This window comes from Astatotilapia calliptera, chromosome 16 (assembly GCF_900246225.1).
Source record: "Astatotilapia calliptera chromosome 16, fAstCal1.2, whole genome shotgun sequence".
In the NCBI taxonomy this organism is placed as follows: Eukaryota; Metazoa; Chordata; class Actinopteri; order Cichliformes; family Cichlidae; genus Astatotilapia; species Astatotilapia calliptera.
The window spans coordinates 35,133,404-35,421,761 of record NC_039317.1 but is presented as its reverse complement, the minus strand read 5'-3'; the positions used below and the strand labels follow the sequence as shown (position 1 = coordinate 35,421,761).

At 45.1% G+C, this 288,358-nt stretch overlaps 5 protein-coding genes across 12 annotated transcripts in view; 4 read left to right on the top strand and 1 right to left on the bottom strand.

Annotated features, from left to right (window-relative positions):
• Positions 1–13,523, top strand: part of gtdc1 (glycosyltransferase-like domain containing 1) — a 22,086-nt gene extending 8,563 nt beyond the window's left edge. For 2 of the 3 annotated variants that reach the window (XM_026143883.1, XM_026143882.1), the window contains exons 4-11: positions 616–789; positions 7,172–7,282; positions 7,354–7,425; positions 10,269–10,378; positions 10,795–10,939; positions 12,773–12,843; positions 12,928–13,019; positions 13,095–13,523. In XM_026143883.1, the coding sequence (XP_025999668.1) occupies positions 616–789; positions 7,172–7,282; positions 7,354–7,425; positions 10,269–10,378; positions 10,795–10,939; positions 12,773–12,843; positions 12,928–13,019; positions 13,095–13,169 (850 nt within the window). In that variant the 3' untranslated portion in view covers positions 13,170–13,523. Of the gene's footprint in view, positions 1–615; positions 790–7,171; positions 7,283–7,353; positions 7,426–10,268; positions 10,379–10,794; positions 10,940–11,296; positions 11,358–12,772; positions 12,844–12,927; positions 13,020–13,094 lie in introns of those variants that run through there. The other variant, XM_026143884.1, reaches the window with a different exon arrangement.
• A 53,220-nt stretch (positions 13,524–66,743) lies between these two features.
• LOC113007498 (titin-like) lies at positions 66,744–242,227 on the top strand. Of its 6 annotated transcripts, XM_026144120.1 has the most exons (238): positions 66,744–66,996; positions 71,416–71,519; positions 72,833–73,036; positions 73,431–73,718; positions 73,802–73,887; positions 73,972–74,180; positions 74,345–74,483; positions 75,773–76,033; positions 76,496–76,609; positions 76,994–77,254; positions 77,864–77,926; positions 78,014–78,272; positions 78,553–78,616; positions 78,747–78,947; positions 79,492–79,634; positions 79,831–79,976; positions 80,598–80,825; positions 80,937–81,178; positions 81,253–81,485; positions 81,571–81,735; positions 81,832–82,000; positions 82,202–83,898; positions 83,983–84,264; positions 84,424–84,690; positions 85,380–85,652; positions 85,737–86,000; positions 86,667–86,927; positions 87,016–87,276; positions 87,753–88,016; positions 88,157–88,417; positions 88,515–88,775; positions 89,184–89,444; positions 90,076–90,217; positions 90,315–90,483; positions 90,747–90,978; positions 91,183–91,467; positions 91,553–91,672; positions 91,811–91,999; positions 94,866–94,910; positions 101,202–101,480; positions 101,688–102,254; positions 102,467–102,748; positions 102,825–103,103; positions 103,189–103,470; positions 103,551–103,829; positions 103,922–104,209; positions 104,319–104,597; positions 104,705–104,986; positions 105,715–105,993; positions 106,111–106,389; positions 106,515–107,168; positions 107,255–107,533; positions 107,616–107,897; positions 108,019–108,294; positions 108,371–108,649; positions 108,741–109,019; positions 109,146–109,433; positions 109,515–109,793; positions 110,047–110,328; positions 110,671–110,949; positions 111,037–111,318; positions 111,407–111,685; positions 111,790–112,077; positions 112,185–112,463; positions 112,544–112,825; positions 113,153–113,431; positions 115,357–115,647; positions 115,946–116,233; positions 116,437–116,553; positions 116,648–116,930; positions 117,074–117,257; positions 118,034–118,114; positions 118,244–118,511; positions 121,826–121,894; positions 122,242–122,313; positions 122,493–122,564; positions 123,042–123,269; positions 124,159–124,245; positions 124,395–124,484; positions 124,675–125,391; positions 125,560–125,637; positions 125,730–125,795; positions 125,973–127,193; positions 127,530–127,619; positions 127,803–127,898; positions 128,094–128,189; positions 128,382–128,459; positions 128,667–128,741; positions 128,927–129,016; positions 129,511–129,546; positions 129,736–131,748; positions 132,209–132,259; positions 132,638–133,036; positions 133,122–133,400; positions 133,961–134,230; positions 134,319–134,458; positions 134,936–135,062; positions 135,213–135,479; positions 135,581–135,847; positions 136,022–136,285; positions 137,084–137,223; positions 137,312–137,438; positions 137,804–138,070; positions 139,710–139,976; positions 140,247–140,513; positions 141,013–141,152; positions 141,246–141,372; positions 141,688–141,830; positions 145,790–145,913; positions 146,018–146,284; positions 146,386–146,483; positions 146,582–146,750; positions 147,276–147,545; positions 147,721–147,987; positions 148,072–148,350; positions 148,830–149,238; positions 149,517–149,641; positions 149,726–149,992; positions 150,261–150,530; positions 150,615–150,914; positions 151,011–151,313; positions 151,397–151,584; positions 151,683–151,797; positions 151,898–152,185; positions 152,349–152,500; positions 154,969–155,116; positions 155,221–155,398; positions 155,509–155,630; positions 156,282–156,569; positions 156,903–157,199; positions 157,290–157,476; positions 157,591–157,706; positions 157,834–158,133; positions 158,290–158,589; positions 158,695–158,800; positions 158,981–159,177; positions 159,331–159,639; positions 159,739–160,017; positions 160,242–160,541; positions 160,850–161,152; positions 161,249–161,445; positions 161,521–161,704; positions 162,116–162,418; positions 164,810–165,109; positions 165,460–165,578; positions 165,705–165,882; positions 166,013–166,297; positions 166,515–166,808; positions 166,942–167,241; positions 167,770–167,951; positions 168,281–168,410; positions 168,561–168,751; positions 169,011–169,440; positions 169,775–170,080; positions 170,312–170,493; positions 170,705–170,834; positions 171,016–171,167; positions 171,247–171,394; positions 172,254–172,419; positions 172,806–172,957; positions 173,417–173,713; positions 173,895–174,194; positions 174,597–174,911; positions 174,993–175,141; positions 175,367–175,517; positions 175,618–175,899; positions 175,997–176,299; positions 176,463–176,765; positions 177,481–177,762; positions 177,929–178,116; positions 178,208–178,319; positions 178,535–178,837; positions 179,001–179,309; positions 179,545–179,826; positions 179,914–180,213; positions 180,497–180,790; positions 180,877–183,846; positions 183,939–184,259; positions 184,400–184,684; positions 184,785–185,090; positions 185,224–185,387; positions 185,556–185,796; positions 186,864–187,139; positions 187,260–187,559; positions 187,682–187,984; positions 188,064–188,363; positions 188,492–188,779; positions 188,916–189,218; positions 189,485–189,787; positions 189,904–190,209; positions 192,363–192,650; positions 192,824–193,114; positions 193,192–193,479; positions 193,584–193,866; positions 193,981–194,288; positions 194,390–194,494; positions 194,829–195,026; positions 195,118–195,414; positions 195,505–196,092; positions 196,187–196,489; positions 196,640–213,919; positions 214,028–214,324; positions 214,565–215,152; positions 215,251–215,553; positions 215,671–215,967; positions 216,057–216,344; positions 216,469–216,774; positions 216,921–217,223; positions 217,309–217,614; positions 217,743–219,506; positions 219,663–219,956; positions 220,167–220,451; positions 220,553–220,852; positions 220,959–223,025; positions 223,149–223,451; positions 223,541–223,846; positions 224,305–224,595; positions 224,710–225,009; positions 225,977–226,282; positions 226,396–226,698; positions 226,863–227,144; positions 227,227–227,820; positions 227,960–228,247; positions 228,405–228,704; positions 228,793–229,095; positions 229,218–229,520; positions 229,611–230,195; positions 230,290–230,592; positions 231,060–231,359; positions 231,647–232,222; positions 232,480–232,785; positions 232,881–233,486; positions 233,619–238,723; positions 238,836–238,992; positions 239,338–239,828; positions 239,914–240,067; positions 240,279–240,599; positions 240,871–242,227. In XM_026144120.1, exons 2-238 carry the CDS (start codon positions 71,429–71,431, stop codon positions 241,161–241,163), a joined length of 90,858 nt encoding a protein of 30,285 aa, XP_025999905.1. In that variant the 5' UTR covers positions 66,744–66,996; positions 71,416–71,428; the 3' UTR covers positions 241,164–242,227. The 6 variants fall into 6 exon arrangements, with proteins under 6 accessions (XP_025999905.1, XP_025999904.1, XP_025999903.1 ...); XM_026144119.1 differs by having other exon boundaries at positions 105,715–106,389; XM_026144118.1 differs by having other exon boundaries at positions 105,715–106,389; positions 161,249–161,704.
• A 3,428-nt stretch (positions 242,228–245,655) lies between these two features.
• On the bottom strand, positions 245,656–271,661 carry LOC113007501 (bone morphogenetic protein receptor type-2-like). The gene is made up of 19 exons (XM_026144128.1): positions 271,336–271,661; positions 268,306–268,426; positions 261,703–261,894; positions 261,408–261,608; positions 259,838–259,942; positions 258,670–258,761; positions 255,827–256,060; positions 254,299–254,413; positions 253,469–253,629; positions 253,232–253,379; positions 253,001–253,137; positions 252,726–252,862; positions 252,399–252,591; positions 252,222–252,312; positions 252,044–252,123; positions 251,862–251,963; positions 251,574–251,777; positions 250,398–251,433; positions 245,656–250,063 (listed from the first exon to the last, which is right to left on the bottom strand). Exons 2-19 carry the CDS (start codon positions 268,361–268,363, stop codon positions 249,750–249,752), a joined length of 3,600 nt encoding a protein of 1,199 aa, XP_025999913.1. The 5' UTR covers positions 268,364–268,426; positions 271,336–271,661; the 3' UTR covers positions 245,656–249,749.
• Positions 271,662–274,994: 3,333 nt separating this feature from the next.
• LOC113007505 (heat shock 70 kDa protein 12A-like) lies at positions 274,995–277,433 on the top strand. Its single transcript, XM_026144132.1, has 4 exons — positions 274,995–275,302; positions 275,781–276,005; positions 276,077–276,248; positions 276,358–277,433. The coding sequence occupies exons 1-4, from the start codon at positions 275,015–275,017 to the stop codon at positions 277,383–277,385; spliced, it is 1,713 nt and encodes a 570-aa protein (XP_025999917.1). The 5' UTR covers positions 274,995–275,014; the 3' UTR covers positions 277,386–277,433.
• Positions 277,434–280,420: 2,987 nt separating this feature from the next.
• The window catches only part of LOC113007502 (heat shock 70 kDa protein 12A-like), a 28,669-nt gene continuing 20,731 nt past the window's right edge, over positions 280,421–288,358 (top strand). The window contains exons 1-6 of the mRNA XM_026144129.1: positions 280,421–280,796; positions 280,918–281,992; positions 284,126–284,182; positions 286,236–286,283; positions 286,380–286,427; positions 286,872–286,928. Of these exons, the coding sequence (XP_025999914.1) occupies positions 280,920–281,992; positions 284,126–284,182; positions 286,236–286,283; positions 286,380–286,427; positions 286,872–286,928 (1,283 nt within the window). The 5' untranslated portion in view covers positions 280,421–280,796; positions 280,918–280,919. The remainder of the gene's footprint in view (positions 280,797–280,917; positions 281,993–284,125; positions 284,183–286,235; positions 286,284–286,379; positions 286,428–286,871; positions 286,929–288,358) is intronic.

The following is a 288,358-nucleotide window of genomic DNA, read 5'->3' as shown; positions in this document are numbered from 1 at the left end:
TCTCCTCTAACGTGGTTACAGTGCCATCAAATAACACAGCTGGGATCGTTAGCAGATGTCTGATTGGCCCGTGCCCAGCGGTGTCCTCACGCCTCCCCGCAAAGCCTCAGTCCAAACTAATGTATCTGATCTGGATCACTGCATGGAGGCGTGTCTTCATGTTCACCTGAAGCTTAAACGTGACCTATGTAAACCTGCAGACAGTGGGTCCTTACACTCCTGCCCAGGTTTTCCTCAGAGTTAGTCTGAACTTCAGGACGTAAACACAGGTGTACCTGTTCCAGGACGAAGCTCTGACCTCAGGTCAAAGTTCACGTTACACAGGTGTGTATAGGTCAAAAGCTCCAGGTGCAGACACGGCTACACACTATAAGTGAATAATTTATATGTGAGGGCAGCCAATCAGAGTTTAGTTGTCTTAAAGTGGGAGGAGCTACAGCAGCTTGTTTCAGACAGGTGACCTGAATCTCAGGTAAACTGCAGAGCGTGGCCTTCAGTGATGGAGCTTCATGTCCTCTGTCTCGTGTGTGTGTGTGTGTGTGTGTGTGTGTGTGTGTGTGTGTGTGTGTGTGTGTGTGTGTGTGTGTGTGTGTGTGTGCGTGCGCGCGACACCAGCCTGGTGGCAGATGTCGTGGTCTTCAACTCCCGCTTCAACATGGACTCCTTCCTGTCATCCATCCCCTCCTTCATGAACAAGATCCCAGACCATCGCCCCAAAGACTTGGACTGCCTCATCAGGCCCAAGTGTGTGGTCCTGAACTTCCCGCTCCAGTTTCCTGATGTCAGCAGGTCAGTACACGGCAAACCTGCAGTCCCCTAACTCCGGATTGTTCTGTAAATAGTTTGAATAACTTTGCTGTTTACAAATCGTGTGCATAGGTTACTAAAATGTATAATTTCTATTTACATTTCAAGTTATGCAAATGATTCGTTAAACATGTTTGTGTTTGTTACAGTATCCTTTTTCTACTCAGATTTGATGTTTTTGCCTGATTTGTAGATGAGCTGTGTTGATACAGTCAGTAAATTCAGACCTGAGCTTGTGCTGAAAAGACTGACAACAAACAAGGCGAGGAAACCGTTTTTAAAGGTGAAATTTAGAGGTCAGAAACAGCCAATTATACTCCAAAGAGTTAAAGTAATGCAGTACATTACTTAGTTACTCCAGGATACAGATGTTTGATATACTACTGGTTACTTTACTTCCATGATCTGAAACACTGTCACTAATCACCCTGTCGTGATGAGGACGTCTGCTCTGCAGTGTCTCATGTGTCTCATGCTCCGCCCTCACACTGTGAGGAAGTGATGACATGGCCGCCATCCTCCACGTCCTCCTCCGCCATGCTCAACACAGGAAACAGGAGTGTTAACGCTTAGACTGAGGAGGAAGCAGAGAGCTCCATGAAATCTTCATTTCACTGTAATGACCTATAACATTTAAACTCTGCTTACTCTGCTTTCATAAAATAAACAGATGACAATCATCATGTTCTCGGTCAACTCGCTCCGAGAATGTGTGAGAGCGAAGAAACAGTACAGCTGCCTCTGAGCACACCTGAGCACAGCTCCCCTCTGAGACCAATCACAGCGCTGCTTTAGCTCATTAGCTGGCAGGTGTTCCTCGTTCTTTCCTATGGCACAAGAAGGATGCCGCTGCTTGTTGGAGCGCGTGCAGTGTGGTGTTTGTGGTCTCCATCCATCAGGCGGCTCTGACAGGTGGACTCGTGTAATTGGATAGTGATTGACTTGCGGCGGTGCACAGACGGAGCATCCATCACGTCGAGGAGGATCAATGAGCGCATCACGTGAGCAGCAGGTGTCCTCCTGCCCGCAGTGTTTGGTCTTCTAAGCTTTGTCTGCTTTCATAGTGGCTGTCACCTCCTGTAGGTCAAACTCACTGAGTGGAGAACGACAACAGACCAACGAAGGTCTCTGACGCGTCCTCCTCTTCCTCCTGCAGCCTCGGCCTCTGCCTGCACCCACTGAAGCTGTCCAAAAAGTCGATACTCTGATATTAATCAATACTAAAGTCATATAGAATTAAGACATCACGATTAGGGCTGGGCCATATCATACCGTTCACGGTAATACCAGTGTAATTTTGGGCCACGATAGGAAAATGAAATATGGCGATAGAATATGGGTAAAATCCGCATGCGCTGTGCCTTTGTTTACATACGCACATGGCGGCAACGCAGAACGAGAAGAGCAAAAGCAAATCGTTGAATGAAACGGATGAAGCAGAACTGGTTTGTAAAAATGCTGCAGCTTCAGTGGTGTGGAACTGGTTTAGCTTTCGTCCGTCAGATACACAACAAAGCACTATTTTTGGTAGCGCATGCTAGCAGGCCGTCGTTATTACCGTGTTTGGAAAATACGGCGCACTTAAAACCAATCCTTTGATTTTTCTGAAAGTCGACAGAGCCCCTTATAATCCCGTGTGCCTTATGTATGAACTCTGGTTGTGTTTACTGACCTGGAAACGATTTTATGTGCACGGCGCTCGAAAATCTGTCAAATGTTTCAGTACGACTTTGCTAAGCTACGAAGCCGCACCGCGTGATGGATTGTCGGAGCATTACGGCTATCGTAGGCGGAGCCTCGCGGAGTGATACGCACTGTGCTTCAACATAATGTTACCGTATTGTGTGTGTATGACCTCTTTTTAAGGTTTGTGGATATTATACATGGTTATGCTGAGGATGTGTCGGCCAGTTTCCACTGGAAATGCCTTTTGGTTAAACTGTCAGCGAGGAATTTGCACTGTTACATTTTTATTAGAGATGGCACGATACCACTTTTTTATGTCCGATACCGATATCATAAATTTGGATATCTGCCGATACCGATATGAATCCGATATAGTGTTTTTTAATCAACAAAACTGTTTTTTAAAAATTTTGCTGCATTTTGTATAAGTTCATACTCAAGTTTAAAACAACAACTACACTAAAGCTATTCTGTTATACCTGTATGCTGGAGCCACTGGAGCCACTATCAGGGACAAACAGAGACTGCAGCGTGTTGTGCGCTCTGCTGAGAAGGTGATTGGCTGCAGACTCCCATCTCTGCAGGACCTGTACACCTCCAGGACATTGCGGCGTGCAGCTCGGATCTCAGCTGACCCTTCTCACCCTGGACACAGTCTGTTTGACCTGCTCCCCTCAGGCAGGAGGCTCCGGTCCATTCGCACCAGAACCTCTCGCCATAAGAACAGTTTCTTCCCCTCTGCTGTTGGACACATGAACAATAACCATATGACTGTTCCCACCACTAACACATGACCCTACGCTGTGTCACTGCACCATTCCATGTTTGGCACTGATCACCACCTGCACTCATGTATATATCTTTCCACGTAGCACTCTATTCTTATTCTCATGTATATATCTCATGTATATCTCATGCATATATCTTTCTACGTAGCACTTTTAATTCTTATTCCTACTTTTATTTTTTCATGTCTATTTAAGTACTATTTATGACACTATGTTTGCACTGAAGCACCGCAGCAATTTCCTAATGTTGTAAACCTGCTCAACATTTGGCAATAAACCCCATTCTGATTCTGATTCTGATGTAAAAAAAAAATTATTTCATAGTTCAGCAATACTGATCAATCTAATAAACTTAAACCTACACCATCCTCCCTATTCTGGTATTTTAAAGAGTACTTAGCATAAATATTAAGCAGCCTAACTAATAGGGTTCCAACTCCCAGCAACAACAAAAATAAATAAATAAAAAATAGGGAACCACCCCTCACGCTCCACCTCATGATGCTTAATCGACGTAATCAACCTTAATTTGATGCAGTGTGAAAAAAAATGCACAGAAATCAATTATTTTTCAAGAAATATTAAATAGATTCAACATCTTTCTTCAACAAAATTGCAGACTGCACAGATGGTACCTTCTCAAAGGAAAAAGTACTATAGCTTACTAGGGTATATATATTAGACTTAATAGTTACTATATACAGTAATTGACTTCTGTTCATTTTACATCAAATTAAAACTTTGGGTGTCAGATAATTATTTATTAAAAGCTAGACATTTTAAATGAGAATAAGAAAGAAAAGTATGTCTTTGTGCCCCCTTTTCCCTGTTAATGCCCTATCGGCCCCCCCTGGCTAAACTTTGCTAGATCCGCCCCTGCACAGTTACGTCAGCTACGTAGAAAAAGATCCTCGAGTAGAAAGTAATATTAAATAAATTCTAACAACAGCTGATCAAGCTTAAACGTGCTGCTGTTGTTCAGCCGCTGGTTTCCTCTTTCTGGTGCAAAGTGGGCCAAAAACAAACTAGAGACATGGACTCGTGACAGAAAAGCCGATCAGCTGATCGTTAAGCAGTTTCATGATTGAAGTAGCAGCAAGAAGAGGCAGTCGCTCCATATATCGCTTGTTAAGCTTAACGCAGGAATGCTTTACAAACATTCAGAGATGGACTTACACACTTGCTTTACTTCTCTCGGGATAACTTTGTTGGAGATGAAATGCCGGGTTGCTAGCGAAGCTCCACATGCTATCCAGACCACCGACAGGTCCCGCATGCCACAGCCGCTCTATCACGTGATGCATACTGCTCCGACGTGCTAACGTTCTGAGGTGAGTTACGGCGTGTTGCAAGTTTTGTGAGGTGCTTTCGTGATATTTAATGGATCGATTACATTTTTTATTTTTCTCCGATATCCGATCCAGTAATTTAGGTCAGTATCGGACCGATACCGATACGTAATATCGGATCCGTCCATCTCTAATTTTTATATAACTTTAATGCACATAAGAAACAGCTGCTTGTTTAAGTGCAAATACATTGATGAGTTTTTTGCACTAATAAAGTTGTGGAGTTGTAAAGTATTTTGTCTCGTGTCAATTATATCGTCAGTTATGTCGTTATCGCAGATTTTCAAATGTATATCGTGATAAATATTTTTGGTCATATCGCCCTGCTCTAATCACAATATTGTCACTGATTTCAGTTTGGACGCAGTCAGAAATATTATAATTCTCATCATTTATCAGCACATATCCATATTTTATATCTATGTATAAATCAAAGCTGACACTGTGAGACTTCAGAGGTGTGAGCATCACAGCAGAGGCCTTTGTGTCAAAGTATTAGTCCTTTATTTATCCAGGTTAAAAATCTCATTTTCAAGAGAGACCTGGCATCATGGCAACAAAGTAACTGAGGATAAAACAGAAAAACATGAAGGACATGTTCCTGGTCTGACTTTTTTATAGCAGATAACCTTAAAATACAACCATGAATCGACATGTAAACATTACCTGATGCTGCTGAAGTGCAGCAGATATAAGTCACAGAGGTTTGATTAGACACAGCTGAGAGTTTGTAATCTGAGAAAAAGTTTCTTCAGTTTGAACAGCAGAAATGAGGCTTTATTGTTGGAGGCCGACAGCAGTGAACACAACAGCAGACTGGTGCGTAATGAGCAATGAAGAAAACAGAGATTTGTGATGGGAAATTGTTCTCTGAGTGCACTGAGAGAGAGAGCTGTGCAGGAAGTGTGATTTATCGTGGTGGAAGGAAAAACAGCAAAGTCAGGGAATTCATGACGATGTTTATCAAATGTGAAGCGTAGTGTGGATCTTCTTTTGCTGCTGGTTCAGTGGATTTTGTTTGGAGAGTCGCGACACCTGTTGCATCAGAATCTGTGAGCTGTCGGCTTTCAGCCCCGACGGCGTGTCTGTGCGAGAAAGCCGACAGCTCACAGATTCTGATGCGTCGGGTCCGCGCTTTGTGTTTACGTCTTTGTGCCGAATCCGTGTATCTGCTCTCATTTGCTGTTTTAGCTGTTTGGTTGTTGTTGAAATAGTTTTGTGAGCTTCAAACTGAGATTCTGGACTTGCTGATAAAATTCATTTATATTCAAAAATTGAGGATTTAATGAATCAATAATTTTTATTTTTTTTTTTCCAAGCTAAAATTGATTTTAATCGGAAAATCTATTTTTTTTAAACCCACCCCTATTACAGAGATCCAAACACTGCGATACATCGGGGATCACTGACAGCAGCTGTTGTGTTCATGATGATCACGCAGTAAAAGGACCACAGTCTCTGAGTCTTTGAGCTCAGGTGTAGAAAACCTGCACGCAGCCATGCACTGTGACAGAGCAGAATCTGAGGATCAGCTGTCAGTGTGACTGCAGAGTCGGTGTGCGTTTGCCGCTCTGGGCTGAGGTGAAGTCGGTGTGTGTTTGGTCCTCTGGGCTGGGATGAAGTCAGTGTGCGTTTGGTCCTCTGGGCTGGGATGAAGTCGGTGTGCGTTTGGCGCTCTGGGCTGAGGTGAAGTCGGTGTGCGTTTGGCGCTCTGGGCTGAGGTGAAGTCGGTGTGTGTTTGGCGCTCTGGGCTGAGGTGAAGTCGGTGTGTGTTTGGCGCTCTGGGCTGAGGTGAAGTCGGTGTGTGTTTGGCGCTCTGGGCTGAGGTGAAGTCGGTGTGTGTTTGGGGCTCTGGGCTGAGGTGAAGTCGGTGTGTGTTTGGCGCTGTGATTATTGGTAATAAAGTAAATGCGCCACAGTGATTTTTGACCTTCATTCCTTCGTGTTTAATCAGACTCAGAGGTGAGGTCATCGTCCTGATCACTGCACATTTATCAATAACATAATTACACCCCCCCCCCCCCCCGCTCATGTTTTTATTGTCTCCAGTCAAACATCTAATTTATAAAATGGATTATTGAATCAAGTTTTCCCAGAAGCCTTAGAGGCAGAAACTCCACTGAGAGGCCGTCCAGCTCTGTGGGGAGGAGGAAACAACCTCCAGACACCCCCCTCCCCCTCTCCCTCCCGCCCCTCCCCCGTGTTCCCACGTAAGCTTTCCTGGAGCCTCTGCAGGATCTCAGAACAGTAACAGAGCAAGCAGCATGCTCAGAGGAAGTGATGTCACCTTTGACAGTCCCCACTATGGGTCACTGTTTTCTACATCTTAGGGGAGGGGCTTCCAGCTCTAAATGTGTCTGATTGGTTGATGACTCACAGCGGCTGCGGCTCATCAGGGGAGAAGACCGTTGTTGATGTGACAGCAGGACCCGTTAGCTCCTGATGCTAACGGGTCTGAAGTTTCTATCTCTGTGGTGGACATGTACCTGCTCTGAGTGCGCTGCAGTCTCCACTCATTTCCTGTTTTTCTTTCTTTTTCAGGTTCTTGCCTAAACACAAACTCCTGCAGCGGCCTACTGAGCAGTCTCGTGTTGATGATATCATGTTGCAGGGCGAGCAGCAGAGCAGAGCTCACGATGAAGATACGCCACGGTACAAATCCATCCCTGGTAAAACTCAAAGACTCAAAGAGTTTTGTCTCACATCAGTTTGTGACCCGACAGGTGTGAGCAGCCTGCGGAGGGGGGCGTGGCCAGCCAGGTGAATCCTTTGCACATCGTGTGGCCTCACAGGTGGTGAGTTCAGTCTGAAGCCTTTACTTTGAAAACTCTTTTGAAAACTCTTTTAAACCAAGGCAGCAAAACAAAATAAAACACATTTCAGAATAAAAGATTTTACTATTTTTACTTTGAAAATGAAACCAGAATGAGACTTTTATATCAGCTGTAAAATAATCTCATGGAACATCAGACCTGAGCTAAACTGCCACAATAAACCTAAGAAAACAAACCTCGAATAAAGCTGTCATTTTAATTCAATGCACTTTTATTTCTACAGCGCCAAATGAAAACAACTGTCGCCTCAAGGTGCTTTATATTGTAAAGTCATTGTGATCATATGACCCCCTATGAGCAAGTACTTTGGAGACAGTGGAAAGGAAAAACTCCCTTTTAACAGGAAGAAACCTCTGGCAATGGCAGGGATAGCTCAGTAGGTAAAGTGGTTGCCCCATGATCGGAAGGTCGGGGGTTTCGACTCCACTGAACGGCTACCCTGAGGTACCCCTGAGCAAGGTACCGTCCCTACACACTGCTCCCCGGGCACGGCACTGGTGGCTGCCCACTGCTTCACTGGCTGAATGGGTTAAATGCAGAGGAGTAATTTCCCTATGGGGACTAACACATACACATTATTACATATTATTATTATTATTATTATCCAGCAGAACCAGGCTCAGGGATGGGCGGGGCCATCTGCTGTGATTGGTTGGGGTGAGAGAAGGAAGACAGGATAAAGACATGCTGTGGAAGAGAGACGGAGGTTAATAGCAGGTATGATTCAATGCAGAGAGGTCTGTTAACACATAGTGAGTGACGAAGAAACACCCAGTGCATCATGGGAATCCCCCGGCAGCCTACATCTATTGCAGCATAACTAAGGGAGGATTCAGGGTCACCTGGTCCAGCCCTAACTATATGCTTTAGCAAAAAGGAAAGTTTGAAGCCTAATCTTGAAAGTAGAGATAGTGTCTGTCTCCTGAATCCAAACTGGAAGCTGGTTCCACAGAAGAGGGGCCTGAAAACTGAAGGCTCTGCCTCCCATTCTACTTTTAAATACTCTAGGAACAACAAGTAGGCCTGCAGAGCGAGAGCGAAGTGCTCTAATAGGGTGATATGGTACTACAAGGTCATTGAGATAAGATGGGGCCTGATTATTTAAGACCTTGTATGTGAGGAGCAGGATTTTGAATTCTGGATTTAACAGGAAGCCAATGAAGGGAAGCCAAAACAGGAGAAATCTGCTCTCTCTTTCTAGTCCCTGTCATTTATTTTATTTTATTATGAAAAGTTCTGTTATATTGAAAGGAAAGCTTTTATTTTGAAAGTAAAAAACAGGTAATTTCACAGAATCTTCAGCTTTTATTTTGAAGCTTTGAGACAGTTTCCTGCTGTTTGTCAGGTTGATTGAGTGAAATGTTAATGAAGACGTATAAAAACTCAAAGTTTCACAGCGTGAGGCTGCAAGTTCACTTTCATTAAAACACAAATCCTCTATCATCATGAAGTAATCAGACTACAGTTACAGCAGGTGGAGGCTTGTAAACATGACGTGTTGCAGTGTGAGGCTGATGGTGAGCGTCGGCGTGTGCACCTCACCTTGCGTTGTATCGGTGACAAAGCGGCGTGCTGTAAGCTGCTGTGGTGGCACAAACACAGATGGATTACGGCTGCGGCGACAAGGATTTCCTGTTAATCTCTGATTGAAGCTGCAGCTCATCAGGCTTTAATCTGAGCCTGGCCCCGATCCTCAGATTACAGCCTCTTACTGCTGAGGGGGGGGGCTTCCAGGTGAACACGGTGCTGGAGCTCGATGAATATTAATGAGCTCTTGGCCCTTCACTGAGCATGCACACAAAAAACTGAAAACAGACTGTCAGCAAATGGGGCTTTTATTTTGAAATTATGCTTTAAATCAGCCTGCTAAATTCCTGTAACTAAATGGTAAATGGTGATTTTATTTATATTTTATTATCTGATAAAATAATTGACTTCACTATTGTAACGTTCTCTAACTAAGGCCTTTTATTTTGAAAAACAAATCACCCTGCTTTCTATAACTGACTCTTACTGTGAAAGTCTTGACAGTATGAACTATCTAACTGAGCTTTTACTTTGTAAATCTGTCAGCAGTATTGAGTCTGTATAGATTTTATTGTGAAATTTGAAGATTGCTGTGATTGATGGATCAGTTTCATGTGACAGGTGGCATGTTTCTGGTAGCTTATAGATGTATGACATCATCAGTGTGAGACCTGATTGGTGACTGGAGCATTATTGGTAGGTGATCAGGATGATTGCGATCAGTTTTCGGGCTGATGGCGGACGCTGCAGCTTCCTGTGTGGATGAATTTGAGGGTTCTGGTGGCTGTGAGGTTGATCCTGTTAATTATGCTCTCAGACCGAGAAGGCGGGGATGGTAACTCTCGGTCCTCCCCGTCACGGCGATTCTCGGGGAGGAGGATTGGAGGCTCGCTGAAGGAGTGAAAGGTTTGCGGGAAATGAGGGAATTATCTGCGGCCGGCCGGAACGAGCTGCGAATGGAAGGAATAATCTGCTTGCTTGTCATCTGAGGAGATCATTGTTGCCGCTGCGGCTGCTGTTTGACCTTCACTGTGTAAGCAGAGGATCAGGTGGAGACGACCACCAACACCTGACGCCACACAGAAAGTCACCTACATGCAGGAAACAGGAAGCAAACAGCAGCTGGGCGTGTTCTTCTGTTGGCTTGTCCCAAGCACTGCTGACCTCTGACATCACAGCCACCTGACCACCTTCAGACTTCACATACATGTATTAAAGTGTGTGTGTGTGTGTGTGTGTGTGTGTGTGTGTGTGTGTGTGTGTGTGCGTGCGTGCAGGGAGCATGATAAAAACCCTGAGCTGTTCTTCAGCACTCTGCTCAGACTGAAGGAGCGAGGACTCGACTTCCACCTGTCCGTGCTCGGAGAGACCTTCACCGACGTGCCCGGTACACACACAAATACACGCACACACACACGCGGGAAGGAAAAACTCCCTTTTAACCTCCAGCAGAACCAAGCTCGAGGAGTCCAGCAGCTCCTCCTCTCACTGGTTCTCAGGCGGCAGTTGAACCATCTTCTAAGGGTCAAAGGTCACTGCTGCCCCTGTGTTTCTAACGGATTGTATCATCAGCTGATGATGTGATTGTGTGTGTGTGTGATATTAAAGTTTTAGAGCAGCCTTTAAATCAGCTTCATGAGCACTGAATTTAATCCCATTAGGACGACTCTAATCGACTCTGATTGGCTAAGAGGGTCACAGTATTGATTGTGACACGCGCACACACACACACACACACACAATATCTGCAAGTTATTTCATTCTGTTTATAACCTTCTCCTCCTTCCTCTCCTCCTACTGCAGAGATCTTCTCCTCCTCCAGACTCCTCCTGGACTCCCACATCTTGAACTGGGGTTTCCTCCCCTCTAAGGAGGACTACCTGAGGGTTCTGTGTGAGGCTGATGTTGTTGTCTCCACTGCCAATCACGAGTTCTTCGGCGTCGCCATGTGAGTCACCTGTTTTACCTGCGCCAGGGTTGATCTCATGCGCCTTTATACAGATTTACTCTCTGGTGTTCTGCAGCAGGAAGTTCCTATAGACAGAATAAAACCATAGTTTAATTATAATGTGAGTGTGACCAAACAGCGGGATTTTAAAGTAAAAGTCTTAGTTTTAAAATACAGAAATTAATTTCACGTGACACCCCCCCCCACAGATTTCTGTTCTTCCACACAGTGTAAAAGCTGAGGCTTTTATTTTGTTGACATTTGCAGACACTTTTATGATGAAGCTCTTATTTTGGTGAACTGTGTCCTAATACTGTTGTTTTGACCAGCTGTATGATGAAGCTTTTATTTTGGCAGGCCGTGTCCTGGTGCTGTTATTTTGATGGGCTGTAGGCTGTATGAAGAAACTTTTATTTTGGTGAGCTGCGTCCTGTTATTTTGGTGGGCTGTATGAAGAAGCTTATAGTTTGGCGGGCTGTGTCCTTCTGTCATTTTGATGGACTGCATGATCAAGCTTTTATTTTGGTGGGCCGCATCCTTCTGTTATTTTGACGGGCTGTACATCAGCGGTCTCCAACCTTTTTTGCGCCACGGACCGGTTTATGCCCGACAATATTTTCATGGATCGGCCTTTAAGGTGTTGCGGATAAATACATCAAAATAAAACTAGTACCGGTACCAAAAAAAAGAAAAGTATTCATAACACACGTGAAAAGACCCAGGAAATCGAGTTAACGATAAAAACGATAACAAAATAACGCTGAAAACCGATAAAAACCCTGAAAACTATACATTTCACACCTGAGCCTCAACTCTCACAGCCCGGTGTCAAACGACTCACGGACCGGTACCGGTCCGAGGCCCGGGGGTTGGGGACCGCTGCTGTACATTGTATGAAGGAAGCTTTTATTTTGGCGGACCATGTCCTGCTGCTGTTATTTAGTGGTCATGTCTGAGTTTGTGTCCTTTAATAATTCAGCGTGAGCTGCTGCTGTTCGGGGTGCGTTTGATTCCTCTGCAGGCGTCGCAGCGGTCGGTGCAGTCCTGATCTGAGAGTCTCTGCATCCCTCCCAGGCCTCAGAGTCTTCACTCAGGTGTCACATCAAGGACTCTTTGAAAGCGTCCAGAGTCCAGCAGAGTCCTGCAGGTGTGACTTCAGTCAGCCCGAATCAGCCAATCAGACAGTTCGGAGCATCCGTGTGATGTTCACCTGATTCATGTCAGCTCTATTGATCCCAGATGAGAGAAACGAGCACACACGAGGACTCTGCAGCACCGAGGAATCCAGCTAATGTTCAGACTGTTCACAGCAGTAATGATCGGGTCATTAGCGATCACATTATTGATCAATCGCGTCAGAGCAGCTGAACTCTCAGGCAGCAGCTCGCCTCTGCACTGATTGTTAATGATCAGGTTAATGATCAGTGAGTCACATCAAGGCAGTCACATGACCACATGGTCAAAAGTTCCTCTGCTAAAGAATCCTGCACCAATTACAGCAGAGAAGAAGAAGAGCGCCGTCCGAGGGGGCGATAGTGCACGCTAGTGTTAGCATGCTAACAGGCAGAGTGCTACTTAATCACTCAGACCTGCTGACTGAACAGGAAACTCAACAAAATAAATGCCTGCATGTAGATAGAAGGGGGGGAAAGTACAAGTTTATTTTAACAAAATAAAAGCCTCTGTAAGGTGATAACTGAGGGGAAGTCAGTTCTGTTTATTCCTGGTTTCTCATTGGTCAGGACTCTCAGGTAATGGTAGCTGGTACAGGTGTGCAGAATGCTCTGCTCTCTCATTGGCTCTCAGGTGAGTCACGTGTTGAATGTGTTGCAGGTTGGAGGCGGTGCATTGCGGCTGCTTCCCTCTGTGTCCGAAGGCGCTCGTTTACCCCGAGATATTTCCAGGTGAGCACACCTGTGTCTCTGCAGCTTCTTCTTCTGCTGTCCTTAAAGGAGCACACCTAAACTACTACTTGTTCTCTAATGCAGCACAGTACCTGTACTCCACACCTGAGCAGCTCTGTAAGCGGCTGCAGGGACTCTGCAGGAAGCCCGACGTTGCCCGTAGACATATCGTCAAGGTAACGGCATTTAACCGATTAACTGTGTCGTGCGGTGACGACCTCCTCCGTCAGCATGTGGTTCTGATTCTGCAGGTGGACACCTCGGCCTACTCCTGGGCCGCCCTGAAGCCGCGTTTCCAGGATTTGTTGTCAGCCCCGTGTCCCTGAACACACCGCTGCCGCCATCGCGTCTGACCTGCGGCGCCACTGAGCTCAGCATGAGAGCCAACTCTGAGCCCACGAGTCTGGACTCGTTCTGGTCTCCTCAGACTGGGTTCTTGGAGGAGTTCTGTGCTGGACCCACAAAGAGGCCAATTCTTCCTCCACAGGACTGATCAGACTGGACCAGGTCCTGGTCTTGATCCTGGTTTAACTCTGGGTCCTAGTCCTGATCCTGGACCTGGTCCAGGATTCTGAAGTTTGTTTGTGGTTCTGCTGAAGATGCTGTAAAACTTTTCTGATATGTTTGAAATGGACTCGTTTGTTATTGATAAACATGACATAAAATCAGAATTAACACGATCACACGTTGTGTTGTTATTCAGGTATGGAAGCCCATTTATGCCAAAACACTGAGACAAATAAGAAAAACAAACGTTTATTTATTTGAAGTCATTTCTGAACCGTCACGCAGCCTCTAGCAGAACCGCCGTTATTGATCCGATTGATCGGTGGCAGAGACGCTTCACTTTTAAATTCAGTAAAACCAAAAACCAGCCGCCGTACGTGAGTGAGGCGCTGTGCTCATGTGACACATGCTGTTTGAGAGCCGCGGAGGCCACTGCTTCCTGATTGGATGACACCATCATCACTGCCAAACATTGTCTTGTAAAAACTGTTCTGGTCATGTGATCAACACCCAAACCTGGCCCAGGTGTTGGTCCTGGAAATTCCTTGAGGGGCGGAGCGTCAAAGGTTTAAAGAAAATTTAAGTCGGGTTTATTCTGAACCGCAGAAACAACCTGAACAGACCCCAGACGAGGCTCCCGCCCTGGAACAGGATGAGAAACGGCGTGAAAACACATCTTTGCTTTTAAAGCCTGAAACATGGCCGTGACATCGATGGCGGTGGGCTGAGTTTTGACTCGTGAACCTTCACCTGAGACGATCTGGTGATCGCGAACTAATCACGCCGGAGGAAGTGTAAAAACCTGATGTGAAAGCAGACAGTGAACGCCTCAGGACTGACGCTCTTCTTCTGTGGTGTAAATGTACGTAGTGACTCTGTTCTGGCTGTCGTGTCTCTAACGAGGTCGGCATGGCGCCGTCACCTTCGAGGACTCGCCCACTAATGGTTGATGGTGGGCGATGTTCGGCATGTTGGCATGCCATATGTCATCAGTTCCGCGGGCAGAGCGAGCGTGTCATGAATATTCCCGCAGCTTATTACAGAGCCGCGTCCTGACGCTCATCTGCTCTGACACCATCAGCACCGATCACATCAGGACGCCATGCTGCTGTGTCTGACGACAAGGGCGGGGTTTGAACACGCAGGAGCCGACCTCTGAACGGTGTCCAGACCGGGGTCACAAACCCAGACTGAACACGAGAGGTCAGAGCGAGGCTCCTCAGATCGCTGAGCTTCGGCCCTCATCTGTGAGGTCAGAGGTCACAGGTTTGATTGCTGAGCTGTGGGAAACGCGGTGTCGCTGCCGGCCTGGTTCTGGTCAGCCGCTGAAAACCTCTGCTGTGAATCATGTGACTGGCGTTTTCCACTGTCAGTAGAAACAGACTCTAATGTGTCGACAGGTGAAGGAACAATCAGACGTTCACACAACAGCTGACGGCTCACCTCATCCATCTTTTATGTACAGTCTGTGGTTGTTATCAGGCTCATTAACAACCTGTCACCACTTCCTGCGTCAGCCTCGCACCTGAGACAGGAAGTAACCTCGATCAGCTGACGGACACAGGTAAACTCCAGCTCCTGACATGTTTAATGCAACAGTGATGATGAAGAGTCCCTGTGAGCGTGGGAGCTTTGGCGTGCACAGCTGAGCGGTCGATAAATGAGGCCTCGGGTGTGTGTGAGGAGGAGCGGGACTGAGCGCGCTCAGTGCCAGCCGCAGGGCTGATGTGATCTGGATCACTGTCGTCCCCGCACAGCCCGACAGCTGCGTGAAGATGCCAGCGTGCATTAATTAGCAGCTGATTTTACTGAGCGGGGGTGGGGGGCTGGACCGTGATGCCCCTCCTGGCTGCAGGGCTCCCACTAATTGGATCAGGATCACTGAGTCCTGAAGGATTCGGGGGGATGGCGGGGGAGGCGGGGTGCTATGTGAACGCTTCAGTTTCAGCTTCTGTCTGCTGTCACATGACCTCTTCGTCCCTTTGTCTGACCCCGAGGGTCTGCTGTATTCACCTTCATGCAGGTGTGCTCTCTCAGAGGGCCGCCCCTCCCTGAGCCTGGATTGGCTGTCGGTTTCTTCCTGTTCGAAGGGTGTCTTCCCTCCCACTGTCACTGTGACTCATCCACGGGAGGTCTGAGTGTCGAGTTTCTGTGAATTACTGGAGCTCTCTACAGTATGAAGCACCTTTAAGGAGCCTTGGCTCTAAGGTTCTTCTGTCCTCTGATTGGTCAGTTTTAAAACAGCCTGTTTGGAGTTCCCATGAGCAAACACCGCTTGAACCTCAGAGGAAGATGAGGCAGTGTGCTGGTTCATGTCCCATCATGCTGTGGAGGAAGTGAAGTCACGGGTGAAGCAGGTGACTCTTCTTACCGAACACAGACTGCGACACAGTGAGAGGTGTGTGTGTGTGTGTGTGTGTGTGTGTGTGTGTGTGTGTGTGTGTGTGTGTGAGTGTGTGAGTGAGTGAGTGAGTGAGTGAGTGTGTGTGTGTGTGTGTGTGTGTGTGTGTGTGTGTGTGTGTGAGTGTGTGAGTGAGTGTGTGTGTGTGTGTGTGTGTGTGTGTGTGTTTACAGGAGACTCCACAGCAGCGACGCGCGTGCGTAACCTTCATCTGTTCGCCCGTTAACGTCTGAACAGCTCGGTGGGGCTTTTACTCTGATTAGTTTGACTGTTTTTCAAAATAAATCTCACTTCCTGCTGCAGACACGAGAATCGTCTGTGAATAAAACCAGCAGAAATGATCGTTTCCATTGCGAGTGGCTTCTGCTAGAACCACTTACCGCTTCAGGAACATCGGCTTTCTTTGATCATTCCTGAAGCCCAGCGGGAGCTGGTCTGGAATCAGCTGACAGCGACTTCCTGAGGAACAATGAAACAGCGGTGCCGGCAGCAGAGGCTCATGGGTACTGTAGTGTTGTGATGCGGAGACTGGAAGCGTGAGGCCGGACGGTGGCGTGGAGGCAGCGGTCCGATAAGCTGCTGTTTGAAAGCGCCACATGTGGACGTGTTGATCGGAAAGTTTGTGGGGATTTCATCTCATCAGACGCTACTCGCTTTATCGCCGAGTGCGACTCTGCAATCTTCAAGCTGCAGATTAAAGAGGAATTACAAGATAATCTTGAATAATCCACGGAGCACGGACACTCGACAGCAGAGTCATTCTGAGCGCTGACAGCTCCGTCCATCAACACCCAGATTACCCATGAAATTAGCACGAGAGCTCGCTGCTAATTCGCTGTCCAGCTGATTAATCTGCCACGCAGCCCGGGCAGATTGCACTGTGATTAAACACACAAAGGTTTAATTTTCCCACGCTCAGCGGTGCTCTGAGCGCAGCGTCCTCTGTCAGGAGCTTCTTCGGTCGGACACAGATTTAAAAAACGAGTGTTTCATGCTGAATCTGCCACTCAGAGAGCTGACAGCTGCAGATGATGCTGTGTGACTGTAACAGGAACCTGAAGCTCCCTCAGCTCTGTGGAGCTTCGTGTCTCTCTGAGGATGTGACAGCTGGCTCTCACTGTCCTGCTGAAACCATCTGACTTCCTGTTGATCTGCTCCCTGTGCTCCAGTCTGACACAGACTGAGGCCACACGTCGAACATCCAGCTGAGGAGCTCGACCATCAACACACTGCTGATGGTTGACATTTCCTGATCTGTGTCTGTGTTCTTGGACTCATAGCGCTGCTCTCTGATTGGTGCAGCTGAAACCAGCTGATTGAGTCATTAGAAACTCTGAGACAACATGATGCAGGCACCATGATCAGTCCAGTCTGAGGAAGCAGAGGTTTTTAGCCTCTGAATCCACACTGGAAGCTGGTTCCACAGAAGAGGGGCCTGAAAACTGAAGGCTCTGCCTCCCATTCTACTTTTAAATACTCTAGGAACAACAAGTAGGCCTGCAGAGCGAGAGCGAAGTGCTCTAATAGGGTGATATGGTACTACAAGGTCATTAAGATAAGATGGGGCCTGATTATTTAAGACCTTGTATGTGAGGAGCAGGATTTTGAATTCTGGATTTAACAGGAAGCCAAAACAGGAGAAATCTGCTCTCTCTTTCTAGTCCCTGTCAGGACTCTTGCTGCAGCATTTTGGATCAGCTGAAGGCTTTTCAGGGAGTTTTTAGGACTTCCTGATAATAATGAATTACAGTCGTCCAGCCTGGAAGTAATAAATGCATGAACTAGTTTTTCAGCGTCACTCTGAGACAGGATATTTCTAACTTTAGAGATGTTGCACAAATGGAAGAAAGCAGTCTTACATATTTGTTTAATATGTGCGTTGAAGGACATGTCCTGGTCAAAAATGACTCCAAGGTTCCTCACAGTCTGTGTGTCTGATCATCGCTGACATCAGATCTAATGGTTGGTTATGGCAGTGAGAGGATGAACGTGTTTACTCAGCTGCCGTCCTTCCTCCCTGCTTCTCGCCACGCTCCACAAACAATGCTGACTTCCTGTGGTGCTCGGATATCACCGCTCTCGCTCGCTCTTGCCTTTCACTGTGATACCTGAGGGCCTCGGGGCTGTGGGCACCAAGAGAAACGGGACACTCAGCACCACTGCCTGACCTCACACTCTCAGGTTAGCGAGCAGAAAAATGTTCCAGCAGATGCGACGAGTGCAAAGGTGACAGGAAGCCGCTCGATGTTTGATACCTGCTGTGAGCAGGGTTCCTGCTGGGAGCCTGAGGGCCGTCAGTCCAGAGTTTTACTGGATATTTCCCTTAAGCCGAGCGCGGCTGAGGTTCAGGAAGCCCATCAGACGTTCGGCTCAGGTTCAAGCGTGCAGTTGTTCGTGTATCTGAGGCTCTGCAGCTGATCTTCATGTCTGCAGTGCTGCTGCTATCAGCTCGCACTGACTCTGAGGTCTGCATCGTTAAAACGAGGCGACGCACAGATGGAGCCTGTGATGGAGTGCGCACAGACCCTCCGTCCAAGTCTTCCTGGAAGCTCGTAGAACTGAGGCTGAAATAATGAAGAGAGCTTTGAGTAAGAATGAATTTTTCATGCCGGTCTGAATCTGAGCGAGCATCTCAGTCAGATGAAAAGAGCAGAGCGACGTTTGGCCCTCAGCCTCAGCAGAGGAAACAAAGACGGGGTCTGGAACTAAGTGTTTCATGAGGCCTGGTTCTGAGGGTCCAGCTGAGGGTCCGGAGGTTGTGAGGGGGTCATGTGAGGGCTGGTATTCATGGTGATTATGGCGCGTACTTTGAGGTGTTGCTGGAGCTCACAGCTGACACATGGAAGCCTCTGTCATGGTGCTGCTGAGGTCTTCAGACAGGCCTGCAGATGTTCCAGCTGTGTTACTGAAGTGGGCTGCTGTGGACGTCGTTCTGGATCAGACCAGGTTCTGGTTTCCTGTGAGCTGATCTGCGATGAAGCTGTCCGTGCTGACCTCGGTGCCCGGCACTCGGCCGACCCGTCGTTACCTTTGTTCCATCCAGATGAGATGAAATCCGCCGAGGCTCCGGCAGGACGTTAATCTCCGGCTTTAGCAGCTGATCTTCGGTCCGCAGCACAGAAAAGGTATTTTGTGATTCACTCTTGAAAGCTGCTTACAGACTGAAGTGACTTTAATTTGGTTCTTGAGGGAAACAGTGAGAGCTCAACGTGGAGGATTTACACCCAGATTACACGCCTTTTATTCTGGAGGTCTCCCAAACATCTGTTTCACACTTATTTTGTCTCTTATTTTGTAAAAGAATGAAGTGTGTGTGCTGTGGACGTCCCTGAGACAGCGCTCCGGGGTTAAAGGTCAGAAATTGAGTCATGTCATTGGTCTGAACTACTCCATGATGAAGGTCATGTTTAATTAAGACTATGGACCAATCAGTGAAGCCACAGGAAGTTCATGTTTTTCCTGCTTCTGCATCGAAGCAGAAACTGACTGTCAGGTCCTTTCAGTGTCACTCGTCGTCGTTCTCTCGCCGCTCTCCCGGATTCCACTTCCTTTGCATCACTCACTCTGAGTGTGAACACTCTGTCTCTGAGGCTGATGTTTCATCACCCAGGGTCACGCCTACAACTTCATGTGACTTCAGAATCTCAAAGGTCACACAAATGAAGCAGCTGTTGGTTCTGCGATGTTTCCACAGACGAAGCCTTTCACTCCATCTCGGTGACTTCAGCACATCTGTTCTCAGCTGGACACAACGAGGCCTCGCATGATTGGCTCTGTGATGGCTGACCCTTCACTGTGACACGTTTGTTATTCTGCTGATAATTGGAGATAAAGAACTCGTTAAAGGGCTGTGTTGTTCTTTTATGAGCAAACGTCATGAATGTTGCAGACGCAGAGACGGGTCTGTAGCTGCTCGCCGCGTTAAATATTCATCACTTTAAATAAGACGCCTCGAAGGAACCTCGTTTCTTTCTTATCCTTTTTCATTCTCCGAAGCAGAGGCTCCGATTCGGAGCAGGGACCATCGCTCTGCACTGCCTCTCGCTGCCTTCGTGCTGGTTTACGGACATTTCTGTCTCTCTTTCTTCCCTTTGAATGTATTTTTTCACAGTTCGGAGAATCAGCTACAGAACGTTTGTCTCTACTCTCAGAACAGCTCCATCGTTCCCTGCAGTCCTCCATGTTTGATCTGCCAGAGCTCGAGGAGCTTGTTCTAACTGTGACGCCTGCAAGCGTTCAGCTGTGATTGGTTCTGTGTCAGAGTGCACTGGTGGGCGTTGGTGACCCCGCTGCACACTTCGACCTTCAGCGTCGATTCATTCAGAGGTCGCCATGAGAAGCCTGAGCTCATGTTGCACTGACAGTCTGTGGCGTGTTGTTAGCGTGTTGTTGGTGTGTTGTTGGCGTGTTGAGCAGCACCTTTGTCCCTGACGAGATGAGGTCATGTGACCTGTGGCCTCGATGCGATGCAGGAGCTCATCTCCGGTTTGATTAGGAGCTGAATAAAGGAGCAGAGTCTCCTAATCTTTAATACATCTTGGAGTGCAGGAAGTGCGATCTGTTGTTGGAGCGATTAGGGCGGAGGCTCGCCGCCATGTGTGTGGTGGCGGCAGGAAAGAAGCAGCGCTGCAGTTTAATCATCCTGCAGCATGAATCTGCAGCTGCTGCTTCCTTTAAGATTTAAGAGGATTTAAAGATGAATCCAAAGTGAACAGCGCTGACGTTACACTCACAGCTGTGCTGCTCTCCTGCTGCTCCAGGGTCACATGGTCACATCAGATGGCCACAAGGTGATATCACATGATCCAGCTCAGAGTGACCTGCAGACATGTCATGGCTCAGCTCCACAGAGGCTCACCTTCTGCCACCTCATCAATGACGGTTTGCTGTGATCAGTGATGGTCTCCTTCATTTACAAGCAGCAGCAGAAACTGTGAGCTCAGTCTCCAACAGCTTCAACACAAAGCGAACTTCAGCACTTTCATTGTCCTGAGTGAACACGTGGAACCATAGAAGTCGTGCCTTTGCTGTGTAAGAGAGCGCTGCCGATGGTTTCATCTTTGTTCTGTTCATACGTGACTCACAGATCATACGTGTGTCCTTGTTAGGACAGGGATGTGTTGGTGTGTGACCACAGCCTCAGGTTTACACTGTAATTATGAGACGGCCGTTAGGGGGCGCCACACGCCTCTGTCACTCCAACCTTCTGCATGGACCTGCTCTGAAGTCTTCCACTGGTCCTCCTGCTCCGCCTCCTCCTTTCTCTGCACATGTGAACAGAAACTGACAGCTTTAGATTTTGAATTTATTTAAAGGGACGATGCACATTAATGAACACATACCAGTGTAAATATGCCAAAAGGCTACTTTTCCTCTGTAGTCCCAACACTAAATGTTATAATACAATAAAATGCAAAACAGAACCATAAAGATAACACATCATATGAAACTGGTGATGTCAGCCATCATTTGAGATGAGTTTTAGTTGTGTTGAAGGTCGTGTATTCTCTTATTATCACTACATTTGACTGCAAACACCTGTTTACTGAATGTTGTACGTCTACACAATCCCTCAGCTGCCTATCAAAGCTCTGCTGTCAGTGTCACACAAACTAATGATGGAGCATCATTGACGTATAAACACAGGAAGAAGAAAACCACCAGCAGCTGACGTGACCCTGAACACCAGGCAACGCAGCGCACACGCTCCAGTGATGCGCTGTGATGTTTTTGGGCCCTTCACGTGTTTCTGCGATAAAGGCCAAAAACGGTTCGTTTCAATTATTTATCGGCGCGACACGAGATCATGCTAATTAGCATCGTGTCAGCGTAAATCAGACTCCAATTATGCTAATCCCTGTGAGCGTCCCGCCACCTTCAGCTCAGAGACACCACGCTCACATCAACATCATCAGAGACCAGAGGGACGGACACGAGTGGCTGTGCACACACACACACTGAACATGGTTTTATCATCAGGCAGTTAGCACAAGAGCAACAGCCTGACACACAGCGACAAACTGAAGAACAGGAAACAGTCCTCATTAACCCTCCGTGCCCCAGCGCAGCTCCGTCAGACTGTTCCAGATCCCCGACAAAATCGGATGAACATCGAAACACAAGCACAAAGTGCTGAAACGTGTCAGTTAAAGGTGAGCTTGAGCTATATGACCAGCTGGTAATCTCCACCTCTTCCTCATCAGCACATGAAAACGTGCATAAACACACATCTATTCCTGATATTGTCACATTGTTTCTGACCAACGATGTGGTTAAGACAAAGAGGGATTATTTTGAACTGTGACTCATGCAGAGTCCAGTCTGGAGCTGGACAAGAGCAGAGTGGTCAGCATGAATATTAACCGCCTCCTTATCGTCACAGGGCTGGCAGAGTGATGTCACTTCCACACCGTCAGTGTCATGGCTCCGCTAACAGCTGGTGTGAAGACGCCGCCTCAGTGAGAATCGGTGAACGCTGAGCAAACAGTCAGCAAATCAAAGACTCAATTAAGCGGCCGTGGCGTGGCTGGAGGTCACGTGACCCTGATTGTTTACTGATGCTGGACTCTGAGCGTGGCGCCTCTCCCTTCTCCGTCACTTTAACCTTAGAGAACAACAGAGGAATGAAGCCGCGCTCCTCAGTGGCCAATCGCAGCCGCCGAGCGCCGAGGCCTCTCCTCACACGGGGAACTAATTTATTGAGCTCACGGTTGGAGCGAAATACACCATTAAAGGGCATATTTAAGCACATTTGCAATCCTTAGAAGAAGGTAACGGTATTTGAATTTGCCCCAGCTTGAAGGAGAGTCTTTAATGTTGTGTCCACGGGACAAATGCACATCAAAGGCGGCGCGCTCCTGACGCTCCAAATCAAATACTTGTGGATTAAAGCGAGGGGCAGGTGGCCCCCAGACTGTCCTCTCTGGCAGAGCTGCCGGGCACGCTGCCTCACTGAGTGCGTTCCAACCACCGCCTTGCGCCGCGCTATCGTTCCCCCGAATGCAAATTAAATCCGGGCGCCGGAGCTGCTTTGAATTCCTGCAGGAGGGGGATTCTCCTCCCTCTGCTCCCCGCGCTTATCAGCCCCACGCTCGGGAGGCAAATGGGGGTATTTATATGAAGAGGTGCCATGCTCCCAGTCATTTATGCTTCTGGTGTAACCCCCCCTTACTCCTCCTCCTGCTATTCTTCCCTGTATAAACAAGAAGAGGCCATCTTTGATCTCCTCTGGCTGCAGGAGGAGATCAGCGAGCCTGCTGACCTCAGATCTGTTCAGGTTGCTTGACAGACGCAGCGCTGGGTTCAATACCACGTCAGTCTGTGCCTGTGGTCCACCCTCAGTGAGGTCATTTCCTCCTCCTGCTGGTTACCACTCACTAACACGTCTGCTTCAGTGAAACAGCTTCACGTGGAAGAAAACCTAAACTCAGATTATCACACGCTGCACAGCTGATCTCAGGACAGCACCACCTTTAACCTCTACTCAGGAGTCTGCAGCAGGTGAGGATGAAGGTGGGGATGATGATGGTGGTGGTTATAGTGATGTTAGAAAATAAAAAATCTAAGCCAGAAGGGGAAGAAAAGCAACACACGTGTGTAAAGAAAATGTGGTTACCATCAAATCAGCAAAGATGCGCAGAAAAGAAGGTCAGACAGCAACGAGGGAGATTCAGAAGGACAAAAGGAACAACAACACCATCCCTGACGTAGCAGGTTTATCAGAGGAGCTCAGGAGAGTCTTCTCCAAGCACCAGTGTACTTCAGACCCAGCCACACACTCAGAAACAAACCGGTTCATCGCAAACACAAACCTAAAAAGGTCATCCCAGGTTGATTCTGTTCATCTGGACGTTTCAGTGGGAGGAACGTTTCATCATTATCAGGTGACTCCTTCAGTCTCAGCTGACTGCAGGTAGCTCAGTGGGCTCGTTTTAGTTTTAAAGTGCAACCATCAGTCTTGTGGTCCAGACTTCCACGTTACAGATGGATGGTGGATCTAAAAACAGCAGCATCAGCTCGCCTTGTCTGCACATCTGCCACCGTAAACGTGACGTCAGCCGCGTGTTTGAGATCGTTTCACAGTGGTGACCTCCTCCTCCTCCTCGCCCTGCTCCTCACACAGGAAGCTTATTGTCCTCCTCGCAGTGGCGCCTCATTAACATGCCAGAGGCCTCCACAGGCAGCAGCTACACACATATGATCAGAGCAACACTCACACCTGCAGAGGCACCTGAGTGCCCTGCACAGTAGGTCATGTGACTTAAATCATGGTGATGTCCAACCCTCACAGAGTGTTTCGTCGTTGAGACTTTAACTGACGTGAAGAAACAGCGTCATGTATACACACAGTCTCAGAGCCAGGCCCTCCACCTTCAGTCTGCTAACAGGGTTTTATCAGAAACAGACCTGAGAGTTTAGATGGAGGAGGGATGAACCCCCCCCCCCCCTCCATACATATCATCATCATCATCATGTTCATCTTCACCTGCTGAGCTGCAGCTGCATCACCTTCCTGTCTTTACCAGCACTGCCTCCATCAGGGGAGACAGGTAACTGCACCTGTGTGTTTCTGTCTCTGTGACATGTTTGAAGAGCTTCTGTGACTCAGGTGCATGCAGCCTACCATCGGGCTCCTCTGTGTGCCAGAGCATGTATTTCCCATGATGCCGTGCGCTTTGTCTCAGCAGGTGGAGGTGGCACATTTCCAGCTCAGTGTTGTGTGGTGTTGGTCGGGGGTTTCTCTGGTCTCAGATCTATTAATTCAGATTGATCTGAGCCGCTTTGTCACAAACACCCGGCGCTCAGTGCGGCCCCGGGCTCCGCGCCGCCGCTGCCAGGTAAACATTAGCATAGTAATTAGCCTCCGTTAATTCAGCCAGACTCAGTTCTACTGTCCTCTATTGTTCCTGACAGAGCATCCAGCCCTCAACCATCACAGGAGGAGCTGGTCTCCTCCACTCTCAGTCCTGCTGCTTCTCTTCAGCAGCTCGTCTGAAGGATCAGCAGTCGCAAACAACTACTGAGCAAGAGTTTCAGTCTCAGCTCCCACACTACTCATGAGAGGGACCAGCGTGACTGCAGGCAGCCAGTATAAACCAGTATATAAACCAGCAATAAAACCAGTATCAGTATAAATCGTAATAATAAAAGGTAAGACGGTGCCTGCGACATCAACCCCAATATTTAATAAATGTGTCTGTGCTGCTGTGATTTATGACCACTCTTCCCTAAACCAGTATGTGATGCAGCATCATGGAGCACCTCCATGATGACTGGGCTATAAGAACATGTGTGTTCCTCTTCCTCACCTGAATTCTTCATATCACTCATGAAACGTCCTTCGGGACATGTGAAGAAGAAATTGAGAGAACGAGGCCGTAGGGCCGGCATCCAGGTGCAGATTAGACGAGCCTCCAGGTCGGAGATTCCCCGACTGGACTGGAGGCGTCCCCAGTTTTTACTGTCAGGTTGTGGTTGGAAACCCGTACTCACGGCCGCTGCAGCCTGGGTTTTTCTTGCCGGATGCTCTGGACTATGTCGATTGCGGCCTTACCGCTGTGTCCTTGCAGCTTGCATCACCGTGGCGCAGCTGGAGACCGGACAAGGTGTTTGCTGTCAGTCTCACTGCCACCAGCTGATGTGAAGCCTGTACTGCCAGCATTTAGCCCATCTCCAACAAATCCTTGGATTTTCTGTTTGGCGAGGTTATCCACCTAAACGAGCCATGCCCTGTTGGCTGCTCCCGTGTGGGCGCCCCCTTTTAGGTGCCCGTGGACTGTCTGCTGTGTTTAAGGACAGTTACACGTGCAGAGGTATGCAAACTGAAAACTGCTCTTCTTTGAAGTTATTGCCCTCCTGGCCCTGCTGCTGTCTTCTTAGTTCTGATTCTGATTTTATACTGATCTTATATTTTATATATATTTTATATTGATATATTGATGATGAAATCAAACCCGGCAGCTGAACTCTTACCTGTATCTGATTCAGTTTCTGGACCGACCCATCTATAAGGCCACACCTTGAACCTCGTCTTTTCTTTGGGCCTCAGCATTAGCAACGCGTTTGATGAGGACGTACGGTTAAGTGACCATAATTCTGACTTTAGCTCTAAACAAACACTCATAATGACTGAGAGCGCCGCTGCTCTGTCATGCTGACAGTTCTCTGATGTAAACACTCTTATCCACGGCTCATCCATTATGGATCACGTGGCACCGATTAAAACAGGAAAACACGTGAGTGTATGTTAAACTTCTATGGAAGAAAACTATGGCATGGTGAAAAATGTCAGATGACAATATTTTTCTAGAATGGTTGAACAACAGCTACTTAAACCCAGACAGCACTGAACAGGACAATTAAGATAAGATAACCTTTTTTTTCTTTTTTACATAGCTGGTCGAGGTGTCTCATAGAAACATAGGTGTTATTTTTGATAAAGCTCTTTCCCTGGAGCGAAACTTAAAACAGACATTAGGAACCTGCTTTTCAGAACTTAGATCAGAAGATCAGAGGTGTCAGCGAGTGAACTGAGATGATAGTCTCAGGACCTGTCCAAACTATAAAGGCTTGACAGGTTGTCACAGCGACACTGCTGACTCGCTCAAACAGAGGAGCTCATTTAACTCCTGTTTTAAAGTCATTGATCTAAGTCCCATTTTAACATTAACCTTCAGAAAGCAGCTACAAAAAGCTTTTAAGTAGAGCAGACCTGATGCATTTATGATAGTGTCATGATGACCTCTGTCTGTGAAAGGTGCTGTCTAAACTACCATATTTGTCTAATTACAAGGAGCATTAAGCGAAACAAAACAGTCAGATAAATCAAACTTTACTCAGCTCATTCTTCTTGCTTCCTCCACTTCTGTACCATTGATTGATTAATGTTGAATTCTCTGGCAGCTGCTCTATTCCCATGTTGTTGCAGTATATGAATGACTAACCTCGTATTGTGGATGGATTATCTCAGTTGTTCTCCTGACTGAAGTTTGGTCCGTTTACAGCATCCTGCCATGCGATTGCATTTGTCTCTAACCATGAGGAACCCTCACGTTAACTTTTATCGAGTGGAAAGAAGTTAGCTTCATCCTCCAGCTTCACTGTTTATGTTATGCTAACATAGCTGTGTAGCTAGCGGTCACGTAGCACATCATTATATAGCAGCTAGCCCAACTTCAGTAACCCTACAAACGTCACTGCTGTTTAGTTTTCTGTCTTCATTTATGTTGGAAGTGATAACAGAGCTGTACGTTTGAATTTTTCAGAAATCTCTCAGTCAGAACATGCTATATCATGTTTAGCTAACTAGCGAGTTAACTTCCTGCTAGCTTCCTGCTAACTTCTAACTCCGGTAAATGTAATAAATCCTGTTTTCATGGATGCCTGGAAGTTAAACTTCATAGTTACACCTGGTAAAGCAGCAACACTGATCATTTTATTAAAGACAAAAGAATTTAGACAGTTTGTAACTCTCAGTGATGCTGCAGTGTTCGTTTGACTTTGAGACCTGAACTTTAGGACCCAGATTACTCCGTGAGGCTCCTGACTACGGTAGCTGTAATGCTCCAACAATCCATCAAGAGGTGCGGCTTCGTAGCTTACCAAAGTCGCACTAAAACATTTTTGAGCGCCGTGTAGCACATAAAATCGGATCGAGGTCAGTAAGCACAAGCAGAATTCATACATAAGGAGCACTGATGATTTTTGAGAAATGGATTTTAAGTGCACCTTATAGCGAGGAAAATACAATATGCTTTTACTTTACAAACGTGACACACAGAGACACACAATGTTGATATTCGTGTCATCAGTGTCACACCTGCATCTGTTTTTTTATTTACACTCTGTGTGTGAGAGAGAGTTTCAGAAACGTGCGCTCCATCACAGACTGGCCTCAGGGTGGAGTCCCTCAGGTGTCGGTGCTGGGTCCTCTGTGTCAGACACAGGTGTGGGCTGTAAGCACAGAGTGGTCACTGAAGAGTCGTGTTTGTCACACAGAGGTTTGGACTCTTACACCAGCTTCAGGAAAAGACTGTAGGGCCTTTTGTAACATGAGGCTGAGGCTGTGAGCTGTGTGGTAGAGCAGCATTCAGGGCTGGTTCTGGTTCTGGTGCAGATGCGTGTTGGCTGCACTCGAGCCGCTCGGCCGTAAACGTCTGTGAGGGCGGAGTTTACGGCCGAGCGTTGGCAGAAGATTAACGGTCCCGAGGTGCCGCCTGTAATTCGATAATGAATATTTAGAGGCGGGGATGTGGGTCAGAGAGCCGGCAGCTCTGCAGGTGATTACATCCACTTCATCACATCACTTTAGATAATTAGCAGAGGAGCGCGGCGCTGCAGGGGGATAATTAGAGCGACCTGCCTGCCGCCCCAACATCAGAGGAGGATGAGAGCGTTTACTAACAGAGTGGGAGGTTAATGAACATAATACAGCTTCCTGGCAGAGGAGCGTTTGTTTGAAGCTGCTCGCCCTCGCCACAGCCTTCTGATGGTGCACATTTACTGTGGTTATAGCTGCAGCTAGATGGAGATGATGATGATGACGATGACAACTATGATTCGTGTGTGGTGGGTATCACAGGGACGTGGACACACCTGTCTGCCTCACAGATCGCACACACCTGTGACTTCAGTGTCGCTCCACCCTCACCGTGTCAGCTGTTTCCTCTCAGTGAAAATCATCAGCACGGGTTCCTGTGATCTGTGTGTGGTGTTTACAGGTGTGGTGTGCAGGCCAATCACAGAGCAGCAGGTAGATGGATCTGTGACAGACATCAGTTCAGCTTGTGTGTAAAACAGGTGAAACGTGTTGCACAGGTGTGTTCAGGAGCCAGCAGGAAGTGACCTGTCAGCTGATTAGCAGCTGGAGGAAGCTGCTGCCCACCTGTCAGGTTAAACTGATCTGTGATCAGCTCCAGTCTGAGCTGGAGAGCCAGATGTTTGGTGTCAGAGTAATCAAGTAATCTGATTTCTTTCCTCGTTACTCTGTGAGCTGCTGATGATAGTTCAGCTCAGTAGTTGCAGGTATACCTGTAGCTGAGATGTCTCCACCTGCTCCTCTCCTGCTGTGTGTGAGTTGGAGGTCTGCGCGCGCTTGTTTCCTTTCAGTCTTTAAAACGGCGTCCTCGTTAGTGAGCCGTGTTTTGATGTTTGATGATGTTTAATGAAGGCCGGACTCCCCAGCCAGGATCCGTCTAACGTCTGAATCTCCACTGGCAGTTTGTTTACCTCATGATAATGCTTGACTGGTGGGGGTGGGGGTTGTAATAGGATCCATTACCACGGAAACAAACAGGAAGACCGTGCAGCTCAGGTCACCTGACCACAAGTATGTGGACGCCTGGCTGTGATGTTACTGTGCAGCGCCGGGCGTGTTCTCCATCAGCAGCGGCGGCGTGTTTGTGTTTCTGTGTTTGGGGAGCGCTAATAGCCCGCTGTCATCACAGAGCATAAATCACTGCTGTCAGTGGCGACATGACTAATGCTCCCCCGTCCTCCCAGGACACGCACTTCCTGCCCTGCTCTGATTGGCCGGTAATGATGATGGTTTTACTTAGTGAAGCTCAGGATTGAAGTGTGAGGTCACTGCTCTGGATTCACTGCCTCTGCAAACATCATCAGACCCCGATCTCTGACTTCCTGTCAGGGAGGAGGGGTCTGCGCTTCCTGCTCTCACAGGAAGTGCACCTGTGATGAGTTCACCTTCACTCCTGACCTGCTAACGTCACAGTTTCACGAAACATAGGAGGACTGTGGGAGGGAACAGTTTCCACTCTCTGAGGCGAGTGTGTCTGCATCCACACCCTGGAGTGCTACACACCGAGCACAGAGGCAAGCTGAAGACCGAGCTCCACGTGCCACCGTGTCCTCAGACTCAGTCTGAGGCGACGCTCTCCGAGCTGGGACACCGCTGATGGAGCGCGATGCTACATGATGGAGCCGCACACGTCCTGCTTCAAACAGGTGAGTTCAGGTAAGACTCAGAGCTGTTACTGAGGTCAGTGTTAGAGCAGAGAGGACATCGTTTCCTCTGCCTGACTCGGGGTGACGGAGGATGAATAAGTTGTTAACAGACCTGTGAGCACTTATTAAAAACAGCAGAGAAGCAAACAAAGCAACTGGTATACATGTCAAACAACTCACAATCTAGTGAGTCCAATCCACAAGATCAAATCCAAAGATCGCTAGGAGGAGCTGATAACAATCATGCAAAAACAGTTATGGGCAACAGCTCAGAATGAAAGCAGTTAGAAAAACTCCCTTTTAACAGGAAGAAACCTCCAGCAGAACCAGGCTCAGGGAGGGGCGGGGCCATCTGCTGTGATTGGTTGGGGTGAGAGAAGGAAGACAGGATAAAGACATGCTGTGGAAGAGAGACAGAGGTTAATAACAGATATGATTCAATGCAGAGAGGTCTGTTAACACATAGTGAGTGAGAAAGGTGACTGAAAAGGAAACACTCAATGCATCATGGGAATCCCCTGGCAGCCTCTGATAAACCTCAGGTAAACCTCTGCCTGCATTTGTGAGTAGGGTCTCTACTGTTGTTTACTGGGTGCAGCTGGATTGGGAGAGGGTCGCCATGAGCCAGGGCCGCTTCTGGGACCATTGTTCTGGCCCCTACTTGTTATTTTACAGGACACCGACGCAAGGGGAGCTGTGGCGGTGGTCGCATCATGGATTCAGGTGCAGAACACAAGCCGGGCTGGGAAGTGATGGGCCAGCGGAAGGACAAGAAGATGGGTGGCTCTTTCTTGTCTGCTGAAGACGAGGCTGGCATGGACTATGCTCTAAAGGAGGAATTCCTGGCCTGCTGATGGACCCATAATGAACATGTGGCATAATTATAGCAGGGGGGGTTTTAGTGAATGTAGAAAATGGTAGTTTTACGGGTTTTAGAATTGTTTTTAGTAGAGAGCAAACATTTTATTATGTACATTTTAAGGGTGTTTTATTTGTGCTCCCTGGCCCAGTAATAAACTGTTTCTAATCAGACCTGCTCCCTCTCTGTGCCCGTGGTATCTGACTCGCTTGCTCCCCCTTGTATTTTAAAGAATCTTTCTTTTTAGCGTGACATTCTGGCGCGACCGCTTTAGTGTCCACCGCGCGTTACAGTTAAACTAAAATACTCTTTGAGAGTTAATATATAAACTCTTAACACCAAGTGTTAAATTATCAACTCCAGACAGATTTGGTGTTTAACACTAAATCAGAGTTAACGTACCAACTCTCCAAAAAGAGTTAAATTAACACTCTCTGGTGTGGACCCATATAGACACTTTAATAGTGTTGAAATCAAATCCGACAGTGTTAATTTGGACATGCTGGATTTGCTGTGTATAAGGTCATTAAGATAAGATGGGGCCTGATTATTTAAGACCTTGTATGTGAGGAGCAGGATTTTGAATTCTGGATTTAACAGGAAGCCAAAACAGGAGAAACCTGCTCTCTCTTTCTAGTCCCTGTCAGGACTCTTGCTGCAGCATTTTGGATTAGCTGAAGGCTTTTCAGGGAGTTTTTTGGACTTCCTGATAATAATGAATTACAGTCGTCCAGCCTGGAAGTAATAAATGCATGAACTAGTTTTTCAGCATCACTCTGAGACAGGATATTTCTCATTTTAGAGATGTTGCACAAATGGAAGAAAGCAGTCTTACATATTTGTTTAATATGTGCATTGAAGGACATGTCCTGGTAGAACGTCACTGGATGGACTCTCCATTTACATGTACAAACTGGAGTCTATTAGATAGATATGATACAAACCACTGCAGCACAGTACCTGTAATACCTACAGCATGTTCTAATCGCTCTAATAGGATATTATAGTCGACAGTATCGAACGCTGCACTGAGGTCTAGCAGGACAAGCACAGAGATGAGTCCACTGTCAGAGGCCATAAGAAGATCATTTGTAACCTTCACTAAAGCTGTTTCTGTGCTGTGATGAGCTCTGAAACCTGACTGAAACTCTTCAAATAAGCCTCTGCAGATGATCTGTTAGCTGTTTGACAACTACTCTTTCAAGGATGTTTGATATAAAGGAAGGTTGGAGATTGGCCTATAATTAGCTAAGACTGCTGGGTCTAGAGATGCTTTTTGAGTAAAGGTTTAACTACAGCCAGCTTGAAGGCCTGTGGTACATAGCCAATCATTAGAGATAGGTTGATCATATTTAAGATCGAAGAATTAATTAATGGCAGGACTTCTTTGAGCAGTTTTGTAGGAATGGGGTCTAAAAGACATGTTGATGGTTTGGAGGAAGTAATTATTGAAGTTAACTCAGAAAGATCAATTGGAGAAAAAGAGTCTAACTTAACATCAATGGTACTAAGAGTAGCTGTAGATAATATTACATCTGTGGGATGATTATTGGTCATTTTTTCTCTAATGATAAAAATTTTATGAATGAAGAAGTTCATGAAGTCATTACTAGTTAACATTAAAGGGATGGTTGGCTCAACAGAGCTTTTTGTCAGCCTGGCTACAGAGCTGAAGAGAAATCTAAAGAGAAACACAGTGAAGCAGTCACCTTCATCACGCTGTCTCACCCCAGCGGGTCACATGATCTCATCACAGGTAAACTGGGTTTTCTTCAGAGAACTGTGACGTTCTCCAGAGTCAGAGGGAGAACCCAGGAGAGGTTCTCCTCTCACGGAGGAGGAGTTTCTGACAGGTCCGCACGCCAGCTCGTTCCTCCGTTCCACTTCAGACTTCCTGTCGGGTTAGTGAGCGGGCGCCAGCGGGCCCGTGTGTCACATCTTTGATCCTGGGCAGCGCTGATCCGAACATCTGTTCTCGGTCTGGATTAAAGACACTCGCGAAAATTTGGGCGCCTGCGAGGACGAATGAAAGAGTTTCTGCAGTGGGATTAATAGCTGATCTGATCTGCCGGGTCATTATCCCACCTTCAAGGAAAGGAAAGGAGAAGAAGGCCCTCTGTGTACAGGGTGGAGGATGATCACGCTGCAGTGGCGGGCAGGGATGATAATGAGGTGGCGGAGAGAGCGCGAGCAGCAGGCAGATCCTCCCTGCAGCCTTCCTCCGAGGCACCATCGAGGATCTTTGGACTGATTGAGAAACCTGGCACGATGAAGCAAACAGACAAACACGCCGGTCGTGTCACAGCCGGGGGGATGTTCCAATTCAGGGGAGGGGAGGGCGGGAGAGGAGGGGCTCATAAATCTGAGATGAGTTGGCCTCCTGTGCAGGCTGGTGAGTATGGAGCAGAGCTGATGGAGGGATGGAGAACCAGGACTCCAGGGACGGAGGTTTAGCCAGATGGCCCTGTAGCTCGTCCCGGACAGCAGAGCGGACGGGACCTCTCGCTGAGGTCTCTTCCTGTGGCTTCGTGCGGGACCCGCTGACTGCTGACCTCGGTGCAGCAGAGAGCTCGACCTGTCCGTCCCAGAGAGCAGCGAGCGTGACCCCCGTCAATCTGCCGGACAGCTGACAGCAGCCCTGACTCAGGGATTAGATGGATCCCAGGGCTCGCATGTTTGTGTCGTTGTCCTCCAACAGGAAGCTGCGGTTTGGCACAACGAGGAGAGCGGGCATAAAAGCTCGGAGCGAGTGGCGCATTTTACCCTTAAATCAGGACCGCCCCTCGGAAACACGCTTTGATTCTTCACAGATTAACCGACAGGTTTGTTTGGGATCAGGTCCGATACCTTTGACCTCTGCTGCTCGGCTGAGGCTTCATTTACTCCCCAAAACATCAAGCACCTTTCATAGGAGGAAGCTCAGTAACATCCAATCAGAAAGCTAGAGTTTCTCTTGGTCATGACCTCACAGCCATATTATTGGTCACATGACACCATTAAAATGCTACAAACATGGTGCAGAGGTCCAGCCCGCAGCGTACAGATGCTGCTGTGACTGTGAGCGTAAATCTGACCGAAGCCTTACTGCAGGTTAAACAGGTGAGTTATAGCGACAACCCCCCTCCCCTCCTTCGTTCAGGTGTTATGAAGCAGGAAATGAGACCCTGTAAAGAGACCAAACAGTTTGTGTGTCAGGCTGTAAACATGTTTGTGTCAACATGGGAGTCTGTGGGGACTGACTCCCCGCTGCCTCTGCTGGATGTTAGAGGAACTGCAGGTTTGTTCTCAGCCTCGTGGATGTAACACGGCTGAGAAACTGATTCAGGTTACACACACAGAATTGACAGAAACTGGCCCCGCCCATTTCCCCACCAGCTTCGTGCTTCTGCTCTGACTCACAGGAAACGGTTTTCATGCCGCTGCTCTCTGCGCTCGGTCAGATTCTCGGACTGATCTCTGGTTTTTGTTCGCCTGTAACGTCTCTGCTGTCGTTGAGTCATCCTGAAAATGACCCCCGAGGTCACTCTGTTCGCTCTGGCCTCTCAGCAGGTTGCATTCTGGGATTGTTTGTAACTGCAGCTGTTTCCCAGCATCAGCAGATGTTCACCTCCTCACATTTACACTCATCCAGGTGAAGGTGAGAGTGCTCAGGACAGGAGTCAGCACAGGTGTGTCTGTGCACCTGTGCTGACTCCTGTCCTGAGCCCGAGCGTGGAAACGTGAAGCAGCGCGTCTCCTCCCCCAGAGCACACCCGAGCGAGCGAGCGAGCGGAGGATGAGAGAGAGCGAGGACGTGACCCAGCCTCAAACTGTCGCTCTGCAGTAATGAAGTGTTGGACACTCCAGGGGCTCAGAGAGAGCTTTGATTAAGTCCTCCGAGCTTCATTAAAAACCATGAAAGCTCATTTTAGAGACAGACCTCCCCTCCCCCCCCCACCCTCCCCCTCATCACTCTCTGTTTGCGCCTGCATCAGCACGCCAGGCAGCACCGCTTTAAGGACACGCGCCAGCACTTTCACCACAAACAGCACAGACCCAGGCCCGGCAGCTCAGACAGGTCCGGCGTGTGGTTTCACCCTTTCACACTGACGTGAATCAGAGCCGGCGCCGATGACCCGGACTTCTGAAGGAGAGCGACCACAGCGACGCCTTCCTCACACGCTGACCTGTCCTTCCTCAGGTGGAAATGAGGCCACCAGACGTTTGTTCAAACACTGTCTGTGTGCCGGCAAAAAACAGCTTCCCCTCATGTCTCTGACTCTGGGGGTGTGGAGGAGGGTGGAGGAGGGGGCTGATCTGCAGTCGTGGTCGGGATCAAAGTCGGAGTTAATTTTCCCGTTTGGGAAATGCGAAAAAGAGAAATCGTTTCATTTCAAATGGAAGCGTCAGAGCGTTAATGCTGACGGACAGCAGCAGTCTGTGACACGTCTGTGAGGTCATCGATGACATCACCGACAGTCACTGGCCTCCATTTTGTGAGCACGAACACTCGGTGACGTCCTGTCGAAACCTTTTGAACCTCCAGCAGGTCACAGGTGACGCACCAGGTGATGCATTAACGTGCTTCACCTGGTAGAAGCAGACAGAAAGACTTCACCTGAACCTGAACTGAATATTTTTATGGTGTGGATCAAAAGCACGCGACACCAGCCCGTGTCGAGTCTCCTGCTGGACGCTGAGCTTCCTGAGGGTCACCTGAGCAGCTTCTCACTGCTCGCCACGTATTTGTCGTGAACTCGACACTTGAACCTGAACCTCTGGCCCAGCAGGCGTGTGACAGGAGAAGAGCGGCAGTGTCCCGGCGCTCGCTGCCACACTGCTCTGTGAGGACCAGCCTGCTCCCTCACTGTCCATCAGTCCGAGGACAGCTCCGCAGCGCCCCCTGCTGCGCAGCACCTTTTAAAGCTTCATTAAGTGAATCCGATGCTTCCAGTTACAGCTCGATGTAAATTGAATCATCCAGCATCATCAAACCCACAGAACGCTGTTGTTGCTCTAGTCTGATGATGGCGAACATGACAAATGGAGGAGACGTTTCAGGGCCTGATGATAATCCAGCTGTAATCCAGATTACTGTGCAGGTTCATTCTTCGTGCCATGTTTGTGTTTGGAACGTCACAATTTCTTGAATATTTAAAAAACATTTGATTAAATGTAATGAAAAACAAAATAAAATCTTCAAATGTCACTGCGAGAATTCACTAATGAACAGTGTTGGGGAGTAACGGAGTACACGTGCCGCCGTTACGTATATACAATACAATACAAAATATGAGAAACCGTATACCGTTACAGTTACCGTTTAAAAAGGAGATATTCAGAATACAGTTACTTTGCTGAAATAAATGGATTACACGGCGGTATTTTCCGGTTTCATATGTCCGCTATGCTCTCTCTATTTTTGGTTTCCACGCGGATGGAAACCCAAACAAAACCCGCATTAAGAGGCTCTAATGTCTGTGTCTCAATCTCGCGGCCCGTGTCACCTCTACTTGCGGCCCACATGATGATTCAAAGAAATATTTAAAAAAAATTATCATTCCAAAATCATTTAATATGAAGGCAACAGGCAGCGTGTTACAGGCATCGCCCTAAAGCAGGGGTCGGCAACCTTATGGTCCTTATGGTGCGGCTCCGCGGTTCGGAAAATAAATTAGTAATAAACAAGTATTTAGCTGAAGTGTATTTTATTTATGTTAGTTCTTTTTTTAACTTGTAGTTCTACATTGGAAGACTATTGTGATATTGAAATATAAAAAGAAAATATTTTATTATTTTTTCATCGCTCAAAATAAGCGTCACATTCACGGTGTACCCACTGACACGCCGTGCATTTATCGAGACTTTCAACCCCGGGTAGGCCAGTTATAGATCTTCGGATCCACATTATGTCAGCAGCTGTTCTCCACCGTGAACTGTGTTAAAAACAAACACCGCTCACGCCTCACAGACGACAGCTTACAGTCCTGCTGTTCAGAGGTTCAGGAGCAGAAGTCCCATTGTAAACATATCACGGCAGACCCGAGGATGTTTGCATGAACACGTTTTTCAGCATCTCAGATCAACAGTGGATCACATATGGAGTGCAGAGAGAGTATGAGCGTGCAGCGTTTAAAGCGTGGAAGTACTGACCTTACTTTGAGTTTGATTCCATAAAAAGTGACAAAAACATTAGTGTCCGCTGTGCGTGGGAAGAAAACTTCTTTTTACAGCGAAAAAACCCCTAAACTTCCAACAAGCACCGAGTAGCTACGACGTAATGGGAAACTCACAGAGAAACTCACGGATTCTTCCACTGACCGCGGCACACCTGCACCAGGGTAAACCTCCGCCTGCCCCACTCCTGCTTTACAGGTGAAAATAGAGCAACAGGACCGCTGACTCTTTGACTTTATTTATTTTCTGCTGTGTTTTACTTGCATCTATTTCAAAGAGTGAGTGTAAACACAAAAAATATTTTATTTTATGTGCTGGAATGTGCAGAAAATAGGTTTAAATGTTAAACTAATTTCTTCCAGTCAGAGAATGTTGCAGATAATTTTAATTTTTACATTTTAAAGATTAAAACTGATAAAACAAGTTTTAAAAAGGGACTTTTCCATTTGATTACATTTTGTATGATGGATTATGCAGAAAAAGTAGAACATGTACTGTACCAGTGTACCTGCACGTGTGATGTGACAATAAAAGTGATTTGATTTGCTGCTCTTTGCTTCAGCTGTTTCATCAGCCCTGCTCTGCCCTCTGCTGGACGCTCAGCAACAGTGCAGCTCAGCTGATAAACATGTCTCTATGAATTATGTTCAGTTAATATATCTGAAGGTTATATGTCATTTTAAATAAAAACAACAAAATGTGGATCCACACTGACAGTCCGGATTTTTATATAATCCCTCATATACAATAAATCAGTTAATAATTAAAGTATTTATAATTTAATTTTTGTTTTTGTTTTTTTCCTTTTCTGAAAGTAAAATAATTTTTAATTTATTTGGACCTTTTGTTTCCTGTCAGCGTGTTATTTTCAAACTAATCATCTGGATCAGGGTAATAATAATAACACATTTAGATTATGAATAACCTGCAGATGGATCAGTGATGACATTAAACTGTGTGACTTCTTGTTTTGTCCATGAAGTTAATCAGATATTTCTCTCATATATCAATGATGGAAACAATCATTAGTTACATCAGGAGGAAAAGCTGTGACTGATGCATCGCTAACGAGAGGAACTTTTTAAATGGATCATGATGTGGGATCATCCATTTCATAATTTTCCACACAGAGATCACAGAGATCTGTGTCTTTGAGCTCTTATTAGATGTTTGTACAGTGTGTGATCTCTGAACTTTATGTTGAATGCTGTGAAATGTTCAGCCACAGAGTTCATGTGAAACGTGGACAGCTTCAGGCTGGAGGACGTCATGTTTCCTGCTGGACAAACGTTTGTTCAACTGTATAGAAACTGCGTCATGCTAGCTAGCACGCAGTACGAAAAAGTCAGCATAACGAAAATAAACTCCACCTAAACTTGGTTTATATCTGACCCAGATGGACTGCAGGTCATAACTTCTTACCTGAAGTTCAGTTCACCCTCGGACGTTTCTTCGTGTCTCTCCTCCTCCTGCCTCCCCTTTCCTTCATCCACCTGCTGGCCTCCACCACTTGCTAATGTTACTGAATCTGTGGAAGCTCCGCGATGCCACCACACGAAGTAACAAATAACGAGCCTATCTAAATCCCAGTAACGAGTAACGCATTCCTGGTTTTGGCATAATAACTAGTTACCGTGCTCGTTACCACAATAATAACGTAGTTACTGTAACGCGTTAGTCCCAACACTGGCTTCAGCTCTCAGCGAAGGCGGTCGCACTTTTCTCCTCTCCTCCTCACCCTTATCTTCCCTGCTTAGCCTCTATGTCCTTGTCTTGTCTTGTCTTGTGTGCATTACTTTCCCTGGAATAGCCTCCCACTGTCGTTCTCTAAAACCTAAAAGAGAATTATGGATTTGATCAACTGGTCTCTGAATGCTCTGGGCTGCTCGCATGGAAATTAACAAAATCAACATGAACATTGTGGATCCCCATCACGGCGCCAGCTGCAGGCCCAAGGCTGGAGCCGAACAATCACTCCCTGATAACGACTGTGTTACGGCTATTCTTCCCATCCCATGCCCTTTCCAACGCCTTCGATGCTTGTTTCCTGCGAGGGAACACGGCGGGTCTATGAGCCCGCGCTGGAATGGTAGCGCTGTGCAGGGCGGCTGCTGTGTTCGCTTCGGATTACTCCTCACCCCCCACCCACCCCTGTGGCTTGTCATGTCTTCACAATGTTGTGCTGTGGACATTTATGTGCTTTTTTGTGCAGAGGAGTTTTTTTTGTTTCCTGTTCTCATGCTGTCCTACCATGGAAGCATAGCATAGCATAGCATGAGTAGGGGTCTCTTTTTTTCCTCTTGTACTTTCCCCATTGTAGTTGTACTTTCCCCATTGTAGCCTGGGGCTCGCTCGGGCCACTTCGGAGGTGGGGTGCCCCCGGCCTCTCGGCCTGGGGCTCGGTCACTCGGGCACGGCTGGCTGCCGGCGGCGCTCACGGGTGCGTCACTGCAACTCCCCCTGGCTTCTGCTCCGCGGCTGCTGAGTGAGCCCTCATCTGGGACTCTCCTCAGCTCTTTCTGGGACAGTGGCGCGGCTGCCCCTCTGGTGGTCTTCCTTGGTCTCTTGTGTTCTGGGGGCCTCTGGATGTCTGGAGTTTTGATCTCCTCCACACCTGCTTCACGCCCTGGAGGACCCACACCCTCTAGCAGATTATTACATGAAGGAACCTTTTAAAAAACAAAAAACAAGCGCGTCCATGCTCACAGGTGTACACACGGGTGATCACACCCACAAACTACACCCTTTTTGGCTCCTACCTCAAAGCACACTGTGTTCTGTTGATCTTATGTGCCGCACAATAATGTTTAATATTTAGTATTTACTGTCATATTCCCATATATCATTGTGATGTTGTTTATTCTATTACTCTTGTTCTCTTCTGCTTGTTTTCTTTTTTCTTTCTCAGCAGGTGATCCAGGTGATTGATATATGCATTTTTTTCTCTGCCCGTTCTGTTGGTTTGTTTTTTGCCCTTCTCCCCCGTCCCTCTTCTCAGCTGTTTCTCTTTCCCTCTTTCTTTCTCCCCTTCTTTCCCCCAGTCAAGTCTGTCCCGTATTCAGTAAGTGAAAATAAAATAAACAATAAAAGGTGAATCAAATGGACCATTACGGCAAGGCTGGGATGGTCAGTTTGGTAAAGTAAATCCGTTGGGCATCTTTCTTTGCCTTTAGACAACAATTCTGATGCAAAAGAAGCAAACGGGACAGGCAAAAAAAAAAAAAAAAAAAAAAAAAAAAAAAAGAAATCCAACATGAAGGAACATCAACACCTTACTGACATTATTGTGATGTTTGAACAGAATCACAGAGATGGGAGTGAAACATGACCAGACAAGGTACCTTTAAAAATGATTTTACTGAAGACACCGTGCTTTGAATCTGCTGTAGGATGATACAGCTGTCTGCAGTAAACCCAGCATGAGCCTCACGTTTGAGCCACTGACAAATTCAGATCAGTCTGCAGTTTCTGAAATCATATTTTCCTCTGTTTTATTCCACAGATCTGCTGTGGAAGAAAATAACAAAGATCTGAAATCTCTCAAAGAAAGGTACAGTACATGTCGTGATGCATCTCAATCATCCAGGAAAGCAAATCTCCAAAAGTTGATTCTGTTCATCTGGACGCAGCGTTTTGTGGGAGAAACATTTCGTCATCATCAGGTGACGTCTTCAGTCTCAGCTGACTGCAGCTTTCAATCTTATAAACAGGACATTTGTATAATGACTGAAACCAGCCCACTGAAGGAACAATGGGCTGGGAGGTCAGTTCCTTAATCTTAATTATGCAAATTCTCAAGATTATTGATCAAAGACCACTGATCAAAGACCACTGATCAATGGCCATGAGTCCCATTCACAGAGAGTTGGGGAATGGCTGCAATCACAGCATTGTACGATGGTGACAGATGTACCCTTAGGCCCCTCCTCCATTCAGAGATGGTCTTTCCCTTTTCACGTAAATGGCCTCCTTGACTCCGCCCTCAAACCAGCGATGTGAACGTCCTCATCATTGAAACAGTGTCCACTGGCCTGTAGGTGTGAATAGACTGCAGAGTCCTGGCCTGACGAGGTGGCTCTTCTGTGTTGTGCCATCCTCTTAGCCAGAGGTTGTTTGGTTTCCCCGATGTATAAATCCTGGCACTTAACAGCGTACACTATGCTACTCTGTTTGTGTCGGGGTGTCACGGCCCAGCGGCACGAGGGAACAGGGATGGACACAGGTGCAGAAACCAACCCGGAAGCGAGGTGACAGAGAACAAATGATTTATTTCCACCCACAGGTAAACAAAGGTAAAAAACAAAGCGACACCACCACACTAGTGGCGCGTAGGATTCGTCGGTGAATAATGAGGGCGACCTAGACACCTCTAGGAGACGGCTGAACAGCGGGGGCAGTGGGGAGGTAGAAACAGGACTAGGTAGGGACCGGGGGCACTGGAATAAGAGGAGATCACGATCAGAGGGATCCAGCAGACAACCAACAATCCTCCACAGTTGAATTGAATTGCCTTACTTGGTTTCAGATGGAGGGGACAGGTGGAGCGGAAAGCCCGGAAGCGGTCGAGGCGTGGGGAGGCAGGCAGGTGAGCGGTGGGCCGGCAGGCCACGTTGTGTAAGCAGCAGGCGGCCCAGGTCCAGGAGGACGGGAGCGAGGGGAACGAGATCTCCACTCCGGGTGCTATCTCTGAGGACAAGAAAAAACAGGTGAGTCATCACACGGCGTCAGGACAAGGTTTATGATGCTCCACTGAACTAACATGGGGATAGCAGATACTCAGGCGATGAATGGTTGAGAGCGCAGGTCTGATATACCGCTGGCACGATTGCTCACAGGTGGTCAGCCAGGGAGGGGCAACCGGACTCCGCCTAAAGGAGGAGGAGCCGCTGTCTGAGACCTGCAGGTGCCCAACCAGACCATGACACGGGGACCCGATCCTGTTTATAAGATTCCGGAAACCTGCAGTCAGCTGAGACTGAAGAAGTCACCTGGATGTGTGACGAAACATTTCTCCAACAAAACTTACGTCCTGATGAACAGAACAGTACGTGATTAATGAACAACGTCACATTTCTTCAACCAGGAGGCAGGAAAACCAAAGAGTTTTAAAAAGACAACAGTGGATGTATGAGTAGAGCAGAATAGAACAAGCCTGACTAAAGCATATCACTGGTTCTGGTTTAGTGAAACCTTTTCTGTGACGTCTGGTTTTGATTGATGTGTATCTCCTCTGAGACGGTGGGGGCAAACAGGCGGCGCCCAGGATGGGGGGGAGCCAGTGTAAATATCACTGAGGGTATCCGATGACATGCTGTCCTGTCCTCGCCCCCCGATAAAGTTTTGTCAGCAGGTGATCAGGGATTTGAGTGTGCGTTAACATCCTCAGGAGGAGGAGCCTTTGCCGGTCTCACCTGATGGGAGATGTGTGCAGTCCAGGTGAGACCAGCCACCCTCTCTACTTCCTTCCTGTTTATGTAAGACTGTCTTTGGGTTTTGTAGTGTTTAAGGACTCCTGTGCTCACACTATTATGTCATCATTGTTGATAGCGGTCCTGTGACACCTGACAATCATCAGCTGATGGTGCTGTGGGTTGTGTGAGAGGGTCTGGAGAGACCCCCTGTGGGGGCCAAGGGGTCAGGATGAGTGGGTATTCTGGGGTCTTTTACTGAGCATCTAAGCTCAGCTTTGGGACCAGTTTGTGGGTGATGACAGTGTTAAAAGCTGAAACCCTGTGGAGAGCTGTGCGGGCTGCAGCTGGTGTCTGCCAAGTTAGCAGGATTTCAGACTGGAGAGGGACGATGGGGTAACTGCATGAAGGCAGGTGCCTGTACGCTGGTACTGCAATGAGTGTGGCAGATTCATGAGACTGTAGTTAAAGATGGTGGTAACCTCTGCGTTCTGGTCTGTGCAGGATGACTTTATCTATCCAGCTGCTTTCTGTGTGTCGTCTCTGTGCTGATGCTGGAGCAGCTGTGTGGGGTGACCCTTCCCTGGCTGGCCTCTGTGTTGTGGTAGTTCACTTCATTCCTGATAACCTGTTCCTCTGTGTGCTGCCTGTGTGTGATCTCTGTGATAAGAAAGATCAGTAAATACATGCATTGATTTTAAAAGTCCACATTGGTGACACTGCTGTGGTGCTTTTAAACAGAATGGCAACGATGGGAGTGAAACATGACCACACAAGGTACAGACACATGATTGGTGTTTCAGTGAATAATGTCAGCTCGTGCTCTTGACTTGGTTTGATAACCATTTTCACACTGGATATCTCACCCCACAGATCTGCTGTGGTAGAAGAAGAAGAGCTGAAATCAGTCAAGGAAAGGTGACGTGTATGTGATTCATTGAGAGAACAAATGAACTAAAACATGTTTTACCAACACATTTCCTTCTCTACAGACACAGGAAGTTTACTCAAAAACGGTTTTATTTTGAAAGTAAAATTCTGTGATTTAACCAGAGAGACATTACTGTGGTGTTTTTAAACAGGCTCAGAGAGATGGAAGAGAAATATGACCAGACAAGGTAAGAAGCAGCCAGTTATATAAATCTGTTTAATTCTACACAAACTCTTATCAGCACACAGTAAGAAAGAATAAACGGATGTGCTAAATGCTAACAAGTGTGGGACCAAGCAAAGGGAAACATATATCAGTTATATGAACAAAGACACTGAACCACCTTTCAGTTCTAGTACATGACATGTTACACTGAGTGTTTCTAACACAAACCAAAATCCAGAAGCAGTGTGTGGACTGCATCCACAGAGATAATCAATACACGTGATTAGTCAGCCAGTGAGAGCACCTTCATGAAGTTTGCATTCAGGTGTTACCACAGCGTCAGGGAGGAAAGACATCAAATGATCTTAGAGACGCGTCTGATGTCCCATCAGTCTGGGAAACCACCGTCCCACAGAGAGAGAAACTTCACCATGAAAAACATGAAGGACAGCTGCCACACGTCTCAGGAGGGACATGCCGGCTCGTTCATGCAGTGTTCACACAAGCTGCAACATTTCCTTCAGACTTCACAGATGTGATGTCTACACTGCAGCCACGTGGGTGATGCTGTTATATGTTCTGATTGGCACATCCAGTCAAAGCCTTTGCACGCTGGATAGGCCTGGGCCCCCTTTCCCTGGCGGGTCGCGGAGTGTGGGGGTGCCTACTGGGGTCAGCGGGGGAGCTGGCCCCAGGGAGGGGTCACTTGCCCCTCCCTTCCTTCCCTCCCCATCTCCAGCTGCCTCCCTCTCCCCGCTCCACCACAACCACCCACACATGCAGGGCCTTGAAGTAGGGGTATGTCACCAGGGTGCAGAGGAGGCTACCCCCCTCCCCCCCTCTGTCCCCTTCTGGCTGCCTCTGCCTCAATTTTATCCCACAACTTAGACATTCGCATTACTCACACTCTCATTACACATACATATAGGATCTTGGGGGTGGGCACGATACACGGAGTCCAAATTACCATCAGGGTGTACACCTCACCCCTGGCATCGTTGCCCACCTCTCAATTTTAAATACACGTAGACATTGAGGGCTAGCAGGAGGGACCATGCGCTTACCTGCTGCTCTCTGGCAGGTAGCTCCAAGCCCTCCTGGGTTTTAAATGCACCTTAGAACACACATGCATCAACACTACAATGAGCGGGTGGAGGGAGGTTTGGAGTCTTCTCTCACCCCCGTTCTCTGCGGCCTGCTCCAGTGGGGGGGCTAGGACTAGGAGGAGGAGTTGGCCGTCCGACTGTGGTCTGGAGTGTGCGGCCTCCCTGCTGCTGCGGAGTCGGGGCGGTCTGCCTCTCCCCACCGCAGGGAAAAGGGTAACACCACCTGGGTCTGGGTGCAGTTACCCCCTCCAGGGGCAAGGGTACCTAGACCCGGTTTGTAGAGTACGCTTGGGGAGTGTGATCGTGTGTACAGCGTCTCTTTATGTCTGTCTCCACGTTGGTTGAGTGTGGAGTAAGTGCATATGAGAGCATGAGGGTGGGAATGGATGTTTGTATATGTGTGTGCCTGTATGTCTGTGTCTATATGTCAGGTTGGGTGTCAGGCGCCACCTCTCTGGGGACATCTCAGGCCCTCCAAGGTTTGGAGGCCTATCTCCACCTACCACCACTTCCCCTGCCAGTGGCGGACTCCCTCAGACATCGGTGCGTTGGTGGTTTTTTGTGTCCGGGGGTGGGCGTCCAGGTACACACCGGCTCACTCCTTGGCGGCCGCTTATCAGGGCCTGGAGCCTGGGGCTCGCTCGGGCCACTTCGGAGGTGGGGTGCCCCCGGCCTCTCGGCCTGGGGCTCGGTCACTCAGGCACGGCTGGCTGCCGGCGGAGCTCACGGGCGCGTCACTGCAACCCCCCCTGGCTTCTGCTCCGCGGCTGCTGAGTGAGCCCTCATCTGGGGCTCTCCTCAGCTCTTTCTGGGACAGTGGCGCGGCTGCCCCTCTGTTGGTCTTCCTTGGTCTCTTGTGTTCTGGGGGCCTCTGGATGTCTGGGGCCTGGATCTCCTCCATACCTGCTTCATGCCCTGGGGGACGGGGCTGTGGCCCCCCCACACTCCCTAGCAGATCATTACATGGAGAAACCTTTGGAATGCAAGCATGCTGATCCACACAGGTATGCACACAGGTGTACACACGGGTATTCACAGACGCGGACTACAGCTTTCTTGGCTGCTGCCTCAAAGCACATTGTGCGCTGTCTATCTTGCGTGCTGCACAATATCGTTTATTATTTAGTATCTACTGATATCTACTGCTAGCTAGTTTATTGTGATGGTGCCGTTTTTTTTATTATGTTGCTCTTTGTTGTTTGCTTTCTCTTCTGTTTTTTTCTCCATACAGGTGATCCAGGTGTTTTGTTTTTTTTGTTTGTTTGCTTTTTTCTTTCTTCCCCCCTTTCTCACCGTCTCTTCTCCCCTTTGGTTTTCTTTCTCTCCCTCTCTTTCTTTCATTCTTTCTCCCTGTCCTATCCCCCAGTCATGTCTGTCCCGTTTGTAGCAACTGAAAATAAAATAAATTCATAATTATAATAAAGGTCAATCAAATGGACCAATATGGCAAGGCCATGATGATCCACTTGGTAAAATAAATCCGCTTGGCATCTTTCTTGGCCTTAAGACAACAATTCTGATGCTAAAGATCCAAACAGGACACAAAAAAAAAAAAAAAAAAAAAAGCCTTTGCACGCATGCTTTCTGAAGCTGTGCCCACCCACGGGGAGTTACACAGCTGTGACCAAAGGGACAGTGATCAGCCGTGTGGGGGGGGACGAGCGCTGCCTTTGTCACAGTCGTTTATGTATGTTCAGATCATACTGACTGCAGCGACTAAAAGAGTGTTTCATTATTTACTCTATATGAGCAGAGATGGGCAGTAACGCGTTACTTGTAAACTCGTTACTAGTAATCTGATTACTTTTTTCAAGTAACAAGTAAAGTAAAGGATTACTATTGCAAAAACGGTAATTAGATTATCGTTACTTTCCCGTAGGAACGCTGTGTTACTGCGTTACTAAACCCTGGCTCACCTGCACCAGGGTAAACCTCCGCCTACCCCACTCCTGCTTTACAGGTGAAAATAGAGCAACAGGACCGCTGAGTCTTTGACTTTATTTATTTTCTGCTGTGTTTTACTTGCATCTATTTGAAAGACTGAGTGTAAACACAAAACATATTTTATTTTATGTGCTGGAATGTGCAGAAAATAGGTTTAAATGTTAAACTAATTTCTTCCAGTCAGAGAATGTTGCAGATAATTAAATGTTTGCTTGATGCATAAAGTTAAAAGATTAAAACTAATAAAACGAGTTTTAAAAAGAGACTTTTCCATTTGATTACATTTTGTATGATGGATTATGCAGAAAAAGTAGAATTGGGCTGAAAGATCTATCGCTTTATCACCTATTCAGGTTGTAAATCGTGTTTTTAAAAAGTAACTAAGTAACTAAGTAATTAATTACTTTTGAAAATAAGTAATCAGTAAAGTAACTGGATTACTTTTTTGGGAAGTATCAGTAATTAGTTACTGATTACTTTTTTCAAGTAACTTGACCATCACTGTATATGAGTACTACTGTAGTGATTCATCCAGCACCAGCACAGCATTAAAGTCACTTCTCATCATTCGTTCTGGCGTCTGCTTTAAAATGTCATTATGAGCAGAATGTGTTCAATGCAGGTATTCATGAGCATTAATGATCCTTCTGGGTGTGTGAGTGACCTGAGACGACTCACCGGAGACCATGTGAGAGGTGGGTGGCTTAACGTGATGCCGCATGGTCACACAATGTTGTTTCTACTCCACAGAGCAGCTCTAAATGACAAAGACGAAGAACTAAAATCATTCAAAGACAGGTACATGCAGCTCCACCAAACATCAGTACGGCAAATCCGCTTCAGATAATCAGTCGTGTTTTTTCACAGAGTCACGAGAGAGGTCGCCCTTTCACTGAAGATGGGGAAAAACACAGAGAGCATGAACAACCCTGTCAGTAACACCAGGCTCATACAGATGTATGAAGAGCTGAGGCTGGAGTGGCCAAAGGTCAAAGAACACCTGAAATCCAATAATGGAAACTCGGAATCAGTAAGAGCCCGCATTCAGGTACGGGAATGTCTGATTACTGTCACATACGTCCATTATTCTTTTTTTTTTTTTTTTTCTTTTATTTTCACTTACTGAATACGGGACAGACTTGACTGGGGGAAAGAAGGGGAGAAAGAAAGAGGGAAAGAGAAACAGCTGAGAAGAGGGACGGGGGAGAAGGGCAAAAGACAAAAACCAACAGAACGGGCAGAGAAGAAAAAATGCATATATCAATCGCCTGGATCACCTGCTGAGAAAGAAAAAAGAAAACAAGCAGAAGAGAACAAGAGTAATAGAATAAACAACATCACAATGATACATGGGAATACGACAGCAAATACCAAACACTAAACACCACTGTGCAGCACACAAGACCAACAGAACACAGTGTGCTTTGAGGTAGGAGCCAAAAAGGGTGTAGTTTGTGGGTGTGATCACCCGTGTGTACACCTGTGAGCATGGACGCGCTTGTTTTTTGTTTTTTAAAAGGTTCCTTCTTGTAATAATCTGCTAGAGGGTGTGGGGGGGCCACAGCCCCGTCCTCCAGGGCATGAAGCAGGTGTGGAGGAGATCAAAACTCCAGACATCCAGAGGCCCCCAGAACACAAGAGACCAAGGAAGACCAACAGAGGGGCAGCCGCGCCACTGTCCCAGAAAGAGCTGAGGAGAGCCCCAGATGAGGGCTCACTCAGCAGCCGCGGAGCAGAAGCCAGGGGGGTTGCAGTGACGCGCCCATGAGCTCCGCCGGTAGCCAGCCGTGCCTGAGTGACCGAGCCCCAGGCCGAGAGGCCGGGGGCACCCCACCCCCGAAGTGGCCCGAGCGAGCCCCAGGCTCCAGGCCCCGATAAGCGGCCGCCAAGGAGTGAGCCGTTGTGTACCTGGACGCCCATCCCCGGACACAGAGAACCACCAATGCACCGATGTCTGAGGGGGTCCGCCACTGGCAGGGGAAGTGGTGGTAGGTGGAGATAGGCCTCCAAACCTTGGAGGGCCTGAGATGTCCCCAGAGAGGTGGCGCCTGACACCCAACCTGACATATAGACACAGACATACAGGCACACACAGATACAAACATCCATTCCCACCCTCATGCTCTCATATGCACTCACTCCACACTCAACCAACGTGGAGACAGACATAAAGAGACGTTGTACACACGATCACACTCCCCAAGCGTACTCTACAAACCGGGTCTAGGTACCCTTGCCCCTGAAGGGGGTAACTGCACCCAGACCCAGGTGGTGTTTCCCTTTTCCCTGCGGTGGGGGGAGGCAGACCGCCCCGACTCCGCAGCAGCAGGAAGGCCCCACACTCCAGACCGCAGTCGGATGGCCAACTCCTCCTCCTAGCCCCCCCGCTCCAGCAGGTCGCAGAGAACGGGGGTGAGAGAAGACTCCAAACCTCCCTCCACCCGCTCATTGTAGTGTTGATGCATGTGTGTTCTAAGGTGCATTTAAAACCCAGGAGGGCATGGAGCTACCTGCCAGAGAGCAGCAGGTAAGCGCATAGTCCCTCCTGCTAGCCCTCAATGCCTACGTGTATTCAAAATTGAGAGGTGGGCAACGACGCCAGGGGTGGGGTGTACACCCTGATGGTACTTTGGATTCCGTGTATCGTGCCCACCCCCAAGATCCTATATGTATGTGTAATGAGAGTGTGAGTAATGTGAATGTCTAAGTTGTGGGATAAAATTGAGGCAGAGGCAGCCAGAAGGGGACAGAGGAGGGGGGGGGGGTAGCCTCCTCTGCACCCTGGTGACATACCCCTACTCCAAGGTCCTGCATGTGTGGGTGTTTATTGTCCGCCACTGGCAGGGGAAGTGGTGGTAGGGGGAGATAGGCCTCCAAACCTTGGAGGGCCTGAGATGTCCCCAGAGAGGTGGCGCCTGACATCCAACCTGACATATAGACACAGACATACAGGCACACACAGACACAAACATCCAGCTCCCCCGCTGACCCCAGTAGGCACCCCCATACTCCGCGACCCGCCAGGGAAAGGGGGCCCAGGCCCATCCAGACCGGGGCCCAGTGCAGCAGCGCCTCCCGGCCCCACAGAGCCCGGGACAGTCCACCCAACCCCACCACAGAGAAAACTGCACCCACCCCACCATCCACTCATCTTCCAGACTACATAAGACAATAAACACCCAGGCTGAGATCTTCCTCTACCTCTCCTGTATCTCCCCCTCCTGCAGAGGGAGCTCCTGAGGAGAGGAAAGCTCCTGCAAGATGTGACAATCTCCCCCACCAGCTGAAGAGCCCCCCAGGTGGCTCGATGCACCGGCGGCACCCTGCTCCAGGGCTGGGCCCCCATGCACCCACCCGCCCACAACCCCGGCAACACACCAACCAGGACCCAAGCCCCTGAGGCCCGGTCCGGGTCCCAGCCCAGAGACGGCGCGCCCCCAGAACCTCACGCCCATCCCGGACCCACCCAGAGGCAGCCAGGCTACCAGGTCAGTAACCCACGTCCGTCAGCACAGACCCTCCCCTAGCCCCGCTGCACGCAGCCGCGAGGAAACAGTCACCTGAGAGCCAACAGAGCCCCCAACCGGACATGACCGCTACCCCGGGTTGAGCCCCCCTAAGGAAGATGCCTCCGGGGAACCCCCCGACGCCCTAAGCCTGTCCCTACCCCCACACCAATCACAACAGTGAAGGCGGGACCAAACTATGACCCCCCACCCCCACTAGGTGATGGAGCTGATCAAAGGAGTCCAGAGCAATTGATCTGATGTGGTGGCAGAGGCTGTATCAAGACTAATGTAATCTAATAGATAATTTCTATATTGGTTAGAATTAAGATTATTTTTATTTTTCCAGTTCATGAGGACTGTTTTCTTGGCTATGCATAGGGCAGTGAAAACCATATGGGCTATATTCTTTTCTGTAGTGACATTATCTAAGCTGCCCAACAAACACACTAAGGGGGAAGTTGGAATGTTACATTTCAGACACTTCGATAAGTCTTCACATATCTCGCGCCAAAACTTCTGAACTGGTGGACAGAACCAAAGATCGTGGATATAATTGTCCGGTGAATTGGTTTGGCAGTGTGAGCAGTTGTTGGTAGACGTAAAGCCCATCTTGAACATCCGATGACTTGTATAGTGCACTCTATGTAATATTTTGTATTGAATTAATTGAAGACTGGGATTTCTAATTAGATGAAAGGTTTTTAAGCAAATCTGAGACCAGAAGTTTAGGTCTAAGTTAACTGATAAATCCGCTTCCCATTTTGCAATAGGAAGTGATATTGATTCATCTGTTTTAGAAAGCATTCTGTATATTTTGGATAGTAATTTGGGGGTTTTAAGAGTAAGAAATTGAACCACACTTGGTGGTGTTTGTAGTTCAACTTGACCCGGTTTAAATTTCTTTTTTACTATGGATTTAATTTGTTGATATTCTAAAAATCTTTTCTTGTTGATCCCATATTGTGTAACTAGTCCGTCAAATGAAATAAATTCTGTTCCTTCTAGTATATGTTCTAAATATTTGATTCCTTTACCACTCCAATCTGAAAAGTTTATCATATTATTGTTTTGTAATATGTCAGGGTTGTTCCAGATAGGTGTACGTTTGCATGGGATTAATGAAGACGCCGTCAATTTTAGAAACTCCCACCATGCTGTCAGAGAAGAGCTGATGTTGATGCTTTTAAAGCATTCATGTCGTTGGATGTTTGAGCTGATAAATGGTAGGTCTGAGATCTCTAGATTATTGCAGAGTGCTTGTTCTACATCTAGCCAGGGCTCAACTAAGAAGGTATGTTTTAACCATCCTGAGATAAACTGAAGCCTGTTGGCTAAGAAGTAGTGCTGAAAGTTAGGCAGTTCTAGTCCTCCTTTATCCTTGGTCTTTTGTAGTGTTTTTAAGCTTATACGTGGGGGTTTATTTTTCCAAAGGAATTTGGACATACATGAATCTAGAGATCTGAACCAATCTTGTGGCGGTTTAGTTGGGATCATTGAGAATAATTTATTTTTGGTAAGACCATCATTTTTATAGCGGCAACCCTTCCCATGAGTGATATGGGTAGACATTTCCATCTAGCCAGATCATCTTCTACCTTCTTTAAAAGTGGGATATGGTTTAATTTAGTTAGATCTGCAAGCTTGGGAGAAACATTAATACCTAAATATTTTATATTTCCCGATTGCAGTGGTGTAGAAGAGGAATTATGGAGGGAGCAATTAATCGGTAGGACTGTAGATTTTGACCAGTTAATTGAGTAATCTGATATTCTTGCAAAAGAGTTTATCAATTCAATCACCCCAGAGATATTGGTTTGTGAATTTTGGAGAAAGAGTAACACATCATCCGCATAAAGGCTGATTTTATGTTCCACGTTCTTGCATTTTATGCCCTTAATTACTGAATTCTGTCTAATTGCTGCTGCTAGTGGTTCAATAAAAATTGCAAACAGTGAAGGGGAGAGTGGGCATCCCTGCCTGGTGCCCCTCAAGAGACAGAAGTTGGAGGATGTCTGGTCATTTGTTCTGACACAAGCTGTTGGGGAATTATATAATATTTTTAACCAGTTTATGAAAGAGGATCCAAAACCAAATTTGTGTAAAGTTGCAAATAGAAATTTCCAGTTAACTCTGTCGAATGCTTTTTCTGCGTCTAAAGAGAATATTGTAGTTTCTAGGTTTTTACTGTATGAGTAGTCTATCAAATTAAGTAATCTACGTGTATTTGTTGAGGAGTGCCGACCTTTTATGAAACCAGTTTGGTCAGGATGAATTAAGAGGGGGGTTATTTTCTCCAGTCTCTTTGAGAGAGCTTTGCAGATTATTTTAAGGTCTACATTTATAAGGGATATTGGACGATAGCTTGAGGGATATACAGGGTCTTTGCTTGGTTTTAGCAGGAGATTAATGTTTGCAGAATTCATATTTGATGGAAGTCTGCCCTTTTCTTTAATTTCCAACAACGTTCTGTAGAAAACTGGTGCTAGAATCGACCAGAATTCTTTGTAGAATTCTGCAGGAAAGCCATCTGGACCTGGAGCCTTATTATTGGGCATACTTATCAGGGCTTCCTGGAGTTCACCTGGTGTCAGTGGTGAATCCAGTGCCATTGCTTGAGTGTCCAATAATTTTGGAAGAGTTATGTTGTCCAAAAACTGATCAATTTCTTTTTTAGATGGGTTTATTTGTGGTGAATACAACGTTTTATAGAAATCCCTGAAAATGTTGTTTATTTGTATCGGTTCATATATTGTGTTCCCAGATGAATCTTGAACAGCACATATAGTTGTTTTTTCTTTATTTATTTTTAGCTGGTTTGCTAGAAATTGACCGGATTTATTACCATGTTCATAATTTTGTAGGCGTAGTCTTTGTACTAAGAATTTTGTTTTTTTATCAATTATCTCATTTAATTCTAGTTTTGTTTTGCGTATTTTGTTCAATGTTTCCTGATCTTGGTGGGACGCGTAGGCTTCTTCTAGTGATTTGATGTTTTTTTCTAATTCCTGAATATTTTTGTTTTCTTTTTCTTTTTGTGTGATGAGAAAGAAATTATTTTACCTCTCATCACAGCTTTCCCTGCTTCCCATAGAACAGAAGCTGATGTTTCGGGAGTGTCATTATAGTCCAAATATGAAGTCCATTCTTTTTTAAAATATTTAATAAAGTCTTCATCTTTAAGTAGTGATATATTAAATCTCCAGTTTTTTCTTGGCGTGGTATTATTCTTGTGCATTAGTGTTAAAGATACAGGAGCATGATCGCTGACAGCTATAGGATGAATCTCAGTGTCTGAAATGTCGTTCAGCAGTGAGCTGCTGACCAAAAAATAATCCAGACGAGAGTAGGAGTGATGGACATGTGAGAAAAAAGTATATTCCTTACTGGTGGGGTGAAGGGAGCGCCATGCATCGCAAAGACCAAAGTCGCTCATATACTGTTTGATTATATTTGTGGACTGCCAATTACGCTGAGTTCCCGCTGTATTGAGCCTATCCATGTCTTCATTTAGTCCAAGGTTGAGGTCACCTCCAAGAACAAGTGTGCCATCTAAGTGTTCAGAGAGTGCACTGAAAAAACCGTGAAAGAATGAGGGATCATCAACATTTGGACCATATACACTTGCAATACATAGCTTTTTATCACGTATAGATAGTTTAATGATTAAGAATCTGCCCTCTGGATCTATAACTGTATCGAGTACTGTGAAATTAATATTTTTATGTATTAAAATTGCTACTCCCCTTTGTCTAGAATTATAACAAGCTGAGAACACATTGGGAAACTCAGGTGTTTTAAGTTCATCGAACCTCTAAGAGGTCTGTGGGTCTCTTGTAATAGGACAACATCTGCCTGTAGTTTTTTGAGTTGGTTAAATATTTTTAACCTCTTTACTCTGGAGCCAGCTCCATTTATATTCCATGTAATGAAATGTAAACTGATGAATTTAGGAAGCTTTTAAAGCTGGATTAACTGAGATGGAGAAGAAGAAGAGGCAGATAGATGAAGTGCTTGGATTGAGTGAGCTCAGCTTTGGGACGTCTCACAAGGTACTGGAGCTAAAACTCAAACTACACCTAAAAACTTCGGCTGCTCTCTTTAAAGCAACGTTGTGGTTTCAGGTTGAAGACTTCAGGCTGCTAGCGGCACAGAACCTGCAGCTGGCCATCTACCGCAGCAGGACACAGCCTGACCCAAAGGTACGACATGTTTTAGACAAAGCTGTCAGTTGTACAGGAGTTCAGTGCAGCTGACGTTGGCATTAATAACTTACAGAATCTTTGCTGAAGCTGAGTTTTGCAGCACAATATTTTCTTCCTAACAGGCGAAAGATGAAAATCCTCAGAACATGGTGGAGCAGTTTAACTCTGAATGTTACTGGCTCGGCTGTTTGATGGCTTTAAACAGTCCTCCTCTTCACCCTGACTGGGACAATCACGTTCTGGGGATGGACGCTTGGGACGTTTTCCCACGAAAACTGCAGCTGTTTCTGATAGGTTTGTAGCTTGAACCTATTCGCTGGAACGTTGAGGACAATATAACTACACAGTGAGCAAGACACGAAGTAGGCAACGTTCTCTGGTTTACTCATGCATGAGGGAGACCTGCCTGGAGCCAAGTGTCGTTCCACCACTTGACCTCCGTCAGACTCTCAGCCACGTTCCCCATAGCACTCCTTTTATTGTGGTTACATGAATATGCATAGGGTCATTAACATATAAGATAAGATAAGATAAGATAAGATAAGATAAGATAAGATAACCTTTATTAGTCCCACACGTGGGAAATTTGTTTTGTCACAGCAGGAAGTGGACAGTGCAAAAGTTATGAGGCAAAAATTTGAATACAATAAGAATAAATACAGTACACAGCTGTACAGAATAGAATAAAATAAAATACTATATACAGTAGAATAAAATAGAATAAAAATATACAATAAGATAAAAATAGAATACAAATACAAATACTATATACAACTGAGTAAAAATACAACGATGACAGAAAGGATTATTGCACTTAGTATTATTGCATATGTATGGATGTGTGTGTTTGTTCAGTTAAAGTCTTTATTATGGAGTCTGACAGCAGTGGGGAGGAAAGACCTGCGAAATCTCTCCGTCCCACACCGTGGGTGCCGCAGTCTCCCACTGAAGGAGCTGCTCAGTGCTGTCACAGTCTGCTGCATGGGGTGGGAGATGTTGTCCATCAGGGATGACAGCTTAGCCGCCGTTCTCCTGTCACTCACCACCTCCACTGGGTCCAGAGGGCATCCTAGAACAGAGCTGGCCCTTCGGATCACCCTGTTCAGTCTCTTCCTGTCCCCAGCAGAGATGCTGCCGCCCCAGCAGACCACACCATAAAAGATAGCAGAAGCCACCACAGAGTCATAGAAGGTCTTCAGGAGTGGGCCCTCCACTCCAAACGACCTGAGTCTCCGCAGCAGGTACAGCCTGCTCTGCCCTTTCCTGTAGAGGGCGTCTGAGTTATGAGTCCAGTCCAGTCTATTGTTCAGATGAACACCAAGGTACCTGTAGCTGTCCACAGCCTCAATGTCCATACCTTGGATGTTCAGTGGTTGCAGTGGAGAATGCTTGTGCCTGCGGAAGTCTACCACCAGTTCCTTGGTTTTACTGGCGTTGATCGGGAGGTAGTTCAGCTGGCACCAGTCCACAAAGTCTTGGGTCAGACCTCTGTACTCCTTGTCGTCCCCATCAGTGATGAGGCCGACTATTGCAGAGTCATCAGAGAACTTCTGCAGGAAGCACTGGGTGGAATTGTGGGAGAAGTCTGCAGTGTAGATGGTGAAGAGGAACGGAGCCAGAACCGTTCCCTGTGGGGCCCCCGTACTGCAGACGACCCTGTCCGACACACAGCCCTGAGTCCTCACATACTGTGGTCGGTCGGTGAGGTAGTCCAGGATCCAGGTAGTGAGGTGATGGTCCACTCCAGAGTTCACCAGCTTGTCCTTTAGAACCGAGGGAAGAATGGTGTTGAAGGCACTGGAGAAATCAAAGAACATGATTCTCACAGTGCTTCCAGCGGTCTCCAGGTGAGCGAGGGAACGATGTAGGAGGTGAATGACGGCATCATCCGCTCCAATGCCAGGCTGGTAGGCAAACTGAAGTTTGTCCAGTGATGAGCTTATTAGGCGCCGAAGCTGAGCCAAGACCAACCGCTCCAGGGTCTTCATCAGGTGGGATGTCAGAGCCACCGGCCTGTAGCTGTTGAGGTCCTTGGGGCGTGAAGTCTTTGGCACTGGTACAACACAGGAGGTTTTCCAGAGCTGTGGGACTCTTCCCAACCTCAGGCTCAGGTTGAAGAGGTGCTCCATCACCCCACACAGTTGGTCCGCGCAGGACCTGACGACCCTCGAGCTGATGCCATCTGGACCTGCTGCCTTCTTGCCATAGCATCTTACATAGGTATACATGTGAACAAAGAATACTGTGTGTGTGTGTGTGTGTGTGGGGGGGGGGGGGGGGGGTCAGAGTGTGACCCCATAAATGACTTCCCTAAACCTGCTGGTCTGGAAGTCCAACAGTTCATCTAAACAAAAGGCACTTAGCCCAAAACAGACATAGCCACGTTTATCCTACCATAAAACAATAAGACAAGGTACGACCTCTTCCCACACTCCCAGGATGTAGGTGTGCATTCTAGTGTGGAATACACACCAAGCCTTTGTAGCCTGCTAAAGATCACACAGCCTATCACTACACAATTGATTATACACCTCTAAGCATATATGGTTAAATATTTCTAAGCATAAATGACAATCAACAATACAAAACCTAACAGTTTCCAACAGCGAATCTTTCTGTTAGAGGCTGTCCAGGATCACATATACTGTCTAACACTAACCCTCAGTCATGTATTATGCCTTATCCTTTAAAACCTGAACCATGAAATAACTGCCAGAAACATTAAATTTTTTTCAAAATAGTGTGTTTGTTGAGCCTTTAGGCAAAATATATAACAATACATCAAATTTTAATCTGCATATACAGTGGGGCAAAAAAGTATTTAGTCAGCCACCGATTGTGCAAGTTCCCCCACCTAAAATGATGACAGAGGTCAGTAATTTGCACCAGAGGTACACTTCAACTGTGAGAGACAGAATGTGAAAAAAAAATCCATGAATCCACATGGTAGGATTTGTAAAGAATTTATTGGTAAATCAGGGTGGAAAATAAGTATTTGGTCAATAACAAAAATACAACTCATTAATTTGTAACATAACCTTTGTTGGCAATAACAGAGGTCAAACGTTTACTATAGGTCTTTACCAGGTTTGCACACACAGTAGCTGGTATTTTGGCCCATTCCTCCATGCAGATCTTCTCGAGAGCAGTGATGTTTTGGGGCTGTCGCCGAGCAACACGGACTTTCAACTCCCGCCACAGATTTTCTATGGGGTTGAGGTCTGGAGACTGGCTAGGCCACTCCAGGACTTTCAAATGCTTCTTACGGAGCCACTCCTTTGTTGCCCGGGCGGTGTGTTTTGGATCATTGTCATGTTGGAAGACCCAGCCTCGTTTCATCTTCAAAGTTCTCACTGATGGAAGGAGGTTTTGGCTCCAAATCTCACGATACATGGCCCCATTCATTCTGTCCTTAACACGGATCAGTCGTCCTGTCCCCTTGGCAGAAAAACAGCCCCATAGCATGATGTTTCCACCCCCATGCTTCACAGTAGGTATGGTGTTCTTGGGATGCAACTCAGTATTCTTCGTCCTCCAAACACGACGAGTTGAGTTTATACCAAAAAGTTCTACTTTGGTTTCATCTGACCACATGACATTCTCCCAATCCTCTGCTGTATCATCCATGTGCTCTCTGGCAAACTTCAGACGGGCCTGGACATGCACTGGCTTCAGCAGCGGAACACGTCTGGCACTGCGGGATTTGATTCCCTGCCGTTGTAGTGTGTTACTGATGGTGACCTTTGTTACTTTGGTCCCAGCTCTCTGCAGGTCATTCACCAGGTCCCCCCGTGTGGTTCTGGGATCTTTGCTCACCGTTCTCATGATCATTTTGACCCCACGGGATGAGATCTTGCGTGGAGCCCCAGATGGAGGGAGATTATCAGTGGTCTTGTATGTCTTCCATTTTCTGATGATTGCTCCCACAGTTGATTTTTTCACACCAAGCTGCTTGCCTATTGTAGATTCACTCTTCCCAGTCTGGTGCAGGTCTACAATACTTTTCCTGGTGTCCTTCGAAAGCTCTTTGGTCTTGGCCATGGCGGAGTTTGGAGTCTGACTGTTTGAGGCTGTGGACAGGTGTCTTTTATACAGATGATGAGTTCAAACAGGTGCCATTCATACAGGTAACGAGTGGGGGACAGAATAGCTTCTTAGAGAAGACGTTACAGGTCAGCCAGAGATTTTCCTTGTTTGAGGTGACCAAATACTTATTTTCCACCCTGATTTACCAATAAATTCTTTACAAATCCTACCATGTGGATTCATGGATTTTTTTTTCACATTCTGTCTCTCACAGTTGAAGTGTACCTCTGGTGCAAATTACTGACCTCTGTCATCATTTTAAGTGGGGGAACTTGCACAATCGGTGGCTGACTAAATACTTTTTTGCCCCACTGTATATGATTTTTCATTTGTATCACATTTGCTACATTAGCCATATTTTTGCAATTTAGTCATTAAAATGTGTCATGTAATTTATATCATTTTTTGAGGGTAAAAAAAAGTCACACTGATGATGTAGAAATCACACGTGTCAAATACGATACGCGGGGCTTTAAAGGGCTAATTAAAGCGATTGGTTCGTTTTCAGTTTGACACTGATTTCTATCTGGAGTTGTGCATCTTTGTTTTTTGTTAATTATAAAGATGATGCAACACTAGGGATGGGTATCTCCTGCTGCTGCAATTTTGACATAGTAGCTAGTGCAGTTATTTGTTTGTGCAATCTGTGCGTTTGTTTAGTAGTTAATCCTATGTGCCGATGTATATATTGGATGGTTGCATGTGGAAATAAAGAAGCAAATGATACAGAAGTGTATGGTATGCGTTTATTGTTGCGCGTCATCAGGGTCCTCATGTTTAGCCTGCCGCGGCCATTGGTTGGAGTAGCCGCAACATCATCCTCATCATTTCTGCTACACTGGCAGGGCTAGGGGCCAGGACTCTCCTCTTCGGGTTTTTGGGGGATGTTGCTAAATCCGGGTCCGATAACAGGCAACCCACCCGCAGTAGATGCGCTCGGTGTGAGGTCTCGCAGCAAGCTATCAAATACGGCGCATTTCTCGGCTTTAAAAAAAAACCGCTATGCGTCGCCAGGTGTTTCATCAGATTCGAGGTGTTACCTCCTTTGACAGTATCACAGTATCAGCTTAAAGCACTTGTTGCTGCTGAGTTTGCATATTTTGCTGTGAAGTACAGCCAGACTTTGACCGCTTTGCCTTGGGCATTTTTAATCTGTAGCTCTGCTCTAAAAGAACGTACGTGCCTGGCCCCGCCTACTATCCTCGGAAACGTAAAATGATTGGCTAGAAGTGTATCACAGCTCAGGAAAAAAAAAGCACCGAAATAAAGCACCGAAATGTGCGCTGCTTTTCGGTCTGGTTACTACCGTTTATGTCAGAACCGGTGCCATCATGGCACCGGACACCGGTACCCATCCCTATGCAACACTCACCAAAAATTTTATTAGTCCTTTATTTATCCAGGTAAAAAATCTCATTGAGATTAAAAATCTCATTTCCAAGAGAGACCTGGCATCATGGCAACAAAAGTCACATACCACATAGGTATATAACATTTAAAACAAATACAATATCCTATACCAACATGTGTAAAATATACAATAACAGATCAAATTAAGATTACATTAAAAACAATCACACTGAGTAAAAGAGCTGTTCTCTCGTTCCTTTAAGACAGACTTAAACTCTCCCAAGGTAACCAAGTCTGATAATTTCAGTTCCTTCTGCAGATTATTCCAGGAAGCAGGGGCAGCGTATTTAAAAGCCTCTTTCCCCCAATTCTGTTCTGATTTTTGGGACAATCAATTGTATGATATTGTGCGAATATCATACAATTGATTGTCCTTTCCAGGATATCCCAGCGACTCTCAGTCTGGTACAGATCTCGACTGCACGGCGTCCGTGTGGGAAAGTGCTGCCCTGTGTTCGCTCTTTCACAGTTTGAGCCTCAGCGTCGTCTTGGAATCGATCCAAAAATCCCAGAAAGCAAAACAACAAAAGCAGTCAGCTGACTTTTTCTTTTGGCACAAAGCGTTGTTGCTTATCCTAGAGCTCCGACCCAAGAGAAAGCTCGATCCACACTGCAGAGTGATGGTGTCGATGGTCCATTTTAAACACAAGAAAAGATGCAGAATTGTGATTTCTGAGATCATGAGCTTTAAAATGCATAGAAACGCGGGAGAGTGAAATGTTTGCATAGCAGAGATCATATCTGGCGTGAACAGTTTTCTTCCGGTGCGTCCAGCTGTTCATCCAGGTGAGCTGCAGGAAACTTCAGCCTGCAAATCATCAACAACTGATCCATCCTGAGATGTACTCAAACCACTGACAGCGAGCAGTTTCAGGGCCACTAAATCAAACTGAAATCTTGTCACTTTAACCAAAGCTTCATGGTATCCATCCATCTTTTGTGAACAATAAATGTATTTGGAGCTTTCTGATGTTTGTGTGTTTAAGTCGTGTAGCTGAATATATGGTTATTTTTCTCTTTAAGCCATTGATCAGCTGTGGAAGCACTCATTCTTATTTCAGTGATTCATCTATTCTATGCTGCGTATCCTTGTCGGGCTCGTGGGGTTAGGGTTCGCCTATCCTAGCTGCCATAGGGCGAGAGGCAGGTCACGGGGCTAACACATAGAGACAGACAACCATTCACACCTGTGGGCCATTTAGATTCACCCGCTAACCCAGGGGTGGGAAATTCCAGGCCCCGAGGGCCGGTGTCCTGCAGGTTTTAGATCTCACCTTGGGTCAACACACCTGAATCACATGATTAGTTCGTTACAGGCCTCTGGAGAACTGCAGGAGCTAATTTATCCATTTAAATCAGCTGTGTTGGTTCAAGGACACATCTAAAACCTGCAGGGACACCGGCCCTCGAGGCCCGGAGTTGCCCACCCCTGCACTAACCCTAACCCCACTAACTGCATGCCTGTGGACTGTGGGAGGAAGTACGCGGAGAGAACATGAAAACCCGGCCAGGTGGTGGAATCAAACTCACGACCTTCTTGCTAATCACCGTGCACTATGCTGCCATGAATCATTAAATTATTAATGCTCTTTGTTCAGGTTGGAGCGATGAAATAATACTAAAAAACAAAGAAAAGTAAAGTAATATGACAGTAACTCGATTGGATCGTACATTGATGTCACATAAAGAAAAGTAAAAATCAGACTGTGTATACGTTTGCTTTACATCAGTGAATGCAGATAGTGTGGGTTTGTTGCAGTACTCCTGAGCGCCTTTAGAAGGCGCTGTTGCTCTGAGCAGTTCTAATGGCTCCAGGGTCTAAACACATTTAGTTTTGATGATATCTGAGCCGCAGAGACAGAAATGGATCAGCAGCAGCAGCACAGCCTCAGACTTTCACTTTACCCATTCAATCATGTATTTTTAAACGCTAAGGTTAGGTTAGGTTAGGCGGTCAGTACTCGTTAATTTAGCTGAATCTAATTCAGTGTAGCTGGGTTTATTCAACTGGTAGTTTTACTCAGTTACTGGTACATGACAATAGATATTTCAGACACAGAAATCAGCATTAGATGCTCGGCGTCAGTCAGGATTACATTAACTGCCAAGTTTAACTACTTATAGCAAGGTAGTTGCAAAAACAGCAACTGCCTAATTACAAATGTTAGTAGGTTAGTATTAGCTGCTTCTGACATTCACAAATGATAATGTTACAGTGAGATTAACATTCAGACATTAAGTGTCTCAGCACAGCATTTGCAGGTCATTTCACACATTAGGAATCGAGCATTAGCAAGCTGATAACCTTCAGCTCCACACTTCTCTCATCAGAAAATAAGAGGTGCATATATTTCAAGTTAACATCAGAAGTGAGGATGCTGACATTAAAACATTGACGTTGCCCAGGTACAACTAATCTGAAGCAGCTACTAGCTGAAAATATCCTCCTCCATGAAAATAACTTGTAATATCCAGCATAGTCAGTCACCTTCTCACATAATGTTTTTTCTTTATTTCCATCACCATCAACAATATCAATGAACACATTATGTAGGAATCATGTAGTAAACACAAAAGTGTAAAATAAAATAACTCAAATCATGATTTATATTTTAGCTTCTTTGTAACAGCCCCCTTTACTTTGATCCCTGCTTTGCTCGCTCTTCTTCTCCATCAGCTCCGTGAGGTCGTCTCCTGAAATGGTTTCCAACAGCCTGGACGGAGTTCCCAGAGATGCTGAGCACTTGTTGGTCCTTTAACTTCACTCTGCGCTCCATCTCATCCCAAACCATCTCCACTGGGATCAGGTCAGGTGACTGTGGAGGCCATAGCTAACATAGATAATATTTGAACAAAGAAGCTAATGTTAGCAGCCAGTCATCAGACACAGAGGCTAGAATTCATTTCAAAGCTTTCGATGTACGGTCAACAGTAGCAACCGGTTTCAGATATTTAAAAAGTTTCAGATATTAAAAAGTAGCTCACTTCAGGAGGGAGTCCGCGCCTTGACCACCCGATCACCATCAGCTGATCATTGATCATGATTGAAGTAGCAACAGGAGAGGGAGGGGGGAGAATGAGAGGAGAAGAGGCAGCTGGGCAGCAAAGACACAGAATAACTGCAGCTTTGTGTCTTTGTTTCATTCCAGCTGAAGTCCGGCACGAATCGCTTCCCTTTCACCTACATACGGATGTGTTGTGATTGGTCCAGCCCAGAGTTGATCATGACCAGTTGGCTAATCCACCACCTTTCATTGTTTATACAAAAACAAACAAAGATAAAAATGAAAAATCACCATCGTTGATGATGAACCTCTTAACCTGAACACCTCGTTACCCCGAGGAGCTGCTCAGTGTTCGCTGAAGGAGAAGGTGACCTGTGTGACGCTGGAACAACCTGACTGGATCCTGGTTCGTCCGATTAAAGCTAACAGAGTCCAAACCAGAGGAAAACGTCTCTTTGTTTGTGGTGCTTACACTTGTTGGTGGAATATTCACTGCTGTCCTGTGAGAACCTTTTTCATACTTGAATAAGCAGCCCGTGTGTCTTATCCCTCTAACGAGCTCACACTCTGGTCCTTCCTACGTTTCAATTCAATTCAATTCAATTCAATTTTATTTATATAGCGCCAAATCACAACAAAAGTCGCCTCAAGGCGCTTCATAGATACAGAGAAAAACCCAACAATCATATGACCCCCTATGAGCAAGCACTTTGGCGACAGTGGGAAGGAAAAACTCCCTTTTAACAGGAAGAAACCTCCGGCAGAACCAGGCTCAGGGAGGGGCGGGGCCATCTGCTGCGACCGGTTGGGGTGAGAGAAGGAAGACTGGATAAAGACATGCTGTGGAAGAGAGACAGGGGTTAATAACAGATATGATTCAATGCAGAGAGGTCTGTTAACACATAGTGAGTGAGAAAGGTGACTGGAAAGGAAAAACTCAATGCATCATGGGAATCCCCCGGCAGCCTACATCTATTGCAGCATAACTAAGGGAGGATTCAGGGTCACCTGGTCCAGCCCTAACTATATGCTTTAGCAAAAAGGAAAGTTTGAAGCCTAATCTTGAAAGTAGAGATAGTGTCTGTCTCCTGAATCCAAACTGGAAGCTGGTTCCACAGAAGAGGGGCCTGAAAACTAAAGGCTCTGCCTCCCATTCTGCAAACCTCACATGGGCTACGTTTGCACCTGGCAGTGAATGTTTGTGTGTTCTTTGTCTCTTTGCGTTTTGTCTCTGTCGTTTTTCTGTTGCAGTCTTCGGGTCATGGTCCGGGTCTGTGGCTGGAACTTTCCATCAGGCTCCCGAGCCTACCTGGTATCCGTCCCTGGGCGGGGCCACGTCCTCCTCCACTTCCTCACAGCTGGAGCTGATGGCAGGCCATCAAGAGAGTGATTTAAGCCTCATGCTGACATTTGTCTCTCCATTTGGGAAATCACTCTGTGTCTCACCTGCCTGCCGTCCTGCAGGAACGTCCGGATCGCAGGTCACACCGCCTTTCCACACCGCTCAGCTCACTCCGGATCACGTCACCCCTCTCCCATCATTTCCTCCTCCTACAATGTGACTCCTTAACTGTCCCGTTCCAGTCTGCATCTCTGCGCCCGTTCCCTGTTTTTAGATCCACGTCCACCGAGCCACGTTACCCAGGCCACAGCAAGCTCTATGTTTTGTTGCCTTGTCACGATTTCCAGTTTAACTAATAAATATATTGTAAACCTACCTGCTGAGTCCAGTTTTGTACTGACCTGTCAGTCCTGTGACAAAGTATCTTTATTTTCATTTAAAAGGCTTCATATGGCAAAATTAGTCCTCAGTTTAGATCACAAAATCCTTAACTGGTAACTGCCTGAATTACAACATGAAATAAGTATTTCTTAAAACCACTGGAAGCTCCTCCTGTGCCGTCACTAACCACGTCTCCTCTAACAGTAGATCTGTGAGCAGCTGTGATGAACTGCCTATATGTAAGGACGTGTTTCATGAGGCCTGGAGCCTCCTGCAGTCAGTCTCAGCTTTCCTCATTTATGTGTTTAATTTAGTACATTTTACTAAACCAATAAATCTTCCCAGTCTTCCGTTGTTGTTGTGATTTATAGTTTCCTCAGTCCCGGCTAACTTCCTGTGAAGAAGCTTGTTTTTAGCCGACAGACGGCCCAGCCAGGCAGACACGGGAACTCTCACTACGCTCGCTCACATCTGTGACTAAAAATAGAATTACAATAGAAACACATTCAAGATCACAGCTGTGAATAAAGTACCGCAGTGTGAGTCTGTTTCAGCCACAGACGATGAGTCCTGCACACCATCGACCTGCTGAGGCTTTCACACCACTGACAACAGCTGCGTCACTTCAGGCACCTTTAATGTGAAGACGAGTGAGGGCTGCTTCACATCTGAGCTTTACTGTGATTGGTGGAAACACAAACATGTAATCCTCCACAGGAAGATGTTTAACAAGAAACAAGCACGTGTGAAACAGCAGCAACTAAACCAGTTTGTCCTTACAGGGAGGGGCCGCGACTGGTTGGGGTGAGGGGGAGGAAGACGGGAAAAAGACATGCTGTGGAAGAGAGCCGGAGCTTAACAACTAATGATTAAGTACAGAAAGGTGAGTGAAGCAGAAACACCCAGTGCATCATGGGAATCAGCAGCCTACGTCTATTGCAGCATAACTAAGGGAGGATTCAGGGTCACCTGGTCCAGCCCTAACTATATGCTTTAGCAAAAAGGAAAGTTTGAAGCCTAATCTTGAAAGTAGAGATAGTGTCTGTCTCCTGAATCCAAACTGGAAGCTGGTTCCACAGAAGAGGGGCCTGAAAACTGAAGGCTCTGCCTCCCATTCTACTTTTAAATACTCTAGGAACAACAAGTAGGCCTGCAGAGCGAGAGCGAAGTGCTCTAATAGGGTGATATGGTACTACAAGGTCATTAAGATAAGATGGGGCCTGATTATTTAAGACCTTGTATGTGAGGAGCAGGATTTTGAATTCTGGATTTAACAGGAAGCCAAAACAGGAGAAATCTGCTCTCTCTTTCTAGTCCCTGTCAGGACTCTTGCTGCAGCATTTTGGATCAGCTGAAGGCTTTTCAGGGAGTTTTTTAGGACTTCCTGATAATAATGAATTACAGTCGTCCAGCCTGGAAGTAATAAATGCATGAACTAGTTTTTCAGCGTCACTCTGAGACAGGATATTTCTAACTTTAGAGATGTTGCACAAATGGAAGAAAGCAGTCTTACATATTTGTTTAATATGTGCGTTGAAGGACATGTCCTGGTGAAAAATGACTCCAAGGTTCCTCACAGCGTTACTGGAGGCCAAGGTAATGCCATCCAGAGTAAGAATCTGCTTAGATACCATATTTCTAAGATTTTCAGGGCCGAGTACAATAACCTCAGTTTTATCTGAATTAAGAAGCAGAAAGTTAGCAGCCATCCAGGTCTTTATGTCTTTAAGACATTCCTGCAGTAGATTCCAGCACTGCTTCCATCTGTCACTGGATGACCTGATTGATAAAAGCAGGAAAAACTCACCAAGATTGAGACTCATGACACTCTTCAGGTGTACAGTTCAGTAAGGCAGATTTTACCTTCAGGAATCAACAAGTCAAAAAGCAAAATGTTGAAAAAAAATGTAAATAATATTTAGGTGCAACCAAATTTTCATGAAAACTGATCCAGACAAACAGAAAGTGTCTATAAAGAGCAACAATACACAACTTACACAATGTGCTGTCACCGAAATCACTTCTTACATTAGTGGACTTAACTGACCTCCAGGTCAAGCTAGGACAATGATGGACGACTGACAGCTGCATTACTAAACTCTGCTACCAAACCATGAAGCAGCAGAAAGGTTCTGATCCACAGGATGAGCCCCAGGAGCTCCGCTGACTCCTGAGATATGAAGCGTGGGTTTGTTGGGGTGTTGTAACAGCCGGCCGGTGGGAGGGGGGCTTTGACTGACAGGAACAGCCTCTGCCTCCTTTTGCTCAGCAGTTCTCAGTGACTCTGGGTCTGCAGATGAACTTGTTCTCTGCGATTCCTTTAAAACACAGAGGTTCAGGTGTGTGTGAACGAGCTGCCGTCACACACTCTTAGCCTGATCCGAATCAGAGGATCGGGGTGGGCAGCCTCACAGGCTGCAGGGTGCATAAATGGCTGCTATGTCCCATCATGCCCCCTGAGTGTTTCAGCAGCCAATGGGGAGCGTCGGTGCTCTGATGATGCAGGTTGTCCCCCTGGTATAAAACCCTAAAGCACCATCTGGGCCCTCCTGAGCAGTTTGAGCATTCCCAACCTCGCCTCGGGTGGAGGGATTGCGAGGAGGGAAAGCAAAACTACACGGCCTCTATTCTGTGTAGTTTTGTTTTTTTTCGGGGGATATTTCGAGGCTCGACCGTTCTCATCTTGGATTTTTCTGGAAAAACCTTCCTGGATAAGGAGACCGTTGCTCGTTGCTCTGACGGGCTCCGTCCCATCATTTCAGGCACTCTTGTGATACAAGTGAGTACTCGCCGGTCCCCTAATGATGCTGACTCGTGGGGTTTACGGCGATTGGGGGGTCAGGGCTCGGGGTTTGGGTGAACTGTGTTTGGGTTTTGTGTTGGTTTGATGTTTTTCGGGTGCAGATTGCAGGTTGGCCGTATTCAGCGGGCTGTGCACTGACCCCAGGAAGGCCAAGAATAGCTGCTGATAGCATGAGAGTGGACTGTCAGCTGGGCGGCTGATGGCTTTTTAAGGGAATCAGCAGCAGGGCTATCACTTCACCCCCAGCTATGCGCCACATGCTGTCTGTCAATCAAGCTGCTCGAGGTTGGGGAGGGGGTGGTGGATATTTTTGGCCACTGCCTTATCTGTCGCTCAGCTCGATCTGTAAATATGGGCTGAGTTTATCAGGTCTGATCCTGTTTGGCTTATGATGAAGCGAAGTGTTCGTATTGATTGTTGATAAGGCTGCGATCAGCTGATCAGGTGCTGAAAGTTCACAGAGAAGGTGAGAGACTCACAACTCTGCCTGAAATCAGCTGACAGCGCTGAAAAAGAGCAGCAGCTGTCCCAGCGAGGCGTTCAGTGTCACAGTCAGAGAGCAGGAACAAATCAATCACCAGTAACTGATTATTGATCACCAGCTCCTTAAAGAGGTGTGAGAGTGGTTCAGCCTGTTTCCACAGACTTCAGATTCACAGCACTGGAGGATTTTTAGTCTTACTTTAAGGAGCTTCACACTGGTCCTCAGACTCCAGCTGTACGTTTTTACAGGGTTTCTGTGATTGAGCGTCCAAAGTCAATAAATGCGACGTCACACTCGAGATGTTAACCATGTGACAGTAAAGGTTTTTAAATAACTGTCTGACAGCAGAAACAGCTGCACGCTAGACTGCAGCCAGCGTTAAACCAGGATTACTGCAGCTGCATCGTGGACACAAAAGGAACGACGTTTAAACGGCTTCATGTTTGTTCGTGTCTTTGATCTGATCGTCACATTTACATGAAGTGTCATTAAGCTGCTTTTACAGGTGAAAGATTTCATTTATTCCTGTCATTATAAGGTTTCAATGGGAGTTGTCTTTGAATCAAAGCTTTATTGACTGTTTGATTCTCAGATAAGTATGGAAGCCTGTTTGTGCCAAAAAAGTATAAAAATGACTTTATGTTACCTGAGCTTTAGTCTCATAATATCAATAAACTGACTAATTTCATCACACTTATAATTATAACCAACACGTTATGTGGTTCCATTTTATGATGAGAAAATTGAGGTTTTAAATTTTAAATTCATAAAATTGTAACAAAATAAAAAAACAAAACAAAAGATGTTTTTAATTAATTACGGCAGAAAAAGCTTTTGAAAGCACAACATCTTTGTTTCTGTTTTTTACAAAAAACACAGCGAATAATCAACAATCAGAACCATTTAATTTAACGCTTCAATAATATGTAACGTGGTTATTTGTCAGCAACATGAAACCAGAGTGCAGAGAGAAAGAAACTTGAAATAAGAACATGAGTGGAGACAAACGTGGAAAACCCACAGTGACTCGTCTGAAAAGATTTCACAGCAAAATCAAAGATTTGTGTTAATCAACATTTCAGTCCAAATTCTGCCACGAAGAGATTTTAGAACAAAATCAACATAAACACAGAATCATGTCTAAATAACAATGTGGTGGATAAAAACACTCCACAGCACATTTCACCTGTAAGAGTTTGTGTCACATGAAGTGGAAACAACAACGAGCTCCATTTATTTAAAGATCACGAACCTGTGAGAAGATCCACTGCATCACTGCACTGACTAATAACATGCGTCGTTGTTATTATTATTATTATTATTATGGTTTTTAGTCTGCAGTAAAATCAGGAACCAAAGAGTTAAAACAGCAGACTCAGCTTTAGATCTGATCTGATGATTGATGGTTATAATTACTTGGAAACAGCTAATTAAATGTTGAAGATGATGGATGAGTTTACAGTATGAAGCACCTTCAGCTGAATGCTGTTGTGATTGGTGCTGTATAAATAAAGTTGAATTGAATTTGTTTATATCAATGAAGACAAACTGGTCCACGTCCACACTGAGGTCACAGCAGAGTGGACATGATCAGTGTTTGGTCAGTGGACCTTTAACAGTTCACACCAGAACACATTTGAGTTTTTCATCAGACTTTGTATTTTCAGGGAAACTTTTATTTCTATTTAAAATCAGTTTGTTTTTTTCCAGCATGCTAATCAGAGTCATGTTGTTCATCTCTGTGTCAGCGGCAGCATAAATGTTCTTTGTAAAAGTGCAAACCTGCAGCTGCTGCCGCCCGTCAGACATTTATAGCCGCCGTCCGTCTCACCTGTCTCACAGCTCTGAAACTCAAACCTCCAAGTGAAGCTGCAGAGACACTCAGCACATTTCCATCCAGCTGCTTTTAACTACATGTAAATGTGTCCCTCAACACAAACTCGAGTAGAGTTAATCACTTCATCAATTAGTCAAATGCATCCTGTGTTCCTACCAACCCAGGCAAGCACGACATGCAGGTGCAACTCTGAATGCAGAGCTCAGAGTTTGGGTCACCTCAGTGTAAAAACTGGATTTCTTCTTCTGCTCTGTTATTTACAGCAGCTTAGGATAAACTATACTATAGTTTATCCTAAGCTGTTTATCAGCACGGGGACTCCCAGTTTGTGCAGTGTTTAGATCATAATAGTCAGTTAATGCTGCCGCTGATGAGCCTTTGAAACCCTTTGTCAGCGTCTCTGATCGTTTGAACACTGCTGTGAGCGCGCAGCTTGTTCATCGGCGTGCTCACGCAGACGGTACTTAGTTATCATTAAACCAGTTTCACTGTTAAGAGGAAGCAGCTCTGCCTGACTGTTACATCATCCTGCTGAAGGACTGATGAGGCGTCCTCACAGGAGTCACTTCAGCCACATGATTGGTCAGTGACTCTTTCACACAGTGGTTATCTAACACGTCTCCACCCAGAGCGTGCTGCATGAGTCGCAGTAGCTGCTGCGTCGGTGACCGTCTCGATGGGCTTTCACAGGTTCTCATTTCCTTTGTGGTTCTAACGTGACAGAGCTTTCTCGCCCTGTGACACAGACGGGCTCTGTGGACCGATGGATGGAGCTGAAAGTGTACGAATGTTCTTCAACCTTTGCAAACAACGACTAACATCAGAAAAGTGTTTCTGTTATATGTTGGTTACATCTATAAACACAGGATCTACAGCACCATCCCAGCGGGGGATCAGCTACACCTTAGCATCGTCACAAAGCTATGACATCACAACAACACGGCCAATCAAAGGACTGAGAGAACAGAGAATATAACAGCCAACATACCCAAGTGCACGTCACAACCATTTACTCACCTGTGGACTGTCCAGTGTGAAGACTAAAGAAATCTAAAGGTTCAAACGAACAATCTGGATATGCACATGTAGGATATCAGAGACATTTGTACATTATCAGGAAAGAAATGTATCACACAGCAAGAAAAGCAGCAGAAAAACACGTGTTTGTGATTTAAAGCAGAGAATGGAAGCTGATTGGTTCACAGAAGGCAGGCAGCGTGATGATGTCAGCATCAGCGTGGGAAACAGGAAGTGATATAAAGAATAGGATGAGCGATCAGCACTAGAAGAAAGAAATGACTGAATGAATCATTTATTTTATCTCAATGAAAGTAAAATTTGACAAAACGAGTATTTAACATAAAACTTGTTTTATTAGTTTTAAATTTGATCACAGAAGATAAAGTTAAAATACGGATTCGAATAAACTAGTAAACACAGGTTGCAACAAATAACACAGCAGCTAAACTGAAACTGAATCATTGAAGTTTTCTGGAGAAACAACATTATGAGAAGAAGCATCCACAATGCTCCACCTCCGTCTGCAGCTTCGCCTCCATCTGCTGCTCCACCACCTCGGCCTCCAGCCTGAGGCCGTCCGATTGGCTGTTCTGCTCTCACGTCTCTCTGTATTTGCTCAGATTAGGTTCCACTCTGGTTCCTCCGCTGCTCTGCACGCCCAGCTACACCCAGCTACACCCACAGTTCTCCACACCTTTTGACCCAGTCTGCATCCTCAGCCTGGCAGCACTTATTCATCTTTCATCTCACTGCATTGATCTCATGCAGCCATAAAATCTACATATTTGTAAAAACATGTTGTAATCTCGTTTTTGTCCTGCAATGACTGAAACAATAAAGTGAAAATCTGATGATTTTTTCATTCGTATTAAAAAGGCTGCAGGTTTGTTTGTATCTGCAGCTGTTAGTGGCTGCTCTACTCCTGCACTGGTTTAGTGGCAGCAGGTGGAGAATTAGCTCCACCTGCTGCTGATCTGTCAGTTTCTCTGCCAATGAAACCAAAGCCTGCTGCTGTTTTCTTTATTCTGGGCTGATCACCTCGTTTGTGTTCCAGGGTGCCGATCATCATGTCAACTCAAGCGCCGACGTTCACGCAGCCGCTACAGAGCGTCGTGGCACTGGAGGGTAGTGCCGCCACGTTCGAGGCTCAAGTTAGTGGTAAGAGAAACGTGTGATGGTGACGTTCTGCAGAGGACGATGTTTGACACTGTTGTATTTACACTGGAGATACAAAGAATGAGCAGATGTTTGACTTCATTAGTTAGAAAGGAGAGAAATAATGTTAAAGTTCATATAAAAACTATTAGACATTGAAGCCATGCAGCTGGTACAGAGGTTCACTGCAGACTGTGCAACATTCATATCTGGACTCTTTGTATTTATAGAGAGAAATGATGGACTTTTGAGGGGTAAATGTTCTCGTCACCTTTCTTTCTTTTCTCGTGGCGAGCGAGGCTTTTACAGGCTGCTGCTGCTTTCAGGGACATTCTGACATTTGGAAGGTTGGAGTCAATGCCTGTGATAAAAATAAAGTTGACAGAATTTCAGCAGATGCCTTTCCCTTTCAGGAACTCAGGGGAAGCATGTGCCAACATTTACACAGACAGCTCCTGATTGGCTCTTCAGCCTTTCTCCCTCAGTTTTCTGTTTTAAGTCCAAACAGCCCAAACCACAGGGAGCTGAGATGGTTGCTGCATTGCTGCTTGCTATTGGTGGCAGTGTTTGAGGGGAGAACAGTCTGCTTCTTGTTGCTTTGACCCAATGATTGCTTGACTTAAAAGGAGAAATGTCATTTGTTCTAAGTTTAACCAGTGAGTATAAGAGCAGCCGTCCTTTATTCTCCTGACAGACTGGTGCAATCAGTCACACAGGGACGGCTCTGCAGGTCGAGCTAGGTAACGATGAAGCCACATGAAGGAAACATATGAAGCTTCTGAAGTTTAGTCTTGATTCTTTCATGATTAACCAGGTAAAACAAACCTGATAGTGACGTTTTTCTGCTCTGACTTCATCTCACTGACGGTCTCATGATTCAAAAGAATTACTCTTTGTTGTATTGATCTTAGTTCTTATTTCCTTTAAAGCTCTCGTATATTTTAAACAGTAATTGTATTTTTGAATCCATCCACCCAGTTTTAAAATGTTTAATTTCTACTTTAGCTAAATAAATGTCACATTTTCAGTTTCTATATTTTTAAACAATTTGAAAACCTCATGTGAACAACGTTAATCTTAAAGATGATATTTTTAAATTTCAAATAAAAAGTTGAACATGAAAATTTGCTAAACTCTTAATAAAGTTTCTCCCACTCGTTCGTCGTTTGCTTTTCCTTTCACATTTTTGTTTCATGCATTAAAATCTCACTGTTTTACTGAAAGCACTGACTTTGTGGCTCAGGTCTTAGTCCCGGATCCTTTGGTGCATGTTGGTTTGTGGGTTCTCCGACAGAGTCTCATGCATCTCTTTGCAGGTTCTCCAGTTCCTGAGGTGAGCTGGTTCCGTGATGGCCAGGTACTTTCTGCTGCCGCTCTGCCCGGCGTTCAGATCTCGTTCAGCGATGGCCGCGCTGTTCTGAGGATTCCTGCTGTGACCGCCGCGCACAGCGGACGATTTTCTGTCAGAGCCACCAACGGTGCTGGACAAGCCACAAGCACAGCTGAACTCTTAGTTACAGGTGAGCTCACAGGAGGACTTCAAGTGGTAAACTAAAGCACTTCTGCTCCATGAACATTTCCCATACATTTCTTTTCAAAAAAGCTGCTACGAACAGCAAATTTTAATGTTAAAATTTTGATATTTATAGATTGTAAAGAAGGTTTGTTTGTGTATATGTTATCATTTAGCTGCCATCCAGAGTTCTCAAAGGATAAACAGCAGTGGATAACGGTCGGCAGACGTTGCAACATCATGAGCTGATTTTTAACACCCGTCTGAATCAAACTGAAAACAAACTGTTATTAAAAATTCAGTTTTCTAAAAAGTCATAAACTGGCTTTATTTTATTGTGTACTTGCACAACGAAATGCTGAGATCAGCTGATATAAAGCGACCTGTACCTCCTTCTCCAGCGGAGACGGTGCCTCCGAGCTTCATTCAGAGACTACAGAGCTCCACGGTGAGACAGGGCAGCCAGGTGAGGCTGGATGTTCGAGTCACCGGGATCCCCGCACCTGGGGTAAAATTCTACAGAGAAGGGGCCGAGATCCAGAGCTCCACCGACTTCAGAATCATCCAGGACGGAGACCTGCACAGCTTGCTGATTGCTGAAGCCTTCCCAGAGGATTCTGGGACGTATTCGGTGACAGCCACCAACAGCAGCGGACGGGCCACCTCCACAGCCGAACTGCTGGTTCAGGGTAAGAACCGTTCGTCTCTGCTTCTTCTTCCTTTTGGAAATTGCTTTGATGAAAAACACAGACTAAAGAAGAGACATTTTCAGGCGAAGAAGCCGTTCCAGCAAAGAAAACAAAGACCTTGATTTCAACCGCCCAGATTTCAGAGACCCGACACACCAGAGTAGAAAAGGTAAAAAAATCCTCAAAGAAATGTGTGATTGTCTAATTTACTCATACTTAATCTAACTTCATGAACTCTGCTGTCCGTCCCCAGAAGATGGAGGCCAGTTTCCAGGCCTCCGCCATGATGGAAATGCAGATAGAGGGCGCAGAGCTGGCTCACAAGACTCCACCCAGAGTTCCTCCGAAACCCACATCCAAGTCACCAACTCAGCCATCACTGGTGGCCAAGGTGACCGGGGGACGGCAACAGTCACCGTCACCTGTCAGACATGTGAAGGCACCCACACCCACGCCTGTCAGGTGGGTAGAGTCTGGGAGGGGTTAACGCTGGCTGTTATTTGCCTGTTCGTAACTTTTACATGGAAAGAAGTCAGCGAATGATTACTGACAGAGATCTGCTGATCGGTGTGCTCGATGAATAAACCAATCAGGGCAGCTGTGTAACTCTCAGTCTCACCTTTCAGGGCAGTCCCGTCCCCTATCGCCGCACACAAGCAGGCCGCCGGTGACGTCCTCCCGCCCTGGAAGCAGGAAGACTACGTGGCCGAGGGCAGGACTGTCACTCAGTTGGTCCGGGAGCAGCAGGTCACCATGGTCAAACAGGTGAGCATCCCTGGGGTAGCACGACATATTCCCATCCACAGATAAACCATTCCAGGAGACACTTCACAAAAAATGGGCATTTTCAATGAAACGTGAGGTTCCCAGATTCCTGAGTCTCTCTTCTTCGGGTTCAGCTGCGTTACCATCAGCTCCCTGACTGTGTTTGGTCATGAAATATTACTTCCACTTCTCTATTTGTGACGTTCATGTCTCACAGCCTCTGCGGTGGATTTCAGGTCCTTGTTTAAAGGTATTATGGGTTTACTCTGAAAAACAGAACCTGCCATCCACCTTCCTCCACCTTACAGCCAATTCTTTTCCATGTGTTCCTTGTTCTAATGTGCCTGATTGTTTGCCCTGCTCATATTCACATCATTGGCACAGCATCACACAGCAGTCTGAACATTTGGTCTTTGAAATGAAAAGAGAATCATCTGAAGCTGATGATGTGCGTTTTACCCTGGATGATGAGGGATGGGACATCTCTGCAGGCTGGGCGGGACTGTAACTTCTTTCAGCCCCACACAGATTCATACGGTGAGGGGGGGAAACATGTGAAAACTTTAAAAACCAAGAAGCAACATCTTTACTCACAGAAGAGGAGGAAAATACACCCTCAAAGAGCTGTGTCCTCTGTGTTTAACCACAAGACTTTAGCACCTGTTTCCAGTAGAGAGCAAGCCTGGCTCGGTTCAGCTGACGATGCTGTCAGAATACCTGATGTCCTCCTGATACCACATCCTCCTGATGTGTCTGAGATCGCTTCAGCTTAACTCAGAAGACTGGTCTTATTGTTTTATTGTGTCGCCACAAGATTGTGGCTGTCACTTTTCTTTGCAGCTAATGTTACTGCTGACAAACAGATGAACCAATGTGCTGTCTTCAAATGACTTTAAACCTTTAAGCTTGCATGGGTCAGGCTTTAAAAACCGTAGTACCTCATTATCTCATTTGGATAACTGGAGTCAGGCTAAGCTTTGCAAAAAACTGGAAGCTGGGGAGACAGCTAATCTGGCTCTGCCCGTAATCCAAGATCTACCTCTGAAGCTCATTCAATAGCCTCTTGTTTATTGGACAACCATCCAGCCCAGAGTTTTAGACCTGCGTTAACAGAGTCGAGCTAACTAAACCCAGTCTATATGCAAATTTGGGCAAATCAGGTCTTTCTCCCAGCTCTGTATTTTTCTTTGAACGAGGGGATGGAGATACTTACCAAAGTGATTTCCCCCATGAACCTGTCTGTTTCTGTACCGCTGTGCTGGATGTCCTGAGATCTGTTGTGTCTCCAGGCTGAGGGAGGGAAAAGAGCGGGGGCAGTGGCCACCGTGGTGGCTGCCGTCGACCTTGCTCGTGTCCGTCAGCCCGCGCTTGTCGAGGGGGGTCGAGCTGAAGAGGACGAGGCTGTAGGGGTGGACTTAAGGCAGCAGGCCGCCGCCGTGGCTGCTGATCAAAGCTATCAAGCTGCTTTGACATCAACAAGAGTGCAAAGTGGGCACATGCTTTCTACTGCTCAGGAGTTTACACGTGAAGCAGCCGTGCTGCAGCCTCAGGTTAGCTAGGCCTCCAGTGAACAACGATTACCAAGAGATTTGACCAAACTATCAGCAGATTTGAATTCTTTCATTTATTTTTTATTTTGGTATTTTACTCAGCCCCCCCCCCCCCCCCCCCTTTTTGCTGAAGAGAACAGATGGATGTTTTATTTTCCATCAAAATGAAAAAGTTACAAAAAATGATTTTGCACAATTACAAAAAGAGTATCTCAGAAAAAACAGTCCATATGTCCGATCAATTATTTAATTATGTATGAAATGTGTCTTTGGGCAAAGTCTTGTTTGAATTATTTGGTGAATAATGACCGATTCATCTCTGTGAAGTCACCTCGTAGTCAACCATAAAAAAGACATTTGAAGCACAAATCTCTTGATAATCACATAGTCATCTTCTAAATATACTGTGCAGATTTTAAAATCCTCCTGAGGTTCTGACTCTTGTTGTGTTGGTTGCTCCAGATTCAGGGAGTGACAGAAATCTCCTCCCGTGTGGACACTGGTCTCACCCCGTCTCCAGTTCCACAATTCACAGTTTCTAAAGTGTCTGTCCCAAAACTCGAGTCTAGCAGTGAGGTAAGACAGGAAGCATCAGGCGAGCTGTGGACAATAATAATGTGATAGGACCGTTGCTGTGGCAAGCTTATTGAACTGCTGATTGGCTGAAATGCAAACTTGTGTTTTAATGCAGTGTCAACGTGATCAAATATTATCCATAAAATAACTAAATCAATCCTCCCTTAACCTTCTTTTGCTTCATCCCCTTATTTAATAAACTTGATTGATCCGGTACCTCCTATTAATCCATCTTAATTAAAGTCCCTCTATCTGACCCAGTTGTAGCATTAATCAGACTAACGTGCCATAGCTCCTCTGTGCTGTGGTTTAACACACATTTCAGAAAACACTCAACAGTATTTTCTTGATGACGGTGTGGCTCTTCCTCTTTGGGTCGGTCAGGTTTCCATCGCCGGCTCGGCCATGGCCACTCTGCACAAAGAGTTATCCTCGTCTTCTGCCACTATTCGAAAGATCATCAAGCCTGTCAAGTCTCCCAGTCCATCTCGCAGAGTAGCAGAGACCAGAGAGATGCTGGAGACCATCCCACCACCGTTCAAACACTTCACTGACAAACATCGGAGTCATTCTGGCTCTGAGTTACAGACCGGGGTGGTGTACTCAGGCAGAATGGAGAGAATGTATGAGGACTGGGGAGCCCAGGTTTGTAATGTAGCTCAGAGAGCTGGGTCTAAACAGGACAAGAAAACCTGATGTGGATGTAAGATCCATACGATCCGTTAGCTGCCAACAGCTGGCCAAAGTATCGTGAATTTTATCAGATATTTTCAAGATGATAAATCCTAATATGAGCTGCCTGATTAGATCCTCGTTCACAGGCTGAAAAACCTCTATTTGAACCCTGGAAAAATCTGATTGAAAGGGCAGAAGTTACCCCGGGTTTGAATGCTCCTGATTTCATTGACATTTTTACCATTTATTAGACTAAAGAACAGCTGAAGAAAAATGTTGTGGGACACAGGTCATACTTCTGGTTTTTACAACTTCTCTTGATGGTTTTCTTGATTTCTGTGAAAATCCATAATTAAATATCCCTGTAATAAACTTTAACTGGCTTCTCCATGCTATTGACAACCTCATTCTCACCTCTGCAGCCCATCCAGCCTTCCCTCCATCATATGTGCTGTGTTATCTCTTCTTCATCGTGTGTGTGTGTGTTGGTTGTTTCTGTCACTGTGTCCATGTGTGGGATCTATAGCTGCTGTAGTTTTTCAGCCTAATGTTCCCAACATACCTGTGAATATCTTACAGGTGGTGGAGGCAGCTGCGGTGCCTTCTGCCGGTGGTGCCGTGGTCCCTCCCACGCTGATTTCTGTGAGTGGACTGCCCTCAGATCACATGTCCACACTGTTTAGGGAAAGAGACCTTTTTGTAAAGATGTTGTGATATTTTTTTGTGCAGGGATTGAAGAACACAAATGTGATCGAGGGCGAGTCTGTGACCCTGGAGTGCCAGATCAGCGGTCATCCCACCCCCATCATTATGTGGTTCAGAGAGGACTACAAGATTGAGAGCTCCATTGATTTCCAGATCACCTACGAGAACGGATTTGCCAGACTGGTGATCCGTGAAGCATTCGCTGAAGACAGCGGCCGCTTCACCTGCACAGCTACCAATGAGGCGGGAACTGTCAGCACGTCCTGTTACCTGCTTGTCCAGGGTCAGTGCAAGCAGAATGCAGTGTCACTCACACAGGAAGTAATCTTCTTTCGTAGTATGCTGTAACATACTGAGGAACGATGCCCAGCCTGTCCAGCAGATATCAGGATAACTTTAATTTGAGCCCTTTTTTCCTCAGAGACTGTTCACATGCATGCACCGAGCCCTGTTCTTGATACACACAGGACCTGAAATCTTCCCGTAACATAATCTCATCCCTTCCCGTCTATACGTTCTGCATATTCATGCGTTTACAGTGATGAACTGTCTTTCCCCACCAGTGTCTGAAGACATCGAGAGCAGAGAGGAGATTGCTGTTGTTACAGAACATGTTGAAACTGCTCAGTGAGTCACTTAAAGTTTGAGTTACATTCATCAAATCGTCAAACATATTGGTTTCTTATTTTACATCACTGAAACGGATGACAAGCGGTACAGGTTGGGCCTGAAAATAAGGAAACATTTTTATTTCCAGATTAAGAGAAACCAGAGAGGAGACCCAGGTGAGCATGGTGGAGTCAGAGTCTGCTGCTGCTGCTCCCTTCTTTATCAAGAAACCCACCATCCAGAAGCTAGTGGAGGGTGGAAGTGTTGTGTTTGAATGTCAGATTGGGGGAAGCCCCAAACCACACATCATCTGGAAGAAGAGTGGTGTCCCACTCACTACCGGATACAGGTGAGTAATACCTGTGCTCAGGTTTTCACTGTCCTTACATGGAGACCTTTGTGGTTTACGTGATCTATATTTTATCTGACGTGTGAATGCAGCTGCAAAACAAATCCCCTAACTCAAGGACTAAAGTGCTAAAGTCATCACTGTAAAACTGTAAGAAATGAACACGTCATTAGAGCTCAGCTTTCTACCAGAATACACAACTCGGACCCCCCCTCTCAAACCCAACTGACACCAATCCTAAAGTCCCTGTCAGATATAACACAGGATTAGCAAAACCAAACATCTGGCTCATGGTTCAGCTAAGGTCAACTGTCTCACCCAGTAATGAGCCGCCAGCACATTAAGCTCCAGCTCTCATTCCTGCTTCTGCATTGAGATCAATCCCTTTAGACCTGAATCCATGATTTTATCTTCAGTGGGCTCTTAGGACAAACGGTGCTGGTAAGACGAAGTATGGGTAAAATATTAGGACACTGTTTGCTCCTATTGTGATGGATCACGCTGCAGCCTTCAGGGGCCTGTAATGCTCATTCCCCTCCATCAGATACAAAGTTGCCTACAAGAAGGAGACTGGAGAGTGCCGTTTAGAGATCTCCATGACCTTCGCCGATGACGCTGGAGAATATGCCGTGTTTGCCAAGAATAAGCTTGGAGAAGTCTCTGCCTCCGCCAGTCTGCTGGAGGAAGGTCAGTAAATACTGCAGTGATGGCAAACTGCTGTCCTAAAGATATAACACAAGGAGCAGAGATAAAGGGACTGTCAGTGGATATTATGCCATACAGCTCATGCAGAAACAGTTAGCTTGCACAGTCCTTAAAGAGATGATGGAAACTACTTGAACTCATAGGATTGTTTTTTTTATTTTGTTTTTTTTGCCAACAGAGGAATATGAAGCCTACATGAAGAAACAGGAAGCAATGTTTAAGACTGAAGTGACATCCATTGTGCAAGAGCCCAAGGTGGGAGATATTCCCCCTGTCACTGTCACAACAATGGAGAAGATAACCACCACCATTATCTCTGGACAGGTAGAGAATCCTTAGCCATAGCTGTGATCATAATACAAAACCAAACCATGTCAAAGCCATCATAAGGAACTAGATGGTTATGTGGAGTGTTTGTCACTATCCTGTGTAATAGTTTATATGAGCTCCAGTGAGCTGTTTACAAAAAAAAGTCTGGAGATGCCACAAAGTCTCAAATCCTGATAGAACAGTTAGTATGTGGACACCTCTATCATTTTGTGTGCTGTATATCACATCATGACGATGAGTACAGCACAAACTTAAGTAAGCACTTTACCTTGAGATTAAGTAAAAAGCTGGGGTCCCTGTAGCTGCAGATACTGCTGTTGTCAGTAGTAACTGCAGTTGATATTGTAATTCAGAGCGCACTGTCAGACTAAGCTCTCATTAGAATTGGTGTCGTTGAATTTCCCACACTACCTGGTTGACTATCCAGCTTTAGTAAAACCTTTATGTGCCTTTAAATATGCGTTAAATATGCACGTTATTGGGAAGAAAATATAATAACCGATGCATAAAAATTAAAGCAAGCATAAAAATCATCATTTTCGTAATCTACAAAGACCTTTCCTTGGGCTTGACTATGATCAGGACCCACTGACTGACATCATATCATATCTGCAGGAATTCCATCTGTCTGTCATTGAGCAGAGGATCATCCAGGAGATTGAGTTTACCATTATGAAAATCAGCTACAGAGAGATTGTGACAGAGGACGGAGAGTTGATGGTGACTGCCACTGAGACTGAGGCGGTACAGCCAGCCTTTGACACGCCAGTGAAAAGTTACAGGATCATGGAGGGGATGAGCGCTACTTTCCACTGCAAGATGTCTGGAATGCCGCTCCCCAAGGTGCTGAATCTTTAAGAAATATGTTACAATTAGAGAAATGGTCTTGAAATACATAAAAAGCTCTAAAGTAGAGTTCACATGATTTTACAATCACGTCGTATCTCTTGGCAGATTGCTTGGTTCAAAGATGGCCAGCGTATTAGGGCTGGAGACCATTACCAAATAGAGGTTCTTCAGGATGGACGGGCCAGCCTTCGCCTGCCTGTAGTGATACCCGAAGATGAAGGCGTGTACACCGCGTTTGCCACCAACATGAAGGGTAATGCTGTCAGTTCTGGGAAGCTCTATGTGGAGCCATGTGAAACAGTAACACCTCAGCAATTCACACCACAGCCAGCAGTGCAGAGGATCAGGTAAAGAAATTCACAAAGCTTGAAACAGGGAACACTGACGATAAGGGAAATGACAAGGATTAATACTTTCTCAGGTCCACATCTCCTCGCTCTCTGAGCCGCTCACCTGGCCGTTCTCCCAGTCGTTCACCTGGACGTTCTCCTGCTCGTCGGCTAGATGAGACTGATGAGGCTCAGCTAGAAAGACTCTACAAGCCTGTTTTTGTCATGAAGCCTTCATCATATAAATGTTCTGAGGGACAAACTGCCAGATTTGACCTGAAGGTTGTGGGCAGACCAATGCCTGAGACGTACTGGTTCCACAATGGTGAGTACAACAAAGAGGAAATCTTCAAAAAGAGTTTGAACAAAATTTGTTGATCTCACAAGCCATTCAACTATCTTCCTCTCAGGGCAACAAATAGTTAGTGACCACACCCACAAGATCGTGGTTAAAGAGGATGGCACTCAGTCCCTGATCATCGTCCCAGCTTTGCCACAAGACTCCGGGGAATGGACTGTGGTGGCTCAGAACAGAGCTGGACGCACATCCATCTCCGTCACTCTCGCTGTTGATGGTAAGAATGCAACTTCATATTCTCTCAACTTGAAGTTTCTTCCAGAAGGAAAAATGTTGGGGGATTGGCTTACTTTCATTTAACTTTCTTTTTCAGCCAAGGAAACCCTGGTGCGTCCACAGTTCACTGAGAAACTGAGGAACATCAGTGTGAAGCAGGGCACTCTGGTTGAACTGGCTGTCAAAGCCATTGGAAACCCACTGCCTGATATCGTCTGGCTGAAGAACAGCGACATCATCACCCCACACAAGCACCCAAGCATCAAGTATGTTCTGTGACTTTAGCATTAAATGTAGATCACATCTGTTTGCTTCAATGACCTTGATGCAGCAACACACTTTTTTTAATGAAACGCTGCGTTTGTGGAGAGTAAAATTATTCCTCAAAGCAACCTGAGATTTTCATTTCAATTAAAAACACGTGTCAAATGTCAATTCTTCTCTAAAATGAGAATTTGATTTTCCAGGATTGAAGGAACCAGAGGAGAGGCTAAATTCCAGATCCCATCAGCAGCTGGCTCAGACAGCGCCTGGTACACCGCTACAGCCATCAATAAGGCTGGCAGAGATACCACTCGCTGCAGAGTCAATGTTGAGGTGGAATATGCTGAGCCTGAACCAGAGAGGAAACTCATCATTCCCAAAGGAACATACAAAGCCAAAGAGATCGCTCCTCCAGAGGTGGAGCCGCTTCATCTGCGATATGGTCAAGAGCAGTGGGAGGAAGGCGACCTTTATGACAAAGAGAAGCAGCAAAAACCACAGTTCAAGAAGAAGCTGACATCTGTCCGCATGAAGCGCTTCGGTCCAGCTCATTTTGAGTGCAGACTGACTCCTATTGGTGACCCCACAATGGTGGTGGAGTGGCTGCACGACGGCAAACCTCTGGCTGCTGCTAACAGATTGCGCATGGTGAATGAATTTGGTTACTGCAGCCTGGACTATGAAGCCGCTTATGCTAGAGACAGCGGCGTCATTACCTGCAGAGCGACCAACAAGTACGGAGTTGACCAAACCTCAGCCACCCTGATTGTCAAGGATGAGAAGGGCCTTGTTGAGGAAACACAACTTCCTGAAGGAAGGAAAGGTGCCCACCGGATCGATGAGATAGAGCGTTTGGCTCATGAAGGTGGACCTTATGGAGTCACTGCTGAAGAAGAAACAGAGAAGATGAAGCCTGAGATCGTCCTTGTTCCAGAACCAATCAGAGTTTTAGAGGGTGAAACGGCTCGATTCCGCTGCAGAGTGACCGGATATCCAGCACCAAAAGTTAACTGGTACCTCAATGGACAACTTATCCGCAAAAGCAAGAGATACAGACTTCGCTATGATGGCATTTACTACTTGGAGATAACTGACATCAAATCATATGATTCAGGGGAGGTCAGAGTCGTAGCAGATAACAATCTGGGCTCCGTTGAGCACGTCGTAAAACTGGAGATTCAGCAGAAGGAGGACTTCAGAACTCATCTGCGCCGCGCCCCTGAGGCTAAGCCAGCCGAGGCTGCACCTGAACCTGGAAAAGTACCATTTGAGGTAGTTAAAGCTGAAAAGCCTACAGAGGACACTCAGCTGAAAGAGGTCGTCAAACTCAAGAAGGCCCAGAGAATTGTCCATGAGAAAGCCAGTGAGGAGTCAGAGGAGCTGAGGAGTAAGTTCAAGCGCAGGACAGAGGAAGGCTATTACGAGTCTATTACCGCAGTGGATCTCAAGTCTCGCAAGAGAGATGACTCCTATGAGGACCTGCTGAGGAAGACAAAGGAGGAACTGCTTCATCGTGCCAAGGAGAAGGAGGAGGCTGAGAAGAAGAAGGAGGAAGAGCATCGCCAAGTTACTGCCAAGCCTCTAAAACCAGAGAGGGTCAAGCTCTCACCCAGCATGGAAGCGCCAAAGATCCTTGAGCGTATCACCAGCCAGACAGTCGCACAGGGTGACGAAGTCAAGTTTAGAGTCAGAGTTGTCGGCAGACCAGAACCTGAGTGTCAGTGGTTCAAGAATGGAGTTCAGCTGGAGAAGTCTGACCGTGTCTACTGGTACTGGCCTGAGGACCATGTTTGTGAACTGGTGATCAGGGATGTCACAGCAGAGGATTCTGCCAGTGTCATGGTTAAAGCTTCCAGTACTGCTGGAGAGACTTCAAGCCACGCTTTCCTGTTGGTGCAAGGTAACACAGACCTTCATCATGTACATATAATTCTGATTTTAAATCCTGCATTCTCTGAATAATGCTCTGGTGTCATTTCTGCAGCAAAACAAGTCATTAACTTCACTCAGAAGTTGGAGGACGTCAGTGCCAAGGAGAAGGATACCGTGGCTACCTTTGAGTGTGAAACCAACGAGCCTTTTGTGAAGGTCAAATGGCTGAAGAATAATGTGGAGATCTTCTCTGGAGACAAATACAGAATGCACTCTGACAGAAAGGTTCACTTCCTGTCTGTGCTGATGATCGGAATGAGGGATGATACTGAATATACATGTGTGGCTGTAGAAGATGATACTGTCAGGACAACCGCCAAGCTTAATGTTGAAGGTGGGTTAGGTTCTTCATATTCTGTTCATTAGGTAATGAAATCAACACAGTTCATTATTAATTATTCCAAATACATAAACGGTTACCTCAAGGTACTTTATATGGTATATGTATACTTTGTGACTGACTTGAACTCTTGTTGTATTATGTGACCAACAGGAGCTCCTCTGGAGCTGTTAAAGCAGCTGGAGAGCACCGAGGTGCCCGAGACTTACTCCGGAGAGTTTGAATGTATTGTCTCTCGTGAAGATGCCGAAGGCAGCTGGTACTTTGGAGATAATCTGCTGACTCCTGGCAGTAAATACGTCATCTCCTCCCGCCGTGGAAGACACACTCTCTCTGTGAAAGACGTCAAGAAGGAAGACCAGGGAGAATATACCTTCAAAGTGGGCGAGTTTAAGACAAGTGCCTCTCTGAAGATGAAATGTGAGTTGCTGTTCCCATGGCACTGAATTGGATATGGATGATGAAACTCTATGGACGGAAGTTATTGTATTTAAGAAGTAAAGTTAAGTCTACTGTTCAGACTACAACAAAATGTGTTACTGGAATTCGGGCTAACCATCTTCTCCTGTTTGTGGACAAACCATTTCTACTTTCCCTCAAAATACATTTAAATCTAAATGATAGGTTTTTATAAAAGTGCCACAAACCCAATTCCAAAAACGATGCGGTGCTGTGTAAAATAAAGATTAAAAACAGAATACTTTGATTTGCAAATCTTATAAAGCCATATTTTATTCATAATCAAACATAGAAAACATATCAAGGGGTGAGAAAGGTGAGAAAATTAACCATTTTAATACAAGTTTATTTTGTATTTGAGGCAGCGACATGTCTCAAAAACAGGCCCACGTGTCCCATGGTGTAGCATCGCTGGGTGTTTGGTTGCAGTTTAGCAGCGTGCTGCTCAAACACGAAGGCCTTCCTGAAACACACGTCTGCATGGAGCAGATGTTTCTCTAAAGCCCGTTCATACCTTTCAGCCCCGATGGGGCCTTTCCAGACACACACACACACACACACACACACACACACACACACACACACACACACACACACACACACACACACATCGCATGTAGAGTGCTAACAGTGACATTTTTATTTTTTAGTGCGTCCAGTGACCTTGATGCAGCCTTTGTCTGACATGACCGTCTGCGAGGGTGACATCGCTCAGCTTGAGGTCAAGTTCTCCCAGGAGAATGTTGAAGGAACCTGGATGAAGAAGGGGCAGCCCATCACAGCCTCCAGCCGTGTGCATATAGTTATTGACAAACAAATTCACAAACTCCTTATAGAAGATACAACCAAGGACGACTTTGGAATGTATTCCTTCGAGGTTCCTGATCATGAAATTTCAACCTCTGCAAAGCTGGTCATTCAGAGTGGGTCACCTCAGATGCACATGTTTTTCTTTAATGACTTTGTTTCAAAATAAAATCCTCTAATCAAAATATCTCATCTTGCAGCTATTGGCATCCTGATCCCACTGAAGGACAGTCATGCAATTGAGGGTACAAAGGTCGTCCTAGAGGCAAAGATCTCTGCTCAGGACATCAGCTCAGTCAAATGGTACCACAATGACAACCTGCTGACAGCCAGTGAGCGAATCCAGATGGTGGCAAAGGGAGCCAAGCAGCGCCTGGTTTTGACCAGAACATACGCTTCAGATGAAGGACACTACAAACTGGTGGTTGGCCGAGCTGACACCAGCTGCAGATTTACTGTTGAGCGTAAGTTACGCCATTATGAGGTCCAAGCATGTTTTGGAGTTTTACTACTGTAGTTGCATCATCTATATTCTGGAATGACCTGGAAGCTAAGTTTATGAATCTTTAGGTCTAATATGAAGCCTTGAGGCGACTTTTGTTGTGATTTGGCGCTATATAAATAAAATCGAATTGAATTGAATTAATAAACCATGACCACCACTAGTCACATGAAGTTTACCTGTAGAAAACTATTAAGAAACTACATGAGAGTCATGACATGAGAGTCTTTGCTTTCAGCTTCCAGAAATCTTATTCAAGCTGATTACCTGAAAAGGGTCATTAATATTTGCTTGGCAACATAAGAAATGATTTTTCTGCTGAACACAATAGTTTCAGATTCTGCTGAATGCAACTTTCTTTAAAATCATATGAAAACTTGCACCTGCTTCTTACATATATAGTCTGACATGAACATCATGACCTCGTGGCATTTACAAAACTAGAACCAAGCCCATGTGGTACATCTTTATTATTGAATGAGTCAGATGGATAATTGTGAAAAAGTGAAAGCAAGTCATCTACATTTCCTACAATTTTATTGTACATGTACAATAAAAATGGCTATTCTATTCTATTCTATTCTACTGTACATCAGTTCGAGGCTTAACTATCGTTCTGTCTCAACAGCTGTCCAGATTGTGACACCAATGAAAGACAAACAGTGCTCCGAGTCTGAAAATGTCACCTTCGAGGTTGAGGTCTCTCACCCAGGCATTGACGCTTTCTGGACCTTTAAGAGGCAGCCGATTAAAGCTGGTCCCCAGTACAAGATGGAGTCCAAGGACAAGAGGCATAGGCTCACGGTCATGAATGCAATGAAGGATGAAGAGGGCGAGTACATGTTTGCTGCTGGTGAGAAGATGTGCAGTGCTTCACTCACCGTAACAGGTACGCAAAACACACTTTTATTGCACACTTAAATAGTTCAGAGAAGATTTCTGTCACCAGGCAGTAACTGGCTATCTCCTTTCCCCAGGTGGTGCCATTAAGAAGCCCCTGCATGATTTGGTGGTAGCTGACTCCCAGACCGCTGTGCTGCAGTGTGAAGTTGCTAACCCATCCGCAGAGGGCAAGTGGCTAAAAGACGGTCAGCCTGTTGACTTCAACGAGAACGTGCTGAGCGAGGTGGACGGTGCTGTCAGACGCCTCGTTATCATCATCACTAAGGCCACTGACGTTGGAGAGTACACTTACCAGGTCGCCACCTCCAAGACCTCAGCCAACCTGAAAGTCGAGGGTAGGTCCAGCTTTCCATGGAAACACACACGTAGATCATACAGCCAATGCGGATCAGGAGGTTAGGAAGCTGAATTTGTTTGTGAAGGTGCTTAAAGTGTTTCTTTGAACACGGGCTGCCTCTTTATTCATGTCCAGTCCAGTTTTCAGAGCAATTATATTTTTCTGTCTTATGTCTCTTCACTGATATGAAGAAATATTGTGTCAACACATAACAGACAACTGAGCAAAGAACCAGTTTGCAGTTGTTACCAGCAACCTGCCATAAAAACACACCATTTGTTGACTCTATGAGTGCAGACATTTCTTCCAAATGATCGAATGATACTTTAAATTTAAATCATTTAGATCTAGTCTGCTGACTCGTACCTGCCCACAGCAACAACCACAAAGACCCACCCTGTGAGAGTTTAATTCTGGACTCAGCCACTTCACTTGTTTAACTGTTACCTTGCCTCTTGGTGTTTTTCTCCACAGCTGTCAAAGTCAAGAAGACCCTGAAGAACCTGAATGTAGTCCAGACTCAAGAAGCCACGTTCAGCCTTGAACTGACCCATGAGGATGTAAGGGGAGCACAGTGGATCAAGAATGGCGTTGAGATCCAGCCCAGTGATAAATATGAAATCAGTATTGAAGGCACACTTCACACATTGAAGGTCAAGAACTGCAGCACACAGGATGAGTCTGTTTACTCCTTCAAACTGGGAAAACTGTCTGCAAGTGCCAGACTCAATGTGGAAAGTAAGTATTAACTATTGATTTTGGAATAAAACAAAAAGCTTTTTGGCTCTGTGCCTACAAGGTTGGGAAATTTACCTAAACCACATGGGACCTCTAGATTCCTAAAGCTTTTTACCAACAGAAGACCTCTTTTCCCACAGCCATTAAGATCCTGAAGAAGCCAAAGGATGTGACAGCACTGTCAGGAGCAACAATTGTATTTGAAGTTGGCATCTCAGAGGATGACATCCCAGTGAAATGGATGTTCGATGACAAAGACCTGGTGTCTGACGAGCGCTACAGCATCATCTCTGAGAAGAAGAACCACAAGCTGATTGTCCACAACGTGGACGACAGCGTGCAGGGCAACTACATTGCTGTCATAGGACACCTGCAGTGCAGCGCTCACCTCGTTGTTGAGTGTAAGCATTATCACATCAGTAGTTTTTGGACGTAAAAAATGCTAAAACACAGGCCAAGGTCACGTTAGGACTAAACATGTCTGTATTTTACTCTTAGCTCTACGTGTCACAAGGCCCATGAAAAACGTGGAGGTCACAGAGACTCAGGTGGCCACATTTGAATGTGAAGTTTCTCACTTCAATGTCCCGTCCACCTGGCTGAGGGATGGTGTGGAGATTGAGATGAGTGAGAAGTTCAGGATTGTGGTTCAAGGGAAACTCCATCAGCTGAAGATCATGAACACCAGCAATGAAGACTCTGCAGAGTACACTTTTGTCTGTGGGAACGACCGCATCTCTGCAACGCTAACTGTTAACCGTAAGTTACCATCAGTGAAACTTAAACCTTTAGATTTACAATGTATCAATTCATCAATTCGTTCTTCAGAGACGTTTCACATGTTGCCAAATCATTACAATGTATCAAACCATGAAATGTCTTTAAGTAACTTTAATTGGATTCTTTCATTTCTCCTCTGAGTTGGAAATCTAAACATTTTTGTTACTAAAAAAAAGAAATAATTAGCACATTCAGATTTTCTAATTGGATATTTATGACAAATTATAAGTATAAGCCACTTTCAATTACTTTATAGTTTAAGGTGAAAACTCTAACCGATCAGATGTTTGCACTAAGGATGACGTTACAGATTAAAAAACACAATTTTGTATTCTTCACTGTACTTAAACATCTCTTCAAACTTATTATCACTTTGCTGTTTTCCAGCTATTCTGATCACAACGATGCTTGAAGACCTGAACGCTCAGGAGAAGGACACGGTCACATTTGAGGTGAATGTGAACTACGAGGGAATAACGTACAAGTGGCTGAAGAACGGCGTGGAGATCCGCTCTACGGACCGCTGCCAGGCTCGCTGCAAACAGCTCACTCACTCTCTGAGCATCAGGAATGTTCACTTTGGAGACAGTGCCGAGTACACCTTCATGGCTGGCTCTGCAGTCACTTCAGCTAAACTTCACGTTGAGGGTAAAATGCTTTGATTCTAATTTAACTTTTCAATTGACTTTTCACATTAGATGTTTTTGGACTCCATCAACTTCAAATAAAATTATTTCAACACCTCACCGTGTTTTAGCTGGTTTTTAAATGTGTGTGTCTGTCGTTTGCCTGTACAACCATCTCCGTTACCCCTGAAAGACATTTAGAACTTACTGAAAGACTCTTAAAGCTACTCTAATGGACTATCACGAGTAACTCTGAAATAACCAGCAGAATCTAACACATTTGACATGTAGACTCACTCACAGGACACTTTGAACTTTTCAACGGACTTCTGGAAACTCCCCAAATAAGTTGATCCTCGTTAATGCCATAGGAACGCATACACGATTCTTTCTGTCACTACTAGAACCTCTAAAAGGTACCCTTCAGACCTTTTCTTACGGCCATTAATATTACTAATAGACATTTAAAACTGTGAACGTCCAAACTTCCCCAAGGACTCCTTGAATCTTGTTCTTAGTAGTACCTCCTCAATGAGGAAGAAAACCTTGCAGAGGACGACTAGAGCCTCTGGGCTCATGAGTGATTTGTTTCCATAAGGTCAGACACACTGATAGATGTAGGTAAAGTAACTGTATCTATGTCCCTGTTTTAGCCCGTGTGGTTGAATTCACCAAACACCTGCGGGACCTGAAGATCACAGAGAAGAAGAGGGCAACATTTGAATGTGAAGTTTCTGAACCAAACATCCAGGTGATGTGGATGAAAGATGGTCAGGAGCTGGAGCTGTCCGACAGGTAGAGTCCTTGATAGTCAGTTGTGGGAACAATTACTGAGTTTTACCAACATAGGGATCAACTCTTAAACCTTCTACACCTTCTTTGTTTGCTACAGGTACAAAATGACATCGGACCAGTTTGTGCACCGTCTGGTTCTGCCCTCTGTGCGTCTGTCGGACGCCGGTGACTACACCGCTGTGGCCGGTTCAAGCATGTCCAAGGGTCACCTGGCAGTCGAGGGAAGAGATGTCAGAATCTCAGAGCCAGCCACCAGGGACATCACGGTAAGATTAGGTGGTAGACTCCATAAAAATGCACCAAATCCTGGGATTTTCATACTGTCTGTCAGTTTATGTGTGACGATGACAGAAATATTTTTCAGACTTTATGATCTTTGAGAGCACACACTGCCGATCATTTAATATATTCTTTTTCAGATATTTTGTCCTACAGGAAGAGATTTCTTAATAATTGTGACAATGATTATTTTTTTAGAAATACTAGAAGGACGTTTCTGGTGTTGAGCTAATCATGTGGTGTTTTTCAGGTTGTTGAGAAGCAGAGAGCCACTTTTGAGTTTGAGGTGAATGAGGATGATGTAGAAGGTCACTGGCTGAGAAATGGAGTGGAGCTCCAGTTCACTGTGGAGGAGAGGTTCAATTATGCCACCATCAGGAAGCTCCACCGTCTCACCATCTCTGAGACCTTCAGGAGCGATGCTGGAGAGTACACCTTTTTAGCCGGCAAAAACAGGAGCTCTGTGAACCTCCACGTCAGATGTAAGAGCTCCAGTCCTGCATCAGTCCAGCACTGCTTTCCTTCTTTGCGTGAAAAACCACTGGACAGTTTCTGAAAATAAAAGTGAAAAGCTTAAAAATGATACTTGTACTGTTTAAACGTATCTGTTTCTATTATCATCAAAGTATTCTTTGACCAGAGGACCAAGCAGAGTATTAACCTTTCTTTCTTCTACTTTCCTTCAGTGCCAGAGCCACCTCAGATCATCCGGGAGATGCAGCCCCAAACCGCGATCTCGGGCAGGTCAGTTCGCTTCTCGACACAGGTGAGCGGCCTTCCTCAGCCTCAGGTGTTCTGGTACAAAGATTCTGAGGTTCTGTCCACGAGCTACAAGTGCAAGTTCCTCCATGATGGAGATGAGCATACGCTGCTGCTGCTTGAAGTCTTCCCTGAAGATGCAGGCATCTATAGCTGTGAGGCCAAAAACAACTACGGAGAGGTGACGAGCTCTGCATCTCTCACTGTGGAAGGTACATATGGAGTGTTTGATTGGAATTATGAATTATTAGCCACCAAATCGAGCGATGACTTACGGTGTCTTTGTCTTTTCTGCAGTTCCGGAGGTGGTTGAAGCCGTGGCTCAGGTTTCCCCTCCAGTCCTCATCGCTCCCATGAGGGACCTGCTGATCTCAGAAGGACATCCTGCCCAGTTCCAGTGCAGCGTCTCTGGGGAAGGTATTGACCGTTACTCGTCCCCTTTACTGTCATACGGCATTTTAAGTACTCATTGACCATAAATCCTGTCGCAGCTGTCATCAGTGTGGTGTGCCGTAAACGGTTTTTCCTGACTATGAGAAAACACTTTCTCTCCAGATCTGCAGATTTCTTGGTTCTGCAATGACAGAGAGATCAAACAGTCGGACATCTTCAGGATGTCTCATTATGATGACACCTGCCTGCTGGAGATTTCCCGAGTTCTCCCCAGCCTTGAAGGAGAGTACTCGTGTGTTGCTACAAATTTGGCAGGAATGGTCACATGTGCTGCCACTCTGAATATTGATGGTGAGTTCAGCAGACGTTCGCATACTAATTGGATAAAACTGACAGGCTCTTACTGCACGTTCATCAGCTGCCAAGAAGGCCCTAAGTCGGTGCATGTTCCTCACAGGATTGATTTTAATTTTAGAATATCATGTGGATTTCCTGTAAGACAAGGTCTGATATGTATAACGTCCAACGTATCGAGAACCGATAGTCAAAGTTTAACAGCACTCGCTGACTACGGTGATATAATGATGGCAGCATGTAAGCACGTTCTGATTGGCCAGGTGTGTTTTAAGTCTCCCTCCATCCGTCCGGAGCCATGAGAGCGTGTTACACAAGAAGTTTACTTACTGGCAAAACATAAAAGGAAGCATCTATTGGCAAGCAAAGCAACCTTAACTGAGCCAATAGAAAGATGCATGGTTCAGCCGGGGGAAGTGGCAAGCATGTCAGCTGTACTGGAGATCAACGCTGCTGGCTGCACAAAGATTTTCCTTTTCTTTTAATATCCTCGTGGAGGACAGAGCCTAGCTTAGCACTCACAAATAAAACTGTTCAATATGTAAAAACATTTAAAATGTCAATTCAGGACAGATCAAATCTCCTGCAGCTGTCAGCGGCTAGCACTGACGCCACGTCAGCTCTTATACCGTCGTGGGGAAAACCATGAGCCCTGCTCATGTTACAGTCACTGTGTGCATGACGTCTCCTGGATCTTTGTGCAACCAGCCCTTGGACTGGAACGATTTTCCAGCCACTCCATCAAACTCAGATTTCATACTTTCAGTGCGATGATGTGAGAAACTGACTCGTTTCTGTGAGCATGCAGCTGCTCCACACTGAATCTGCTCTTATCCTCACTGGAAGCATCATCTTAAAGGTCTCTTTGCAATGCATGACGTCTTCTCTCCAACACAAACAGTATTAATGGTCTTTATTGCGAAACTGGAGTTTTCATGTCAGAGGAATGCCGCATGGTTCAGCCACTGCTGGACTTTGGAAATGTTCCTCACACTCAAGCACGGATGTGATCGCTGGCTGTGTTTTTCTGTTTGTTGTTGTTCTGTTCCAGTCGAGCTTGCATGATTGACAGCGGACACCCACCACTGTCCACTCCCTCACTCATCATTATTGATCCTCAACGCGCCACTCCCACTGCACTGTTGGCAACAGGCTGTGACAGTAACCTGGAGAAATCCGTAGCGTGATGATGTGTTGACCTAATTCTTCTACTCTTTCTTATTGCCCAGATAAAAAAGCCTTAGCTAGCGTGTCAAGCACTGGGGCTGAGGCTAAGCTATTTCAGAGACTGGAGGCTCAGAGTGAGAGTTTCAGCTCTCTGTCAGTGGGACAAACAGCCCACAGTGTTGAGTTTACTGAGACGATCACCGAGAGCTCCTCTGTGTCTTGGAGCACGATTGAGATAAGCTCGATGGAGAGGAGCTCTGAGAGCAGCTTTGACTTCAAACTCTCAGCCAGCCCGAAGCTGCTGATGGAAATGAGCGATGTCCGAGTGAAAAGTGGTGAAATGGCAGAGTTCAGCTGCTCATTCGACGGCCAGCCCTTCTCCGGGGTGATATGGGAGCATAACGGCGAGAGCCTGGTGGACACCGAGCGGGTGAGAAGCTCTCAGAGCGGTGGCTTTTTGTCCCTGGTCATCCAGGGCGTCGGTGTGGCGGACCAAGGCACGTACCGCTGCACCGCTACCAACGAACATGGCCACAACAGCTCCTCTGCTCAGCTCACTGTTGAAGGTGGTTAATCTTTCTTTTTTTATCAGCCTGTCTCTCCATCTGGTCCATCCCACCTTTCCAGCTGCTCCTCCTGCTTAGTGCTCCCCCACCCCCATGACTTAATATTTAATATGTTATCCTGTAACCTCTTGTAGTGTAATAAAATAACAAACCCTAGTCCAGTTTATCCTCCCCTCCTGTCAGCTTCGCTACGCTAACCTCATCATTCATCCTATTAACCCTTTAGCATTTAGAGTCATGGCCATGTACTCTGTGACCCCTAATTACTTTTCCTAACTCTATTCTTACCCAGCTAAAGAAGCAAATCTCAAAGCAGAAACCCCCATCCCTACCGATTCAGTGCACAAAGTGTTACAGGCACACAGGGAGAGCCCTAGAGATCCCTCTGACCAAGACAAGCAGGAGGTGGTGGAGAAGCCGGGACCATCACCTCCATCTTCCCAGAGACCTCACAGCCTCATCAGCCTGTTGTATTTCCCTGACGTCGTGCCTAATGAATACCAAGGTCATCGCCCTTCCAGCTGCCCTGACTTCCTGATCAAACTCCCCCCTGAGCTGCTGATCAGAAACAAAGGCAGTGGCTCCCTGAATTGCGTCGTGAAGGGGCTTCCCACTGCGTTTGTCATTTGGCTTTACAACCAGTTGAATGCTGAGGAAACTGTGTGTTACTCTGTGAAAAATCAAGACCCCTCAAGCTGTATAAAAGTTAACAATGTGGGACCTGGAAAAGGGGGCTCTTACGTTTGCAAAAATATCAGCTCAGCCGGAGATGCTGAGCGCAGCACAGTGACGAAAGGTTGGCATCTGCATGCTTTTGGTCCTTCTGCTCGCTAAGGCTTCTTTACACCACTCATTCACACTGCTCTTCACCCACACAGCCAGCAGAGGCACACTTCTTCACAGGGTGACAACACTTCTTCAACGAGGTCATAACCACTTTGTGCTCACACCACTTAGTGTTTGAAAAAAAGCCCAGCGGTGCTGCACACTAAGAGACCAAACAGGAGCATGCACAAACGTCAGTTAAACGAAACAAAAAAGGGATGGATGCACGAGCCACCACTGGTTCTAACAGTCTCCCGGGAATCTTTAGGAATGTTTTTAATTTGTGAACATCTGTGTCTTTACAGTAACTACAGAGGAGAAGGTGACTCAGGTCCAGGAGGAGATAAAAGGTAAATATGGCTTTTATCGTGATGTCTCCATCCTTGGTCTTAGTTGTTTATGTTCTTTGTCTACAGGTTGTGTTGGTAAGAAGTTCAAGGGCACTTTTACGAGTTTACTTTGATAACTGAACCAAGTTCAGAGTGGACTCGGGACTTTTATTATCTGACTCTGATGATGTAGAATTTGTTTTGATTGAGGAAAAAGTCTTTGAATCCTTAGTCAAACATGTAAAACACTGCTCCTGTACTGAAGCTGCAGTTTTCCTGTTTTCAGCAGACTGTACTGTGGTTGGAGTGTGAGGCTGATTTAACCTGTGATTATTCCACTCAGTCTTCTCTAGCTCAGCCGTCACAGTGGAAGAGGAAACCCAGGAGTCATACTTCACTGGCATAAAGTTAGCAGACAAAACCAAAACACTTGAACTTGAACCAGAGTCTAAACGCTTCTCCAGCACTTTGGAAAAGAAAAAGGAAAAACCAGTTTTCCTCAGTGAACTTTCTCCGGCAGCTGTGACTGTCGGAGAAACGGCTACGTTTACCGTCAGAGTGTCCGGCTTCCCTAAGCCCACCGTCCAGTGGTTTCACAACGGGCACACTATAACCAGTTCATCCGTGTATACATTTATTCACGAACACGATGAGTACAGCTTGGTGATTAACACAGTTCACAGGGAATGTGAAGGAGAGTACTCCTGCACGGTCAGCAACAGATTTGGCCAGTCAACCTGCACTTCCTACCTGCACGTTCAGGTGAAGGAGCCAGAAAAGCAGGAAAGAGCCGAGGAGAGAACATTTGCAGTGACTGGTAAGCGCCCAGAATTCACTAAAACTATAGAATCTCTTCAGCGGCAGGAGGGGGCTCAGGGTGTCTTCAGTTACACTGTGACTGGAGATCCTCTCCCTGAGGTCCAGTGGCTTAAAGGCACTTCCCACATCCAGCCTAGTGGGTTCTGTATCATTGTGAACAACCCGGATGGATTCGGGTTTATTAACATTAAGAGTGTAAAACAGGAGCACAGCGGCATTTACACCTGTAAGGCCTCAAACCAGTACGGGGAAGCCTCCTGTACTGCAGAGCTGCTGGTGTTCAGGGAGAAAGCTCAGGAAGAGGACACGTTAGTACAGAAAACACAAGGTTTGACGATATCGATGGCAGAACAAACCACAGAACTCAGATTTCACCAGGAAAGATCCCGGTCTGAACACATGATCTATACCATTAGTACTGGAGACCGACAGATTATTCCCAGTGAAGAGGTGGAAACGCTCAGAGAGCTCAGCATCTCTTCTGCCACCCTTCATCGTGAGCAACTTACCCACCAGGCAGCGGTGCTGCAGTCCCATGAAATAGAGGAGAGGGTTTCATTAGCCCCCAGCCATCCACCTCAGGTCTCAGCTGTCCCTGTTAAACAGCATCACGTGGCTGCTTTCTTATCCTCAGTCCAGGAGAGACAAAAGATCACAGCGCAGCACTCTGAACGGATTCTCAGCCCCGAGGTGGTTGAGCTGGAGTCAGCCAAAGAGCAACCGCCCAAGCTCGTGTCAGCTACGTCTGAGGAGGTCCTTCCCCTCAGCACGGTGAGAGCTGAGGCACTGATAGGTCAGAGTCCAGAACACGTAAAGACCTCCAGCGAGCCGAGGCAACTTGTTACTAGTCACCAGGTCGAGCTCGCTGTACCTATCGCTGATGAAATCTCAGAAGACATGCACAGACAAGAGGAGGAGAGGAGCTTCAGAGTCACAGAGGGGGTAAAGATTTTATACTCGGCTCAGTATGCAGGACAGCTTCAACTTACAGAAGGACACACTGAGCATCTTCCAGCTTTAGATGCAGACATTAAAGGTTCAGCTGGCAAAGAGCAGCCGAAACCAGTGGTAGCACCAGTGAGTGAAGCCAGAGTGGCTTTATCCAAAGAGCAAAAGCTTGAAACACAAAGACCAGAGCAGGAGAGCATTACCCCGTGCAAAGACATGGTTTATAATTCAGCCGTACAGACCGAAGAGAAATATGAGCTCTGTGCTGATCAAACAGGACAAGTGCCACATGGGGCATTTTCTGTAAGTGTGCAGCCACAGCAGGAGGGAGAACAGCTTCTGAATCTGCAGGTTATCAGTGATCAGGAGGTTTTACTGTGTGAGGGAAGGTTGAGCAGTGAAAAACCTCCAACAGAACAAGCAGAAGCGAGCAAAAGTCCGACTTTGCTGCATTCAGTGACTCAAGAAGAACAGAGGACTGTAGTTTGTGAGGCAGCTTCAGAATTCGAAACAAAGATGAACGCCACCTCCGTCCAGCCAAAGCAAGAGTTGGTGCAACCAAAACGCCTTCAGTCGGTCCATTCTCTAACAGTTTTACCAAAAGAAGGCATACTCGCTGTCACCAAACCTGACCAGCAGGTGGCAGCACAGAAGCTGGAAAAGGCTAGATGGCATGCAGCTACCTCAGAAGAGAGAATGGAGGTCACTGCGGATTACCACAAAGATCTTGACATGTCTGTGATCAGCGCTCAACCACAGCCGCGTACTGAGTCCAGGCCTCTACGCAGCCTTGCTGTGTCCTCCCAGCCCATGCAGCTCCCAAAAGAGACTCCTTTTGTTACGAGCGTCACGCAACAGCGAGCATTAGTCCAGGAAGAGGATTACTGGAATATCATGCAGTCTTTGATCATCACAAACAATCAAAGTCTGGAAGAGGGTCACACTACTAGCTTCAAAACTGATGAAAAATTTAAGCCTGAGATTAAAATTGAGGCCAAGATACCAAAAAAAACAGTTTTCATAGAGGAAAAAGCAATGGCCACCGAAAGCTGCACTATCTTAGAGGCGGCTGAGGGGGACTTTGCAGTCCAGATCCAGGAAGGTCAGTCGGTCCGACAGTCAGTGTTTCTAGAAGAAAAACAAGTCATCGTAGGAGAGCGGTCGAGTGAGATTGGTAAATTCGAGGGCTCCGCGGTCAGTGTTAAGACACAGCCTAAAGGGTTTCTTTTTGTCCCAGAGGCTCAGGATGCTCTGACTTTACCTAAGGAACTGAATTTCATCATTTATGCCCCCAAACCATCTAGTTTGAATGTACGACATCAGCTCAGAGACGCTCTTCACTCAGCTGTGGCCAGTAATTCACCAGTTTTACTGGCTGATGTTGTTGGAAGACTAGAGGCAGCGGAGGTCCATGAGGTCAAGGTTCAGAGAGAGCCCAGGCAGGCTGCATGTTCCTATCTTATCACATCTCCAGGTTCCCCCCTGGAGATCACGCTGACTTTTAAAGGTGATTACCCTCAGACAGCTGACCTTAGGCATGAACTCCAGGTAGCTTTGCATGCTATGGTTTCCCAAGAACAGCCGAGTCTTACATCAGAGCAGCCGGGCACCATGCACACTGATAAGCCTCAAAAAGTGCAGGTCAGCTCAGTGTCCTCCAAGGAGGTGTTGTCTTCTGTGGTGGACTCTGTGGTGGTGGCAGAGAGCGCAGGCAGTTTACTTCCTGCTGTATCTCAGTCTGCAGCTCTGACGACAGAAGCCAGGGCTTCCTTTCAAAGTGCGACACTTCAGAGCCAAACCGAGGTCCACGAGTCCAAGAGCAGCAGGACGGTTAGATCAGAGAAGGACGGCACAGTATGCCAGGCTGAACAGCATGTGGACATTTTTGTCCACAGAGAAACCAGAGAGGAATATCTTTCAGAGGCAATCATGATCAGTGAGTCCTCGGACAGTATCACTGATTATCCCGTCATCGTAGATGTTCTGGAGGATGTCTGTGCTGAGGAAAATGGCAAGGCTGTGCTTACTGCCAGTGTTAAATACGTCACCAAAGTTAGCTGGTTTTTCAATGGGAAGCTGGTGAAATCTGGCAAAGAGTTCAAGTGTTTTAAAGACCGTGACACATACACACTAGTTATTGACAACGTTGTCAAAGACCACCATCAAGGAGAGTATGTCTGTGAGGCTGAGAATGAAGTCGGCAAGACGACGACATCTTCGAGGCTGACTGTGGTGCCACGAGGTTTGATGATGGGAAATTCTTTGATATCATCATCATCCACTAACTTCACGCTAGGGCTGCTCAATTAATCAAATTTTAATCTCGATTACGATCTGGGCTTTCAACGATCATTAAAAATGACTGAGCTGATTATTAGCCCCTCCCTCGTGCTTTACTCTCGCGCTGCTCCGTGTGGCAAATCGAGCGCACCTCTCTGCATTTCGAACACTAGTCACAACAATAAGAGGACCCGAGGGAAGCTCGGAAAGCTAAGCAGAAGTTATATGGAGAGGAGAGTGACTGCCGTTGGTTGAAAAGAGGTAAAAAAAACTTCAGTGGTGTGGAAACATTATGGGTTCAGTCAGACGTGGATCAAGTAGACACAGTGTGTAAACTTTGCTACGGTGTCGTAGCTGCACCAGAGCAACACTGCAAAGTTCACTAAACATAGATGTTTACATTTTTCATTTGTTTCTTATATTGCAAACATTTGCACTGTTATCAGTATTTGCACTATTTATTATTATTTTTCAAAGTCATTATTCAACACATTGTAATTGTAATTGTTAACCCTTTAAAGCCAGTCAGAGCAGCACGCTCCGTTTTGCGTAACTATTTTTAAATCCCTGTAGAACCGGAACCGTGTAAGCTAGCACAATAATTTGTTTTGCATAGGAAACCGGAGGAGTTGTACTTACATCTTATGCCATCAGCTTGTCCTCGGCCACGGTTTCCTTCCACATAAAGTTTTGCAAAAATTGCATAAAAAGCGCTTGCAGGAACAAAAACATAATATTCCAGAAACACACTTTGCAGATCCGATCAGCTGTTCCTAACACTTCCCACATTGAACAAGACGTCAACGCGAACCATCGCATGTACGTCATTTCCTGCCCGAAACAGGAAGTGACGTCATTTTCACGGAAAATGTATTTTTTTTACTTGTAGGCCTTAAAAGCCTATACTGGTGTTTTTATAGGTCATGTTTGACTTTTCTGAATAGTTGCTGGGATGCTTAGAACTCGAATTGCACTGCTGGAAATAGTTTATTTTGATGCACCTGCTGTTTTCTTTGCAAATTTGCATCATAGGATTGTTTTTTTTGCTTTTCCTGCAGTATATAAAAACTGCTGTATCTCCAAAATAAAACTATGAAGACACTCAAGATAAATTTCCTGTGGTGGGAAACTATTTTTTGCAACTTTTTTGTATTTAAAGTTTTGAGGGATAAACCTCTTAAATTGTCAATTTTTTTGGAGTTTATTGCACTTTTTTGCAATTTATGTCGTTACTATGGACTTAATGCATACATATTATTAAAATATGGGCTATAACAGTTGTATAGCAACTTGAAATGCTCCCAATGGCACTACAGCATGTAAAAAAAAATAATAATATAAGCTCTGGCGGACTTGGTTCTATGGTAGGTCTTAAAGGGTTAAATAAATATCGTCAAATAATCGAGATCTCAGTTTCAGTGAAAATAATCGTGATTATCATTTTTGCCATAATCGAGCAGCCCTACTTCACGCTGTGGTGAACGTCTGCTGTCTGCAAACCTCAACCAAAACTCAAAGCTTAGGAAATGAGCACAAAGGCAGAACTGAAAATGGCTTACAGCAGGGGTCCCAAAGTCACGGCCTGTAAAACTGACGAACATGTGCACTTATGTCTGCATTTTTACTTTGTTAAATACGAACACAATGATAGCAGAAGTGCTGCCACGTGTGTGGGCAGACAGACCAGTGACGCCTCATTGAACTACGAAATAAACACAATTAGTGAGGAAAAAACGTCTCGTTATAAAATATTTGAAATTTGAAAAACAAACATTTTCAGAAGTATTTGTGGGAGTTTGCTTGTTTGCTTTTCTTGTTCCACTTCAACACTAAGGTGGCCGTCCAATGAGAGGACGCTGCCAGCCCACAGCTCATTTACCTTCGAGACACCTGGCGTGCAGTTTTTTTCAAAAGAAAAGCATTTGGACTTTGAGGCTTTCGGCAGACAGCAGTGACATGATCACATCCCACTCCATCTACTCCTCTACAACCTTCACAGCCAAGCAGTCTCCTTTGACCACATGCCTTTAATCATTCATGTTTGCATGCCTTCTCTCCTTTTGTCGTCACAGACTTCCTGTTCATCACTTCAGCCTGTTCATTTTTTCTCCTCCACTTTCATCCCACCATAACTTTGTGTGTCGCTTTCCGTCCCAGGTTCACTTCATCACCGTCTCCAGTACAAACACTAATTTTTGTGTCATTTCAGCACCTGCTGTATATTCACATGTTCTTGTTGCCTTTTTCTCTCTTTTGCAAACACAGTGAAGCCTGTGTTCAGGAACAGAATCGTCCCAGTGGAGATAAACATCGGCAGCTCTGCCAAGTTTGAATGTGAAACTGAGGACGCTCCAAACGTGAGCTTCAAGTGGTTCAAAGATGGACACCCCATCAAAGAGGGTGAAAAGTGCAGGATTATCAGTCGCTTCAGCGCTTCCTCCCTGGAGCTTCTGAGGACAACCAAGGATGACAGTGGCGAATACACCTGCAAGGCGTCCAATCAGCACGGCAGTGATGAATGCTCCGCCTCCCTCGGTGTCACAGGTAAGAGCAGTGCATTTTTCCTTCTTCTTGGCTGGTTGAGTTTGGAACTCATGTTGTTTTCATTCCCCTCCGAGGGGATGAATGGCGCGTTTTCGTCTTTGTGCTGGCGTTTTGTTTGTGCAATTGTTTCTTGCCCTGTTGGTTTGATTTCGGTTAAGGTAAAACTTATTAACACTGATTTGTTTCTCTTCTTCTTAATCCCTGTAGAACAATTTCCTCCTGTCTTTATAAGTAAGCCTGACCCTCAGACTGTGTATGTTGGAAAGAGGGCTGTAATGCAGTGTGTAATAGCAGGAACTGCTCCTCTGAATGTTGTCTGGCTTAAAGACAACCAGGCCTTACCCAAAGTGCCCGCACACTACCAGAGCTCTTGTGAAAAGAATAAGCACACTCTTGAGATACCCAGTGTTGAGGCAGCTGACAGCGGGCTTTATGTGTGCAAGGTATCTAACAAAGCTGGGACAGCTGAGTGCCACACGGAGCTGTGTGTTATCGATAAACCCAACTTTGTAAGGCCCCTGGCTTCAGTCGCCGCTGTGGTCGGAGCTGCTCTGCACCTTGAGTGTCAGGTGGATGAGGACACTGGAGTAACTGTCAGCTGGACCAGAGATGGCAGAAAAGTCCACCAGTCTCCCGACTATAAACTGTTGTTTGAGGATAAGACAGTTACTCTTGATATCCTAAAGACCACACTGAAAGATTGTGGAAATTATGTGTGTACAGTGGCAAACGAAGCCGGCAGTGCGTCTTGCTCCACCACGGTGAAGGTACAAGGTAAGAGCTATCTAGTTAAGTTTCAGGGAAACTGCAGCATTTGTAACTTTTGCAAATCTGCAGTCCTGGAAGTTAACACAGTTCAATTCTCTGGTGTCCATTTTAGATGATAGACAGCGACTTAAATCTCTCCTCTTTCATTGCGTGGTTGCTGTTTTTAAATGCAGTCTTTGACTTCACAATAGCTTTTTGTTAACCACACACCTCTGCAGAGCCACCCGTCTTTGTAAAGCGGCTGGAAGCCACAACAATTTGGAAGCAGGGCAGCACCGCTCGCCTGCAGTGCACCGTCAAAGGATCTCCCGAACTCCACAGCACCTGGTTCTTGAATAACAGTGAGCTGTCCACTGGTGGCAGACACGCTGTCGGTCTGAAGGACGGTGTCGCCACTCTCGAGATACACGATGTCCTGTTGACTGACAGTGGAAACTACACCTGTGAGGTTCTCAACGAGTGCGGGTGTGAAAGCTGCAGCATTAAAGTAACAGTGAAAGGTGTGTCGAGTTTTTGGCAACAAAAGGCCCAAGTCTGTGCAAAAACACATATAACCGAACTGTATGTTCCCTTTAGAACCTCCGTCATTCAGAAAGGAGTTACTGTCCACCGAGGCAGTCAGAGGGTCGGTAGCTGTGCTGGAGTGTGAGATTGCAGGCTCTGCACCGCTCGAAGTGTCTTGGAAAAAGAATAAGAAACGCCTGTCCTCAGATAAGAAGTACAGCATAGTGTCACAGGGATCGCTGGCCTCTCTGGAGATCCAGTCCTTTGAGAGCGCTGATACTGGTGAATACGAATGTGTCGTATCCAACGAGGTTGGGTCAGCAACCTCAAAGTCAGTACTTAAACAAAAAGGTTAGTGGTGTAAAAAAGGACTTTCATTACAGCGTCCCACAGTCTGGCAGGTGTTGACATTATGATACCAATCGTGTTGTTTCAGAGCCACCTGTGTTCTCAAAGAGGATTGAGAGCGCTACAGCAGTTTTGGGAAATACAGTGAAATTACAGGGAACCCTGAAAGGTTCAGTTCCCATCACCATTAAATGGATGAAAGACTCTGAGCTCCTCAGAGATGATGATCCCAACATCAAAATGTCCTTTGTGAACAACATCGCTAGTGTTTCCTTCTCATCTGTTGAGCTGAAGCATGGTGGGAAGTATACTTGTCTCGCTGAAAATGAGGCAGGACAGCAAAAATGTGAAGCTATCTTAACTATTCAAGGTTAGAAAACATTCCCATTACAAATGTCTTCAGAGTTCAGATCTAACTGTTTGTTAAGTGTAAAATTCAATGTGTTTTAGAACCTGCTCGGATTTTAGAGAAAGCAGCCTCCATCAGCGTGACTGCAGGCGACTCTGCCACGCTGGAGTGCACCGTCTCTGGAAGCCCTGAACTCAAAGTGAAATGGTTCAAAGACGGCAAGGAGATGATCGGTGGTCGTAAATATAAAATAGCAGTTAAGGAGAACACTGCCATTTTAAAGATTCTCGCAGCAGATAAAGGTGACACTTCCGAGTACAAGATGGAAGTGTCCAATAAAGTTGGAAAAGACGAGTGCACGTGCTCGGTTACAGTTATAGGTCGGTTTTAGTCAATAAAACATCATTAATATCAATTTGTCCGATCAGCACAAGTGGAGCTTGTAATATGTTTGATATACTTCCCTACACAGATCGTGCAGTTCCCCCGTCCTTCACCAAAACTCTAAAGAAAGTGAATGGGAGCATTGGCAGTAATATCACGTTGGATTGCAGGCTTGCTGGATCTCAGCCGATGGCTCTGTCTTGGTACAAAGACAATAAAGAAATCCACAGCGATGCAAAATATAAGCTTGATTTCAGTGAGAGTACAGCCTCTGTGACAATAACTGGCCTGGATCAGAGCGATGGTGGAGTTTATACATGCAAAGCTTCTAATGATGCTGGAGAAAAAGAAACCAGTGGTACTCTTTCCATCAAAGGTCAGAGAAGCTGCATTACCTCAAGTTAAGCAGTAGCCATTAGAGATCAGCACAGGCTTAGTGACAGGGTGTGAACTGATCTGCTGTATTTCTTCCCAAATGCCTCCAGAACCTCCAGCCTTTACCTCGAAACCTGAATCTCTTGATGCATCCCCGGGATCACACGTTGTCTTAAAGTCTGACTTTACGGGATCGGCTCCACTTACCGTTAAATGGTTCAGAGAGGAGAAAGAGATTTTCACTGGAGGAAAGTATTTCATAAAGAAAGACTCCTCTTCCAGCTCCCTGGAACTTCATTCTGTGAAACCCAGTGACTCTGCCAAATACACATGCCAAGTATCCAACGACACTGGGAAGGTTGACTGTACTGCAGCGCTCTTCATAAAAGGTGCAGAAAAGCTGCTGGTTTCGTTCTTTCTTTAAAAAGTGTTAAAAAGCTGTTTTCCTTTAATTAACCTCTTTATCGCATCTATAATTGTTACTCTTGATTTACAGAAGCCCCAACATTTACGATGAAGCTTGAACCTTCAAAGCTGCTGAAAACAGGACAACCTCTGGAGTTGTCCTGCAAAGTGCAGGGCACTCCTGTTATTACTGTCACATGGTTTAAAAATGGCTCAGAAATGGTTTCAGACCGCAGACACAACATGACCTTCGACGGCTCGTTGGCCACTCTGGAGGTTGAGAGTTGCTCTGTAGAGGATAGTGCAGATTATGTCTGTGTGGCATCCAGCGAGGCCGGCAGGGAGCAGTGCAGCAGCTCAGTAACAGTGAAAGGTTGGTTCACTCTTCACCGGTCAAAGACTCCGTTTCCAACACCAAGATTAAACCTGGTTCAAGACGCAGGTCTTCATCTAGGTTTAGTTTGTGAAACTTGCTAATTGATTTTACTCTTGTTGCTGTCCTCAAACTTTACATTTGTTTCCATCTAAAGTCTGGTCCACATGGGTTTCTCACATGTTCGGTGCTGCATGCATTATATGGACGTCAGTGCAGGGTTTAGTTACTCTCCATCAAAGCAGAGACTCCCAGAAACAGTATATTTGTAAGAAGCTAGGAGGGGTTTCTGGCCTGACTGTTGGTGTAACTGGTTGTCAGCCATGTTATTAACAGCTGACCTTTTCGTACAGATGTTTAATGGACAGACTGCATTAACTGACAGTGTGAACTTGTGTTTTGAATATGCCGTGCCATTCTAACCCTATAAATCAAAAATAAAGAGCCAAGCAGGTTATTCAAATGCTCTGAAATGTCCATGTTTTATGAGGGTGCGTTGGCCCTTTGCCTCAGCAGATGGTCTAAAGAAATAAACCCATGACACATTACCTGTAACCCAAGGATTACCAGTCATTTAAAAACCACTGTCTGCTACAGGTTCACTGTTACTCAGAAAACCTAGAAACTAGAGTTTAAAGGCTAAATGAACTCTGTGGACCAGACTTCCCACATCAGACTAGAATTATTTCTTCATGCCTGTAAATGTAATTTTATTCTCTGTTTTGTAGAGCCTCCATTGTTTGTGAGGCCTTTTGAATCAGCTGAGCTTGTTACGGAGTCTGAGATTATCTTGGAAGCAATCGTTTCAGGTTCCCCTCCATTTGAAATAAGCTGCTTCCTCAACGATAAGCTGATCAGAAATGACAAAAGACATAAAATCAGCGTGGAAAATGATACAATCACTCTTCAGATCTCACACTGTGAGGCCGGAGACGAAGGAACGTACAAGTGCACTGTTTCAAACGATGTTGGGGAGACATCTTGCTCTTGCCAGATTTCTCTAAAAGGTTTGTGGCGGGAGAGTTTGCCTCGCTGCATGCGTCCACTTTCATTGCAAAGGTTTAGGATTTCAGTTTCATTTAGACTGCCTGTGAATGATGACAACATATGTGTTTTCTCACTAGAACCACCATCATTTGTTCAAAGACTAAAGGATATGTCCTGTATTGTGGGCTCTGAAATCTCCATGAAGTGTATGTTGTCTGGGTCACTTCCCATGACTTTGTCCTGGATCAAGGACGATCGTGAGCTTACGGAAGACGAGCATTTTAAGATGTCCTGTGAAACCAAAAGTGCCATGTTGAATTTGAAAAATGCTCAGTTGTCACATGGCGGGAAATATGTCTGTCAGGCGCAGAATAAAGCCGGGACCCAGAGATGTGCCGCGGTGCTCATAGTGACAGGTTTGTACGATGTTCGTGGGTCTCAATCGTCCGCTTTTGCCTTTGTGTCGAGCTCGCCGCTTCATCTGTCGCATGCAGCGCAGTGATCAAAACTAAGTTACCTTTGAATCATTTTGTTATCGCAGAGCCAGCAAGTATTTCAGAGCACCCAAAGTCCATCAGTGTAACCCATGGCGACCCAGCCAGACTTGAATGCAGGTTTTCAGGCACTAAACCGCTGAAGGTCAGGTGGCTTAAGGCGGGAAAGGAGCTGCCGTCAGGACAGAGATACAGAATACAGAGCACAGACACGAGCTCTGTGCTCAAGATGATAAAAACAGAGAAGAGCGACGGCGGTGACTACACTGTCGAAGTTTCAAATGTTGCTGGGCACAGTTCCTGTGACGCATCAGTCACAGTCTTAGGTCGGTTTGCCCAAAGCTTTGTTGAATCTGTTTGCAGTTCTTTCTACAGTCACCCTGACAATGTTTTTTTCAACTTGTATGTAATAGATCAGATTATTAAACCGTCCTTCACAAGGAAGCTGACAGAGACTGAAGGTATAAAAGGATCGTGTGCTCATCTAGAGTGCCTCGTGTCTGGTTCTCTGCCGATGACGATACAGTGGTACAAAGATGAAACAGAGATCCAGACTTGTCAAAAATATAAATGCACGTTTTTCGAAAATGTTGCTTTCCTGGAAATCGGCTGTCTCGACAGTAGAGACAGTGGGAGCTACACTTGTGTGGCTGAAAACGAGGCAGGATCTGCCCAGTGCTCCGGGAGTTTGTGTGTTAAAGGTTTGATCTCATGCATCATCAGTATTTTTTCAGTTTTTTACAGACTTGTGTTGTATGACAGCATTTTGGGGTTTTTCCACCAACAGAAGCACCACGCATTCTTGAAAAACCGGACTCCAAGAATGCGTTGCCTGGATCAAAGGTTAGGTTTACTCTTCGTGTCTCTGGCACACCTCCGCTCGCCATCAAATGGTTTAAAAACAAAAAAGAAATCCTTCCGAGTGCCAAGTGCTCTGTAATCAAAGACAACACTTCAAGCTCCCTAGAGCTCTTCTCTGCCAAAACCTCTGACTCTGGAGAGTATGTCTGTGAAGTTCAGAACGCTGTGGGCTCCGCTTCATGCAAGGCAGCGCTCTTTGTAAAAGGTTAATATTGGAGCTTCATCCTTTTTCTTCACTTTGAAAATGATGACCGTCTTTAAGTCGCTTCTTCATGTATTTATTTCAGAGCCCCCATTTTTCACTGAAAAACCTGAAGCGGTGTCATTAGTGAGTGTCGGAGGCAGCAAGGTGTTTGAGTGTAAGGTTGCTGGTACCCCAGAGATCTCCATGAAATGGTTCAAAGATGGAGTTCAGATTCGCCAAAGCCTCAAATACAAGATATCATTTTTTACCTCTGTTGCCGTTTTAGAGGTTTGTGTAGTTAGTCAACAAGACAGCGGGAAATACTTCTGTGAGGCCTCCAACGAAGCAGGCACAGAGAGTTGCATTTTTGAGCTTGTAGTGAAAGGTTGGTTTTCTTTTCTCTGTTTATGTGAAAATTAAGATCAAGTTGAATGCTAAGTTCTGTATGTTATTATTTTTAATTGATCCAAAGGTTTCTTTAGAGCGCTTTGCTTTGTTATTTTCAGAGCCTCCGTCATTTGTTGAAGAGCTATCATCTCTGGAAGTCGTTAAAGGTTCCACGGCAGCGTTTGCTAGCAAAGTTGCAGGAAGTGCTCCGTTCAGTGTCACGTGGTCTAAAGATAAAAAGGCAATTTTATCCAGCCAAAAGTACATTATTGTTGATAGTGAAAATGTGGGCTTAAAAATCCAGGACTGCGACGTGGATGATGTGGGCACCTACCAGTGCGTGGTAGCCAATGAGGTTGGGAGCTGCTCTGGCTCGGTGGTGTTGTCTCTGAAAGGTTGGTTTTATCGATGACTCCACACTCAATGTGTTATATATGCTCTGGTATTACAACAGTGTCTTCTCCCTGTTAGTGCCTCCAAAGTTTATTGAGAAGATAAAGAGTGTCTCCGCTGTTGTGGGAGATGCTGCAGTGTTTCGTTGCTCTGTGGAAGGGCCCCTGCCACTCTCTGTGCTATGGAAAAAAGATGAAAACTGGATCCAAGATGATCCGAAGATCAAGCAAATTTTCCAGAACAAAGAGGCCACTCTCAGGGTTCTTGCTTGTGAGGCTATTCACAGGGGGAAATATACCTGCCATGTTGTAAATGAGGCTGGGCAAGATGTGTGTTCAGCAACACTGACTGTGCAAGGTACATTTACTTCAAGCAGTTTATCTAATATTAGGCTGATTTCCAACTACACCAAGAAGTACATTTACTTCTTCTCTTTTTGGCATCTTAGAACCACCAACGATTGAAGAGAAACCGGAGGTTGTTAAAGTGACTTGTGGAGATCCAGTTAGCTTTGAATGCAGGGTAGCTGGAACTCCTCATATAAGTGTGAGATGGATCAAAGATGGCAACGAGCTCCATTCGAGCAGAAAGCATAATCTCTGCTATGGGGGCAACCTCAGTAGACTTAACATAATGTCCTCTCAGCTGGAAGACGGTGGAGAGTACATGTTTGAAGCCCAAAATGCAGTTGGGACTTGCAGATGTAAAGTGAAGCTGGTTGTTTTGGGTTGGTAGACACCTTTCACTCTTGGTTTACAGCTTTACATGTGTATTTACCACAGTACAAATAGAAGACACGGATATTTGAAGGTTTTCTCTGACATTAATTATCTTCTGCTATCATTTTAAACAGAAGAGTTGATTCCTCCCACATTCATTAAGAAATTAACAAACATTCAAGGAATCATGGGTTCAGTGGTGACCATGGAGTGCAGAGTAACCGGTTCGCTTCCTCTGACTGTTGAATGGAGCAAAGGGAAACAAAAGATTACAGAGAGCTCCAAGTACAAACTTGTACACACTGAAAATAGAGTCTTGCTGGAGTTAAAACTTACTGGGAGTGTTGACACAGGAGAGTACTCCTGCAAAGTTACCAACAAAGCAGGCAGCTGTGTGTGCAGTGGAGTCCTCACAGCTAAAGGTTAGCATTCAAAGTTTATGGGTTTATCAGCTCACGGGCTCTTAGTCACATATCATCATCATTCTTCTCTGTTGGTTTTAGTGCCGCCAAGATTCATAGATGAGCTTGAGTCTCAGGCTGTTATTCCCAAGTCTGACGTATTCTTCAAAAGTGTCTTTGAAGGGACGTCTCCGTTTATGGTGAAATGGTTCAAGGATGGCATCGAACTCATCACTGGGCCATCGTGCAGAGTTAGACTGGAGAAATATTCCTCCTCTGTAGAGCTCTGCTCAGTGGGCACTCTGCAGTCTGGGATTTATTCCTGCCAAGTTAGCAACGAAGCAGGCACGGCGAAAAGTGCGGCACAGTTACTGGTGAAAGGTTGGACTATTCTTTTTTTGTCCACCATCATCGCCGTGCATTTAACTCCATCTTTTTTCTCCATTTTTCACAGCTCTTCCCTGTCTTCATGTGTCTTTTCTTTGCTTTATTGCCTTCCAGAAATATCTGTGTTATTTTCAGAGTCCCCTGCCACAGCAGCCAGTCATGTGTCTGCATCCTCCATCCGTCCCATTACTGCTCAAGTGCTACTTTATGCTGAGGATAGTAACTTGATATTTTTCTTACTTTGCAGAACCACCTCAGTTTGTCCTGAAACTGCCTCCCACTACGTCTGTGAAACAGTACGAGGGACACTGCTTTGAATGCAAGGTCACCAGTGTACAGTCTCTGAGAATATGCTGGTACAAAAATGACCAACAGATAACTGATGGAGGCAACTATAAAACAATGTGTGTTGACTCAACTGCATACCTCCAGATCTCCAATGCAACATTTGACGATAACGGAGTTTACTCTTGTGAGGCTCATAATGATGCTGGCAGTGCAAGCTGCAGCAGCGTTCTCACAGTTCAAGGTCAGCTTTTGAGTGGAGACTTGGCTTGTGGATTTTGCCTCCTCTGAACATATGTTGCATGAGGAAAAGGATAATTCCCTGTGTTGGAAGCTTGGATTCGCTGTTTCTTTCTGCAATCATGTCTTTTTTCTTCAAAATCAAATTTGTCTTCCAGTATGTTGGGGAACACGATGTAACCTACTCTCCTATCATGAATATTAGGACTCTCATCATGAGCTTTTCTTTTTCTGTTTAACCCTCCACAGTATTTCTATTGGTTGAAACTGTCCGGATGAACTGCTTGCTTCGTGTTACGTCTTCATGAATGCTTCATCTGTTAATATATCTCATTGTATTTTCTAGAGTCCCCCTCCTTTGTTAAAACTCCAAGCCCTGTGGAGGGCATAAAAGGCAAAGATGCTAGTCTGCATTGTGAGATGTCTGGCACCCCACCCTTCCAGGTTAACTGGTACAAAGACAACAGGCCACTAAAGGAGGATAGAAAATGCAAGATGGTCAATGTGGGCAGCTTTGCTACACTTCATATTATAAAGCTGGAGCAAGATGACGCCGGGCTTTATGAGTGCAGGGCGTCGAACAATGTAGGAAGTAAATCGTGCCAGACTGTCATTACTCTGAAAGGTTAGTGTGATATTAGTGGTCATTTCCTCAAAGCTTGGCCACGTGCGATCACCTCTCCTCATCTGTGATCTTTCCATCACTGTTCAGAACCACCAGTGTTTGTGGAGAAACTGGTCGATCGGTCAGTGAGACTTGGTCAGCAGCTGACGCTGACAGCTACCGTGCACGGCTCGGAGCCACTGACTGTGTCTTGGGTTCAGGACAAAGATCATATTCTCAGAGAAGATGACAACAGGAGGATCACCTTTGAAAACAATGTGGTTGCTCTCGTAGTGCCCCAGGCTGACTCAACCACAGCTGGTAAATACACCTGCCAGCTGAGGAACGACTGTGGAGCGGTCGAGTCGGTCTCTCAAGTGACGGTTCTAGGTTTGTAGAACTCCAAAGTTAATTGCATTACCATTGCAATTAATTACCAGGATTTCTTTAGCCTAATGCGTTCTTGCATAATCTTTAGAACCTGCTGCTATCGTGGAAAGCCCGGAGCTGTTGAATGTGAAGTCAGGAGAAACTGTATCTCTTGAGGTAACAGTATGTGGCTCACCAGAACTGAAAACTACATGGTTCAAGGGCAACAAAGAGCTCTCAGCTAATGCAAAGTATCATCTGAGCTTCAAAAAGCAGCTTGCCACCCTGAAGATTCTGTCTGCTGACAAAGCAGATGCCGGAGAATACACACTACAGGTTACGAACCACGTTGGAACATCCTCTTGCAAAATTAAGCTCACAGTCTCAGGTTTGTGTTTTTTGTGTTCGCTGCCGATTTGTGAGCTTGTCTTCTTCTTGTCTTCTTCTTTTTATAAGCAATCAGCTCTCCATGTTATTGTTTCTTTACAATAGATAAGTTGATTCCACCGAGTTTCATAAAGAAGCTGAGAGATACCCACCTTGTTGTGGGTAAGCCTGGTGAGATGGAGTGTAAGATTACCGGTTCTACTCCTTTAACAACTTCCTGGTTCCATAATGGCCAAGAGATAAACAGTGGGCCAAACTATGACATTAGCAGCATGGATAATGTGCGCACGCTGAGAATTCCAGTGATTAAGACGTCAGATTCTGGCAAATACACATGTAAAGCTGTGAACGCTGCAGGAGCCAGTGAGACAAGTGCTTCAATGAATGTGACAGGTCAGTAATCCAGAGACCAGAATATTTTAAACATGGTTTCCTCAGCCAGGATCAGAAGTTTGGTTACAACAAATCTTTTTTATTTGAATCTTTTTGTTGGAAATCAGAACCACCATCTTTTTCTGAAACGCCCGAGGCTCGAGAAACGTTGCCTGGCCAAAGTGTGTCTTTCTTGGCTAAAGTGAAAGGCAGCATTCCCATAAAGGTCAAATGGTTCAGGGGAGCCAAGGAAATGCAGCACGGGAGAGGCTGCGAGATCTCCCTGAAGGACGACGTCGCCACGCTGGTGCTTCATAAGGTTGAAAAGTCTCATGCAGGAGAGTACACCTGCCAGATCGTTAATGATGCAGGAAAGGAGAGCTGCTCAGTTTTTCTGTTTGTAAAAGGTTTGTTAGCATTATATATGCCCGTCTTACAATTCATGCACTGATTTTTATTTAACTGACGGTGGACTTACCCCTCTCAGAGCCAGTCCACTTTGTGAAGAGGCTGAGGGACATTTCCATTGAAAAGAACAAGCCTCTGAGGCTCGAGGTCGCATATGCTGGAACCCCAACTGTAAATGTAACCTGGGAAAAGGATGGTAAACTCATCCAAGCCTCTTATCTGCACAATATGATCACCACAGACACCTCTTGCATCCTGGAGGTTCTGAACTCTGAAAGGATGGAGGCAGCTGGTAGATACTATTGTGAGATAGACAATGGAGCTGGAAGTGACAAATGTGAAGCACAAGTTACAATCCTAGGTAAAATGATTGGTTGTGCATGTAAATGTGGATCCCTCTGTTTTTCTTATGGTGACTTATGACCATACATTCATTAATTTGGCCATTTTTTTTTCCCGATATTTTTATTAAAGTTTTTGCATCGACTTTTACAAAAGACAAATTGAACAATATGCCGTTTTCTTTTTAAAGAACATAAAGCAATATAAGACATACACTCCCACCTCATAATTATAGCAGTACCAGTGGGTGTACAAACAGAAAAAGGAAAATTTTTTTAAACACATTTTTCATTTGTATGTTTACACATCTGTACTTAAACTAAACCACCCTGATGTCTCACTTTAGAACCACCATACTTTGTTGACAAGCTGGAGCCAGTGGAGGTAACTATGGGTGAGGCGGTGACCTTAGAGTGCAGGATTGCAGGAACTCCTGTGATCTCTGTCGCCTGGTTTAAAGAGGATGGAAAGCTGCGCAAGTCCAACAGTTGCTCAATGGACTTTGCAGATGGCGTTGCCACTTTGCAACTGTTCAAATCTACCAAGTCTGATCACGGTGAATATATCTGCAAGGCTGAGAACCGGGTTGGTTCAGCCTCCACCAGCTGTAGCGTGACTGTGAAAGGTGATGCTCACGTTCACTACTTCATTTTTCTACATTAATGAAGAATGAATGAAGCCTGGTGTGACTGTCAATATTTTAAAGACATTTTTCGAGCTGTTTTGTTGAGTTACAAGGAATCTTAAAAGTCAGCAGCAAGCTTTAATCCAGGTTCATATTTAGAGGTTTCCCACCTTTCAGACAGTCAAAGGAGCTTGCAAAGAAAAGCGTCTGGACTTCTTTAAGTTGCTTGAAGACGTTTCACCTCTCATCCGAGAAGCTTCTTCAGTTCTAAGGTCAAATGGTGAAGAGTCCCAGATATAAACCTAGTGGGAGTTTCCCCCCACAGAGGGACAAAAGGACCCCTGATGATCCTCTAATCGCCTGAGCCAAGGTGTGAAACTGGGCGTGGGTCCCAATCAGCCAGAGTTTCAGGTGAGCTCATTGTGAAACCTGGCCCCACCTTATCATGCGAATTCCTGAGGTCAGATGGCCCAGGATGTGAGTGGGCGTTAAGGCGTCTGGGAAGGATCTCAAAACTGGATTATAGATGGCAGAGAGTTGGTGTCGTAAGCCCCGCCTCTGTTCAAAGATGGTCGCTCACAGTGGACATAGATGCTTCTTTCACTCCTCTTTCAAACCACCTTGGCTCAGGCAATTAGAGGATCATCAGGGGGTCCTTTTGTCCCTCTGTGGGGGGAAACTCCCACTAGGTTTATATCTGGGACTCTCCACCATTTGACCTTAAAACTGAAGAAGCTTCTCGGATGAGAGGTGAAACGTCTTCAAGTAACTTAAAGAAGTCCAGACGCTTTTCTTTCCAAGCTCCTTTGACTACGATGACCTGGATGCCTGAGAACCTTCACAGACATACACCTTTCAGACAAGTACTGCAAAAGAGCAGCCGGGACCCGCTGTTGTTTAGGAACACAGTATTTAGTCATCGAGGTCTAAAAACTGATCTTAGTTTATCTCCAATATTTCATAACCTCCATCACCTATTATTATTAGATGGCAGCATAACAGGGGAAGCGTGAACCAAACCATTGTTTCTCAGAACCAGCTTGCCTGGCATGATGTTGAGACTGAAGATATACTTGAAACACTCAGAGGACAATTCCCATGTTTATGTAACATGAGTAAGTGAATAATTCATAGATGCCAGTCATGTCAGAAAAGGTGGTGCACGAACCGACACGTTTCCTTTGTCTGATTCCCAGATATCCTTCTAATTACTGATGCTGTTGAACGTAGCTGTTTCCTGTGGTCTGCGGACCAAATGCACCTACATTTCCCGAGGTTCAGATTGCAGCACAGAGATTGGCCCTTGGCTGTGGCTTCACCTAAACTGTGGGACATTAGACACTCTCAAAACCCACCTGAAAACCCTCTTATTCTCTTTTAAACCAGAATAAGTTCTGATTACTTTTGTGCTATTTCTTACTCAGATCTTCTCGATTTATATTTACTTTCTTAAATTCTGTTGTCTTTCGTCATCTTTTTATGCCATTTGACTTTTCTTTTAGATGTTCAGCACTTTGGTGACCAGCTGTTGTTTTAAAAGTGCTATGGAAATAAATTTGACGTCCTGTGATCTTGTGCTTGCCAGGAATAACCAGGATGATATTTTAGGGTGTTTTCAGTGGCTGGCTCTGCATTTTGTAGGTCTTGAAATAAGGATTTACTAAGCTTTGAGAGATGCCTGAAACCAACGCTGTAGTGGTCAGATAATGGTCTTTTTCATAGACAGGAGATTTTTGGTCAGAATCTCTGATGTTTAGTATTTCTTTGCTTTTGTGTTGTTTGTATGTTGTCTCGTGTGCTGTGCCAGACTGTTTTCCTGAAGCTGTGGTAAAGGCCCAGTGGCCTGAACTCTTAAATTGGAATCTCAAACGTCCAATGCCACTGCATGGCATGATTTTCGTTCTTATTTTCTTCCCCACTAACAGAGCGCAAAGTTCCTCCAAACTTCACCAGGAAGCCTTCGGAGTCCATGGTGGATTCAGTGGGTAAGACCGTAAAGATCGAGGGCCGCGTGTCCGGCTCTCAACCTCTGACCGTCTCCTGGTACAAGGACAACAGTGAGATCCGCGCCTCGGACAAATATGATATCAGCTTCAAAAACAACATGGCCGTGCTGTGTGTCAGAGGCTCCACGGGCTCTGACGGTGGTGTTTACACCTGCGAGGCCTCCAATGAAGCTGGCAAAGCTTCTTGTAACGTTTCTCTCACAGTAACAGGTAGGACTCTGTCATTTAGGGTTTGATCCTTTTCATCCATGCAGCTAAAGCTGATGTGACTCTACAGGATGTTCTTATGGCACTAAAGATTAAAACCTGACACTTTCATTGTATTAAAGTAATGTTTGGGTAATATTTTACTATATTTGGGTAAAATTATGATTGTTTTCAGAATGAAATACAGTGACTTGTTTTGCTAGCATCCATCCAGATTTTGGATGAGCTTCAGTTGAACAGTTCACTGTTTGAAAGGTGAGTATTTGTAGTCATCCTGTCGGTTCTTGCACCACTTCTCCAGAGACTGGCCAGGCTCCCAAATTTGATGTTCCTCTGGAACCAGTGACTGTGGGTGAAGGGGAGAAGCTGAGCCTCCAGTGCCACGTCACCGGCTCTACTCCAATAACCATCCAGTGGATGAAGGACAGGAGAGAGCTCGTGTCCAGCGGAAACACCAAAATCTCATTTGTTGGTGGAACGGCCAATCTGGAGATCAGCCAGGTGTCAAAGACGGATGCTGGAGATTACCTGTGCAAGGCCAGCAATGCAAATGGCACTGACTTCTGCAAGTCTAAAGTCACTGTAAAAGGTAATCAATCTGTGGTTCCAGTTTTGTGTAATGAACACATCTTGTCTCTCCACTGCACGGTGGAAAAAGTTTACTGCAGTGACGCTAAACCAACATTACTACAAAACTTTGTTTTTAAAGTAGTTTTATGAGAAATGCAGTGTTTATTTCTTTCTGCTGGTTATGTGTTTCACAACATTTAACTCTCTTTCAAATCCTTTCAGATAAAGGTGCCAAGGCCACACCCGCTGAGGCTGCTGCCCCGGCTGCAGCCGCCCCGGTCAAAAGGCTCGACAATCTGTTCTTCATCGAGGAACCCCAAAATGTTTCTGTCACAGAGAGTAAGCACGAGGAGCCAAGGCTCTTTTTGCTTTCATTCATTATCTCTAGAGGTTTCCATTTTGAACTAACTTTGTGTATTTCTGATTTTGGCAGAGGGTACTGCAACCTTTATCGCCAAGATTGGAGGTGACCCAATCCCCAGTGTGAAGTGGATGAAGGGCAAATGGAGACAGATCACCCCCGGTGGTCGAATCTCCATTGAGCACAAGGGCCAGGATGCCAAACTGCAGATCAGAGAAGTGACCAAGTCTGATTCTGGTCATTACAGATGTGTTGCCACCAACAAACATGGAGAAATTGAGAGTGGCGCTGATATGGAGGTGACCAAAAAGGAGGACATGGGAGAAGTGGGAGACTTAAGAACGAGGCTCAAGAAGTAAGGCATTAAGATATGGTGGCAGTGTGAAATTCTTTTCTGTGCAATGACTCTTTTATCAAAGCCTAAAGGAAACAGAAGAGCAAACATCTGGGAGATATCTGCTGCAGAGAAAAATCTGATCGTGTATTTTCTATTTTCAGGACTCCTTCCAAGCAGAAGAGTCCCAAGAAAGAAGAAGAGGTCAACATTGTAGAGCTGCTTAGAGGTCACGACCCCAAAGACTATGAGAGGATCCTGCGGGAACATGGAATCCATGACTACCGTGCCATCCTGCAGGCCGTGGAGTTCCTGAAGAAGGAGAAGGAGATGGAGACTGGAAGAGCGGTAAGACAGAAAGTGTCAGCACAGATGACCGGACATCGTCCCACATAGCTGTGCGAGAAAGCAGCAGAATTAATATCACGGTTCAGCTTTACAATCTGTGAGCAGGAAGGATGGAGACAAAAACTTTACCTCTAAATTCCACCAAATAAAGGGCCAAATGGCCCTCAAGTCTCTGGACTGGTAACACACTTCTGGGGTCTCCAACATTTTGGCTTAGCTGTGGAGCAGATAACATTTTACCAACTTTAGTCTGCAAAGACTCACTACCAGCAGCTTCTTAGTGTGAGTATTTGGTCCCATATTTAAACTAAAACCTACTTTGGGCTTCTCCAAAAGTTGATTGTGTTCACCTGGACGTAGCATTTTGTGGGAGAAACGTTTCGTCACAGGTGACTTCTTCAGTCTCAGCTGACTGCAGCTTTCAATCTTATAAACACAGGCTTATACTTTGGGGCTTCTTAGTTTGAGTTGAGAGCAGCTGAACATAGTTGATGCAGACAAATAAGGCAGAAAAACAGGCATTTTACATACACTTCTCCTTTCCAGAGAGAAATTTGGACATGGCGAACATGATCTCTCCATATTTTTGCTACCAAGCCAACTTTATCTGTAAAGCTTTAAAACAGCAAGTGCTGACCAAAGAGCCGAGAACAGAATAATGCAAAGTTAAACAAATTAATAATAATAATAATAAAAAAAGCACGAATGAATACCATGGAAACATGGAAAACGTTCACTGAAGCGACTCTCACAGACTCGCCTCTGTCCTGCTGCAGGAGGTCGAGCGTGGGGCACGAGTCGAAGAAGAGGACATGGCCCGACTCATCGAGCAGCTAGAGGGACGCGTCAGCATGGAGGTAAAAGCACCATCTGATTATGAGGCCATTAAAAAAGAAACACATCGTGTTTCAGTATATAATACAGATAATCAATGATTTGACAATACACAACTTCAGACGTTGATGAAACGGGTTTTTCTTGCTCAGCCCGTCTCTGTGATGGAGGACATCACTGACCAAACCATCACGGAGAACCAGAGCGCCACCTTTGAGTGCCAGATTAAGATCAACTACCCAGAGATCACGCTCACCTGGTACAAAGGCACCCAGAAACTGGACAACAGCGAAAAGTACGACATCAGCAGCGTGGGGGACCGCCATTATCTGAAAATCAAGAACTGCCAGGTCAAAGATCAGGGCAACTATCGCGTGGTGTGCGGTCCTCACATCTCCAACGCCAAACTGACGGTCACAGGTAAGAGTCCCGATGTCTGTCTCTGTGTGTCTGTAACACGTCCTCACGTCCAGCTCTTCCATTTTATTATCAGGAGCTGCTCGTAAGACAGGTAAGAAGGATGAGTCCAAACTAACACGACTCAGACTGACCTCTTTGAACCTGAAGGTTCTCCTCTACCTTTGATTGTGTGTTTGTTTCTGTGTCTTTTATACTGAATCTGATTTTAGTCCAAAGAGGAGTCTTAACACTTAACTGTGACATCAGATCTTCACATTTAAAATGCATATTTCGGAGGCTCACTCTTATTGTCTGGTTCTAGTCGATCAAATTCAGTTCACTAAAAGCATCCGAAGCATCGAGGTCAACGAACGCCACTCTGCCACCTTCGAGTGCGAGTTGTCCTTCGACAACGCTACCGTCACGTGGTACAAAGACTCGTGGGAGCTTAAAGAAAGCCCAAAATATAACTTCAGGACTGAAAGCCGACGGCACTTTATGACAATCCACAACGTAACTGCAGAGGACGAAGGTTTGTTACACGGCCAAGTTACTGTTTCCTCCGGAGACACTTTTCTAATAACTAGACCGAAGTTTAGCTGTTTGAGTAGTATGCATCATCTTATAGATTAACATCTGGTTTTAATGGTGCACAATAAAAGTATTAAAAAACAAAAGTATTCTATTCATGTCATTGAATGCATTTAGCCGGTTTAGCTGAAACTTTTACTAACTCACACGACAAACAGCAGCTGAATATCTCTAAGCTAAAAAGATGTTACTGGGCGCTTGAAGGGGGCGTTTTCTGCTGTTCCAGAGATTCATAGTAAACACAAACTTCTTACTGTTTCCAGCACCTTTTGGTATTTTATCAGTTTTATTTATACAGCACCAAAACACAACAACAGTGACCTGAAGGCGCTTTATATCGTAAAGTAGACAGAAAAACCCAACAATCATATGAATGCTTTTAGGGAGAGGGGCAGTAAAAACGTAAAAGATCTGAAATTATTTTTAAGCGGACAGAAGATAAACTGATGATAAAGTAAGAAATAATTGAGAATTTTTAGGAGGGGGCTAGATCCCCTGTAAAATGATTTTTGGTACATGAAAAACTAATCGGACCAAAAGAAGACATGTCTGCTAACCTGGCAGCGTTCTGCCTCAGCTGCACAGACTCAATGCAAAGATGTGAAATCCGAGTAAAGGTGCGGTCACGCCAGCATCGTTTAGTGGATCCTCTGAACCCTGCTGCTCATCGACCCGCCGTCGTGTTACAGCCGAGTCGCTGCCAGAGTTCAGAGCAGCACGTGCACTTTCATTTAGCTTCTTAAACCTTGAGCTTTACTCAGTAATCAGTTTTTATTTTTATTTTTTGAATGAACCGAACAGGATACCGTCGAATAACAAAACTAGCCAGCGACCATATTTGTGTACCAGCAGTGGTGTAGCATATATGACTTGTCCTTGATTAGCTCTGTGAAACAAATTTAACTTCACCTGGACATTACTGCAGTGCTGACGTTTAGAGAGGATTAGCTGGGCTCTCTGGTGTGACCGGCCTTTACCGCGATCTCTTCTGTAAGTGTCTGAGGGACAGTTTGGCCTGAACTCCGTGATGTTTCCCCACCAGGCGTGTACTCGGTGATTGCTCGCCTGGAGCCACTGGGAGAAGCTCGAAGCACAGCCGAGCTTTACCTGTCAGGCAAAGGTGTGTACGTTTTTACACATTACTGACAGCAGCGTGATGTCAGCAGCTACAATAACGCTTCTGTACTTTGTCCTTTCACAGAAATTGAGTTAGGGAGGGTTCCTCAGGGTGAGTATCTTAAAAAGTGCAGCAAATAAACGACAGTAAACCTGAACACGTCTTCACCTGCAAACTCAGACACAGGTTTACGATTTTACAACACGGTCGAGGTCGCACTGGTCATTTCACCGACACCATTTTCACAAGAATCACGGCTCATCTATTTGCGAGGCTCCTTGACGTCTCATTGGTTTGCGCAGTACAGCCGACCACTGCCAACAAGGCTTTCACTGTGACTGTGACTGTGGGGTTTCAGTGCATCATCTTACACGTCACTGTGATTTCAGTCATACCGAACAAGTGTTAAGTTTTACTGTCAGAACATAAAAACAACAATAATAATAGTAATAATAATAGTAATCAAAGTGTTTGTGGCTGAACCTTCAGATGTCCCCGACACAGCCGTTCGTGTGTCAGAGGCAGCGTCTATGCTCGTGTGCAGAGGTGAGTCTGGTTCAAACTGATCAGGATTTCAGTGACTCTGCTCGTTTCTGTCATTTACACGATTGTTTTCTGCCACAAGATTCCTCCGAGTTTGATCACTTTGAGGAGAGAACAGAAGTGAGAGGTACAGCAGTCGCCACTCCCCAAGATCAGCTCTAACCGCCGTAATCTCTACAGTTTGCGTGACGAAACTTTCTGCATTAAACCGTTTTCTTTAACCGTCATCACCCTCAAGTCCATCATCATCATAACCATCATCATCTTCATCACCTTCTTCCTCCTCCTTTAACCTTCATCCTGAGTAACTGTGTGCTTGTTTTAAGCGTCATCTGTACACGACCCGTTATAATATCCCAAATATAATTCAGCTTCATTATCTGAGCTGTGCAGACGACGGTCACGTCAGTGTCTAAGAATCACTTTTCAAATTAATCCTGATATGACGAGATTTAAAATCCAGCCAGTTTAAAGATGTACAGTTCTTTTATTTTATTGTAGTAAAGAATTACAAGTTTCTGACTATACTTATGATTTTTATCACGTTGTTTTCTGAATTACAAAAATGTCAACATTCCTGTTGTAAAATCTGATTTATTATATTCTCATTATGGTTTTGGTTGCCTCTCAGACTTCGCTGCTCAGATTTTAAAAATAAAAATGAGGTTTTCAATAAATAAACAGTAAGTCTGATTTTTGTAAAGCTAAACTTAAAATTGGACTATCTCACCTCAAATTCAGAACTTTGATAAATTAACAGTATTTTCAGGATTGTGGAGTTTCATCTGAAATATTTAAAGGTTTCACGACCTGATCGTCGTCTGCTCAAACATAAACTGTTCACTGATCTGACGTCTAACGGCGAATATCTTTCCGTGGTCACTTTATGAAGTGTAATGACTGTTAACGTGCTGTGGACGTGTTATTGTCTGAACTGCTCATCGGTGCGGCCCACACCCGTCTTCCTGTTTCCCCTGTTATCGTGTTTCGTTGTGTTTTTAGCAGCTTTGGATACTCGACGACCTGCAGCAGCTTTCACGTGTCAGTCGTTCTTTTTCTGAGTTTACATTTTTTTCCTCACCAGAAGAGAAAAAGCCTGCAGAAGAAACTGTTGAGTGGACTGAGGTTGAGGGCAGAGGAGAACTCCCTGAAGGTATAACTGCAAATGTTCTGGCTGTTCATAAAGCTCGGAGCTGAAATATAATGAGGCGCTGCCAATCAGCTGACTGTTATGTTTGTCTGCCCACTTAAATTCCACTTAAATGCTTCAAACACCAACTGCTGCTTACAGAAGCTGTTCTTCTCGTCAGGTGTTACTTCTATGATCCTGCATGTTACCTGTTTTTGTCATGTTTTTGTCTCATCTCTCTGCAGTTATTCTGTTCTTGCCTTCATGCTCTTATTAACCTTCACTGGAGCTTTCCATGCAGTAGATCTGGCAGAGTAGACGGTAGAGCTTTGCTGAAGTAGTTTTAATGTGACCTTTCTTGATCTTTCAAGTTCCTGAGATTCACAGGATGCCAGAGGAGAAACCCTCTGAGCCTGAAGCTCCGCCTCCACCTCTGGTCAAAGGTATCTACAAATGTCTGTTCTTTATATTCTTCTTCGTGTGGTGTTTGTCTTGTTGGTATGTCACATCTTTTCTTTTTTATTTCCATTCTTTATTTTTTTCCTAAATTAATAATAAGAAAGAAACCTTGATGTTCAGTTTAATGTGGTGAGAAATTGAAATGAATGATGATGTTTTAAAGTACCTGAAGCAAAGAAGCTACAGCCTGAAGCCCGTGCTCCACCTCAGAGAGAGGAACGTCCAGCTCCAGAAGGTAATGTTCATGATGCAGTGAGTCACTAAAAATGTCTTATTTTATGTGCTTGTGGGTCTTTATTGGCTCACGTTCTCAACTGTTTATGTAAATGATGCGAATTACAAATCTTTACCAGAAAGCATCATACTTTTACACAAACTTCAGGAAATCTCATGATATATTATATTGGATACATACACTATATTTAAAACTTTAGTCAGGTTTTTGTAGCACAAACTCACCAACTTTAGCATGAATATGAAATTCAAACTATTCACGATTATGCTCTCAAGATCTTTCAGATTTAATGAGTATTTTTTAGGCTTTTTTTGTCTCTTTAATTGTTGTGTGAAGTATTTTCTTGCTTTCTTACAATGCGTAAATAGCATTGAGTTCTTGCTGTCAGGTTTTATGTGTCTCCTCTTTGCCCCAAGCTCTTACAACTCTGTGGTTCCTGTGTTAAATGATGGTAATATTTCTCTGTTAACCTTGAAGAACCAGTAGTCTTCACCCAACCTGAACCTTACCCACCCAAACCAGCAACACCAAAACTGGTTCATTCAGAACCTGAAGTGAAACCCGTGAAACCAGTGGTGCCTAAGCCTGAAGTGGAACCCGTGAAACCAGTGGTACCTAAGCCTGAAGTGGCTCAAATTAAGCCTGAGCTCCAAGAACCAAAAGCTGTCCCCACTAAGAAAACGCCAGAGGCCTTAAAACCAAAAGGTAATGTAATGAACACTTTGTTTTTCTGATGTTCAAATGGAAAGTCATTACATCCCAAGTTCTTCTAGTTTTGTTTCATGTTGCTGTGACCTAAGTGTGCACTTCTTAACATGTTCATATATGTCATGGATGTCCTTTGCTGCTAACCTCTTGATCTTTAAGCATTAACACTGTCTATAGTGTGGACCACACGTGGTGTTTGGAGTGTTTGAATATAGCCTTTAAAAAAGACATTGCTTTGGTGTATAAATAACAAATCTAACAAATTTTGATCATGAAAATACATCTATGGTAAGTAAAAGAATAAACATTCAAACATATAAATGCTGTGCAAAGTGCCAGCTGTAGACAAACTAGCAGAAGCCACAATTCAGCCAGTCTCTACAATGATTACTTCAACAAAGACTGACGCTAGCAGAACAAAACCGTGGTTCAGAGGGTTGGGAAGCTCATCTGTAACCGGAAAGTTGCCAGTTCGATCCCCCAGCTCTCTCTGTCCTGGTCGTTGTGTCCTTGGGCAAGACACTTCACCTACCGCCTACTGGTGTTGGCCAGAGGGGCCGATGGAGCGATATGGCAGCCTCACTTCTGTCAGTCTGCCCCAGGGCAGCTGTGGCTACAACTGTAGCTGCCTCCATCAGTGTGTGAGAGTGAGAGTGAATTAATAGTGGAATTGTGCGCTATATAAATCCAATCCATTATTAAAAGGTAATGAAGGGACATGTTTTTCATGTGTGACACTAACTCTCTTTACAACAAACAAGGCTCAGCTGTGTATTTAATGTACTGTGACTGTGTCTTTCTCTAAGCACTCGATAGAGTGTTGACGCCACCGTGGTTACCAGAAGGTTACTGAACATATACACTGTATGCATTTTTTCCTTTAAAGTACCAAAACCACCAAAGTCAGAAGAACCTGTACTTCACCCAAGTGCAGTCCTTGCTTCTCCATCATTGGAACATCTTCCAACTGAAGGTATAGATTGTTAACCAAAGTCGTGTTGCTTCTTTTTCTCTAATATCATCTTTCCTACTTTGACTTCACTCATTAAGAATGTATCTTTGATTCCATATGAATCTTAATTGTTAGCTGTTGGATAAAAAAATACACAATCTTCTCTTAAGTGCAAGAAACACCAAGACCAGAACAACCTGTACCTCAACCATCTGCACCCAAAGTTACTCCACAAAAAGTTGAAGATGTCCCAGTTAAAGGTACTACAAAGAGTTTGTTGAAAAGCTGCTGTGTTGTGCCGGTTTCTTTTATACTTGTTAGTATAACTTTTGCTTTTCTGAAATATCTTACATGAATATCTTTCAGCATGCTAAGCACTCGTTAGAGTGTGACTACAAATTTTTGGTATTAAAAAAAAAAAATTAAATATTAAATAAATCTTCTTTTAAGTTGCTTTAGAATCAAAGATACACGAACCTCCAAGAAAACCATATTTGCTGGCTGATAAACATCAGCAGGAAGTAACTGAACCAAGGGACCTGGAAACTCCAGAAAAAATCAAGGCTCCTGAGGTTCCTGAAGCAACAAAGAAGGTTCCTGAAGCACCAAAGAAGGTTGCTGAAGCACCAAAGAAGGTTCCTGAAGCACCAAAGAAGGTTGCTGAAGCACCAAAGAAGGTTCCTGAAGCACCAAAGAAGGTTCCTGAAGCACCAAAGAAGGTTCCTGAAGCAACAAAGAAGGCTACAGAGAAACCAAGGAAGCTTCCTGAAGAACCAAAGAAGGTTCCTGAAGCACCAAAGAAGGCTACAGAGGAACCGAGGAAGCTTCCTGAAGAACCAAAAAAGGTTCCTGAAGAACCAAAAAAGGTTCCTGAAGAACCAAAGAAGGTTACTGAAAAAACAAAAAAGGTTCCTGAAGAACCAAAGAAGGTTCCTGAAGCACCTAAAAAGCCTCCCAAGGAACCAAAGAAGCTTCCTGAAGAACCAGTTCCAGAAACACTGAAGAAAGTTCCAGAAGTAGCAAAAACAGCTGTGGTAGAACCACAGAAAGTTCCAACAGCACAGGTTATAGAACGATCAGCAGAGCCAGTGAAAGATCTAGAAGTGTCAGCAGAACCACAACATTTGGAAACACCAATACAACAACCGCAGGCCAAAAAGTCTGAAGGTAGATATGTCTGTCAATACCATTTGGTTGGTCTTATAACCACTTACTAGTAACTCATCTTGACCTATTAACACAATAAGTTGGCCTTGTTGAAATGCCGTAAGCTTTCTTCAAAGATTTTGTTATGATTTGTGTGTTGACTGTTCACTGTTTGTTACTTCATATCAGTCATCCAAACAGTCAAACAAAGGGGGATACCAACAGCTCTAGCTAAACCACAGCTGGAGGCGAGTACACCAGTCAAAGGTATGCTTTGACTTTGAAAGGTTCCCCGTGGATATTCAGCATTTTTATGAATTCCTTAGAACATGACTAGATACGTTTGCTTCTATAATCAGATGAGATCGTTGCTTCTGGAAAAGTAGAAGACAAGCCAAAGGCCATAGAAATCCCTCAGCAGAGAGGTAGAAATTCATAATACTTTTAAAATAGTTGTAAAATAAGGGTCGTAGTTGAATATGTACCACACTAAAGTTTGTATTTTTGTGTCTTGGTGGTGTGTATGTGTCGTGTTTTCTTCTTGGCCACCGCTCCATGGTGCATTTCTTCAATCTTGGGTAATATCTTAAAATTTATCCCAGTTCCTCTGAAGACTCATCTGAAGCCAACAGCTGAGGTTGAAGGCAGAAAGGAGTGTCCTGCAGAAAAAGGTGTTGAAGAAAGGACTTCCCTTACAGAAGCTGACTACAGGAAACAGGAAGTCGACACATATGAAGAAGGAGTCAACGAGTCAACTGCAAGAGAAGAAACCATTTTGAAAACTGAGATAATGGAACAAATTGAAAAGACAAAGGAGGTGGTTTCTGTATCATACAGAGAAGATCGTCAGGTAGAGATTATAGAGCAATGGAAAACAGATTATGAGGCTGAACAACTGGAGTGGACTGGACCTTACAAACCTGAGAAAATAGAGAAAGAAATGTCTCAGTGGTCTGCTTCTCCAACTCTAAAGGGGTCTGCCCACTCTCCTGCAGAACAAGATGTTGCACCTCCACCTGAAATGTCTCATCTTTTGCAGAAAAAGGTTTCTTCTCCTGATGTTGGTGTTACATCAGAAAAAGAGGCTTACAAGAAGAAAGAGCAGGCCGAAGAGGCTGGCCTTCCTACTGCGTATTTACAGACAAGAGTTACTGAATCATTATATCATGAAGAAATTCAAGACTCTGCAATAGAGGAACTTAAGTCTAAAAAGGTCACCACATCAAAGAAGCCGAGAGCTCTTACAGAAGTAATTTGTTTGAAGCAAGATGGGTCTGTTGAAGGTAAAGCAGATGTTCCCCAAACCACTCTTTCTCACCCTGCAGCAGTTTCTCCTACAATGGTATCTTCAAGTCAAGACATGGTGAAAACTCCTAAAACTTCCATAAATGTATGTGATGAAGATATTCTACCTCTGGACAAGCCAAGTCTTCTATCAGAAGATGCATCGATTAAACAAAGTAGGGATGGATCACGTTTTGTTACAGATCAGATTCCTTCACCCGAGGAGAGACGCTGTTCGGAGGAAGACATTTCTCCAGCAAAGAAGTCTGTTCTGCCAACCAAACACAGCTCCCCTACACTCTCTGAGGCAGTTTTTGGCCTAATAGAAGATCTGTCACTTGAAGAAGACACTCCTGTCAAGAAACCTATTCCTTCTGTGCCTGCTCCAGTAAAAACATCTCAAGTTCAGCAAATCTCTCCATCTTTGAGAGTTTCTGAGGAAGCAAACAACTCTGCAACTGAAGCTACACCAACAAGAGCAGATGACAAGAAAGCAAAGAAGCCAACACAGAAGACTGACCAACAGGCTCTTGATACAGGTATCTGAGCCACACAGGCTCCACGATCGCCTCTCTTAAACTATACTTTCACTAATATCTTGTACTCATCGTGGTTAACAAGAAAACCTTAGTCCATATTAAGCTGATCTTTTTAATGACGATTTGAGGCAGTCTTGGTCTGTTAACCTCTTTTACTGCTGGGATTTTGTTTTCATTCATCATCTTCATTCTTCAGCCTTCATCCACATCTTTACCTCTGTCGCTGTTTCAGCCTGTTTATGATGTTTGCAGAAATGTGCCTGAAATATCTGTGTCTAGTCTTGGCTGACTGTGCTGCTGTCTCGGTTGTGACCTTGACATCTTGTATTCCTAAAGTGCCTCCTCCTGAGGAGAAGAAACCATCTCTCCCAGCACCAAAGCCTTCACCTACTCCTCCTCGTGAGCAGAAGGGGGCTCCCCCTGCAGGTAGCCTGTTCAGTTTGTTCCTCATCTTTGCTGAATCTTAATGGGCCAAACTTTTTCTAATCTTCATCTCTATTTGTTTGTCCCTTCTGTCTAAGTCATCTTCAGATTTCCATGTTTATTTTTTGTTTTATGTACTTACTGTGAGTCAGTTTGTCGTGACCTTGGCATCTTGTATTCTTAAAGAATCTCCCCGAGAGGAGAAGAAACCATCTGCACCAGCACCAAAGCCTTCACCTCCTGCTCCCCCTGCTCCTGAGCAGAAGGTGGCTCCCCCTGCAGGTAGCCTGTTTAGTTTGCATGTTCCTCATCTTTGCTGACTCTTCATGAGTTGACCTTTTTTGTCTTTGATTTTTTGTATTCTTCCTCTCTAAGTTGTTGGATTTTTTTAAAATTAATGTGTGTATTATGCGTAAGTTTGCACTGACCAAGCTTATGGCTTCTTGGTCGTGACCTTGGCATCTTGTATTCTTAAAGTATCTCCCCCAGAGGAGAAGAAACCATCTGCACCAGCACCAAAGCCTTCACCTCCTGCTCCCCCTGCTCCTGTACAGAAAGTTGCTCCTCCTGCAGGTAGTTTCTTCGCTCACTTTTGTTATTGTTGTAAATGTTGTCTTTCTGTTTGGTTTCATTTGGTGGGTGACAATCGCCTCATGTTTGCTTTAACTTCACTGGCTGACTGTTGTTAGTCCTCTCTGGTGTCTCTACTGACCACATGGCAATCTTGGTCATGATCTTGGCATCTTCTATTATTATTTCCTTCAGAGGAAAAGAAACCATCTTCTCCAGCGCCGAAGCCTTCGGCTCCTGCTGCTCCTGCAGCCAAAGTTGCTCCTCCTGCAGGTACTTCTGTTACACCTCTGTTTGTTATTATAAAAAATTCTCCATGTTGTCTTATTCTGTTTCTGTTTGAGTTACTGTTATCTTTGTTGCCCATGTAAACTTTTCTTCCATCTTAACATCTTTATATTGTTCTCTGTCTGTTCCAATTTGTTGCTACTTTCGTGTCTTCTCTCTTGGTCGTAACCGTTGATATTTTGTACTTCTAAGTGTCTCCTCCTGAGGAAAAGAAGGTGCCTCCACCAACAACCAAGCCAACAGCAGAGAGAGTGGGTCCCCCCGCAGGTAGTTTCCACTGCTTATCATTAATCTTACTGACTGTTCTGTTTGTCCTGCCTTTGAGAAATCTGTTGGGTCTTAACAACAGTGAATTCTGTAGTTTTATACGTTTCGTTCATCTGTTTGTCAGTTGGTTGTTGCTTGTTGACCAGATCTTTGCCAGTGATTTAATCATGTTGGCGTTCTTGTAGCTGAAGTTGCATCGTTGGAGAAGGAAGCTCCTGCACCAGCCGTAAAGGCTGAATCAGCTCCTGTATCAAAGGAAATCTCGCCGCCTGAAGGTAACATCTGTTCTTTCATGTATGCTCCTCTCTTATGTTTGTCTTCTACTTTGAAGCATTTTTAATGGCACAGCTTCAATCTTCATACCAAACATATTTACCTTTTCTTTTAAAATGTGTTTCCTGTTTACATCTGTTGGTCTGTTTCTATACACAACAGTCCACTACCACACTTTGATCCAATTCACTTCTTTAATATTAACACAATTTGCTGAATGAAGCCAAATGACCTTATAAAGGATGTTTAAACATCTGGGGGCATCATGTTTGCAGTAATAAAACGTGTTAAACAGCTGATGAACTTCCTGCTTCTTCTTAAAGCTCACTGTCTCTATTTCTGCAAAGTATTCTGCTGAAAGCTCAAAGCAGTAAAACAACCCCAAACACAGCTGCATGCCTCAAACAAATGAACCATCTTTGGCTTTGACTGAGCCTTTTGTCTAACTCTGTTTGCATTGTTTGTACTTATAATGATTTTATATAATTTTTTGCAGACAAGGAACCAGTGTCAGCACCTGGACCAACAAAAGGTATGCAAAACCTTTTTATTTCAAAGAAACAAAGCACAACCTGCTTCAATTTTTTGTAGCCTTTTAGGATATTTTAGTTTCATCTACATGTGTAAGTGTGATTCTGTGTTATACTGTAGAAAATATTTTATTATTTTCTGTGTTATTATGGTGATATTATAAAAGGTGCATTTGCTGCCCAAACCACAGTGCCGTCTCTTAAGCAAAAGGGTAAGATTCCTGTTCAGGAGGCAAAAACACCCGAATCACCTAAGCTGAAGAGTAAGTTCACCAGAATACCGAAAGAGAAAGAACCAGAACCAGAGGTCATTAAGCTGAAGAAGGTTCCAGTGAAACCTCCAGAGCCAGAGAAACAAGTCGTAACTCATAAGGCAGAAGTGACGAGGCATCACGATCCAGAGCTAGCAGTTCATGGGCTTCATGACAGAGACGATCGAGAGATAATCACACTTGGTAGAACTGAACGAGTATTCACTGCAGATGAGGAAACTATTGAGTTAAGCCATTTTGAGGAAATGGAAAGCCTTACAGTTGTGCAAAAACCAGAACCTGGCAAATGGACAAGAACCTTAAAACCTCAGAAAGACGAGGCACCGGAGGAGCCGCATGTCGCAAAGAAGAAAATAACTAAATTGCCAAAAGCAGATGAGCAAAAAGAATCAGTGAAACTAAAACCATTTGAAACATTTGGGAAACAAGATGCTGAATTACAAGCAATCAAACTAAAAAAGGTGCCACCTAAACCAAAGGAGCCTGAAAAGGAAGTCATAACTCATAAAGTTGAAGTGACAAGGCATTATGATGCAGAATTAACAGTCCAGAAACTTCGTGATAGAGAGGATCGAGAGTTAGTAACAGTTGAGAGAAAGGAACGAGTTTTCACAGCAGCTGAAGAGACATCTGAACTCAGCTTTGCAGAGGAACCTGAAAAACTGGAGGCAGAAGATGAGAAATCAAGATGGGTAAGAGCCCCAAAAGCACCAAAAGAAGAGGAACCAGAGTCAGATTTAAATAAAAAGAAAATAAAAAAATTACCAAAGAAGGACGAGGACCAGGAAGTAGTTACACTGAAGCCATTTCAAAAACCCCAAAAACAAGAAGCAGCTGAACCTCCGAAGGCTGAGACAGAAGCTGAGGCAAAAACAGATACTGAGCGGAGTCCTTACATGAGAGGTGAGCTGCCACGAAGAGATCAACCTGCTGCTGCTGTAAAACACCAGAAAGATGATGACGATGCTCCACTGATGAATGACAATGCATCTCCACATATCAACAAAGACCAAAAGGAAATCCCACATAAGAAAAAGGTTGATCAAGTACCCAAAGATGTAGAAACTACAGCGGCTGAAAAGCTCCGCAGAAAACCTAAAATTATTTCTACACCTGATAAAGAGAAAGAGCAGGTTGTGTTGAAACCATTCACTAAAATCACCAAGCCTGAAGAAAAGCCAGAAAAAGCATCAGAAGAGAAGAAAAAGCCTTTGGACACAAAGGTACCCAGTCAAGCAACTAAAGAGCCGAAGGAACAACTTAAGAAAGCTGAAAAGACTGTAACGCCTAAAAAAGACAACGAAACACCTCAGGAGAAGGAGAAACCAGCTGAGAAGCCCAGTCCTCCAAGTCAGAAAGAAGAAGAGAGACCGAGTCCTCCAAAGCAAACCGATATCCTGAAGAAAAGTCCAGAAATCAAAAAGACTCCTTCACCCAAAGCCAAGATAAGTCAAGATAAGCCTGAAGAGGAAAAGCCCCTCAAACCTATTGAGCAGCTGAAGAAGGTTGAACTAAAAAAGACCCCATCACCCAAGATAGAGAAAATAAAGCCAAGTGAAGTGGAGCAAATTCCCATCGAGAAGAAGCCAAGTGGTGAAAAAGTCAAAAGGATTCCCAAGACTGTTTCGCCAAAAGACTCCACTGAAACCGTGACCCTCAAAAAGGTGCCCAAGAAGCCCTCACCAGAGGGGCCCTCAGAAAGGCCTGATACAGGGCGGATCCCTCTGGTGAAGGAGATCTCTCCTGGAGCTGTGGAGATGAAGCGGGTGACAACCCAGCCAGAGGAGGAGGTATGTGAAGAGGAGGGTGAAAAAATGGTAGCCGACGAAGATGAGGAGGTCTGGGACTGGGAGCTGGTTCCACCGGAAGACTGGGAAGGTGAAGGGGTGGATGGGGCGCTGGAGACTCCAGGCATGCCCGGCGCCAAGAGAGGTGAGGTGAAGGCCGGTGAACTCGTCCAGCTGATGACTCTGGAATCGCCTCATCCCATTTCAGACGATTCATCTAATCTTCATTACATCCAATTTTACGTTACATTATATATTTGTTCATCTGTTTGTCTGTCTGCTCATTGCCCATCCATCCTTTGTGATGTTTTTAAGTGGTCATCATCTTAAATCCGTCCTCAGTTGTGTCATCAGTCATTCGATGCTCATCTTCATCACTGTTTTTATTATTCACTGCAACAGTTTTTCCGTTTCCATCTCACCTTCATCCTCGTCACTGAACTTTTTTTTTTTACATGTGTGTAATTTGATGTTCAGCTGTGATCTGGATACGATCTTGAATCTTGGCTGTTAGTTTTGTTAACATCTTTATCTTGGTTTGTGTTGGAGACTAGGATGAGCTCTTGCAGTGAAGCTTAAAACTTGTCCTACTCTTTCTTGCTCAGATGGAAAACCAACAGAAGAGCCCGCGAAAGGCCGAGGTCGAGGATTTGGGGGTGAGAGCTCACTAACATTAGATCTCATCAGCACAAACCATTCGGCACTTTCATTTGCTTCATACACACTTGTAAAGCCAAAGTTGTTTTTTTGTGTGTGTCTTTAGAACAAAACCAAAAATATATTTTATGTTACAATTTTAATTTTGAGTTCAAAGCTCGTTTCTGACTGACAGCTGTGTCTGTGTATCGTCGTGAGCATAAATCTAAAGCTTTTTTGTCCTGTGGGATTCGTTGTTTGTGTCGAATATGTTTATTCTTCACAGTAGGTTTAAGTCACAGTAGGTAGCTCACAGTTTCAAAGTAAGCTGCTGTCTAATTCGTCACTTGCCCCAACATCTGAATCAACAAGAGGAGTTTTTGTGTCTGATGTTGCAGCGAGACAAACTCCATCTCCTGGTGAAGGAGGCAGGGGCCGGGGTCTAAAGCCAGGTGGAAAAGGCCCATCACCTCCCGAGGACCCATTTGGAGGATTCAAGCTCAAACCTGTCCAGCTGAAGTTCATTAAGAAGCTTAAGGACATTGTGCTGCAGGAAGCTGAGTCCATCGGCTCCTCCGCGGTGTTTGAGTGCGAGGTCTCGCCTTCCACGGCCATCACTTCGTGGATGAAAGATGACAGCAACTTGCGTGAGAGCCCCAAGCACAAGTTTACATCTGATGGCAAAGATCGCAAGTTGCACATTATTGATGTGCAACTATCTGACACTGGAGAATACACATGTGTGGCTAAGAATGCGGGCAAGGAAATAACATGCACAGCCAAGTTAATTGTTGAAGGTAAACGATTGTTTTAATCCAACATCAATTTTTAAAAACTTATTTGACATTCATGAAAACACTTTTAATCACCTTTTTCCCACAGAGCTGCCTGTGAAATGGTTGAAGGAACTGGAACCAGAGACAACATGCATTAAGGGTCAGCCAATGTACCTCACCTGTGAGCTGAACAAAGAACGGGACGTCATTTGGAAACGTAACGGTCAGGTTCTGAAAACAAAGGCTGGAAAAGTGGCCGTTAATGTAATTGGCATGCAGCATGCTGTGACCATCCAGAACTCCACCGATGAAGATGGCGGCGCCTACACCTGTGAGGTCGATGGACAAGAGGACGTCAAGACTACAACTAACGTCAAAGTTATTGGTAAGAAGTCTGCAGAGCATGGTAGCAATGAAACAAGATAAATACAGTCATTGTGCCGTCCATCGTTCAGGGTGAGTCCACCTACAAGCTGGATTGGTCCCAGGCTGAAACTGTCCCCCAGCAGTTAAAAACCAATATGAAGGGCAGCGACTATGAACAGTAGAGCTTGTATTTATGCACCATTTAAGGCCTAAGTTGATCCCTGTTTGAGTTGCCTTATGCTGCACCAAAGAAAACAGACCATGGCACAACCAAAATTACTGTGACGGTGTGCAGTCTCATTGTTCTGGCAAAGATGGCTGCTCAAAGACGGGAATCCGTCGCCATCTTTAATATGACCTTGATGCATCAAGATGGCAATAAAGCTGCACTAGGACGGCGTCAGTCTGCACACTCAAGCTCTCTTGCAGCCAATCTACCAATCCAGTGAACCAAAGATTTTCCCTAGTTACACAGAAGTCGTTGTCATATTTCCTTAGTGTGACTGAGGCATAAGAGTGTGTCTTGTTGAGCAGTTTTCCACTGTAGGAACAAATATAATGTGAACCCTTCCTCCTCAGAAACCATCAAAGACTGGCTGGTGAAGCCTCTGAGAGACCAGCATGTGAAACCAAAGGCAAAGGCCACCTTCAAGTGTGAGCTGTTCAAGGACACGCCCAACTGGAAGTGGTTCAAAGGAGAAAACGAGCTTACTCCCTCTGACAAGGTCGAGATCAATAAAGATGGAAAGGACATGACGCTCAGCATCAATAACTGCCAGCCTGATGATGTATCAGACTACACCATCCAGGTGGAGGATCGCAGATATACAGCCAAGCTGACACTTGGAGGTTGGTGTATCCACGTTGGGGAAGCATGAGGACCACGCTTTTCCAATCGCAAAGATTTCTAACTCTAACTTTCTTTGGGTGCTTTCAGAGCGTGAGGCTGAGATCCTGAAGCCACTCTCCAGTGTGGAGGTGGTTGAGAAGGAAGAGGCCAACTTTGACTCTGAGATATCAGAGGACGATGTGGCCGGTGAATGGAAGCTGAAAGGCCAGGTGTTGACTAGATCTCCGGTAAGATATTTAACAATGCTTTGTCTCAGAGTAAATTATTGGAGATAAATATCTGAATTTCAGGAGCGGCACCACGCCTCCAAACATGCTCCGTCCAGTTCTCATCTATATAGGTTCCCCCAGTTCACCAAGCTGTTCCTTCTCGTTTCCGTGCCCCACCCTCCCTCCGCTTTTCAAGTCTTCACTTCTATTTAGTGCACGGGGATCTGCCAGGAGCCGTCGGCTCTTTGAGGCCTTCCCCAAACCGCAGCTCAGTTCATGTCCAAGCGTCACCTTTACCTACTAATGTGCTGTCAAACCTAAAATGAGGACGTGGGCCCAGCTAGTGAGATAGCAGCTAAACGTGAGCTCGTCGCAGGACTCAGGCCACTCGAAACCACAAATGAGAGGATCATATACTTCTGTGCTGTAGTAAATTTAGTAGGGTTTATAGAAATGTGAATAGGGAAGTAGCACTCATGCCTCTTTGTTTTGCAGACCTGTGACATTAAAGCTGAGGGCAAAAAACGTTTCCTCACACTGAAAAACGTGCAGCTGGATCAGGCTGGTGAAGTGACATACCAGGCCCTGAACGCCGTCACCAGCGCTATGCTCACCGTCAAAGGTACGGATTTACCAAAGACAAAAATTCCCCTGTTGTAACCTGCTGCATTTTGTTGGTCATGGAAAACTGTTGCAGAGCAAACACGGTAAGAGAAGCTGTGGTTGTGTCTTTGTTTCTGTTATTAATTGCCAAATCGTTCGCACCTCTCAGAAATCGAAATGGGCTTTGTTGACCCGCTCAAGGACCTTTCTGTGCCTGAAAAGAAGCAGGCTAAGTTTGAGTGCACCATCACTAAGGACGTGTCAAAGGTCATATGGTTCAGGGGGACAGAGATTGTCACTCCAAGCCCTAAATATGAAATAATTGATGACGGAAAGAAGCACATGCTGATCATAAACAGCTGTGAGTTTGATGACGAGGCTCAGTACACAATCGAAGCGTTGGGTCAGAAATCAACGGCTCAGCTGATGGTGGAGGGTAAGTGGCAAAGAGAAGCGCCACGCTTCATGTTGTTCATGTTTCCTCTGTGAGCTCGCTCAGTGGCCAATGTCTGTCTGCGCTGACTCGATGTATTCCAGGCATGAGGCTGAGTTTTGTCCAGCCGCTTCAGGACCAAACGGTCAAAGAAGGTAACGCGGCACGCTTTGATCTCGAGCTGTCTCATGAGGACGTGCCAGTGGTCTGGTACCGAAACGAAGTCAAACTCCACGTGAGCCGAACGGTTCTGATTCACGTGGAAGGAAAGAGACACACTCTAGAAATGAGGACGCTGAGTCTAGATGATACCTGCCAAATTAAGGCAGAGGCTAAAGGCATTTACTCCATGGCCAAGCTGACGGTCGTAGGTAACTGCGCTCCCTCGTTTCCTTTTCACTTCTGTTTCACAGTAGCGTGACTTACATGACTCACTTTTTGCATTGTCATATTGTATACTGCATTACAAGACTGCTCTTCACAGAGAAAAATTATGAAAATCTACAAATTATTTGTAATAAACCAAAACTTCCTGTCTGCTCCAGAGGGCGACCCCATCTTTGTGGTGAAGCTACAGGATTACTCAGCCACCGAGAAAGAAGAGGTGACCCTGGACTGTGAACTGAGCAAAGACGTCCCGGTGCTTTGGTACCACGAAGAGAAGGAAATCATCGCCTCCAAGATGGTCATCATGAGGTCAGAGGGCACGCGCAGGTCTCTGGTCCTGAAGAAAGTGGAACTGAGCGACAAAGGCAAATATGTATGTGACTGTGGAACAGACAAGACGTCAGCCAACATCAATATTGAAGGTAAGCACGGTGACATGATTGCCTAAATTCTTTTAAACATAAAAATCAGTTGAATCATAAATTAATCGTAAAGCTGTCTAAGATTTACAGGTTGCTAGGTCAAAATAAACCCGTAAAACGTTAAATGTTCAAGCCTTTCACTGCACAAGGAAACATGACTCCGAAGGGAGGTCCAGGCCTCGTCAGCCTAGTGAGCGACCCCGTAGCAACCTCACGTCTCTAAAAATGCACATCTCCACACCGGTCTGGGAATGACACATCGATGCCTGCAGTTCACATCAAAGACAGCAGCTTCTCTGCAAACGCTCACTGAGCAGCAGTAAAACCTCAGAAAGAGATGCAAAGAGCATTTAAAAGTTGTGCCTCACTGCTGAAATCCCCACAACTTTAAAAATGAATGAAAAATAAAAACTTTGAAGGCGAGCGTTCACAGTTTCCAGTTTTTTTTAACTTTTCATGGTGAGCTGTGGGCGAGTTTGCAGCCGAGTCAGCGTCTTCCATGGGAACTGCAGGAAACCATGGCAACGTGACCCAAAAATCACTCGGCAACCAGAATCCACATTTTCCCCTAGCGACTGACCGAGGCCGCCGAGACTGTGTATGAGGACAGATGATGGATTTACTTTCTTTAAATCAAAATAAAAAAGAACTTTGGATTAAAATGAGAAATCCGAGGGAACAAACTGAAACTGATAGTTTCCAGTTCTTCCATTTTTTGTTGTTTAGCTGTAAAATCAGTCCTTTCTTCCAGAAGCAAAACAAACTGCATTTTCATATCATGACCCTTTTCCCCAAAAGCACGCGACATCAAAGTCGTCCGGCCGATTTATGGCGTGGAGTTGTTTGATGGAGAAACGGCTCGTTTCGAAGTGGAGATCTCTGAGGACGACGTCCACGGACAGTGGAAGCTGAACGGAGCGGTGCTCAGTCCGTCCTCTGTGAGTGCTTCATCACAAGCGCCTCATTGGCAGCGCTCTCCATAACATGAAGCCAGTTTATCAGACTGTTTACGTCTTTGTTTAACAGGATGTGGACATCATCGAGGAAGGAGGCAAGCACACGCTGATCCTCTACAACTGCAAAGTGTCCATGACCGGCGAGGTGGCGTACTCTGCTGCTAATGCCAAGTGCGCCGCTAACCTCAAGGTCAAAGGTAAACCAGCCCACTGACCTCATCATATTTCATAAAAAACATTTTAAATCATTGTAACCTAAAAATGTGAAACTAAAAATGAGAGCGTCTCATAGAATAAGCCAGCGGGGGATCGCAGCAGTTCAATCAAACCTCCGTCTGAGCTTCACCTTCTCAGGTCTGACTTCTCATCAGACTTCATCTCCACTGAACAAAGACACCATATATAAAAACGTCAATACTTTTACTCTGTGTTAGTTACTGTCACAGTTTGGGGCTCGTTATGACGACAGGAATCCTCTAAAATGAACTATACTGATAATTATGATTATCTAAATTCAACTAGGAGCCTAAGTTTTTCTGTTTTTCTCACTGTTTTTCTTCAGAACTCCCGCTGAACTTCCTCACACCCATGACTGATGTTCAGGTCTATGAGAAGGATGATGTGAGGTTCGAGGTCGAGGTGTCGAGAACTCCAAAGACTTTCCGTTGGCTCAAAGGCTCACAGGAGCTGCAGAGCGATGAAAAGTACGAGGTGATCCAGGAGGGAAATTTGTACGTCCTGGTGATCCGATCGGCCGCCTACGATGACGAGGCAAAGTACATGTTTGAGGCCGAGGACAAGAAGACGACGGGCAAACTGGTTATACAAGGTAACGTCGTGGTTGTATTCATTTTTTTTAAACTCCTTTGGCACCAGTGAAACCTTCAGAGAGTCAGGGCACATTATAATCATATGTTCACATTTAGATCAAATTATTACAGTTTTAAATTTGCCAAATAAACACTTCTGTCCAAACCTTCTCCAGATGAATCCAGTTTGGCAGATTTTTACCTCTGCTTTGTCTTCTGGTTCGGTTCATTTTGAACTAGAGATGGCACGATACCACTTTTTCATGTCCGATACCGATATCATAAATTTGGATATCTGCCAATACGATATGAATCCGATATAGTGTTTTTTAATCAATAAAACTGTTTTTTTTAAATATCTTGCTGCTTTTTGTATAAGTTCATACTCAAGTTAAAAAAAACACTAAAGCTATTCTGTTATACCTTTATGCAAAAAATGCACTGCACCCAAAATATTTCATAGTTCAGCAATACTGATCAAGCTAATAAACTTAAACCTGCTCCATCCTCCCTATTCTGGTGTTTTAAAGACAACTTAGCGTAAATATTAAGCAACCTGACTAACAGGGCTGCAAACTCCCAGCAAAAAAAAAAAAAAATAGGGAACCACCCCTCACGCTCCACCTCATGATGCTTAATCGACGTAATCAACCTTAATTTGACGCAGTGTGAAAAAAAATGCACAGAAATCAATTATTTTTCAAGAAATATTAAATAGATTCAACATCTTTCTTCAACAGAACTGCACAGATGGTACCTTCACAAAGGAAAAAGTACTATAGCTTACTAGGGTATATTAGACTTAATAGTTACTATATACAGTAATTGACTTCTATTCATTTTACATCAAATTAAAACTTTGGGTGTCAGATAATTATTTATTAAAAGCTAGACATTTTAAATGAGAATAAGAAAGAAAAGTATGTCTTTGTGCCCCCTTTTCCCTGTTAATGCCCTATCGGCCCCCCTGGCTAAACTTTGCTAGATCCGCCCCTGCACAGTTACAGCCGTCAGCTACGTAGATAAAGATCCTGGTGTAGAAAGTAATATTAAATAAATTCTAACAACAGCTGATCAAGCTTAAACGTGCTGCTGTTGTTCAGCCGCTGGTTTCCTCTTTCTGGTGCAAAGTGGGCCAAAAGCAAACAAGAGAGACGGACTCACAACAGAAAAGCCGATCAGCTGATCGTTAAGCAGTTTCATGATTGAAGTAGCAGCAAGAAGAGGCAGTCGCTCCATATATCGGTTGTTAAGCTTAACGCAGGAATGCTTTACAAACACTCAGAGATGAACTTACACACTTGCTTTACTTCTCTCTGGGATCACTTCCTCGGAGATGAAATGCCGGTTTGGTAGCGAGGCTACAAACACACACAGCTGCTCCAACGTGCTACGGTTACGAGCCCAGTGTCACACGTTTTGTGAGGTGTTTTTTTGATATTTAATGGATCGGATTACATTTTTTATTTCTCTCCGATATCCGATCCAGTAATTTAGGTCAGTATCGGACCGATACGTAATATCGGATCGGTCCATCTGTACTTTGAACACAGCGCTGGTGCTCATTTTTGTTTGTTTGTGAGTCACAAATACAAATCTGCTGTGTTCTGCTTCTACTCAAAGTTAAATGCACCAATGTCTGATGTCTTCCTGTGGCAGGTATTCGCCTAGAGTTTGTCAAAGCAATCAAGGATGTGACAGTAAAGGAGCGTGAAACAGCTGAATTCAGCGTGGAGCTGTCACATGACAAGATCCCGGTGGTCTGGTACAAGAACGACGTCCGACTTCATCCCAGCAAAGTTGTTCACATGTCGGCACAGGCGAAGGTTCACACGCTGGCCTTCAAGGAAGTCATCATCGACGACACGTCCATGATCAAAGTAGAGGCCATGGACAAGAGCATGACCGCCATGCTCACTGTCATTGGTCAGTGCCTCCTTTCTAAAGCACATTGAAACAAATGACATAAAAACATAGGAACAGATGACAGGACTTTAGAAAGAACAAACATTAAAGCAATCACAACTCATTCTGATTTAAAAGAAAAAGAAAAAGAAAACAGGTGTAAACAAAGCAAACAGAGCAGGTGACAGCAAGCCACACCCACCAACATCCAAGAGTTCATCCTGTCAGACTGATTCAGACACGCTTCTCTAACGCCTGATTTTCATAATGAACATACGTTTCCCCACACAGAGGGTGACGCCTACTTCACCACTAAGCTGCAGAACTACACAGCAGTGGAGAGGGACGAGGTGAAGCTGGTCTGCGAGCTGAGCAAGGCTGTAGCTGATGTGAAATGGTTTAAGGATGGGAAGGAGATCACCCCCTCCAAGAACATCGCCATTGTCACCGATGGCAAGAAGCGCATCCTGATGGTGAGGAAGGCAGAGAAGGCCAACATCGGAGAATACACCTGCGACTGCGGCTCGGACAAAACCACAGCTAAGCTCAACATTGAAGGTAAACCATGGATCTGTCCCAGCTCTCATGCTTTATGCATGCTGCTTCTCTGAAAATCTCTGAACACGTTCAGTTTTCAGCTGTTGGTAAAAGTCCATGTAAATACAATCAGTCTGACCTTTGACCTGACAAACAGAAACCAAAGTGTTTGGTAACGAGCTGAGACGGTAATAAACGGATCATTTGGCATCTGTAGCCGTCGTATCTGGATATGTGCTTTGTTAGTTACAGTTCAGCTGTTTGAAGACCTTTGACGTGAACATAAATGATGTTTTGTTCTGATAAGCACAGAGGTCACCAGGCTGTCAGAGCTTTGTCAGCATTTATCTCTCTCTGTAGAAACGTTGGAGAGGAGCACCGGTTGGGTTTCTTGGTGGATCCTCAGCTTTGTAGATTAGAGCCTCATCATTGGCGAAGTTAAATTTGACTGCTTTAACAAACAGGCGCTCCACGGGTGAAGATGTTGCTGGTTTTTATAGTGATTTCTGTCCTTTTGCAGAGCGGGATATCAAAGTTGTCCGTCCGCTGTACAGTGTGGAGGTCACGGAGACAGAAACAGCCAAGTTTGAGACTGAGATTTCTGAGGAGGATGTCCATGGAAACTGGAAGCTGAAGGGAGAAGCTCTTCATCAGTCAGCTGTGAGTCTGCAGTGACCCGCCTGGCAGTCGGTTTCATATTCATCGCCACAGAGATGCTTTCAGCTGACTTTCATGTGCTCGTGTTTACCTCAGGATGTTGAGATTAAGGAGGAAGGAACCAGACACCTACTGATCCTCTACAACGTCTGCATGGACATGGCAGGACCCGTTGACTTCTCTGCAGCCAACGCCAGATCCAGCGCCCAGCTCAGAGTCAAAGGTCAGAGGTCATTTTAGCCCTTATTTTTTAAACGATGGACAAAACGTCTCTGACACGGAGGAAGCTCCGTGCCGTTTGGCTGAAGCACACACAAACAGCAGCCCTGGTTTCTGTCACACACGGGTGTCGCACGTCTCTGTAAGTGTTCAGCCAATCAGGGCCTGTGGTTATTTTCACCACTTCAGTCTTTATCTGAAGGCAGGCTGCTCTCTGATTGGAGGAGCAGTAACCTGAAACACGAACCAGACCACAGGATCTCCAGCAAGTGCACGCCGGTTCATTTGTTGAAGGAGCTAACCATGTCTTTACCCTCAGCTCGGTCCATCACGCTGGTCCATCCTCTGAAGGACGTGACGGTGACGGCTGGAGAGACGGCCATCTTTGAGTGCGAGCTGTCATACGAGGGCATCGCGGTGGAGTGGTTCCTGGGAGGGCAGAGGATGGAGGCCAGCGACCGGGTGAGTCTGACCACAGCAGCGCCCGCCTCTCCTGTAACTCACTCCACACCGGAGAAACCGCTCACAGAGCTTTTCCTCCTTTTTAACAAAATGTTTCTCACTCATAAAACTTCTGCTTCACCACAAAAGAAGAAGGAAAAGAAATGGGACGACAGAAATAAAGAAAGTTAGTGTGGATCCAGTAAAACACTAAAAAATAACAGAGCGTTACTTTTATTAAGCCTTGAGAATTTTAGCGATTTCCTGCAAAAAACCGAGTCGGTGCAAAAAGAAATGATTTCATAGTTTCTGTTGTGATCACACAGACAGCATTAATGAAATACTATCTTTGTGATAAGAAAGCTTTGCTTATATGTTTTGTATTTCTGTTCTCACATTTGTAACATTTTCACTCCAGATTTGGAAACTTTTCTCTTTGGTTAGAAAATCCGAGCATACAAACCTTCTTTAGTGTGATTTAAAATGTGAGATGGGACCTTTTAGTGGAAACAGGTTTTCTTCAGGCACAAACAGACCTGCACTGAGTCTGTCACACGTCTGATTTTAAACAATCGCCATCAGGACACGTTTACGGTCGCCGGGCTCTGATTTGTTCCTGTCTCTGAGCAACAAAGCTGAGTTTTAAAAGAATTTCAAAATCTGAATCCCAGTTTGGATTATGAAGAAAAGACACGAGTTTTGTTTTGCAGATGTGGACAAGTTGTCTTTGTGATGTTTGATGTTTCTCTGGTTCTGCAGAGGCTGCAGCTAAAAATATCTGGGAGATAAACATGCGGCTCTTATCTGTGACTCTGACCCTCGAGTGTCGCCTTATCTGCACAAAGGCCTCAGATTCTTTCATCTCCATTAAATAAACAAATGTTTCTCAGCAGGTCGAGGTCATTTTGTGTTCCTGGTAGTTTCTAAACATATTACATGTGCTTGAATTAATAATCATGTTTTGCATTATAAGGAATGCATCAGCCAAACTAAATCTGCACTACTCGACCATCATTTGTTCGAACGAAGATTCCCCTCAGATGCTGTTTTCACTGTTTAACTGTTAGAGCACCAGATCCTCTCCCTGCTCACCTTTACTCATCGTCCTTTTGCAACTCTCTCTGTTATTTTTCTCTGAGAAAATCCTCAAAACACACCAAGTCCTGCCGTCTGAAGTTGCCTGTAGCTCTTCCTTTGTACTTCCTCTCCCATCACACTGTTTTTCAGCTTCCCTCTGTCACTGATATCTCAGATCTCAGCTGTAAGTCAAAAGCTTCTACCTGGACCCCGTTCCTACCGTTTGGGTCAAAGCCTGTCTACCCTCTCTGCTTCCCCTCATATCTGCTCTCATCTGCTCCTCACTACCACTGGAGCTGTTCCCAAAGCTGTAGTGATCACCCCAATACTGAAAAAAAAAACAGGATCCCAGTAATTTTGATCATTTCCGTCTCCAATTGACCATTTCTATCAAAACTTCTTGAAAAGACAGTCGCCGCACAACTCCACTCATACTTCACTAATAATAATCTGCATGAACAGTTCCAGTCTGGTGTTCGTCCCTCCCACAGCACTGAAACTAATAAAAATACTCACTGATCTTCTCATGGAAGCTGACTCTGGTTTACTCTCCATTCTTATTCTCCTCGATCTCACTGCTGCCTTTGATACTCCTCAGTAGGCTCGCCTCCATCGGTCTCTCCCATATCCCACTAGCTTTAAATCGCACTCAGTTTATTCGACTTAAATCCTTCACTTCTCAGCCCTTTCCTCTGGTTGCAGGCGTGCAGGGATCTGTCCTGGGGCCCCTTCGTTTCATTATCTAGCTTCTTCCGCTTGGACACATTTCACTGCTATGCCGATGACACCCAGCTGTATCTGTCCACTAAACCTGATTCTGCTCTCCCCCGTCCTCTCTCACCCTCTGCTTAGCTGAACTAAATTCATGGTTCTCTTCCAATTTTCTCAAACTCAACAGTAACAAATCCTCCTGGTCGGCACTAAACAAACACTGTCCACAACTAACAGCTTTTCTGTTACAGTCTCTGTTTCTCCATGTGTGAAAAGTCTGCGTGTCATCGGCGATGGTACTCGATCTTTTAGCTCCCACATCAGTAACGTCTCTCAGTCCGCATATTTCCAACTCCGTAACCTTAATCGTCTCCGTCCTTTTCTCGCCCCACATGCCGCTGCCATCCTTGTTCATAGCCCGGTCACTTCCCGGATCGATTACAGCAACTCTCTTCTTTTTGGTCGTAGTCAAAAATCTATCCATCAGCTTCAGCGTGTCCAGAACTCTGCTGCTCGTATCATCACCAGGACTCTTTCTATGGTAAATGGCCTGTATTTATATAGCGCTTTACTAGTCCCTAAGGACCCCAAAGCGCTTTACACACTCCAAAGTGTGGGGAGTGAGTTGGAGGGTGGGGTGGGCTGCTTTTAACTACGTAAAGCACTTTGTGCTACATTTTTTCTGTATGAAAAGTGCTTTATAAATAAAGATTGATTGATTGATTGATTTACATATTCAGTCATCCACCCATTCACACACACATTCACACACTGGTGATGTGACCAGAAGCCAGTGAAGCAGCCACAGCCACCCTGGGGCGCACTGACAGAGGCGAGGCTGCCGGACACTGGCGCCACTGGGCCCTCTGACCACCACCAGCCCTGCTCTGCAGCAGCTTCACTGGCTTCTGGTTAAATACCGCATCAATTTCAAGATACTTTTGTGCACATTCAAGGCTACCCATCATCTCTCGCCTTCATACCACTCTGGTTCAGATCACCGTCCCTTCCCCCCGGCTAGCCACCGTGGGGCGCAAGGCTTTCTGCTGCTCTGCCCCCCATCATCCCTTCCTCCTGAGATAAGAAACATCACTTCCCTCCCTCTTTTTAAGTCCAGACTCAAACTTCTACATAAATGTTTCCATCCTGCTACTTTCATTTATTTTATTTATTTGTTCAATGTTTTATCCTTATTATCTTGTAAATTGTTATGTTTGCTGTTGTTATTGCTTGTGTACAGTGTCCTTGAGTGCTTCGAAAGGCGCTTTATTAAATAAAACAATTATGATTATGATTATTATTCCATCCATCCATTCGCTTCGGCTTGTCACGGGGGCGCTGGAGCCTATCCCAGCGGTCATAGGGCGAGAGGCGGGGTACACCCTGGACAGGTCGCTAGTCTGTCGCAGGGCCAACACACAGGGACAGACAACCATTCACTCCCACATTCACACCTATGGGCAATTTGGATTCATCAATTAACCTATCCCCACAAACTATTATTATTATTATTATTATTATTATTATTATTATTATTTATTTATTTATTTATTTATTTATTTATTTATTTATTTATTTATTATGACGTTTTTTCAGAATTTTAAATTTTTGGATATTTTTGAACAGTGTTTTTTAGCAGGTGAGTGTCTGAACCCAAATAATGAATTAATAAAGCTTAATTATGAATTAAAATCACGAATGAGTTTTATTTAAAAACACAAAGGAGTTGAATTCATTGCTGGAGAAAATGAGGTTAAAGTGGAAAAAGCAGCCCAGTGATAGAAACCTGCCCGTGTGTGAAAGAGAGCAGCTCGATCAGCTGAATAATAAATTAGTAAAGTGAAATTTATTCTGTTGATATGACCAAAGGTTTTCACTCATTTCTAAAAACACATCTGCAGAAAATTCTTAAATATTTTATTATGATGTAGCTTCTCAAAGTGAATCAAGGCTGGAAGTTTGTGGACAATAAAAAATAAAAACGGTATTTTTCCCTGATTTCATCAGTTTGACACTCGGAGTTATTCAGTCATCGCTCAGACTCGCCGCCTGTTAGCAAACGAACCAGAATAAGTGTAATTATTATTTATAATGATTATTTAAGTGACGGCCCTGTATCTGTGTCCATGGTGACGCGTTCAGCTCGTGTTCGTGTGCAAGTGTGACGCTCGCTTTGTTTTCGGTTCCTGCAGGTGAAGACTCGGGTGGCGGGCCGAGTTCACACTTTGACCGTCCGAGACGTGAACCTGTCGGAGGCCGGCGAGGTCAAACTTACTGCCAAGGACTTCCAGACTCAGGCTCAGCTTATCGTCAGAGGTACGGCACGCGCTCAGACTGGGCTCCGAGGATCGAGGACAAAGCATTTCTAACAGGAGGCTGTGGTTACCACCTGTTAACCACGTCTGTCTCTGTACCTTTAGAGCCAGCGGTTGAGTTCACAAAGCCTCTGGAGGATCAGACGGTGGAGGAGGAAGCCACGGCCACTCTGGAGTGTGAGGTTTCCCGTGAGAATGCTGAGGTACGATGGTTCAGGGAGGGACAGGAGCTCAGAAAGACCAAGAAGTACGACACCATCGTGGACGGACGCAAGAGAGCTCTGATCATTCACGACTGCTCTCCTGAAGATGCCAAGTTGTACACATGTGATGCCAAAGACTTCAAGACTTCTTGTTTCCTGGAAGTTACACGTAAGGACCTTAACCAGGCTTTAATCTTTCAAATCTGCTGTCGCACCTCCAGCTGAGGTAAAGCATAACTGTGCTCATGCTGTGGCCTTTTCCATTCACAGCTCCGTATGTTGAGTTTACAAAGCCTCTGCAGGATGTTGAGGTCAGAGAGAAGGAGTCTGCCAAGTTTGAATGTGAAGTTTCTCGTGAGTCTGCCAAGGTGAGCTCAGCAGGATGCAAACAGTCGCTGCTGTCCTGTCGATCAGACTGAAACCGCTCTCACACTCTCGACTAACCCTTGTGTCGTCATTTTTCAAGGTTCGCTGGTTCAAGGACGGTGGCGAGATCAGGAAAGGAAAGAAGTACGAGATCATCGCCAAGGGAGTCCAGAGAATCCTTATCATCCACAAGTCTGTGTTTGATGATGAAGCCGAGTACGAATGTGACGCGAGAACCTCCAAGACCTCTGGCATACTCACCGTCATCGGTGAGGAACATTATTCATCTATTTCAGGGGTAGGCAACTCCAGGCCTCGAGTGCCGGTGTCCTGCAGGTTTTAGATGTGTCCATGATCCATCACAGCTGATTTAAAGGGCTAAATGACTCCTCAGCATTTCTTGAAGTTCTCCAGAGGCCTGGTAATGAACTAACCATGTGATTCAGGTGTGTTGAACCCGGGGTGCAATCTAAAACCTGCAGGACACCGGCACTCGAGGCCTGGAGTTGCCCACCCCTGATTTATTTCATGTGTTTGATTCATGTTGAATTTCCAGTTTCACCAACCTTCCAATGAGAAAAAAAGTGACGTTTTTATTCATGTCAGCCACAGATGTTTGTTCTGCTGGAAAATAAAACGTCATTCACTGATGACGGTCAGCTTTCTAACCACTGCAGGAAATTTCTCTGCTGAAGAAATATTCTTGTAAAAACTATAAACATATGATTTTAGGCTCGACTTAATAGATGGATATTTCTCTGTAAATGAACTCCTGGTGCTCGTGTTTCCTTCAGAGGAGGCAGCCAGGTTTACAAAGAACCTGTCCAACGTGGAGGGAACAGAGACGAACACCGTGAAGATGATCTGCGAAGTGTCGAAGGCCGGCGCTGAGGTTACCTGGTATCGAGGGGACGAGGAGCTCCCAGAGGGAGGTCGCTACGACCAACAGACGGACGGACGCAAGAGGATCCTGATCATCCGGGACCTGAGGATGGAGGACGCTGGTGATTACAACTGCAGGCTGAGTCCCACCATCAGGACATCCGCCACGCTCAAACTCAACGGTAAAACACGTCGCTTACTTTTTGATTTTATAGAAGAAACTGAAGTCACCAATTACCTACCCGAGTCATTATTTTCTTTGTAATGATTTCAAAAGCAATCTGAAGAGCAAAACAAAGAACGTGGAGAAATCCACTAATCCACCAAACCTTAACTCCGCCTTCTTCTCCTTTGCAGAACTGGCAGCCGAGTTCCTCGCTCGGCCTCAGAACCAGGAAGTGGTGGAGGGCGAGAAGGCAGAGTTTTCCTGCTCTGTCTCCAAAGACACCTACGAAGTAAAATGGTTCAGAGGAGACAAAGAGATAGAAGCTGGAGACAAGTACGGCATCATCAGTGAAGGAAAACGAAGAGCTCTTATTGTGAAAAGCTGTGAGCTGAAGGATGAGGGAGGCTACACTGCACACATTGGCACTGTTAAAGCCGTGGCAGATCTGCTAGTGATCGGTAAGACACTTATGGTCTTTGTCATATCTTATTACAGATTTCAGAATGCAGGTTTGGTTTTATTAAGTTTGAATTCTGTTTTAGAAAAACTGAGGATCATAACTCCGATCAAAGACACCGAGGTGAAGGAGGGAGGCGAGATCGTGTTTAACTGCGAGACCAACACGGAAGGAGCGAAGGCCAAGTGGCTGAAGAATGAGGAGACCATTTTTGAGAGCAGCAAGTACATGATGGCTCAAAGGGACAACGTCTTCTCTCTGAGGATCAGAGACGCCCAGAAGGCTGATGAGGCCGTCTATACCGTCAGCCTGACCAATCACAGAGGAGAGCTCGCCAAGTGCACTGCCAGCGCTAAAGTGGCAGGTGAGTGGGCAGTAACAGTATCTGAGTGAAGTTACAGGCTGGATTTGACTCTTTAATGAAACCAGGGCCAGCTTCCTGAGTGCTGAGTGCTTCTTTAGTTGTTCTTGTGACTCTACTGTACACACAGCCTTATTTTATTATCTGTATATGGCTCACAGTAATGTTGAAACATATTTAGGAGTTTATACAACGGCTGTCTCCATTATGTTTAATATTATAGCACCTTTTGGCAGGTCAGTGTCCTAAACCTGTTCTCAGTAATCGCAGACGTGACTCTGAAAGACAGATGGATGTGTCAGCTTTGTTATAAAGCAAAGAAAGCTGAAAATCATCTGAAGAATTCAGAATAACCGAAGTTCTGTTTCTTCCAAGAGTATCAGGACGTTTGATCCAAAGCAGCCGTTTCTTGCTCAGTGACTTTGTTGCACGTACTCCTTTGTTTCTTTACGTTCACCCTGAAATCATTTGGTCCTCCACAGAGGAGAAACTGAGGTTCTTGGAGCCAATCGAGGACAATGAGACTCAGGAGAAGAAGACCGTCAGCTTCGTCTGTAAGGTGAACAGGCCCGGGGCGACGGTGAGGTGGCTGAAGGCTGGTCAGGAGGTGACACTCAGCAAACGCATCGTCTACAGAGTCGATGGCCTGAAGCACAGCCTGACCGTTAAGGACTGCATCATGGAAGACGAGGGCGAGTACACGGCCGTGGTCGGAGATGACAAATGTGCAGCTGAGCTGATCATTAGCGAGGCACCCACAGACTTCACGGCACAGCTCAAAGACCAGACCATTACAGAGTTCGAGGATGCAGAGTTCACTTGCAAGCTGAGCAAGGAGAAGGCTGCCGTCAAGTGGTACAGGGAAGGACGAGAGATTCGAGCGGGCCCCAGGTATGACAGATCTGCGTCTGCTGTTGTTTCGATCCAAAGGAACACAAATCAAATGCTAATCAACCAAGAAAATATTCAGAAAGTTAAAATTTGGGATACGTGGTCATGACAGAGGATTACAAAAGCCTGAAGCTTCTGGGACCTTGTGTTACCTTTGATTTAAAATAAAGTGCAGTGGTGTACAGAGGCAAAATTACACAGCTGATGCTGTTATCTAAGTCTTATAGTATCATATACATGACTGTACCAAGTTCCTGATGTTTGTTGTGTTTTTACAGATATCAAATGGAAAAAGAAGGAAAGACGTGCAGACTGATCATTAAGGTGTGCAGGCCTGATGACGAGTGTGAATATGCCTGTGGTGTGGATGAGAGGAGGACGAGAGCGAGGCTCTTTGTTGAAGGTGAGATGTTTGTTTCTTTTTGTCTTCAAAAGCAAAGATTTATTCGACGAATCTTCTTGTGAGATGTGTTTTTATGTTGCGCAGAGACCCCAGTGGAAATCATCAGACCACCGCAGGACGTGTTCGAACCTCCGGGTTCAGACATCGTGTTTGAGGTGGAGCTCAACAAAGACAGGGTGGAGGTGAAGTGGATGAGGAACAACATGATCATCGTCCAGGGAGACAAATACCAGATGATCAGCGAGGGTAAAGTCCACAGACTGCAGGTCTGTGAAATTAGACCCAGAGATCAGGGAGAGTACAGGATCGTGGCCAAAGACAAGGATGCCCGAGCCAAGCTGGAGCTGGCAGGTGAGTCAACTTCACATGCAAACAGGTAGTGAAACGCATTTCAAGAAATGTTAAAGAAATCACTGATTTAACAGACTTTTAGAAAGTTGTAAACAAACAAATCTTTTCTTGACACTTTATGAAGCATCCAAGTTGTTTTGGGAATATAGTTGTAGACGCAAAGCATAACACGCAGTTTTATTTTAAGATGATATCCACCAGTTTGGACTGCTCTGTGTTATGCAGGGCGAATTAAACAGTACAAATTTCTCCTCTGTCTCTCCTGCAGCTGTTCCAAAGATTAAAACCACCGACCAGAACCTGGTGACAGATGCCGGTAAACCCTTTGTCATGACTGTGCCTTATGACGCGTACCCTCGTGCTGATGCCGAGTGGTTTTTTGAAGGCACCAGTCTTCCTGTCCAGAATATTGACACCTCTTTGGACAAGACCGAGTACCGCCTGAAGAGCCCTGCCAAGGAGGACCAGGGCCGGTACAAGGTGGTAATTAAGAACAAGCATGGTGAGGGTGAAGCCTTTATCAACCTGGATGTGATTGGTGAGTCTGTGATCAGATAACTGCTCAGTCCTCTGTCGGAGGATATCACCAGAGTTTCTGAGTGTTGTCCTGGTGGTTTTCCAGATGTACCGGGACCCATCAAGAACCTGAGAGTGGTTGACACTGTTGATGGCGAGGTCAGTTTGGCCTGGGAGGAACCTGAGAATGACGGTGGCAGCAAGATTATCGCCTATGTTGTAGAAAGACGGGATGTGAAGCGCAAGACCTGGACTGTGGCTACAGACCGTGCTGACACTCCAGAGTACTGTGTCAGTGGCCTGCAGAAGGAATCCTTTTACCTCTTCAGAGTCTGTGCTCGAAACAGAGTTGGCAGCGGACCCGCTGTTGCAACCGAAGATGCCGTCCAGGCCAAAAACAAGTTTGGTAAGCAACACCCCGAGATCCCCGCTCCACTAATCCTAACCCCATCTCCACACTCGTCCTAATCATGTCCGTCACATTTTTGTTTCCTAACTTTAGATGTTCCAGATGCTCCTGAAAATGTTGCAGTAGAGTCAGTGAACAAGTTTGGTGCCACCATCACTTGGGAGCCCCCCAAGTTTGACGGTGGCTCTGAGATCACTGCTTATGTGATTGAGCTCCGTGACAGAACATCTGTTAAGTGGGAGGCAGCCTTAGTCTGTGCTGCCGATGACCGCTTGGCTATGCTGAACGACGTGGTGGAGTACAAGGAGTACATCTTTAGAGTCCGAGCAGAGAACAAGGCTGGCATCGGCAGGCCCAGTGCTGCCACCAACCCCGTCAAGATCATGGATCCCATCGGTGAGCTCACTCTCAATGTTTCTATCTAAGTCCTGTGTAGAAATATCAAACAGTCTGATTTTGCTCATGTCTTTTGCCCACAGAGAGGCCGAGCCCACCTCTGAACCTGAACTTTAGTGACCAAATCAAGACAGCAGTCACGTTGACCTGGGAGACGCCCATAAACAACGGTGGCAGCATGATTACAGGATACATCATTGAGAAATGTGAGGACGGCTCTGACAAGTGGCTCCGCTGCAACGCCAGACTGTGTCCTGACCTCTCCTACCGGGTATGCAGCCAACCTGAAGAGTCTGCCTTTATTCTGATTCAACCTCAGCGCAGTTACATTTTTCTTCCTGGTCTGGATTGTTTTGTTGTTTTCTTCAGGTGTCTGGACTAAAACCTGGTCAGAAGTACCTCTACAGAGTTTGCGCTGAGAATGCCGCCGGTGTCTCCGATCCAGCCGAGCAGCTGGGACCACTGCTTGCCGATGATCCTCATTGTGCGTGCAACAAGCATAAACTCAACCAACCACTTCTTCTTTATAAATCCAAGTAGTTCACTGGATGTGCTTTCACAACCAAATGTTTCTCTCTTGGCAGTTGGTCCAACCTTTGATCTGAGTGGCTTCAGGAAAGGCCTGGAGGTGATTGTTCCTCAGCCTCTAACAATTAGAGTTCCCATTACTGGATACCCAACCCCTGTGGCCAAGTGGACCTTTGGCGAGAAGGAGCTGACCCCAGCGGATGAGCGTGTCTCCATGGTGACGAAGCCTACGCACACGGAACTGACGATATCTCCTAGTGTTCGTCCAGACAAAGGCATCTACACCCTGCAGCTGGAGAACGACGTATCCTCTGTCTCTGGAGATATTGATGTCAACGTCATCGGTAAGAACCCATGACCATGTGATCAAGTTTAGCAATGATGGTGCTTATTTTAATAGACAGCTCATTTTATTGTGGTACAGAGACGTCTGTTACCCCCAAATCATCTAGAAACAAACCCAAAAGAAGAAAACTGATGGAAGTCTTTTTCATCTTATTTTCCCAGCATGCCCCAGTGCTCCGAAGGACTTCAAAGTGGCTGAAGTGACCCGTCAACATGTCCACTTGATGTGGGAGGCACCTGAACACGATGGAGGAAGTCCAGTGACACACTATCAGATTGAGAAGAGAGAAGTTTCTCGCAAGACATGGGCCAAGGTACTTTCAGCTCATTTCAGTAATGTCATCTTTGGCGCTGTACGTAATAAAAATATTTCAGCTCATCACAAAATGTAAACTGAGTGAATTACCTGGTTTTGTGTGAAAAAGTAACCGCCTTCTAAAAATAATACATGAATGTGCAGCTCCTTTCTGAGCTACCAACGAAAAGTTTTAGAGGTTTTCAGATGGTGCAAAATGCAGCTGCTTGCTTTTTAACTAAAACTGGAAAATTTGAGCACATTCGAGCAGATTCTAAGCTGCTCACCTACGAGGCTTTCACTGGTTTGGCACCTTCATACCTCTCTAATCTTTTGCACCTTTACAGTGGGGCAAAAAAGTATTTAGTCAGCCACCGATTGTGCAAGTTCCCCCACTTAAAATGATGACAGAGGTCAGTAATTTGCACCAGAGGTACACTTCAACTGTGAGAGACAGAATGTGAAAAAAAAATCCATGAATCCACATGGTAGGATTTGTAAAGAATTTATTGGTAAATCAGGGTGGAAAATAAGTATTTGGTCACCTCAAACAAGGAAAATCTCTGGCTCTCACAGACCTGTAACGTCTTCTGTAAGAAGCTTTTCTGTCCCCCACTCGTTACCTGTATGAATGGCACCTGTTTGAACTCATCATCTGTATAAAAGACACCTGTCCACAGCCTCAAACAGTCAGACTCCAAACTCCGCCATGGCCAAGACCAAAGAGCTTTGGAAGGACACCAGGAAAAGTATTGTAGACCTGCACCAGACTGGGAAGAGTGAATCTACAATAGGCAAGCAGCTTGGTGTGAAAAAATCAACTGTGGGAGCAATCATCAGAAAATGGAAGACATACAAGACCACTGATAATCTCCCTCGATCTGGGGCTCCACGCAAGATCTCATCCCGTGGGGTCAAAATGATCATGAGAACGGTGAGCAAAGATCCCAGAACCACACGGGGGGACCTGGTGAATGACCTGCAGAGAGCTGGGACCAAAGTAACAAAGGTCACCATCAGTAACACACTACAACGGCAGGGAATCAAATCCCGCAGTGCCAGACGTGTTCCGCTGCTGAAGCCAGTGCATGTCCAGGCCCGTCTGAAGTTTGCCAGAGAGCACATGGATGATACAGCAGAGGATTGGGAGAATGTCATGTGGTCAGATGAAACCAAAGTAGAACTTTTTGGTATAAACTCAACTCGTCGTGTTTGGAGGAAGAAGAATACTGAGTTGCATCCCAAGAACACCATACCTACTGTGAAGCATGGGGGTGGAAACATCATGCTATGGGGCTGTTTTTCTGCCAAGGGGACAGGACGACTGATCCGTGTTAAGGACAGAATGAATGGGGCCATGTATCGTGAGATTTGGAGCCAAAACCTCCTTCCATCAGTGAGAACTTTGAAGATGAAACGAGGCTGGGTCTTCCAACATGACAATGATCCAAAACACACCGCCCGGGCAACAAAGGAGTAAGAAGCATTTGAAAGTACTGGAGTGGCCTAGCCAGTCTCCAGACCTCAACCCCATAGAAAATCTGTGGCGGGAGTTGAAAGTCCGTGTTGCTCGGCGACAGCCCCAAAACATCACTGCTCTCGAGAAGATCTGCATGGAGGAATGGGCCAAAATACCAGCTACAGTGTGTGCAAACCCGGTAAAGACCTATAGTAAACGTTTGACCTCTGTTATTGCCAACAAAGGTTATGTTACAAAGTATTGAGTTGTATTTTTGTTATTGACCAAATACTTATTTTCCACCCTGATTTACGAATAAATTCTTTACAAATCCTACCATGTGGATTCATGGATTTTTTTTCACATTCTGTCTCTCACAGTTGAAGTGTACCTCTGGTGCAAATTACTGACCTCTGTCATCATTTTAGGTGGGGGAACTTGCACAATCGGTGGCTGACTAAATACTTTTTTGCCCCACTGTATGTTCCATCTCGTGCGCTCCCATCTCAGGACTCTGGCCTTCCAAAGGTTCCTAAAGCCAGAAAAAAGACAGTTGGGGAGCGTGCTTTTTCTTTTCGTGCCCTGTTTTTGTGGAACAACCTCCCTCAAGATATTAGGCAGGCTGCTCTGTGGAGGGTTTTAAAGCTAAGTTGAAGACACACTTGTTCAGCCTATCCTACAGGTCTTAATTCTTTGCCTATTAGTTTTTTAAATGTTTATCATTTTTAACTCTGCTTATGTTTTTAACTTGTGTTGCTATGTATCACTTTTATTTATTTATCTCTTTATTTTCAAATCGCTGTACAGCACTTTGTTTGAAAGCGCTTTATAAATAAAGTTATTGTTATTGTTAGCAGCAGTGTTGTTAGGTTTCAGGGCCTGGCTCAAACATGGCACGTGACATGTTGGCATTTTTATTTTTAAAAACAGAAATCATCACTTCCACAGTGTGAAATAATGTTCACAGACCCAGAAGTCTACCCAGGTCTGAGTTTATTTGCTCAGCAGTGACAGTGACATTTTTCCAGGTGGCTGCTGGCGTCCTTGACCTGGAGCACACGGTAACAGACGTGATTGAAGGAAAGGAGTATCTGTTCAGCGTCTCTGCATGCAACAAGTGCGGACCTGGAGAGCCAGCCTACATCGATGAGCCCATCAATGTCTCTTCTCCTGCAAGTGAGTGTTTTTACACTTCATGTGAAATTAATTGTCTTTGAGTGGAGAAACTGACAGATAACTAGAATCTCACCTGTTTCACGTTCACGTATTTTCTCCTGCAGCTGTACCTGATCCACCTGAGAACCTTAAGTGGCGCGATAAGAGTGCCAAGTCCATTTTCCTGTCCTGGGAGCCTCCAAAATACGATGGTGGTGCCCATATTAAAGGCTACGTGGTGGACAAGTGCCAGCGTGGTACAGACAAGTGGGAACCCTGCGGTGATCCCCTCCCTGAACTCAAGTAAGACTTAAGAACTTGTAACTGCCGGTTAAGTTTTTTGGGCCACACGTTATTAGTGTCCTGTCTTTATTTTGGTACAGCTGGATATATTATATGATTTGAACTCACAGGTTCCAGGTTACCGGCCTGGTCGAGGGCCAGTGGTACGCCTACAGAGTCAGAGCTTTTAACAAGCTGGGAGCCAGCCGACCTTGCAGGGCTACCGATGAGATCCAAGCTGTGGACGCTAAGGGTAGGACGGGTTGTGCTCTTCCAGACAGTCACATGACGCTGCAGCCACACACTGCACAAAAAGTGCAGCAGTATAATTTATTTTTGTAATGGATTCTGCAGACTCACTCAGAAATGTGCAGCATCTCTCAGTGATACAGGAGCAAATCTTTCTTATGACAAATAAAAGAATAAGTGAGAATGTGTGGATTTTAAGGATATTACCATCAAGGTTTCAGGCATAGTTGTGATAATATAATATAAGACACATTTCATTTCTCCAAAAGGTGGAAATTCATTTGTTAAAGCAGAACAATTTTATAACTAATTGGCTTAAATAAGCAAAATTATATATAGTTCAGCCAAATAAAATGCAGTATGGCACATATCTGCCGAGAATACACAGTTTTGCATGAACAGTATTTAGAAAAAAGGAAAAAATATATATATTTAATGTACAAATATACAAATCTGGGGAAAAGAGGAATTAAATACATAAATAAATGGTGTTATGTATTTACAGTTTGGGTTATTGCATGTAAAATTAAATATTGGACAGTTGTGAGTTATCGAGGGGAAACTGAAATGAACATATATTTATAGAAGCACAAATTGAAATGAAACACAGTAATGAAGTTGGGACAACTGTGACTATGTTTAAAAATTCCTACAGAACCTCCTGAGATCCAGCTCGATGTGAAGTTGCTGGCTGGATTAACCACCAGAGCTGGCAGCAAGATTGAGCTTCCTGCAGATGTGAAAGGGAAGCCCGATCCCCGGGTGAAGTGGACCAAAGCAGACGTGGTCCTGCGGGCTGATAACCGCATTGCCATCGACAGCCAGCCAGGACACTCGAAGGTTTCCATTGACAACACCACCAGAGGAGACACCGCCACCTACATCATTGAGGCAGTCAATGCCTGTGGACGAGCCACTGCCACTATTGATGTCAACATCCTGGGTACAAAAGCTGATTTCTTATCGTAGAAGACAAATGATAGCTGTGATGGCAATGAAAACATGAGAGTAAACTTCCTTTACTGTAGAAATCCTAGAGTTCCTTACAGCTACAGGATTTTCATGCTACCAGGTGATTTTAAGTTAGTCAGAAAATGGGAAAAGCATCTCCTTTTTTGATTAAAGATATGAAAATAATCTTAGCATAACATACTGGACAGACCATTTTATAGGGTTATCCTATATCGCCGAGCCTGCTAAGCAGTTGTGGCACCTCCAGATGTCTTGCATTACCATTATCTTGGTTATGATTTTAATTTTGGCCCCTCCTCTTTAGATAAACCGGGCCCTCCAGCTGCTTTAGATATCTCTGAAATCACCAACGAATCCTGCGTCCTGGCCTGGAACCCTCCCAGAGATGATGGTGGGTCTCCCATCACCAACTACATTGTGGAAAGTCGTCAGACTGACAAGGAGGAGTGGGTCAAGCTGTCAGCCACGGTGAAGCACACCACCTTCAAGGCCACCAAGCTCACAGCATTGAAAGAGTACATTTTCAGGGTCAGTGCTGAGAACCAGTATGGCATTGGTGAACCTGCAGAGCATGTGCCAATCACTGCCAAGTATTCCTTCGGTACGTTGTTTTATACTACTCTCCGGTGATTTATTTCCAGCCTGTGCAGGTGAACCGTAGATAAATCCTTTTATTTTTCATCTGTTTCAGATCCTCCGGGTCCCCCAACCAGAATCACTCCCTCTGACATCGCCAAGGACGCTGTCACTCTGACCTGGTTAGAGCCTGACGAGGATGGCGGTAGCCCCATCACTGGATACTGGATTGAGAAGTTAGATCCGGAGAGTGACAAGTGGATCAGATGTAACAAACTACCCATCACGGACACAACATTCAGGTAACTAAGTACCTGAAGGTACAAGTGGCAGGAGTGATGGTGAAAGTCCTTCAGCTAACAGTGTGGACCATTTTTTTGTCAAGCATGTTTCTAACTTTGAATTTTGGGCTGCAGGGTAAAGGGTCTCACCGCCAAGAAGAAGTACCGCTTCCGTGTTCTGGCTGAAAATCTAGCTGGACCTGGAAACCCAAGTGCAGAGACTGATCCCATCCTCATCAAAGATCCTATTGGTATGTCACATGTCAGTCAATCTACTTAGGCTGAGTCAGATGTTGTGGTATCAAGATTATAATTTCCTTATTGCAAAGCACAGCACAAAGATCAGGAAATAAAAGTATTCATATAACTCTTCTTCAGATCCTCCATGGGCTCCTGGTAAACCTGTCATCAGGGACATTGCCAAGACCTCAGCCCTGTTAGGATGGACTCGTCCAGAGCACGATGGTGGGGCTAAGATTGAAGGCTACATCATTGAGTTCCAGAAGGCTGGAAGCGAGGAATGGATCAAGATTGCAGAGGATGTTCCTCAGACTGAGCATCAGCTGAAGGGTCTAATAGAAAAGCAAGAATACTCTTTCAGAGTCAGGGCCGTCAATAAGGCTGGTGAGAGCGAGCCCAGTGAGCCCAGCGACCCCGTGGTCTGCAAGGAGAGACTCTGTAAGTTGATACCAGTGTGAGCAGTGGGCAGCAAATGATGTCTGTAGAGGTTATAGACTATAAAATATAAGCTATCAAGAGTTGTTTTCATTTGGAAAACCATACGACCTTGAATTTAATTTTTTAAAGTAAAAGTCTTTGTGTTTGCTTCAATAGATCCTCCATCAGCTCCTCAGTGGCTGGAGGTGGCGAACATCACCAAAATTAACGCAGACCTAAAGTGGCAGCCTCCCAGCAGTGATGGCGGCTCACCCATCACCAACTACGTGGTTGAAAAGAGGGACGTGAGGCGGAAGGCGTGGCAGACTGTCGATACCACCGTCAAGGAACAGAAGTATACGGTTACCCCTCTCAACGAAGGATCGCTGTATGTGTTCCGGGTTGCTGCAGAGAATGCCGTTGGGATGGGTGAATTTTGCGAGCTGGAGGATGCCGTTCTTGCCAAGGACACTTTTAGTGAGTTTTTTAAGTCAGCATTGGTCTTCCCCTTTTAATTTACTTCTTTGTGAAACCCAAGGAACCACTATCTCTACGTGTTAATGCTTTTCACTTTTTCTCCAGCAACTCCTGGACCTCCTTATGCACTGACAGTGGTGGAAGTCACCAAGAGACACGTGGAGCTGAAGTGGGAACCTCCCAATAGCGATGGTGGAAGACCAATAACAAAGTAAGACAAACTGCTGTAAAGCCATTCAGACGAGAACAATTATAGGACACTTTTTGGTGGGTTTTTCCATAAAGCAGCGCATTCAGGCTTTCAGTAAGAGAACTCTAAAGTGAGACAAAAGACGTGGTTTATCTCATACTGTTCAAGAGCTGTACTTGACAAACACCATCTGCCTAACAGGTATGTGATTGAGAAGAAAGAAAAGGTGGGAACTCGCTGGCTGAAGTGCTGCAAAACTCCGGACAGAAAGACTCAGTTCAAGGTAACGGATGTTGATGAAGGTTCAGAAGTGCAGTTCCAGGTCAGAGCTGAGAACGAGGCTGGAGTTGGAGATCCAAGTGAACCCACCGTGATTCTCACCATTGAAGATCCAACCAGTAAGATACTTTTAACTGTATTTCTTTATTCTTTTGGTGCTCAGTGTATTTAAGCAGGGATATCCCCCCAAAATAACCCCAACAATAATAAAATAAGGACAAAAAGTTGTTGACTTTCTGCAGATAAATGCATGAAACCTCCTTCCTCTCCAGGTGCACCATCACCTCCACTTGAAGTGGTCATCCCTGATGCCAGCAGGGAGCACATCAATGTCACCTGGAAGCCTCCGGTCAAGGACGGGGGTTGTCCTGTCACTGGGTACCATGTGGAGGTGGCAGAAGCCCGTCCAGAACTAAAGTGGCTCAGGGTCAACAGCAGACCCATCAAGGAGCTAAATTTCAGGATAGATGATGGAATCAAACCTGAGAAAAAGTATGTCATTAGGGTTCGGGCCATCAACTCTGTCGGAGTCAGTGATCCCTCTGATGTCTCTGATAAGGTCGCCACCAAAGATCCTGACTGTAAGCAAGGACGGAATTCAACTTTAGAACTTCAGAAGAAGTGAACATAAAGCACCGATAATACAAATCTAAGTAATAATCCTGTGTTCTTCTCACAAGGTGCTCCAACCATGGATTTGGAAGCAAAGGACGTGATAGTGGTTGAAGGTGAGAAGCTGCACCTGAATATTCCCTACAGGGCAATCCCGACACCCAAGATGGTTTGGCAGAAGGACACTGTGGAGTGTAAGGCCGGTGACCGGCTCTCCCTGACAGTGGAGATGAACAGCGCCCACCTGGAGCTGCTCAAGTGCAGCCGCGGTGATGCTGGCGCCTATGCCATCACTCTGGAAAACAGTCTGGGAACTGCCACTGGAACCGTCAATGTCAAAGTCATCGGTAAGGCGATTCGATGCTTAGGACATATAACGCTGTTAATATGCCGTTCAGCGATGGTGTCCTCTGCAAACCAAATTTAAAGTTTACCACCAACAATTTCCAAGTTTGGATTTAGATCCATTCTTAGTCTAAAAGTCCTCAAGCAGACTCACTATTCACTATCAGACACAGACACTCTGCAGCAATCTTCTTAAACAGTTTTGCTTCTTTCCCAAACCGTGTAGGACTCCCTGGTCAGTGTAAAACTATCACCTCCAGTGACGTCACCAAGAACAGCTGCAAGGTCAGCTGGGAAGCTCCAGAGGATGATGGCGGCACCCCCATTGTCAGCTATACCCTGGAGCGCCGTGAAGCGTCCAAAAAGACTTACATGCCTGTTATGTCAGGAGAAAATGTCCTAACAAGTACTGTCAAAGATCTCTTTGTCAACTGTGAGTACTACTTCAGGGTGAAAGCTGTCAACAAGGTCGGAGCGGGACAATATCTGGAGTTACAAAACCCGGTCATTATAGAGGAAATAAAACGTAAGTTTCATTTTATGTTCAACAACTAAAATCTGTTTTATTGCTTTGAGCATTAACATTACCATTTCAGATAAAGTTTAGTCTGAAAAAGCACATGAATACTTTCCAAACTATGCTGCAAGTGAAATGATCTTCATAAACTGTCCCGTCAATACAAAAATGAGGACCGATTTAGTCAGGTGATTCTGATACAGGACAACTGACAGGGGGTCCAAGCAGATCAAGTGTAACTCCTAAAATATGAGGCATAAACAACTGGAACATCAAAACATCAGACATTGACTCTGTTGTTAATATTGATTGCACAGAGAAACCAGACCCACCCATCCAAGTGGAGGCTCATGACCCAACGTCCAAGTCCATCACAGTCACCTGGAAGGCTCCAGACTACGATGGCGGCTGTCCCATCCAGGGCTACATCATAGAGAAGATCGAGAAGGACGGCGACCGCTACGAGAGGGTCACACCAAGCCTGGTCCCTGGTTTCTCCTACGTGGTGATGGGCCTAAAGGAGGACATGGAGTACCAGTTCAGGGTCAGAGCTGAGAATGCTGCCGGAGTCAGCGAGCCGTCACGCAGCTCACAGCCCATCAAGGCTGCAGACCCTGTTGGTGTGTGAAAGTCAAATGCGCTAACATCAGTGACTGTCACAAGTAAATGTGTATTTATGTTGGAGCTAACATGTCAAAATCGTTCATTCCTTGCAGAAAAACCCAAGGTCACCCTGCACGCCCGTGTTCAATCTGGGCTCTGCATCAAGAAAGGTGAGGAAATCTGCATTGACGCCTACATCTCTGGCTCCCCATATCCCAAAGTCACCTGGCTGAGAAATGATGAGGATGTCACCAAAGAGCCCACCAAGAAGTTCATTCCTGTTATCAAGAAGAAGAAGACCAAAGCCAAGGTTTGTGTCTTCACTGAGACATCTGAAAGTCCTGAATGTTTCAAGTGTTTCAACCTTTCTGATTTCTTGCTGCAGGTTCCAGAACCAGAGGAGGAGTTTGTGACTCCCCTGCGTGAGCGTCTGGGTATAGACCAGACCAAGAAGGGACAATCTGCACTGATGATCCGTGATGCCGTCAGAACCGATCACGGCAGCTTCACTATCAAGGTGGAAAACACACATGGTGTTGCCACCGCTTCCTGCGTCGTCAACGTCCTAGGTAATAAAGTTTACCGATTAACTGGAGGCCACATGATTAGATTTCATAACTGGTATATTCACACAGTTAAAAGCGTCTGTGAGCTTCTCCATTATATGCAAGGAATCACAACAGATCCACATATTTAACTTTGGCACAGTGTTTCTGACATAAGCCTACCTGGGATTCTTTCTTCTCCCAAGTTTGATTCAGAAATTGACTTCAGTTCAGATTTTTTTCTTATAGAACCAATTCTTAACAACAGTCGGCTCAAACCACTTTTCAGGTAGGGAGTGCAATATCAAAGAGAAAACCTCAACAATCTTGATTAGGCAAACATGTTTACTACAGAGCCGCTAGCAGAGTTAAACAATTATTCATTTCCAAAATGCCATTGAGATTAAACATTGGCTTGACTGTCTTGTATTGCAGACAAACCTGGTGCTCCGATTAACTTCACCTTTGATGAGATCAGGAACACGTCGGTCATCTGTAACTGGGAGCCTCCTGAGGATGATGGTGGCAGCGAGATCCTGAACTACATTCTGGAGAAGAAAGACAACAAGAAGGACGAGACTGGCTGGATCACCGTCACTTCTACCCTGAAGGGCACCAGCTGCCCCGTCACCAAGCTCATCGAAGGGAAGGAGTACATCTTCAGAGTCACTGCTGAAAACAAGTATGGCTGTGGTCCACCGTGCATCTCCGAACCACTCGTCGCCAAGAACCAGTTCAGTGAGTAAAAGCATAAAAATAATAAAGACTGTGATGACTGATAACAATCAGCTGTAAAAAAACAAACAAACTTCAAAAGTAATTATACCTCCTTTTTTTAATGTAATTTAGTGGTAATTTAACGGTGTCACAATAACGTATTTTGGACTTTAAAAATATAAAAAATACACAAATTTCTTAAAATTGATTCTTTATATTTTGTAAGAATAATTTGCATTTATTAACAGATGCAAAAATGTCTGAATTACTGCAGTTACTGGTATTTCTTTAAAACATGTTCTATGTCACATATGAAAATAAGCATCTATGCAGTATGTAAATAAAATCAGTGTGTTATTTATAAATCTGTTTAGCTTTTATTTTTAATTATTTCATGTATTCAACATTTTGTGCTTTCAATTATAGGTAATTTTTTCCGTTCCGCAAAGGTTGATTCTGTTCATCTGGACATTTCAGCGGGAGAAACATTTTGTCACTCATCCAGGTGACGTCTTCAGTCTCAGCTGACTGCAGGTCTCAATCTTATAAACAGTACATTTGCATAATGACTGAAACCAGCCCACTGAAGGAACAATGGGCTGGGAGGTCAGTTCACTGATCATTAATATACAATTTGACATGATCATTGAACAACCATTGATCCATGGCCATGAGTCCCACTCACAGAGAGTTGAGGAATGGCTGCAATCACAGCATTGTAAGATGGAGACAGATGGACACTTAGGCCCCTCCTCGATTCAGAGATGGTCTTTCCCTTTTAAGTAAATGGCCTCCTCCTAAACGGTTGTCCTTCTCTCCTGGATCGGCTGGAGCTTTCTTTGACAAAAGTCCAGCTGGGATAACCACACTTACTCAGGGCCTTCTTGATGTTCTTCTGCCTCCCTGGCTGCTGTGTCAGTGGGGATGGTGTTCGCTCTGTGTTGTAGCGTCCTGATGACGCCCAGTTTGTGCTCCAGTGGATGATGAGAGTCAAACCTTAGATACTGATCCGTATGTGCAGGTTTACGGTACACGTCAGCTTTTAGATGTCCCCCATTACTGATGGAAATCTCACAGTCTAAGAAGGCTAACCTGCCACTGTTCATATCCTCCCTGGTGAATTTGATGTGTCGGTCCACCGAGTTAATGTGATCTGTGAAATGGGGAAAGTCCTGAGATTTGATTGTCACCCAGGTGTCATCCACATACCTGAACCAATGGCTTGGTGGTGTTCCAGGGTAGGATAGCAAAGCCCTCTTTTCCACTTCTTCCATGTACAAATTGGCCACGATGGGTGAAACTGGGAGCCCATGGCACACCCATGTTTCTGCCTGTAGCACTGACTCTTGTATGTGAAGTAGGTGGAATGAAGACACAGTTCCAAAAGCAAACTCTTAGGTTTATATTGTTGGATTGTCATTTATGCTTAGAAATATATAAACGCTCGTCTCGGGCATCTCCCTCGTGCACGTCATCATACAAAGAGCTCTGGTGACTTGTTTTTGCTGTTGTAGTAGAATTGTCTCGTACCAGCAATAGGTCTGTGCTAGACAAACCTATCACAAACACACTTGGTCGATGCTGAGATTGATCCTGTTGCTGAGGTTGGGGTCATCCTGTAATCTCTTATGAACTACCTCCGGTGCTTCAGTGACTGGCACACAAGTGAAGAGATGTAACATCATACGAGACCATGGTTTGATCTGCCTCCATGATGGCATCTCTCACCTTCTCAACAAAATCCAGGGTGTAAGTGTCCATCTGTCACCATCTTACATGCTGTGATTGCAGCCATTCCCCAGCTCTCTGTGAATGGGACTCATGGCCATGGATCAGTGGCTGTTGATCAGTGGTTGTTGATCGATTGTCAATGCATATTAATGATCATAAACTGATCACAGTCCATTGGTGCTGGTTTCAGTCATTGTACAAATGTGCTGTTTATAAGGTTGGAGACCTCAGGTCACCTGATGATGATGAAACGTTTCTCGCACTGAAAAAATCCAGGTGAACAGAATCAACCTTTTGGGATTTACTAGCTGGATGACTGAGTGTGCATCCAGACAATATTTCACATTATCCATTTTTAAATACTAAAAGTTAAATACATCCTTAAAATACTCATTAATTCAATTTTTAATGATCAGTTACAGGTTATAGTGAAGTTAAAAAATATGGAAACAATTTAACATGATTGACATAAACTGACTTTTAGTTTCTGTTAAAACAAATGATATGTTAAAGCAGTTGTTTTTCTTTATACAACCAGCAACATTGTTTGACTCTGGCACAATATGGCACAACCTTATGGCCATATTGTGAAGGTAACAATGAAGACATCTCTTCCCTGTGTTCGTCAAATGTGCAAAGACCGTTAAATATAAAGTCACCTATATTCTCCTTTGTGCTCAGGTCCTCCTGATGCTCCCAACACTCCCAGAGTCCACGAGGTGACGGCAAGCACCGCGCACATCTCCTGGCATGAGCCAAAGGACAATGGAAGCCCCATCCTGGGTTACTGGATCGAGAGGAAGGAGGTGAACAGCAAACACTGGACCAGAGTCAACCGAGCCCTCCTCAACTCTCTCGAGGTGAAGGTGACTGGCCTGATGGAGGGCTTGACCTACATCTTCAGGGTCTGTGCTGAGAATCTGGCTGGCCCCGGGCCCTTCAGTGATCCGACCGATCGCATTGTCGCCATGGATGAAATCCGTGAGTGCAATACCAAAAGAGAACTTCAAAGAGAAAGCTCACATTTTCTTAAGTGTAGCATCAGATTTTTTGGTTTGATCTACTTCTTTCTAGTCATCACACCTGAGATGAGTAAAGTTAACACATTCTTATGACCGATAAAGATGTTTCAAAAGTTGTCCTGCAAACTTTATTAAATCTTCAAAATCTTCATCGACAAGAAATTATTTTAGTCTTTTTAATTATCAAAATTATGAATGACACATTTCTCATAAATAGAGAAAACTGCATATATGCTGCTGAAGGAAGAACTTGATTGTGTAACAGTAAAGACCAAGTGCAGCCTATCATTGTTCCACTCTTCCACTCAGTGCCTCCTGGTCCACCAATTCCATGGATCGTGGACACCGGGAAGGACTCTGTTGTTGTGGCGTGGAAGCCCCCGCTGTACAATGGTGGTGGAGACATCCTGGGATACCACGTTGAGAAGGTCTGAAAAACTCTGTGAAGTAACCTCCTTGAATTACACATTTAATAATCAGTAAATCTCCAACTGTGGGTCTTTCTTAAGAATCATGGATGTGGACGTGGTCAAACTCTTGTGCTCTTGTCACAGGTTCTGGCCGGAGAGAAAGACTGGAGCCGCAGCACCGAGTTCAGGTGTAAAGAGCTGACGTACACTGTGACCGGCCTCACTGAGGGAGCAGATTATTATATCCGGGTTCTTGCAGTCAATGACGCAGGCCCAGGAGCTCCTGGTGTTACTGAACCCGTTACCGTCAAAGAGCCCCAAGGTACCAGAAGTTCTATTACAGGGGCAAGATGCACTTTTACATATGCATTTTTAATGTGGGACAGTGTTTATAACTGTGCCTCACAAAACAGATGGCTTTCCAGTTCTGATTAACGGCTTGTGTCCTGCAGAATCTCCTGTTGTGGATTTCGATGACTCTGTGAAGAACGGCGTCATGATTAGGGCCGGCGAGTCTCTGAGGCTTCCTGCTGTGGTCCGTGGTCGACCCCAGCCGGAGGTAAAATGGGCCAAAGATGAGGCTGAAATCGACAAAGAGAGGATGATTGTGGAGACCGTGGGGAAGAACAGTACATTGTTCATCAAGAAGGCTGTGAGGGCAGATCACGGAAAGTACCAGATCACCGGCACCAACAGCAGTGGGAGCAAGACCGCCGAGACAAGAGTGGATGTTATGGGTTAGTGTTACATAAATTCAGTTATTTTAGGACTAATAAACTTGCTTTTTGAACTCAGAACACAAATGTGCATTTTTTTCTTTTGCAATCCAGAAGCACGTTGTGGTCTTTGAAGGGAACGATAGAACTGACTTCAGATCAGACTTTACTGTTGAAATCTAAATTATGTGATAAAAACTGTTATGTTCACATGAAATATTTTTCCTGGTTCCTGCAGATGTTCCTGGGCCGGTGGTTGACTTGAAGGCTGTTACAGTTACCAAGAAGAACATCGTCCTCACCTGGTCTGACCCCGTGGATAATGGTGGCAGCGATATCATTGGTTATGAGGTGCTAAAGAAGGATGCCAATATGAAGCTCTTCCGCCAGCCCATTGAGACTGCATCCTGCAAGTGTGATGTCCAAGGCCTGCTGGCTGGCGAGCAGTATGATTTCAGAGTCATTGCCAGGAACAAGTATGGTGATGGACTTCCAGCAGACCTGGGTCCCATCTTAGCTGAGGATCCAAAAGGTGAGCTTACCAAATATGTCTTGATGCTGCTGTTAGCTCACACTTTAGGGCATTAATTAAGCCTGATGAAAAATTCAGTGGCCTGATGATCCAATTTTTTCAGTGATGGCTAAATTCTTTCAAAATGTTGCAGGTACACCATCTGCCCCAGAGAAACTGCACTACACCAACAGAAGCAAGAACACCATCACTCTGGCCTGGCAGCCTCCTCGCACTGATGGTGGCAGCCCCATCAGAGGATACTATGTGGAGAAGATGAGGTCTGACAGCACCGAGTTTGAAGTGGCCAACCGCAAGATCTTCACTGAGTGCTGTGGAACCATTGAGAACCTGTCGGAGAACCAGGAGTATGACTTCCGTGTCAAAGCCGTGAACGAGGTTGGAGAAGGAGATCCATCCAAAAGAATCACCGTCAAGATCCAGGATGATGAGAGTATGTTCAAAGTCTTAAGGTCCTATCACATTCACATGTGCAAAACCAATAGAAATAAAGCGTATAGCTGCGCAAAGTTCAAGCACAATATGAAGGAAAAGATTCTGTGCGCTTGAGTTCGAGCCTTTAAGCCTTCAACAGCTCTGCGGACCTCAGGAGGAAGGCAGTGTTGTGGAAAGGACACACTCTTCACTAGTCGGGATAGTTACAAAGCTTTCTTCTTTATGAATAAGTGATGCATGTTTTATGAAATATTTGAGCATAATACAACACGAACTCTCGTAGAGGATTTCAAATCAACGAGATGTTTTGAAATGATAAGCAGGCACGTTTATAGTACACGTAGAGTGGCTGCAAAAAACAGACTTCCAAGCAGAGGCCCCACAAATTTTGGGCCCTTGGCTTTAGTTAGCAGTCAGTGCAACACATGCCATATCTGATGTGAAAGGGCCTAAAGGTTATGATGATACTTTACTTTTGTCAGGCTGATAAAGATTTGACACAATTTCCCAATTTTGTTGGCCAAAGTTGCTCCCAGCATTACAATCTTGAAATTCATCAAGAGCAACGCCATCAATGTGAGGAAAGGCGCCGCCATCGACATCCCAGCAGAAGTGAGGGGACTTCCTCTGCCGACACTGCAGTGGATGAAGGATGACGTCGTGATCGAGAAGACCGATGAGGAGAAGATGACGATGGAGACTGAGGAGGTCAGAACTAGTTTTAGTTTTATGGTATTATTATTCAGTGGAGCTACTGGTTTCACAGGAAGAAGTTCCCACATTTATTTACTTATGCATGTACGTTTGCCTATGTTTTTGTGTGACGAATGAATTTAAGCCACACTGTTGTTCCTTTGTATCTATTTGTCATGTTGAATGTTGGAGTAATGGAGAACATTTTTTACTGTTTCATCATTGGCACAGTTAATATAAAAGCAAAATCCTGCTTTACAGAGGATGAACGGATCTCTGACCCTTCACACTCTGGATTTTAGAAATAGTTAGATCCTCAACAAATTAAGTTGTTTTATCTTCAGGTGGACCGGACAACCATAAGGACGAAGATCGCCATCCCAGAAACCATAAGGCAGGACAAAGGCAGCTACAAGCTGGTTGCTGAAAACTGCCACGGGAAAGCTCAGCAGATCATCAAAGTCGAGATCCTCGGTAAAACCTAAAATTCTGTTTGTATAATTTTAATGGCTTGTGTTTAACACGGCATCTTTTCCAATGTTTCACGTTAAATATGCAGTATTTAAACATTATTTTTCATCCCGAATTGCTGAGCTGTACATGAATTTAACACTGCATTTTCAGACCGTCCTCTTCCTCCACGGAACATCGTGGTCTCAGACATCAAAGCAGACTCGTGCTACCTGACCTGGGACGCTCCAGAAGACAATGGAGGAAGCGAGATTACTAACTACATTGTTGAGCGCAGAGATGCAAGCAAGAAAAAGTCTGACTTTGATGTTCTCACCATCAACCTCATTGACAGGAGATATGGGGTAAGACTTGGCTGCAGAGCATGGATGCTACACAGACTTATTCAAAATGAATAATAATGAATCATTTTGTTGTATTAACGATAAAAGCAGTTTGTCTACAGACAAATACACAAGTCAAAACATTAAAAACTATTCCAGTAATCAAATAAGAAACGTTTCTGTTTTTATTAGAAATGTTATTATTATCAAAATAGTCCTACACAAACAGCTATTCATCCTTAATGCCTGATCAAGAACAAAATGTGTCCTGCTTCTTCAGGTGTACAAACTGGACTTGAATGGTAGCTACCAGTTCAGGATCAAAGCTGAAAACAAATATGGCGTCAGTGATGGCTGCGACTCAGAGAAAGTCCAGCTGCGGGATCCATTTGGTCTTCCTGGACCTCCACGTAATGCAAAAATTATTGCTGCTACAGCGACCACAATGACCGTGACTTGGGATCCCCCTCTGGACAACGGTGGTTCCACCATCCAGGGATATTGGCTGGAGAAGAGGGAACGTGGTGCTGTGTACTGGGGTCGTGTCAACCGAGCTCCAGTCACCAAACCGGCAGTGAAAGGCCTGCAGTACACCGTGCTGAAGCTCATAGAAGGAACAGAGTACCAGTTCAGGATTTCAGCCTGCAATGCTGCTGGTGTTGGACCGCCCAGCGAGGCCACAGAGTGCCGCTTTGCTGTGGATCCATGCAGTGAGTGACCCCAGAGCAGCTTTGTTAATCCATGATTCAGATTTAGACTGGAAGACAGAGATTTGGATAAAAACACTGCTTTATATTTTTGGGTTATTTTTTTGCGCTCTAATTTAGATGATTTCATATGAGTAAAACCAAAGTTCCCTTTTCATTCTGTAATAATGAAAGGACGCAGACACACCAATGGCTAAAATCTCCAAGACTAGGTAACTCACACGAAACCATTCTAGGTGATAGACAGCACTTCAGGTTCAAAATGTGCACATTGGATTATTAGGTAAAATAAAAAAGTCAAGTTAGACAGCCTGACCCCTCCGTTCTTCTTCCGTAGACCCTCCAAGCATACCTGGAAATCCTGAAATTAAAGACAAGACCAAGAACAGCGTCACTCTAACCTGGACCCCACCGGACAAAGATGGCGGGAGCCCAATCAAGGGTTACATTATAGAGGTTCATGAGGAGGGCTCTCCTGATTGGAGGAGAGTGAATCCTGCTGATAAGCTCCACCCCTCCACTGAAATCACTGTACCTGACCTGAAGGAAGGCAAGAAGTGCAAGTTCAAGATTTACGCGGTGAACTCTGCTGGAAACTCAGAGCCTGCTAGGACTGGTGACATCCTGGTTCAGGACATCCTGAGTAAGAGATACAAACACAGATAAGAACCTCTGTTTAATACAGACCTGGACATAACAGACATGTTTTCATTTTCACCAGAGGTTTAATATTCTCATTCTGATTTGTGCAGCATAATTCAATACCGATTTAAAAGCAGAGCTTACATTAAGGACAGGATCAAACAGGACAGTGTGCCATGTGTGTCATGAACTCAAGGAAGGCATGTATTCCTCCGATGTTTTTTCTCTCCAGTTGAGCCAACGGTGACTCTCGATGTGACTGCTCACGACCTGCTAAACTGTAGAGCAGGAACGACCATTAAGATTCCTGCCACCATCACCGGCCGACCCGTCCCCAAAGTCACCTGGACTTTCGATGGAACGGCTGAGACTGAGAAAAAGAACGATCTACACACTCTGCCGATTGACTCAGAGGTCAGACGTCCATATATTCTGTCCAAATGACATATTTTAATATTTTAAAATATATTCAGCTCATTCCTCTAAAGAAGGGTTTGAAAGATTATTCAGCCCTGATAATCTTAGAAGACAAAAACTTTACTGTTTTTATGGTTTGCAATCTGAATTATGGCTCAGCCAAGTTAGTGCTGAATGTGTTAAGGAGAGGGTGAAATTCTTGTCGCAGATCCATTCCACCGACACAACCTCAGTGATTGTGATCCCAGCCTGCAAACTAAACCACAGTGGCAGATACATTATCAACGCAGAGAGCCCTGCTGGACACAGAGTGGTCAAAGTCAGAGTCAGCGTCCTCGGTAAGGCTTTTCACACTGACACACCTGGCAGGGTGCTACAAAGTGTGTAATGACTACAATAGAAGTAAATATACAAATTAAAGAAGGATATGTTAATTAAGTTAATTATGTCCAATTAGCAGTTTAAAATATGCCAAAAAACATTGAGTCTCTCTGTCTTTGACTGATTGTTACCCGGCAGACCTGCCCGGACCTCCCAGAGACCTGAAGATTAGTGACGTGACCAGGGGAACATGCAGACTCACCTGGAAACCCCCAGAGTGTGATGGAGGAGAGAGGGTTAAGAGCTACTTTATTGAAAAGAAAACAGCAGAGGGAAAAGCATGGACCAAGGTACAGCCTGCAGAATAACGCACATTAAGCTATACACTGTTTTGCTCCCATGTATTTGACGCTGATCTTGTTCTTCCAGGTAAACCCGGCCTGCGCTGCTCAGTCTCTGGTGGTGCCAGATCTGAATGAAGGCCAGGAGTACTTTTTCCGTGTACGTGCTGAGAACCGCTTTGGGTTTGGCCCCTACATCGCAAGCATTCAAAGGACCAAGGCCAGAGATCCAATCCGTACGTTCGATTTTTATTATCATCTATTGTTTCCTGCTCTGGCTCATCTAAACAGATGGGTTTTATACACAGAAACCTTTAGTATAGCATAATACCTTACCGTTTGTACACAGTGTGCAAATCCAATATAAACCAAACTATCTTATCTGTTTTCTACTTTTGTATCGTGATGTTCAGAGCATGTGCAGATGATACTGTCAGACATACACAGAAAAAGCGCACTATTCACAGCAATGTGACCTTAACAAACATCTAACAAAGTGTTGCTGAACAAATTAATATTGCTTCTGTACACTGTAATTTGATTTTATAGTGTAGACCATAGGTGTCAAACTCTGGCAGCCTACTTACATTTGGCCCACGAAGCCATACCAAATTACTATCAGAGCTGGCCTGCTGGTATCATACAGCTAATATATATATTGTTTAGTATTAAGCTTTGCTTGTTCCATATTCAGTTTTTCAGCAAAGCGTGTTTGAGTCCAAAAGAAAAGATTCATTCTTATATCTGGAGGATTAAATATATTTCAATAAATATTAACGTCAGCCCGCGACTTTGTTCCAGTTTTGAATTTTGGCCCACTGTGTATTTGAGTTTGGCACCCCTGGTTTAGACTGACTCTAAACTCAATTTTAACCCACACACTAGTTATGTGATAACAAGACTAACTTTTCAGACACAACTGAAATCAATAAAATAAATCTTGAGCACTATATCATAGAAGAAAAGGGTATATCCTGAATTTGATCAAATCACGACAGAAATGACATTCATCAGCAGCAGCGTTACTCCTGATGAAACAAGTGTTATGTACATCGTGGCTGCTTGTGATCTGACACCAGTCTGTAATGTCTGCAGATCCTCCCGATCCTCCAACAAGGTTGAAGATCCAGAGCGTCAGGAAGGGCACAGTAACTCTGACCTGGAAGGCTCCAAAGAACGATGGTGGTTCACCTGTAACCCACTACAGCGTGGATCTCCTCTGCTGGGACAGCAGTGGCACCCAGAAGGAGTCCTGGAGGAGGTAAAACTTCACACATCTGCTCTCTTGGTTTCTGCTGAGACTCGATTTGAGAACATGTGGTATGGACTTACTCTGACTTTCTGACTACAGACCTAAATCTGTTAAATGGTAAATGGTAAATGGCCTGCATTTGTATAGCGTTTTTCTAGTCCCTAAGGACCCCAAAGCGCTTTACATATCCAGTCATCCACCCATTCACACACACATTCACACACTGGCGATGGCAAGCTACATTGTAGCCACAGCTGCCCTGGGGCGCACTGACAGAGGCGCCCCAGGTCTGGAAGATTTTTTTTTTCTTTGTAAGCCAATAGAGACTCATCTTTACTTTTTCGAGCTGCTGTTGTGTTGGCTTTGGCTGTAACTCCATGTTGTGCTACATCCAGGTGCAACAGGAGAGATGTGGACACCACCAGCTTTAAAGTGGAGGACCTTACAGAGGGAGATGAGTATGAGTTCAGGGTGATGGCTTACAATGAAGTCGGACCCAGCCGACCTTCATCTACTGCTGGACCAATCATCATCCAGGACCAGAGCTGTAAGAGAAATTTAATAAAATGGGCAGTGGAGCTGCAGAGTTTGATTTTCAGTTCAGTATTGAGTCCGTTCAACAGCTCCTTATATTGTCACTTAAAACCCTACATAACGTGCACCTCTGCACATATGCAGTTACACTGTGTAGTAACAGTACACTTCAGTACTTTAGTCATATTTGTCATTTTATGGGTGCTAACCTGTGAAATGTGATGGATGCAGAGCTGGATGTTCTGTTTGTAAATTATGTCCTTTTTAACCTCAAGTTACAGTGTCCCAACAGCAGTATGTAATGACTATCAGTACCTTTCATAAAATAAACAAAGCCCAATATTTTATGGACATTACCTTGAGTATTGCCCATATTTACTTTCGTCAGTGTTAGATTTCCACCTAGAAAGACAAGCTGCCAAAATGCAATTAAAAAGCAAATAACTGTCAAATCCTTTATTTCGTCCTCCAGGTGCTCCATCCATCGAGCTGAATGAGTTCATGGAGGTGGAGCAGGGCTCCGACATTAGCATTGTGGCCCAAATTCGTGGCTGTCCATTCCCTACACTCACCTGGTACAAGGCTCCGCCCCACAAGTCCGACGCGAAGGTGGAGGTTCAGTACGACGAGCATATAAATAAGATTGTTTCGGACGACAGCTGCACACTGCTCATCCAGCAGGGCAAACGTCCCGACACAGGCCTGTACACGCTGGTGGCTTCCAACAGCCTTGGCAAGGCCTCCAAGGAGATGAGGCTCAACGTGCTCGGTACAATCACAAAACACACCGCAAATATATCTAAAATATCTCATGTTTTATTTTAACTTTCATATTAATTATTTATTTTCATGATAGTCGGTGTGGTGGAGTAAATTGCTGGAATTACAGTTATCGTTCACCAGAATAATTTCCACAGCATTATTTGAGTCTTGATTTTGTGTGCCTGCAGGCCGTCCCGGTCCTCCCTCTGCTCCCATTAAGTTTGAGGAGATTGGAGCTGAGAAGATCACGCTTTCCTGGCTGCCGCCGAAGGACGATGGTGGCTCCAAAGTCACGAACTACGTCATCTGGAGGCGGGTGGCCAACAGAAAGACTTGGGTGCCTGTCACCAGTGAGCCGAAAGAGCGGATCTGGACAGTGGAGAACTTGATGAAAGGACATGAGTACGTGTTCCGCATTATGGCACAGAACAAGTATGGAGTCGGAGAGCCATTGGACAGTGAGCCCGAGGTGGCCCGAAATCTCTACAGTGAGTTTAACCATCTGACTCTCAGCAGCAAACAAAGCTATGAAACCATTAATGGGTCGATTTAAAGTCAGTCACGTTTAAGGAAGCTTCATATACAGCATGCAATAATATAATTCTTTTCACATCTTCTGTTGCATTGTTATGCTAAACGACAGCAGGAGGGCTTTGTAATAGAGGATGACACTCAGAAAACATACCAAGCAGTAATCCATCTTTTAGTCATTCTTAACCATCAGCACAATAATAGCTGTGAGATTTTAACAAGTCATGCGAAACTATCAAATCAAATGTTCTTATTTAAAAGTGAAAGTGAGGATCAAAATGTAAAAGATGTACGGGTACGACCTGCATCAGGCCTTCTAATCCTCTAACCTTTGATGCTATGTGTCTGCGCACCTGCAGCTGCACCTGGTCAGGTTGAAAAGCCGACAGTTACCAGCGTAACCGTGGACTCCATGACCGTTAACTGGGAAGAACCTGAGGACGATGGGGGGTCCCCGATCACTGGCTACTGGCTGGAACGCAAGGAGACAACTGGCAAACGCTGGACCCGTGTCACCCGCGACCCGATCCGTCCCATGGGCCTGGGCGAGTCGTTTGTGGTGAGCGGACTCGTTGAGGGATCCCAGTATCTATTCCGAGTCTCTGCCATCAATGCCGCAGGGCCCGGACTTGCCAGCCCTCCCACTGACCCCATCTTTGCCAGAGACCCTATCAGTAAGAATTACACTCTGAAATCACTAGAATTCATACAGGTTTTAAGGACACAATATTAACCACCTCTGTCTCCTCCTGTAGCGCCGCCATCTCCTCCAACCCCAAAGGTTTCTGACTGGACAAAGTCTACAGTGGACCTGGAGTGGATTCCTCCTCTGAAGGATGGAGGCTCCAAGATCATTGGTTATTGGGTGGAGCACAAAGAGGAGGGCACTGAAGCCTGGGTCAAGGTAATACAGTTCTACAAACCAAACATCTGATAACTTCATTGACTGGCACATCTATCATGAGGCCAAACTTAGCAAACAAAAGAAGCCAAATCATTTCATGAGGTCCCAACCCAACATGAATAAACCGCAACTTCTCATGAAGCACAAAGCCTTAGTGTCTTATTAGAATAAACCATTTAAACATTCGTCTGTCTGTTAGATCCACTCCATTTTCATGTCTTTTAGGCCAAGGACACGGAAATCCGTGGCACCCGGTTTGTGATCACTGGTCTGAAGACTGGTGGTAAATACAGGTTCAGAGTGATTGCCTTCAATGCTGCTGGCAATGGTGAGCCAGGAGAAGTCCCAGAGGTTCTCGAAGTGAATGACAGAATTGGTAAGTCGGTCCGCTAATTTAGTCAAAGTTCTCCCAGCAATGACTTAAAAGACCTATATGGAGTCCTTTTGGAATAGACTACTGAGTTTCTTCCTTCCAGTTGCGCCTGAGGTCGACTTGGATGCCTCGGTGAAAGAAAGAATAGTGGTCCACGCTGGCGGCGTGATCCGAATCATTGCCTACGTGTCAGGCCAGCCATCCCCCGATGTCACCTGGAGTAGAGATGGAGCTGCACTGCCTCCTGAGGCTAAAGTGGAGACCACAGCCATCAGCTCATCTCTTGTCATCAAACCTTGCACTAGGAAACACCTTGGTGTGTACACACTGACCGCCAAAAATGCTGGAGGAGAGAAGACAAAGAAGATCACAGTGGAAGTTCTGGGTAACACACTGTTTTCATTAAAATGGAATTGTTGGACATTTAAAACCCACAGAAATTGTAAATATGTATTTATTACGTTTGATTGTGTCCTTCTTAGATGTTCCCGGGCCAGTAGGCATCCCCTTAGTTGCAGAGAACCTGAGCAGTGACTCCTGCAAAATCAACTGGTTCTTCCCTGAGAATGATGGCGGCTCACCTATAAGCAACTTCATTATTGAGAAACGTGAGGCTGAGCGCAAAGCCTGGACGTCGCTGTCCTACACCGCCAGCAGACAGAACGCTGTGGCTCATGACCTCACACCTGGAAAGGCCTACTTCTTCAGAGTAGCTGCAGAGAATGCCATCGGTATTGGACCCTTTCTGGAGACTGCAGCTGAGATTGTCGTCAAGGAACCCATCAGTGAGTTTAATTAAACAAACATAGTGGCCATTGGACACTAGAGGTCTTTTACTGCACTAAAGAAATGAAGAAGGTTATCTGATCCAACCAAGAGTACAAATCTAAATCACTAAGCGAGTTCCTGTCTTCAGATGTGAAGAATGTTTGTATGTTTGTTTTGTAGGTGTTCCTGACCGACCAGAGGAGGTGGAAGTCACCAAGGTCACCAAAGATTTGATCAGCATTGCTTGGAAGGCGCCCAAGTATGACGGTGGCTCAGAGATCACTATGTATATCCTGGAAGCACGCATGATTGGCAAAGACAAATTCACTAGACTGACAAAGGAGCACCTGATGGACAGGAAATACACCTACGATGGCCTCAGGGAGGGTGACACCTATGAGTTTAGGGTCATTGCTGTCAATGAGGTTGGCCCCAGCAAACCGTCTTTCTGCACCAAACCAGTCACCTGCAAGGACGAGCTGGGTAAGCGGTTGTCCATATTAGAACTGCATTATTATTGGCAGCGAACAGGGTTCAGTAAAACATGCCAGTGTCATCAACAAAAAATAAAAATGAAAAACAGTGAAATGATTGATTTCCATGAGGAACATCATGTCAGAAGATCTCTGTGAGAGGCCACTTCTTTGTCATATACAATATAAAGCAACCTGAGCAAACTGTTATAAATAAATATATAAATATAAAAATAATATTGAATTGAAATTTCATTTCTGGATTCACAGATCGTCTTCATCAGGTTACACAGTTTGCTCCAAAAATACAGTCAGAATAAAAGTTTTTTCACGTTACATAATAAAATGTTCTTAGTGGGTCTTTAAATTAGGTAAACACAACCTGAGATGAACAGCAACACAACATGTTGCACCATGTTAACACTAAGCCAACATGGAGAAGCAGTGAAAAAAAAACAGTATAGTCTAAGTATAACCATTATTACTGAAAGCAGTGACAATTCAATGGTCAGCATCACTCGTATTAGAAAATATCCATTAGAAAAAATAACAACAAGAAGGAACAACAAATGAAAAAAAAGTACTTTGAATAAAATTACTTTTTTTTATCAGACTCCACATGCCAGTGTGGTTTCTTACTCCCAGTAAGGCAAAATCGAAAACAGAAATGTCGAGATCATCCTAAATGTATTAAATATTAAAAATGATGCTTTCCGTTTTCACAGAGCCGCCCACCATTGAGCTGGATTTCCGCGATAAGATCATCATCCGCGTGGGGGAGAGCTGCCTGCTGCAGGGCCGCTATACTGGTAAACCACCTCCATCCATCACGTGGTATTGTGACGACAAGGAGCTGAAAGTTGACAAACACATCATGTTCAAGAACACGCTAACCACCATGTCGCTGGGCCTGATGAAGGCAGAGCGTGAACACAGCGGCAGATACGTGGTCGTTGTAGAGAACAGTACCGGATCCAGGAAGGGAGTCTGCAACATCACGGTTGTTGGTACGTCAACACAGATCTCAAAGAGACGTAGCAGCTAAATGACTGATTTATTTTACATTTACTGCTTTCAAGCAGACTGAAATACAAGCTTTCTAAATAATGCAGGGAGTGCGTGATCACACAACAGAGAACTCATTTCTCTTTGTCTTTTCTTTCTGCCCTCCAGACCGCCCGACTCCTCCTGTTGGCCCAGTGGTGTTTGAGGAGGTTCACAGGGAATACATGGTGATCTCCTGGAAGCCTCCTTTGGACAGTGGTGGTGTTGATGTCTCTAATTACATAATTGAGAAAAGAGACATCAACAGAGAAACCTGGACCACAGTAACATCTGCCACCACCAAGACCACATGCAAAGTAGGCTGATGTGGCTCTACAAGATGTTCAGAGGTCCTGTTAAAGGTTTGCTGCAGTTGAGAGATGCTTACATGTTGTTGTTTCTTCTCAGATCCCCAAGCTGACAGAGGGCAGGGAGTATATAATGAGAATCTGTGCTGAGAACATGTACGGTATCAGCGACCCTCTGGAATCTGAGGAGATGAAAGCCAAAGATCTCTTCAGTACGTTCATGGAGTGCTATTTTTTTTGCTGTTCCAGTTTGAGGTGTCAAATTACCAGTGAGAAAAAATGTTCTTTTTAACTGGAAGACGTATGAAGAATTTACCAAAAAAAACAGCAAAAGAAAAATGATAAATGATCTGCAAATAACTGGTATGCTCAAAGTTACCAAATGTCGTTCCCTATGTGTCTGTTTGCTCTTGCTGCCTTCCTGCAGGAGTCCCCGAAGCCCCTGAAATGCCAACAGTCAGGGAGGTGTATGGCACCAATGCTCTAGTGCTGTGGAACCGGCCTCGTGATGGTGGAAAGCCCATCACCAACTACATCCTGGAGAAAAAAGAGACCACAGCCAAGAGGTGGTCCAGGGTCACCAGAGACCCACTGTACCCAGCCACTCAGTATCGAGTCCAGGATCTAGTGGAGGGCTGCGAGTATGAATTCAGGGTGATGGCTGAGAATGAGCTCGGACCTGGAGATCCCAGTGTCCCCTCCAAGCCCATACTTGCCAAAGACCCTATTGGTTAGTTTGTCAAAGACATTAAATATTTGTAAAAACAGTACTATACTCAGGTGTTCCTTGTGCATAAAAGGTCCCTGCCATAAAGTTACAAATATTTTAGGTGCCCATCTTTGCTACTAGGATTAAGAAAGCGTTTCAGATTTTTTTTTTTTTTTTATCACAGTGCGCCCCAGTCCTCCTGTGACCCCCGAGGCCTATGATAAGACCAAGGACTCCGTCAGCCTGAAGTGGAAGATGCCACGCCACGACGGGAGGGGACGAATCTTTGGATACCTTGTGGAGTACCAGACACCTGGTGCCGTAGAGTGGATGCAAGCCAACGAAACCCCAGAGCAGTGCCCTGACCTCCACTATGTGGTGACAGGGCTGGCTGAAGGACACGAGTACAAATTCAGGATCTTCACTGTCAATGCTGCCGGCAAATCAGATCCTGCTTATGTCAAGGACACCATTAAAGTCCATGACAGGCTTGGTAATAGAATCAGTTGCACTTGTTTTTTTTCTGTATTTTAAGTTTTTTGAACAACATATTCTTTAAATACAGAAACATATAGAAATGTGCAAAATAAACAAATTATGTTACAATATTTTCAATTGTATTAAAGATTTATCATTTGAATGCATTTTTGCTTAGCTGCCAGGGCTTTCTGCCTTTTTCCCCCTACATTTACTAAATTCTGTAAACTTTTTTCCATTTGCCTCCACAGAGGAACCAGAGTTGCTGCTGGATGCCAACATGGCACGTGACCACCTGGCCATGCTGGGCACTGACATCACCCTGAGTGCAACCATCAAAGGTGTGCCGACGCCCACAGTCAGCTGGAAGAAGAACGATGCAGACGTTCCTGCTCACATCACCGTCGCTGTTACTGCCACTGGCAGCAAAGTCTTCATCCCGAAGTGCGTCCGTGCAGACTCTGGCAACTACACCATCACTGTTGAGAATGCTGCTGGAAAGAAGACAGCAACCGTTGCTGTGCTTGTGCTGAGTAAATTCACTCTCTGTTAATACGATGAATTATTGAGTTCAGATCATATTTGAGTTTTACTTGACCACAAACTTTTGTTTCCGCTAGACAAGCCTTCTCCTCCCAGGGACTTGGCAATCTCTGATGTGACCAGTGAGTCTGCCTACCTCACGTGGAAGGCTCCAGAGGACAATGGCGGTGCCGTCATCTCTCATTACATCGTGCAGAAGAAGAACGTGGCTGCTGAGCAGTGGGTACCTGTTGCTGCGGCCAATAAGAAACTGAGTCTGATGGCCATGTACCTGATGGAAGGAATCCAGTATTTGTTCAGGGTAGCTGCAGAGAACCAGTTTGGCAGGAGTGATTATGTAGTGACCAAAACACCCATCAAGGCTGTCGATCCTCTCTGTAAGTGAAAGTCATTACTGCGTGACGTGGTCTAATTTGACACACTTTTAAATAGTGATTCTTCAGCTACTTTGGTAAATTGATAGTTGTATGCCATGTCATTATTGTAGGGTCTTTATCTTACAATAAAAAGTGTCTTGAGGCAAATGTTGTTTTTGGCGCTAAATAAATAAAACTAGAATAAAGTGAAACTTTAAAAGTGTAACTGTAAATTTATACATTTGAATCCCATCAATAAAAAGCATTAAAAAGCAATTAATTTCTTATTTCCTGGATACTTTAGATCCTCCTGGCCCACCCAAGAACCTGCACCATACTGATGCAGATAAGACAGAGGTTTGGTTGGCATGGGAGTGGCCTGACCGCACCGGCGGAAGTGAAATTACTGGCTTCATTGTGGAGCACCAAGAAGAGGGTCAGACTGACTGGGTCACCTTCAAGACCGTAAGCAACAATCACACCCATGTCACAGGTCTGGAGGAGGGCAAGACTTACCGCTTCAGGGTCAAAGCTCAGAACGCCATTGGCGTGAGCCGTCCCGACACCAGTGTCCCTGTCACATGTCAGGAGAAAACATGTAAGAAGCATAACTTTGCTGTATTGTAAATGCTCAACATTCTCCTGAAATAATTATAATATTTCTGCTCTGTTACTCTCTTTCAGTGCCACCTACTATTGAAGTTGATGTAAAGCTTATTGAGGGTCTCATTGTCAAAGCTGGCACCACTATTGCTCTTCCAGCCAAGATGGTGGGAATCCCTCTTCCCACTGCCAAATGGATGACTGATGGCAAAGAGATCACATCTGAGGGCCGCTATCACATTCAGTCAGCTGAATCCACAACCACCCTAAGTATCCCTGAGTGCCAGAGAGCAGACACTGGAGAGTATATACTCACTGTGTCAAATCCTGCAGGCAGCAAAACTGTTGCCCTTCATGTGACCGTCCTGGATCTTCCAGGTCCACCCATTGGACCCATTAATATTTTGGAAGTCACCCCTGATTACATGATGATCCAATGGAGAGCCCCAAAGGATGATGGTGGAACACCTATCACTAACTATGTGGTGGAAAAGAAGGATGTGAAAAAACCATGGGAGCCTTGGTCTGTGGTTAGCTCCAGTGGCACAGTGACCAGAGCCAAGGTGTCCAGACTAGAGAAAGGCCGTGAGTACATTGTCCGTGTGCGTGCGGAGAACAAGATTGGTATCGGTGCTCCACTTGAGAGTCCTCCAACTATTGCCAAACACATGTTTAACCCTCCTGGCCCACCAGGCCTACCAGAATGTTCTGATATAACAGAGAATGCTGTAACAGTGTCATGGAGCCTGCCTGACTATGATGGAGGAAGTCCTATCAGTGGTTATGTGGTTGAACGCAGAGAAATGACAGGAAAGTGGATCCGTGTCAATAAAACACCTGTTCTCGACCTCAGATATAGAGTCTCTGGCTTATTTGAAGGGAACACTTATGAGTTCAGAGTATTTGCAGAAAACATTGCTGGTATCAGTGAGCCCTCGCTTACCTCTGATCCCATCAAGGCCACCCGAGCCATCACCAAACCTGGCCCCCCTGGTAATCTTAAACTGAAAGACTGGAGTAAGTCCCATGCTGACATCTGTTGGACCAAGCCTACAAGAGATGGAGGTAGTCCCATTCTGGGGTATGTAATTGAGGCTCAGAAGTCAGGAACTGCCCAGTGGGACAGAATCAACAAAGACCTTGTCAAGATGTGTGCCTATAGAGTTCCAGGCCTCATCGAAGGACTAGAGTACAGACTCCGCATCAGAGCCACCAATAAGGTTGGAGACAGTGAACCCAAGGAGCTACCTCAGACTATCTTGGCAAAGGACATCCTGGTACCACCTGAAATTGTTGTTGATGTGTCATGCCGTGACTCTGTGACAGTCAGAGCAGGTCAGATTATCAGTTTGATCACTAGAGTCAAAGGCAGACCCGATCCAGAGATCACTTGGACCAAGGATGCCAGAGCTTTGGCCAGGGATAAGCGCACACAGATGAACAACAACTACCCACTGTGTGAACTCATCATAAACGATGCAGTCAGATCAGACTATGGTAAATATGCTATTGTGGCTAAGAACAGCAGCGGGCAGGCACAGGCTGCCATTGTTGTCAATGTCCTAGACACACCGGGAGCTTGCCAGAATATAAAAGTGGCTTATGTGACCAAGAAATCCTGCATGGTTTCCTGGGAGAACCCTGAAGACAATGGAGGAACTGAGATCACGCAGTACATTATTGAATGTCGTCAGCCCAGCCAGCGAGGATGGACAGTGGTTTCCAATGACTGCACTAAGCGTCTGATAAAGGCTCCTCTTACAGAAAGTTGTGAATATTTCTTCCGGGTCAGCGCAGAGAACAAGATTGGCACTGGTCCACCCACTGAGACCAAGACACCTGTATTGGCAGTTGATCCCATTGAGAAACCTGGTGAACCCATTGACTTCCATATATCTGAGATAGGCAAGACCTTCTGCTTCCTGAAGTGGAAGAAGCCAGATTATGATGGTGGTAGCCGTAATCTGGGTTATCATATTGAAAAGAAACCAAAGGAGGCTGATGAGTGGGAGAGGCTTCACAAGGGTGCCATCAAGGAGACTTACTTCATGGCCGACAGATGTATCGAAAACCAGATCTACCAGTTCAGAGTTCAGACTAAGAATGAGGGCGGTGAAAGCAACTGGGTTACCACAGCTGAAGTCATGGTTAAGGAACAGTTAGTGATCCCTGAGATCAAGATTAAATTGGATGGAACCCTTATAGTGAAAGCAGGAGGCTCCATTCCTATAGAGGCAACAGTGACGGGCAAACCCCAGCCTGATATCAAATGGACCAGGGATGAAAGCACAGAGGAGATTAAGAAGGGCCCCAGGCTTCAAATCGAAAGTGGTGCAGACTTCTCTAAACTTCTGATTACTGGAGCAAGGCGCACTGACAGTGGCAAATATGCTGTTACTGCCTCCAACAATGCAGGAACATGCTCTGCTCATGCCAAGGTCATTGTACTGGATAGACCTGGCCCCATCAGGGATCTCAAGATATCCGGTATCACTAATGACAGGTGTCATCTGGCCTGGGAAATCCCAGAGGATGATGGTGGCTGTGATATCTACAACTACATAATTGAGAAATGTGAGACCAAGAGGGGAGTCTGGTCTGTTCACTCCAATGCTGTCATCACCAACAAAGCGAAGGTAACTCGTCTTATTGAGGGTAATGAGTATATGTTCAGAGTTAGAGCCGAGAATAAGATGGGCTCTGGACCAGCAGTACAAAGTGAAGCTATTGTTGCTGGAACGCAGTTCAGTGTACCTGGTGCTCCAGAAGCACCAGAGGTCATCAAGATTGCCAAGGAGGAGATGACTGTTCAGTGGTCAGAGCCAGAGAAAGATGGTGGAAAGCCAATCACAGGATATCTGTTGGAGAAGAAAGAGGAGCATGCTGTTAAGTGGTCTCCTGTCAACAAGGATCCAATTCCTGGAACTCGTTTCACAGTTACTGGACTCCTTCCACTTCATGAATACCAATACAGAGTGAAGGCGGTGAATGAAATTGGCATCAGCAACCCAAGCAAGGCTTCACGTGCAATCACTGCTAAGGATGCAGTTGGTATGTTGCTAGTAATAATGTTTACATTCTGCTTAATGTTGATAGTCTAGAAAGTCTCAATGGCTACACAAACCGTTCTTCTCTTATTACAGAGCCACCTGCACCTCCTACTAACTTGAAGGTTGTGGACAGCACCAAATCCACAGTCACCTTGGGATGGACCAAGCCGGTGTCAGATGGCGGAGCTCCCATCATTGGTTATGTTGTGGAGATGAGGGCAAAGGGATCTGTTAAGAAAGGTGAAGATGGCTGGAAGAGGTGCAACGTGGCAGCTCAGCTGATCATATGCGAGTTCACAGTCACAAGTCTGGATGAGAACCTTGTGTATGAATTCAGAGTGTCAGCTCAGAACCAGGTGGGCATGAGCCTGCCATGCAATCTGGAAGGCGCCGTGATTCCCAGGGAGATTCTAGGTGAGGACGTAATTGAATTTAATTATAATTCACGTAAAGTGTAACAGAAAATGTATTTAGACTCGAGGACAGTGAATTTACAATAAAATGTGATCTATGCTTGCTATTAAAAGATAACTCCACTGTTACTCTTCCAACAGAGACACCCGAGATAGACTTGGATGCCAACCTAAAACAGGGATTAACCGTAAGAGCCGGTTGTCCCATCAGATTATGTGCCACCATCAGAGGCAGACCACCTCCAAAGGTGATTTGGAGGAGGATGGGTATTGACAACGTGGTCAGGAAGGGTAAAGTTGACATCATTGACACCATGACCTTCCTGGTCATTCCCAACAGCACACGTGATGAATCTGGAAAATACTGCCTGACTCTGCAGAATCCTGCTGGAGAGAAAGCTGTGTTTGTCAATGTGAAGGTTCTGGGTAAGTCCTGGTCATTAAGAAATTCATGCAGCTACCATACAGTTTATTAAAAATGCTTTTATTTTGGTGAAGTTATAAAATAATCCAAATATCATAACAGACACTCCTGGACCCGTGATGAATCTGGAAGCTACAGACATCAAACAGACATCAGCAATGCTGTCTTGGAGCCCTCCAGAGAACAATGGTGGCAGTGACGTCACACATTATATTGTTGAGAAGCGTGAGATTGACCGCAAAACCTGGGCAACTGTCAAGGCCGAAGTAGCACTCGATAAGATTCCATTCAAAGTCACCAATCTGATGCCAGGAACAGAATACTACTTCAGGGTCACAGCTGTCAATGAGTATGGTTCTGGGGTTCCCAAAGTGACACCCACTTCTTACCTGGCTTCTGATCCTGTCAGTACGTATCATGTCTTAATTACATCAACACAAACAGCCCAGCCACAACTGATAGCTACCCGTTAAACACAGATATGATGTTTCATCAGTCACAGCAAACAATTGAACACAAGTGTTTTACTTTGTTTTTATAGGCAAGCCAGATCCTTGTCAGAAAATTGAAGTCCTAGAAATCACAAAGAACAGTGCTTTGGTCGGGTGGGTGAAGCCTGCAGGGGACGGTGGTGCCAAGATTGATGGTTATGTAATTGAATACATTGAGGTCAAACCTCCTCCAGAGCCACCAGCAGCTGTGGAGGTTTGTTATGTCACAAAACTAATTCTGTTCAAAAAAGCTTCAATAAACTTTGATTTCTTCTAAATGTGAAATTGTTTCATATATAGTATTTACTTTTGCTGGGGTTTTTTACACGAGCATATTCTCTCATATAGTTTTGCTACTCATTAATTATATAATTTACTGCAGGTTCCTGAAGGAGAGGAAGCTCCTCCACCACCTCCACCACCACCAGTTATAGAGGAGGAAGAGAAGCCAGAGCCTGAAAAGGAAGTGTGGAACGCTTATACTACAGTTAAAGGTTTGACAGTCAGCATCAGTGGACTGAAGGAGGGCAAGAGGTACAAGTTCAGAGTGGCTGCCAAAAACATCATGGGTCTCAGCTTGTTCACTGAAACCAGAGACCCTGTTGAGATCAAGGAACAGATGTGTAAGTTGTGTCTAATTAAACACTAGTTTTATTGATAATTTGTCACACTGTGGCCATTTGTGTTGCAATTTGCAATATTTAGAAACACTCAACCATCCTTTCACTTTTTTAACTGCTTGTTAAATTCAGGCTGAGGGGTGAGGCTCACCCTAGGACTGGTTTCTTTCATACATTTATTACTTCATGTTTCTCTAAAAGGTTCCTGAAAGGCTTCAGATGATCCACAGTGCCGCAGGGAGAGTAGTAACTAGGACTAGAGAGACCACATTTTTTTCATTCTGGCTTCTTCTCATTCTCATCCTGTTAAGTTCAGAATCAAACTTAAAATTCTGCTCCTCACCATATCACCCTATTAGAGCACTTGGCTCTCGCTCTGCAGGCCTACTTGTTGTTCCTAGAGTATTTAAAAGTAGAATGGGAGGCAGAGCCTTCAGTTTTCAGGCCCCTCTTCTGTGGAACCAGCTTCCAGTTTGGATTCAGGAGACAGACACTATCTCTACTTTCAAGATTAGGCTTCAAACTTTCCTTTTTGCTAAAGCATATAGTTAGGGCTGGACCAGGTGACCCTGAATCCTCCCTTAGTTATGCTGCAATAGACGTAGGCTGCCGGGGATTCCCACGATGCACTGGGTGTTCTTCACTCACTGTGTGTTTCTTATATTTTTACCCTCTTATATTTAATCATTTCATTTAATTTAATCATTAGTCATTTTTAAACTCTGGCTCTGTCTGCTGTCTTGCTTCACTCTGCTGTCTTCTTCCTTCCGTCATCCCAAACAGTCCTGGCTGATGGCTGCCCCTCTGTGAGCCTGGTTCTGTCAATAAGTGCTCAGTCAATCTGATTTTGGGGATTCTTTCTAATATTGTATTTTTACATTATAAAGCACCTTGAGGTGACTGTTGTTGTGATTTTAATCCACATATATGTGTGTGTGTGTATGTATGTATGTATGTATATATATATATATATATATATATATATATATATATATATATATATATTAGTGCTGAATTAGAAGCTGCTTTCTGCATCCCAGAGTAATGTCTTTTCACATCCTGTCCTCCAGTGGAACCAAAGATTGTCATGCCAGAGGCAGCAAGTGCTAGAGCTGGAGCCAAGCTTAGAGTGGAGGCAGTGGTTTCAGGAAAACCGACCCCAACCTGCAAGTGGCTGCGTGGCGAAAAAGCCGTGGTTCCATCTAGCTGCCTGGCTGTGCATCAGTCAGGCAACTTGTGTGTCTTGATCATCAAAGACGTATCAAGGACTGACACTGGAGAGTACAGCCTTGTGGCTGAGAACAGCACTGCAAAGGTGACCCAGACCATGAAGATTGTCATCAGAGGTCAGTGCCCCTAAATAATAATAAATTTTAAAAAAGAATTTGCATATTTGACCTCAGCAACAGAAAGCATGAATGTGATGAAGAACATGATTGGTGTAACTGTAACCGTGTGTATTTCAGATATACCCGGGCCTCCTGAGGGCCCTGTAGAGATCAGCGATATTGACTCTGATGCTTGTTCCTTATCCTGGAATAAACCTCTGGAGGATGGAGGGAGCAACATCACTAACTACGTGGTGGAGAAATGTGATGTGAGTAGAGGCGACTGGGTGACTGCTCTCTCTACATGCCCAAAGACTAATTGCAGGCTGGGAAAGCTTATCCCTGGGAAGGAGTATGTGTTCCGCATCCGTGCTGAGAACCGCTTTGGCGTATCAGACCCCGTTCAATCCGACAGGATGGTTGCAAAGTTCCCCTTTGGTAGGTCTACCTAAATATGCCGCTTGGTAGAGATTAAGGTTTATGCCTAGAGTTGGTCAATTATATAATTGAAAACTGGTTTGCAGTACAGAATATAGATTAACTTTGTTTACTGTCACTAGATGTTCCAAGTGAACCCTTTAACTGCCGCATCAACAAGACCAACAAAGACTGTATGTTTGTGGCCTGGGATAAGCCAGAGAGTGACGGAGGCAGTCCCATCACGGGTTACTACATTGAGCGCAAAGAGAGGAACAGTCTGCTGTGGGTGAAGGCCAATGACACTGTTGTTCGAAGCACTGAGTACCCATGTGCTGGCCTCATCGAGGGCCTGGAATACACCTTCAGAGTATCAGCTATTAATCGCGCTGGCCAGGGCAAACCAAGCAAGAAGACTGACTTTTTCACTGCAAGAACACCCGTTGGTAAGTATAACTGGCTTCATATTAGATTAGAATAGGTCATTCATTCTATTTAAACTAATTTATCTGTTATGCACTACAGACACTCCAGGTAAACCTGAAGTCCTGGATGTAACCAAGAACTCAGTCACTCTGGTTTGGACCCGTCCTAAGAATGATGGAGGTAGCAAGATCATTGGTTACTATGTTGAGGCCCTGCGGGTACCAGGAGACACTTGGATACGCTGCAACACAAGTAGCCAGAATGTGCCTAAGGAGGAGTACACAGTTACTGGCCTGGAGAGAGACTTGCAGTACCAGTTCAGAGTTATTGCTAAAACTGCTGTCAACATGAGCAGTCCCTCAGAACCCACAGACCCTGTCCTCGTGTGTGCTGAAAATGGTTAGAAGTTTTGACAATACCATATAGCCTGATAAACTAGTCAGCCTACTATAATAGTCAGGATAACACCATCTTTCTACGACAGTTTTGAGCTAAGTGTTCATTTACCTCCTTTTCATTAAATATAGTTCCTCCAAGGGTGGAGCTCAATGCCAGGATGCAGAAGGGTTTGAAGGTGAAGGCTGGAACTACAATCCTCCTGGAGGCTGATGTGTTCGGTAAGCCCATGCCCAGAGTGACCTGGAAGAGAGGTGACGACAATCTGAAGTCAGGTGAAGGCCAGGTTATTACCCACCAAAGAAATCACTTTCAGCTGGAAATGACAGGTGTCACCAAGGAGCATACAGGAACATACACCATCTTGGCTGAGAATGCCAGTGGCTCCAAGAGTGCTGAGATCCAGGTCATTGTGCTAGGTAAGATCTTTAACTTTCTATGAGGAAAAAAAATATATGTTGAAACTAAAGATCCAAGTTGGAGTTAGAATGTTTAATATTACATTTTATATTAACTTCAACATGATTTTCACAAATAGCTGATTGGTTTTTTCAGATGTACCTGGTCCTCCTGCAAATTACAAATGTGTTGAGGTGTTTGCCACTAGCATCAAGTTGTCTTGGGAACCTCCTCTTAAGGATGGTGGTGCCCCAGTCACCAACTATATATTGGACAAGCGTGAAACCAGTAGACCTGAATGGGCTCAGGTTGCAGGTAAAATCAAGGGTGACATCCTTGAGTTCACTGTGGCAAAGTTAATTGAAGGTCATGAATACCAGTTCAGAATCCGCGCTGAGAACACGTGGGGAGTTGGAGACCCTCTTATCACCGGCCCTGTCATCGCCAAGAACCCATTCAGTGAGTCATTACTAGAATTTTGTCTGAGTTCATATATCACAGAAAGGATTTATGGTATTGGAGAATTGTAACAATCAATAATTTAAACTAGGTCTAAACCTGTGAGATAAGGAGACAAGTAGTTACATCAAACCAGCTTAACATCATTACAATATTCTGTTATCATATAGAGCTTCTTTTCATAACATTTCCATGTTGAATGGCATATATAAAATTTCCTTTAAAAAAAATACCATCTAAAGTCGTACCTTTGGTGTCACTTCCAGCTGTCCCTGGCCCCTGTGAAGCCCCAGTGATCACCAATGTCACCAAGGACCGTATGACCGTTAGCTGGAAGGAGCCTGCAGATGATGGAAAGTCCACTATCCTGGGTTACATGTTGGAAAAGAAAGAGACCAAGGAAATGAATTGGACCAAGTTAAATAGCAAGCCACTGACAGAAAGAAGTCTGGAGGTTACAGGCCTCACAGAGGGAGTCGAGTATGAGTTTAGAGTTATTGCTGTCAACGTGGCTGGGCCCAGCAAACCCAGCGAGCCTTCTTCTGGCAATGTTGCACAGAATCCTATTAGTGAGTCGTAACTTCATTAGCTCTGATAACTCTGCATAGATCTTTCTGTGTTACTTGAACTTATATGTACTTAAATGTATATATAACCTAAACTGGGTCAATCTTCTCTTTTTTAGCTCCTCCTGGACCTGTTGTGAATCCCAGTGTGACTGACACCACCCACAGCACCATCAGTCTTGCCTGGACTGCCCCCACCAACAATGGTGGAAGCCCCATTATTGGATACTTGGTGGAGTGCAAGAGGACAGACACCAAAGACTGGATCCGCTGTAATGTCCCAAGGAACCTGCAGGAGACCCACTACGTCATTCAAAACCTCATTCATAAGTCAGAATACCAGTGCCGCATCACTGCTGTCAACAAGATTGGCTTTAGTGAACCAGTTGAAGTCCCTGGGAAACATGTTGCCAAGGACATCGTTGGTATGTATTTTCAGGCTGCATATATTTTAATTCTGACAAACAGTGATTAAATGGTAAATGGCCTGTATTTGTATAGCGCTTTTCTAGTCCCTAAGGACCCCAAAGCGCTTTACACAACCAGTTATCCACCCATTCACACACTGGTGATGGCAGCTACATTGTAGCCACAGCCACCCTGGGGCGCACTGACTGACTGTCGCACTGACAGAGGCGAGGCTGCCGGACACTGGCACCACCGGGCTGTCTGACCACCACCAGTAGGCAACGGGTGAAGTGTCTTACCCAAGGACACAACGACCGAGACTGTCCAAGCCGGGGCTCGAACCGGCAACCTTCCGATTACAAGGCGAACTCCCAACTCTTTGAGCCCCGATCACCACGATTAAGTAGTACATCTACAAAATAATTTAAGTACAACATAAAAATAACTGCTCCTGGACAAAGGCAGATTACGCATAGTTGTGAGGATCATGACCAAGACAGATGAAAATAGAACAACCAGGATTTCAGACTTTGTGACTTCACGTTATACAGGGAGTGCAGAATTATTAGGCAAGTTGTATTTTTGAGGAATAATTTTATTATTGAACAACAACCATGTTCTCAATGAACCCAAAAAACTCATTAATATCAAAGCTGAATGTTTTTGGAAGTAGTTTTTAGTTTGTTTTTAGTTTTAGCTATTTTAGGGGGATATCTGTGTGTGCAGGTGACTATTACTGTGCATAATTATTAGGCAACTTAACAAAAAACAAATATATACCCATTTCAATTATTTATTTTTACCAGTGACACCAATATAACATCTCCACATTCACAAATATACATTTCTGACATTCAAAACAAACAAAAACAAATCAGCGACCAATATAGCCACCTTTCTTTGCAAGGACACTCAAAAGCCTGCCATCCATGGATTCTGTCAGTGTTTTGATCTGTTCACCATCAACACTGCGTGCAGCAGCAACCACAGCCTCCCAGACACTGTTCAGAGAGGTGTACTGTTTTCCCTCCTTGTAAATCTCACATTTGATGATGGACCACAGGTTCTCAATGGGGTTCAGATCAGGTGAACAAGGAGGCCATGTCATTAGTTTTTCTTCTTTTATACCCTTTCTTGCAGCCACGCTGTGGAGTACTTGGACGCGTGTGATGGAGCATTGTCCTGCATGAAAATCATGTTTTTCTTGAAGGATGCAGACTTCTTCCTGTACCACTGCTTGAAGAAGGTGTCTTCCAGAAACTGGCAGTAGGACTGGGAGTTGAGCTTGACTCCATCCTCAACCCAAAAAGGCCCCACAAGCTCATCTTTGATGATACCAGCCCAAACCAGTACTCCACCTCCACCTTGCTGGCGTCTGAGTTGGACTGGAGCTCTCTGCCCTTTACCAATCCAGCCACGGGCCCATCCATCTGGCCCATCAAGACTCACTCTCATTTCATCAGTCCATAAAACCTTAGAAAAACCAGTCTTGAGATGTTTCTTGGCCCAGTCTTGACGTTTCAGCTTGTGTGTCTTGTTCAGTGGTGGTCGTCTTTCAGCCTTTCTTACCTTGGCCATGTCTCTGAGTATTGCACACCTTGTGCTTTTGGGCACTCCAGTGATGTTGCAGCTCTGAAATATGGCCAAACTGGTGGCAAGTGGCATCTTGGCAGCTGCACGCTTGACTTTTCTCAGTTCATGGGCAGTTATTTTGCGCCTTGGTTTTTCCACACGCTTCTTGCGACCCTGTTGACTATTTTGAATGAAACGCTTGATTGTTCGATGATCACGCTTCAGAAGCTTTGCAATTATGAGACTGCTGCATCCCTCTGCAAGATATCTCACTATTTTTGACTTTTCTGAGCCTGTCAAGTCCTTCTTTTGACCCATTTTGCCAAAGGAAAGGACGTTGCCTAATAATTATGCACACCTGATATAGGGTGTTGATGTCATTAGACCACACCCCTTCTCATTACAGAGATGCACATCACCTAATATGCTTAATTGGTAGTAGGCTTTCGAGCCTATACAGCTTGGAGTAAGACAACATGCATGAAGAGGATGATGTGGACTAAATACTCATTTGCCTAATAATTCTGCACTCCCTGTATAAAGCAGACACTTTCCTTAAACATACTCATGAAATCCTTCTCTCTCTGTGTTTGTACAGTTGCTCCTGAGGCAGAACTGAGTGCAAAGCTGAAGGATGGCCTGGAGCTACGTGCTGGTGCCACCATGAGACTGCATGCCACCATCAAGGGTCGTCCCACTCCCAAGATAACTTGGGCAAAGATGAACACTAACATTAAAGACCGTCAGGGCATCATCATCAAATCCACCCATGTTGACACCATGGTGATGGTGGAGAAAGTGAACAGATATGATGCTGGCAAATACATTCTGAGCTTGGACAGCTTAGCTGGCATGAAGATGTATACCATCGTTGTCAAAGTTTTTGGTCAGTACAGGAAGTTATTTCACTAAACAAATGCATTAATATTTTGCAGTGACTATAGTCAAGTCAGATTGATATTAGTCACTAATGGTTAGTCTTATTTTCTTGATTAGTTCAATTTTACAAAAAAACAAAAAACAAAAACATTAGTATGAAGTGTTGTTTTATCTTTCCAGACACTCCTGGACCACCAGTTAATCTAATGGTGAAGGACACATGTAAGGATAGTGCCTCCATCTACTGGGATGCTCCTCTGATTGACGGTGGCTTTGAAATTACCCACTACATAGTACAGAAGCGTGACACTGAGAGGAAGGCTTGGTCTACCGTTTCCACCAACTGCAATAAGACATCATTCAAGGTTCCAGACCTAGATGCTGGGCGGTCCTACTGCTTCAGAGTGGCAGCAGTTAACCAGCTGGGTACTGGAGAGTTCTGTGAGACTGATGATTCAGTCAGAGCAACAGGTGGGTTGGATCATAACAGGTTATGTACTTGGATTTTGTTTCTCCAACTGTCATACTAATTACATTTAATTTTACAGAGGAGCCTGGGCCTGTCATGGACTTCAAGACCCTGCTGGTTACCAAGGATTCTTGCACTTTAAGCTGGAAGAAACCCCTCACTGATGGTGGTAGTCGCATCATCTGTTATGTACTTGAGGTTCTCAATGGTGAGGATAAATACAAGGAGCTAATGAGGTCTAAGAATATGCAGTACAGTGCCAAGGACCTGGTGGAGGATAGAGAGTATACCTACAGAGTCAAAGCTGTGAATGACACAGGAGAGAGTGCTCCCAAGGAGCTGAAAGTGGTTGCCAAGGACCAGATCAGTAAGTATCCCCTTTTATGAAACATTCAGACAAATAACTTAATAAGTAAGCACATAAAGTCTTTAAATATGGATATATTAAGTAGTTGCTCCTTTCCTATAAAGTTCTTCCCAGTTGTGACTTGAGGGAGTTGCCCAACATGTGCTACATTGCCAAGGAAGGCAGTACCGTCCGCCTGAAGATCCCAATTATTGGCAAGCCTACACCCAAGGTAACCTGGAAGAAGGGAGATGATGAAGACCTGACAGACACTGGCCGAGTGTGTGCAGAGTCCTCAGCAGTTAACACCACCCTCCTCATCAGGGACTGCCAAAGGACTGATGCTTCCAAATACACCATCACGCTGAGAAACAGTGCTGGAAGCAAAGAGTCCACCATCTTTGTCAGGTAAGGATCATGTAATGGCATTTAAAGGGTATTTTCCTCAAAATGAATTTCACCATATCCATACAACAGTGTCTACACATAAAAAATGTCAAAATTATCCTTTTTCCTTATTAGGGTGGTGGGTAAACCTGGCATTCCTGGAGGACCAGTAAAGTTCAAAGATGTTGCTGCTGATGGTGCCACACTAAAGTGGGGTCCTCCCAAGGATGATGGTGGCTCTGAAATTACCAACTATATCCTGGAAAAGAGGGACTCCATCACAAACATGTGGGTGACTGTGTCCTCTGTTGTGGAGACCAACACCATGAGAGTAACTGGTCTTCATGAGGGCACAGAATACATCTTCAGAGTATGTGCCGAGAACAAGTATGGGGTCGGCGAAGGACTCAAATCTGAGCCGATTGTAGCCAAACATCCATTCAGTAAGTACTGTATACTATTTCAAAGGCTGAATTGTGTTGTTATTCAATATTTATTTGTCTTTTTGGACTGCTAATCACTCTTCATCACTATTTTTGTACAGATGTTCCTGATGCTCCTGCTCCTCCTCAGATTATGAGCATGCGCCATGATTCAGCTTATCTTGCCTGGACTGATCCAAGGAAGACTGGAGGATCTCCTATTACAGGTATGGTCTGCTTTAACATTTCACCAACCTCCTCTCTGGCTCAATTCCACAGCATGTCTTTTGCCCTGTCTTCTTTTCCTAACACAAAACCGGTTGCAGATGGCCGCTCCTCCCTGAGCATGATTCCCCTGAAAGGGGATCGTCTGATTGTCGAGGTTTCTCTGTATAACTGTAGGGTCTTTACGTGCCTTCAGATGACTGTTGTTGTTATTTTGGGTTACATAAATAAAACTGAATTTAATTGAACTATCAACAACTATGTTATTCTGTCCCGATATTCTTGATACAATTTATATGTCAACTTTGGTTTATTTTGCTTTGGTAATATGTGCAGGCTATCATGTTGAGTTCAAGGAGAGAAACAGTATGTTGTGGAAGAGGGCAAGCCCAGCTGCCTTGAAGATGAGAGAACATAAAGTCACTGGGCTGACTGAAGGTCTGGAGTATGAGTTCAGAGTGATGGCAATTAATTTGGCTGGAATTGGTAGACCAAGTGCCCCCACTGATCCACAGGTGGCCCTGAACCCCGTTGGTAAGTAAAAGAAAAAATTACAAACATCTTTACAAAAATGATTTTCAAATATAAAACAATACATTCATTATTGTCATATCTATACCGCTAGATGCACCTGGTAAACCAGATGTGATCAGCATTACAAGGAGCACTGTGACCCTCCAGTGGACTGAACCTCAGTTTGACGGTGGCCACCGACTGACGGGCTACATTATTGAGAAAAGAGACCTGCCTTCTAAAATCTGGGTAAAGGCAAACAATGTGAATGTTGTGGAACCTGCATTCACTGTCACTAAATTGCAAGAGGGCTGCAAATACGAGTTCAGAATTCGGGCAAAGAATGCTGCGGGCGCTCTCAGTCCACCCTCTGAGCAGACAGATACCATTATCTGCACAGATGAATATGGTAAGATGAGATATAAATCTATATTAAAACCATTCTGAATGTTTTCAGGCAGCATGATAAAAATAAAAATTTCCATTTGTCCTCCATCAGCTGCGCCAACCATTATAATTGATGCTCAGGTGATGGAAGGCTTGACTGTCCGAGCTGGCGATACTATCGTCATCACTGCCACAAGCATTTTAGGGAAACCTGCACCAACCTCCTGCTGGTCAAAGGGAGGAAAGTACTTTAAACCCTCAGATCTTGTTCAAATTGAGACCACTGCCACATCCTCCACTTTGTCGGTCAAATATGCTAGCAGGAAGGACTCTGGAGACTACATAATCACTGCCAGTAATCCCTTTGGTGTAAAGGAGGAAACTGTGAAGGTCAAAGTTCTGGATGTTCCTGGTGCTCCTGGACCCATTGAGTGCAGTGGTGTATCCTCAGAAAAAGTGACTCTTACATGGACAGCTCCTACTGAAGACGGAGGCTCTCCTATCAAGTATTACACCCTGGAGAAGAGGGAGACCAGCCGTTTGCTCTGGACTATCCTAGAAGATAACATTATTGATTGTCACTATGTGGCCAACAAACTCATCCAGGGCAATGAATACTTCTTCAGAGTCTCTGCTGTTAACCAGTATGGTGCCAGTGAGCCATCACACTCTGAGGCAGTTAAAATGGTAGATAGATTTGGTATGTATCATTTATTTTTGTTCTACAGTATATCTGGAAGAAGAATGCTAAATATTTGGATTCATCAATATATTTCTTTTATGGATCCACATAGGTCCACCTGGTCCACCTTCCAAACCAGAGGTTGAAAAAGTCGATGGACATTCAGCCACTGTGACCTGGAGAAGACCAACTGAAGATGGAGGAAGCGACATCATAGGTTATTGTGTTGAAAAGAAAGAGAAAAAAGGCATGAGATGGGTCAGAGCATCCAAGAAATCCATCACTGAACTCAGCTTTGAAGTCACAGGTCTCACTGAGGATGTGGAGTACGAGTTTCGTGTTCTTGCTGAGAACAGAGCTGGGTTTGGTGAGCCAAGTGAACCATCGATGGTTGTCAGGACAATAGTTGTTGCCTGTAAGTAAATAGATGTGAAAAGCAAAAGGCTACCAGACTCTGACATAATATTTCAACAATATAACAACAGCTTTGGGATTTTTTTGTGTAAAATTCTAGATTTATTTTATTAATTATAATAATAATAATTTCCTCTTTTATATCTTATAGATCCACCTGGACCTCCAGTCAATCCAAGAGTTACAGACACAACCAAAACCACTGCCACTCTGAACTGGGGAAAACCTCTTCATAATGGTGGACTGGAAGTTACTGGATATGTCATTGAGCACAAAAAAGAAGGAACAGAAGAATGGGTTAAGGATACCCCATCATCTCCACTTAGGATCACAGAATTTGTTGTTCCTGAACTAGACACTGGTGCAAAATACTGCTTCAGAATTAGTGCTGTGAATGCTAAAGGAGTGGGAGAACCTGCCGAAACTAAGGAATTCACTGAGATTGTGGAGCATGCAGCTGAACCTGGAATGGAGCTTGATGTTGAGCTCAGAAGAACTCTTGTTGTCAGAGCTGGCTGCTCCATTCGCCTTTTTGTGCCAATCAAGGGACGTCCTACACCTACTGTCACCTGGACCAAGGAAGGCGGACCTGTTCCACGTGCAGTCATTGACAGCACTGAATCATTTACAATGCTGATCATTCCTGAGAGTTCAAGAATTGATGCAGGCAAATATGAGCTTACCCTCGAAAACTCAGCTGGAAAGAAGAGTGCTGACATACACGTGAGAGTTCTGGATTCACCTGGGCCTCCGCTTAACCTAAAACCAATCAAGATTGACAAAGAAAGCATTACGCTTCAGTGGGAAATGCCTCTCATTGATGGTGGTGCAAAGATCACAAACTATATCATTGAGAAAAGAGAATCAACACGCAAGGCTTTTGCTACTGTTGTTACAAAGTGCCCAACTACTTCAGTCAGAATTTGTGACCTGGGTGAAGGTTGTGAGTACTATTTCAGAGTGTCTGCTGAGAATGAGTATGGTATCGGTGAGGCGGTTGAAACTTCTGATCCAATTCGTGCATCCCAGACACCAAGCTCTCCAGAGAGCATTATTCCTACTGATATCACCAAGAACTCTATCAGCCTGGCTTGGACCAAACCTAAGCATGACGGTGGAAGCAGAATTACAGGATATGTCCTGGAAGCCCAGAAGAAGGGAACTGATCAGTGGTCTCATATTACGACGGTCAAGAACATGGATTTCACTGTGAAGAATCTCAATGAGAATGAGGAGTACATTTTCCATGTAATGGCTGTCAATCACTCAGGTAGGAGTATTCCAAAGGAGAGCAAACCCATTGTTGTCAAGGACTCTACTTCTTTGCCAGAGTTTGACCTGCGTGGAGTTTGTCACAAGACTGTTATTGCCAAGGCAGGAGATGATATCAAGGTTGAAATTCCAGTTATGGGACGTCCTAGACCAACTGTCTCTTGGCAGAAGGATGGCGCAGCCCTGAAACTCACACAGAGGACCAATGTAGAAACGACTGCTGCTACAGTCATTATCAGCATCAGTGAGTGCACCAGAGCTGACAGTGGTGTATACACCATGACAGGAAAGAACATTGTTGGATCTGTGACAGACAGCATCACTCTGAAAGTTCATGATGTACCTGGTCCACCCAAAGGACCCGTTAAGATTGTGGAAATATCTCGTACTTATTGTATCTTTTCATGGGACGCTCCTGAGAATGATGGAGGGGTTCCCATCAACAACTATGTCATTGAAATACGAGACACCACTTCTCAAACATGGACTGAGTTGTCGTCTACCGTCATCCGCACAATGTTTAAAGCCATCCGGTTAACTACTGGATCAGAGTATCAGTTCAGAATAAAGGCTAAGAACAGATATGGTGTTGGACCTCCTATTACTTCAGAGACAGTGGTGGCTGCCTATCCATTCAAAGTCCCTGGTCCTCCAGGTACTCCTAACGTTGTTGCATTTACCAAAAACTCAATAACAATTGGCTGGAATGAGCCTGTGAATGATGGTGGAAATGAAGTCATTGGCTACCATGTTGAGAGGAAAGAAAGAACCAGCATAATGTGGTATAGGATTAGCAAGGGTCTTGTAAAAGGAAATATCTTTAAATCCTCTGGACTTGAAGATGGAGTTGCTTATGAGTTTCGTGTCATGGCTGAAAACATGGCTGGAATTGGTAAACCCAGCAAGGCCTCAGAACCGATATTGGCCTTGGACCCTGTTGACCCACCAGGTCAGCCTGTGCCAATATCTGTCAACAAGAATGCCATTACTATTCAGTGGACAAAGCCTGAGTATGATGGTGGGTTCAAAATCACCGGCTACATTGTGGAGAAGAGAGAACTGCCTGCTGGTCGCTGGATGAGAGCCAACTTTACCAACATAATTGAAACAACGTTCACTGTTAGTGGACTAACTCAAGATGCCTCATATGAGTTCCGTATCATAGCCAGAAACTCAGCAGGTGCAGTGAGCATACCTTCTGAGCCTTCAGATCCTATTATCTGCAAAGATGACATTATCGAACCACGCATTATGGTAGATGCCATCTTTAGGGATGTTGTTCTACTAAAGGCAGGAGAGTCATTCAAGCTTGAAGCTGATATTGCTGGTCAACCAACACCATCTATGGTTTGGACCAAAAATGGAAAGGAGGTTGAGAATACAATGAAACTGGAAGTTAGGTTCACTGAACTGACAACTACTCTAACCAACAAGGACTCTATAAGGCCAGATGGAGGTGAATTCATTTTGACTGCCACTAATGTTGGTGGATTTGCAAAGCACATTTTTAATGTTAAAGTGCTTGACAGACCAGGACCACCAGTTGGACCTCTTAAGGTAACTGATGTCACAGCTGAGAACTGTGCACTCTCCTGGGCTCCACCTGCAGATGATGGTGGTTCCAAGATTGAAGGATATGTGATTGAGAAGCGTGAATCAAGCAGACTGGTTTGGACCAGTGTTGTTTCAGACCTCCAAGATACACAATACAAGGTTACTAAGCTGCTCAAAGGAAACGAATACATTTTTAGAGTAATGGCAGTGAACAAATATGGAATTGGCGAATCGCTTGAATCACAACCCACTATTGCAGACAACCCATATGTGATTCCAGATCCTCCTGAGAATGCTGAGGTGACAGCTATCACTAAAGACTCAATGGTTGTCATGTGGCAAGCACCTAAGAGTGATGGTGGAACTCCCATCACCACCTACCATATTGAAAGAAAAGATAGAATGGGCCTCCGTTGGGTCAAGTGTAACAAGAGGAAAGTCAAAGATCTGCAGTTCAAGGCAACAGGTCTTGTTGTTGGACATGAATATGAATTCAGAATTATTGCTGAGAATGCTGCCGGATTGAGTGTACCAAGTGTGTCTAGTCCATTCTACAAGGCTACTGATGGACTATACAAGCCTGAAGCTCCATGCAACCCCAGAATCTTGGATACAACCAAGTCTTCAATTACTGTGGCTTGGAACAAACCTGCATTTGATGGTGGCTGTGAAATAATGGGCTACATTGTAGAAACATGCATCCCATCTGAAAAGAAGGAAGAAGAGGAATGGACCATTGTGACACCCAAGGAAGGTCTTCCTGCTACCTCATTCACCATTGTTAACCTGAAGGAGAATCAAGAGTACAAGATTCACATCTCTGCTGTCAATAGTGAAGGAATTGGAGAGGCAGCATCTGTACCTGGTAATCCAAAGGCAGAGGACAGGCTTCTCCCTCCTGAGATTGATTTGGATGCGGAACTTCGGTCAGTTGTCAGGCTTAGAGCTTGCTGTTCACTTAGACTGTTTGTGCCTATCAGAGGCAGACCACCCCCTCAGGTAAAATGGACCAAAGGAGATGGGGAACCAGTTGAGAGGGCAATCATTGACAGCACAACATCATACACATCACTGATAATTGAAAATGTCAACCGATTTGACAGTGGAAAGTATAATCTTACTGTTGAGAACAGCTCTGGCTCCAAGACAGTTACAGTACAAGTCAGAGTGCTTGATACACCAAGTGCCCCACAGAATCTGAAAATTACTGCTGTGACAAAGGATGCTGTGACTCTGACTTGGGATCCACCAGTGAATGATGGTGGAGTTAAAATTAAGAATTATGTTGTTGAAAAACGTGAGTCTACAAGAAAAGCATATGCCACAGTCAATGCTCTCTGCTATCAAACCACCTTCACTGTTGACCAGCTCCTGGAAGGATGCAACTATTACTTTAGAGTTTTAGCGGAGAATGAGTATGGCATCGGCTTGCCCATTGAGACTGGTGAATCAGTTAAGGTGTCAGAGAAACCACAGCCTCCTGGCAAAATCACTCTTAAGGATGTTACCAAAAACAGTGTCACTCTCTCCTGGGAGAAGCCAGAGCATGATGGTGGCAGTAGAGTGGGCTGTTATGTTGTTGAGATCCTGCCTAAGGGTGCTGACAAGTGGACCCAAGCACTGATCGTAAAAGAAACAGAAGCTACTATTAGTGGACTAAATGCAGGTGAAGAATATATGTTCCGTGTTGCTGCAAGAAATGAAAAAGGAACAAGTGATCCACGTCAGATTGGAGTCCCTGTGATTGTAAAAGACCTTGTTATTGCACCTGCTGTCAAAATGTTGTTCAACACATTTACTGTGTTGGCAGGAGAAGACTTGAAAGTGGAGGTTCCTTATATTGCACGCCCCAAAGCAACAGTTTCATGGGTAAAGGATGGTCTCCCTCTTAAGAGAACTAGCAGAGTAAACTTTGGTGCTACAGACACAATGCTGAACCTCACTATAAAAGAAGCTACTAAAGATGATGTTGGACACTACATTATTACTCTTACCAACACAGCAGGAGAGACTAAAGCAGATATTGGCATTGTTGTTCTTGACAAACCTGGCCAACCAGGTGGTCCAGTTAAGGTAGAGGAAGTCACTTCTGACAGTGTAACCATCTCCTGGAATCCACCAGAGTATGATGGTGGTTGCACCATCAAAAGCTATATTGTAGAAAAGAGAGACACATCTACAACTGCCTGGATGGTTGTATCTTCCAACCTAGCAAGGACCAAAATTAAGGCAGGCAGGCTGAAAACAGGTTCTGAGTATCAGTTTAGAATTACTGCAGAAAACAGATATGGAAAAGGTCCAGCTCTTCTATCACCATGCATTTTGGCTCAATACCCATATAAACTCCCAGGCCCTCCAGGTACACCATCCATTGCAGTCTGCACCAAAGATAGCATGGTGGTCACCTGGAATGAACCTGTCATTGATGGTGGAAGTTCTATCTTGGGCTACCACCTTGAACGTAAAGAGAGGAACAGCATCCTTTGGGTCAAACTAAACAAATCTCTTATTACAGACCAAACCTTTAAGACCACTGGTCTAGAACCAGGAATGGAGTATGAATACAGAGTGTATGCTGAAAACATAGTTGGAATAGGCAAAGCAAGTAAAGTGTCGGAGGGCTATATTGCTAGAGATCCTTGTGATCCACCTGGCACCCCAGAGGCAATAAAGATTACTAAGGACTCAGTGACTATTGTTTGGACCAAACCTGAGTATGATGGTGGTGCAAAGGTTACAGGCTACATTGTGGAAAAGAAGGAGCTTCCAGAGGGTCGTTGGTTGAAGGCTAATTTTACTAATGTAATTGAGACGGAATATTTAGCAAGTGGACTTGTGGAGGGCAATCAGTATGAGTTTCGTGTCATTGCCAGAAATGCTGCTGGTGTTTTCAGTATTCCTTCTTACAGCACTGGTCCAATTACTGCCAGAGATGAGATTGAGCCACCGCGCATAAGCATTGACCCAGAGTATACACAGAATATTGTGGTCAGTGCTGGCGACAACTTCAAAATTGATGCAGATGTTCATGGAAAACCACTGCCCTCTATCCACTGGATGAAGGGAGAGCAGGAACTAGGCAACACAATTCACAGGGAAATCAAGAACACACCCACCAAAGCTTTTATATCTGTCAAAGAAGCTAAACTGTCTGATGGAGGGCAATACATTTTGCTACTGAAAAATCCTGGAGGAGAAAAGACTGTACAGGTCAATGTTGTTGTTCTAGATAAACCTGGAGAACCACAAGGGCCTCTTGTTGTCACAGGAATAACCAAAGACAGATGCTGCCTTGCATGGAAACCACCATTGCAGGATGGTGGCAGCAAGATCTGTCACTACATTGTGGAGAGAAGAGAGACAAGCAGACTAATCTGGACTGTAGTTGAACAAAAAGTGGAGAACATTTGTCTAAAAGTTACTAAGCTCCTGGAGGGAAATGAGTACATCTTCAGAGTCCGTGCTGTCAACCAATTTGGAGTAGGCGCACCACTTGAATCTCCTGCTGTCATAATCAAGGATCCATACATGCTACCTGGATCGCCCAAGAACTTAGAAGTTTCAAATATTAAAAAGGATTCAATGGTGCTTACCTGGGAGGCTCCTTCTGAAGATGGTGGCAGTCCTGTAACTGGATACATAATTGAGAAGCATGACAAAGAAGGCGTAAGATGGACTAGGTGCAATAGGCAAACAGTCACTGATTTGAGTTTTAAGGTCAAAGGACTTTTGGAAAGCCACAATTATGAATTCAGAGTTGCAGCTGAGAATTCTGTTGGTGTTGGTGAGCCAAGCTCCCCAACTGTTTTCTACAAAGCTCTTGATCCTATCTTTAGGCCTGGCCCACCACATAACCCAAGAGTTACAGACACTACAAGAACATCAGTATTCCTGTCATGGGGAAAACCCATTTCTGATGGAGGCTGTGAGATTCAGGGATACATTGTTGAGTGCTGCACTACTACTGCTGAAGCACCTGCTGCTGAAGGAGCTGCCACAGACACAGTTGTTGAAGAATGGATAATGTGCACACCAGCTACAGGTGTTAAGAAGACTAAGTTTGAAGTTGCAAATCTGAAAGAAAACCAGGCATACAAGTTTAGAGTATATGCAATCAACAAAGTAGGAGTTGGTGAGCATGCTGATGTTGCTGGAATTGTTGTTGCTACGGACAGAGCAGATGAGCCAGACCTTGACATTGACCCAGAACTAAGAAAAATTGTTACCATTAAAGCTGGTGCGTCCCTAAGACTCTTCATTCCTATCAAAGGCAGGCCCACACCTACTATAAAGTGGGACAAAGATGAAGCTCCCCTTAAAGAGAGTGCTCAGGTTGAGATAACCAGCAGTTATACATTGCTTGTGATTGATAAAATGAGCAGAAATGACAGTGGAAAATACACAGTCTCTGCAGAGAATTCCAGTGGAACCAAATCTGCATTGGTTGTTGTCCGCGTCCTTGACACACCTAGTGCTCCTGTTAATCTTAAAGTGAAAGAAATTACAAACCAGTCAGTAACATTGGAATGGGAACCACCTCTGTTGGATGGTGGATCCAAGATCAAAAACTACATTGTTGAAAAAAGAGAAAGCACACGCAAAACATTTGCAGCTGTTGTCACAAATTGTCATGCTCTTTCATGGCAGATCGAACCACTCCAGGAGGGCTGCAGTTACTACTTCCGTGTACTTGCAGAGAATGCTTATGGTGTTGGTCTGCCTGCAGCAACTGTTGATCCTCTTAAGGTCTCAGAAGTGCCCCAGGCTCCAAAGAGTTTAATTGTTACAGATCAGACAAAAACAAGCATCTCTCTGGCCTGGGAGAGGCCAGAGTATGATGGTGGTAGCAGGATCGTGCAGTACTTGCTTGAGGTGCAGCTGAAGGGTCAAGAGAAATGGTCTGCTGTAAACACTTTTAAGACAATGGAAGCAACAGTCTCCAATTTGAACCCAGGAGAGGAGTATCTTTTCAGAATTACAGCTGTCAATGATAAAGGGAAGAGTGATCCCAAAGTCCTTTCCGGGCCAGTGATGACCAAAAACTTGGTCTTTGAGCCAGATGCCCGTCCAGAATTCAGCAGCTACAGTGTTCATGTGGGCAAAGACATTAACATTGACATTCCTATCTTTGGACGTCCTAAACCTACCATCACATGGACTAAAGATGGCGCTCCGTTGAAGTTTACTACAAGAGTCCATATTGTCAATACACCAACACATACAACACTAAGCATAAAAGAGGCAGCAGGCGATGATGGTGGTATGTACAGCATAAATGTTGCCAACTCAGCTGGAAAGAAGGACACAACAATTGAAGTCATTGTACTTGACAAACCTGGCCCTCCATGTGGCCCTGTGAGATTTGATGAAATCACAACACAGAGTGTCACTATATCATGGGACCCACCAAAACACAATGGTGGATGCCAAATTTCAAACTACGTTGTACAGAAAAGAGATACGACTACTACAACATGGGAGAATGTTAGTATCAACTGGGCCAGAACCACCATAAAAGTACCTAGACTAAAGACTGGAGCTGAGTACCAGTTCAGGATCATTGCCCAGAACCGTTATGGTAAAAGCCATGGTCTGGATTCATCTGCTGTAGTTGCTCAGTACCCATACAGAGAGCCAGGCCCTCCAGGCACTCCTTTCATCTCTTCTCTCTCTAGGGACCACCAAATTGTTGAGTGGCATGAACCTGTCACAGATGGAGGCAGTCCTGTTCTTGGCTACCATCTTGAAAGGAAAGAGAGGAATAGTATTCTCTGGGTCAAGATCAACAAGACTCTCATCCACGAGACAAGTTTCAAGAGTTACCCCTTGGAGGAGGGTGTTGAATATGAATACAGGGTTTATGCTGAAAATATTGTTGGAATTGGAAGGAGCAGCAAAGTCTCAGAGGGATGTGTTGCCCGTGATCCATGTGATCCTCCTGGAATACCAGAGGCCATCCATGTGACCAAAGACACCATTGTCATTCAGTGGACTAAACCAGAATATGATGGTGGAAGCAATATCACTGGCTATATTGTGGAAAAGCGTGATCTGCCCGAGGGCAGGTGGGTAAAGGCAAATTTTACTAATGTGATTGAGACCCAGTTTACAGTGACTGGTCTGACTGAAAATGCACAGTATGACTTTAGAGTCATTGCTAAAAATGCTGTTGGCACTGTCAGCAAACCATCATATAACAGTGGACCTATAACTGCAAGTGATGCTGTGGAGGCACCCAAATTCTCCATTGATCCTGCATTCACCAAGACCATTATTGTCAATGCTGGAGAGACATTCAAGCTAGATGCTGATGTACGTGGCAAGCCGCTGCCAACAATCCAGTGGTTCAAAGATGACAAACCAGTTGAAAACACACTTCGACTAGAGATCAGAAACACAGAAAACCATGCAATGATTGTCATTAAAGACTCCATTAGAGTTGATGGTGGAACTTATACACTCCAGCTGAAAAATGAAGCCGGTAGTGAGACTGTTCAATTTAAGGTTTTAGTACTGGATAAACCTAGCCCATGTGAAGGACCACTCCATGTCACTGGAGTCGCTGAAGATAGATGCACACTGGTATGGCACCCCCCTCTACATGATGGAGGTAGTCCTATTACACATTACATCATTGAAAGAAGGGAGACAAGTCGTCTAGCTTGGACTGTTGTTTCTAGCAACTGTGGCACCACATGCTACAAAGTTACCAAATTACTGGAAGGTGACGAGTATATGTTCCGTGTAATGGCAGTTAATAGTCATGGTGTAAGTGAGCCACTGGAGTCTGGTGCAGTAATAATGAAAACTCCATTTGTTCTCCCTGGTCCACCTCACATTGAGGATGTATCTAACATTGCCCATGATGGTATGACCATCTCTTGGTCTGCCCCTGAGACTGATGGTGGCAGTGAAATTACAAATTACATAATTGAGAAAAAGGATAGAACCGGGATCAAATGGACCAGATGCAACAGACAGAAGGTCACTGATCTCTCATTTAGAGTTACAGGCCTGACCACAGGCCATGAGTATGAATTCCGAGTGGCTGCTGAGAACATAGTTGGAGTGGGAGAGCCAAGCCTTGCAAGTTCATACTACAAGGCCTGTGATCCCAAGTACAAACCTGGAGCCCCAGGATATGTGCATGTGATTGACTCAACAAAGACTTCTATTACTGTGTCATGGGGTAAACCTCTGTCTGATGGTGGCAGTGTCATTCAAGGATATATTGTTGAAGTCTGCAAGGCTGAAGAGGAAGAATGGACCATGGTCACTCCTCCAACTGGCCTGCGTGTCAACAAATATGAAATTACAAAGCTTACTGAGGCTCAGGAGTACAAGATTCAAGTGTGTGCTCTGAACAAATTGGGAGTTGGCGAGCCGGCAGTTCTGTCTGGAACAGCTAAGCCTGAAGAAAGGGTCGAACCACCTGAGATCCACCTTGACTCTGAGCTGAGGAAGGGCATTGTACTGAAAGCAGGCGGCTCTGTTAGAATCAATATTCCATTTAAGGGCAGACCAACACCTGAGATAAAGTGGACTAAGGATGATGGAAACCTGACTGAAAAACCAGTGGTCGAGAAAGCTCATAATTTCACACAGTTGTCTATTGACTCATGTGACAGAAGTGACTCAGGAAAATACACCCTCACACTGACTAACAGCAGTGGCACTGTGTCTGAGGTTATTTCAGTTAAAATTCTGGATGCCCCTGGGGCCCCACAGAACCTTGTTGTTAAAGAAATCAGAAAGGACTCTGTCACTCTTGCTTGGGATGCTCCATTGATTGATGGAGGTGCCAAAATCAAGAACTATGTCATTGACAAACGTGAATCAACAAGAAAGGCATATGCAAATGTGTCCACAAAATGCACCAAAACAACATTCAAAGTTGAGAACTTGATTGAAGGTGCTATGTACTACTTTAGAGTCATGGCTGAGAATGAATATGGAATTGGGCCGGCTGTGGAAACAAAGACTGCCTCCAAGGCCTCTGAAGTACCACTGCCTGTTGGAAAGATCTTCCTCAATGATGTCACTAAATCCAGTGTCTCACTGGCCTGGGAGAAACCTGAGCAGGATGGAGGGAGCAGAATTGCTGGCTATCTAATTGAGATGCAACCTAAGGGTACAGATAAGTGGGGAGTTGCAACAAATACAAAAACATGTGAAGGTACTGTCACAGGCCTTACAGCTGGAACAGAATACCTATTCCGCATCATTGCTTACAATGAAAAGGGAAAGAGTGAGCCAAAAGCACTTGCTGCACCTGTGATTGCCACTGACATGACCATGGAGCCCAGCATCAAAATTCCATTCAACACTTACAGTGTATTAGCTGGAAAGGATCTAAAGTTAGATTTTCCTGTTCTTGGCAGGCCAAAACCTAAAGTCACCTGGGCCAAGGATGGTCAGCCTTTGAAGGTGACATCAAGAATGAATATAATATCCACTAAAACAACAACGGGAATAGAAATTACTGAGGCATGCAAGGAGGACTTTGGCAAATACACAATTACAGCAGCCAACACCACTGGAACAACCGCAGAGGATGTATCTGTCATTATCCTCGACAAGCCTGGTCCACCAAAAGGGCCAGTCAAGATTGTTGAAGTGAGCAACACCTTTGTCCACCTCTCCTGGGACCCCCCAGAGTACACCGGTGGATGCCAAGTAAAGAATTACATAGTAGAAAAGAGAGACACAACCAGTACAACATGGCAAACAGTCACCACTCAGCTAGCTAGAACAGCTTTTAAGGTCAGCAAGCTGAAGACAGGTTCAGAATATCAGTTCAGAATCATAGCTGAAAATAGATATGGAAAGGGTGCGCCTCTGGATTCCAAGGCCATTGTGGTGCAATATCCATTCAAACCACCGGGTCCTCCAGGAACACCACATGTGAAATATGCAACTAAAGAAATGATGATCATTGAATGGAATGAGCCAGTCAATGATGGTGGAAGTGCAGTTATTGGCTACCATTTGGAAAGCAAGGAAAGAAGCAGCATTCTATGGAGCAAACTGAACAAGACTCTCATTACAGACACACAATTCAAGATCGTTAACCTTGAGGAGGGTATTGGATATGAATTTAGAGTTTATGCTGAAAATATTGTTGGCATTGGCCGATGCAGTAAAGTATCCGAGTCCTTTGTTGCTCGCGACCCATGTGATCCTCCTGGTACCCCAGAAGCTGTATCTATTTCTAAGAACCAGATCAGGATTCAGTGGACTAAGCCTCAGTATGATGGTGGTAGCAAAGTGAATGGATATATTGTGGAAAGGAAAGACCTCGCCTCTCCTGATGGACGCTGGGTAAGAGCTAACTTTACCAATATAGTTGAGACTGAGTACACTGTCACTGGTCTAACAGAAAATGAGCAATATGAATTTAGAGTTATTGCAAGAAATGCAGCTGGCATCTTTAGCGAGCCATCTGACAGCTCTGGACCTATTACTGCTACTGATGAAATTGAACCACCAAGGGCCTCAATGGATCCTAAATACAAAGATGTTATTGTTGTAAATGCTGGAGAAAATCTGCTTCTGGATGCAGACATCTATGGAAAACCAATTCCTGAGGTGCTCTGGCTGAAAGAGGGCAAGGAAATGGACAAAGCTTTGCGCATCGAAGTGAAAACTACACAGAAACGTGCAGCAATGACGATTAAGGATGTAACCAAGCTTGATAGTGGCCACTATGACCTCATCCTCAAAAATCTGGGTGGTACAAAAGTGTTCCCTATCACAGTTAAAGTCCTTGATAAACCAGGTCCACCCACTGGACCCATGAAGATTACTGGAGTCATGGCCGACAGGTGCATTCTTGCCTGGTCTGAGCCAGCTCTAGATGGCGGAGCCAGTATCACTCACTATGTGCTGGAGAAGAGAGAGACTAGCAGGTTGTCCTGGACCGTGGCTGCATCAGACATCAAGGGTCTGTACCATAAAGTAACAAATTTGCTTCCTGGAGATGAATACATTTTCAGAGTCAGAGCAGTGAACAAATATGGCATTGGTGACTATCTGGAAAGTGAACCCATTATTGCACGCAATCCTTACAAGCCTCCTAGCGCTCCTGGAACTCCAGAAGCCAGTCTGATCACAAAGGACTCTATAGTTTTGTCGTGGACAGCTCCTGAACAGACTGGTGGAGCTGAAATTGAAGGCTACCATCTTGAAAAACGTGACAAAGACAGTGTACGGTGGACAAAATGCAACAGACAAAAGCTTACAGACGCTCAGTTTAAAGTCACAGGTCTGAGCACAGATCACTTCTATGAGTTCCGTGTTGCTGCTGAGAATGAGGTTGGAATGGGAGATTTCAGTGAGCTGTCCCTGTTCTACAGGGCATGTGATGCCATAAGACCACCTGGGCCTCCGCACCATCCTAAAGTAACAGACTACACAAAGTCCTCTGTCTCTCTGTCTTGGGGCAAACCTGACTTTGATGGCGGTGCTTATATCAAGGGATACATTGTTGAAATGAGGGAGTATACACCGGTACCTGAGTCAACAGAGGAGGCAGAGATAGCACCAGCAGTAGAAGCACCAGTTGAAAAAGAATGGACAATGTTCACTCCACCCAGTGGCATTCAAGCCACCAAATTAACTATAACAGACTTGAAGGAGGGTGGAGAGTACCAGTTCCGTGTCTATGCAATAAATTCAGAAGGAGTGGGGGAGGCTGCTAATGTCCATGGCACAGTGGTTACTTCTGACAGGGCAGAAGCACCAGAGATAGAACTTGATGCTGAACTCAGAAAGGTTCTATCTGTCCGTGCTGGTGGGACTCTACGCCTCTTTGTCACCATCAGAGGAAGACCTGAGCCTGCTGTAAAATGGGAGAAAGTTGACAGTACCCTTACAGAGCGTGCTGTAATTGATACTACTCGTTCATTCACCATGCTTGTCATTGACAATGTTAATCGCTTTGACAGTGGCAAATACTCACTAACACTAGAAAACAGCAGTGGGAAAAAATCTGCAATTGTTGCAGTGAGAATTTTGGATACACCAAGTGCACCACAAAACTTTACCGTGAAGGAGCTAAAGAAGGATTCAGTGACTCTTGCCTGGGATACTCCACTTACTGATGGTGGCTCTAAAATCACAAACTACATCATAGAGAAGAGAGAGTCTGTTAGGAAGGCCTATGCTGCTGTCACCAGCAACTGTACAGCAAACTCATTTAAGGTAGAAGACCTGCCAGAAGGTGGAATTTTCTACTTCAGAATCTGTGCTGTTAATGAATATGGCCAAGGCCAGATGGTCGAAACCAAAGAAGTAAAGGTAGCTGAGGTACCTTTGCCACCAAGCAAGGTTACCCTTGTAGATTTGACCAAGACTAGTGTGTCACTGGCTTGGGAGAAACCTGCTCATGATGGTGGATGCAAAGTAATGTGCTACAATGTAGAATTTAAGCCTAAGAGTGGGGATAAATGGGGCACAGCATGTACAGTTAAGGTACCGGAAGCAACTATTCCTAATTTAACTCCAAATGAAGCTTATTTATTCAGAGTTGTTGCAATCAATGAGAAGGGGAAGAGTGAGCCAAAGGATCTTGGCTTACCTGTGGTTGCAAAGGATGTTGCTATTGAACCATCTATCAACTTGCTGTTTACCACATACACTGTGAAGGCTGGAGGTGACCTCACTTTTGAGGTTCCAATAAGAGGCAGACCAAAGCCCGCTGTGTCCTGGAAGAAGGATGGCCTTCCTTTGAAGCAAACCACATCAGTTTCTATCTTAAACACTGCAGCCTCATCCAAAATCATTATCAAAGAGGCTAAGAAGGAACATGTTGGGAAGTATGAAATGACTTTGGCAAACACAGCAGGAACTGTTACAGCAGATATTGGAGTCATTGTCCTTGATAAGCCAGGTCCACCTAAAGGAATTAAGGTGGATGCAGTGACTTCAGACAGCATCTCCCTTTCCTGGTCCCCACCAGAATATGATGGTGGCTGCTCCATCAGCAACTACATTGTGGAGAAGAGAGACACAAACACACAGGAATGGCAGATGATAGCAAGTAATGTTGCTAGAACAGCTTTCAAAGCTGGCCGCCTTACACATGGAGCAGAGTATCAGTTTCGTATTTATGCTGTTAACCGCTATGGAAAGAGTAGTTATCTGGATTCACCTGGAATCACTGCTCAGTACAATTTTAAACAGCCCGGACCTCCTTCTACACCCATAGTGAAACTGGCCACCAAGTCTTATATGCTGGTGACTTGGAATGAGCCAGTTAGTGATGGTGGTAGTCCTGTTCTGGGCTACCACCTGGAGAGGAAGGAGCGTTCTAGCATTCTTTGGACAAAGATGAACAGAGGAATGATCAAAGATACAGAGTACAAAGTCACTGGAATTGAAGAGGGCATGATGTATGAATACCGTGTATATGCTGAAAATATTGCCGGTATTGGTAAATGTAGCAAGGCTTGTGAAGCCGTAGCAGCAAGAGATCCATGTGACCCTCCAGGTAAACCCATTATCATTGCAATCACCAGAACATCAGTCTCCTTATCTTGGGAAAAACCAGAATATGATGGTGGAGCAAAGGTTTCTGGTTACACAATTGAACGCAGAGACCTTCCAGAAGGACGATGGACAAGGTGCAACTTCACTAATGTACCTGAGACCCATTATGATGTGACAGGCCTTACAGAGAACAGCCAGTATGATTTCCGTGTCATTGCAAAGAATGCAGCTGGACTGTTTAGTATACCATCAGACAATACTGGTCCCATCACTATTAAAGATGATGTGGAGCCACCACGCATCATGATTGATGTGAAGTTCAGAGAGACCGTGTTTGTGAAAGCCGGAGAAACTCTAAAGATTAATGCGGATCTTGCGGGACGTCCTGCTCCTGTCATTTCATGGACCAAGAATGGCAAAGAAATCGAGCTAAGAGCTAGAATTCAAATTGTTTCAACAGACACCAGCACGTGTCTCACTATGAAGGATTGTATCAGAAGAGATTCTGGACAGTATGCCCTGACTTTACAAAATATTGGTGGAACAGTTACCATGCCAATAAACTGTGTGATTCTAGATAGGCCAGGACCCTCAGCAGGACCACTTCAGATTACAGGTATCACAGCAGCAGAGTGCACTCTGTCTTGGGGTCCACCTCAGGAATCTGGTGGTGCAGACATCACTCATTATGTTGTTGAAAAACGTGAGACCAGTCGGCTGTCATGGACACTGGTGAAGGCAGATGTCACAAAAACATTCTTTAAAGTCACAGGTCTGCTCAAGGACAATGACTATATCTTTAGGGTTCTTGCTATTAACAAGCATGGTGTTGGTGAAGCTCTGGAGAGTGATGTTATAAAGGTTACAAATCCATACACCTTTGCCACTGCTCCAGCTAGTGTTGATGTCACTACTATAACTGGAGACTCAATGACCCTCACCTGGTGCAAGCCAGCCAATGATGGAGGCAGTCCCATTACTGGATATGTGATTGAGCGGCGTGAGAAAACAAGCATGCGTTGGGTCCGTGTGAACAGAGATCCAGTTCCTGAATTTACCACAGTAGTAACTAAACTCCGCAAGGGTTGTGAATATGACTTCCGAGTTTATGCTGAAAATGCAGCTGGTTTGAGTCCACCGAGTGAACCATCTGCAACATTCAGAGCAGTAGATCCTCTGGTCATTCCTTCTCGTCCAACCAAGCCAAAGATTGTGAATTCAACCAAAGACACCGTGTCTATTGTCTGGAAACCACCAACAGATGATGGTGGTGCTCCTATCCTTGGATACAGTGTAGAATACAGAGACTACATCCAGAAACCAGAGGAAGAAGAAGAATATGAGGAGGAAGAGGAGGTACTTGAGTCACCTGAAGAACTAGCAAGATGGGTTGAGGCCATCCCTCTTACAAAGAGCTTAGAATTCACCATCACTGGATTGAAGACAGATGCAGAATATGAATTCTGTGTTAAAGCAATCAATAAAGTTGGCAGCAGTGTGCGTAGTCCATATTCAAATCCATCTGCCGCAAAGGACAGAACTGCAGAACCATCATTTGATGTTGACATTGAGATGCGTAAAGTGCTCTCTGTTAAGCATGGTACAGCATTTACTCTTAATGTGCCATTCAAGGGAAACCCTTTGCCATCAGTGACATGGGCTAAGGAGGGTGTTGATCTGAAAGTCAGAGGAACCATTGAATCAACAGAATCCAGCACTTCATTGACTATTGAGAAGTCAACTAGAAATGACTCTGGAGAATACACTGTCACAATTGAATCACCACTAGGAAAAGCAACGTTGCCTGTGGTTGTCAAAGTACTTGACTCTCCAGGACCCCCAGTGAACGTTAAAGTAACTTCAGTGACCAGGGATTCTGCAACCCTCACTTGGGATCCTCCAGAGAATGATGGTGGTGATGCAGTAAAGGCCTACCATGTTGAAAAACGTGAGGCCAGTAAGAAAGCCTGGGTGTCTGTGACTGGCAACTGCCACACTCTGACTTACAAGGTGGAAGACCTACAGGAGGGAGCTATCTATTATTTCAGAGTTATTGGAGAAAATGAGTATGGAGTGGGTGTCCCTCAGGACGCTAAGGCTGGGACAAAGATCACAGGTAACATATGCACTGAGTGCTTATAAATGTAATGTAAAGGTTTTTTCTTTAAAAACATCATAAATCAATATTATGGACTTAATAAAATTGTCCTGCTGTCTGTTATAGAGGTACCAAGTCCACCTATGAAACTTGGAGTTGCAAATGTTACCAAGGACAGTGTTACTATTGCCTGGACCAGACCAGAATATGATGGCGGAAGCAGAGTCACTGGTTATCTTATTGATGCCCTGGAGAAAGGACAGACCAAATGGGTGAAATGTGCCACTGTGAGGATCTTGACTCACACAATCAAGAGCCTTAGGGAAGGTGCTGAGTACTTTTTCAGAGTCCGTGCTGAGAACCATGCTGGACTTAGTGAACCCAAGGAGATGATCGTTCCAGTTATTGTCAAGGAAATACACGGTATTGTTGCTGTCTTTACTTTAAACTTTTCAGATTACACATATTACATAATGTACATTTCTGACATGCTATGTCTATGTATAATTAATCCTAATTATAATAATTATAATAATCCTAATTTATATAAATGGGCAAGTTTTTAAAAGCTATGGTATTTCCGAAATAATAAACATTATTATTGTTTTACTAAGCTGCCATGTCTTACCACAGTCCTGTGTTATTATTTTTCTTTTCCAACAGAGGCTCCAGAGTTTGACCTAAAGAACTACCCCAAGAATACAGTTTATGTAAGAGCAGGATCCAATCTGACCTTTGAGATTCCATTAACTGGCAGGCCCATGCCAAAGGTCACTGTTTCCAAGAACAATATTGTCATTAAGGGATCCAAGAGGCTGCTGACAGAAGTAACTCCAGATAGTTTAATCATCACCCTAAATGAAAGTGTTTCAGTGGATGCTGGCAAATATGAAATCACAGCCTCAAATGCAGGAGGTACTACCAAGATTTTCATTATCTTCGTTGTGCTGGACAGACCTGGACCTCCTGTTGGTCCAGTTCAGATTGGAGAAGTTGGAGAGACCACAGTGTGTCTGAAATGGACTCCTCCAGAGTACGATGGTGGCAGTCCTGTTACGAATTATGTTGTTCTTAAACGTGAAACCAGCACTCCTGCCTGGGTAGAGGTGTCGACTACCATTGCCAGAAGTGAGATCAAGGTGACTAAGCTGACTAAAGGAGAGGAGTACCAGTTCAGAATTAAGGCTGAGAATCGTTATGGCATCAGTGATCATATTGACAGCAAGCCGGTCATGATAAAGCTTCCATACAGTAAGCCACTTTATCCTGTATCTTCAATTCCAATTCTTCTGTTTTATGAACAAGGCATCTTTGTTAATGTATTCTAACAAGAGTGTGTTCTGTAACAGCTGTGCCTGGACCTCCATCCACACCTTGGGTTAGCTATGTATCTAGAGAGAGTCTCACAGTCTGCTGGAATGAGCCAGTCAATGATGGTGGAAACCCTGTAGTTGGATACCATCTCCAGATGAAAGAGAGGACCAGCATCCTTTGGCAGAAAATCAATAAGACCCCAATCCCAGGAGACCAGTGGCGTGTCACAAACATCTGCCCTGGTCTTATCTATGAATTCAAGGTGGCAGCTGAAAATTCTGCTGGTATTGGAAAAATGAGCAAAACATCAGAAGAAGTGCTTGCTATTGATGCCTGTGGTCAGTATTTTAAGTATTTAATTTTTGCAGTTTTATGCCTTAATTATATGAGCTTACAACTGAAAATCTTTGCAGTTACTTTATTAAACTTTGATCTTTCTCCCTTTAATAACACAGAACCCCCGGCAAATGTTCATGTCACCGAAGTCACGAAGAACTCGGTCAGTCTGGCCTGGCAGAGGCCTCCATATGATGGTGGCAGTAAGATTACTGGTTACAGTGTAGAAAGGAGGGAGGCACCCAGCGGCAGATGGGTGAAGGCCAACTTTACAAACATCATTGAGATGGGTTTCACTGTATCTGGACTGACCCAGGATGAGTCTTATGAGTTCAGAGTTTATGCTAAGAATGCAGTTGGGTCTGTCAGCAATCCATCTCTCATTGCTGGACCAGTGACTTGTGTTGATGCATGTGGTGAGCATATAATCCAAAATTATATGGACATTTATTAATTACTTGTAATAATTTTATTTATACACTTGTATAAATGTTTCTCGTCACAGGTGCCCCAGCTATAGACCTTCCTCCAGAGTACCTGGATGTAGTTCAGTACAAAGCTGGAGCTACAGTTAAGCTCAGAGTAGGAATTATTGCCAAGCCTCTACCAACGATTGAGTGGCTCAAGAATGGAAAGGAGCTAGTAACAACCTCCACTGTGTCTGCTGAAAGCACAACGGACTCTTCTGCTGTTCTGATCAAGGATGCAACTCGCAATGACACAGGTTCATATGAGATCAAGATTAAGAATGTTCTGGGGTCAGCATCTGCAACCATCAGAACTGAAATCCTAGGTATTTATAAGTTATTGATTCTCACATTTCCTTACATCTGAATTCCTAACCAGTTTAAATCCAGACTATAAAGCCTCCATCATCTCATCCATCCATGTTATTTTAATTTTTTATCTTTCCTTAGACAAACCTGGACCCCCAGCTGGCATTATTAACTTCAACTCCATCACAGCAGAAAGAATTATGTTCAGCTGGGAACCTGTGCCTGAGTGTGACCAGGGAGGCTCCAAAGTCACCCACTACATTGTTGAAAGACGTGAAACCAGTAGAGTGGTGTGGTCAACAGTTTCTGAAAGGTGTGAACAGACGTACATTACTGTTGGCAAGCTGGTCCGTGGAAATGAGTATGTATTCCGTGTAATGGGTGTTAACAAGTATGGAGTTGGAGAACCACTGGAGTCAGAGTCTGTCATCGCTAAGAATGCCTTTGGTAGGTTTCACTAGAGTGGCATGGAATCCACAGCAGCTATCCTCTGTGTTTCTTCTTCTTTTTAACACATTTTATTTTTATCAGGCTTTTTTGTCATTAACTTCACTGTTCTGTGATCTTAACATACCTATTGTCTGTTCTTAAAGTCACTCCTGGGCAGCCTCATACCCCTGAGGTGACCACCATTACAAAGTCCACTATGGTGGTGGAATGGGGCAAACCAGGTGTGGATGGAGGCAGTGCAGTGACAGGCTACTACCTGGAGAGACGAGACAAGAAGAGCTTGCGCTGGATCAGAGTTTATAAAGAGCCTGTCACTGACGCCAAACAGACAGTTTATCACTTGACAGAAGGAAATGAATACCAGTATCGTGTGTGTGCCATTAACAAGGCCGGAGAGGGACCGTTTTCTGATGCATCAGACTATTATAAGGCTGCTGACCCAGTTGGTAAGTACACTTAGATTCACAGATTTACCACAAAAGTAATGATTACTAATCTACACTCCACTTAACAAATACATGGTACTTACAGATCCACCAGATGAGCCTTGCAAGTTAAAGGTGGTGGACTCTACCAAGACTTCCATCACTTTGGGCTGGTCCAAGCCAGAATGGGATGGAGGAAGTGAGGTCACAAGTTACATGGTGGAAAAGCTTGTGGAGGGAGAAAAAGAATGGGCTATGATTACCTCCAAAGGAGAGGTTAAAACAACAGAATATGTTGTCCACAATTTAAAACCAAATGTTAACTACTTCTTCAGAGTCTCTGCTGTCAATTGTGCTGGTCGCGGAGAGCCTCTGGAGATGACTGAACCAGTGCAGGCTAAGGACATCCTGGGTAAATTCATTACTTATTGAAAATAAAATAAATCGTGTCTTCAGTGTACAGCATGTGTTTCTTGTTTTGTATTCATGTTGCCCACATATAGTTTCCCCTGTATGACCTTCTATATACTCCCTTCCCAGAGGAGGCCCAGATTGACTCTGATGTTGCCATGAGAACTCACTACATTGTGAAGGCCGGCAAGGATGTTGAGCTGTCTGTTCCATTGAAGGGCAGACCTGCGCCCACTGCCTCTTGGAGCAAGGGAGAAGAATGCATTGACCACGATCCCAAATATGAATTCCACCATTCAGACACAAGCACAGTCCTTGTTATGCGTGAGGTGACCAAGCTTGATACTGGAAAATATACAGTAAAGATAGAGAATGGTGTGGGTGAGCCCAAGACAGTGACTCTGTCTGTCAAAGTCCAAGACACCCCAGCTCAGTGCAGGAACCTGGTCCTGAAGGAGGTGACCCGTGGAAAGGTGACTCTCTGCTGGGAGGCCCCACTTCTTGATGGCGGTGCAGAGATTACTAACTATGTTGTGGAGAAGAGAGACTCATCCAAGAGATCATACTCTATGGTGACAAACAAATGCACAGACACAACATACACCATTGAAGATCTTTCTGAAAAGACATCCTTCTTCTTCCGTGTCTTAGCAGAGAATGAGAATGGTATCGGTGATCCATGTGAAACACATGAACCTGTTAAGGCTACAGAAACTCCAGGCCCAGTCAAGGAGGTTTCAATGAAAGATTCATCAAAGACCTCCATCACTCTCCAGTGGCTTAAACCAGATTACGATGGTGGTAGTATAATCTCTGACTACATTATTGAGAAGAAGGTCAAGAATGAAGATTGGTCATTAGGAGGAACAAGCAGACAGTGTGAGTTTGAGGTAAAGAAACTGAAGGAGCACTCGAACATGTTCTTTAGAGTTGCTGCCAGGAATGAGAAAGGACATGGAGATTTTGTTGAAATTGGACCTATCAAGGTCATTGACTACATTATTACACCAGAGGCAGACCTTACAGAATATCCACATGGTAGCATCAGCATTCGCCTGGGTCACAATGTGCACATTGAACTGCCATACAAAGGCAAACCCAGACCTTCTGTTCTTTGGATGAAGGACAGCCTGCCGCTTAAAGAGAGTGATCAAGTACGCTTCAAGACAACAGAAAACAAAGCCACCCTAATGATTAAGAATGTGAAGAAGGAGAATGAGGGCAAATACACCTTAACCCTTGACAACAAAGTGAACAGGAAATCCTTCCACATCCATGTCATCACACTGGGACCACCATCAAAGCCTGTTGGACCTATCCGACTGGACGAAGTGAGAGCAGAAAGCATTATGATCTCATGGGATGAACCAAATGACTATGGTGGTGGAGACATAACTTGCTACACCGTGGAGAAACGTGATACCTCCCAAAATGACTGGAAGATGGCCTCCTCCAGTGTACAGGATACTCAATTCAAAGTCTCCAACCTTATCAAAGGTGTCCAATACCAGTTTAGAGTGTGTGCTGAAAACAGGTATGGTGTCAGCGAGCCTCTGCTTTCGCAAATGGTTATTGCCAAGCACCAATTCAGACCACCAGGCCCACCAGGCAAGCCGATTGTATACAATGTTACCAACGATGGTATGACCATTCAATGGGAGAAACCTATCTATGATGGTGGCACCCCTATTCAGGGCTATCATGTGGAGAAGAAGGAGAAGAATAGCATTATGTGGCAAAAGGTGAACACTATGTTGATCAAAGAAACAGATCACAGGATTTTGGAGCTCATTGAAGGCCTTGAATACTCCTTTAGAGTCTATGCACAGAATGATGCTGGGTTCAGCCGAATGAGTGATGAGAGCAAACCAATCATGGCCGTCAGTCCAGTTGGTGAGTATTAATTCAGACCATGACATAAATCCCTTTGTTACACTAGAAAAATACAACATGCTGGAAATTTTGCATGTTATGTATAAAATCTGAGAAAAATGTTGTCGGAATAAAAACACTGTGGCAAAGAGTTAAAAGGTGCATTATGCATTTCAGATCCTCCTGGCCAGCCTGATTACACTGATGTGACTAGTGACTCAGTGTCACTGAAATGGGATGCACCCAAACGTGATGGCGGTAGCAAGATTGTTGGATACAATATCGAGAAACGCCAAGGACATGGACGCTGGTTCAAGGCCAACTTGACTGATGTGCACGACTGTCAGTATACCGTCACTGGTTTGGCAATAAATGAACGCTATGAGTTTAGGGTCATTGCCAGAAATGCCATGGGTGTTGTCAGTCCTCCATCCAACTCTTCTGGCATGATTGCTGTCAGAAGTGAAAATGGTGAGTAATAGCAGGAAAGAGCTTGGACAGTGTAGATATTGGGGAAGCATTAAATCAGAGTTTAAAGGGTAAATAGTATAGTTGAAGTCCAATGCTTTTGTTTCCCTTGGTTGCTACCCATGTTTTCCTCAGCTCATTTTTCCAAGAATTACCTCTACATAGCTTACTAAAGCTGCCCGCTGTAAACTAATGCCTTTTTTCCCAAACCAGCTCTTCCAAACATTGAGTTTGGCCCAGAGTACTTTGAAGGTTTGACAGTCAAGGCAGGAGACAGCATCAGGCTAAAGGTGACCATCACTGGACGCCCAGTTCCCAAAGTTGTCTGGTTCCGAGAAGGTGTGGAGATTACAAAAAAGATGATGGACATTATTACAGTTCCTGGATCCAGCACCCTCTTTGTCAGGGATGCTGATCGTTCACACTGTGGGCGCTACACTGTGGAAGCTACCAATGGGTCTGGAACCAAAAAGGAAAACATCCTTGTTCAAGTCCAAGGTTTGCATTTTTGAAAGTTTTCTCCCTATACTTCAGTATCAATATTTACCATTCTATTCATTTGTATTCTAACTTAACTTTCTCACAACTATTTGACACAGATACACCTGGCGAGCCTGTTGGACCGATCACTTTCAGTAACATCTCAGAGGGCAAGTGCAGTCTGTCTTGGAACCCACCAGAGAAAGATGGTTGTTCTGAGATTTCACATTACATCATTGAGAAGCGTGAGACAGCCAAGATTTCGTGGGCATTGGTGTCTGATGAATGTAAGGAGTGCACCTTCCACGCAACCAAGCTCATTAAGACTAATGAGTATCAATTCAGGGTCTCTGCTGTTAACAAGTTTGGAGTTGGCAGACCTCTGGAATCCAGTCCCATCATTGCACAGATGCAATACAGTAAGTTGTCATTTTGGAAGGTTTTAAAAATCAACATATGGAAGTTTTCAAATCTATATTACATTTATTTAGTCATTTCCACTCACTATTAAAATTGTTTCCCCAGCCACTCCTGATGCTCCAGGCACTCCTGATGCAACTGAAGTTACAGGAGAGAGCATCACCTTGTCCTGGACTCCTCCAAAATCTGATGGAGGAAGCCCGATTCATTATTACATCCTGGAAAAACGTGAAAAGAAGACTGTCCGGTTCTACAAGGTGATCACCAAGAAGCCTATTACTGACTGTGCACATAGGGTTATCAACCTGACAGAGGATATGGAATACGAGTTCCGTGTTATGGCTGTAAATGATGCTGGTGTTGGAACTCCTAGCAACATCTCTTTACCCATCAAAGCCGCTGAGCCAAAAGATATACCTTGCGCTCCATCAGTGGTCTGTGTTTCGGACTCCACCAGTACCTCCATCAGTTTGGAATGGACCAAGCCTGCTGACGATGGAGGCATGGAGATTCTTGGCTACATAATTGAAATGGTGAAGGGAGAAGAGGTGGAATGGAAGAGAGTAAATGAGGAGCTTGTAACTGAAACAAATTATGTGGTGACAGGTCTGCAGACAGGGGCTGAGTACAAATTCCGTGTTGCAGCTGTCAATCATGTGGGTAGAGGTGAAGACAAGGAAATTCCAGAGCCTGCTCAGGCAGTAGATAGGCTAACAGTGCCACAGGTAGATATTGATGCTGCCTTTAAGCAGACACACATTGTCAAAGCGGGAGGTTCAGTGTGCTTGGGCATCCACTTCAGAGGAAAGCCTATTCCTACTGCCACTTGGGTGAAGGAGGAAGGAGAGCTCAGTGTCATGTCAGAGGTAACAACTACTGATGGTTACAGTTCTCTGAGCATTGAAAACTGCTCTAGAAATGATACTGGCAAATATACTGTAAACCTAGAAAATTCCAGTGGTAGCAAGGCTACTACATTTGTTGTAAAAGTCATGGACACTCCTGGACCTCCAGAGACTGTTGCCTTCATGGAGGTGACCAGAGGCTCAGTCACACTTATGTGGAAATCTCCTCTTAATGATGGCGGAGCCAGAATCCATCACTATATTGTTGAGAGGCGTGAGGCTAGCCGCCGCACTTGGCAGCAGTCCGGTAGCAAATGCACACAGCACTACCTAAAGATACAGGACCTGCTGGAAGGAGTGCCATACTTCTTCAGAGTCTCAGCCGAGAACCAGCACGGTGTGGGTGAGGCATTTGAGCTGACTGAGCCTGTCATTGCCACTGCAGCACCATCAGCTCCAAAGAGACTGGATATCCTCGACACCACAGACAACTCTGTGTCACTAGGCTGGCTGAAACCAGAGCATGATGGCGGTAGTCGCATTCAGTGTTACGTCATTGAAGCTAGGCCAAAAGGTACAGACAAATGGGTAGTTGTTGGCAACACCAAAAATCTGACCTATGTTGTCGAAAAGCTCAACAAGGGTGATGAATATGACTTCTGTGTGAAGGCTAAGAATGAAGCTGGTTATAGCAAGCCCAAGGAAACTCTGGCTCCTGTGCTGGTCAAAGAGCCTCACATTGAACCTGCTGCTGACCTCAGTGAAATCACCAACCAGCTCATCACATGCAGGTCTGGAAGCACTTTCACCATCGATGTTCCAATCAGTGGCAGACCTGCTCCTAAGACCACCTGGAAGTTGGAGGAAATGAGACTGAAAAACACAGACAGAGTCTCAATCAAAGTTACTAAGGACAGAACCAGTATCTCAGTTAAGGAGGCCATGAGAGGAGATGGTGGGAAATACCATCTGACTCTGGAGAATGTGGCAGGAACCAGAACGTTTACTATTGAAGTTAATGTCACAGGCAGACCCAGTCCTCCAAGTGGACCAATAGAAATCTCATCAATTACTTCTGAGTCCTGTGTTGTTAACTGGCATCCACCAGAAGATGATGGTGGCACTGACATCACCAACTACATCGTAGAGAAGCGTGAATCTGGCTCAACGGCCTGGCAGCTCATCAACTCCAGCGTGAAGCGCACCTCTCTCCACGTCAGTAACCTGACCAAATACATGCAGTACACATTCAGGGTCTCTGCAGAAAACAGATTTGGTGTCAGCAAGTCCACTGAGTCTGAGACTATTGTCGCTGAGCATCCTTACAGTAAGTGTTACTCTATAATGTTACTTTTGAGCTTATGAATTTATAATATTCATTTCCATCCTATTCCATAAGATTCTTATGTTGAACTTGAATAAAACAGCAATACCTAATTTCTGATCACAGCACCTGCAGGTCCACCGACAAAGCCTATAATCTTTAATGTCACTGCTAATACAATGACACTGCAATGGGAGGAGCCCTACCATGATGGTGGAAGCAAGGTGACTGGTTACTGGATTGAGAAGAAGGAAAGGAACAATATCCTGTGGGTGAGGGAGAACAAGATCCCTTGCTTTGAGTGCTCTTACAAGGTGGAAGGTCTGGTGGAAGGCCTGGAATATCAGTTCAGGGTTTATGCCATGAACAGTGCTGGACTGAGCAAAGCTAGTGAGGCCTCAAAGGGAGCAGTTGCTCAAAACCCTGTTGGTGAGTTTAGTATCACACCATGAAGAGTTACTAAATTAATATGTTTTTAGACAAAAATGTCTGACAAACATTGTTGATTTGTTGTTTAGATCCACCGGGTAAGCCTGAAGTCACCAACGTAACAAGGACCACAGTATCCCTGAAGTGGTCGTCTCCACTGTATGACGGTGGCAGTCCAATTGTGGGCTACATCATTGAACGCAAGCCATACACGTTGACTGGCGAGGGCCGCTGGCTGAAGTGTAACTACACCAACGTGACTGACAACTTCTATACTGTTACTGCGCTGGGAGAGGGAGAGCCCTACGAGTTCAGGGTTATTGCCAAGAATGCCAACCAGGTCTTCAGCAGACCCTCTGAGTCCACCGGCTCTGTGCAGTGCAAAACTGACTTTGGTAAGATTTGAGACCATGACACAGTTTCATCAACATGCCACAAAATAAATTCACAGTAAAATGAAACTTGTGTTTTCTGCTAAATCAGTGTAAGCAATCAAACCGAGTCCCCAAAAGTTGATTCTGTTCATCTGGACGTTTTCAGTGGGAGAAACATTTTGTCACTCATCCAGGTGACTCCTTCAGTCTCAGCTGACTGCAGGTTTCCCCAATCTTATAACCAGTACATTTGACTCAGTGGTGCTAGTTTCAGCCATTATGCAAATGTACTGTTTATAAGACAAAACGTTTCTCCTACTGAAAACGTCCAGATGAACAGAATCAACTTTTGGGGATTTACTTACCTGGATGATTGAGCATGCATCAAGACAACCAAACCAAGACCAAAATATTTTCAAGACATGTCAATTCAGTTTAAACAAAGTTTCAAAACCCTGTACTTCATAACCACTTGACAGAGCCTCCAAAGGCCCAGCTTGACAGCAAGCTGCTCTCTGAAACTGTGATGGTCCGGGCTGGTTCAGACCTGGTTCTGGATGCTGCAGTGGGTGGAAGACCTGATCCTAAGGCTTCTTGGTCCAAGGGTAACAGAGAGCTGGACTTGTGTGAAAAGTACCACCTGCAGTATACCCCGACTAGAGCCATGGCCATCATCAAATTCTGTGACAGAGATGACACTGGAAAATACATCCTCACAGTCAGGAACGTAAGTGGAACCAAAACTGCAGAAGTCAATGTCAAAGTGCTTGGTGAGTGGCTTTTTATTTTTAACCATTTATTTTAATGCATTCACAAATTACACTGGACGTGTTAATTTTGAACATCCTAGCATCTAAGCATTCGTACATCTGGCTTTCTTTCAGACACACCTGGAGTTTGTGAGGGCAGCATTGAGATCAGTAAGATAACAGAGGAATCCTGCACTCTGAGCTGGAAGCCTCCTCTTGAAGATGGTGGTGATGACGTCTCTCACTACATTGTGGAGAGGCGTGACACAAACAGACTTAACTGGGTAATAATGCATGCCGAATGCAAGGAACTGACCTGCAACATCACCGGGCTGATGAAAAACACAGAGTACCTGTTCAGGGTGCGGGGAGTCAACAAGTACGGGCCTGGAGTCTGTCTCCAGTCAGAGCCCATGGTCGCCAGAAACACCTTTAGTAAGTATAACAGCCACATCCTTATGAAACAATACCTAGTTAGTTACTGACATCATCGTACAATCCGAGCGCTGCTCTTTTAAATGTTACACAAAAAACTACAAGAGAAACCCACAAGTACTGGTAGTACCAATACACATTCATTTCAAGTTTTCAATCAGACTGGTGATCGGTAACCAGATTTTCTTTGTTTGACAAAGACTATCTGTAATACATTTCCTAATTCCTTCACCCACATTAGGTCTGTTTCAGATTTCCAGGATTGAACAGTGTGGGTCAGAAAATGCCCTGGCATCATAAAGTGTGAGATACAGATGCTGTTAAACATTTGGCAAACGAGGCGAGAAGTAATTTAATCTCATATAGTGGGAAAAATACAGTCTGTGAACACTGAATTACATTAGAGTATGCTGACCATTCAAGGTGATAGTTTTGGTATTTTTCAAACTTTTATTCACACTTCACCTCCCAGTCTACCCAGAATACATCTGAAAATGCACCATTCAAGTTTTGCTGGATGGTGTGAAGTTAAAAACCCAGCTTCTTAAAGAAGGACAGTAAATGTCCCGACAGTTTAAGGAGCTGTGTGATGTTTTTGCTGTGCAGTGGAGTCCTAAACAACTATGCCTATGTTGTAACAGGGTGCAGGCTTAAATGTCCACTGTAGTTGTTGGAAAGCACTGAGGAATGCTGAACTGATAACTGAAAAATGTTGAGATACTAGATAGTGCAATCATTTTTATGGTATTAATGCATCCCACCACTGAAAGAGGGAAGTCTGTTTCATTTTCCTGTCCCAGAAGTATTTCTTTTTTCTTACGCTAAACAAAAGTAAATGGAGATACAGAAGCTGTCAGGTTTGTGCCTCCATATAATCAAAAGGTTTTTGATGTATTTTGATTTGCAACAATAGTTACTCTAGATTCTTTGTAAATTAACTCTGCATCACCTGTCATCTCTCCTGCAGCTGTGCCATCTCCTCCTGGTGCTCCAGAGATCCTGGCATCAGGAAAGGACTTTGCCACCATTGAGTGGCTGAAACCAGAGAGCGATGGAGGTAGCCCATTGATCCATTACTTAGTCGAGAGACGTGAGAGAAAGAGTGCTCGCTGGGTGAAGGTGAACAGAGATGGTGCTCACTTAGACACCACGCTGAAAGTGTCCGGTTTGACTGAAGGCAACATCTACCAGTTCAGAGTGACGGCCATCAACAAGGCTGGAGAAAGTGAGCCCAGCGAGGTTTCTCTATATGTTGTCTGCAGAGTGCCAACATGTAAGTCGAGTTTGTTCAGTAACAAAAACTTCCACATTTTTATCCATTTATATTGAATTATCAGTGAATGCATCATGATATCTCTACTATATCTTTTTATGCTGTTCCTTCAGGTACCCCTGCTCCTCCTTCTATTCCTCGTATCACTGACACACACGCTGACAGCATCAGCCTGGCCTGGTCCCGACCCGTAGAGGATGGAGGAGCTGATGTGATTGGCTATATTCTAGAGATGAAGGAAGTGGGAGCAGAAGAATGGAAGAAGGCCCATGAAAAGACCCTGCGTACCACAGAGTATGTAGTAACCGGACTTTCAGCAGGCAAGAAGTACTGCTTCAGAGTGGCCGGCATTAACATTAATGGTACAGGAGACTTCAGTGACCCATGTGCTGAGACCGAGCCAGTGGAGAGAATTGGTAAGTAAAACTTTAGAAAAGCATAAACTTAAATGCATTTGCATTTGATTTTGTTGTGCCATTTCTTCTTCCACTACAGTTTATTTGCAAGTCTTTCCAGATATGGTAACTTTGACATTACTTTATCACCAAGATTACAAACCTGTCATTGTCACCTCACACAGAAACTCCTGACTTCGAGCTCCACGATGACCTTAAGAAAACTATCTGCTTGCGGGCCAGTGGCTCCCTTCGCTTATTTGTTCGTGTCACTGGTCGTCCTGCTCCTACAATAACGTGGAGCAAGCCTGGTGTTGACCTCCACAACAGAGGCTTCATTGAGGTCACCAACACTTCCACCACTCTCATTATTGACAAAGTCAACCGCTACGATGCTGGCAGGTACACTCTGGTGGCGGAGAACTCTGCCGGGAAACAGGAAGTCAGCATTTTGGTCAAGGTTTATGGTAGGTTGAATGGATTTTTTTTAATGTGTTACAGAAACTTTTATGAACTGGCCTTTTGAGTAAAGTATGTGCTTTTCTTTAGATACTCCTGGACCAACTGGGCCAATCAAAATGAAGGAACTGACCAAGGAGTCTGCAACCATCTCTTGGGATGCTCCAACTGTGGATGGCGGTGCTCCTGTCAACAATTACATCATTGAGAGGCGTGAAGCGTCCATGAGAGCCTACAAAACAGTCACAGCCAAGTGCAGTAAAACATCTTACAAGATCGATGGCCTGATGGAGGGCATGCTGTATTATTTCCGTGTTCTCCCTGAGAACATCTATGGTATTGGAGAGCCCTGTGAGACACCAGATGTCATCCTGGTTTGCGAGGTGCCTCTGCCACCACAAAAATTGCAAGTGATCGATGTCACCAAGAGCACTGTCACCCTGGGCTGGGAGAAACCGGAACATGATGGTGGCAGCAGACTGATAGGTTATGTCATTGAAGCCTGCAAGTTTGGTACCGACAAATGGATGAAGGTGGCTACATTGAAGCTCACAGACTTTGAGCACACCATTGAGAAGCTGAATGAGAAGGAGCAGTACTTGTTCAGAATCAGAGCCATCAACAGCCGAGGAGCCAGTGAACCCAAAGAACTTGTTGCAGCTGTCACTGTACAGGAACAGAGAGGTAACAAACAAAGCCAACTTGTACTACTTGCAGTTAAAATGTTTTTACAGCTTAAGGCAAAGAAAAATTGACAAAAACTCACAAAGTTGTTGTTCACTTTACACTTTTTCCTAACTATATTTTAATCTCTCCCTTCCAGTAATGCCAGTAGTGGACTTCTCTGGCATTCCTCAGAAGGTTGTCAATGTGCTGGCTGGCAAGACCCTGGATCTGGACCTGCCTATCATCGGCAGACCTCCTCCTGTTTGCTCCTGGTACTTTGGTGACAACAAGATAAAAATCACAGACCGTGTCAAGATCAAGAGTACTGGCAAGTTCACCAAACTGACGATGTCTGACACCACCATCGATGACACTGGTGACTACACCCTGGAGGTGAAGAATGCTGTTGGTGTCATCACTGAGTTCATCAAAGTCGTCATTCTCTGTAAGAAACCAACCCTGATTTAGTATTGCTTATATTTTTGCTACCAAGTCAAGTCTAGCTATTTCTGTATTGGCAGTGGTATAGGTAATATTAACATTTAGCTTTACGTACATTCAGGTGAGTGTAACGTTTAATTTTATGAAACTTTATTTACTAGCTAAACCTGATGAGCCAAAGGGACCCATCAGGTTTGACGAGATTGATGCCACCACCGTCACTTGCAGTTGGGATCCTCCAATCAGAGATGGTGGAGCTCCCATCAGTGGCTATGTGGTGGAGCAGCGTGATGCCCACAGACCTGGTTGGGTGCCTGTCTCTGACTCTGTCAGCCGACCAATGTTTAAATTTGATAACCTGATCGAGGGAGATGAGTATGTCTTCCGTGCAGCTGCTGTGAATCATTACGGCACTGGAGAATTCCTGCAGTCTGAGATTGTCACCTGCAGAAGCATGAAGAGTAAGACCGCTATCATTCCCTTAAATATTATATTTGGTTGATACATATGATGGTAACAGTGGTAACATGTTTTCCCTTCCCTCGTCAGATGTTCCTGGACCACCTGGACGTCCAGTTGTTTTCGATGTTTCTCGTGATGGTATGACTGTGGCTTGGGAGCCGCCAGATGAGGATGGTGGCCTTGAAGTTTCTGGTTACATCATTGAACGGAAAGAAGTCAGGGCTGATAGATGGGTGCGTGCCAACAAGAACCCCGTAACCATGACTAGATACCGGTCTACTGAGCTGATCGAGGGTCTTGAGTACGAACACAGAATCACTGCCATCAATGCCAGAGGACTTAGCAAGCCAAGTCTGCCATCTAAACCAGCAGTGGCAACAGATCCCATTGGTAAGACAACATTTTGATATAAATCTAGAATTTTAGACATATGTGTGTGACATGACTCTTGACATTGAAAGTCACAAAAGAGCAACAGACTACATACTGATATTGTTCTGTTCCCCAACCAGATCCACCTGGCTGTCCTCAGAATCCAAGGATCACTGATACCACAAAGTCCTCTGTGTCACTGGCTTGGAGTCCTCCTGATGATGAGGGAGACGCTAGGGTAGATGGTTACCTGATTGAGATGCAGAAGGTGGGCACTATGGCCTGGATCAAATGCAACACCACACCATCTCTAATTTGTGAGTACACTCTGACCAACATGCCACAAGGAGAGCAGTTCAAATTCCGTGTGATGGCCTGCAATGCTGGTGGCTCTGGAGAGCCCGCTGAAGTGCCTGGAACAGTTACTGTGACTGAGATGCTTGGTAAGAACAAACAGACTTTCTCCAAGATGATGTGTGTACAACTAAAACTAGTACAGAATGGACCTAACTTTTGGTATCAATATTTTCCAGAATCTCCTGAATATGACCTGGAGCTGAAATACAAAGATCTGTACGTGGTCCGCTACGGAGGAGTGCTTAGATTATCTGTACCCATTAAAGGTAAACCTCAGCCAACCTGCAAGTGGTCAAAGGATGGCGGTTTAGTGTCTGCCAGGGCTATGATTGCCTCCACTGAAGATGCCAGTGAGCTTGTAATCAAGGGAGCTGAGAGGAGTGACTCTGGTGTCTATGATCTCCTGCTGGAGAATAAGGTTGGCAAGAAGAAAGTCCAAATCAAGGTGAAGGTCATTGGCAGACCAAGTGCTCCAGAGGGACCAGTAGTCTTTGAGGAGATTCAGGCCAACTCTGTCAGGCTGTCCTGGAAGGCACCTATTGATGACGGTGGCTCAGAAATCCTTGGTTATATTGTGGAAAGACGTGAGGCAACCAGAAATGCCTGGTATACTGTAGACTGTAGAGTGACTGAAACTCAGTTGCTTGTTAAGGGCCTGAAGGAGGGAACAGAGTATCACTTCAAGGTCACAGCTGAAAACTCATTTGGTATCAGTGCATCCCTGAAGTCTGAACAGCCACTGGTACCCATGACTCCTCTCTGTAAGTATTCCTTGTTTTGTTTTTTGTTTTTTTTTTCAAACCCTTCAGGCTTGTATTCAGAAACAATTAAAAAATTCCCCATCTTTCAAATCAGGTTCCCCTGAGCCTTCAACTACCCCACCAGAGATTATGGATGTCACCAAGAGCTCAGTGGCACTTGCATGGTCCAGACCAAAGGATGATGGAGGATCTGCTATCACTGGTTACTTTGTTGAGTACAAGGTGGTGTCTGCTGAAACATGGTCCCGTCACGAGGCCAAGATAACCTCCACCATGTTTACTCTACCTGGACTCACCCCAGATACGGACTACCAGTTCCGCATTGTTGCTGTCAATGACATAGGCGAGAGTGAGGCAGGTCCTGTGTCGGACCCAGTCACATGCAAAGATCCATTCGGTGAGTCTCATGTCCTTAAAAGTTTTTGTTAGGTTTGGGGTTTGTTTCTGCCACATGCAAATTTTCAGAAACTAGAAGTGGGTAACTTTCGTCTGGAATTTCACACATTTTGGCATTACATTTTTTTGTGAAAGCTTTTGCATTTAGGTATTCCCGATAAGCACACATTTTAGAAACATGAGGGGGCCTTGAGCTAGCATAAACCCTACCACTAACCCGTGATTGGTCTTTGGCAACCAATGTTAGAAGTGAAATGCACTAGGTCGCTGAGGGATTTTAAACAGATGTGTTTAAATTACATTACATTACAATCTTATGTAAACTTATGTAATCAGTGTAATGAGTTGCAGTTGTACAATCGATTACTTGATCTTGTCAGTATATTGAAGTAGGTAGGTGGGCTCTCTCGCTGTGTTTTAAAAAGAGAAAAAAACGTTAAATAGGCTCACCCTTTTCTCTCCTTTCAGACAAGCCCAGTCAACCAGGTGAAATTGACACAGTGAACGTGAGTAACAACAACATAACAATCCGCTGGCAAGCTCCAGAGTGTGATGGTGGAAAGGAGGTCCTGGGCTATTGGGTGGAATACAGGAAGTCCACAGAGAGCACCTGGAAAAAGTGTAACAAGGAGAGACTTAAGGAAAAGGAGTTCACGGCACGTGGACTAGCTGAGGCCACAGAATATGAATTCAGGGTGTTTGCTGAGAATGAGACGGGAATGAGCAGGCCTCGTAGGACTGCCACATGTATCAAAACCAAGCTGACTTGTGAGTACCTAAGAATATATTTATTATTAAATTTATATTTATTTACAGGGATAATACCTAGAAACATTCCTATTTGGCAACTGGTGATATACCACTATATACAATGTATGCACACTGGTACAGACCATATCCATGGGTATGGTTATAAGTTATAATGTTATAATTCAATACAATACTATTACAAAAAAAATAACCAGTATGAAAAAGACATATTTAGACAGACTTACCATATATAGAGTATGCTGTTTATTTTTTTATAAATATGCTTCTTTGGTTTGTTTTTCCAGCTGAAACTAAACCAAGCCTGAGAAAAGAAATGGATGAAGTAACTGCCAAACTTGGCCAGCCTGCAGTTATGAAGTGCCAGATTATTGGAAGACCCGTTCCTGAAATAAAGTGGTATCATGCAGGCAAGGAAATTATCGAGTCTCGCAAGTACGAGATGAGCTCTGACGGCCGCAACCACTCCCTGTCAATTATGACTGACCAGCAGGAAGATGAAGGCGAATACACCTGCAAGGCCATCAATGACGCTGGAGAAGCAGAGACCACAGGCATGTTGGTTTTGGAGGCGGCGCCATCATTCCACCCTGACTACCCACTGAAGGAAATCCATTTTGCTGGCCTCGGAACTACTCTGCGTATCCATGCTGTTTACATTGGCCGTCCTGAGCCAAAGATCATGTGGCTGCATGGGGCAAAGACTCTGGAAAACACAGAAGATATAAGCATTGAGACCACTGAGCACTACACACATCTGGTCATCAAGAACGTGCAGCGCAGAGTCCATGGAGGCAAATACAGAATAAGACTGCACAACCACTTTGGCCGAGCTGACACCGCATTCAGTGTTGAAATCTACGGTATGTTCTATGTTAATTACCTCCAGAAATTCAATTCAGTTTTATTCCCACAGCACCAAATCACAACAACAGTCGCCTCAAGGTGCTTTATATTGTAGGGTAGACCCTACAATAATACATACATAGAAAAACCCAACAATTGTATGACCCCCTACAAGCAAGCACTTTGGCGACAGTGGGAAGGAAAGTGCAGCAATGCATACATTTGTAAGCGTGAAATTATCCAATTTGTAAATATATCATACCTCTATTCCTAGACAAACCTGATATACCTCAGGGTCCCATTGTTCTGGATGCCCTGCTGAAGAACTCAGTGATCATCAGCTGGAAGCCTCCCAAAGATGACGGTGGCTGCATGATTACGAACTATATTGTGGAGAAGCGTGAGGACAGGGAGGGCTCAGAGTGGGAACTGGTGTCGTCATCCATCAATGGCACATCCTGCCGTGTGCCCAACCTCATCGAGAGTGCTGGATACTTCTTCCGGGTCTATGCCCAGAATCGCTATGGCAACAGCGAGCCACTGGAGCTCACTTGCCCGATCCTCATCAAGAGTCAGCTGGGTATGTTTAATAAAAGGCAATATTTCACAATGGGTCACATATACAGAGATGCGAAATACTGACAGTGGTTTCATAAATATATACTCCTTTCACAGAGAGACCATCGCCACCTCTATCACCAGTTGTTTCTGGAATTACTAAGGATTCCTGCGTGGTTTCCTGGAAACCCCCTCTCAGTGATGGTGGATCCAAGATCAAGAGCTACTACCTGGAGAAGAAGAACAAAAAGGACAGGCGGGAATGGACTGAATGGACTCCAGTGACCACAGATGAAATCAAACAAACAGTCTTTTCTGTGAAGCGCCTGACCGAGGGTGTTGAGCACATCTTCCGTGTCAAATGCGAGAATCTTGGAGGGCAAAGTGACTATAGCGAGGAGACCACTCCCATCATTCCAGCCGCAGCTGTCGAGATCCGTGCTCCTGCCTTTAAGGAGGAGCTGAGGAACATGAGTGTCAAGTACAAGAGCAATGCTACCCTTGTGTGTAAGATTACAGGACAGCCCAAGCCTGTAATTAAATGGTTCAGACGAGGAAAAGAGGTCCATTCTGATGGAAAGAAGATCAAGATCCAGGAGTTTAAGGGAGGTTACCACCAGCTGGTCATCACAGAGGCTGACGAGGAAGACTCCACTGTTTACCAGATTAGGGCCACCAACCAGGGAGGCTCCATCTGTGCCACTGTCTCTCTGGATGTTGAAAGTAAGCTCCGAAATGCTGTCTTACACAAAAAAATAACTATGAAATGTAAAAAACAAAAAACAATGTAATTATAAGAGCTATTTAGATTCATATATATCATGAAATCTCAAACAACTTTTTCCTGATTTCTAGTTCCTGCCAAGATCAACCTGCCAAAGAATCTGAAGGACAAGGAAGCCATCCCTGCCCTGCGTGGAGAGGTGGTTAATATCAAGATTCCTTTCAGTGGAAAACCAGATCCTGTCATCACATGGCAAAAAGGACAAGATCTAATTGACAGCAATGGACACTACCAGGTCATTGTCACCAGATCATTCACTTCTTTGGTGTTTCCCAATGGAGTGGAGAAGAAGGACGCTGGTTTTTACATCGTCTGTGCCAAGAACAGATTTGGCATTGACCAGCAAACAGTTGAGCTGGATGTAGCTGATGTGCCTGATCCTCCACGTGGTGTCAAAGCCAGTGATGTCGCGAGAGACTCTGTGACACTGAACTGGGTGGCACCAGCAAATGATGGTGGCAGTAAGGTCATCAGCTATATCATTGAGAAGTGCCCCACCACAGCTGAGAGGTGGCAGCGTGTTGCCCAGTCCCGTGACACCCATTACACAGTTACCAATCTGTTTGGCGGAACGAGCTATCAGTTCAGAATTATTGCTGAAAACAAGTTTGGACAGAGTGCCCCATCTGAGTCAAGTGGACCTGTCATGACAAAAGAGGACAAATCCCGAGTTCTGCTCTATGACAGGGAGGTTGATGATACAGGATATGTCCCCAGGAGCAAGGCTCCACACTCTGATGCCAAGAATCTGCACAACAAATTTGCCATTGCAGAGGAATTGGGCAGAGGGCAGTTCGGCATTGTCCACCGCTGTGTTGAAATTAGCTCTGAAAAGACTTACATGGCTAAATTTGTCAAAGTGAGAGGTGCTGATCAGACATTAGTAAAGAAAGAAATTGCAACACTGAATTTGGCCAGACATGCCAATTACCTTCTCCTCCACGAGTCCTTCGACAGCCCGGAGGAGCTGGTGATGATCTATGATTTCATCTCAGGTGTTGACATATTTGAGCGCCTCAGTATAGCAGAGTTTGAACTTAATGAGCGTGAAATTGTTAACTACATCAGGCAAGTCTGCTCAGCTCTTGAGTTCCTTCACACTCAGAGTTATGGACACTTTGATATCAGACCTGAGAATATTATATACACTACTAGAACCAGCTCGAATGTGAAGATTATTGAGCTGGGACAGTCCAGACACCTGACTCCTGGAGACCAAATCAAGATTCAATATACCACAGCAGAGTATGCTGCCCCTGAGATCCACCAGTGTGACATGGTTAGCACAGTCACTGACATGTGGTCGGTTGGTGTTCTCGCCTATGTGCTTCTCAGTGGCCTTAATCCGTTCACAGCTGAAACCAACCAACAGACGATCGACAACATTTCCAGTGCAGCCTACAGCTATGATGATGAATCCTTCAAGCAAGTCAGTGTCGAAGCACTAGACTTCACAGACCGCTTAATGACAAAGGAGCGTAAGCATCGGATGACTGCAGCTGAGGCACTGGCACATCCTTGGCTCACCAAACCTGCAGAGGAGATCAGTGCCAGAGTAATCCCAACTGGCAGGCACAAGAGATACTGCCAGACAATGGTGAGGAAAGAGTGGAACACTGTTGTCTCTGGTGCCCGTGTGGCTAGCGGGGGTTCCATTAGGTCTCAGCGTGGCGTCTTTGTTGCTAAGGTGAAAATTGCACCATTTGAACATGGTCCTCTTGCAGGGCAGATTGGCCACGCAGTGGTGAATGAGGGTGACAACGTGAAGTTCATTTGCAACATTGACAACTATGATAGCACTACTGAAGTAACATGGTACTGTGGTGTCAAGCAACTTGAAGCTAGTGACAAGTATGAAATTGAATATGAAGATGGTCTGGCAGTAATCACCATCAATAAGGTCACAAGAGCAGATGATGGCACGTACAGATGCAAGGTTGTAAATGAGTATGGTGAGGACAGTGCCTACGCTGAGCTGTTTATCAGCAGTGTTAGGTCTTACCGCGATTTCTTCACTGCCCGTGTGGTTAAGAGAACAAAGCGCAGAGTAGATACTGCCAGAATGCTTCAGAAGCCACCAGAGTTTACACTTCCTCTGGTCAACCATACAGCTTATATGGGTGAGGATGTGCGCTTTGGTGTTACCATTACTGTGCACCCTGAGCCTCGTGTCATCTGGCACAAATCTGGACAAAAGCTTATCCCTGGACATGATGAAAGGAAATACACTTTCATCAGTGACAAGGGCTTGTACCAGCTGATTATCCACAATGTGGAGACCGAAGATGATGCAGAGTACAGCGTTGTGGCCCGTAACAGGTATGGGGATGACAGTTGCAAGGCTCGTCTCACTGTTGTTCCTCGACCTAAACCAGCAGATCTCACCCTGAGGCCCATGTTTAAACGTGTGCTTGCAAATATCGATTGTAAGGAGGGCCAGGACATACGTTTTGAGATCAGAGTATCTGGTCGTCCATCACTGAAATGGGAGAAGGATGGCACGCCTTTAGCCTTTGGACCATCCATCGAGGTTGTCCATGAGGGCCTGGATTACTACATTCTTCATGTGAAGGACACTCTTCCTGAGGATTCTGGTGTGTACAGAGTTACTGCTACCAACTCTGCTGGATCCGCCAGTTGCCAGGCCACACTGAAAGTGGAGCGCACCGCTCATGTAAAGAAGGAATATGAGCCCAGTGAAAAGGAGAAGCAAAAGATTGCCAGAAAGGAAGAATTAGACAAAAAAGTTAGGCTCTCTCAGATTTTGGCTGGCACTGTTGTCACCCCCCTACCACCTGCAGCAGTAGAAGCTGTCAGGGAAGCCGCCACCATGTTTAAACCTGCTGTTACAACTAAGAAGGGTGAGAAGACTGAAGCTGAGATACAGAAAGAGCAAGAGGAGAGGAAGAAGAGAGCAGATGAGAAGAGACTGCGTATGCCCTATGTTGTCCCCACACCTCGTATCGTTAACCCAGCTGTTCTTGAAGAAGATGTAGAAATAAAACACTTCAAACCTCTTTCTGACATGAAATGGTATAAGAAATTGCGGGATCAGTATGAATTCCCTGAGCCAATGGAGAAAATCCCACAGAAAAGGATGAAGCGTATCCGTCTGTCTCGGTGGGAGCAGTTCTATGAGGTACCAATCAGGATTAAGGACCAATATAAGCCAAAGTGGCGCATTTCATCTATGACTCAGGATGACTTGGAGACTGTGAGGCCAGCAAGGCATCGCACTCCTTCTCCTGAGATGGAGACCTACCACAGAATCAGGAGGAGGTCTCTAGGTGACCTGTCAGATGAGGAGCTGCTGCTTCCTGTGAATGAGTATCTGTCCATGAAGAGAACTGAGGAGGAGAGGCTTCGTCTGGAGGAAGAACTGGAGCTTGGCTACTCCGCTTCTCCACCTAGCCTTAGTCCAGTTCGCTTTGAGTTGTCTGCCCTGCGTCCCTCATCTCCTAGAAGGACCTACGGTGACGATGAAGAGGAAGAAGAAGTTCACAGATATGATTCCTACAGAATTCCATCCAAATATGAGGCTGGCCCAAGTTTTGTTGATCTCCGCCAGCGTCATGACAAAACAACTTATAAACCTCCAAGACAAAAGCAGAGGGTGTATGAAGAACGAGAGGACCAGGAGCTGCTGCGGCCACACACGACTGCTCAGAGAATCACCTCTTACAAGAGTGAACTCAAACGAATGGAGTTTGAGGAGAAGACACGAATCTCACAAAAGGAAAGCACTGTTGCTGTTTCAAGAATCTCTGAAGTCACAGAATCTGAGCACCTGACAGCTTTTACCTCAGAATATATCCCTAAACCAATCAAAAAGCTCCCAGAGCCCGTGAGGAAAAGATCCCCTACCCCAGAAAAGGCTGTCAAGACAGATGTGACACTCCCTAAGGTTGACTTCATGTCCAGGTATGAGGAGAGAAAGCAGGCTCTGAGATCAGAGAGAAGATCTGTAGAGAGAAAGGTTGAGGTGGTGACACAAGCACCCTTCAGCCTTGACCATCCCCCACGGATTACTGTCAGGATGCGATCTCATCGTGTACCTTATTGGTCCAACACAAGATTTACCCTGAATATCCAGGCCAAACCTGAACCTGAGGTCAAGTGGTTCCACAATGGAAAACAAATCCATGGGAGCAGCAAATATACCATGACCAACATCAGTGGAGTCCTGACTCTCCAGATCATCAACTGTATGACTGAAGATTCTGGCACCTACCGTGTGGTTTGCAAGAATGCCAAAGGAGAGACTTCTGACTATGCCACACTAGATGTAGCAGATGAATACGCTGCCTTCTCTTCACTTCGCAAAGATGAGGAGCCTCCATCTGCCCATCTGCCAGAGATGACCAAAACAGAGGTATATCACGTCTCATCCTCTAAAACATCAGTAACGGAAGCTGTAACTGAGACTGTGAAGGAGACCACTACTGTTGTTGAGAAGCCAAAGGAGAAGCCCAGTGTCCCTGCCAAAATTCTGACTAAGCCACAGTCCCTCACTTTAGAGGAGGGACACACTGCCAGATTTGAATGTGATGTGGATGGCGAACCAGCACCTTCTATAAGCTGGCTGCGTGAAGGAGCAGTTGTTGCTCCCTCTGCCCGACACCACATTGTGTCTACTCAGTACAACTCCTCCTTTGAGATCTCCTCTGTTGAGATGTCAGATGAAGGCAGCTACACTCTCTTAGTCGAAAACGCTGGAGGCAAACAAGAAGCCCATTTCACCCTGACCATCCGGAAGTCTGAGTCAAAGGAGAAAGTGGTTGCCCCTCCCAGAATAACTTCTCCAGAAGCTAAATCCCCTCTTGCAAAGTCCCCTGAACCGGTCAAATCTCCCCAGAGGGTGAAATCCCCTGAGCCAGTCAAGTCACCACAGAGAGTGAAGTCTCCAGTCTCACCAAAATCCCCAACACCAAAATCTCCAACACCCAAATCTCCAACCCCAAAATCTCCTACTCCCAAATCCCCAGTCACATCTCAGAAGGAACGAGCGATTTCTCCAATCAAGCCAAAGAGAGTGATGTCACCGCCTCTTGGAAAGAAGCCGTCCTTCTCTGTTGGGCTGAGTGACATCACAGCGTACTCTGATTCTGCTGTGAAGCTGTCAGTAAAGTTGACAGGAGAGCCCACACCTACAATCTCGTGGATGAAGGATGGAAAGGTAACATAATCAAACACTTGAACTATTCCAGAATTTGTTTTTAATAATATTTGAGGGAAATGCATCATATTTACCTTATTTAGAAATCCAGTCATATTTTCTGTATGGGCAGGTTTTGTCTCAAGGTGGAAAGTATGAATTATTTGAGGATTCTGGCTCAGCTCATCTCGAGATCTATGAATTGGAGGCCTCTGATAGTGGGGTGTACAAGTGCACTGCTACAAACAGCGCTGGAGCAGTTTCAACTATGTGTACTGTCAGTGTACAAGGTAAGTCTACACCTGATTTGTACACCTACAAATGTTTAAACCAGAGGTGTCAAAATTACGTCTGCATTTCAGTGAAATTGGCGACTGCAGAATTTTTAAAAATTAGGAGCTGGGTAAAGTGATACCCATTTTTATTCTCAGCCATTTTCCATTGTGTTGGACAAAAGGTCCAGGCCTTAAACCTCATGCGTGTTCTCCCATTTAACTCCAAAGAGTCGTGCTGACAGATTTCTTTCTTTATCACAGCAGCTTTTTCGTTATCATGTGGAGATGGCTGTAAAATGAGTTTGACACGCCTAGTTTAAACTCTTTCCTGACATAATGTCTTTCTTATGTCTTTTCTAGGCTCAAAGAGCTCCAAAACAAAAGCTGAAATCTCTGAGGAAGTTGTAAAAAGAGAAATGATCCATGAAGAAATCTCGTCTTCTGTAAAGGAGGTGAAGACCTCCCACAGCCAGATGTCGATCACAGAGGGCCAGTCTCTAACACTGAGGGCGAGCGTCCCTGGTGCCTCTGACGTCAGATGGATCCTAAACGGGGTTGAACTGACCAACTCGGAGCAGTACAGATATGGAGTATCTGGAAGTGACCACACCCTAACCATCAGGACGGTGACTGAGCATGAGCAGGGGATCCTCACGTGTGAGGCGCAAACACAGCGAGGACTGGTCCGGTGTCAGTTTAACACCACGGTCACCACCAAGCGATCAGACGCGCCTCATTTTCTGGTGCAGCCCAGGTCCCAGAATGTTAATGAAGGACAAAATGTGAAATTCATGTGTGAAATTGCAGGAGAGCCTTCTCCTGAAGTGGAGTGGTTGAAAGACAACATGATTGTGAGTGTTTTCTTCAGAAGATTTATGGAAATCAGCCAGTTGAATTAGTCTTTAAGCCAATTCTAAATTACTTAACTGTTTGCAGATATCTGTCACATCAAACTTGAAACTGAGCCGCTCTAAGAATGTGTATACTCTGGAGATACGTGAAGCCACAGTTGCAGACAGTGGGAAATACACAGTAAAGGCCAAAAATCAGTTTGGACAGTGCTCTGCAACTGCGTCCCTCAACGTCCTCAGTAAGTTACCGCCGCTGCGTTTCAGACACCGTGTCACAGTGTGTTTAATTAGCTTGTATGCTAATGAGTCTTGGACTGCACCAAAGTCACTATTTAGTGGAAATCCAAGGCACTTGAGCATCCTCAGCTTACACTCAGTGTACGCAAATGGTTTGCAGTAACTGTGCACATTGTGATATGAGCCATGTGCTTGTCATCTGCATCCTTACAGCTCTTGTTGAAGAACCGACAAAAATTATAATCGCAGAACAAAGAGCTTCTACTGACACTGCAGTGAGCATGCAGAAAAGATTCATGGCCTCCTCAGTTCACATGGAAGCAGCTTCCATGCAGGCCAGCAGTGTCAGCAGCAGCTCCCGCTCTGCTGCTGCCGGGTTTTCGTTTGAGAGCATGTCTGCGACTAGCATGTCAGCCACGATGGCCGAGTCGGTGGTTTCCATGAGCTCCAGGAGCACGATGATGGAAATGTCTGCTCATACGCATGCCGAGTCCTCGTCCTCACTGAAGGCCCTCACCACGGGGATTAAAAGAGGTGAGACGACTTTCAAAATGTGCATGTAAACTCAGACAGCAGGACCCGAATGAGTTTCTGTGTGACAGCAACTGTAATGGTGAAAGCATTGTGGCATTTCTCCTTTCCTCCTCTCACTGTTATCATCAGCTTATGATTCAAATATCTGCACTGATATGTTTGCAACAACATACGAGGGAAGACAAACACATGGTCGTCACCAGCAGCCTGCTGTTCTCACACAGCCTTTGACCGTAACAGAGTCTTCATCCAACGTTCTCTTCTCTAACAGGCACTCCACCAAAGGTCGAAGCTCTTCCAGAGGATGTGTGCGCAGAGCCGGGGAAGTCTCTAACCGTAGTGGGGATGTTCTCTGGAGACCCCACACCCTCTGTCCAGTGGGTCCGCTCAGGTCGGACGCTCCCCAATGGGGATGAGCGATACCACGTGGAGAATACCACTGACCTCTCCACCCTCGTGATCTCTGCAGTGAAGGAGGCTGATGCCGGAGCGTACACCCTCAGACTGTCCAACGAGCTCGGCTCCGACTCTGCAACCGTCAACATTCGCATTCGGTCCATGTAAAAAGGAAGACAAAGTCAATTCACGTCCCCCGTTTCCCTCATCCAGAACCTCTTTATTTAGTGACGCAGCACCAATAATCCTACTTGATAAAGATCTGGATTTCTGTTCTTGTAAATATGAACTATTTTTGACATTAATTTATGCCAAACTAGACTAAAGTCTAAAGTTGTTATAAAATGTGCCATATTGGACAGTTATGACTTAGGATTTTTGACAGACGTTTCTGTGACATGTACATAATGTATATAGCCGAATTTAACGGTTATGGGAAATGTATGCATTGTTATTTATGACAATATAATATTAACTGAAACAAAAGAACAAATGTTTGAACAGGAGAAAGTTTCCGCTGGAACGAATACCCTGTGAAACCAAGAAACTAAAATCTGTGCCTCAACGGTAAGTTGAAGTCTTTAAGATTGCCTCGGCAGGTAGAGAGGTTCCCTGCTGACGTTATAAATCAGAAACAGAAGGACAACGTTTTTTATTTTATTTTATTGTTTTTTGGACGCGCTCCTGAGCGTGGGATATTACAGTTTCATATGAATTGTACCATGAGCGTAAGACCCCGAGTGCTGTTTTCATTACCCTCGTGTAAGCAGCGCAAAACGGCCTTGCGCTCAGACCGACTGTGTCGTACCACCACAATTTGATGACCGGCTCCGAGTGTGAGCGGCCTGCACTCGGAGCGTTAAGATCATTTTAATGAAGAGCGCTGCTTCTGGCGCAGGACGGCCGGCCTGGCTTTGGAAAACAGAACATCTCCTGGCCAAATAAGTGAAGAGAAAGTCAGAGCCGGCTCTTCTGTGCAGAAGCAGCGCCGTCTCTCGGAGGACAGTTAGCAACATGCTTTGTGTGTTTGAGTGTTTGTAGCTTTTAGTCGTTTCACCGTTTCAGTAGTCAGGGTTTCCTTCGTTCGCCACAGGGACTTCATGTCCCGTGAAGAGAAAGCAGTTAAGTCTCGCCCTGCACTTTGAGTTCATTGATCTGTTGATGTAGAATTGTTTCCTCCTCCTTGAGATTTGTGCATTACTGATTTAATAAAGCATGATTTCAGCACTACACACACGCTCGTCTGGATTTATTGTGTGGAGATGATGGAGCATTTTCACAGTGATCTGAGGATTTCCTCCCGATTTTCCCATTCAGATAATTATTACATTCAGGTGGATTGAAACATGATAATTCAGTGAAGTTAATGGGACTGTGCTCTATTTAATGACTTTTATATAGTTTGTTATTCAGTGGCCCGTTGCTTGTTGTTTGTCACATACAGAAAACAAACCTTCACGTCAGTGTTGTTTTATAATATTTAACTGTCAGAATAAAGTAACCCCTGGATATCAGGGCGAGTTACGAGCGGTTTACACGACCAGGACCAGACTGATGAGTCTCCGTGGGAAATATGAATGTGAATGTGGGATTAGACTAAGTCCAATTAAACAAATAACCTAATGATCTCGCCCAGGACCCCATGCCCCGGAGCCAGGCTCTGGAGGGACTGCTCAGATACACCTGCAGGAGGAGCCATACAGGTCTGATGTTCCAGTGTAGTGACGTGGACCATCACCTCTCATTTAATGGGCTAACAGTCCACCGTTAGCTTCAGCTGCACACAGCCTCTACAGGTCTTCCTCAGTGGGCCCATCTTCATCATCTGCCACAGTTCCATCCATTTCATTTGTCACTCTTTTTCTGAAGGGCCAATCCCACCTGTAAGGGGAGTTTTCTCAAAGATGTGATTGGGCCAGCTTGGTGTGAGTCTAGAGGGTCTCAAACTCGCGGCCCGTATCACCCCTACTTGTGGCCCGTACATTGACATGAAAAAATATAACGCAGTTTGATGTTTGACTTTTTTTTGTTAGGGGGGATTTGTTTGTTGTTGAGTGCAATGTTAAAATAAGTTATTTAAAAAACCCAAAAATGATTGAATATGAAGGCAACATGAGCAGAGAGCACAAACATGCTGAGGGATTGGGTGTGTTAGCTCAGTGAGAGTCACAACTAATGTGTACACTTATGTCTGCGCTTTTATTTTGTTAAATACGAACACAATGATAACAGAAGTGCTGCCAGGTGTTCATTTGGTGACTCAATGAAAGGCTTCAGTTTGTTAAGAGGGGGGTAAAAAAGTGTGTGTTTTTATACAATATTTGAAATTTAAAAAACCAAACATTTTAGGAAATCTTTGTGGGTGTTTACTTGTTTTGTTTTGTTTGTACTACTTGAACACTAAAGTGGCCGTCCAATGAGACGACAGTGCCATACGGCGCCAACTTAAGAAAACACCAGCAGTAGGAAAAACGCTGCAAAAGCACACAAAACACAACGGAAATAGGAAAAAACACAAGTGTTTCTGGGGAGACAATAACCCGACGGACCAGTTACAGGAACCAAAATATAGTAAGAATTGAAAGAAGTGGGGGATCTATCTGTTTTGTGAGGAAAGAAAAGATGAGAGGTAATAGTGTTAGCCTGACTATTAGCCTAAAGATCCGTCATCAGTATGATATGAATCATGATAAAACACGCCTACCGTGTTTTGGGTTCCTGCAACGGGTCCGTCGGGTTATTGTCTCCCCAGAAACACTTGTGTTTTTTCCTATTTCCATTGTGTTTTGTGTACTTTTGCAGTGTTTTTCTTATTGCTGATGTTTTTTTTAAGTTGCAGTCTGTTTGGCCTCTCAGGGCCACCGTAGTGCCAGCAGTGGCCCACAGCTTGAGAGCCCTGCTTTAGAGGAACACCTGAGCACAGGTTCAGGTGTGGACCTTTGATTAAAAGGTAAAAAGAAGCATTTAATAAGCTATCTGTTTGATTTAAAATATATATATCTGCTGTTTAGATCTAATCATGATTTCTTGTATTAAATATCGTCATGTTTGTGATTTAATGTTTGTCTCACTCCTGTTGGACAGCTAACATGCTAACAGTGCTATGCTAATGCGAGCTGTCTTCTTGTAGTTGTTTGCTGACGGTCTCCATTCCCTCCGTGGTGGGTATGCAAGTGAAGAGGGAGACTACATCAAAGGACACCATGGTTTCATCTGGATCCAGGGTAAGTTTCTGGACGTTGTCGGTGGAGTTCTCGATGTGGTGTGGGATGTTCCCCACAAGAGGTGCAGGATGGTAGCAAGGTGTTTCGAGATGTTGTAAGTGGCTGAGTTTATGCTCCTGACAATAGGTCTGAGTGGGACCCCTTCCTTGTGGATCTTAGGAAGTCCATAAATGCAGGGTATGGCATCCCCTGGATAAAGTGATATGATATGTGAGGCGGTCAATGATTTTTGTCTCTTTCAAGGTCCTGAAGGCAAGCTATAACTTTCTTTTTGTAGTTGCTTGTGGGGTCTCGTTTTAAGGCTTCATAGGTATTGTTGTCACTGAGGAGAGTAGTGATCTTTGTGTGGTATGTTGAGGCGAACTGAAGAGGAGGAGCGGGACAGATGCTGCTAGGGTGAGCCAGACGTCTCTCGCGGAGTGCTTTAGTGCTGCGGGCAGGCAAGGTGTTCAAATAGGCACAACTTCTGTTTTTTTATTTCTATATGATGAACTCTGCATTATTCAGCGATAAGAACAAGTAATCTGGTGTCCTGTAATCATTATGATGCTATAATTTGAGATACAATAAAAGATACAGTAAAAAAATAAGTTTTTGTACAAAGTATCGGATCAGTATCGCCGATACCACCAATATTACTTGGTATCAGATCAGAAAGGGAATCAGTGGTATCGCACATCACTAGTCTGCAGACTGACAAGCTCCGCCCACTGATACGAGCTGGCTCCCTCCGCCCACAACAAAAACATGCTTCGCTTTCCTTCTGGTGCCAACAGCCGGTCTTCTGCAATACTGACATTACACCACTGCGCTGCGCTATTGTCACGTAACTCCCGCCAAACTCCAGTAGAAAATGCCATATTTAAGATTCCCCTCCCACGCTCAAAATCTAAACACGGTGTTGAGAGCAACTTAAAAATAGGACAATTAAAAAGGCTTTTATTGGTTTCCAGTAAAGAATACAATCTAAATCAAGTAATGTGTGTTCTGTTCACCCTAAACATGCAATGAAACTATAAAACATGACACATAAAAGCTGTTTATACAGTAAAGTTTGTGTGGAAGTTTCTTTCTATTCCTTTATGTTTACTTTATTTTACTCCAAACTCTGTTTGAAGATCTTTTAAAATCCGTACCTTATAACTGAGGACACACTCTCCACTTCAGTCTGTATAAAATGTCCAGCTCCACCAAATAAAAGCCATCAGTATTTTCTTATTTTTCTCAGGTTTACATAACGCTCAGATATTAAATGTTATAAATATCAAATGATAACTCTTCTGGTCTGCAGGTGTCACTCCATAAAACCCGCTTAGAGAAATGCAGACGCACAGAAACAAATGTTTGTAAGTCACAATCATGCAGTTTCTCACACTTCAGTCACCTGCTAATGAACACCTGCTCACAGGAAGTACACATAATAAATGAAACTTGTGCACACATGGATCCTCTGCTCTTTATTTCATGATGAAGTGAAGCGTGCGATACTTTATGTCTACATGGAGATACAACATGTGGGGATGGAAGCATGAAGCAGCAGCTTTAATCTGCAGCTTTGTACAGCATGCTGTGTGGGAGGTGCTGTGAGCATGTATACAGTATACACTGTGGTAGTTGGTCCCATATGAACGTACACAGAGTATTTACAGTACTGGAAGCTATCATACACACAGATGGTTATCAGGTTAAATCATCCACTCCTCCACCACGGGAGCACAGAACGTTCAAACTAACCAATGACAGAACTTCAGTCATGTGATCCATCATGCAGCAGGCTAAATGTGCTGAATATGTTCATCTAAATGGGTTTGTACAGGTGGAGAGCTTAATCTCGGAGCATTATGAGGACTACATGAGCTACAGTAAAAGACTTTAAAGGGAACCTCAGCGGCGGCACAGCGCCACATTCTCAGCATCAGCACTAGCCACGAGCTAAACGCCACGAGAACGGAGAACGTCCAGCAGTCCACAGCTTCAGTTGTTTCTGCAGGTGCTTCAGTAACAAGACCAGATCTAAATGTAAGGTTTACATCTCATACTAACTCTCACAGGCAGTATAACAGATGGACGCAACTGAAAACTGCTGCCAAAGCAGAAATGCCTTAAACCTGCACTCATTTTAAAGGCCACCAGGGGGCAACAGCTGTGGGTGCAACAAGACTTCCTGTCCTGTAGACGTCTGTCACCTCGGTAAATACTTCCCTAACGAGTTTGAGCTCCATCAATTGTTTCATGTCAAACCGAATAAAAATTTATGTTCATGTTATAATTTATTCATTTTTTTAAACTTTTGCTCAGAAATTGTTAGCCAATGAGTGAGCAGTATCAGTCCCGCCCCTTTTCTTAGGGCGGGACTGATACAGCGTGGGACATTGGTTTCAAAATGTCACACGCTGATCTAGAGGCTTCAGACATCAGCGGGCAACATCACTTCCGTCTGTTATACTGTCTGTGGTAACGATGGAGCTCAGCGCTATGCTAACATCTCCGTTGTTCTCAGAAACCATGACATCACCACTCAGACGCTGCGAGTCAGAGTTACAAACAGAAGTCACAGCATCAAAAATCATTTTACCCGTGAGGCTATCGCTCAGCTGGCAAACATCACGAGAGGAAACGCTCGATCGAGACGTTTGTGCGCCGCACAGAAATGCAGCGGGAGCTTCATAACTGTAAATTAAAATCGCAGGCAGCCTTTTTCTTGTTGGCTAGCTTTAAGCCAAAGTCCGTATACACAAACCAGTTTTATTCTACTGAAACACATCTGAGGTGCTTGTTGCTGGTTCATGTTGTCTGGAAACCTGTAATTACCACGTGTGGGCACAGGAGGCGCTGTTCAGCCAATGCTACGTCACACAGAGGTGGCGGTAACACCACAGAGACCGACGTGGTTTTCTGGACCGAAAAAAAACCTTCTTCTTCAAGCTGATAGAGCGTGTTTTCTGAAGGTTTGCTCTTTAATCGAGGCTGGAGAGAGTAAGTCTGAGCGAGTTAATGGCCTTTGTTCTCTGGAAATGATCACTAATTATTTATCTGTTGGTTAAAACCGGCTCCAGAAAGCTGCTTTCGCATTTGTTAATCAGGTTCAGTCAGTAAGTGTGAGAGATCTACATCTAGTCCTCCACTCGGTCAGGCTGCATGATATGACCCACACAATATACACACATCAGCATCTAAAAACAGTACAAACGGTATAAAACACAGACATAACAAAACAGATCATTTTGAAAGGCATCAATAAAAGTTAACAGTATGATCATATTTCAGCTGACTGCACTGATGCTGTAATATTGTTAGTTTGAAATGTGCTAAATGTGAATAACTTCCTGTAGTAAGTGCACATTTAAAGGAGAAGTGTCACATAAACACATATAAATGTAAAAGGTTACACGTGCATTTATAAAAAATCGAAACATTCGGAGAAACAGGAGCAAAGAGTCAGTTTGGTATAAAAAAACTGAAACACAAAGCAAAGTCAAATAAAAATAAAGACAAAGAAAGCAGAGTTCTGTTTCCTTCCTGTTTCTGTAAAACTCCAGAGCCCACGTTTACATGAACTCTGCGAGGAGCACACATCAAATGGAAATCAGCAGAACATACGTGCTCAGTGCTCAATGATGAGCTGCGCCCAAGGACCGATAGGTGTGACAAACCCACGTCTTTGATGGGCGGAGCTTATTTACTTGCTGTAACGATGTAGCAGTAGTGTTTGTTAGCATATATGTTCTTTGAGAAGCACAGAGATGTTTTAGTGTGTAAAACATGTGAGCACATTTGGTTTTTCTGGAACAGTCAAAAGGAAAGAGTGACGTGTAAACAGCCTACACACGGACCTCCACCCAGCTCGAAGCAGCTACACCTTTGGTCTGAAACTGAAAGGATGGAAGCGTTTACTTGGAGGTGGAACAGGAAATGAGACCTAACGTGTTGTGATGAGCAGGAACAAAGTCTGAGCTGTACAGTCTGATGGCTGCTGTCCTCTTCTTCTCCTCGTTTCATCTCCTGCTCATCATTTTACAAAGCAAACAGGTGTTCCTGCTGACGTCAGTGTTGTTACCTGAGAAGGTCGTACATGGCCGAGGTTTCGCAGGTCACGTTCGCAGGTCACGTGGTTTAATAAAGTCCACGGGACGCTGGCTCGTCTTTTCTCCAGCGCTGACTGCAGCAGACCTCTGAAGGCAGTCGAGACTCTTCGGTAAAACAAAGTGCGGATAAAAAAGAATAAAGGTTGTCCAACAGTAAGGTTGTCGATCTGTTGCACATTGAACCAAACAGACCGTCAACAGGAGGCATCGTGAGCAGCTGCATAGCTAGATTGACTGTTTCAAGCAGAAACGCCTCTTCAGATCACACCACTACTGCACAAAGACACGCCAACACCGACACGACGTCCTACATACGTCAATGTTACTGCTAAAATTGCACCAGGTATCCTTTATAAGGTCTGTCCCTAAATAAATTTCATTGTTAAAGTGCATAAAGATATGACTGCTGTTTTGATAACATCACCTCTGGTCATTCAGACTACCTGCACTACCAGCCCAGAGGTGCATGAACCTTTCTACCAAAACAGGGAAGTTCTTAAGTCTGTGCTGGGTTCAGGCCTCAGCCAGCATCGAGCTCTCAGAGGGGACGACCCCTGATCCACGTCAGACCCAAACAGTCACTGCTAGTCCTGTTCAACGTCCTGCAGCAGCAGCACAAACGCTTATAAGTGAAAGAAGATGATGCTGAGTGCATTCAGATCCCTCTGTGGGACAGGACACAGCAGGAAAACAAGCCTAAAGAACTCAAAGGGAATGTCTCACTCAGACCTACGACGAGCTCTCGGCCATGCCCTTCAGCAGCCGGCCACATCCTACTCACAACAGGAAACATGAGGGAAGACCTCCACCCACACTGGCAGTCACAGCTGGAGACACTTCAGTCCTACGACAGGGTCAGTGACACACCTGCAGAGATAAAGAGGCGACAGACTGTAGGTACACTCAGATTTTTGAGCCGGGAGTGAGTCTGTGGAGCTGGAAGCTTCTTTCATTTGGACACCAAATGAGATCTCTAGGCTCGCAGCTACAACTAGTCCTTCGAAGCCTGAAAGTATTCCGGAAAGGAATTCCTTCAATATCCAACGGAGATTCCTGTAGATCAAGCCCACCCCCTACAAACAGCTGACTACACCCACCAGCCACAGAAGAATCATTTGGCCTCATCACCAACACCACCACTGTTTGGTCGTCACAGGTAACCTGATCTAGGAAACGTGTCAGAGGTCAGCTGATCACAGGACAGGTCCTGTCCATGAACAAACACATACTAGAAATTTAAATTCTGTCATTTGATGAAAAGTTCCTGCTGAGGGACGGATTTTGCATCCAGCTCCGAGTCGGCTCTGCGGGGTTTGGTTCTGGTTTGGAGCTGCGGGGGCCACACAGGTATCAGCTACCGACTCGTTTATCCACAACAAAAGAAGAGGAAGACAAAGAGCAAGAAAATTAATGAGATCTTAAAGAAAAGCAAACTTCGGATCACTTTAGAAGCAGGTTATCCCGTCGGGCTCAGAGGTGGTGGTCGCCGTGGCGCCGCCTCCAACCAAAAAGACCGCAATGCTGGATTTGGACTGGTTTAATTTAGGCATGCCGACACTTCCTGCTCTACAAACACCGGATGAGAACTGGTTCTGGCTGCTACTGGCGTCAAACTCGAAGTCCGGGTCAAGAGCCGTATCTGTGGAAACCACCCAGGAGGCCGGACGCCATTTTTTCAGGGTGTATGGAGTCTTGACCCGACGCTTGATTTTCTCCCCTGAGGCGCTCAGACTGCCGTTATCCACCACCAAAGCATCATCTGAGGAGAAGAAAGTGTTACAGATGTGAGGAGTTTGCACTGTTTTTGCATCTTTGTGGAGCTGCAGAGGTCACCCATGCTGCAGATCCCTCACAGAAAACCTGGAGTTCAAGCCTTCGACTGATCTGACTGAGCCCTGACACGCTGATAATGACGGCTGTACTGTACTGAGTTTTAGAGACAGATCACTGTAATCAGTTTGTCTCTGATGACCTGGTTACGTCGTGGTACACGGTGTAATCAGCTACAGACTGTCCAGCTCGAGCCAGTTTTGAAAAACTGGAACCTGCAGCTTATAAGTTTGTTTAAAAGTTCAAGAACAAACATGACTCACCTGAGGAGGTGCAGGGAGAGGACAGGTCCAGGGAACAGGGCCGCTCAGGTCTCCTGGCTTTGGTCTGTCCCACCTGGGATCGCATCAGACCTGCTGTCTGTGGCTCTAAAGCTGAACTTTGGAGACCTGCAAGTTGTGGACCTGAAGCTTCTGCAGGAGCTGTGGTGTCTGAAACTTCAGATCCCAAAGCTTCGAGGGTTTGTTCCTCTGGAGACGAAGCTCCTGGAGTTCCTGGTGATGAAGGTTTCTGAAGGAGGATTAATGCTTCTGTTGGGGCGTCGGGTCCTGGTGAGGCCTGGCTTACTGAAGCTTTTGTTAAGTCAGAATCTTTGCAGCCTCGGGGCAAAGCAGCGGTGACACAACGCACTGGGTGACCTTTTGAGTTTTGGGCACATCTGGGGGTCGACGTGGTTTCAGAGTCTTCCTGGAAACACAGACCTGTATCCACACCTTCGCTTTGACTGTGGGTGGTGGGAGGGGCCTGCAGTGAGAGGGCTTTGCTGGATGAAAGGAGACCAGAAGGAGCAGAAAGTTGAACCTTCTGCTCCAGGTCAGAAGTTGGGGGAGGGTCAGCTGATGAAGCCAGGGCTAGCCGGTTGTTGTTGTTGTTGGAGTTCGAGCCTCGGCCCGATAAGATGCTTCCAGCACGGCTGTGACGATGATGAGCAGGAGGAGGGGCTTCGCTCTCAGCAGGAAGCTGCTCTCTGCTCAGCAGAGGTTCATGTTCATCAGGACTGAAGTTGAGGAGATTCAAACGGCTGTCTTCTCCTCCCCTCACCCCTCCATCCATGGTCCCCTCCTCGTCCTCCGTCTGCGGCCCCGCCGGATTGGTTCGACCTCCGCCTATCACACTGTTCGTCACCAGGGTGGGGACGCCTGCGCTGTGACTGCTGCCGGCCGTTGTGATAGGCTGGACCTCTCTTCCAGCTGCAGCACTGCTTCTCACGTTTGTGCTGTTAGTAACCGTGGTTACCAGGTGTGGTTCTGCAGCCATAGCAACCATCACTGTGTTCATCTTGGCAACACCTGTTTCCACCTGGAACATGAAGCATTTTGGATTAGTGACACAGTTGGCCCGCCTGATACAGCTTCAGCTCAGCTGGTGAAACACCGAGTCGAGTCACGGCGAAGCTGTCTGAGGATCAGCTGGAGAACCCGGTCACATCTAAGCCCTACCTGTCGGTGGTTGGACTTGAACTTCCCCAGCTTCAGCCGTGACGAGGTGAAGCCGCTCTCCTTGACTTTGGGCAGCAGATGGAGACTGGTGGGCCTCTGAGGCAGATTCTGCTGTTTGGGGAGTGGGTGGATGGAGGAAGGAGGGCTATCTACACCTCTAACAGCCCGCAGGCCACTATGAGAGGTGGATGGTGAGCTGTTCACCTGGAACAAAAGCAACAAGCATGAGCGTCTGATACGTTCATTCATCGGCAGCCACGCGCTGTACAGGCCCTCAGCTGTGTGTACCTGATGGTGCAGCACGTCGGTGGGTTGTGATTCGGAGCCAAACTGCTTCTGTGAGTGCTCCATCAGGTTTTCATCAGAACTCTCCCTCAGGTTCTTATCGACCTGCAGACACAGATGTTGGCAGATGTTAGTGTGTCGGGATGGAGGCCACTGAAACTGAAGAAAGACTTCAAGGTTAAAACCTCTCTGGGGTCGAGCTTTGTGGCCTCCAGGTCTTCTTCTGTGAGATGCAGGCAGACTGGGACACTGGGCACGGCGCCACCTGGAGGACGGCGGGAGCAGAAACATGTGAGGTCACAGCTGTGCTCGCTGCTTTAATGAGGTGTTTGGGTTCATGTCGGGGGCGTGGCTGTTTGTTACCTGTGTGCTGATTTTCAGAGATGGTGCAGAGTAAGGTGGGCGGGGTCAGGATGGTGGTGGTGGACACGCTGCTGTCTGTGGACAGCCGAGCCTGACGGACAGACGGACACATAGCGATGAGACGCGTCCACGGTAACGGTTCGTTCAGGTGTGCTTTAATGGCGGCCGAGCTCCTACCTGCGCCTGCTGCCGTTCGTAGTTGATGGAGTTCCTGTTCTTCTCGCCGCCTTCTGCCCCATTCACAGTCGTCTTGATGAATGATGCCTGGTGGTCATCTCCCTGGAGATTTCTGACCACGCCCACATGAAGATCCTCAATGAAGGGGGAGGCGGAGCCACCGTGAGGAGGCCACCGGCCATGAGACAGATTCCTGAGTGACAGACAGGAAGGCATGAAATCCAGACTTCCTGTCTCTCAGTTTTACACTGTGCATTTACTGTGACACAGTACCACAGGTATCGTGTGTACTCGTGGTACTGTGTGTACTCGTGGTACTGTGTGTACCTGTGGTTGTGTGCTGCAGTGTGTGTACTCAGCAGTGTGAGTTCATAGAGCCTCTCCTCTGCACACTGAGCGGTGAGCCGAGCCTCAGCGTCCTGATCCCAGCAGTCCTCCATCGTGTCCTTCAGCGAGCGCAGTAACTAAAGTACACAGAGTGAGAGACACGCTGGGATTACTCTACATCCAAAATACTTTTGGGAATTACCCTTTGAACCTTTGTCTAACTTCAAAGGTTCAGGCTGTGGAGCAATCTGACCACATCAAACTGAAAGACGGACCAGGCTGTTCTCCTTCCAGGCCTCGGGGAACCTGGGTCTGTGTTTCTCTCTGACCACCAGGCTCTGCATGTCCTCGAAGCTCGGATGATTCCCGAGCTCGGCCTGGAACGCCAGCTGGTACTCTGGCACCGCTTCCCCTGAGCGAGCAGTGAACACAAACACGCTGTCAGCTGAGGTGGTGCTACTTTACTGTGTGTAAGCAGACGGTGTGCAGGTGAGCGCGCTGCGTACCTGGGAACAGGTCGGAGCACCTCCTGAAGCTCTCCCAGTACAGCAGACCCAGAGCGTAGATGTCCACCTGCTTCAGCGCCGACTCGCAGTCTCTGAGGTTTAGAGCTCCGCCCAGAACCTCCGGAGACATGTAGCGCACTGTCCCCACCTGCACACAAACACACCATCCATCAGCTCCGCCCTCTGCTCATTCCTCACCTGCACATCAGATCAGAGCGAACGTTTATGAACTTTGACCTCAGATATGGCCATGGTGTCGTCGTCTCCGGGGCGACAGGGCCGGGGTCCCGTCAGTCTCATGGACAGGCCGAAGTCGGCGAGGACGCAGGACAGATCGGCCCGGACCAGGACGTTCCTGCTGGTCAGGTCTCTGTGGGCGACGGCCGGTTTGTGCTGGTCTGAGACAGTCGGGTACACGTGTTTGTTGTTGTTTACAATCGACCAGGTAAACAAACATATCAGCAGGAAAGAAAAGCACAAACAGGAAGAAACAAAGACAGCAACGTGCAGACGTTTCACAGCAACGCAGCCGGACGATGACGGCATTCACGTCATGAAGCTGCCGATGAAGCCAAGAAGGCGTTCTGTTTCCTCCGACACACGTTCAGCGATGGAAACATGAAAGAATGACAAACTGAGCCTTTTAATGTTTTTACTGTTAAAGAGAAAAATAATTTCATCAGAAACATCATCCTTTCTTTTCATGTGACAACGACATATATTACGTTCATAAACAGCTGGCCGTTATCCACCAGAGCCTCTGCTGTCAGAGAAATAATCCTCCAACCTCAAAATCAGCACCATTCATCCCAATATTTAGATATTTATTATTCCAGTATTCCATTTATGTCATTTGTTCTCTAAACAAACAAACTAAAGCAGCAGACTGGGTCTGTTCCAGCCAGCAGGGGGAGACACAGCACCTGTTTCCAGATGCTCCTCACACGGACCAATCCGCTGCTGAAAATAGACCCTGAGAGCGGCACCGTTTCTTCCTGTCTGTGTGATCGAAGCCTGCGATGAAGAAACAAGGATGACCCTGCACGAGCGACACGAGGTCGTCTTACCTCCTCGGTGCAGCTCAGTGTGCAGGAAGGCGAGGCCTCTGGTCACGCCGTGAGTCATCCTGCAGCAGGTCAGCCAGTCCACAGTGTGGAGAGACAGGTAGTGAGACAGGCAGCCCTGCAACACACACACACACACACACACACACACACACACACACACACACACACACACACACACACACACACACAGTTTGACCCTTAAATGCAGCTTTGTCTGATCTTTTTGACACTACAGGGCCAAAAGCATTTGCTGCCTTCGCACACATGACCAGAAGTTCATGAAGTCATTACTAGTTAACGTTAAACGCTGGCTCGTTGGCTGATTTGAGGCCTTAGTTTTCACCGGAGCTACAGTATCCAGAGTCGTACGTAGTGAGGAGGTAAAGTTATTAACACGATAATCGACCTCTGTTGGAGCAGCGTTCAGATAGCTGCTCTGTGTTGGTACCGTTTATTTTTAATATCCATTTCTTACTTATTTATTTGTTGATCTTGGCAGTTCCATATATTCACTCTGTAACTGGATACGATGAAAGTTAAAGTGGCGACTTCATGGTTGATGTTCAGCCTTAAGATGAACCGTGTGTGTGTGTGTGTGTGTGTGTGTGTGTGTGTGTGTGTGTGTGTGTGTGTGTGTGTGTGTGTGTGTGTGTGTGTGTGTGTGTGTGTGTGTAAGCGCAGACACTTAAACAAGTAATTACTGTCTGAGGGCTGCAGAGGAATGCAGAAACCCACCAGACCAGACATCACTGCATCTGTGTGTGTCTGTTTGTGTGTGAGATACAGACTGATAACAAGAGTCTGAACATGTTTTCACATGTTGGGAAACTTTCTGAGCCCTGATGATGTCAGAAAGGTGCAGATTGTAAAAATGATGTGAGGTCATCTGAAGCGTGTTTCAGGTTCAAGAGACGAAACAGTAAAGTCTGCTCGCCTGGAAGGGAAGAAATCAATCTGAAGACTGACGGAGGTTTGGAAGCTGATCTGTGTGTGTGTGTGTGTGTGTGTGTGTGTGTGTGTGTGTGTGTGTGTGTGTGTGTGTGTGTGTGTGTGAGAGCAGAGGCTCCAGACAGGAAGAGGGTGTGAAGGCGCCGTCTTCCAGCACAATAACAGACTAATGGAGAGCAGAGGTGAAGGCTGACAGCTGCACTGTGAGACTGTGTGAAGGCGCTGCTGGCGCCCCCACAGGCTGCAGACCCCATTACACCACAGGGTGACAGTAGACAAGCTGAATGTGTGAGGTTTGCCCCGAGGGGGCGCTAGAGGCATGAACGTGGCGGGTCAGGAGAGCTCAGACAGCAGGCGCAGTCAGACGTGGTCCAAACACACCTGAGGCTCAGCCAGGTCATCTGACCAATGGCTGAGCCTCAGCAGTCAGACTCACTCTGAGTGGGCTCGGCCTGTCATGCCTGCTTTGGGCCAGATCTGCTCCCCTGACCACCACCGGAGGACTGGGCTCTCTCAGTCCTCCGGTGGGTCCACGGGGACCCGCCGTGACCGAGCTTCAGACCTGCTGTGATGAACTCACGTGTGGGTAGTACTCCATGATGATCAGAAACTCAGGGCGTCCGTCTGCCGTCGTCCTCTCGTTCGCGGTCAGGAAGCGGGCGATGTTGTCGTGCTGCTGCAGCAGCGGCACGCAGTAGATGGAGCGCTCGTTGACGTAGTTCTGTCGGTTAGCTGAGCCGAAGAGTTTGGCAGCCACGCAGCGCTCGTTAAGAGAACCGCGAAACACTGCGCCGTAACGGCCTCGACCAATCAGCTGCCAGGACAGAGGATAGAAACAGGAAAGTGAGCTGTGGCGTTCCTCAGGGATCAATCTGAGGTTGAACCTCTAACCTTTGTATCATTATGATTGGTCTGTTTTTAATGGCCCCGCCTCTTCCCTTAAAGGAACAGTGCAACAAAGGGGTCAGAGGTTACAGGTAGGGCTGCTCGATTATGGCAAAAATGATAATCACGATTATTTTCACTGAAATTGAGATCTCGATTATTTGACGATATTTATTTAACCCTTTAAGACCTACTATAGAACCAAGTCCGCCAGAGCTTATATTATTTTTTTACATGCTGTAGTGTCATTGGGAGCATTTCAAGTTGCTATACATCAATACAACTGTTATAGCCCATATTTTAATAATATGTATGCATTAAGTCCATAGTAACTACATTAATTGCAAAAAAGTGCAATAAACTACAAAAAAATTGAAAATCGTTTTTGGTTTTTTTACATATATTTCTACTTGGAGAAATTTAAGAGGTTTATCCCTCAAAACTTTAAATACAATAAAGTTGCAAAAAATAGTTTACAACAGGAAATTTATTTTGAGTGTCTTCATAGTTTTATTTTGGAGATACAGCAATTTTTATATACTGCAGGAAAAACAAAAAAACAATCCTATGATGCAAATTTGCAAAGAAAACAGCAGGTGCATCAAAATAAACTATTTCCAGCAGTGCAATTCGAGTTCTAAACATCCCAGCAACTATTCAGAAAAGTATAGAGTCAAACATGACTTATAAAAACACCAGTATAGGCTTTTAAGGCCTACAAGTAAAAAACTGCATTTTCCGCAAAAATGACATCACTTCCGGTTTCGGGCAGGAAATGACGTACATGTGATGGTTCGCGTTGACGTCTTGTTCAATGTGGGAAGTGTTACGAACAGCTGATCGGATCTGCAAAGCCTGTTTCTGGAGTATTATGTTTTTGTTCCTGCAAGCGCTTTTTATGCAATTTTTGCAAAACTTCATGTGGAAGGAAACCGTGACCGAGGACAAGCTGATGGCATAAGATGTAAGTACAACTCCTCTGGTTTCATATGCAAAACAAATTATTGTGCTAGCTTACACGGTTCCGGTTCTACAGGGATTTAAAAATAGTTACGCAAAACGGAGCGTGCTGCTCTGACCGGCTTTAAAGGGTTAACAATTACAATGTGTTGAATAATGACTTTGAAAAATAATAATAAATAGTGCAAATACTGATAACAGTGCAAATGTTTGCAATATAAGAAACAAATGAAAAATGTAAACATCTATGTTTAGTGAACTTTGCAGTGTTGCTCTGTGGTGCAGCTACGACACCGTAGCAAAGTTTACACACTGTGTCTACTTGATCCACGTCTGACCGAACCCATAATGTTTCCACTAGGGCTGCCACGATTAGTCGACTAGTCACGATTACGTCGACTATCAAAATCGTCGACGACTGATTTAATAGTCGACGCGTCGTTTGAAGCTTTGTAAGATCCTGAAAGACGCAGGAATAATAGCAGGATTTAAGAGTGTAATAACGGACTGAAACAGAAGATGGCAGCACTGCATGTACAAGGATGCCAGCTGCCGTTAAACCCCGAAGAAGAAGAAGAAGCTGTGTCCCAGAATTCATAGCGCAGCCCAGCCCAGTTTCCAACAATGGCGGCAGCTAGTTAGTTTTAATATTACTCTTATTATTCTTTCTGGGTCACAAAATAAACGTTTAACATATTTTCAGGCGAGAATGTAGCTGTGTAAACCTCAAATATCTGCTCAGTTTATCAGGACACCACATATTTTCAAAAGCGCTCCGACGTTTTCGGAGACGTCTGTTACCCACTAGCTCGATAGCTAGCCGGGGGCTAGGCTAACTAGAGCCGTGAGAACACCGGACTCCCGGCAAATTGTTTTCAAACCCACCGCCGTCTTTCGCTACTCAGGTTAAACATGATATATAAGTCACTTAAATAACTTAAAAATGTTATTGTTTGGCTTTTTTTTAGTATTTTATTTGTTCCTGAGTAAATCGGTTTGTCTGAGATTAAAGTTTTTACACAGCTGAATAAACGTCAAGCAGACAGCTGATTATCAGAAGTGTGAGATGCTGGAGAATCTACTCCGGTGTCCTGTTATAGTTTAGATAGCAAGGAGTTTATTAAACTTCACCGAAACAATCTGCAAATTTCATTAAATTTAATAAACTATCATCTTGTTCCACACCACTGAAGTTTTTTTTACCTCTTTTCAACCAACGGCAGTCACTCTCCTCTCCATATAACTTCTGCTGAGCTTTCCGAGCTTCCCTCGGGTCCTCTTATTGTTGTGACGAGTGTTCGAAATGCAGAGAGGTGCGTTCGATTTGCCACACGGAGCAGCGCGAGAGTAAAGCACGAGGGAGGGGCTAATAATCGGCTCAGTCATTTTTAATGATCGTTGAAAGCCCAGATCGTAATCGAGATTAAAATTTGATTAATTGAGCAGCCCTAGTTACAGGATGGTCAGTTTGTGATGGCGTTGTCTTGCTGCTGTTGTTCACCGACTGACCAGTATTATCCAAATAAACCTGTGCAGCTGCTGCAGGGTGTGTGTGTGTGTGTGTGTGTGTGTGTGTACCTCCAGCAGTTTCAGGTTGTCGAGGTCGATGGAGGACTCTGCGTTCGCCGCCTCCATCACATCCACAGCAGACAGACTGTGTTTCTGCTTCCCTGCACAAACACACACAGCTGATCACATGACCTCAGTCTGGCGAGGACCAACATGGCTGCCGGACAGCAGCCAGGTCAGAAGTGAGTTAACATTGATTTTTATGTATTTGTTATAATTAGTGTCAAAATCAAAGCACAGATGTCACTGCAGCTCATATCACACGACTAATTTCACGTGTAATGTCGGAGGTCGTCAGATGGGCGAGTTTCCTTTGATTACAAAAACCACAGTTGTGAGCCAGCGCCACCTCCCGAGGACTTCAGACCTCCACACACTAAAACAAATCAGCTGATCGCTCAGAAGGCACTTCCTGTTTACAGCGACTGTTTAAAAAGAGCACAGGATGTTCAGGCTATTGTGCTCTAAAGATTACTCCGAGACGACAAACCTCCGCCCAGCTGGAAAATTCCCTCCACATGTCGTAAGAACTTAAGTTCGGACCTCTCAGAGTGTCTGACCCTCACTGTGTGAGGTTTGCTGAGAAACGTCGTGTCACATGGTCTCTTCCTTCAGTGTGTTTCAGGTCAGATCCAGCTGTGAGCCTGTGAGCAGCTCCGCTAACGTTTTCATGCAGATCCATCGATCCTGCTTTAATCTGAAAAACTCATCACATGACTTCCTCATTTGTTTCTTCACAAAACACTAAACTGTGTGCATGTGTGTGTGTAGGTGTGTATATACGTGTGTGTGTGTGTAGATGTGTATATACGTGTGTGTGTGTAGATGTGTATATACGTGTGTGTGTGTAGGTGTGTATATACGTGTGTGTGTGTAGGTGTGTATATACGTGTGTGTGTGTAGATGTGTATATACGTGTGTGTGTGTAGATGTGTATATACGTGTGTGTGTGTAGGTGTGTATATACGTGTGTGTGTGTGTAGATGTGTATATACGTGTGTGTGTGTGTAGATGTGTATATACGTGTGTGTGTGTAGGTGTGTATATACGTGTGTGTGTGTGTAGATGTGTATATACGTGTGTGTGTGTAGATGTGTATATACGTGTGTGTGTGTAGATGTGTATATACGTGTGTGTGTGTGTAGATGTGTATATACGTGTGTGTGTGCGTACGTACGTTTTATTATGCGGTATCCCAGGAACAGCGCCACAATGAGGATGGCTGCTATGGCGATGGTTACCAGGGCGATGAGCACCGTCACCTCTGGCTTCAGCCGGTGATCTGAGGGGTTATGATGTCATCATCACATCAGTGCGACACACATGTTTGTACTTCTGTCTTTGTGAGGACCTGCGCTACTCTGTGTAACCTGCGCTCTGAGGTCAGTTTGACAAAGAGGGACCGGTCTGCAGGTCAGACTGAGGGGCTCATACAGATCAGACCTCAGACCAGCTGTCAGTGACGCTCGTCCACCGCACCAGCAACCAAGAGGACAGAAAGCTGTGGCTCATTAAACCATTAAGTGTGTTACTGTAGGGTCTACCTTACCATAAAACACACCTTGAGGCGTCACTCAAGTTCAACTTTCACTCAGACCGTCTAAACTTGGATCCAGTGTTTGGGAACTGCAGACATTTTCACCAGAGATGGCACCAGACCACTTTTTATGTCCGATACCGATATCATACATTTGGATATCTGACATAGACATCCAGAGTTTAAAGCAGTGCAAATAAATGCAAACACGTTTTCATGACACTCGTCTTCATCAGGATCAAAGCTGGGACAGAAAATCGAGACCCGCCCCTGCACAGCTACCAGCTGTCAGCTACACAGAAAGGATCCTGGTGTTATTTGTCTCTCAGAAACAGTTCAGAACTTCATCTGCATGTTTCCTCTCACCACATATCCAAACCATCATGACCAGCAGCTGTATGCATACATGAACCCTCTTGATTTTTCCAGGAAGGATCCAGAATTTCAGTGCACCTCCCGAAAATCTCCCGGAGCCATTCTCCTGAATTTCTCCCAATTTTCCACCCGGAAAACAAAATTGAAAAACCATATCCCAGAATTCATAGCGCGGCCCAGCCAATTCCAGTTTCCAACAATGGCGGCAGCTACTTAGTTTTAATATTACAGTTATTAATCTTTCTGGGTTGAAAAATCAGACTTTTAACATATTTTCAGGCAAGAATGTGTAAATTATCTGAGCCGGCAAGAACAGCGAACTCCCGGCACATCGCTTTCAACCCCCCCGCGGTCTTTGGCTACTTATCGAAGTCACTCAGATAACTGTTTGTCTTTTTTCAGTGTTGAATTTGTTCCTGAGTAAATCAGTGGATGGATGGATCGGGTTACATTTTTAATTTCTCCCGATATCCAGTAATTTAGGTCGGGACCGATACTGTATATGGGATCGGTCCATCTCTAAGTTTTACATACAGCTGCTGTTCCTCGACACGTCCTGGTGAACGAAGCAGAGAGAGGAAAGTGTTTTCTAAAACAGAACGGCGTGTGCTCTGTCTCACAGGGCGTTTGGTGCTAATGATGATGCTAATGATGGCTAACAGGAAGTTAGCCTCCAACAAACAGCAGCGTCATAGTGAAATAGAATAAATAGAAGCTTTATCTTTTGTCTCTTCTTGCTGCTGCTCAGTGGAGGCGTTGCTAACGGTTACACTGCTGGGTCACATGATGAGTTATTATGGAGCGGGGACCACTGATTGGTGTCAGTGCTTCTCACCTGTCTGTTCCGCCTGGCCGTCCGTCCTCATTGGTTTCAGAGCGGGTGTGTCGGCGGTGGGCGGGGCCTCTGTGTAGTTGGCATTGCAGAGGTCGTGGCTGCAGCAGCAGAAGCGATAGCTGCCTTTCTGCGTGGAGGACGGCTTCTCTGTTACCAGGATACAGCGGTCGGCTTGACACTCGTGCAGGTGAGTCCAACAGCCTGAAAGCAAACCGAGGCCAAACTGTAACCAGATACAGTAGAAGAACGCAACAGAGGTCAAAGGTCAGGGAGTAACAAACCCCGATGAGCTCACCTTGGGTCAGCAGGTGCATTTCTCCATCTGCTTTTTTTTCCCACAATCCATAGCAGCGGGAGCCGTGGCTGCAGCGGATCGTGCCGTTTTCCAGCACCACTCCTGGCTGCTCATTGGCAGGAAGAGGCTCCACCCCCTGGGGGTTACTGGTGAAAGCACACAGTCTGTCCTCAGCATCACTGGACTGCAGACCTGAAAACACAGAGACTCACCTGTCAGCTAACAGACTGTATATTAAAGAGGGTCAAACCCTGCTCTCTGTCTGAGCTCAGTGACCTTTGACCCGTTTCAGGTCTGACTGAACAAAACAGGAAGTTTAGTTTGGAACTGATGGTCAGAGTCACAGAGGAACAGGAAGTGTTCTTGTCCCCGCACTGTGTGACGCGTCCACAGCTAGACTGACCTCTGACCTCAGCCTTCACAGAGATCGAGCTGTGAGGCCGTGAAGCTGCAGCGAAGCCTCACATAAACACTTCTGACAGTTACTGTCCTCCATCATTGTCGCCTCAGAGCGAGCGGCGAGCAGTGACGGAGGTCAGAAACGATCTTTGTTCTTGTTTGTCTCGGGTTGTTTGTGGTTGGAGGTTGGGCTCGGTGACATCATTACACGGATCTCTGTGATTGGCGTCCACGTCAGCCTGAAGGAAAACTCTGACAGCAACAAATTAACATGCAGTGTGGCGCTCCGAGAGCGCAGCGGGAACGTCGGAGCGGCGTTCTCGCCTCGGGCCGCTCAGCCGCCTTTACAACAAAAACCATTAATGTGATGTCCCAGCAGCTCGTCTACACGCATCCCATCAGCCCACGCGCAGCTTCAGACGCCGCAGCAACCGAGGAACGCTGGAAGGAAGCGAGAATCTGAAAACCAGCAAAGTTTGATATTTAAACTGTGATGTTTGCTCGCTCGTGCTGTCAAAGCTACAGCTGAAGAAGCCCGAGGCTCAACAAGAACACGGGCGAGAAAAATCTCGTCCATAAACACCGAGGTCAGCCCCCGCTGTCCGCCTCATCGTCGTCAGGTCATCAGTCGGGGGTCGCGCAGGGTGACGGCGGTCTCGGGGATCGAGTCATCACTGAGACACGAAGCACGTCGCTTTGTTTTTAATATCAGTCTGATTAATGATTAGGACCTGGTGTAATGTGAGAGTGCAGCAGCCGCAGGCATCATCATCATCTGGGCTGGACTCTGAATCACGGACACTTTACTAACCCCAGAGGGAAACTGAGTCGTCATAGCAACAAACATGACAGACCACAAAGCCCTCGTATGAAGTGCAGAGACAGACGACATCAGAGGACATCAGAGGACAGCAGCACTCACACTGATGTCTCTGCTACAGGTATCATCACTGTTTGCTACAGGAGGTGTGACAGCAGCAGCGGGGACGCCGTCCTGTGCCGCTCGCCGTGACATCAGAGAACTGCTGGAGGTACGGCAGAGTTCCTGCTGATGTCACAACGCTCGCCGGGCCACTCCACCTGACGGGCCTCCACAGTGAGGCTGAGCAAAGCCTGGTCACACAAACACACCTGTGTACCTGAAACCTGAGCTTCTGGCTCTTTCTGATTGGACGCAGGTGTTTCCAGGGTGATGGATTAACGCGCTCACACAGCTGGACTGTTGTCATTTCCAGATGTTGTGTGTCTGTATTTTTACATCAAACTTAAGCCCAGAAATAAAACTTTTAACTGTTTCTTTTGTCATGCTTCATAAGACAGCTCGTGTCTCGGGTTGCCGTGGCAACAGCAGCGGCTGCTCAGCCCACGCGTCTTTTGAACAACGACAACAGAGAATCGCCTGGATGCACATCTGGATGTTTCTGTGTTCAAGAACAAAGTCAAACGTTTGCACACAGCGAGAGCAGGATCTGAGTGTGTGTGTGTGTGCGTGCGTGTGTGTGTGTGTTATTTTGGTTTACATGTGAATGAGGAGCTGCATTCCTGTGCGGAGTCTGCCGGCTCCACCCGGGCGGAGTGGAGCCGGCACAGCGCTGTGTTTAGTCTGCACCGAACACACTCACAGCCGGAGGAAGGTGTGTGTGTGTGAGTCTGTGTGTGTGTGTAGCCTTATCAACCACATTGCAGCACAAACACAGAGCACGCTCAGACTGCCTGACGACAGCGTGTGTGTCCCAGTCGGGACCAGAGGGTGTGTGTGTGTGTGTGTCTGTGTGTGTGTGTGTGTGTGTGTGTGTATATGTGTATATGTGTGTGTGTGTGTGTGTGTGTGTGTGTGTGTGTGTGTGTGTGTGTGTGTATATGTGTGTGTGTGTGTGTGTGTGTGTGTGTGTGTGTGTGTGTGTGTGTGTGTGTGTGTGTGTGTGTGTGTGTGTGTGTGTGTATATGTGTGTGTGTGTCTGTGTGTGTGTGTGTGTGTGTGTGTATATGTGTGTGTGTGTGTGTGTGTGTGTGTGTGTGTGTATATGTGTGTGTGTGTGTGTGTGTGTGTGTGTCTGTGTGTATATGTGTGTGTGTGTGTGTGTGTGTATATGTGTGTGTGTGTGTGTGTGTGTGTGTGTGTGTGTGTCTGTGTGTGTGTCTGTGTGTGTGTGTATATGTGTGTGTGTGTGTGTGTGTGTGTATATGTGTGTGTGTGTGTGTGTGTGTGTGTGTGTGTGTGTGTGTGTGTGTGTGTGTGTGTGTGTATATGTGTGTGTGTGTGTGTGTGTGTGTATATGTGTGTGTGTGTGTGTGTGTGTGTGTGTGTGTGTGTATATGTGTGTGTGTGTGTGTGTGTGTGTGTGTGTGTGTGTGTGTGTGTATATGTGTGTGTGTCTGTGGATGAACAGTCATGAAGTGAGAATGCAGGAATGTGAACACACAACAGGGCGGCTTCAAGGCCACACACACTGCTTTCCTGCATCACTGAGCCTGTGTGGATGCTTCCTGCCCGGCGGGGCGACAACAGCTCGCCATCAGCTGTTGAAGGCCGACAGTGAACTCTGTGTGGAGCATCACAGTCACTCTTCATGGACGTAAATCTGCTCCGTGTCACTCACGCCGTCCTTCACTCACGTCTTCGGTCTCGGTCCACAAACTGAGAAACATGCACGCTTTCACAGTTCAGCTGAACTTTGACCCTTTGGTCATAAAATGAGGTCAGTAAATAATTGTACCTGATCTGAGATCAGTGAGGAACCCTGTGCTATCACAGATCACTGAGTAGGTCAGACACACCGTTCATGTGTGTGTTACAGAGAACAACGTACCCAGGCTCCACCCGCTGCTCCTCCACCCTCACACTCAGTCCTCTCCTGTCCTTATACACATGACTCCACCCAATCCACTCCACCTGTGGTTGGACTAAGCTTATAGACCTGACCTGTCAGGGAGGGGCTCTGCTCCAACCTGACACTGCAGTAAAACCAAGGAGATGGTTACTGACTACAGGAGGGGCGGAGTCTCCATCAAGATTGTCTTCAAACACACCACCTCTGGTTAAAGAGCCATCAGAGGCCACACCCCCCGAGAGCTGCACAGGAATCACACCCACACAGTCGGGCACGCTCGCTGCTCAACGGCACACGGGCAGCCTGCTCAGCAGCCTCCACCCTCTCGGAGGACATCTGGACAGCAGATGTGTGACATCATCACTGTGTGTTTGTAGCATCATCAGCTTCAGCTCAGTCCCGCCCTAAATGTTCATCACGAATCCTTATTTACTCTCACTGACTTTTATCAAATGTTTTTGTCTCACTGACAATAACCATTATTATTGTTATTGTCATTATTATCATATCCAGCTGCTCATGGCGTTATGTTTGTGCCGCTATTCTGAGCGCACGTAAAAAAATTTGCAGGTGCAAGTGTTGCATTCTGAGGAGAAATTTATTTTGAGCGAAGAAAAGCTGAATTTGAGTGAACAAAATTCAAACTGTATTTCAGTGTTTGCTATTATCCACACGCGCACACACACACACACACACACACACACACACAACACCAGCCCCTCTCGCTCAGGTTTTGTATTTGCGCTCGCAATGTGTCGCTCGCGCTCTCAACATTTCTGCCCGTGCGCGTTCAACTCTTTCTCTACACCGTTATATTTGTGCCACAAAACCAGCCAATCACAGACTTGGTTGCAGAAAAAAATCTGATTGTCTGTTTTGGTCTCCAATCAGCTCGAAATGACGAAATGCAATATCCCAGAATGCATTTGGTCCATTTGGGAGATGCCTGTTACCCACCAGCTGACCGCATAGCTGGACTGGACTGATGATTTACAACACATCCGTGTTGAGAGGAAAAGCAAAGCGATTAGTCCCGGACTTCAGCTACAATGAAAAAGACACAAAGCTGAAGTTATTCTGTCTTTGCTTCCTCTTCTCCTCTCTCTCCCTCCCTCCCTCTCCTGTTTCTACTTCAATCATGAAACTGATCAATGATCAGCTGATCATCTCTCTTGTTTGTTTATCGCCCACTTTGCGCCAGAAAGAGGAAACCAGCGGATGTCGCGCTAAACAACAGCAGCACGTTTAAGCTTGATCAGCTGTTGTTAGAATTTATTTAATATTACTTTCTAGTATCAGCTGATGTTTGCTGGAGCCACAGCTGTAAAGCTGCTGGTCATGATGTCGGTTTGGAAACATAAAGGTGATACAAATCATACATACCGTAATTGTCGGGCTATAAGCCGCTACTTTTTGCACAAGCTTTGAACCCTGCGGCTTTTAGTCAGGTGCGGCTTTTCTATGGATTATCCATGATTTTGTGATGATTTGTTCCGCTGTTGTACGGCACTACGTTGCCTGGCGGAAGGGCATGTGATCAGACACACAAGGGGTTCAAGAGTGGTATGTTGGTCACATGTCCGTCCGCATGGGAACATAGTGCCGTACAAGTAGCGCGAAAAGCAAACTTCAAAGTAGCGCTACGCGTTCAGCGGGAGGCGTGGATGACGAGCGACGATAAACTTGCGAAAAGCAAGTTATGCCCAACTCCACCGGTGGATTCTGACAGCGTGGAAAAGTGCGAAAACATCCACGATCACCAACGGATTTCGAAGGGCTGGACTGCTGCATGATGGAGAGGAGGACACCGCCACGGCCCTTCTGAGGGTGTTCGACTCTGACTCTGACAACGAGGATTTCTTTGGTTTTGTAAGTGACAACGAAGGAGAGAAGCTGAGAGTGGATGACGAAGCCATCCTGAGCCTGTTTGTATCCGACATTGGAGGAGAGGACTTTGGTGGTTTTAGTGCAGGAAGAAGAGAAAGATGGTGAATGACTGACTTTTCTTCTTGTTAAAGCCGTGTCGCTGCACCTGAGCCTAAAAGGTAGGCCGAATCTATTTTTCTGGTGTGCTGCAGGTTATTGTTATGTACTACATTTGTTACTCATTTATGAAGCACAGTACATGTTTCGTACTTGTAATTACCGCTACTTGTACATATACCTAAAAGGTTATGCAAATATGTACCCATAACTTGTTTTTCAAAATATTAATAAAAGGGGTGTGTCTCCAAACAGCCATCTCTTTCCTGACAATTCCCTTTGTGCATATTCTCTTACATATGATAAGTCAACATTGAAACACCTGCGGCTTTTAGTCAGGTGCGGCTAATGTATGTACAAAACAGGATTTTCCCCTGATTTTAGCTTGTGCGGCTAATATTCAGGTGGGCTTTGTAGTCCGGGAAATACGGTAGTTACCAACAAGACAGTGTACGTCACTGTCACAACAGCGTTTGCTTTAGTTCAAAGGCTTTATGGTTTTTCCTGTAACACCTGGTGGTGTAGTCGGTGATCTTTTTGTCAGTTCAGCCTTTTGTTTAACCCGAGTGACCACCCGGTCAGCTGGTGGGTAACAGGTATCTCCGAGAACTTCAGAGCATTTATGCAAATATGTGATGTCTTGATGAATCGAGCAGATATTTGAAGTTTACACAGAAACATTCTCGCATGAAAATATCTTTAAAGTTTATTTTGTGACCCAGAAAGAGTAACATTTCAAACTCCGCCACTGCCTCGTTTGAGTTTTGGACGAAATGCATTCTGGGATATTGCATTTCGTCATTTCGAGCTGATTGGAGACCAAAACAGACAATCAGATTGGCTGTGATTGGCTGGCTTTGTGGCACAAATATAACGGTGTAGAGAAAGAGTTGAGCGCGCACGGGCAGAAATGTTGAGAGCGCGAGCGACACATTGCGAGCGAGCGCAAATACACAAACTGAGCGCGAGGGGCTGTTCTGTGTGTGAGGATAACAGCAAACACTGAAACACAGTTTTTGCACGCAGGAATGATTTTTGTTCTCTCAAATTCAGCTTTTCTTCGCTCAAAATTAATTTCTCCTAAAATGCAACACTTGCACCTGCAAATTTTTTTACGTGCGCTCAGAATAGCGGCACAAAAATAACGCCATATCTGCTGACCCCTCCCTGCTGACATCATCAAGCACAGCTAAGGTCGTCCACCGTCATCAGGCAGCTACAGGAAGTGAGGTGATGATGTCACAGCGTTTAAAATCTCACTTCCTCTGCTGTCCTGATTGGCTGAAACGTCAGAATGATGTAATGCTGACAGAGAAGTTCAGAAACAGGAGACCCACAGCTGCCCCCCCCCCTCCCCCCCAGCCTAAACGATGATGTGTATGATACTGACCGGTGACAGCAGGCAGCAGCAGCACACACAGGCACACCTTCAGCGCCGGGGACGCCATGTTGGATCCACCTCACAGGGCGACGGGCATCACTGATCCTGGGCTCGCTGCACCCCTCCCCCGCTGAAACACAGACAGGAGCTCGGTTTGTTCTCGGCAGACGAGACGCACACTCATCCATCACACACTCCACCTCTCTCCTCCAGCTCGCTCCGACAGCAGCACCATCCTGCAGCTCTGACAGCTGATTGGTTGTGAGAGTTGCACAGAGACATGCTGACCCCCCCCCCCCCCCCCCCCCGAGCCAGTGTGCAGCTCGTCCTTTTACAGTTGAAGATTAAGGAGGAGCTGCCAGAGGAGCACACAGAAACATCCTTTACACAGCTCCGTCAGTGTTATCCACCCAGGGTGGAGCTGCAGCTGTGGCACCGCTCATACACGCTGAACACGGTTACTGGTTTCCTGTTCCTGCATCGATAGTTTCTGTTGTTAGTCCTACATTGTACCTCAGTGTATTTATTGCAGTACTGCAACGAAATACTGTAATATCATCACTGCTGCTGTTACACAGTGACAATGATTTCCATCAACTAAATAACACGTGTGTAACGTCTCTGCTGTGCACTGTTTCTGTCGTGATATCACACACACAGACACACACACACACACACACACATGCACACACAGACACACAGACACACACACACACATGCACACACAGACACACATACACACGCACACACAGACACACACACTCACATACACGCACACACAGACACACATACACACACATGCACACACAGACACACATACACATACACACACACGCACACACAGACACACACACTCACACACACGCACACACAGACACACACACTCACACACACACAGACACACACACAGACACACACACTCACACACAGACACACACACTCACACACAGACACACACACTCACACACACGCACACACACAGACACACACACTCACACACACGCACACACACTCACACACAGACACACACACAGACACACACACTCACTCACACACACACACACAGACACACACACAGACACACACACGCACACACAGACACACACACTCACACACAGACACACACACTCACACACAGACACACAGACACTCACACACAGACACACACACTCACACACACACACACAGACACACACACGCACACACAGACACACATACACACACATGCACACACAGACACACACACACAGACACACACACTCACACACACGCACACACAGACACACACACTCACACACACACAGACACACACACAGACACACACACTCACACACACGCACACACAGACACACACACTCACACACAGACACACACACAGACACACACACTCACACACATGCACACACAGACACACAGACACACACACTCACACACACTCACACACAGACACACACACTCACACACACGCACACACAGACACACACACTCACACACAGACACACACACTCACACACACGCACACACAGACACACACACTCACACACACGCACACACAGACACACACACACACACACAGACACACACACAGACACACACACTCACACACACGCACACACAGACACACACACTCACATACAGACACACACACTCACACACACGCACATACAGACACACACACTCACACACACTCACACACAGACACACACACTCACACACAGACACACACACTCACACACACTCACACACAGACACACACACTCACACACACTCACACACAGACACACACACTCACATACAGACACACACACTCACACACACGCACATACAGACACACACACTCACACACACTCACACACAGACACACACACTCACACACACGCACACACAGACACACACACAGACACACACACAGACACACACACTCACACACACGCACACACAGACACACACACTCACACACACTCACACACAGACACACACACACGCACACACACACAGACACAGACACACACACACACGCACACACACAGACACACACACACGCACACACACAGACACACACACAGACACACACACACACACACACACACAGACACGCACACACACACACACACACACAGACACACACACACACACACACACACACCTCCAGGACATCATCACAGTCTCTGGTGTCCGTGTTCACTTAAACAGTCCGTTAATATCTTTTTATTGTTCTGTAAAACAACTTTATTCATAATTTCACATGTACACTCATCTGCCTCTTCATTAGGTACACCAGCTCATTAACACAAATATCTAATCAGCCAATCACAGAGCAGCAGACATGTCCTGCTGAGGTCAGAGGTCAAACGCTTTCAGACTGACAGTTTGGAGTAAACATGGCAGCACGGCTCCACCAGGCTGCTGCTGTGACACTGTGGGGTTAAACTGGTTCACCTCACGGTCACAGATCTCAGGTGGTGGAGTGGGAGATGTTGTGACATCATCTGGGAGCAACAGCTGTGTGATGATGTCACAACATTTCCAACAGCTTCCTGAATCTGAGCCACAGAATTAGAGCAGCTCTGAAGGAGAAAGGCTCCGCCCTACAGCGAGCCAGGTGTACCTAATGAAGTGGCACATGAGTGTGTGCAGCAGCTTTATCATTCATACAAAAACCTGCAGGAGATGTTCCACAGTGCACACACACACATCTGTAACATCTGCATCAGCTCACAGTAAACCACACACACACGCAATCACACACTGAGCTGTGTGTGTGCGTGTGTGGCAGGTCATGACAGGTGCGTTATACACGCATCATGAAGGTCACACACACGGCATATATACCATCACGTCATACAGAGGTCACGTGGCCGCCGCTGTACATCACCTGTATGTTTGTCCGCAGGTACGTTTAACGGCGCTTTTACAGCTGAGACTGGAGGGGAGTGGCGCGCGCACACACACGCTCTCTCTCTCTTACGGACACGCACACACACACACACACACATACACGCACATACACAGCGGTCGGTCAGATAAAACGGTTCTTACCGGTGACGGAGGCTGACTCGGCTCTGCGGGAGGAGACGAGGCCGTCTGTCTGTGTTCGGTCCCGGCTCGGCTCTGTTCGGCTCGGTCCGGTTCGGACTGTGATCTCGGGTGTCTGTCCGGGTGCAGCCGCAGGTTTGTGCCGCAGAAGGCGAAAATCCGCAGAGACGAAGCTGCGCTCAGTTTTCCTGCGGCCTCAACCAGACTGTCAAACTAAAACACACACCCGAAACATCCGGTCACAGCCTTCAAAATAAAAGCACCGACATCTCCCAGTACAAACCAGGTGGTCTGACATTAACACTAACGTAAATTCAACAGATATAATCATCAGATTCAAACTCTGCTTCATGCTTATACTTATATGAAATAAATACGACCTCTATTTTCAGTCTAACCTCCACTAAATCAGAAAACCTTTAAAATTTGACTGAAAATCAGCAGAATTTTTTTTTATTTAAAATAAATAAATAAAATGAAAGGAGCTAACATGCAACGCTGTATGTGTGTAGGGTAAAGCACTCCAGAAACAGTATAACTGCATCTCTGACTGACCCTGCACAGTTATGGAGCCACTGGTGTTCTAGCCTCTATGTAAATGTGTGACACTGTGGAATATGTTTTAAATTGTCTTTTCTTTGTCATGTATTTATTTTTTTATTTGCTACCCATGTGTGTCTCTAATACAGTGAAACTGTTACAAAAACACAACAGGAAGTTACTGAAATTGTTCAACAAATGTCTGACTGACTCTTAATCCACTTCTTTGAACCCGTTGATGAGGCATTGATGTGCTCTGAAAATAAGACCTGTCTGGTTCTCAGGGAGGTTTCACACCCTGAGGAAAAACTGAACCTAGCCTCAAGAGAACCGTTCGTACCCTTCAAAATAAACCAGTTCTGCACTTCCTGTTTCCCCCACCATCTGATCTGAGGTTAGTGCGCCCACTGCTGGTCCGCTGCTGTAACTTCAGTCTGCAGATGAGCATCCACCAACACCGGCAGCTTCTGAGCTACTGTTGCCCCCTGCCGGCTGCTCAGGTTATTACAGACCGAGGATGAAGGTGAGACCTGCAGGTGTTTCCTGAACTTCTGCTCCTGATCCAGTTCCCTCTGCTCGTCCCTGCTCTGCTTGTTTGTCCTGGTTTAACATCTGTTTTGTTTCTGTAGACATCAGAAATATTTTATGGACATGTTGTTGACAAAATAAACATCAATAAATAAAAAAAAAAATACAAATAATGTAAAAAAGGAAACAAAGTGAGAAAGAGCGACGTCACAGAGCAGACCCTTAGCAAAGGTTCATAAATCAAACACACCTGTATTTGATTTATGAACATTAGCAAATACAAAGGTGTTCTTCTGCCCCCAGGTTTAAACTGTAGGACATAAAGAAGGATGGAGGAACATAAGGTTTAATGTCATAACAGGCGTCAGTCACACACTAAAAGTTAGTGTGTAGCACTTCTAATGCACAGATGTCAACATTTTATTGCCACTAGGTTTTATATTGTTATTAATACATTTCTATACTGTTGATCATTGGTTTTTCCTCATATGGACACACTTGATCCTACATTATTACTACAGTTTCTGGTCTATTATTACTTGTTTATATGAATGTAATATTACCCAGCTGTCGTTTTACTAGGACATTATTTATGTAATGATAATACCATGCTGTTGTCCAAATTATTACCTCCTTGTTTCCACTTTATCACTGCACTATTACCACATTATTACTGAGCTGTAATAGAAAAGGCCACCAAGGTAGTAAGGAGAGTCCAACTGCACTGAGAGGCCGAGCTGGTCTGGACCATCAAGTCTTATCCAGATTCTCACTGACACAGAATAACACACAAGTAAATTGTAGGACTTTACTTCAGTGGTAATTCAGACAGTAATACAAAGTAGAAGAAAGAAGGAGACTGGCTCCAGACCTGAAGCACTCCCAAACACAAGAACAGAACACATGATATGCCATGTTCTCAGTCAGAACCTGGCATATCATGTTTAGGTGGAAGCTAGCGAGCTAACCCTCCTGCTAATTTCTAACTCTGTTAAATTTAATAAATAAATTCTGTTTTTATGGATGTTAAACTTAACTGTTACACCTGGTAAAGCAGCAACACTGATCATTTTATTACAGATGAAAGAATTTAGACAGTTTGTAACTCTCAGTGATGCTGCAGTGTTCGTTTGACTTTGGGACCTGAAGCGGAGTTTGGGCCCAGGCACGGCTACGTCAGACTTAAAGACCGGATAAAGCAGGAAATATACATGGTAAACTAAACAGTAACAAAACTGGAAACACCGGGTCAACGACCCAGGTACCCAGGCAATAATGTTGTATTAAAGAAATTCTGTTTAAAGAGCTCAAGGAAAGAAAGTTCTAACGATGCTATCAATGAAGGTCAAAGTCAAAAGCTCAGCCAGCCCAGGTACTCGAGTATATAGATCCTCATCCACCTGCTGCTCGTTACACTCAGGGGCAGAAACAGGACCTCGGTTTGGGGTTTCAGAAAGCTGCTGATCTCAGACCTGCACAGCTTCAGCTGCATGAAGAGCACATGATGTTTTCTCTGACGCAAGTAAATAAAACCTGAAGGTCAAAGGTCGTCACCTTTATGTTGAACTAAAACTTCTGATCTGAATTCTTTCACTGTTTTTTGCCAATAGTGTGTTATTTATCATAAACTAATTCAGAGTCATTCACAGCAGAGTAACCAGAGATGAGCAGATATTTTTACAAATAAAACTTTCTACACGACTGAATCTAATATCTTGATGTAAACGTCAGAGCCTTTAGATTGAGGTTAATTCTCTGAGCACTTTCTCGTTAAACGTTGTTCTCTTTGTCTGTGAAGGTTCTCAGTCATCCAGGTCATCGTAGTCGAAGGAGCTTGCAAAGAAAAGCGTCTGGACTTCTTTAAGTTACTTGAAGACGTTTCACCTCTCATCCGAGAAGCTTCTTCAGTTCTAAGGTCAAATGGTGGAGAGTCCCAGATATAAACCCAGTGGGAGTGACCCCCCACAGAGGGACAAAAGGACCCCCTGATGATCCTCTAATCACATGAGCCAAGGTGGGAAACTGGGTGTGGGCCCCAATCAGCCAGAGTTTCGGGTGAGTTCATTGTGAAACCTGGCCCCACCTTATCATGCGAATTCCTGAGATCAGATGGCCCAGGATGTGAGTGGGCGTTGTTCTCTTTGCCAAGTTTCAGTTCAGACAAACATGGTCAGAGTGCAGTAGCTTTGTTCTTCATTACTTTACACATTTTATATCAGCTGAGTCTGTAAGTCGAGCTTTTGTCACTATGAGCCCTCCACCTGTGTATTTTGGTCCTGCTTTGGCACTAAATATTGTTTGTTGTGAATCATGGACAGCACAGTGAAACCACAAATGCACCATTGAAGACACTGAAGGATGAAGAGATTTCACTTCCAAACATCTCCGATGCTCTCGCATGAATTTTCACAACAAATAATAAGAAATGTCAGTTTTACACATTCGATCGTTTGACGTTTTATACAAAGACAAACTTGTAAGAAATGAGTGAAGAAAAACAAAGTGAAACAAGAACAGGGGGCGGGGCTTACAGGAAGAAAAACAGTAAACCCACAGTCGCTGTTGCTCATTCTGACTGTTTTCCTCTTCTTGACTTGTTGGACCAGTTTTTACAATGCATGACTTTATCATAGCCATAGACTTTGGCACTGCATACAGTGGATATGTCTTCAGTTTGACACCCCAACGGGCAGAAATAGATCCCTACATGAGGAGGTGGGGTAGAGAGTTTGGACTGGACACTCCAAAGACTCCAAAGACTCCAACCTGCATTCTGTTCAATGAAGACAAAGAATTTATCAAGTTTGGTTATGAAGCTAAAAGAGATTATATCAGGATGCGAGGACAAGAAGCAAGGAAAAGCTACTTCTTTGAAAACTTCAAGATGGCGCTCTATGGAAAAGTAAGTAAAAATCACTGAACCTTAATATTCTGCTAAAGATGACACTCATGTGAATGAGACGGTTGAACATGTCTGTTATACAAACTCCACTGAAGAGTCCATTCAGTCCACACAGAGAACGTCTGAGCTGAAAACACAGATAAATGTTAGAAAGCTGCATTAAACGTTTTGTTAGTGCAGCAAGAAAAAGACTCACAGATGTGTTAATGTTTGAATTCAGTCTGCAGCGACACCATAAAGGTTATTATAGGTTGTGTTAGTCATACAAACGTCGGTGGAGACGAAACTTAATGAACCACAGGAACAAACAGACTCATGAAGATCTCTAACGAGCGTCTCACACTTTGAACTAATGAAGCCTGTCTGCTCTGTGGGACATCAGATAAACATCTATGTGTTTGCGACCTGACATTAGTCCACAAAGGTTTAAGGTTAGTAACACTAAACTGATAACTGTGTGTATCCACATCATCTACAGAGAGTCAGCAGAGATGTGGAGATTAAAGCTGCAAACGGGAAGTCAATGAAGGCCTTGAAGGTGTTCACAGAAGCTCTGAGATACCTGAAGGACGACGCTCTGAGAACCATCACAGAGAGCACATTAGGGAGGATGTTCATAGCCTCTGACTTCACCTGGGTGCTGACTGTACCTGCCATCTGGGATCCTTCAGCAAAGCAGTTCATGAGAGAAGCTGCGACTCAGGTAACATCATTTATTAAGAGAGCTCTGAGATCCTGAAATGTTCAGAGGAGTCAGTTTTCTTTCACTTGCAGGCAGGACTCGTTACAGAAAGAACTCAACACCACCTGATCATCGCACTGGAACCAGAGGCAGCCTCAGCCTGGTGTAAGAAGCTGCCAGCTGATGGCTTCATCACTCAGAACCATGATGGACGATCACTGGATCAGTGTCCAGGAACACAGTTCATAGTGGTGGACTGTGGAGGTACTCTATGTGACTCTGTTACACTCACAAACATTCGTCCACAGACACGCTGGAAACATCTGTCTGCTGCTGCAGGAAGTCAGCTTTCATCACTTCCTGTGTGTTTCAGGTGGAACCATCGACATCACAGTTCATGAAGTCCTGCATGGAGGAGCCCTGAAGGAGCTGCACAAGGCCTCAGGAAATGATTTGGGGGGACAAAGTGTGGACAGGAAATTCAAAGAGTTCCTCAGAGAAATCTTCAGTCATGGTGTCTGGGATGAATTTGAAGAAAACTTTCCCAGTGAGGTTCAGAAAATAATGTATGAGTTTATGTTTCTCAAACAGGTAGATGATGATGTTCAGATAGTGTTTCCATATAATCTGGGAACACTGGCTCAGGAAAGACAGGAAATAGAAAGGTTCTTTGAATCAGTGCGAGGTGCTTCCTGGGATGGAGGATCCATCAATATCTCCAAAGAGACACTGAGGTCTTTCTTTGCTGAGAGTCTGAAGGGCATCACTGACAGTCTCAGAGAAATCCTGAATAAAGATCTACACATCGAGTACATTCTGTTAGTGGGGGGCTACGCTGAAAGCCAGATTCTACGGCAACATGTTATTGATCAGTTTGGTGATCAGTGTAAAGTCCTGTGTCCTTTTAGGCCTCAGGATGCAATCATGAAGGGAGCTTTGGAGTTTGGAAGACACCCAGCAGTGGTGGCGTCTCGAAAATCTGCCTTTACATACGGGTTTGCTGTAGCTGAGGAGTTTGACCCGTCCAAACATAGGGTAGACAAGAAGTTCACAAGATGTTGGGGTGAGGGTTGTTGTGATATTTTCAGGAAACTGGTGGAAGAAGGTGAAGATGTGGGCTGGAATGACACCAGAGAGCACATCTTAATTCCCTCAGAAGCAAATCAGACAAGGATGAAAATCAGTCTTTATCGTACAGAGAGGAAAAATCCAAAGTATGTGGATGAAGTGGGAGTGGAAAAAATTGGTTTGTTCGAGGTTGACATGCCTTATACTTCAAGTGGAATCAGTCAGAGGGTCAAACTACAGCTCAGGTTTGGCTCCACAGAGATGACATCCACAGCCGTTGATTTGGTTTCTGGGTTAAAGCGATCAGTAAAGGTTGACTTCATGACCAGATAATGAAAATGTTTTAGAGTTCAATTTTATTTACATAGCACCAAATCACAAGAACAGTCGGCAAGTGGCTTTATATTGTAAGATAGACTCTACAATAATACATGTTGAATGATGGGAAACATCCAGAATGAAAGGTCACAGTGATATGTAGTGTAACAGAAAATGACACACACACACAGACACTCACATTTCACATGCTCACATGTGAGTGTCTTATCTGTCACATGAGTAATGAGATGTTTGTGTAACTACTGTTGTTAATAAAAGGGCTGTGAGGGGAGGCTGGAGTTTTGAGTTGGCTGAGATCAGGTGAAGCGTTCACAACTCTAAGACCCTGACGACTCCCCTTGCAGCAAGTAAAAGACAAAAGCCCTGTGGTCATCTTGCTTTGTTCTCAGTGACTGGTCCATGAGTCAGCGGGGTCTATCGCTTTAAGACCCAACACTTTTTACCACAACACATCATGAATATGTGTATTTTGTAGTTTTGAGGATGTTTTAAGGACCTGTGTAATATTACAGAGTTGATGTGTTTGCTATGGTTCTTGTAACATTAGGCCTGGGTCTGGGTGACCCAGGTCCGGTAAGAGGTTATATGTGTGTGTTGGTTGCTGCTGTGCCCTGTTTCCTTGTTCTTGTATCTAGATGTCTGTGTGCGGGTGTGTCAGCCAAGAGCCTGGCCACACCTGCGGAGGAAAATTACACACACCTGCAGTTCATCTGGCTCATCGGGGGAGCTACATAGGAGCGTAGCAGAGAGCGCCATGTCGCTTGATGGTACGCGTGACTACCCGTCAGTTTCCCAGCTATAGTAAGTGTGAGTCTGCCGTGACTGTGGGATTGTACTAATTTTTTAGTATTGACTTGTTTTGATTGTACTTTACGACTAGATGAGCTTTTAGCGACTGAAGATTTACCAACAACATTTGAAACACCGTCCTCTGGCTTAACACCATCATCAACACCATGATCACCCTTTAAATGTAAATGTTCGCAACCTGATAACCATTCTTTCACTTCATAAGCAAACTCATCATAATGCATTGTTTTTGCTCTAAACCATGTTTCATGCTTTTCTTTTTCATCATCTGGTAACAAACACATCAATGACCCATGAACTGTTTTTGCTTCATTACACAAACCAACAAAATCAATGAATGATGCTTGAACCATAGAAGTTTCATTTGTTTTCCAGAGAGGAATAGAGGGGGTTCTGTTGTGTGGGAGAATTTTGAGTTGGTTTTTGTCAGTCGGGTGGGTTTTCCAGCTTTGTGTTCCGGCTGTTTGCTTTTGTTTTGTGCGTGTTTATTATATCTGAAAATGGGGATAAAGGTAAAATGTCAAAAATCTGCTTCCATAATATAAATATCATTGAATAACTTTAGAAAAACATCCACTTGACTCTTTACATGTAATGTTGTAAAAATATCTTATTTTTTTAATTAATCTGAAAATGTTAGTCTGCCAAATGTGCAGCAATTTAATCTATTTATTCTCTTTAGCTGATAGTTTGTGGTGCCCAGGTAGACTGTATAACTGCATCTCTACCAGTTTCTCTGCACTCCAGCCTCCTCTGTGCCACGTGAAGGGATTTTCCTTAAGGCAGGAGAAATGATCTCCATGAAAAGGAACAGGTTCGGCCATCGCACAGTGGAACAAATTCTCTTCTTAAATAAAAATGAAAAAAGGCTACTTTAAATGCATCGTGTTTTTAATTTGCAAGTTCAGAAGCATTTCCATTTCACAATCAATTCTACCCCCAGGTCAAAAATATGTCTGGGAAAATTTCGCTAATGTAATATTATTTATAAATGTACCCGTCTAGCGATTAATTGCATACGTGCATGGAGGCGGGACCTCGCAGCAGAAGCCTGCTCCATAATGTGTTGTACATTATTATATGTAATGTGGTATTTTTTTTCAATTATTGTATTCACCAACATCAAGAAGTCACAAGCAAAGAAAGACCACACAATGGTGCATGTTTAAACAAGGAAAGTTCACTGGTCAAAATTATTTATTAAACGAATAAAACCTTTTTTTTTTTTTTTTTTTTTTTTTTTAAACCACCAAATACACGTTCAAAGCAACACAACAGCGGCCCAATATCAGACAGAATCCCACTCTGCAGTTGGTTTTATTTTGTGGATTCAAGCTGCACTTCATATTTTTGGCCACCAGATGTCACCAGAGAGGACTGTGTTGAAAAGCTTCGAGTAATGAACCGTTTTTCAATACAAGCTTCAGAAAGCTTCATTTGGCCATCACTAATATAAATATAACTAGGCTTCCTCTTTGTGCTTCAGACTTTGGCTGGCGTGTCTGTGTGCCTGCTCAGGTCTCCATATTCCAGAATATATAAAATTAAAGATTTTTAAAGTAAAAGAGTACTATGAGCCGTGTCTGTTTTGGCCGTAAAGAATCCAAAAGAACCGGATTTAATAGCATGCCCAGGACTAATCGTAAGCTCAGAGGGGATCGGGCGTTTGCTGTGGCAGCACCAATGAATGAGTTGCCTTTACATGTTAGACAGACACCTTCCTTATCTGTTTTTATATCATGTCTTAAAACATATTTATTTACAAGACTTGATGTCTCTTAATATGTTTGTTATTAATTATATTACTTTTCATTTTAAGATATTCTGTATGTAATTTAAACTGTTTTCTCTTTGTAGCACTTTGGCCAACATTGTCTCGGTCATTGTGTCCTTGGGCAAAACACTTCACCTGCCTCCTACTGGTGTTGGCCAGAGGGGCCGATGGTGCGATATGGCAGCCTCGCTTCTGTCAGTCTGCCCCAGGGCAGCTGTGGCTACAACCGTAGCTGCCTCCACCAGTGTGTGAATGTGACAGTGAATGAATAGTGGCATTGTAAAGCGCTTTGGGTGCCTTGAAAAGCGCTTTATAAATGCAATCCATTATTATTATTATTAAAGTGTGTTATAAATAAAGATGCTATGCTATATTATGCTATGCTAAGTATTTGAAATGTAGCTGATATCATTACAGGAGTGCACTCACGTCTGTTCCTGGGGTCAGAGCTTGATGTCGGAGATAAACATAAACAGATTCGGGAACAAACTGGAAGATCTTCATTCTCAGTCCTAGTGGGCAGAGTCAGAACTCACCTTTGTTCATTTCTCTAAACTCGTTCCTCCGAGAATGTTCAACCTTTTATCCACTTTGTTTTTCTTGAACCTAAAAGGCAGAGGTGTGACTCCAGGAGATCCCCACTGAACCTGTTTTACCTGTGAGGGTTTATGGTCTGTTTCTAAAAAGTTCACTCGTTTGACTCAAATGAGGAAGTGGGAGGAGAGAATGTACTCAGTGTTTCAGTAAGAACTAAAAAGAAGAAGAGCCTGTTTCTGACTTTCATTTACCAGCTCAGTGTTGGTGAAGCCTTCATACAAAAGGTACAGTTACATTTTTTTCAGTATCATTGTTGCTTTTTGATATATTGAACTCTGACAATGATAAATGAGGATTATATTGACTTTATAGTGTGCTAATATTAGCTCTCCTTGTATGTTGCAGACATGGCTGCTGCTGCATTGGTGTATGAGGACAGCCTTTGTTGTTCCATCTGTCTGAGTGTGTTCACTAAACCTGTGTCGATTCCCTGTGGACACAACTTCTGTTTGGACTGTATCACAGAGTACTGGAGCACTCTGTCTGTACTCCAATGTCCACTGTGCAAACAGATGTTTTACACCAGGCCATTGCTTCGGGTTAACCCTGTCATTGCTGAAATGGCTGAAAAGTTTAAAAAATCTCATGAAATGAGTTCAGCTGAAGAAACAAGAAATGAAGGCGTGCTCTGCAGCATGTGTCCAGGGTCAAAGGTCAGAGCCCTGAAGTCCTGTTTAATATGTTTAGTGTCCTACTGTCAAACACACCTGGAGCCTCATCAGAGGATTCCAGCTTTGAAGAAACACAAGCTGATTGATCCAGTTCAGGACCTGGAGAGCAGAGTGTGTCAGCATCACGGTGAACCTTTGGAGCTGATCTGCAGACTGGATCAAATGTTCCTGTGTCGGTCCTGTAAATGTGGTGACCATAAAACACATGAAACAGTGAGTCTGGAGGACGAGGCTGAAATGAGGAAATCCCAGCTGAGATTAGAAAATAACAGCATGGATCAGATGATCCAGGAGCATGAGCAGAAAATCCAGAAGGCTCAACAGTTAGTGAAGACCAGCAGAAGAAAAGCTGAGGAGGCGTTATCCTGCAGCAGGAAGGTGATGACCGCTTTGGTGCAGCACATAAAGACAGAGTTCACCAGACTGTCTGAGGCGATCGAGACGAAGCAGAAAATAAATGAGACGGAGGCAGAAAGCTTTATTAATGAGCTGCAGGGAGACATTACACACATGAAGAAGAAGAAGCTGCAGCTTCATGAAGCTTCGCTCATCACAGACCCCTTCAGCTTCCTGGAGAACGTCCTCCCTCTTACCTACAACAAACCCCAGGTGAAGGACTGGTCTGCTGTGACTGTAACCAGTGACCAGTTTATGATTCAGGAGATCCTGGCCGAGCTGGAGACAGCAGTCAGAGAAGAAGTCAGCACGCTGCGTGAGATCAACTTCAGAGATGAGAAACAACAACACAGGTATGATCTGAATGTTTTGATGACTTGGTCCAGATACGGATTCTCCTTGAATCACAATGAGGTCACTCCATCGCCACACGCTCAGCTGATTTTCTCTGTCTCATTTTTTGTATATGAACTTTTGTTTATTCAGTAAAAATAAAGAAGTTCATTTCATATCTTAAAAATCAATCGTAAACTTTCCAAGTACCATGAAGAAGTATTCTATAACAAAGAGACTGTAGAGAATTCTGTGTGTGTCTGTTAGAAATAGCGCAGAAGGTGGTGGTCAGGTTTATGGAGTGGTTCTTATGTAGTTTTCTTTTTCTACTTGAGCTTTATGCATGTTGCACTCATTTATACACATTTGTTTTTACTACCTACGTGCTTGCTCTGACTAACACATCGGAGAGCAACCTGAGGTTCAGCATCTTGACCAAGGATATTTTTCCAATTAAGTTCAAATGTTTCTCACAGAGATGAGTCCACTGTCAGAGGCCATAAGAAGATCATTTGTAACCTTCACTAAAGCTGTTTCTGTGCTGTGCTGAGCTCTGAAACCTGACTGAAACTCTTCAAATAAACCTCTGCAGATGATCTGTTAGCTTTTTGACAACTACTCTTTCAAGGATGTGTGATATAAAGGAAGGTTGGAGATTGGCCTATAATTAGCTAAGACTGCTGGGTCTAGAGATGCTTTTTGAGTAAAGGTTTAACTACAGCCAGCTTGAAGGCCTGTGGTACATAGCTGATTATTAGAGATAGGTTGATCATATTTAAGATCGAAGAATTAATTAATGGCAGGACTTCTTTGAGCAGTTTTGTAGGAATGGGGTCTAAAAGACACGTTGATGGTTTGGAGGAAGTAATTATTGAAGTTAACTCAGAAAGATCAATTAGAGAAAAAGAGTCTAACTTAACATCGATGGTACTAAGAGTAGCTGTAGATAATATTACATCTGTGGGATGATTATTGGTAATTTTTTCTCTAATGATAAAAATTTTATTTGTGAAGAAGTTCATGAAGTCATTACTAGTTAACGTTAAAGGGATGGTTGGCTCAACAGAGCTCTGACTTTTTGTCAGCCTGGCTACAGAGCTGAAGAGAAACCTGGGGTTGTTCTTATTTTCTTCAATCAGTGATGAATAGTAAGATGTTCTGGCTTTGCGGAGGGCTTTCTTATAAAGCAGCAAACTATTTCTCCAGGCTAAATGATGATCCTCTAGATTTGTGACACGCCATTTCCTCTCCAGATTACGAGTCATCTGCTTTAGGCAACGTGTTTGAGAATTATACCACGGAGTCAGGTACTTCTGATTAGAGACCTTCGTTTTCACAGTTTTCACAGCTACAGTATCCAGAGTCGTACGTAGTGAACAACTGTTCTGTCTTAAAGAAGGGTGTTTGGATCTTGCAGGGCCTAGCCCTGGTTGACATGCTAATATATACACTTGCAAATGGTTTGTTATATTACTTCTTGGCTGCATCGTCTCCTTAAGGGTACATTGTCTGCGTGAAGGGACTAGCTCTTCAACTTCATGGCCACATGGTCACATTCAGATCCACCAATCAGAGTTTGTTCATAAAATGTTTGTATTTGTTGACCTGAAAGACTGTCAATACTAAAACCTTTAGTTGTCTGAACATTGATAATCTTTAAATAGCATGTTCAGAAGAATTTTAGTAAACTACAAATGTTTTTACGCAGATTTAATCAGATGAAAACATTTTACAAGAAAAAACTTTCTGAAATGAGGCATTTTTCTCAAACTTTAACTACACTATAAAAAAAGATACAATATTTCTTTAGTGCAACCATCAACCTCTTTTACACAATGATTTTCACCCACAGCTCAGCTGTGAAAAAAATGACGATGAGCTGAAATCAAACAAAAGTTAATGAATCTGCAGAGAATATAAACACTATGTTTTTGTTTAATATATTAGTGATTTTGAAAATAATGTCCAAATCAATTTTTTGTCTACATTTAACCTTTCAGTGTCTTTATATTATTTTTTATGAAGTAATGGGATTCCCTCTACAATGAAAGCATGTTTTTTTCCCTATGACATGCTAAAAGATTGTTTCTGTACTTGATGACTTCTATGTCCCAAAATCTAATGAAAAAAATGTTTCTCATGTGCATAAGCAGACTTGAGAAAGAAGCAGCTGTGAGATGTGGACAAAAAGAACGCGAACATCAACAAAGGTTTGTTCACTGAACTTTTTGGCCTGAAAGACTGTTTAAAGATCAATGGTCCAATGACTCACAAATGTTCACAGAGCTGGAGATTGTAATATTGATACAGTATGCTAAGTATCGAAGACCACTTCACCACCAACAACTCACGACAGGTATGGCAGGGAGTTCAGCACTTAACCAACTACAAACCTGGCAATACCACGTTGACTGAGGGTAATGCGGAGCTTGCAGAGGAGCTGAACCACTTCTTCGCACGCTTTGAGGTGAAGGGACCAGAGGCAGCAGCAGAAAAAACATCGGACAGCAGCAGCCCAAGCCTCATAGTGCAGGAATATGAGGTGAGGCGCACACTGAGGGCAGTGAACCCCAGGAAGGCCACCGGACCAGATGGGGTAACCGCAAAGGTCCTAAAAGAGTGTGCAGACCAGCTGGCTGGGGTCTTCACTAGGATCTTCAACACTTCACTGTCCCAGTCCTGCATCCCGCCGTGCCTAAAGTCAGCCACAATTGTCCCACTGCCAAAGCGTACTAACATTAGCAGCCTCAACGACTACCGACCAGTTGCTCTAACACCTGTTATAATGAAGTGCTTTGAGAAACTGGTCCGACGTCACATCATGTCCTGCCTGCCACCCACACTCGACCCGCTCCAGTTTGCATACAGAGCTAACAGATCAACTGAAGATGCCATTGCTACAACGCTCCACACCACCATCTCTCACCTGGAAGTGCAGGGCCGTTACGCCAGGCTGCTCTTTGTTGACTTTAGCTCTGCTTTCAATACGATACTCCCGGACAGACTAATAAATAAACTGCTGGAAATTGGACTTCCTTCCACCACCTGCCGCTGGATCAGAGACTTCCTCTCAGACCGTGTACAGAGAGTTAGAGTGGGGCCTCATCTTTCCTCAGCCCTCAGCCTCAACACCGGCTCTCCACAAGACTGTGTACTGAGTCCCCTACTGTACACTCTGTACACACATGACTGTGTTAGTTCCCACCCAGACAACACAGTCATCAAGTTTGCAGATGATACCACTGTGGTGGGGCTCATCTCAGGGGGACATGAGACTGCATACAGAGCTGAAGTTCAGAGGCTGTCAGATTGGTGTGCAGATAACAACCTGGACCTCAATACCACCAAAACAAAAGAACTGGTAGTTGACTTCAGAAGGAGGAAGTCTGAGCTGCAGCCTGTCAGCATCAACGGGGAGTGCGTGGAAAGGGTCTCCAGTTTCAAGTTTCTGGGTGTGCACATAGACACAGACCTCCAATGGAGCTCTAACACCTCTGCGGTCTTAAAGAAGGCCCAACAGCGTCTCCACTTTCTGAGAATCCTCATAAAAATGGACCTGAAGAAGGAGCTGCTGACCGTCTTCTACCGCTGCTCCATTGAAAGTGTGGTGACATATTGCATCGGTGTGTGGTTCTCCAGCTGCACCACAGCACACAGAAAGGCACTCCAGAGGGTCATCAACACGGCCCAAAAAATCATTGGACATCCTCTTCCCTCCCTGAAGGACCTGTACAGCACTCGCTGTCTCAAGAGGGCACGCAGCATCCTACGGGACTGCACACACCCAGGACACCGGGTGTTTAAGCTGCTGCCGTCTGGCAGGAGGTTCAGGCTGCTGAGGTCCCGAACAAATAGACTCAAGGACAGCTTTTACAACAGGGCAACAGCCCTGATCAATGTAAATAGCTGACCTGACTGGATACCTCCCTGGACTTTTTAGGGGGAGGTAACAATGTTTAAAACGATAACAATAATATTTATATTTATAACAAGGTGCAATAATAATTAATGTGCAATAATAACAGTGTGCAATACACATACACTTATTCTTCTTTTTTATACTAAGTTAATGTACTGTGTTGTGTTGTTTGTTACGTTGTGATGTGTCATATCGTGTCGTGTTGTGTTATATGTAGTGCCGACGTAGGACAGTTTTTCCAATTTCATTGTACTACTGTACTATGTATGACTGTGCAATGACAATAAAGACTTATCTTATCTTATAAAGGCGTTTACCAAACTAATCATGTTGTTTTAACACAGATTGACAGAGATGGAGACGTTTTACAAGCAAAAACTTGATGAGACAAGGTAATTGCTTCTCTGAAAGTTTTACTAAATCGTACAAGACATTTAATAGATTCTCAGAAAATAAAGAACTTTTTCACATATTGCTCCCCCCCACAGGTCTGCTCTGAACCAGAAAGATGAAGAACTGAAGTCATTCATTCACAGGTAATGCATATGTAGAGATCTATAACATATTCTTATTTAACATATGGATGGTCTTGAAACTCAACACGTTCTCACTCCCAAAGCGTAATATTTTACACTAGGTGACAAATCGTCAACATATTACGCTTCCTGGTACCCAACATGCCATTTTACTTAAATCACTTTTTTTATCACTATTTAACATCATTAAAGTAATGGATAAGATTGGGGATAGGGTTAGGTTAGGGCTGGAATACATGGTTAGAACACGTATTACGGCAGGACTGTCATTCCACTGGATTTCACCCATAAACCAGCTCATAGCATAAGAACGCGAACATCAACAAAGGTTTGTTCACTGAACTTGTTGACCTGAAAGACTGTCTGTAAAAGATTGTTTCTGTACTTGATGACTTCTATGTCCCAAAATCTAATGAAAAAAATGTTTCTCATGTGCATAAGCAGACTTGAGAAAGAAGCAGCTGTGAGATGTGGACAAAAAGAACGCGAACATCAACAAAGGTTTGTTCACTGAACTTTTTGGCCTGAAAGACTGTTTAAAGATCAATGGTCCAATGACTCACAAATGTTCACAGAGCTGGAGATTGTAATATTGATACAGTATGCTAAGTATCGAAGACCACTTCACCACCAACAACTCACGACAGGTATGGCAGGGAGTTCAGCACTTAACCAACTACAAACCTGGCAATACCACGTTGACTGAGGGTAACGCGGAGCTTGCAGAGGAGCTGAACCACTTCTTCGCACGCTTTGAGGTGAAGGGACCAGAGGCAGCAGCAGAAAAAACATCGGACAGCAGCAGCCCAAGCCTCATAGTGCAGGAATATGAGGTGAGGCGCACACTGAGGGCAGTGAACCCCAGGAAGGCCACCGGACCAGATGGGGTAACCGCAAAGGTCCTAAAAGAGTGTGCAGACCAGCTGGCTGGGGTCTTCACTAGGATCTTCAACACTTCACTGTCCCAGTCCTGCATCCCGCCGTGCCTAAAGTCAGCCACAATTGTCCCACTGCCAAAGCGTACTAACATTAGCAGCCTCAACGACTACCGACCAGTTGCTCTAACACCTGTTATAATGAAGTGCTTTGAGAAACTGGTCCGACGTCACATCATGTCCTGCCTGCCACCCACACTCGACCCGCTCCAGTTTGCATACAGAGCTAACAGATCAACTGAAGATGCCATTGCTACAACGCTCCACACCACCATCTCTCACCTGGAAGTGCAGGGCCGTTACGCCAGGCTGCTCTTTGTTGACTTTAGCTCTGCTTTCAATACGATACTCCCGGACAGACTAATAGATAAACTGCTGGAAATTGGACTTCCTTCCACCACCTGCCGCTGGATCAGAGACTTCCTCTCAGACCGTGTACAGAGAGTTAGAGTGGGGCCTCATCTTTCCTCAGCCCTCAGCCTCAACACCGGCTCTCCACAAGGCTGTGTACTGAGTCCCCTACTGTACACTCTGTACACACATGACTGTGTTAGTTCCCACCCAGACAACACAGTCATCAAGTTTGCAGATGATACCACTGTGGTGGGGCTCATCTCAGGGGGACATGAGACTGCATACAGAGCTGAAGTTCAGAGGCTGTCAGATTGGTGTGTAGATAACAACCTGGACCTCAATACCACCAAAACAAAAGAACTGGTAGTTGACTTCAGAAGGAGGAAGTCCGAGCTGCAGCCTGTCAGCATCAACGGGGAGTGCGTGGAAAGGGTCTCCAGTTTCAAGTTTCTGGGTGTGCACATAGACACAGACCTCCAATGGAGCTCTAACACCTCTGCGGTCTTAAAGAAGGCCCAACAGCGTCTCCACTTTCTGAGAATCCTCATAAAAATGGACCTGAAGAAGGAGCTGCTGACCGTCTTCTACCGCTGCTCCATTGAAAGTGTGGTGACATATTGCATCGGTGTGTGGTTCTCCAGC

What these genes read in the sequence shown, in the direction of transcription:
- LOC113007498 (XM_026144118.1), top strand. Translation starts at nt 71,429, where the DNA reads ATGTCAACTCAAGCGCCGACGTTCACGCAGCCGCTACAGAGCGTCGTG. An exon ending in CGGTGCTCAGTCCGTCCTCT is followed by an intron (nt 137,224 to 137,311) that starts GTGAGTGCTTCA and finishes TTTGTTTAACAG; the next exon opens with GATGTGGACATCATCGAGGA. An exon ending in TGTCGCTGAGCATCCTTACA is followed by an intron (nt 223,026 to 223,148) that starts GTAAGTGTTACT and finishes TTCTGATCACAG; the next exon opens with CACCTGCAGGTCCACCGACA.
- LOC113007501 (XM_026144128.1), bottom strand. Translation starts at nt 268,363, where the DNA reads ATGGCGTCCCCGGCGCTGAAGGTGTGCCTGTGTGTGCTGCTGCTGCCT. An exon ending in GCTGCTGCCTGCTGTCACCG is followed by an intron (nt 261,895 to 268,305) that starts GTCAGTATCATA and finishes CTGTGTTTTCAG; the next exon opens with GTCTGCAGTCCAGTGATGCT. An exon ending in CTCTGAAAATCAGCACACAG is followed by an intron (nt 252,124 to 252,221) that starts GTAACAAACAGC and finishes GCCGTCCTCCAG; the next exon opens with GTGGCGCCGTGCCCAGTGTC.
- LOC113007505 (XM_026144132.1), top strand. Translation starts at nt 275,015, where the DNA reads ATGCATGACTTTATCATAGCCATAGACTTTGGCACTGCATACAGTGGA. An exon ending in TGAGAGAAGCTGCGACTCAG is followed by an intron (nt 276,006 to 276,076) that starts GTAACATCATTT and finishes TTTCACTTGCAG; the next exon opens with GCAGGACTCGTTACAGAAAG. An exon ending in CATAGTGGTGGACTGTGGAG is followed by an intron (nt 276,249 to 276,357) that starts GTACTCTATGTG and finishes TGTGTGTTTCAG; the next exon opens with GTGGAACCATCGACATCACA.